The following is a 280595-nucleotide window of genomic DNA, read 5'->3' as shown; positions in this document are numbered from 1 at the left end:
AAAATGTACATGTTGGATTTGACAGAGAAAATGTAGGGGAGAGGGAATGAAAAGAAAGCTGTTCAGTGCAGCAATGTATGTGGGCTGATGATGATGATTTATCTCTTGTAAACTGTGACTGGAGGCAGTGAGGGAGCTTTCGTCACACAGAGGAGAAAAATAGAGAAAAGAGGAAGAAGGAAAAGTGAGAGCAAAGTAAGGTGTGGAAGGGATGAATAATTTATGAGGTGGAAGACAAAAAAGAATAGAAGGCCGCTCAACCAACCATCTCTGAACTTTATCGTTTGCGTGTGTTGGTGTGTATGTGCACATGTAAACGTATGTGTCCTTGCACTTGCAAACACATGCATGAGTGCATGCATCACCCTCATCATCATTATCATGGTGAGAATTAATCTGGTGAGGGGGTGTGTTGATTCCGGGACACATCATCACATTTTCATCCTGGCGTTTGCCCCACTCTTTACCCCTGAACCCACGCACACACATAAAACACACCACACACTGCCACCTCAATCAGCCATCCCTCTGTATGATACGGACCAGTAAAGCTGCCTTCTGCACATAGTGAGAAAAATGACTGGGGTGAGGAGTGAACACAGTAGAGACTGGTGACCTACAGCCAACATACTCCCACTGTCACATGGATTTCTTACACTTCACACACTCACGCACCACACACAGACACACAACAATCCTCCCTTTAAAGAGGTTTGACAAGAGCTGTATGACGTGATTCCCTCAAACTTTTCCTGACTGTCGACTGGAGGATGCAAAACTATCAGATGTAAAAATTAAAGACTGGTGATACTGACTATAGTCATACTTATAATTGTCTTATTTTACTGTGCTTTTATTGTGAAAGTAAAATATTGCCTGTGGTTGGATTCATGCCATGAATGAATCATTGCACCATTGTACCACCATCACCTTTATGCTTTGATACTCAAACTAAATTCATTACTATGACAAGCTTTCTATTATAATGTGTGTCCTTTGTGTTTGTGCTTATGTGCTAGCTCACTACCATTTACCCATTTTTTTACATTCCTTTGCAGCATCCTTAGCAACAAAAGACAGTGTGAAACACTTCTGTTTGACTGTTTCTTTATTTTTTTTTAACAAAGCAAAACACTTTTCATTGAAAAACGCACAACCTGACAGCATCACAGTATCTTTCATGTTCTATGCAGAAACTCACAGTCATGGTTGGGGTAGATTGGTACAGCATGGACTTATTAACATATGGGCTTGACAAGGACCATATGGCCTCCATGAATAATGCAGATCACAAACTGGTTGTATTAGCATTGTGATTGCTGATCTCATCTTTTCTAATAAAGTACAGCTTTGATTTACCAAATCTGTTCAGAAAATAGAAAAGAAATAAAATAAAATCAACACAGATTCCCATGCATTTCTGAAACTAAACAGTTCTGCATCCTGAAGATGTGCATAAAGGACTTCTTCAACTTTCAATCAGCTAAAAAGAAATAAAGATCCTCATACATGCACACATGTTCACACTGATGGAGACAAATTGCAGGTCAAAGTGTGATGTAAAAGGAGCCTGCAGGACAAGATCTGTGGCTTCAAACTACACAAAAAGCTGTGTAGGATTCAGCCCTGGTGTTGTTTTTACCTTATTGTGTTTCAGTTTGGAAAGCCAGACGAGCAAACAGACATTTTTAAAAAGAGAAACAGGCACATACACGCAGACACTCATTTCAATAAGAGACCTCATCGAACTGGTCTTCTCAGGACTTTGGTTATAAGTGTACAATGGTCCAATCCCGCTCACACCTCAAAAAATAAACAATCAAATAACAAAATCCAGACCATAAGCTCTAAGGTCTGAGAGAGGAAGAGACAAGACAGGAAAACATGAGGGGTGAAAAGGAGTTCCCACATTTCTTTTGTTTGCAATCTGAGCACATCTTCTGTCACCACGACCTGCTGTTCACTAAATGGTACTAAAATGAAAAATAAAAATCCACCTAGTCTCAAATTCACAGCAGTTTTGAGATGTGTATGTACAGTGATTATATCTACAAGTGTGGGTGGTGGTTTGCTGGCATCTCTGGGATCACACGTGATTTTGAATCTGTGGAGGGCGGAGAGTCGCTCTTGGCTGCACATCTACTGATCCTCTCATCCTTTTTCTGCCTTTTGATAAGTATCTAAAGCTCACTCTGCACACATTTTTTTCACCTGTCCCTGCAGTCTTTATTTTTCTTCTCTTTCCTCCCAATCCTCCCATTATCTGTGTAAGTCCACATATTTCTCCTACTTCTGGTAGTGCTAGCTAGCCTCATCATTAACCACCACTATTCCCGATGAAAGAAATAAATTAGTGAGGGTCGATGTTAGAGGTGATTGAATGGTGAGCACTAGCTGATATAGAAAATAACTGTCAGCAAGTCACAACGCCTGCGTTGTTTACAACTGTGATATATATATAAAAAAACATCTGGAGACACCACCAGCTGTCTGTGAGTTGTGTCTCTGTCATTTCATGGTGCTGTTGTAGGTTTCTGCCTTTGTACTGTCAGAGTCTGTGTTTTGATCTCTGCCTTTTACAGCCTGTAATATTAAGCAGCAGATACTTCAGCACTGAAATCCTGTCCTGCTCAACTCAACTCACATCTGGTCCTCAAAACAGCTGCCTGCTGCCTCGCCTGTCTCCTGTGTCAGTGTAGCACCCCCTGCAAGTCGAAGAGGTAACTGAAAGGAATCAAGATCCAGGTTATTGTTAGAGTTGGAAAGAGCAGGGAGGGGAGAGATCGGAGGAGAAAAAAGGGTGCGGAGGAGAGAAGAGTTCAGCCAAAAAGGAAATGGAGAGAGAGTGTGATGATGGAGAGGGAGAGGAGGTGGAGGAGGGATGGGGTGTTGGGTATGGAGGAGGATGAGGGGAATGCTGGATCGTCATAGCCTGGTGGGCACTCCAGCTCGAAGCAGCGGATGGAGGAGTCTTCGTTACCGTAGTTGGCCCAGTATTCTTCTTGGTCCACCTTGGGGAGTGCCACCTCATGCTCCGATAGTTCATATTTGGAGGAGAATGCTTCGGAGGGGGGTTTGGGGATGTACTGCGGCTTGACGGAAGAGAAGGGGAAGGCCTTCACTGTCTCTGTGCTCTTCTGGTATGATGCCTTGGATGAAGATGCGGGCTTGTGCTTGGAGAACCACCAGCGGGTCTTGGTGCTGAAGGTGGTTGTGGTGCTTCCAGCCAGAGAGCCGGGGTCAGGCAGAGGGCAGAGGGCGAAGTCCAACTCCCGGAGAAATCTGAGGTCCTGGCCACGACGTTGAGATGGGGAGGTGCACATGAGCTCAGAGGAGGAGATGCGGGCCTTTCGGAACCACTCCCACAGGGGGCGAGCCTCACATCCGCAGGACCAGGGGTTACCATTGAGGCGGAGGAACTGGATGCCTTGGGCATCTTTCATGGCCTGACCCGGGAGCTCGGCCAGGGAGTTGTTGAACAGGTAGAGGATGGTCATGCGGCCAAGGTCACGGAAAGCCCGGCGGTTGACCTGCCTGATGCGGTTGTCGTGGATAAGGAGGCGGTCCAGGTTGACCAGGCCTCTGAACACATTCTCAGAGAGGGCACGGATGCGGTTTCCATGCAGGAAGAGATGGGTGAGGTTGACCAGATCGGAGAACAGGTCATCCTGCAGAAAGTGGAGCTGATTCTCCTGGAGCAAAGTCAAAATACAAGAAGATTTAGTGCTGTGGAAACACACACGGGAAAATTAAGGCTGTTGAATGGCACCTCTTGTTGGGCAACCTTTCAGTTGCCCAATAAATACACATTTTAATATGTGAAGATCAGCCATAAATCTAGAATGGATTATTATCTTTTGGGTGTATGTGACATGTAAGAAGAGTCCAATATGTCTGTTTCAGGCAGTGATATTAATGTAAAGGGAGGAAAGACTCACTTCCTCTGAAATAACCATATACAGTATTGACAGTGTTCTCTTTCAGAGTAGCTTTACAGTGATCAGAAGTGACCTCTGCCACCTGAAACCACGTGTGCATGTAGGAGAGATTTTTTATTCCCTGAAAAGGCCACCTTGGCAGCGATTTACTGTCTGATTAAACTGTTGCATTCAGCAGCAGCTGAGATCTCACAGTCAGCTGCCCAAAAATCCAAATTATTATGGTAAGCATTGAAAATGTGTGGCAAAATTGGAAATTTCACTTTTGTGCTTCACAGCTATATGATTCTACAGTCCTGTCTATATGACTTTTCCCAGTTCTTATTCTGAACGAAAGAGTATTCACCCAAATTCAAATGGCACTGTATTATTGCCTCACATTTAGGTGAAATGTTATACTGCCTCTGGGTTTCATCATTTTTCAGTCATTTGGTTGTAGGTTTGCTTAAAGAAGGAATATGTCTTAGTCATCTTTTATTCTATCCACTGGCAAGACTGGCCTTTATCTTGTTCCCAGAGTTATGTATAATCATTTTGTTTCATATGACTCGCAGCTAGAACTGCTGCTGAGAGCAAATGTGTGGGTACAGGCTGCCTTTTGTGTGTTATGCACTCATTTACATGCAAGGAGGATTTGGCTGCCACTATCTTTGCTCATTCTGTGTAATCTCTTCACTGCAATCAACGTGAGAATAATCATTAATATCATTAATATTTTGATGGCAACAGAAATGAGAATTTTGCTGTTCCACTGTTTAATGGGGCTAATTGTTCCTGCTGAGGTGTGTTGCTTTCTCGATCTTACAAGTCTTTTAATATTTGCTTTTATATATTCATAGCTTGTATTTTTGTGACTGTGTGCTGTGTGCAACTCAATGAACTGACTTAATCCTTAAATTTGCACACTTCGAAAGTGCCTGTGTGGGTGTGCAGCCTGCAACTTGGCAACTGTCCTCCAACACAAGTGTGTAATCCTGCAAGCATCATGTGTACATACTCATGCACGACTATCAAATGTGTATCTTTTTATGTGTTTGTGTTTAGGTATGTGTCTGTGCATGTTGGATTTACCTGCAGGTAGAGGAACTGCAGGCTGTACAACTTGTGGAAGAGGTCATGGGGGAGAGCGGCCAGCTTGCAGCGATGCATGTGCAGGCTCTGCAGCTTCTCCAAGCCCCTGAAGGCTCCACCTTCCAGACGCTGCAACGGGTTATCACCCAGATCGAGCTCCTCCAGCACCCTGAGGTTACTGAAGGCTCCGGCCTCAATCCATGTGATGTTGTTTGCATACAGCCAAAGCACCTACACAGAATTAACAAAAAAATAATGGGATGAGAAGGGAGAAAAAAAAAACACTATTGAGAATGCCTGTAAATATTGCTGGATAATTCACAGATGCAAAAATACGCAGTTGCCATTTTTACCTGCGTCTCGAAGCCAAAAGAGTCTGCGCGAAGCTCTGTGATGCGGTTGTTCTGCAGGAAAACACGTTGTGAGTCATATGGTACACCGGCCGGCACTATGGTGAGGTTCTGGGACTGGCAGCTGACAGTCATGGGCGTGGGGTAACACACACACAGCCTGGGGCATGCTCCTACCCCACCTGGCTTCATCACCACCAGCCACAGAATCAGCCATAGACAGAGTCCACCTGGAGAGGGACACAGAGGCAGAGGAGATTCACTCTCATGTGACGGGGAAAAAATTTCAGGTTTGTAGCAAAGAGCCATTGTTATGGCAGTTGGTGCTGGTTTGGAAAATGTGCAGATTGTGTGTTTGTGTGACAGGGAGACGGACAATGAAAGAGAGGTTAGTTTCAACCTTTGGCGCCAGACTTTCTTCGCTGTCTGTCTGTCAGACCTGTTGCTGTGGTCAGTGATTCTCTTTAGCACTGCCGTGCTCTCACCCGTGACTTGCTGATGGCTCCCAGAACTTTGGGGTTCATATATAATTCAGCAGATTACATTACAGAAATCATTCACCCATTCATTTCCACCTGATCACTTTACATAGGGCTCCATGGGTGTTGTGACAAGGTTACATAACTATGGATATCAGTAGTTGAGAACAAAAGAACCTATCACAAATTTACTAAAGACCTTTAAGAGACAAAAACGTGCATCACACGTGCACTCTGCATTAAATTAACCTGGTTTCCTAGTTCTCAGGAATCAAAAGGATGTTTCCGTTGAGAGGTTCGCCACACAGAGGGCATGCGTAAAACCGGTTACCAGACCCGGATCAGTTTCGGTTCTTATCAATTTTGCAACAGCTTCTTGGCACAGCTCGGATAACGGCGCACAAAGGTGGCCACCGCGGGAAAAGTACGTGCATAAAATAATAATGAACTTCCCATTCATCTGCTGTGCGCAAGATTTTCCAGAGGCTCACCTCTTGACCTATTAACAAGTCGGACTAATAGCTGCGCTGGATGCTGAGGGAGAACTGGAGCTTTTGAGTAGAATAAGACACCTCTCTCGAGTGAGGAATAAAGTTCAGGATTATGCCTGAGTAAATCGCACTTGCATCCCTCCATGCGTAAAAGAGATATGGGGAGATTGGATGAAAAAAATGTTTTTGGTAAAATCCAAAACATATTTTCTAACTTTGATTTCGTATTGTAAATTACTTTTCACATAATGACGATAACACATAAATTAACATAAATTAGATTTCCTCTAGAGATTTTGCTGCCAAATCATTGCGCAAAAATGCCCCATTTCATGATGCATTCTTCTAAATGTCAAACATCCATAAATGACATACACGATTTAAACGTAAAAGGATATTGAATACACAATATCCATCAATTTACTATTGAATAAATGCAACTTTGCAGTGCGTAAAAGTATAACAAAATCAAAGAAATTCAGCTGTTACATGGAAATATTAATGCGATATCAAAGTGTAAAATTGGTCCATTCCTCACTTATTTAAATCTTAAGAAGTAAACATCAGTGAGTCTGCAACAACTTACAACAACAACAACAACTCTGCAATGAGCCATCTGTATCACAGAGATGCATCTGCAAACAAACACTTCAGTGCATGCAATGGGAAGTACTCACTCTTAAAGTTGTGGGCGCTGGAGCGCTTCACGGACCAACGAGTCTCCATCTCGAACCAAAGCCGAAAGCGAGTTAGCCTGCGCGGCGAGGAAGTGCCTGCTTGCTGCTATCTCTGCTGAGGTTCAGCTCTGGTGACCGAGTCGCTGCGGCTTCAAGCAGTGACGGGATGGAGTCCCTGGAAGCAATTTATACTCGCGGCCGGTTCGTCGCCCACAACCGTGGGCAGCGGAGGATCCTCTCTACGTCAGCCCGGGAGGAGGGGTGACAGTCACCGGAGGAAGCGACAAGAAAGGCAGCGGCAGGGCGGGTTTTGACTTTACCGTGGAGTTACCTAAAAAAGTAACGCGTCACTGTCTGTCAGTGGTAAGATTGTCATTAATAATTACTCATAATGATGAGGCAATTGAAGGCACCATAAAAGATGGCATTTTACAAGTATTCTTCGTTTCCTGAACAGGAGAAGAGCATACTAGATATGTCCATTCTTCTAGTGGTCTGATAAAGTAACTCATCATTCACTCACTCATTTTTTCATCATTTAAGACAAAGCACAGTGTGGGTGGGCTTATAATGAACAGCAGAGGAAGGATGGAGGTTTTTGATGGCAACAAACTATGAGTTTCTGGGGAAAGGTACGAATATTCAATGCAACAGGTTATCAAGAGTGTTTGTGTTTGTGTGGCTCCACCGTGGCACATGCGCTCACGAGGGGGTCGGAGGAGGACAGGAGGTGGGAAAACTCATTTGGCATTAAAGCTAAAATAAATAAATATATAAATCTGCCTCATTTAGTGTAGGCCAGTTTGGAAAGAAGCCGACAGCCGCCTTCAGAGCAGCAGATGAACATGTAAGGGAAACCCAGCGGTGGAGCGAAATGATCCAACGCAGCAGCATATGGACTCAGTAGGAGAGATGACATTCCACTAACATATTTCTCGAGGACAACAGACACTGTACATCCAAATGCATCCAACTCCTTTCAATTTGTTCCATCAAAGCAATGAAATTCAAGGTTTATTTGTTCAATGTTTTACTGTAAATGCTGTAATGGTCAGAGGCAAATTTCACGGAGGATGTGACCGAGGATGCTGACAGACACAGTTTGTGTCCAAAGGCTGGGGCGCAAACGGTTTGCTGGAGAAGGTGCGGTGCAGCATGGAGGCGGGACGTGGGACGGAACTCGGAGGTCTTGTGCATGTGAAATGTCAGGCTAGGGGTGGGCCGCGTTTACTCACTGCTGAGTCTTCCCGTCATGGCACAGGTCAAGGCCAGGTCCGCCATGATGCACATCATCTGTTCCCAAGTGAACACACACTCACCAAAAAGCTGCTCCACGAAAGGTCATATGCAACTCCGAGCTGTGAACGCACCGCGGCGCATAAATTGCGCGTGTGGAATCACGCTGTTTCTTGGCCGTGGTGTAGTAATTTGGGGAGGCAGACAGCTTAACAATTAGGCATTAGCAGCCTCCACGGTGTGTGTGTGTGTGTGTGTGTGTGTGTGTGTGTGTGTGTGTGTGTGTGTGTATGTGTGTGTGTGTGTGTGTGTGTGAGAGAGAGAGAGAGAGAGAGAGAGAGAGAGAGAGAGAGAGAGAGAGAGAGAGAGAGAGAGAGAGAGTATTCACACTCTTCTTGGCCCCGGGAGAACTGGGGGAGGCAGCCATCTCACCAACCAGACTCTATCTTCAGGGAGGCTGTGGGAGTGTGTGTATGTGTGTATGTGCGCACGTTTCTGTGCGTATTCTGTGTGTATTACTTATTACACTCACACACACACACACACACACACACACACACACACACACACACACACACACACTTTTTGGGGGACATAAATCTACACATATTGTGGGGACTCACCCTCCTAATAGGGACATAAACCAAATCATAAGTCTCCAGAATGGCATGTAAGTCTATGTAATATACCCAGAAGTTATGGAAACATATGTGTGAGTGTGTGTGTAATGGAAGCAGGGGAAAATGCATAAATACATGTAACACACACACAGACACATCTCCACTCCCAGATCCCATCCCTTATATTTTCTCACTACCCTGCTGTGTCAAAGTGATTCATGGGCACACTGGCATTTGAACTGGTGTAAACACAACATGTTCAAAGGATCTGTTCTGATCCTAAAAAAAATGTGTTGCTTACTTTGTTTATAACCCCCACAACACACACTGAAAGACACTCACAAAACAGTGCTGAAGACCTCGTGTGTGGACAGAGAGTGTGTTTCTGCCCACTGGGTAGGCTACATCAGGGACATCTGTCGAGAGAGCGGACCAAAGTTTGGGTGTTGATTGGTTTTTGACACATGGATCTCTGTCTCAAATAGACTCTCTAAGAGTTTCTTCAGTTTTCTTGATGTGTTTAAGTTGGGGTTTTTTTTTATAGTCTTCCTCAGAGAGCCTGGGCAGCATCACAAATCGCCCAGCTGAGATCCTCACGTGAACCAGAGCACGTGTATATCACCTGATATGCTACTGCATGGTGAAACAGTGCGTGGTTGTTCAGGCCGAGAGTTAATGTTCATTAAATGGCAAAGTTATTCTTCATTCTTCAAATCTAAGCTATGAAATGCAGCATGAGATCAAAATGTGTACCAGTGTATGAATCAGACACAATGTGGGTGTCATTTGGGACAGTAAAGGTCTGACAAGACTTTGTTAACAAGATAATGAATCATTTGATATTTAGTGGTGGTGTCAGAAGAGAAGCCTCATTGTGTGAAGCTCATATTTGCAAACAATTTAAATATACGCCTGTTCAGGTTTTTAAAGGCCCTTAAAATTGTAGATGAAGGTAATGTGGGTGTCAGAATTTATTCGTTATTGTACATGGGTAATTTTTCAATAAAGTAGACTCTTATTATTTTTCTTTTTTCATCCTCTTTTTAAAAAAAATACAAATTAAAATCACATCTGAAATCCCATTTAACTTTGTTTTTTTCAAACACAGAATAAAAGAAGCTGATCGTGAGTGTGTGGTGTGTGTGTGTGTGTCTGTATTAACATAAGCAGCCACAGAGAGGCGGACAAAAAGTGACATAAAGATACACTATGTGGCCAAAAATATGCAGACACCAAAACATGATATCATGTAAGATTGCTGGACTTCTCATTCAAGCACATTTTATTTGATAAGTCGTCAATTTGCCTCAAAGCCTCATGTTATATTCCCACAAGCACTTGATTTAAACAAGGAAAAACTCTAGAAAATAAATATGTTGGTATTAATATGGGCATTAATATGTAGCTATAACAGCCTCTACTTCTCTGTGAAGGCTTTCTTGTTTCTGGGATTTGACTCCCTTTCAGCCACAAGAGGTTTAGTGAGGTCCAACACTGTTCTCTGATAAAATCCTCACAACCAGTGTTCCAGTTCACCCCATGTTTGACTGACAAGGCAAGGCAGAATTTATTTGTATAGCACAATTCATACACTAGGCAATTCAAAGTGCTTTACAGAAGCATAAAAATACATTAAAATCACACATTTCAAAGAAAGAAAGAAAGAAAGAGAGTGGAAGAGAATAGAAAAATAAAATACAATTAAAGGAAAATTAAAAACAGAAGCTAGTAAAAGACAATAATTTAGCATTTAGAATGATTAAAACCATTGAGCAAATACATTTACTTTAAGTAAAAGCTGTAGCAAATAATAATGTTTTCAACCCTGATTTAAATGAGCTGACACTTGGTGCAGACCTCAGGTGTGCAGGGAGAAAGTTCCACAGGTGAGGAGCATAATAACTGAAAGCTGCTTCACTTTGTTTGGTTCTCATTCTGGGAACACACAATAGACCTGTCCCTGATGACCTGAGGGGTCTGGATACCGCATATGGAGTTAATAAATCTAGAATATATTTTGGTCCTAGACCATTTAATGCTTTGTAGACCAACAGTAAGACTGACTGGACTGAGGTCTGGCCTCTGAGCAGACCTGTCAAGTTCTTCCGCACCAAACCGAGGAAAGCCTTTTCTTTACGGGCCTTGCTTTGTCCACAGGCACATTATCTTGTGGAAACAGGAAAAGGTCAACCTGTTGACACAAATTAGGAAGCAAACAACAGTCCTAGAAAAGCTCAGGTTGTAACATTAAATCATCAGAATTAAAACTACTCTTTATGCAGCAAAATGCCCCTGTGAGCATTAGATTAACATCATATTATGTGGTTGTTGGATAGTTTATAACAAATATTTCACAAGATCTCGTGTTTTGTTGGCAAAGGAAAGATGTGAAAAATAAGTTGCTTTAGCTGTGTAATAAATGTTGTGAAGTAAAAATATGAAGTGAAAGTCGATAAAACTGGAAAACGCGCGTAAAAGTACAAATACCTCAAAACTATTGTCCATACTACTTGCCCATATAAAGTAATTAATTTCTCATTCTTAATTACAGTCAACAGAATCATAAAAGTCCCCGTGTTCATTAGTTTTGAGCCATGTTTAGGTGCTCATGAGTTAAACTCACATCTTTTGCTTTCCCTCCAACTCCCCGCAGCAGATGGAAAACAGCATGCTAAGGCTGGTAAACTGAGGCCACTACAGTTTTTCTCCTTTCACTCCAATCAAAGAGAACAGACACGAATTAGCTGGCACACTTTGAGTAAGCCTGTCAAATCAATGTGTCATAAAGACATCCTCGGCTCCTGCGATGGATTCAGTCTGATTTAAAAAAAAACTAAACGCAAACAAAACAACGCACAACAACTTGCCTCATTAACAGACTGGCTTATTTTTATCCTCCACTCCTTACGCCTTCACTCTTATTGCTGCCATACACTTGTTTATGCGCTCTGTATTAAATCGTCGAGACACTGCGGTTGTGATCATCGATGACGCAGATGCAAGGGAAGAACCTGTCACACACACACACACACACACACACACACACACACACACAAACGCACATGCACACACACAAACACACACACACACACACACGATGTGACAGACTCTGGGGAGTTTCACCAAGGGTTTGCTGGGTTCAGATAGCAGGTGCACAGAGAACTTGACAGAGGCTGGTGTGGGGGAGTGTCCCTGTTATTTCAGGTTTAAACCCTGCCAGAACCCCCCACCCCCACCCAGACAGTTCTGACCCATGTGAAATCTGTAACAACATGGCAACTCTTTTCCAGACTGCCAAGACTCTCAGTATGACTGAGGACGCCAGACTGTCCTCAGAGGCAACTGTGAAGGCTGAGGCTTGAATCAGATCTTTATGCACTGATTTTGCATGGCACTCCTGATACACTCGAGTCACTAAAAATCAACCAGTCAATAAACATAAACACCTGAAATGTCTTAATACATTTTGAAGGGTTACCGCTCCAGTTTAGCATTGAAATTCCATTCAATTGTTGGACTTGTGACAGACAGATTTTGAAAAATACTGGTAAAAATCTGTGCAGAAGAGGCTAAAATATCCTGACCCTCAAATTTCCCATAACGCAACTCAACAGCATCTTTTGATAGAGCCTGTCTTTGCCTGGTAAATGCCCATGTCTTCCAACACAGCATGATGTTCATTTAGTAAATTATGGCCCCATTTAGAGTAAAATAAACAATAAAGACAGTGCTTTTGGGGCATGGCTCCCTCGTGATTGACAAGTCATTACCATTGTTATTTTTTCAGACTGACTTTCCCCTCTTCCCCCCTCGTCTTCTGCATGTCTCTCACCTGTCTGCTGTGTGTGTATGTTTTAACTGCAGGGTGTGGTGGGCAGGTCTGGTCTGGCCTCCTATCCTGAGCACACCTGCTCCTAATCATGCAATCAAGACTCACCTGCTGCTGCAGTATTTAGGGATCGGCTTTCCATCCAGTATTAACTGAACTGTCTGTTTATCCGAATGGTAATGACTGAGACTACCGAATAAACAACTTAAAGCTGCAGCAGGTAAGATCGAGAAGAGAGCAAACTTAGCCTGAAAACAACACAAGTTCCACGTAACTCCCCCTGCACTCATGCCCTGCCTCCAAGCCCCTCCTCCCTGTGGCGTCTGCATGGCTACCGTGACAACCAGTAACGTTAGCCTTAGCACTAGACACAAGCTAACTCTGACCAGCTGCTACATCACAGTCGCTAACATATTGTACACGCTGCAGAGTGTTAGTCACCATATAAGCTCTATGGTTATTTGTTGTCTTAGCTATATATGCTGCTGCTGGCAGCGGCGGTACGGGCAGTTTCTCCTTTGTGGGTGGCTGTTGCTCCGCTATAGCTTTCACTAGCCCTCTGACACTGCTCACAGAGGTGTTTGAGCGAGGGAGGCGGCAGTTCGCAGTGTGTGTGAGTAGTGATTGACAGATGTCAGACACTCCCTCAGACGCTCGTCTGGCTGTGATTGGTTGTTTTGTGCTGGGCGCAGTGGATTCTTGCAAATCGCAGTAGGAGCAGTAGGTGGGACACCCCCCCACCCCCCCAACCCCCCCAGATTACATGTTTAATGTACTGCTGTCTGGGCATTGGGACAGGTTTAGCAAATATGACAAAAATGTACTTTTATTCAAGTTACCTACTGCAGCTTTAAGTGTTTTTTAATAATCTTTTTTCTTATCTGCTTGCCTGGCTTCCCGACTCCTGTCTCGTCCTAGTAGTTTTAAAACTTGATGAGGGTCTATCCAGATGTAATACAGAGCTTACAAAAGATAACAGTTTAATTGCTGCTTTACATGCAAAACAAATACTTATGCTACATTTTGCACTTGACAATAAGACCATGTGCAGTTGACGTTACATTAAATACACTAATCAATCAAAAGTACTCAGTAAACAATGCAAGAAAAATGGGGAATTCATGGTTGAGCCTTTCAATATCAATGGTTATGTTAATATAATTGGATATTCTGTATGTCAAAGTGTACAACACTGGGCTGTAGCTGTTTAATTCACTGTGTTTTTAAAATATCATCTTAATATATTAAAATTACATTTTCCACACCATCTGTAATAGGCAGGTACCTGCAAGTACACAGTTTCTCTCAAAACAGTTGAAAACTGTAACATTTATTTGGCCAAAAGTAAATATCAAAAGGTAATAATTCCCTTTAATACACGACTACAGTTCATATCAAAAGGCACGTTTCATTTGGTGCAGCACAATGAAGAGTTTGCATATTTACTGTATAATTTCAACAACGTTATCACCATTTGGCACTGCAGGAAAATACAGAGTCCTTCTGGAACATCAACATACTAATAAGAAATGCATATTTCCCTTTGTAAAGGTTTCCATACCATTACTTAATGCACAGTTTCATTAAAATCATTCACGTCACCAAATTCTTTTTCTGAACTACACAGACACATAAAATGAGCTCATGTTACTGAACTGTTTGGCTCAGTGGTGACGTCAGTAACTAACAGCTGAACTAAGAGGCCAGCAGGTGGCAGAGCTTGGTGTCCTGCTCTGCTGGATGCATCTGAATGAACTGACATGGCAAAGCAACCAGTGCAGAGACATCAGTGTCATATTCAAAAGCAAACGGGAACTTTATCCTCACAGAGGGGCTTTACGGAGCAGTTTCTATCCAAAACAATGAGCCTGAGTTCATCTCTACTTTACACTATGCACATCACTGATCAGTCCAAGTAAATCCTGACTCCTAATCGTCCCTCATGTAGTCAGTCACTACACTCAACATTGTTGGTCCTAAACTCTGTTAAAAAATAGAAAAATATGTATATGGAGAGATAACTTGAAGAGGTCCACACTGATATGAATAAAATCTGTACTGTTCTCAGTTTTTTTTTAAGTAAAGTGCGTTATGTTTTAGCACTCTGAAGCCACTATAACAATGGTGTTAGAGGTGGCTAGTCTTACACAGAATATAAAAAATGGCAAGAATACATAGGCTTGCATGAAACAAGTAACATGAGACATGTCACAGTCAGCACCAGGGATTTGAAATGTAAACAGACAAAGCTGAGAGGTTTTCCAAAAGCACAGTGATTGTACAACCCCGATTTCAAAAAAGTTGAGATGCTAATCCTTTTTGACATATGCTCAAATGATCTAATGTCTGACCTCATCAACTTCATTGATTTTTGTAAATATATGCTTATTCTGAATTGGATGCCAGGAAGGTGCTTCAAACAAGTCGTTCACAAGCAAAGATGAAGCGAGGTTGACCACTTTGTGAACACATGATTGTATGAAGGACATTAATACATGAGCTCAGGAACACTAAAACCGTTGCCATGAAACTCAGTTCCCACATAATTAATTTTTATTTCTGTTTGACACAGCATCCAAACTTTTTTTGGAATTGGGGTTATTTTCTGGGTACATCCAATATGGCTGTGAACATGCTCCAAGAGACTGTGACTGTATCCGCAACCACACTTCACCACAATCTGAGATGCATTTACAAGCACAGCACAGCCATACAAACAAACTGAAGAGGTAACAGTGTAACAATGAATTTTAGGTGTGCGTCGCTGCTCTCGTGTTGCAGACTCTATGAGGAGGCTTTGCTCTTGGCTCGCTGGGAGGCGAGACGTCGACAGTGCAGGTAGACAGAGAGGGGATGGATGAAGGCGAGCAGGCTGAGCAGCGTCAAACCGACGTTCACCTGCATCCACACGAGGGGAGAGAGGAGGAAGCAGTGAGAGGAGAGTTCATAGACAACAGGAGGAGAAGAACCGCAGTGAGCGCAGTGTCTGTGGGATTTTATCAATGATATGTCATGTACTCACATATAAAGGGTCTCCATGCAGAGGTCCTTTCACCAGGGCAAAGCAGGGATACTGCATCAAAGAAAACACTGCAGACAGAGCCATGACCATACCATACAGCTTCCCAAAGTGGCATGATGGGAAACTACACGCACACACACACACACACACACACACACACACACACACACACACACACACACACACACACACACACACACACACACACACACACACACACACACACACACCAAAAGGAAAGGAGAAGTGGCAAAAAAGACGTTGAGCATAGACAAGCAGAAATGAATATACATATATGTTTGCTAATTTGAACATATTTTCAGAACAGAAATCTGAACTTAAATGAACACCTAACTGTGTATTTTGGAGTTTTTCTTTCTACTAGTCTGAAAAAAAAACATATTATGGAAGCAAAATAGCCCAAAAGCTCGAAATTGAGGTTTTACATACAAAACAAAGTGATTTCTGCAGTTGTGTTTCTGGTGAGTGTTTGTGTATGTGAACTTATAAAAGAGGTGTTTGCATGTGTGTGTTTGATACTCACGCCACACTGATGAAGGCTGCATTGCCGCCGTAGAGGAAGGAGCGGTTGATCACCTGCAGGATGAAGGTGACGTACTGAAGCGGCAGGAATTGGGTGGAGGCGCAAATTGAGAACAGCACACACTGCAGTGCTGTCAGGAAGAGAGAAAGCACCGAGGCCCGCAAGTCTGCCTCCTGTTCACTCTCTCCTGCAAACAGACACACACACAAATGAAAACACACACACTTGCTTTTCCAAAGAGGAAAAAATGATGACGTTTCAGGTCTGCAGGCTTTTATTTCTTCTTATTACTGGTCTATTACAGATAGCTCATTACTGGTCTGTGGACCATGAGGTTCTTCCATGTCTGTGGCCTGTTGGGCTCATCACTTTAAGTGTGTTACCTGCAGTACGAGGTTTGCCCTTGTTTCTGTCCATGATGAGGCCGTTCCACGGAGCGCACAGCACACCACACAGCTGTGTTATAGCAAAGGCATTGATGTACTGGCTCACTGAAGGGACACACGAGCAAGGGGAATATGGTTAGAGGAAAAAAAAGACTCTGTCAGAAGATAACAGATCACAAAGGCAGCCAGAAGTCAACTCTTTAGGTAAACAAGTAAGGATTTTCAGCTATTAATCCCATCACCTCTGCAGCAGCTTCCTGCTCATACACTACTTCAGTCATCTTAGTTGACATAATCACGAATCTTGCTTTGCTTAGGGGGAGAATAATGAAAGTTTCCCAAATGAGGAAGGTTTGCATAAACATCCATCTTTGCTAAGACAGCAACAAACATGATGCAGTGTGCTGTGTGTTTACCCAGCGTAGGCTCTCCCGCCGTCAGCCGCTGCAGCATGGGGTTGAGGGTGCCAATGAAGAGGTAATGTCTGAGCTGCATCACCGACAGCCAAAGCAGGTGGCAGAAAAAGAACCTGGATAGAAAACACTCACGGAAACTCTTCTCTGAGAGGGACGAAGAAAGACCACAGACATGAATGAAGATGAGGAGAGAACAAAGAGGAAACATGATGGTGGAGAAACAGGACTCTGTTCTATCTTACTCTGTGTTAATCTGTGCCGCAGTAAACTGCACAAGCTTGCAGCTGTACACACACACACACACACCTTGTTTGACGGGGACGTCCTTGTCCAGTGGCGCTTCCTCTATCGTCCTCTGTGTGTCACCATTCGCTGTTGTCTGCTCTGATCTCACTGTCTTTGATTTACCAAGTATCCTGACAAAGGTCAAAGGTCACAGTCAGTACAAAAATGGGTAAATATTTGAAACACACACAGATAAAGAAATAGATAAATAAGCCTGATTTACACTTGATGTATCCCTGAAGCATGCATGAGGTGTTAGTGTCTGCATTTGTTTCCTGAGGGTTCGTACCCGTATGTGTAGTGGTCAGGCAGCGGGTAGGGAATGAATTTTCTGGGAAGCAGGAAGAAAGTCCTGAGCAGGTGAATGACGCTGCAGGCGGACAGGACGAGGAAGGAGGCGCGGAGAGAGACGCCAGACTCATATAGCAACTGCAGGAGAAGACAAGACAGGGTGAACATCATTGTCAGGACACGAGACATATCCTGTAGGTTTCATTCATGAGAGCAGCGTGTGGTTGTTTCTCACTTTGATGACAAAGAAGAGTGCAGAGGAAGAGTCAAAGGCGCCGTTGTAGAGAGTAATGATGGTGGAGCGATGCGAGCCGAACAGGTTTCCCACCTTTACGAGAGAAATTGGAATGAAAACAGATGAATGCTGCATTAAGTGCCTGCGAGGCTTTCTTTCTCTGCACTAAGTGCACTGACGGCAGACTCTTTTGTCTGTGTTCCTGTTTACTGGCGACCTGAGGGCAGACCTGAATGTTGAACATCATGAAGTCCAACGACCGGGTTTCACAGTCAGATTCCCTCAAACATACGTCATGGGACGGGTTAGAGCTAGTGCTTCCTGATCAAATGTCTTTCCTGTCAGGTGATACACCAGTGACAGAGCTATATCACCAAACTTGAAATGTTCTTTACATGAAGAAACAGCCTGACAAGACATTATTCAAGAGACAAATTTGAATTTCTCTTTTTAATTTTCCCTTGCAGCAATTTTAGAGCAAATATCAGCCATCCACTGACTGTGAAAAATGTGAATTCAAGGTGATTTGACTCAATGCTTAAGTCTTTTTTTTTTTTTCTCTTTTTAGCAAAAATATGAAACATTCTTTAGATCCAGCATCTCATGTGTGCTTTTCCCTGTTTTACATCACTGTAAATTAAATAGTTTGGGGTTTCAGACTCTCGGTTGGACAAAAAAAAAAGCAATCTGAAGACGTCAACCTGTGTCAGCACCAATAATAATAATCAATAATAATAATAATAATAATCAGACAGTGATCTTTGATTAGTTCAGTACCTGCATGTTGGTGATTAGAAACAAGATGCCGCCCACTGCCAGGAGCGAGAGAGCTGGGAAGAGCAGGTTCGACAAAGCTGATAAGAAAAAATGTGAAGAATGAGCATCTGCAACTGTGACACCTTACTTCTTGTCAGTGTTTCTTTGAAAGACAAAAGCTTGAGAGAGCAAGAAACAAAGAGACGAAGGAGTGTTTTTCACCTGGAGTGGAGAAAGCCACCATCAAGGTACCCATTGTGTAAAGAAATCTGGTGGGGAGGAGAAAATCCAGCATTATTGAGTCATTTTATTGGCATAATGGAAGCTTTCAAGATCTTACAAAACAAAGAATGTGAGATTGGAAAATCTTAAAATGAATAAAAATCCACTTTCTGCAATTAAAAGAAAACGATAACATCTGACAGAAAAATGTTCCAGTAAACACATGCTATTCTGCTGCTGTTCGGAGAACTTTTGGCTGACTTAAATTTCCTTTTCTTGGATCCATTCTCAGCTTCATTACCGCCTCTTGTCCAACTATTTGCATTCCTTGACCTTTTATTTTCCCTCCACCCTCTTTGAGTGGAAACATATGGACGGCTTAAGTGCCAGTTTTGTTATTGTGGATTTAGATATATCTCGGACAATAAACTGAGCAGGCATGTACGCTTAGTGTTTCATTATGTGATAGATACTTACTCTGAGGCGGTGGGGAGGACTTCTTAGGTAAGGATCTGAACATCTGCACCAAGATACATTTTTTCCTGCATTCCTCCACCCTCTGGTGATTAATACCCCTGACCTTTCTGTTTCTTACTCATTTTCTTGCTTCTACTCTTTCTCCAGTTTCAGCTTTGTAAAGGCTGTCCATGACTGCTTGTTTTCCTCACTTGCTCCCTTTTCTCATAAATCATTTTCTCTGCTTTCTGCATTGCTGACTGGGCTTTGGTATGCATGGCTTCGGTATGCATGCAGCATCTCCGCTTGTGTGTCTGTTGCCGTGTGGAGACCACAGATGTAAAACATCCAACATGTGAGCTACTCTAACCTCCTCGTGTGCTGCTCCCTCCCTTCTCACTTTTCTAGTTATCCAACCTGTCACTTTTTCTTCACAAGAGCATGTGCAGCATATTTATCCACATGCACACCAACAATAAAATCTCCTTCCCTGTCTCTGTCTCCACGTGAGCTGCTATTGTAAGCAAACTGATTTGGGAACCCTTCAGAGGGAAATACTGGACACAGACTGAAATTACAGCAAATTAGCTCTTTGCACAGTCGCGTTAGCTTAGCCACCACAGGCAGAGAGAGCCTGAGGGAGCCATGCAGGGAGATGAAGAGGACAGAAGCCCATCTGTCTCTAGTGAGACTGTGTTTGGTTTTGTAAAAACAGAAGGCCGCTGTGGCTGCCAGCTGTGCAAGACTCTGTGCTATGTTTAGTGTTATTGCTGGAACAACAACAAAAAACTTTTGGCTGAGCAACCTCTGACAAACACAAACAATTCTCAAAAAGGAGCTTCTGAGCTTTCCGCTTCTGGCATAAAAACTTTTGATGCAAAAACTAGCGATGTATTCAACACACTTTCTTGCTTTTTATGTTAAACTTTATCTTATGGATGCAATTTGTGGTCACCTTTTTGAAGTCACATGTGTGTCATTGTGCCATATGTCAGTACTACATGTTCAAAAACATAATTTCCATGTTGTAAGTAAACTGCATCACTCAAGTCTGAACAGATTAGAATAGACAAATATTGCGTTTAAGTGCTTTGAGCGTCTTTGACTGAATTTCTCTGCTCTGTGAAAAGCACTCTCTGTTGTGACTTGGTGTTTAATTATTGTTGACTGTGCCATTTTAGTCAGTTGACTGACTTGACTTGGAGAGCACCTACATTCTTTTGAAGTGTCAGAATGAATCAAATCAACCTTAAATCAGCCCTAATCATGGGCAGAATGTGCTTTTTGATGATACAGAATTAGACAATGCTAAAGAAAATCAACCATCACACCTCTAGTCAGTGCACATATAGAGCAACCTACTAGGAAAAGGCATTCGCTGCACCTTGCACTTGTTGCAGAATGCACACAAATGAACAACTTCTTCTCATTCTTTAGTTAATGGTTATCAATTCATTCGTCTTTACGACCTGCCTGGGAGTGTTATTGTCTATTGGCTAACTTTCCTTTGTGAGAAATTACATAGAAAATCTTTTAACTCCACAGACCGTTTCCTCTTATTAAGTCATTAAGATTGTTGTTGTTGTTGCTGTTGTTGTTGTGGGACTCACATTCCAAAGAGCCGAGCCACTGTGGTTCCAAACTGGTCGAAGAGGAAACCATTGGGCAGCGTCAGGAAATTGTTCATAAAGGAGGCGATGGTGAAAACAAGCGAGAACTGTTCATCCTGTCCACTGCAATCTGTAAACACATAAAAAAAGAGAAAGAGAGAGAACCAAGGGTGAGAAGTATGTGATTAAGCAGGTAACAATGGTGTCAGAGAGGTCTGCATAAAAAAGATCATCATTCTTCAGATATTTTGAGGCGAATTTAGGAGCACAAGTGCTTAGAAAGGCGATGTTAAGCTTTTTGCAGCATGAAAGTATTGGAACATTTTTACAGACGCTCAGAAGAGGTGGAGGTGAGGATCTCAAACTGACCTAAGACCTGCGTTGCATTGACCCCAGTGGTGTTGACGCACAGAGAGCTGAAAAAGCCCTCCGTCTTGAGGACAAAGACAAGGGAAGCCCATCCAAACACGGCTCCAGCGAAGCACAGACACTCCACAAGACCCGTGGCAAAGGTGAGGCCGCGTTGCACCTTCTCAAACCCCGGCATGGTCCCACACACTCACGCACAGACAAACACACACACACACACGGGCAGCCAATTCACAAACACTGTATTTTCACCTGCATGGACACACACATGCACACAGGTGGCTTCCGTCACTGCACCTGCCAAACAAAGAAATAAAAGTAAGACTAAGAAAGTTGCTTTCTGATGTCTTAAGAGAATATTGAGTGTTGACATGCATCCATTCTGCACATCTCAAGCAACAGCATCAGCTTTTTCGTATAAAAAGAGAACCTGCCTGACATGACATGTGAAAAACACTGAAATGGAAAATCTTAAAGTTGCACAAGCAAAACATGAGCTAAAACTGGAAAGTTCTGGAAATGATATGTCCCACTTGAGGCTGGGCCACTGGGTCCAAAAATAGATGAACTTGTGCAGAAATTCACAAGTTGGACAAGAGAGATGATGTTTTCTTTATTGAGATACTGGTAGCTCAAGAAAAACCAGAAGTCAGGAATCAATTAAAATATGCAAACACCTGCTGTGAAGCCACCAACAGGTAAAATCCAGACCCAAAATGTTCAGTCGTTACGTCGTAATCGCCTCCAGCTCACGACTCTCCAGTACTCACAGTTCAGCGCGTGCTCTCAAACCACACCTCTGTGCTCTTGCCCCACTCTCTTTCTTTATATACGCCTGCTCTTCCTTCCTCTTCTTGGCCAGTTCACTCCCTCTCTTCCCTCCCCAATGTTTTTCTCTTTCTCAATCACTCTTTCTGATGTGCAGCAGAGAAAACCCCTCTCCTCGGCTTGTGGCTGCAGAAAATGAACACTCCCACATTCCCAGGAAGTCAGACCGCTCTGCCACTGAAGCTCGGAGACATACTCCAGATGTGGATGCTGGGAGCGCTGGCTTGACTGGTTTAGCTGAAAGGTCATCTGACAGGCACATGTGAAAAGCAGCTCTTCGCGTCTTAACTGGGTCCGTATGAACAAAACATCCCTGACAGTGATCATTGCTCCTTGAAAGAAAGGACGCTGCAGCAACTTGACTTCCCACGATGCTACAGGAAAAAGTCAAGTTAGCTTCATTCAGGTCATCAGAGCAAGGCAAAGATTTAACATATCTGATAGTTAAAAGCATTAGGTGCAGGGATCTATTTCTTCATCTTTCACATCGATCTAATACCACATATAAAAAAAACCTGTCTGAGTGAAGTGTGAAAGATATTTTTTAAAATTTTACACATATCAACCTAGTGGGCTCAAGATGCACTCCCACAAAGAGACAAAAACATCAAATATTATGAACAAAATGGCACTTTTGAATGCTGTTTCCACTAATTCATCTCAAAGTTTTCCAAAATAAGGACTCATTATTGTCTGGAAGAGTGGCACGTCTTGCTGAGAAATGGTGTCACAGTTACCCAGAGGCCAAAGAGACACTGAAACAATGCTTGTTTTATCCAACCAACAGTCCAAACCTCAGAATTATTAAAAATAAATTCAATGTATTGAACAATTAAAAGCAGAAGCCGCCAATATTCACAAACTAGTTGCAAATTAATTTTCTGTCAACCGGCTGATGAACTGATGGCTTCAGCAGTGCTTCTGTAAACTGCTGGGCAGTTTAACTTATAACAAACCATCATAAGCTCTCGTATTTTCAGTGTAGAAATCTTAAAAAGCTGTCAGATAATTATAGCAAGGTAAAAAGATTTGTTGCTAATTCATGAGACAGCAAAACATTATTACTAGCAGTTCAGAGCAACTTTCAGTATCTTTTCTCTGATGTTTAAACAAACAGTGATCTGCACATTTTCTTCATAAATAATCCCAAGAAGACTGGTTGAATAACTTCAGTCACACCTACTGAAAAGAATTACTGCCACTATCAACAACAGATAACATGACAGTGACTTCAGAGCACCAACATCAACAGAACATCAATCATGAGAGACACAAGATCAATTCCAGCACATCAGCCACGCTATCAAGCCACAGGCCGATGTGAAGTCCGGGTCCAGGAGATATCCAGGTGTGTCATTACCAAATGAATCATGAAAGACCACCGAGGTAGACACAAAGACTTCAGAGCCTCTATAGCATTTTGTTGTTTGATAAAATAATGGTTCAAGTCATTTATCCTAACAGACATTGCAGCAGCGTCAGTTTGCATTACGTGGGTTGGCAGATTACCAATCAGGGCACATGCTGCTACATAATCTTCGTTAGTAAGCCCAGACACTTTGCATTCATTCACTATGCTGCTGTCTTGTTCGGTGTACTCCGGCAGGCTGCTGGAGGTTGAGGGGGAGTTGGCTGAAGGCAGATGTGTAAATCAGTGCTAGAAGTCTTCCTTTAACTATGACGCCGCTCATGAGACCTCCGAATATATGTTTCACCATAATCATCACCTGATCACAAGACACAGCTTTTTTTACACACACACAGTGTGGCACGCATAGAAGCTTGTACACACTTCCTAAAACCAACCCAGTGTTATTATCAATGCCTCACATCTGCTCGTGTATGTGTAGATACAGCCTGGAGATACTAAGTCCAATAACTCCACAGAAGATCAGGGAAGATCCTGAGGCACATGAAGTCTGTCTTGTCACAAGACACACTCACTCTAGTTTTCAATGGTAACGCTGGCATCAGTTTATGTTTTTATTATTATCAATAAATCACATAAAAAGACCAGAATCAACAAGGATGCATGCAGGAAGCCAGCATTTCTGTCAAGAAACCGCTCTGATGCAGCTCGTTTCTATGTGAGACAGTCCTTCACACACTGTCCACAGAGCCATGCTGTAACGTATCTGCTACATGTTCGTCCATCAGATCAAATAAACCCAACCAAGCTCAACTTTCAAACCAACCTGGATGACTTGTGTGTCCTAAAAGTTGATGCATAAGTAGCTTGCAACACGTTTGAAAGCTGCAGGATAAGCAGATCAGTGGACCCTGAGTGGGGATTGTTTTGTCGAATTATTTTTCTCGGCTCTTTGTTGTATTTCATCTGAATAATCACACGGTTCAGCTGTGTAGGCTCTGTAACTTTATGAATGAATGTGAAGTCCAAAGTATCAAATCAGAAGTGGCTTAAAAACAGGAGAGTAGTGTAAATACAGACTGAGCATGCTTAGATCAAAGTGCTGTTCGAAGGTTAAAATTTAAGATTACATGTGCAGTAGGTCTATGCACAGCTGGACGAGGGAGCCTTATGTCAACAGTGAGCTGCTGGGCTTCTTTTAACCCACCCTAACACCCCATCTCTGTGCAGCGTGCAGCTCTGCGGGAATACTACGTGGCTCGAGGGATGGGAATATTGGATACTAAAGCACAAAATCAGCTGAAACAATAAAGGTCTTAGAGGAACAGCTCCACAGTTTGCATTATGGTGGTGGGTTAGATGAGAAGATTGATACCACACTCATGTTGTACGACAGCTGGAGTCAGCCGATGGTTGGCTTAGCTTAGCATAAAGACTGGAAACAGGGGGGAACAGTTAGCTCGGCTCTGAAGTAATGATGGTTTGTTGTTTTACAGGACTTTAGGCGCTGACTTCCTGGAATCTCCACTTGTTGCCTGGCAACTAGTCTGCCAGTAAAACGGCAGATCTCCACTTGCACACTTTGATGAAGATGTGACATGTTAATTAAGGGGCTTTACAGCTGCTTCTAGGCAGATTTTGTTAGTTAGTTTCCGTTTTTTTGTGCTAAGCTAAAATAACCAGCTGTTACTTTCAAATTTACTGGAGAGAGGTGAGAGTGGTACCAATCTTCTCATCTAACCCTTGGCAAAATAACAAGATTGCATAAACGTGTTTCCCAAAAGCAAGATTTTCGTACAAGACAGTACCTCAAGATCTAGACCCACTTTTTTATGACAGTTGATATTGTGCTTTAGTACTGAAGCTGATTATATTACCACATACCAACTGCCACGCAATGAGCTTTTGGTAGGCCACAGGGTCTGGGGAATTGAGCAGTGGCCCACTTAACCTGTTGGTAATCCAGTTTGAGGATTATAAAGGACAGGTTAAAGTAAAGGTCAGCCATAAAGGTTACATATTGCATTAGGAGCTGCAGGATGCATTATGCCATGAAGGGTCCTCTTAAGTGCAAAGGTACGGATGTGTGAGTGTGTGTGTGTGTGTGTGTGTGTGTGTGTGTGTGTGTGTGTGTGTGTGTGTGTGTGTGTAGACTTAAACCCGAACAAAGTTTTTTAATCAAAATTGAGGACATTTTTCAAAGGTGAGCACATTTTCACGAGGGCTGTTTGAAGGTTAAGACGTGGTTGGGTCAGAATTAGCTTCAGCATTTAACTGTGATGTTTGAGGTTGTGGTAAGGGGTAAGGGAATGCATTATGTCAACAGTGTCCACATGGCACGGGGACAGCGATGCAAACATGTATGTCTGTGTTTCATAACTAGCAGTCAAACACACTCAAATGTCAACATCAGCAATTCGTAGAACAGCGAATGGTCAGATGTCATCATCGGTCATCTCATTTCTTCAGAAAATGATGCCAGAATAGAGACAAACCACGGGACTCTCTTTCTCCATCTCACTCACTACTTCTTCTTTCTAAAAATGTTGATTTGGGGAGAAAGGGAAAGATGGAATGACCGCTCATAACTTATAAAATCATCTCGTGACAAAATCTTCTCTAATGCTATGATTTTCTTTTTTATAGTGCTTTGCTGGGGTTGTCTGAACTTTGATTGGATTAAGATAAGGATCATTTATTGTCATTCCACAACATCTTGTAAATGAGTGAGAACAAAATGAGATATAGGTCAGAGGGATTGAATTTACCTGTTGAAGGAATCGCTGTCCATCAGGTCACTGAGAATGTTAAACACACACCCGGTTAATGTTTAAGAGCAACCCCAGAAATAAACTAACTCTCTGTCAATGAGTCTATTCATTGACAATACTTGCCTACAGTGTGTGTACCATGCCATTTCTTTGTACTTCAGTCTACTGGGTTTTACCTAAACAACAACAACTGTAGAGGCAAAGTGCTGATTTTCAGCTTTATTCGAGTGCGTTCACGTCTACATAAGGTGAATAATCAACTGAGCTCCTCACTGAAGGCATGAAAGTCGTTAAACAAGCACTAAGCGAAGCTATCAAAGCAAGTATCAGCTCTGAGGATCAGAGGGTTTGTCCGATTGTGAAGCACTTGATAAATGTTTTTGAAGACTTTTATATTAATTAAGGTGATCATTATTTCAAAAGTAAACGATTAGTCAACTGATGGATTTGTGGACTGACAGAAAATGAAATGACATCTTTAAACATTTCATGGCATCTTAAAGAAGATTTACTGCTTTTTAATGATGAAGTAATGAAAATACTCATTGTGGATTAAAATGAGCTCCACAACTACATCAGTAAAATTCTGCTTTTACACTAATGCATAAGCAGTGATGATCTAACAATATATAATACTATCAGAGTCCAAAGGCATTGAGTACTTTTACTTTTAATAATCTAAGTACATTTTCCTTTTTACTCTAAGTAACATTTTCAATCCAGTACATTTACTAGTAACAGAGTATTTTTACAATGTAGTATTAGTACTTCTACTTAAGTAAAAGATCAGATTACCTCCTCCTGTGCACACAATTCAGCTGCAGTTCCTTTACCGACTGACCCAGCTCTTAATGCATATTGTATAATGTTGACACTCAACCAAACACTTTGCATGATAAAGTGTGACTGAAAGTGTTTTAACAGGACATGGTTGGATATAATCACACAAAAGCTCACAGCTATTACTCCTTCTTGCTGTCTCCGTTGCAGTTGATGTCACTGCTACATGATGCAGTGTCTGCACATCCCTCTGAGGTCATGCTGTGGGCTGCTGAGTGGCAGGTACCCACAGTGAACTGTACCCCACGTTAACACTCCTGCAATAGGCTGGAAATGAGAGTCGTGCATGGGATAACACAGAGGAGAGCTTCTGATCTATTCTCAGTCTATAGCTGTCTGATGTCTTTACATGGCAGGATGCGCTCACTTACTTGTTGTAATGCCCTCCTATAGTGATCCCATTATCCATAGCATCCACATATTGCTCGGCCTATATGATGAAAGGACCCGGCGGGGAGGGCCCACATGCTGCGGGTGCCGACACGGTGGGCGGGTTGCGGAGCGGAGCGTCCGCCTGCGCTGCTGCTCCTCCGTAGTCTCTCAACGCTTCCTCCAGGTCCAAATGCCCCCAAATTACCCACTGCTGCGTGAAACATTAATTACAATTGACACTTTGTGCATCTCTTTCTGTGATCTGATGAGAGATTAACACATGTGAGTCTGTGCCTAAGTTTTAAAGACTGGCTCTTTTGAGATAACAAAATCCAATCCATTTAGTGGTGCACCCATAAAATAACTGTTGATAATAAACCTAAGTTAAAGGCAGGCCTAATTAATACTAAATCTAAAATTAATCTTTTTCCAGTTTGATGATCAATGTGGTACCACAGATAAATGTAAAAACATCAATGAATGCAACTAATTTATGGGCTATTTAGTCTGTTGGCGCCACCTTGTGACAAATTAATAAAATTACAATACCTTATGAACTTGTATTACCTCATCATTTAAAACACAGGTCTCAAACTCATGAAGGTTTTTTTTTTTTTTTTTCCCAACCAAGCAGCAGCACACCAGACTTGACTCATTTCATTAGCTGATCTCAGTCTTCCGACAGCTGATTGGTCAGACTGTGTGCCCTTGATTGGTTGGAGGAAAAACCTGCAGCCACATGGCCCTTTGTGGAATGAGTTTGAGACGCCTGATTTAAAACATGCTTGTTCTTGAAATGTGATGATAAATAGACCCCACAGCAGTGGTGGAAAGTAACCAAGTACATAAACTCAAGTACTGTACTTCAGTAAAGAATTGAGGTACTTGTGCTCAGTTACTTCTATTTTAGACTTCTACTCCACCACATTTCATGCTGTACTTTTTTATTCTACTGCATTTATTTTGCAGGAGTAATGTGAAAAATATATGAAATAACATGTGAAATATGAATAAATATGACTGATAGTGATGTTCGCATCACAATAGAATATAGAATGATTCAGCTGAGCTCATCCATAAAGTTTAAATGCTGTCTAGTGATAATAATTACTTTTCTGATACTTATATTCTGCCTCTAAATGCACTTGTACTCAATTAAAACTTTTGAAAGTGTATCATAGCTTTTAGTTTTGATTTGATCTTATGTATAGTGTTATATAAGACATTCACTTGCAAAACTGTTGGCAGATAAAATAACTGTCGTGATGTGATGAGGCATTAAAATGTGTAGGATAGAAGAAACCATTTGATCACTTTCAGCGGTTTTATTCATCAAGGCAGTAAACCCAAGCAAATGCTCACCAGTGGGTCCCTCAGCTATGCCTCCACACGAAGATTGTAAATATTCATGTTTTGATTAATGACGGTTTCTCTTTTTGAGGGGTTGAATGTATTCATTGATTTTCATATTTTCCATAACAAAAGACAACAAAAAAGAAACAAAAAGGAAAAACAGATATCTACACACACAATCATCACGTTGTCATGCATGAACAGCAGAAGTGGAGGGTTGGTTTGATAAGTTGGTTATCTCTGGAGTGTCTGTAGGTGGTCGTTAGAATAAGTCATTTTCTCCATTGAGTTTGGTACCCTAGAATTTAACTTATCATATCATCAAGAAAGAGATCATGGACAGCAAAGTAATATTAAAGAAACAATTTCAGATAAGCTCAGTATTATTTTCACCCAGAACATTTCTGTCTCATAGCAGGTCCCCGTAAAATGCACTCCCCTCCTCTGATCCACATTTTACACAAGTGTCTGGGTTGTTTTTTGGATAATTGAATCACTGTAAAGAAGTGGCGGAGTGACATATAGGCACATGATCCTTTGTTAACCTAATATTTGCTATCATGACATGTAAATCTGTGTCTGAGATACTGATCAACATTAAGGTGAGTGATGTTTTCAAATTAGAAAGCCAACAAACACTAATCTTAAACAGCCTAATGCAAATTGTTTCAATGCAATTTAACTGCCTCTGTGAAAACATCTCACATCCACATTTCCCATGACAGAGCAGTGTCATCGGGACATTCTGTTCAGTTCATGATTTGGGCTAAATGTTTCCTCATTACCTCATAATGTTGCATAAATTGCCTGACAACAAAGATGTGAGAAAAGGCAATGCTGTGGTCCAACAATCACACTGTTCAGAAGATCAGGAGTGAATCATTAGATTTGGACAAAGTGACAAAAATGTGTCTGAATAACAAGGAAATGAATAAACACAAATAGATCATGATTCATTCCTGCAATCAGGATCCGCACAAACAATGGGAAGCTAACAACTCGCACCTGTCCTGCATTAACTAACTAACTAACTGCTGAGGTTTGATTGGCTCAGCGAGCCGGCCACCTGGTCTCTGGCAGGTTTAAAACACCTTCCCCTCTGCTAGTTTCTTCAGTGTTGGGCTTCATCATGATTGCTGCACGGGTCTTCTCAGGGTGAGTAGCTTGTTTCTTTTAAGTGGCCTCTTGAATGTTTCTTGTGGATCATTTGTTCATATTGTCTCATTTTAAATTGTTACAGGGCTTCCCTCTTTGCTCTGCTGATTATGGACATTTGCTGTGTCCCCATTAAGAAAGGTAAAGCATGTTCTGCCCCAGTAAAACAATGCATCTTCCAGTTGATTTGACTTCTGATTAATTTGTTTTCTTGTACCTAGGCATTAATCCTGGTGAATCTGATGGTGGCAGCCATGCAAATGCTAACTTTGGCTTCAACCAGGGAGCACCTTCTGGCCACTTTTCACCTGGAGTCCTTGTGCCTGACAGAGCTCCGACAGGTGTCTCCACACATTATCAGCCTGCGCCACAGGAGCCTGGTTTCTCTCAGCCTGCTGTTCAGAGACAACCAGCTGCACCTGCTGGCTCTGGTTTTCCTTCTGCAGGCTACAGGGGCAGTTCAGTGAGGCAAAACCCTGCCAGTGCTCTACAACCAGAAATTGCTTCTCAGCCTGGTTCATCAGGTAAGAATCTAATGCTTGATGTAGTTCTACAGCCTTTAATTTAATGTTAAATATTAAACAATTTACAGGTCTATGGTGTTTAGCTTATTGTTTAAAATTTTCTAAATCCATGAGTTAATATTTGTCTTTCCTGTATTCAGACCCAAACTGGGCTGTTCCAGCTCCCAGTCTCTTCAGTGGACGTGAGGAAACCTCTGATGGTCTTGAATCCAGTGCACTTGAGAACGTGAGTCCACCCCTCCCACCTCCTGGACCAATCTACCAGGCAGGATTTCTCTCGCATTATGAGCAAACCTCTGAGAATGGCGACTCTGAGATGCAGACAGAAGAGCAAGGCTTCATGTATCCTCCTCCCCCACCACTTCCTGTGAATGTGCCTGCTGGACAAGGCTTTGCTAGCCAGTCTCAGCCTCAGTCTCTGTCTCAGCCTCAACCTAACCTTGGAAGCTGGGGTATGTATCCTTATTACGACTTCATGTTCCTGACTGGCCAGTATCCTCCGGGCACCATCACTTACAGCAGCCAGAGCAGTGAGCAGGGGAGTGACAGCTGGCAAGATGTTCACTATGTGAAAGAGTCTGCTCCCTATAACCCTGGTCCTGCAGGCCAGGCTGAGACCTTCACTAGTGACTTTACAGCCCCCCAGACCTTTGATGCTCCCAGGCAACCTGCAATAGCTAGTTATGGACCAGGTGGAGCCCAGCCAGCACTTCAACCTGCTTCTTCCTACGGGCGCTTCACGCAGCCAGGTCGGTTTGATGCCCCAACTCATGGCCAAGCAGGTGGCTATAATCTGCGCAAGGTATGTTCAACTACAGCCACAAAGACCATGAACAGCTTGCTGCAACCTATACTAATGTTGTACTTTTCCTGTCTTTCAGATTTGATTCTACAACTTCACAGCATGAACAAAACTGTCTGAATTAAATAAAAAGATTATCAAATACTTTGGCTTCTTGCGTCAGTTAAAAGTTTACAGACTTAATGCAAAGCATACTTTTTAACTTGGCACTTTTCAGAGTACAACTGAGCAAGAGTAAATTTTCCTCTTGCTCAGTTGCTCTAATGCCATACCAGCTCAACCTAAATCACAGCAAGAACAGGCATTTGGTGCACTGTGGGGATTAAGGCACTTTTCTGTATTGCAGTGTCTCACCAAATTACTTGAAAAACTTGAGTAAAATGGTTGCACGTTTCTTTAAAACGCTACAACTTTTGAAAGTGTGGCTCAAACCAGTTACCTGTAGACTAATTGAACCAAGAACAGATAATTGACTTCAATGTCAGTGCTGCCTATAATTAGAACATATTAGGAGAAATCTCCTAGTATGTACAGCCTTCAGTGTTGACTGTCAAATACCAAATCACACACAGGTGGTGGCAATAAAAGAACATGCAAGGCAAATGAGTTTTGTTGTGAACAAAACTTAAAGGTTACATTAATCCAGCATGCTTTTTGTAGGACTGAGTCAAGATGGCCTTTTTAACTTAATCATATCACTATAAATGACATGGAAAAATTTGTTTGCAAAGCCCAGCTGATCTCTAAAGAGTCCCTTCCTCTTGCAAATCTAAAACTTGTGGCTGACTCTTGATCAGAAGGTTTGGTGTTCAAGTCATGTCAGGGGCAAACACTCAGATCTTTATGACCTCATCTTAGCTAGCAGGCAGTTGGATTAAGCATTGACTGGTTATTTAGGAACCTTGACAACAAATAGTGGATGTTTGGTGTCTCATATTCTTTGTTTAGACTGGATTGAAGCTTAGTTTAGCACACTCAGTTGACCTCTTGTACCAGTTCACATTTTGTTTTTGGATCAATATCAGTTGTGACTCTCCAGCAGCTATCAATTTTGGAGCAACTTATTAGACAGCGGTCTTATCTAGATACAAAAGCAGGAAAGATATCATGCATAAAGAACACACAGGCTCAGTCCTGCTGCAGTGATAGCCTTTGCACTTATACACTACGCATCTACCACAGAGCTCGGGAGCACAGACCCTGTGGTGCAGCAGTCATGTGTGTGACTCCAGATCAGAAGGCTGTGTGTTTAAATCATGTCAGGGGTTAGGGTTAAAGGTCTAACAGCTTCTTTAATTTAACTAAGCTGGTCTAGATGCATCTGTTGAAATCCGATTGGAATCTCATAGAAAGCCACCTCCAAATGGTTCAGACTCTCTAAAATGAATCTGGATACAATCTGAGTTCATATTAATTGATGACTCATAAAAACATTGAAAACAAATTGAGCTGATGCTTTTTATCTATATCTTCCTCTTTTTTTCTGACTTCTCTCCAAAAGTTTTCAATGTTGTGTTTTTGCTGTATGAGACACTGAAAACAATTACTTCATGTATCTAGTCCACAAAGAAGAAAACAGGAAGAGCGGTTCACCAGAGCGCATTAATATAAAGCAAAGCATCCAAGGCAGCCTCTGTTGTGGATACACACACACACACACACACACACACACACACACACACACACACACACACACACATACGTTTGATTTTCATCACTTTTGGGGACATTACTTACATTCATTTCCTGTAGACTTACCCTTACCATGACCATAACCACTACTTGCTCAACCCTAACCTTAACCTCAGTCTTCACCCTAAAATGTAATGATTTACATGATGGGGAATGGATTTTGTCCCCACAAGTAAGGCAAATCCCCACAATGTGACTGTGTAAACAAACTTATGTCCCCACAATGTGAGTAATACATGAACATGCGCACGCACGCGCACACACACATACACACACACACACACACACACACACATTTTCAGATAAGAGAGGAGAACATGACTGGCATGAGGCACTTGACTCAGAATAAAGACAATAACTTGAGAGGATCCCTGAATGGTGGCAAAACAATGATAATGATTATCACGCAGAAGATTTAAGTTATCATGACTCCACCCATGGACACACACACACACACACACACACACACACACACACACACACACACACAAACATAGAGTAACACATTCACTGTTTTTGGTATTTAATACTATCAAGTCCGTTAGTTTTACAAACGCACACAATGCAACAGATGCAAAGTTGTGCTTTAGTGATTGCACCATATGTGGGAGTGGTACAGATAGACAAGACGGTGTTGACATATTTATAGCCCCCAAGATTCAGACAGAAGGGAGGAGGAGGAGAAGGATGTGGGGGGTCGGAGAAGATAATGACAGACAGAGCGGGAATAAACATAGACATGTATTTTTAAAACCATCTGTTTTGTGTTGAATGAGTAGATACATGTTTACATACAGATATCATGATTGTTTGTCCAGGATGCCAAGTAGGATGCCATGTATCTGCTTTATATGTGAGTTTGAACATTTAATATTGTTTGCAAGAAAACCTTTGTTGAGAAGCTAAACAGTGGTGGACAGGAAGAGTCAAATGGAAGAACTGACATTGACATTGACAACATGCATGAACTTTTATATTACTTTTTCAGTGAAGAGAAGCGCAAAATAGAAAATGAGTATAAAGTGATGGAAGAGATTACAAGTTTAGGTGACTGGGTCATATTTCTGTGAAGCACTTTGGACAACGAGGTGATGCAGCTTTAGCTACTAGTTACTTTACTGATTACCCTTCCTGTCCTGTGAAAATCATGCATCTCCAAATGTGGTGATTTAGAATTTTTCTGTCAAACTGAAGGATTAAGTGTTCTTTTTGGGCTTGAGAAAATTCTGTCGTTCTGAGCTCATGAAAAGTTGACAATTTAGAAATATGTGGTCCTCACAGGAGAGCAACAAACTATGATGTATTGCTGTAGATTAAAGGATCCAACAGTAAATAAAGTCGTTAAAATTTGCTCAACCTTAAACATCTGCAAAAAGTAAAATGCAACATTCACATTAATCCAGCAGCAATATTAATTCAAAAACATCATATGTAACAGTAAAACACTGACAGGGACCATTATACTGTGCAATGAGTACTTTTACTTTTTATAATTCAAGTACATTTTGCTGATAATACATACTTTTATTTAAGTACGGTTTTGAATGCAGGACATTTGGTGTGGTATCATTTCTTTTACTTGAGGAAAGTATCTTTGTGTTTTTGGGATGTTTTTCTGTTTGTTTGCTGGGTAATAACTTAAAATAGCCCGGTACATTCTGTACATGTAACATCACTTGGAGTTTGGAGTGGGTGAAGTTACTGTAGATTGACTGACTCACTTCATGCTGATTTACAGTACTAAAGCTGCACTGAGTGCAAAGCAAACACAGGGGAAGATATTCACTGCAAATCAGACTAAAGACAGAACTCAAGTGTTTGTCAGGAGATACATGAGGATTAAAATGAGTTAACGGCTCTGGGCAGAATTCAAGGTGAGGTCCTTTTTCTTCGCTTTGTGACAGCTGTGTGCTGAGTCATTGACAGTTTATTTCTAAGTCAACAACTCTTATTCTTATTCACAAAAAAGTTCCTTTAATTTGTTTTCGTGTCACATTCAGGAAATACGCTTTCTTGTTTTCTTGCTGAGAGAAAGATGAGAAAAGTGTCTGTAGAATTAAATATGAAGCTACAGCTTGGAGACAGTTAGCTTAGCTTAGCATAAAGACTGGAAATGGGGAAACAGCTAGCCTGGCTTTGTTCAAAGTCAACAAAATTTGCACCTCTAAATGTCATGAATTAACCTCAAATAAAGGACACAGAGTTATGTGCTGAGCTGTAACATGGCTGAACAAAGAAATAGTTTGACCGGTTTCTGTATGCCTACCTTGTTTTAAGTCTTCGTGCTAAGCTAAGCTAACTGACAGAGAAGAGAGTAGTATTAATTTTCTCATATTACTCCTAGCAAAAAAAGCAACTGTGGGACTTTAAGTTGATTGACCACATTTTATAATAAGAGTCAAAAGGAAGAGGTAGACTGTGTGTCTGTGCGCACAAACATATTTAAAGGACCCAGGTGTGTATCATATGTGTGTGTACAGCCGTGGTTTCCACAGCAGACGCAGCTGTCTGGCCCGTTGGACTGTGCCTATGTCACTGCGACTCTATTTCAGGACCCTGTGTTGTCCAAAAGGTCAGATAAAGAAGCATAGGAATCCTCACAAAGCAGCAGAGGGTGGGGGTGTCCGGTGAAAGGGGTTGAAGGCGAGTATCCACAAACCAACACACACATCACAAACACGGGCCAGTGCCGACAGAGAGAGGGAGACAGGGACTCAAAGCAGAGCAGTGAGGAGCAGAGAGAGAGAGACGCTAAGCAGGGCTCCTGTGAAGAGGATTCACCGTCAACTGAATGAAAAAATTTAAGACAGAAAAGATCAGTCCTGGGGCCTTAGTTTAAAAAAAAAAAAATTTGACCTTTGATCCAGTGGATAAACATTTCTGGACATCATGGATGGAGAATCACTCAGCCAGGAGTGCACAGAGACAACCAGTCCGACCGGCACCACCAACAGCAACCAGGTTTGCGTTTTTTTACATGTTAAATCAAAAAGTTTTTACATTTGTAAAACACACAGTGAGTGGTGTGACGGTCTGTACCAGGAATAGGCAGTAAGAGTATTCGTGGCCATGGCAGGTGTTGTGTTTGGACAGCATGACAGGAAAGGCTGCGCTACACCTGTTCTTACTCCTGCCTGGAGAAGCTAACACACAGACACAGAAAAACTCTGTAAAGTAATCCTCATGTGCACACACACACAAACACACTGTGGAGTTTCCTTTCCCCTCTGATGAGTCACCGCTGCGAGGCCGGTCCCAGTGTAGGTCATGAAACTTTTTATTTTAGTAGATCCAGCTTTTCAAATATGATTCATCTCTAAAATATGAATGGTGTGTGGTACATTTTGTCTAGACGACGACTGATATTGAAGATTTTAGTAAAGATTAACTAAAATTTGTATGTATTGTATCTTTTTTCAAGTCACATTAATTGATAGCACTGAGGGCATAAGAAACCATTAATGATATTTAAATGAGGAGTCAAGTAGTAGTTGGGGATTTAAAGTTTCATTTAAATGAAGCAGACTTGTATTTTAGGATCAGGCGTGATTTAAAAAGTACAAAAGGCATATTTTCCATCTGAGGTCGTATTCAGATAAGTGAGATACTCAACAAATCCCAGGGTAGAGCTTCAGGTCTCACGTTACATTACGCTCCTCAGTTTTAGGACCATGATATCCCTCGAGTAAAGTGTGGACACTAATTTTAGTGTACATCTTATGTAATGTTATAACAGAAGTCATGTCCTTAATAATTCAAATGAGACAGTCAACAGATTCATTTCATGTGCTTCTTAAAAAACTGTTGATTTGAATTCATCACAGTGGAAGTGGAGCAGGACAGAAGCAGAATAACAACAGAATGTATCAGACTTCCACTTACATTCTGTACGTCCTTTAATTGATATTGACATATCTTTTAGTTTAATTCTCATCAGTGTTGTGTGGGACGATTAATTATCTTTCAGTTTAAGCGCAGGAATGCCAAAAATGGTTTTGTGAAAAAATTTAGTAGTTTGAACACAACTGGACACTAAAGCTCTTCACTGGCAGCCAGACTAATGAACAAAACAACAGTAAACATGTCTGTTATAAATGAATGAATGAAGACATACATGTATTTTCCCCTGGTGGGTCAGTGAGGCTTATTTTAAGTGGTTTGACACATGAGTGACAAGGTAACATAGAGCTCCTCTTGAAAATATTTAATGGCAGATGTTAGATTTAACACAACACAGAAAAGTTGGGACGTTGTGGAAAACATAAATAAAAAGGTTTATGTCCCCAAACCCATTTAGTAATAACCTTTATACCATCATGTGTTCACAAAGTGGCGAACCTCGCTCCATCCTTGCTGGTGATGGACTGAGCCTTTCCAGGATGCCCCTTTCATACCCAATCATGATACTATCACCTGTTACCAATGAACCTGTTTACCTGTGGAATGTTCCAAACAGCTGTTTTTGGAGCATTCCTCAACTTTCCCAGTCTTTAGTTGCTCCTGTCCCAACTTGTTTGCAACACGTTGCTTGCATCAAATGCAGAATAAGCAGATATTTCAAAAAATCAATGACACTGATGAAGTAAAAGTTGCTCATTTATCACTGTGATGGTTTAGCTGTTGAAGGTGAATTTGATTATATTTGAATGTGATTTACAAGTAAATGTCTTAATCAAATTTAGAATGTATAAAAGGGGCATAAAGTCAAGGCATAATTGTCAACAGAGGTACAGGTTAGAAATAGATGTGCAGGTGTGAATTTAACATATAGCTTCAGATGTGACTAGATGCGCAAACATGCTTTGTAATCTATTTATCAGATCGTCTTTGACAGATGACTAAACTCTATGCTGCTTCTCCTCCAGACAGATGAGCCAGAGCTGGAGAACAGTGCAGACCCAGGGAAAGAGCCTCCAGCAGTGGAGGCAGCTGAGGGTCAGGGGGTAATGGAGGTGGGGGAGGAGGATTCAGTGCCAGAACAGGGAGGAGAAGAGGAGGCAAGTGCTGGAGACACAGACGATCCCCAGACTACTGCGTCAAAGCGTGCTGAAGATGAGGCTGAAGAGGCTGGACATGATAAAGATAAAGCCTCCACCGACGCTGACGTGAAGGACCCTGAAGTGACGAGTGGAGAAAAAGATGGGGAGGAACAGAGAGAGGAAGACAAGAAAGATGGACGGGTGGAAGAGGACAGGAGTGGGAGAGATGGAGAGGAGATGGAGGACAAAAACAAAGAGAAAGAGGAGAGTAAAACTGAGGAAAAGGCAAAAGATACAGAAAAAGATGTGAATGAAAATGCAGCAAAAGGGGGAGAGAAGAAAAAACAAGTCAAGGAAGTGAATGTAGAGACAAAAGACAAAGGAAGTATTAAGGAGGCAGAAAAACAAGGGAAACCAAAAAGAAAGAGTGGCCCTGCCTCCTCTTCTCTCTCTCGACCGAGACCCTCTGCGCGCTCAATTAGAGCATCCGCGAAAAACGACATCATTGCCAAGTTCCAACAAGGTGCCCCAGAGTAAGTCACTGTATGACACCCATCACCTTAAACACATTTAGAGAGTGACAGCAAAATGAGAGTCTGGTAAAGGAAACTGTGCAACATTTTGACGTTTTAGGACACCAATGCCCCGCAATTTCAAGATTCAGAGGTCATCTGCGGCTTCGGCCACAGGAGCTTCAATCAAACAGAAGATGCTTCAGTGGTGTCGCAACAAGACTCGCAACTATGAGGTCAGTTCAACTCAGAATCTTCATCAGATGCACCAAATTTTCAGATTTATTATCAAGATTTGGGACTAGAAGACTTACAAAATAATGTAAATAAGCCTTGATGTGCTTTGCTTTGTTCATCATCTTCCTGTCCTTTGACCTTTCAGGGGGTCGACATAGAAAACTTCTCATCGTCCTGGTGTAATGGGATGGCGTTCTGTGCTCTGATCCATCGTTTCTTTCCTGACGCTTTTGACTACAGCTCCCTGAATCCAAAGGAGCGGGAGAAAAACTTCACACTCGCCTTCCAAACTGCAGAGTATGGAGTTTTTCAATCAATTAAAGCAACAATAATCAATATTTTATACTATTATTATCACCTGTTTCTGCAACTTGTCTCTGCTTTACAGAGCTGGATAGTGAATTTCATCTCATTGTATTCACTGTCTGAGACACATCTTTACTGGTTCACTATCACTGCTCACATAGTGTTGTTTTCGTTGCAACTGCATGCTATCTGCCCAGCACCAAAAGGCAGACAGTTAGCGACTTGTCTCTGAGCATAGTGGAGCATTTAGCAGCTAAAGAACCAGATGTTTTCACCAGGGATTGGTGGAGACAAAAAAGCAGAGCTAATTGGAAAACGAACACTGTACTTACATTTGTCAGGTGGCCAAAGAACACAACTACAAACTAATGATAATATTACTATTGCTTGCTAACATGTTTGCCATTTCAACTTAAAATGTGTTGATATGTCAATAGTGTGTTCACAACTTGTTTCTGTTGCCTCCGTGTGCCTTAAAAAATCTGTTATTGCAGGTTTAAGAGTTATTGCAAATGGGATGAATGCAAACTCTTGCACCTACATTTCAAAAAAACAGCACTTAACCAGAGGAACAGCTGTCAAATTGCTTTTAGAGAGGATAGTTCAATTTGTTGATGGTGGATTTAGCTTCCCATGCATTTTGCTGGTTAGGTTTATTCCTGTTATATACCTACATATTCCTGTTATTTCTGCATACGTGTCACTGCTTTTTCTCACTTCAGTTCTCTTCTTTCTTCTCTCTCCATCGCTCCACTCCCTGGCAGGTCTCTGGCCGACTGCTGCCCTCTGCTGGAAGTGGGTGACATGCTCATGATGGGTAACAACCCTGACCCCATGTGTGTGTTCACATATGTGCAGTCCCTCTGCCACAGCCTTTCCAAAATAGAGAAAGAGAGGAAGGACAAAGAGAAGGAGAAGAAAGACAAGGCTGGTGATGAGGGAGAAGAGAAAGAGGAAGGGGAAGATGCAGCAGGGGAGGTGTCATCTGAGAAGGACGAGGGAGGGTCCGCTGAGAACGGGACGATGGAGATCCGAGAGGAGAAACAGGATGATGTTACAGAGACAGAGGCAACTGCCGAGGAGGAAAATGCACCAAGCAGCTGTGAGGTGGAGGGAGGTGGAGGAGCGTCAGTGGAGGCAGAGTCCTAGAAAAATACTGACGACAAACAGAAAGACTGAAAAGACCAAAAAGATTGTTGATGGCTGCAGAACGACAACGAGTAAGTCTTAGTTTGGTGCTGGACTGACTGGGACAGAAAGAGGTGCATCAGGTTGACCCGGAAGTCAAAGGCTGGCAATATGATGTGACATTTACCTGTATGTTTGAAAGTGTACTGTGCTGTGTTTTGTTTTGTTTTTTTAATTCACTGCTGTGTTGTTGTTTATGTTTGTTTTGAGCACAAAGAGCAGAAATGCCCAGTTCCTCCATTTGCTCTGTGTTAACAGAAAAGCTGAATAAAATGATGGACCTGTGAATTGGAAAGCCGATTGCACAACAAGAAAATATTTGTGTCGAAGGAATATGTGACGCCCAGTCAAGCTGAATGGAATGAATGATGCCAGTACCATGGTATACTCACAATGGTAACGGGATGAGAGACAATAGTATTTTATAGAACACACATTATATGACACTTCATAGACAAGTACAATACAATGGAAGAATGTGAAAAATCTAACTTAAAAGGTCATGATTTGCCATATCTGAGACATTTTTCATGAAAAGATTCTTGTTTCTTCACTGATTCAAAATGGATAAACATAAACTTCATTAAAATTGTAAATCCATCGCAGTTTGACTCAGTTGAGGCCACTACTCTATCAATAATAAAGCCAATCAATAAGAAAGCCATTGCTGCTGTATGACATTTAAGAGAGTGTGAGGTCTATAAAGAAAAGGTTTGAAATGAATCGTGATTGATAACCAGCTGTCGAAGAACTGTACAACTAAAAAAGAACAGAATGTTAAAACTACATAAAAACCTTTTTAAAATGCTTTGAAAAAAAAAATGTTTACATGATTTATAAAAACGTGATTAAAACAGGCCTTTTTCATGCATCCAGGTTTACTCTTTAGTTAAGGCCGTAGATCAAAATACACTACATTGTGTGACTGATTATTAATAGATGCTCACTGATATGAGAGCAAAATAAGAAGTCATGAAACACGTCAACATGAGCTGCACCCGCTTTCTAGGAGTTACGGTAATCAGCGTCATGTTACCGGAAAGGCCATTGTGTTGTCCCCTTTGTAAGCTAACCCTGCGGTCGTGTTGCGCGTTTTTCCAACATAATTCTCGGCTGCAGCTGGGTGAAACATGTCTGCAGACATGCCGCCGGGCAGCCTCAATCTGGAGTCCCAGCTTTTGTCCATAATGGACGTGCTGGTGAAAGCGGCGGTGACGGAAATCAGTCAGCTGTTCTCGGAGAGCTCAGCGTCCCTCCGCCTGCATTTAACCCAGAGCCTGAAGGAAAACGAAGCCCTGAGGATGAGGATGAAGGTGATGAGGAGTGAGCTCTTCTCCCTCAGGCTGCAGACCAGGACGAACCGGCCGGCCAGCCGCTTTTCCCCTATCCGAGGAAACACCCCCAAACCACGGGCTAAATCACAAGGTAACGAGTACTTTTAGTGTAAAAATACTTTACTCGAATAACAAGTAACGGTCTGCCTGCTGCTGGTTAGTTAACAGTTAAATACACAGTTTTGTTAAACTGATGTTAGCAGTTATTTAAATGTTTTTTTTTCTCTTTTTTTTTTTTGAACAAGAAAAGTATATTAGTTGAAAAGCCTCTAAACTGTTAATGAAGCGCAGCTGCTCCTCGTCACGTGACACCAACGTCACGACTTGAAGTTAAAATACGAGTTTGATCAGACTCACTACATGTTTATGATTAGTTTAATAAAGTTAGTTAAGTACATTATTGAGGCTAATTCGAAGTACAATTGAAGTGAGAAGTTTGCAGACGCTTCAAGTCATTAAAAACTCATTTTACCACCCAAAAGATTCGACGTTAATTGTTTTTATTAGGTCAGGTCGGACCAAGAATGAAGTCAAGGCGGAAGTGCCAAAAACTGCAGTTCCTCGAGCGGCCACTTGAGGCTGGCTCCAACAGCAAGTCAGTCTCCATACAAACCCATAATAAAATACGGGTTAAATATGATATCACCAAATATGATATCATGTGTTATGCATGTGGATGGGACATCTACTTGCGCATGACCCAAGTCATTTTTCCAACTACTGTTTACAGTTTGCAATTATTGTTTACATCATTTAACTTATAATCAACTATGTCCCAATTCCAGTGGGTCAGAAGTTTATGTACATTAATATGACTGTGCCTTTAAACAGCTTGGAAATTTTCAGAAAATGATGTCACGGCTTTAGACGCTCTGACTGACATCATCTTTGAACCCCTGTGGATGTTTTTCAAGGCCAACATCACATCCAGTGTGTCTTGGCATCATGGGAAAATCAAAGAAATCACCCAAGAACTAGTAACTTTGGACCTCCACATATCTGGTCTATCCTTGGGAGCAATTTACCAATGGCTCAAGGCTGCTTGTTCATCTGTGCAAACAATAATATGCAAGTATACACACCACATGACCACGCAGCAGTCATACGCCTCAGGAAGGAGACAGAATCTGTCTCCTAGGATGAACATGTGAGATGCTGGAGGAAACGGGTACAAAAGCCTCTGCATTCACTGAAACATGTGTCATGAAAGGCTGCTCGGAAAGGAAGACGCCACTGGTTCAAAACATGTTGTGGGGCCACCTCACTACAGGAGGAACTGGAACAAAGGAATGAATGTATCTACATCTACATTAATGTATTACAAGTCACAATGATTGTCCAAACCTCTATTTATTATACAGCCTATATCCTCAGCATATTGAAAAATATCATTAATAGTTCTTTTTTCCCTCAAGTCCTTGGATCATGCTGCAATTGCTCGTATTTTTGTCTGAAAATGTGCATTCTACTTATAAATTCTTTGAGTAAACCCTTCCCAGTTCATTATAATACAGTATTCATTGCAATGCTTTGCATTTGACTCCTCTGTCACCATCAGCGGTTGTGAAGTTATGTCTTTTTCTTGCCTCTAGTTATCATCAAGCCACCAGCGGCTCAGAAGAGTGTTGGAGAAGCAGCTTCTATTTCTCTACAATCCGAGAACAAGACTTCCTCCTCTGCCACTCGAGTGACGGTAAATTTATTCCACACAGCACTTTCACTAACAGGTTTGTTTGAGGTTTTTCTTTGCTCATGCATATGTATTCTTTCCTGTTAGTGTGCAGATGTGGAGACCCCAGATGTCATCCTGATCAAAGATGAGGACGACATTGGAGGATGTGGGCCAGTTGTAGGTGAGCCGGCTGCTTTTAATCATGTAATGCTTGGTAGTTCGTTTGTAGGCTCTCGTGAGCTCACAGGGATTCACAGAGCGCACGAGCAGGTCGTCAATCAATCTTTTAATTAGATTATTTATTAGATTCCAATATGTTTTCTGCTTCCAAAATGCATATCAACAAAGGCTGGATCAAAATCCAAAGAGCGTATCTTGTGATGTTATTTTTATGTGATTCATTAAATTTAAGCATATGTCATGCTGGATGTCAGGGAGAAGGCTTGCAGGGTGTTTTATTAAAAGACTCAAACACAATGAATGGCATGACTCAAGCCATGACACATAACTGTCTAACGTCCAGCACTGGCTGATTCAATACTTCAGGAAGGACATTTTGATAGACATCACTGTACTCATTATTTTAAGATGCAGCTCTTGACGTCACATCGAGATTTGCTGAATTTTTTGACTCATAAATCACCGTCTAGAAGTTTCATACACACAAAATCTGATTTGTAATGCCATTTTGTGGTTTGCCTTTCTAGGTCAGGACGACTTTGGAAACCAAAGTACACAAAGTGTTGACGCGGGGGCTCAGAATTTAGAGTCCTCCTGCCTGACAGGTAACCATGAGGAGCTGAGAATCGTGAGCGTCCATGGACGAGGGGAAGGGCCCCTGCAGGAGGCGAGCGACACCCTCTTCACTGCCTCTGAACTCCAGGTTTTTAGCTCTCTGTCTCCTGACCACAACGTCACCCATGACACTCTGCTGACTTTCACCACAGGTTCGAATGACAGAGCCCCGATGAGGGGGATGCACGATAACAGTGTCGAACTCGCAAGAAACAGCCAGCTGGAACGAAATCATTCCACCCAAATGGCTTCATCAGCAATGAATCCTGCAATAAAAACACCAGTCGTCGGAGCTGATGGTCATGTGGGGCACTCCAGTCATGTCAGCCAGTTTCCCCAGCAGCAGAACATATTCTCTCACACCATCAACAAATCCCTTGACTGCAGCTTCTGTGGTGAGGGCTTCATCAACCGCGAAGACCTGATTGTCCACCGGGCAACCCACACCGGGGAGACACCCGTTCCCTGTTCCTTTTGCGGCAAGTCATTCGTCAACAAGACCACGCTGACCATCCACATGCGCATTCACACCGGGGAGAAGCCGTACGCCTGTACGCAGTGTGGGAAACGCTTCACGCAGAACGGCAGCCTGAAGATCCACCTGAGGACTCACTCTGGGGAGAAGCCGTACACCTGCAATCAGTGCACCGCCAGCTTCAACAACCCAAGCAACCTGCGCAGGCACATGATCACACACAGCACGAACGGAGTGCTCTGACCAGGAGATGCAAAGGCTTTTCAGCATGCTGCTTTTACTGACTTGTGCTGCAGTGTGCATTTTGGGAAAATGTGTTTCTCATGGCAGTATCTCACAGGCTTCAGTGTTCCTACTATTGCCACAATAAAAGGAAATGAAATGTACTTAATAATCTGCAAGTAAAGCGATGTATGTTTTGACAACTTCCTCATAGAAATAAGTGAACTGATTCAAAATAAGGACACAAACAAGCATGATTTCTGTTCAGTGTGATGACAGCAGCATTTGGAAAACAGCCTCCACAACTAAAATGGCTTTTTAATTTTCTTCCATGGCTCATGGGACTGCCAGTGTAAATTTTTTTGGCTGTCTGAAAAGCAGATAAACTTGCACGCATCTCGTTACGCCTTCATGTCCAAAATATACAGTACCTTCATTTAGATGTAGTAAATGCCTCATTTTTTTTTTTTAACTTGGCACATCCAACTCTGCATATCATACAACTGTAGCTCAGTGCGAGCTAAAAAATCATTTAGTGTATAAACGACAGTCATTATCAGTGATCTTGAGTTCCAAAAAACATTGGGATGCTGTGCAGACTGTAAATAAAAAACGAATTTGCAAACTTTACCGATAATGAAAAGAAGAACATGAAGGGGAATGTCTGTGTTTGTCTGGTCCAATGAAGGAAATGCCTCATATTCACATTAAGGTGTCACATTGATGCAACAGTCCTGTCAGTCCAGTATTGCCACAGAGCAGGTCCCACTCACTGATTTGCCCACATTGGCCCAATGCAAATACTACTATACAAATTTCTATTGTGTCGTGGTATATATTGCTATAGAGCGCAATACAAGCTGTTACAAGAGTGTAAACAAAAGTGTCTTAGACTTTTTAAGCTACAAGCAGTTTACAGTTTGACTAAACTTCAGACTGGGGTTTATCAACCTGAACATTGTCACTTTTTAGGAATTAAAAATGTTTGGTTTGCTGTATAGTGAGCTGCATACCTGGCATAAGGTGAGGGCCATTAACCTATCTTCCACGTGTGTGTGTGTGTGTGTGTGTGTGTGTGTGTGTGTGTGTGTGTGTGTGTGTGTGTGTGTGTGTGTGTGTGTGTGTGTGTGTGTGTGTGTGTGTGTTTCATTTAAAAAGCTAACTACCTCTACTGTTGTCTGTGTTGCAGCTCTCCTTTTTGTACTTCCTGGATTGTTTGAAACTGGGCAATAATGAATTTACCGTGGCTTGTCTGTGGTTTTGTAATCTGAATGTAAAAATGTGAATAAATATGCATTTTTTTAAGCTTCTATCAACATGTGGCACGTTTATCATTTTGCACCTCTAGAGAGCAGCATTGTTTTTGCTCCCAGTGATCACTGTGACTCAGGTTTGCTCATACTGTAGCACTGTGGGGGACTCATAAGGAAACTGGGGGAAATTCCTTGCATTGTTCCTCTTTCCAGCCTGCCCACACATAAGTATTGTTGATCGGGCTCCTATTGATTTGCCTTTGAATTCACCCAAAGGTCTTCAAAATCAGAAATATGTTTAACACCAATGACAGGACTATAAATACATCCGCAACAGATGTGAAATTAAGAGAATGCTTGCAGATTAACATTTGTGCTTCAGTCACAGCCATGCAGTGATGCCTAAAAAAGGTCAGCGGTCATACATGAGCCATAGTGATAGCAGAAGCTGTTCAACATCGAGCTATTTACTGATCAGGCACATGCGGAGGATGTGATGGTCACTGGCAGTGTCTTTATGTGCCAATAGCTCTGTCGTGTTGGTGTGGAATGCAGTTGTTGTACTTCCCCAAGAAATGCTGCTTCCTCTCAGGCTATTGTTCTTGGGTAATCAACGAAATGACATCAGTGTGTATGTGAGGCAGAGGGAGTGATCGACGGAAATAAATGGGAGGAGAGAGGAGGCGGTGGGAGGTAGCCTGTTTATTCTACCCCTGCAACACAATTTAAATCCCCTGCTCCCATAAAATAATTATAGGCTTGCTCATATCAGCACATCACCATATTGTCTTGGCAGGGATACAAGACATTTATTCCCAGTCCGGCTACTGGTTTCTGGACAACTGGCACTGTCCGGAAACTTGTGACAAACACCTGTACGCGAAAAGGAAGTCCGTGTGCGCCGTCTTTACGGTAAAGCCGCTGGTTGATCCCGCCCTCTCTTTGATAGAAAACTCGGTGATGTCGCTTCGTCTTTAACGAGCTTGACCCAGAACCCAGGGAAGGAGGGGGAAAGAGAAAACACCAAAAAACGGAATAGTCTGGAAGGGGTCGGGGCAGGCTTTCCACGAGCAGGTGAGTCAGTTTATAAATGTTACCAGATGGTTGATATGGCAGGGGGCGCGTTTTTTTTCCCGAGATAGTGGGTGCACTGCAGCGTTGGCAAGGAGTGGTCACATCATCGTCAGATCAAGCAACACTACTCCCAGGCTAATGTTAGCCAACTGTGCTAACGTTAAAAGTTCATATCGTGACCCGCGGTCCCGTGGCCTACCGTGCACGCTGTTGTAACCGATTTAAAAGAGTCCCTGATGCCAACAGCGAAAAGAGGGAAGACTGCCTAAATAGCTTAAAATGCCGCTTAGCGGAACACACGCTAACTCCAGCCTTTGCGGCTAATCTGTTTGCTATGCTAACGCTAGCCTGGTTGTTGGCACCGCTCTCGGTCGGTTATGTGGGTTATTGTGATGCTAACGTAGCAAGACAGCCAAACCAGGTCATAGGGGTGCTGAGCGAGCAGTCTAACCAACTGGGCTGATTTGATCTCCAACATTGTCATTTATCCGGGCTGTAGCGTTAGCAAAACCACCGAGTTACTCGCTGCTGAAATACGCGAGTCTTTGTTCGTGTGAGTACATTTTACACGTCTTATTGTTACTGCCTCTGTGTTTAGCTGATGCAGCCAGCTCTGCTCGTCGCTCCTGCCCCAGATCGGCGTGTAACGTAAGCAAATCAATTCCCGACGGTCTGTGGGATTTTGCTAGATCAGGGAAATGCTACCTGCTTACGACTCCAGATGGTTCACGACAAGGTCTGGTATGAAGGCGAGGTTTTAGAGTTCAACAGGGGATACAAACTGACGCGATAACGTGACGGTCAGGCGGGTTTACAACCCTGAAGAGGACTGGGTTTGGTTCCCTATACATTTACTGTGGTTGGACCCGGTTAACGCTGATGTTGTGTCGTTTTTAAGCGTCTTTCTGTCGGAAGTACTTTTATCAGTTTAAGCAGATAAGTAGATCCCATCACCTCCACGAGACGAGTGTAGTTTAAGGCAATCGGAAACCTCGCTACTTATTTTACATGTAGACATGTAGCTGTGCGCTGAACCTGTTTTGTGTATTTGAATCTGTTGTAATGGTGGTGGTCTTCCAGTTGGAGTCTCTCACACGGGCTGGGATTTGAAGTTTGTCGGCTGGTGAACCTGTTAGGTGGGTCCTGTGTAAACTTGTTTTGGTAGGAAAACGCCTGGGTGTGGATAACTGTCAGTTTGAGCGTGAACAAGTGAACTGGCTCTTTTCTTGTAAACTTTGGTTTTATGCGGGCACATATTGCAGTGTTGGTTAACTACCTTCCTTGTGGGCTTTAGGACTGTCCTGCTTCATGTTCATACAGTATATGTGCAGGTGTCACTGGGACAGGGCTGTATCTGATTTAATATGCTGCAGGTGCCACCACTAATAACACCGTGTGTGAACACGAACACCCATGTAATTGTTTGACTGTTGATGCATGCCCCCAGTGCCCACTGCAATTGTGTCTGCTCTCTTGAGGTGTGCAGGTTAATCCACAGAGGGTCTAACCTGTGTTTGTCTGTGTATGCACGTTAGCAACATGTGTGTATGTGTTAGGAGGTAAGTGGATTAGTGGGCTAAAGCTTAAATCTCATTACAAGCCACGCTCAGCTTAAACCATTGCTGGTGGCATCACACTGACTTATCAGCAAACTGCAGTGTGAGTTACCTCGAGATGTGTGAACAGATGTGCATTTTGACAGTTGATGTGTTGTTTCAGTGGGAGTTTTTGCTGCCGGTGGCAGGTGTAGCCACTTATTGCAATAATCCAAGTTTCATTAAGTTCACAAAGGCTGCATTGTTGCTTAGATGTGTGTATGATCACAGATGTCTTCTGACAGGGTTGAGTGAGTCATGCTGACTGATGGCTGCAGAATCAGATGGACTTGTGTGACTCGTGGTGTGTCAGGGCTTGGTCAGATGTTTGAGGAGTGTGTGTATTGTTGTTGACCTTAAGGCACCGTGCTTGACATTTTGACCGTTTGCTGCCCTCAGAACAGAACTCCTAACATTTGCAGTGCACTCTTGTTCCCTCACCCTTTAAAGCTGCACACGTGTTATTGCTCATACAAAGTCCATGTATTGTAGTGAATGAAGGTTTAGGATTAGCACGTGTATAAGAAAATGGTTCAGTCCAGTCTTAGTTTCCTTGCAGTTTCCGTTCTTTTGCTCAAAAGTGTTGCTTCTTTTCTTGGACTGGTCTACCTGGACATATTTTTAAAATGTTAGGGGAAAAGCTATGATTTAAAAAAAAAAAAAATCATTATTGAAAACTGTGCAGATTATATTCTTGATTAAATGTTATAGAATAGTGACAAATAACAATTTCCCAGAGCACAAGGTGACATCGTTCTTGTTTGTTTCGCTAAACACACCCAAACCCAAAGATGACTATCATAAAGGATTGAGACAAATTTTTTTTAATCTTTTTTTCCGATTCAGTGATTAGACCACTGGAACAAACTGAAACTGAGGAAGCATGCAGGTTCACAGAGATTGCTTCCGAAAGTTCATGAAAGCAGAACAGAAAACATCAGATGGAGAACAATATTAGCAAAAATGGGAAGTGGTTTGTGGTCCTATGATCAGCATATTGACCACAGGGGATTTTCACCGCAAAAACACCTCTGATGGTTGAAGGAAGCCAACCATCAGTAGGTGGTTTATTAAAGTGGTGCATCGTATAGGCTCTCTTGGTTCCGTGCATATGCAGTTCTGTTGAGGAAAATGTTTTTTCTGGTGAGCATAAGTAGCCGCCGCGTCCCTCCACACATCTCTGATGTTGAATCCATAACATCCTGTTTCTCAGGAAGTGGGTTAGAGGGGAGGGGAGTGGCAGTGGGACTGCACTGATTGTTTTCATTGTTCAACAAAATTCACTGCTGACTTTCAGGACCAAAACTAACAGCTGTGAAAGGGGGAAATGAGTGGAGGACAGAAGTGCAAACAGTGACCCCCACCCCCCCAACAAAGAAGAATTTTGAAGCACAGATGCACTCGCTCCCAAATATGTCCAATAATGTCCTCCTTGCTCTCCAACTCTTTTCACACTTGCGTTCATGCCCTCAGTTGCACAAACTTCTTCTTGTTCCACCAACCTCCCGGACTGACAGCTGCAAATTCCCCCTGGTTGCTGTTAAAACACATACACACACGCGCACACACAAAATCACATTCTCAAGTACACTTGCCAAGATATATCAACCGCAGTTTATAATTCATCTTGTCTGAATGACAGTTGTGCTCATTAGTGAAATATGATAGCCCCAGCATGTAACATGTTAATGATGTTTATTCCCTGCATCGGGGCTGAGATTAGTAGCATGACAGTGTTTAAATGTGACATAAAATCATGGAAATGCGCCAGATGAGAATAGATTTGGTTGGTCACCGTTTCTCTGTGTTTGGATAATTGAAAATGCTCCAGCCTTACAGTAAACCTAGATCTTGAAAAGATTATTAGCCAGTGTCATGCTAAGGTTTTACAGTGGATGAGTGGGTGGACTGCTGTGCTGAATTGGCAGGGAGACAATGTTAGGAATGCAAGATTAGCTTTTATCTTGTGTTCAGCTTTCCTGTCTGTATCTCTACCCTCGTCTTTGCTCCACTTTACCCTCTCACTCCCCTGAAAGACTATCTGCCTTTCGCCTTATTTTATTTGTTTGCAGCTCAAACTGTGCCCGTGTCTGTCTGTCTGTCTGTCTGTCTGTCTGTCTGTCTGTCTGTCTGTCTGTCTGTCTGTCTGTCTGTCTGTCTGTCTGTCTGTCTGTCTGTCTGTCTGTCTGTAGTGGATAATATCAGCCCTTGTCCTGGCTATGACCATATATAGGCATGTGTGGTACAGCACAGCAGTGTGTGATTTGCTCAGGTGGGAGGTTATGGCTCTGGGGCGCCACAGTCACTAAGCAAAAGATGGTGAGTGTGAGTGTGTGTATGTGACATCATGGCTTCCTGTCAGTCTGCCTTGTCCCAAATGCAAATCCTGGTTTTGGTTTTCACAAATTCCTCTCTCTTGTGAAATATGCCTCAGCCACTCCTCATTTTCTCATCAGGCCATCCCACTTTCCTCCTTTTTTTTCCCACACTGGGCACACCCCAAACTGGGATTTTTTAAAAAATAAGCAAAGTCATATAAATGTGTGCGTGTGTGTGTGTGTGTGTTACTCCCATTTGACAGACATGCAGGAACAGACGTAGCCCTCGCAGGCTTCATTTTATCAGCTAAATGGTGTTGTAATAGTCTGTTTATGAAACGGTGATATCATGTCTGTCTTCCTTTTCTTTTTTTCTGTTTGCACAATCTAATGCAGGTGAAACTGTGAGTCATTCATCACGATCTCTCCGCTCAAACTCTATGCTTTTTATTTGCTAACACCTTACCTGTCATGGACACAAGCACCTGCTGCCTAAAATGTAAATGCATGTTCCTGTTTGTTCCCCCAAATTGCTGTGACCTCAATTTAAACCCTCAGACAGAGAGACATTTAGAAACTGAAATTTGGTAGCCCCTCCTCTACCTCGTCCAACCGGTCATGCAGGTGTGTGTGTGTGTGTGTGTGTGTGTGTGTGGCAATGCCTGGGTTTATTCACCTTTGAAGCCGGGGCTGACGGGGAGCTGGGCCGCTGCAGCTGAGGCTGTATCAACAGATAAGAGGATCTGAGTCTCCACTTGTTTGGCTCTGATATAACAATGTCCTTCTCTCAGAGCACAGCCAAGATAACAAAGAGACGTTGGGGGAGGGATGAAAGCCAGTTAAGTTGAGAGAACACGAGTAGCAGGCAGAGTTGGGCCAGAGGTAGATGAAGACTGATTAGAGAGAAGAATGGCTGCAAGGAAAACAAAGAAAGGCAAGGTTAAACTGGGGAAGAAAGGGGACGAGTTGATAAGAGAACATATGGTCCTCAAAAGATGTTGCTATCTTTATAACCCAGTTTCACATTATGCTGACTGTCGATGTTTGTGGCCCAGAAAGAGCTGCAGGTTGGTCAACTTCCCGCAGCTAGCTGCCGCACGCAGGCCAAATGTTGAGTAAATACAGGGTGTGTCTAAAGGCTGGAGCTACTGTATGTCTCTTGCTGTGTTTTTCTGCACACGGAGCAAATACAACCCCGTTGACACTCCTGCACGGTATTCTCACTATGTTGCTGTTTTTGAAACGGAGGTGTCTTGATTCTTCACTTACACATCTCTCCCTCCTTCTCCTTGTTATTCTCTTCCCATCTGTCTCTCTCTCTCTCTCTCTCTGCAGTCCATTCCTCCCTGTTTCTGGGCTTGGTGGTTCAGTGACCTTCTACCCATGAGCAGCTAGAGCTCAACCTCTGACCTTGGCGTGATCTCTCACCTCTACTACCAAACCACGCCCCCAGGTGAAGGTGTGTATTTCTAATTTTCTCTGAAATGAGCTTTGAGACTCAGCGTGTCTGCGCTGTTCTGTGTTCTTCTTACTGCTTAAACCCTAAAGACGAGTATGCAAATCCCCTTGAGTTGAATGTTGTGTGTCGCGGTGTTGAGCGTCCTCCAAAAAGTATAAGGGTGTTTCTCTGCATGTGAGGTCTCATCCTCCTTGTTCAACAGTTCTTTTGAATACTGTGGAGCTCCTCCATGTAATGCGCTGCTGATGCATGCATAATATAGTCAAGAATAAATGATTACATAACCAAGGCTCCACCATGGCATTTAAAGTGGTGGTTTTATTTTCAATTCATGATGTATAACCATGGAAAATTAACCTAAATATTTTCCCCATGATTCTGAAAACCACATTTTGAGTCTTGAGCTTCTTAGACAAATGTGTAGATCAATGAAATAAACATGTATGTGCAAGGGAGACACCCCGTGCAGGACATTAATGCTGCAGAGGATCCAAAAAAAATCTTTTTCTGCTGTTTGTATTTTCTGGTGTGGCATGTGAGAGGATCAGAAACCCAGAGGGCTCCTCCATGCTTGCATGGAGTGGTAATAAGTTTATTGATCTGCATGCAGCGGTGTTGATATTGACAAATCATAATCGATGTTTTGCAATATTTATGATAAATGCAGTACCCAGGGTTTTAAAGAATCTGACTCCTCCATCATTGCTACCTCCTCCTGCTGCGTTTCTCTCATGTTGTGTCTCCTGTCAGACCTGGTCTCATTTGAATTATGCCTCTGGTGCTAATTAGGTATTTAATTATTCTGCAGTATTTTGTTTCACATTAGCACCACCCTGGAATGAATTCACTGTTGTATTTACAGTCAGCATTTAACACACGTCATGCTATATCGGTGTTATTAATGCTGACGTTGTTAGGTATTGCTAAAGGCAGTGTGACGTTTGAGCAAGTCAGCCAGCTTTTAAAGTCTGTGCGGGGAAAATCTGAATACACCATGACAGCTTTTCAATGGAATAGGCGCACACAAGAGTCCTGGGAAGTTTTCATGCCTTGAGTTTCAACCACAAACCTGTCTTTACAGCGGTGACTGATGTATGTTCGTTATTGTGACCCGCTGTTGTGCAATCCCTACCCTGCCAGCAGATTTCCAAGAAGGCATCTCAACCTTAGTCACTTAACAGAATCTGTTGGCAGATAAATACGATAAAATCCTTCTTGGTATCAGCCCAGAAAATCCGGCATCAACAGCATCTTGCTATACTCTGTACGGAGAGGCATGTCTGTGTTTTTGGTGGACACCCCCTCCCTGTGCTGTTTTGGCTTTGAGGCTGTATGGATGTGTGTAACGCCCCCCTCTTTCCCCTTGGGGCCATGTAGTGTGTATGGAGCAGTGTGAGAGCGCAGCAGCTCTGCTGGAGTCGGTCAGGGAGCAGGAGGTGCAGTTTGAACAGCTGACCCGGGCGCTGGAGGAGGAGAGGAGGAGAGTGGGCCTCCCTGCCACCAGCCCCTCGGCCCTGGGTCGCCCCCTCCCTCACACACAGGTAACGCTCCGTAACAAACCCCAACATCCCCATGCAGAGCCTCTCATAGGCATTTAAATCCAATGTCTTTCACTTATCATCCAATCCATGGATCATCATTTCCTCCATCCAAGTTTTCTCCCTCTGACATCCATCCATCCATCCATCCATCCATCACTCGTCCCTTCTCTGCCTCCGCCTCTTCCCCACCAGCGCGCGGCCTGTTTGTGTCTGTGATTGTTTGCGCTGCGTCCCTCCTGCACATAGTTCCACTACCTTTAACATGCCTGAGATGCTCATCATCACACTCTGTCAGCATGCCATGGCTGTCACTCACCGGATACATGCTGACACTCACGTCTACACCTTTCGTTGGCCCCTGCTGTGGAATCTCAGTTATGTTTCTCTCTGTTGCAGCATGTCGTGTTATGGAATGCGGTCATTTGTCGTGCATGTGTTGCATAGTCCAGCATCCAGTGCGTTTTCTTCATCATGAATGATTGGCACTCATCAGTCACTTAAATTTATTACCTCCATTGTTCCTGCTGTATACTAGGTATTCTTTTGCATGCAGTTATCTTTTGTTTTGAAGATCCAAGATATTGCAATATTTTCTTGATGAAATGTAATGAAATCATTAGTGTCTGTTTCTGCTGCATTACATGTGTTAGAGTATGGTGACATCCACCATCAGGTTTTTCAAATGCGTCAGCCATCAGATGTTACGATAGAGTTGCAGCTCATTTATTTTTGCTGCTGATTATTTTCCTGATAACTTGTCTATAAAACACAGAAAATTATAGAAAATCCCCTTACAATTTTACAGAACTGAAGTTTACATTTTCAGATTGTTTTGTCTGACCAGCAGTCCAAAACCCAAGATATTCAAATAAGTACCATAGAGGATTAAGAAAACCAGTAAATATTCACTTATGAGCAGTCAGAAACAGTGAATTTTGGGCACTGTTGGCCATAAAGGATTAATCGATTATCAAAAAGGTTGCTATTTCATTTTCTGCCAGACTAATTGATTGGCACATCTTTTTAGCTCTGACACGGTAGCTGTCACTTTGCTATCTCTTTGTTGTTTTTGACCAGTGTTGACAAATAATTGAGCAGGATTGCTAGTTATTTTATCTGGAAAACGTTTCAGTTGATTTTCAGGAAAATTACCCATCATTATCATATACGTCTATTTTTAATGTGACGAGCAGCTAACCTGTGCCGAGAGTTTTAAGACTCTGCTGTTTTGTTTACAGCTGAGTTAATCCGGTTGGACGAGGTCTTAACTGCTGCCTTCTTGTCCTGTGCTGTTGTCTCTACCAAAAGTCTTGACTGCCACACGGTCAACTTTGCCGAGCATCCTGCAGGCTTGGATGAGCAATTAAAGGAGATTATCATTTTGCTCTCAGATAACACTGAAGGTCAGGCTGTGCCACACTCGGTCTGACATTTTAATACATTTGTGCGCAGACTGATTAGACGAGTTTAAAATGCGTTCTAAATATTTTCCTTTCAAGGGCTTGCTGACATAGATTAAATGTTATGTTCTGTCTCTTTGAATCCTTGGAAGCAACTTGTGATTTGATTAGTGTGTGGCAGCTGGAGGATGAAGGCTAAGAAAGCAGGAATTTACGGCCTTGTGCTGCTAACTATATACATGTTATTTCTGAAGAATATAAATGATGGTGATTCTCATGCTTTACCATTTCTCCAAAACCATGACACAGTTGTTGGTAAATGAGCTTGTCTTTTAGGAAGGACCAGCTGAAGAGGAAGTGTGCCGTTCATGATGTTCAAGCCCAATCTGAGTTTCCCATTGTGTTTTGAAAACAGCCCTGCCTCCTTGTGGACATAACATAAAGTGCAGTATGACATGTTGCTGCAAATTAAGTGTTTGATGAGCTGCATAAGATTGTTTTCTTTTGCACTTGTCAGTAGTGTCACAGGAATGCTGCAACCAGTAGTAACTGTTGGAGGTGAAACGGTTGCCGAGAAAGATTTCCAAAGTAGGCTAATTATGCAGTGACTCAGCTCGAGGTCATTGCTTTTAAGTGTGGCAGTTAAATTGCATAAAAGCGAGTGTTACTCGGGATTAGGTAGAAATGTCGAAGTCATACAGTGTGACAGTCATTGATTATGTAACAGAGTAAAGCAGGAGGAAGCAGGGTGTGAGGGTGAGTGGCTGCATTCCAAAATGTCCTCCCTCATGTCTGGCAGTGATTCACAGACCAGAGACACGCAGGGACAGTTTGGTCAGCACTGAATGTGCCTCAGCAGCAGTAATATCATCTGGGTGGTTGTAAGAAAGGCGACAGGGAATCATGCCTTGATGCTCATTTTCTGTGTTACTTCAGCAAAATTATTGAACATTTTTAGAGTGCATATTTCACAACTTTGTGTTTCTCTTTCACCCCAGAACGGGCGTTTAGGGGATGCAGACATAGAACGACTGAAACTGACTGACTCATACATAAACGGCACACAGGTATGTGCTTGTGTGCAAAGTTCAACGTGTACATATGAAAAGTTTTCTTGTGTTTATACATTTAAATGGCAGTGATTGTAAAAATCTGAATGCGTGGCGTGTCTCTGCTTTAGTACAGAATGGTGGACCCTGCACACGGTGCTCTCGATGAGAGCTACACACCAGAGGACGACTCCCAGGAAGTACACTCAGTCTTTTCTGACGAGGGAACCACACGACGGGCAGACAATGGAGTAAGTGATGTGACTCATGCACAGTATCACCAGGCTCCCTTCAAAATGTACAAATCAAGTAGATGGCTAAAATATTTAGTCTATTTAATGCTACACCATTCAATTATCCCTCACCATGAACATATTTTAATGCATCACTTCCATCTCGCTCTCCCACAGATGAAGAAACCAATCTCACGCACAGTCCTGCCATCTGACTCCATGTCCATTGACGGAGGTTTGTCAATGTCTGGTATGGGCGGCTACAGCGCCACACTGGACCGTCCTTACAGGCAGCCCGGAGAGTACCCCACGGCCACGGTGCCCAGGAACTACCACTACGGCCCTGTAGGGGGTTATGATGACTACCGGGGAGGCCCACCATCAGAGGCATACACCAGCCTGAGCAGGGGCTCACACATGGATGACCGCTACAGGTACAGCACACCTGTAAAGGAGTCCTGTGATGTTTCCTGGAGTGTTTAAAACATTACAAGGTTAATGAATACAAGACCTGTAATCTAGCTAACTGTAACAACTCTGTTCCCTCCTGTCATTCCCTTCTTTCCCCAGGCCGGTTGATGGCTACAGAACCCTGGACTCTGGCTACCGGGCCCCAAGCCGCCAGCAGCTCGATCCGTATGCAGCACAGCCCCAGGTGAGCCGGGGAATGAGGGCCCTGGGCTCAGCGTTGGAGATGCGGTATGGCCAAGGCCACTATGGTCTCGAGGATGACCAGCGTAGCGTGGGATATGATGACTATGGCATGGGACCTCCACCCATGCACCCTGGAGGCTACGGTACCATGCCACGCCTGGGACCCGGCGCCGGGGGTATGGACAGACGGAGACTCAGGTAACAGATGCTGTGGTTTGCATCTTTCTTTCATCCTGACCATATATGTGAGCACCATAGCTGACCGATGTTCTTCGCCTGCGACTTGCAGAAGCTGCGAGGACACTTTGGACGGTGACATGGTAGGAGTTGACCCTTATGCCTGGGGCGTTCCCATGACGATGGAGAGAGGGAGCATGGCTTCACTGGACAGCACGCTGAGGAAGGGTCCTCCCGCCTCATGGAGACAGCCGGAGCTGCCGGAGGTCATCGCCATGTTGAACTATCGTCTGGATCCTGTCAAGACCAACGCTGCTGCCTTCCTCCAGCATCTCACATTCAAAAATGACAAGGTGAAGCAGTGGTCACATTCAAATGCAGAATAACAGTACTGAGCAAATATCAAGCTTTTGGTTTTGTGGCTTTTTGGCAAATCTCAATGTGCGTGTGTGTTCAGGTTAAGTCAGAGGTGCGTCGCCTGAAGGGCATCCCAGCCTTGGTGTCGCTGTTGGACCACCCCAGCAAGGACGTGCACCACTCGGCCTGTGGAGCACTAAAAAACATTTCATATGGGCGAGACCAAGACAACAAGATCGCTATCAAGAACTGCGATGGAGTGCCCGCTCTGGTCAGGTTACTGAGAAAGACCCGCGACCAGGACCTCACTGACACTATCACAGGTATCAACCTCATATGATGCTTGTATAAATCATTTGTTTGTTTTCTGTTTAGGTCAGATCAGGGACCAAACAAGCACGAGTCATTCATCGCTAATATCCCATTATTTAAATGATTTCTTTTTTTAGATACTAACAGTATTTATTCTATCATCCCAGGCACCTTGTGGAACCTCTCATCCCACGACTCAGTCAAGATGGAGATCGTAGACCACGCCCTGCACGCCCTGGCCGACGAGGTGATCGTTCCTCACTCCGGCTGGGAGCGAGGGAGCAACGGAGGAGAGGAGAGCTGCAAACCACGCCATCTGGAGTGGGAGACCGCCTTGACCAACACAGCTGGCTGCCTTAGGTATGCAAGGGATCAATGGACAGAAAGCAGAGAAAGTCCAAGACGGAGAAAGAGAGACTTATTTTGAGAAGAAAACATGCAATTATGTGTTTAACGTCCCTCTCTCTCCAACAGGAATGTGAGTTCAGAACGCAGCGAGGCCAGGCGAAAGCTGAGAGAATGCACAGGAATGGTGGACTCGCTCATGTACATTGTCCAATCACAGATCAACCGCAAAGATGTGGATAATAAGGTGACGGCTCTCTTAAGTCTTTATCTTCGGTTCCATTAAAAATCTCATGAAACCAAAGCACCTTTCTTCTCCATCTGTCTCCGTCTTTGATCATGTCGTCTCCTTTTCTTCCCTTCCTTCAGTTGGTGGAGAACTGTGTCTGCCTCCTGAGGAATCTGTCCTATCAGGTTCACCGTGAGGTCCCCGGCAGCGAGCGCTACGCAGAGACCACGCCCCTCAGCCAGGGGCCGACCCCGGCTAACAAAGGCGGCTGCTTTGGCTCTCGAAAGGGCAAAGGTCAGTGTCGGACCGCTATGGCAGCCTAGAGCTGCACTGTGTCTACGAGATCTGCTGTTGAATGACGGGTAGCTGCTGGTGGTTTGAGCTTGTTGGTGGCGGAAGCACCTGTCGCTGTTTTTCACACTCTTACCACTGTCTCCCTCCTTTTCCTCTTCTCCCTCCCTCCTCTTACCTTTCCCCCATCTTTTCACTTCCTCCTTTCTCTCTGCTGTGTTTAGATGAGTGGTTTTCCAAAGGTAAGAGTCTCCCCTTGGCATTCAAAGCGAACCTTTGAAACTGCTGACCACTCTCGCATCGCTCATTTTTACTAACGCAGAACAGTACTTCACTGCAAAAAGAGCAGAGTGTTGAGTGCACATCCAGCTCATGAGCATGATCACATGACGTCACGCCCACGACTTTGCATGTCTACAGTGCTTGTTCCACTGGTTGCATGGTCTCATTTCACATGACAGAGTAGAAGCCTGAGGATAACCGATTGCTCATCTCAGCCAACTTCACATAATCCGCGTTGCTTCTTCGTCTCAATCGCTCATCTTCTCTCTGTTTTTGTTGGACTTCTCGCTGCAGGAAAGAAGGATGGAGATGATGGCAGCGGAGATCAAGTTGACATTCCAAAGAGGACAACACCTGCCAAAGGTGTGCACATCCCTTTTCCCTTCAAATCATTTAGAAGTGATTAGTCTTGGAGTAGCATGTTCAGCACTCTGTGTCAGTTTATTTGCTGCTGCTAAACACTCAAAATGTAAAGTCGTTAGGTTGTTAACGTGTGTGTGCTTTAAACTAGTGTGAATGAAACTACAACATGTGCACTAATAGACTGATGTCCGGTCACACAGATAAATGATTCAGGCTTAGTCAAAATACCAGGTCTAGCTGGTACAAGTGGTTCTTTGTGTTGTGTTTACAGCATCTTTATCCAGCACAGATGTTGAAGTCTGTCAGACTAACACCTCCTCTCTCTGTGTCGACTTCAGGTTACGAGCTGCTGTTCCAGCCAGAGGTGGTTCGTGTTTACACGTCGCTGCTCAGAGAGAGCAAGAACCCCTCGGTGCTGGAGGCTGCTGCCGGCGCCATCCAGAACCTGTGCGCTGGCCGATGGACTGTTAGTACCATTTCTTAACAAACTGAAACTCTCAGGTTTACACCAAATCTGAATGAGCATTTCGTGTCTGTTCAAGTAAATTTCACCTCTGATTAGTCAGTTTTTATGAGGTTTGTGATGCTGTCAGTGTTATGAAGTTACTGGAACGAAACTGCTGTCAGTATGATACTCATTACTCATCTCCATCTGCTCGTTCTTCAGTTTGGTCGCTATATCCGGGCCACTGTGCGCCTGGAGAAGGGTCTTCCCATGATGGCAGAGCTGCTGGCTCATGGCAATGACCGTGTGGTTCGGGCAATGTCCGGAGCCTTGAGGAACCTCGCCATCGACAACCGTAACTGCGAACTGCTCGGTAAGGATGTTGATTTGTATATTCAAATGAGCTAAAAATGCTCAATACTCAAATGCGTCCTGAGGACAATATTCAGTGCACTTCGAGTAGCGTGCGTGATACTGGATGCTAGATTCTCTTACCTGGCTGTGTTTCTCCTGCAGGTTTGCATGCAGTGCCTCACCTTGTGGCCAACTTGCCTGGAGGCCAGAGTCAGTCTGGGCGCACCCTGTCAGAGGAGACCGTGGTGTCTGTGCTGAGCACTCTCGCTGAGGTGCTGGGCAACAGTCTGGAGGCAGCAAAGACCCTCCGAGCCTCGCAGGGCATCGAGAGGCTGGTGCTCATCAACAAGGACGGGTGAGTGTGTTCTGTAAAGTAAGCTATGGATAGACTGCGTTCAGCTGTTTGTAGCTATGAATGTGGACATATCTTTTTGTATCCTACAGCAAGCGCTCAGATCGTGAGGTGCGGGGGGCCGGCCAGGTGCTGCAGCTCATCTGGGCCCACAAAGAGCTGCGCCGGCCGCTGGAGAAAGACGGCTGGAAGAAGACAGACTTCATGGTCAACCTCAACCCCAGCAGCAGCACCACCACCAACGGCCCGAGCACCCGAGCCAACGGCACCTACGAAGACAGCACCACGCCACTGCTGGACAGAGGTCAGCGTTCAATCAGGGGCTGTTAGTTGTGCGTTTAGCTTTGTGTATGTGTGAAGCTGATGTGTTGATTTTGTTTAACTGGTGTCTCTGTTTTGCTTCATCTCAGGGGAAAAAAGGGACATGATTCCACTAAACGACCTCGGCCCTGGTTAGTACGTTTATCATCAGATTCTTTTGAAACGTTTTTGTTTTCGTTGAAGTTTATTTCTTTTCTCAATCGTGTCATCTTCTTTCCCTCAGAGGCTTACTCTACACTGGACCAGAGGGAGAGGAGACACACTCTGGATGAAACCACAGACACTTTACCGGTACTTTAAGTCTTTCTCGCGTATTCTCACATGTTGTATTGCTCACATAACTAACACTAACCCATAATCTCCTGCACCACGAGGAATATTTCCTGACTTTAACCTTTTGCCTTTGGCAGCCTTTAAAACTTCACAATTACTGACATTTTTCTTTTCTCACACTCACTTCCTCTCCCTCTCTTCTCTCTCTCTCTCTTTCTCTGGTTGTCTCAGCGAGGGGTCTATGGGGGCAGAAAGGGCTCCTTGCCCCTGTTGGACTCCTACGATGGTTAGCCCCCCCCCCCCCTCCCCTCTACCCTCCCTCTGCATGTAACAGCATGGTATGTCCAACTCACCTCTCACCCTGCATGGACTCTATGAGCTCTTGTGTCTCTTATAACTTCAAACCCTCAGTGAAACCTGGTCTCTGTCTCTGATGGTGTACTGAAACACTGGTGGAGGTCTTCTGTATTGATATTTAAATATACAATACCCTGATGTGATGTGTACATGCTGGTACAGTATGCTGCAAGGTGCTCCTTGTGCGTCGTGGTCCACACAGTCCGTCACTGTAGAGATGAACCCAAGGTTTATAATTAAGGTTCAGATCCTCAGAAGAATAGCTGTCGTTTGTGCAGTAGTGTTGTCACTAAACCAGAACTTTGACTTTGATACCAATGCTTATTTTAGTAAAAATAACAAGATTAAAAGTAATACAACGTCACAGAAAGACAGTCTAAATGCTTACAGCTTTGTAACTTCTGTTAAAGGGGTTTTGTGTGTCTTCGAGCAGCAACAGTCTTAGTGGATTTTCAGGTACTTTTGTGAAATATTATCCAGGGTCCAGGCGTAGCTCTCTCTGTTGTTGCCTGTTGCCAGTGGTGGAGGAGTTTCAGTGCACTCTTGTGGTTTTGCAGGGCATTACAACGACATGTGTGCCAGAATAGATTTTTTGTGGTTAGGATTAGATAAGAAAGTTCGCTTAGGAGAATGAGTAATAGAGATTTTGGGGGAAGTAATGAAACCAAGGGCTTGTATTTATCAGCAGTGTTGCAGGAGTTACAATAACATTCAATCAGGGTTTCAGTTATTCAGTAATAGCCTTATTTCTGACAGGAGAATCTGCTGAAGTGTGACATATTTAAAAGTCTCCAGTCATAATGTCATAATATTCAGCTTCTACTCGATGGTTTTCCCTGCTGCTTCTCTCATAGTTTCACATCCCACTGGCTGAATTAAGGGTCTATTTTGACCAAACCAGACTTGGTGTGATAGTTGTGGAAACACGAACCAAGAGAGTTTTTGGAGTTTTTATTCTGTCTCTGCCGAGTTTGAATGAAGTGTGTTTTACGATGCTAAAATGACTGTTTCTTTAAATGGAGTCTGGTGGCTTTGGTGAGAGTGATACAGCAGCTGTTTCTGGTTTAACAGAAGTATCTTATTCTTTAACAAAAAGGTCCTCTCTGTAGGGATCCCTTCCATTATGCTGTCAGAATAACAATCTGAGCCTTTCAGTGGCAAAAAGAAACACTTTTAGCAGATGTAGTTTGATGGAGCACAAACACCCAGAGGGATTACAGTGCAGCCTGTTTCATAGCTGAACACAACCTGCTTCTTACGCTGATATTCTGAGTTTTACATTACATGTCTGAACTGGGTTATGATAAATACTGAATTCTATATTAGTATGCAAGTCTGACTGAACATCTGGTTGTTGTGACAGCACTACTGTGCAGCGTGCCATACTTACCACAGACTGAGCCCTCCTGTCGCTTCCATGTTTATTGTGAAAACGACCCACGTTTTGTTTGTTTACGCTTGCATTCTGACTCGGGTTTTAATCGCCCTGTTTTGCTCCTCCCCCCCCCCCAGAAAAACTGATAGTGTGCATCACCCAGACTGGGCCGTCCCTGCCCTACCACTGCTACTGAGGAGAGAAGATCCAGATGCACAGACTCTCTCCCTCTCTCACCCCCTCCCCTCCCCTCCTCTCTGTCTCTCTCTCACCACACAGATGGGATTAGAAGATGAGGGTTGGCATCCAAAGAAAGTGGCCGTGTTGCAGGCAAAACGCTTCATGCAACACACACGTACAGACATACACACCTACTTTTTACGAAGTCGTTCAGTTGTAGCAACAGAAATATATATTCCTCTTTTTTTTTTTTAAATTATAATTCTTCTGTAAAGGCAATCACCTTTGTTGACAATCATTTAATTCTGGTGTTGTCATCCTGCTTGTTGTTTTTTCTTTCATTTTTTTCTTGCTATCGTCAACATTTTGGTAAATTTTTTGTCACGGTCGACACGTTGCTGCCAACACCTGCATCCTAACAATGAATTTGTACTTCTATGTAGGGTATATACTGTATATAAAAAGAAGGATGGGATGACTGCATTAGTTTTGGCTCATTAATTTAAATCGTCCCTTTGCTGGGATCGTTGGGAGGTTGGGACGAGCCGGCGGCCGCCCTGTAGTTTGAGAATGTTGTTTATAACGGAGTTATTTTCCTGTCTAGAGTTATTTTCTCTCTGTTGGGACGAGCACAAGCAGACAAGAAAGGGCAGGTGTGTGTATATTTGTCATACAGTGAACCTGTGGCCGTGTGTGTGCGGAAAAAAGAATATGGACCTTGGAGTGAGTGTGTTTGTTTGTGTGTGTGTGTGTGTGTGTGTGTGCACGCGCGCACAGACCAGACCCGTAAGACCACATGTTGATTATTTAATCCGTTCATATTGTTTTTATCTTGTGCTCCTCCACCTGTGACTCAGCAGTCTTTTTTTAGTTTATGTACCAAATGCCTCTTTTTGTTTTTTATACCGTCATTTCCAGCTTTTTTTTTCTTCTTCCCGTGACAATTTGAGCTGCTGCGTTTTGACTTTTCTGTCTGGATTTAGTCATCCAGGCCAGTACAGCGCATCAAACTTGGTACTCAAATGTGAAGCTGGGAACATAACACTAATAAACCACTAAAACCTGCTTCAGAAACCTTTCCCATATGTACTGTTACAGTCTTTCATTATAGACACAACCGTCTCTCCAGCTTCCTTTTCATTTAGAAAGCAACTAACACTTCAAGAGGATCTTATCTCTGCTTTAAAGAAATCACTATGTGCTGTTTGTAGTTCATATTAGCGTTTATTACGTGCTGTTTTACAGAAATAACACTTCAGTGTGGGAGACAGACTGAGAGAAACTGAAGTTTAATTTAATTTGGGAGGTGGACAAAAAGCACATTTTGGTCTGTGATCCATTTGTTTTTACCCTTTTTTTCACTTTTTGTCTGGTTTGTTTGTATTTTGTTTGGGGGTTTGTATGTGCGGGAGCTTTGGGTGAGAGCATTATGCAATTTGTTCAAGTTTTTAGTCCCAGTTTTACCGCCGACTTGTTTTTAAGGCAAAAGAGACCAATCATCTTTGTTTCGTTTTCTGTTTTTTACTCCACACACACTATATTTGTCATGTTGCCTATCCATGTAAAATTATGATGTACCATTCATACCTGCCTTGGCTCTGAGAAGTTGCTTTTTTCAGTAAAGTATGTAACTGGTAATACTGTTGTTTTTATAAATAAAGATCTTTTCTTAGACAAGATTTGGCAGCGTGTGATTTGTGTGGTGAGGCGAGGAAGGACTGCTGTGTCATGTAGATAAACACGTCCAATTAAAGAGAGGCCGTCTGTCTCTGGGTAATTTCATCCCCCCGCTCTTGTGAAGGCAAATGGCACCGGCACAAACCTGACACTATGTCAGATATTCACTCTCTAACATCGGTGTGTTCCCTCCTGCTTGTTTTTTTGATGCTCTAATTATCAAAGCCCTCAAACTGTGTTCAGGCTTTTTCTCCGTGCCTGCATGAAGCCGATCAGCCTTCCAGCATGACGCACGCCGCAGCACAGCTAAAGACTCTGAAGTGATGACATTATCAGCTTTGCTGTAGTCTCCGGTTACGCACGCTGACAGGGAGGAGCTGTCGTGTTTGTATGTTTCTCGGCCTGCAGACATGTCAAAGAAACACACGAGGGTTGTATGAGGACGTGAAAGTGTCTTGCCGTTTCAGGCATGCGGCCATGTGAAACACAGCTCACGCAGATTGAGAAGCAGCTGCAGGATCACGAGTGCGCCAGTGTGAAGGTTTGATATTAGTCAGGTTATGATGTGCATGTGTCAGCCTGTGACCCACGCAAAGTCACACACTTTCACCTTTTAAATGTTTCTTAAAGTGTTAATACTGGTGACGATATTTTCACACTCAGATTTAAATGAGTTTTTAAGATGCAGGGCCCTGATCGTTTTAGCAACATGGAGGGAACCTAAATTTTACTGTCGCCCTGCAACTAATTATTATTGTCATCATCAATTATTCTCGTTGTTTCTTCTTTAAGTTTATGAAAGTCAAAAAAACAGAGGTTTCACATCTGTATATTCATATTCTTTCCTCTATTATTTTTATTCTCTGTAATTTTATTTTTCCTCTGAAGATTTCACTTTCAAAGTGACAAATGATTAGTCATGTTTTCAAGAAATCTGTCTGATAATGGAAGAAGTTAGAAAAAATCCAAATCCAAATAAAATGACTGAAGAATCAGTGAGGAGAATCCATATTGCTGCCTGTCAAATTCCTTACTTTTTTATGTAAACATTACAAATGATTTCTGATTTAAATCCTGAAATATCCGACCAAAGAATGACTAAAAAAAACGAAGAATCAGACCAAGCAGGCAATACTGAGCTAAACTTGTGATGACTGTGGATTTTGCTCCTGGTCACTTGTATTTGGATCACAGTAGGAGGGAATTTCCTCACAGCCGGTTTGGGGAGGAGGAACAATTACACGAAGACTAGCTCCTGAGGTGATCATGTGGGCATGAAAGAATAGTTTTCGGACAGACTTGAACAAATGTGAACCGATCTTGTAATGTTTCTCTGCATGGATTTTGTTCCTGACAACATGGAGGTGGGTTTGAAACAGCTATTATGTCATCATGTTGCCAAATATAATTTAAAGAAAAAGTAACACAGATGACAGAAAAAATATGAAAAAGTCTAACAGTAACAGTACAGAGATGTGGGGGTACATTGTGTGACTTGTGACCTCAGTACATGTAAAACCTTTGCTACAGCCCTGCAACAAATTTATGTAGGTAATAAAAATCCTACGGCTGCACCTGCTAGTTTAAATAAACTGCAGTGAAACTTAAATATTTTTGTCCTCTGGCTGTCACAAGCTTGTATCTGACTGACAAGTGTGTGTGCATGTCTGTGTTAGTCACTGAGTGTGTGTAATGTTTGCAGCTGGTACACACACACCCTTCCCTAAACTTGAGACCACCAAACGCAGCAGATTCTCCCTCCCTCTCTGTGTCCTCTCTTTTGGTGTCATATCTATTTAGGGCTCCGCCGCTGTTCTTCATTTCCTCTCGGTAACGCTCTCCAGCTCAAATAGAAGCAGCAACATTTAACGCCGGCACACAAGATCTGGGGGAAAACTGCTGGGAGGAGAAGACCTAAGGAATACAGTACATGTCCTGAGAGGAATGGGGGATTTGGCAGCGGATTCATTACAGCGAGTCCACGCACGGGACACCACCGGGTGTGTTAAGCATGCATGATAAGGAGGGGAAACCACACCACTGGGAGATTATGTGTGGCCCCCCTTCCTTATGATCCCCGGAGCTGATTTTGTGGAGGGAAGTGAGCACAAACAGTTGAAGTGCAAAGGAACTGCTCAGCCTCGCCTTGGAACTCATGGGTTCCCTCGGTGTCCCCAGTCCGTCCTCTTCAAAGTCAGACGACGAGTCCCTCGGTCACACTCCTGTCCCGGACTCCTCCCGCCACACCTCCCACACCGGGAAGCAAAGCGGCCTGGGCTACGGGTTCTGGGTGGCCTGGCACCAGCTGAGGCCCTTCATCCCCTTCTTCCTCATCAGCTTCATGGTTGTGGCCCTGGTCTATCTGATGCAGGCCATCATCTATGGGGGGCCCTTCAAAGACCCGCTCTTCTTCGTCAAGTTCAACGAGCGCTGGCCCCGGCCCGCTCCAAACCAGCCGGACACTCCAGCACCCACCAAGGTGCTCAGTCCGGTCCCCTCCTCATCCTTGGAGCAAGTCCTCGTTGAACTGCACAGAGACAATGAGACGATGTGAACTGTTTGATTACAAGAAGTGGAGGAACTTTTCTTTCCTCTCTGGACATGAACAAGGACTCCCCAGGATTTACACCAGGCCTCAGTGCTAGTAAAAGGACTGATACTTTGACTGTGTGTTTGTGTAATTTGATATGAGCTATTGTTTAAGTCCCCTGTCAGTCCTTTTTACATGGTCAAGTTGTGTTGCAGGTCAGATATGAACATGTCAGACTGGGTGGTCTGTGCAGATCTTCTAGTAATGTGTAGCTGAATCAGGTGATTCTCACATCGAGGACGACAAACTTTAACAGTGCTGCATTTTACTCATGTAGTTTGTCTCTGTAGTGACTTTTGGGGACAGGTTTTGAACAGATATTTTGTAAATCATTTACAAAGAAGACACTTCAGTGGCCCTTTGTAAAAACTGCATATAAATCAGTATCAATTTCATGAATAATGTTTTAACCAGAGAATGTGGCTGCCTTACATGTGCACTAATGCACCAGTGATGCCATACAGTTTGTTTGGCCTTTTCCTGAAGCAAATATGACGTTTCAGCAGTCTGAGTTGGACAAATCAAAGGTCCAATCCAAAGGTCCAATCTCTTAATATTGTAGAATTTCAGCTTTGTGTTACCATCCCTCCATTATGGCTCAGCAAGCAAACACTGTCCTCAGAAGAGTGATTTTTTTTTTTAAACATAAATAATGTAAGATATCAACGTGATTGGACTAACTCAGACTGCTGAAGCCTCATTTTAGCTTCAGTTTAACATCAGTTTGTTGTTTAGAGGTCAAAAATGTGAACGTATCCTTTACATTTGGCTGATCACAGCGGCAAATGTTTGTCACCTCCCAAGCAATAACCATCCAAACCAAACACCCAGACTTAACAATAAAGACATCTCTCACAAGTAGACACAACATATAGATGGATAAAAATAAGACCTTGTTAATGTGTTTATTCCATGTGCTCATGGGCAGGGTATCCAACGTCGGCCATTAAAATTGTTTACCCCAAATAAGATCTTAACAGGACTGTGGCAGTGTTGGGTGGTAACAGTTAACATGGGATTATGTTTTATTCTGATTGAGCGTGGAGTCTCTTCAGCCACAGTAATGTGCCACATGCTGTATAGTGTTTCACTGATGAAAACAGGCTGTACCTGAGAAGCAAGTAGAGAAATCTCCAGCTAAGAAGGCAGTTAAGTCCCTGTCCCTGTCATTTGCTTACTGATACCACACCATAAAAACACTTAATTATAATTAAATATAAAGATGCTTAAGTAAAAGTACAATAGCACTATCAGCAAAATGTACTCAACGTATCAAAAGTGAAAGTATTTGTTTGTCCAACTTGGCCCCATCAGTGTTACATCATTATATCAATGGACCATTATTACTAATGCATTGGTGTGAGCTGATTGGAAATGCTTTATACAGTTTTGTGCAGTTAAATCTACATCACAGCATCATATTTTATATACTGATCACATGTTGGTCTGATCTGAAAAGTAACTAGCTGTCAAATAAATGTCACACAGTACAAAGTAGCTATAATATTTGCCTCTGAAACTTGGTGGAGTACAAATATAATGAAGCATAAAAACAAGTAAAATTAAAAAAAAAAATTAAATCAGACCCCAGTTAAGTAAATTTCACCACTGTAGACTAGCAACAAAGTGTAGATTAAATTAGACATTTTTAAAATCAATTTTAGTCGCTTACGGACAGTATATGTAAACATAGTCACTGACCACAAAAAGCACAGTAGTTTAATCCTTTGAAGCGAAAAGCGAAGCAGCAGGAGTGAACTATCTTGAGTTTAATGCTCCGTCTGTAATCTTTGACTGTACCCTCACTGCTGACTCTCCCGCCTCCTGGCGGGGAAACGTCGCACAACAACGAGTGTGTTAACGTTACCGCCGCTGACCTGACCTCGCTGTCACATGGGTGACACCAAAACGGACAAAAAACAAAACTGTATACTGTCTGTTTACCTTACTTTAAAAACTACACGTTTTTAAAAACGAAACAATTTTATTTGTTTGACGTGGGGACGCAGAGACCTTTGAGACTCGCGCACGGTGAGTGAAACTGTCCGCCAGCGTTGGTGAGTCACAACGTTTCGGTTAAAGTTGTTCAAACAGCTCAGGTTGAATTCATAAATGTTGTTAGAGATATTAATGTGATGCTCATGACATGTTAAGGAGTTATGACTAGTTAACGCCTCCTGACTGTGGCCCGTCTGGTTATCTTGAGCACCGCTAGCTCGCTGCTAACGCGAGTCCTCAGCAGCGATGCTAATCTGCAGGTGTGCTTTGATTGCACGTCTGTGGGCAAGGACCGCTGTCCTTGTTGCTGATTTTATTCAGTTAAAAACACACTAATGAAAATAGTAATAGTAATGAAAAAAAGGGAAACTTCAATAGCTCAGTGTTTGCAGTGACTTGTAATTACTGTAACTCTTCCTTCATGCATTGGATTTGTTAGCCTCTAATAATGATAAGTAGGCTAGTATCAGCTATTTTTGAAAATAATACCTCGATTTGTTTGTGTTGCAGTCACGTAGGAAGACACATTTGCACCAAAGCCCAAATACTCATTTTAATTGACCCCCCACGCTCCTCCTCTGAAGTGGATGGGGAGATGTGGCGCTTCCAGAAACCAGGCTTTGAATCCCTCCTCCTCACCGAGCTGCAGAGACAGCAACAGTGCAGCCAGTTCTGTGACACTCTGCTCAAGACAGGAGGTATAAATACACTGACAAAAACAGCCAAATTACACACACGTTACACAGTTTTTCACGGTGGAGGAGGTATGCGCATAGACAGTGTGGAACTTCCGGCGTGTATTCTAGTTGTGGAAGCCGTCATCGTCCCTGACGTCTTTCCTCTCCTCCAGGTGTATCAGTGCCAGCACACAGTTGTGTTCTCTCAGCTATCAGCCCCCACCTCTCTTCCGCTCTGTCCTCCACGCCGCCGCCCCCCGCAGGACAGAGCCGCCTTGTGGAGTTTGGGGCTCTGGGCGCCTGCTCCCTGCTCCACTTGGTCAGACTGCTGTACTCTGGAGAGATGGCAGGGGAAGGGGAGGAGGAGAAACGAAAGGCCATTTCTGCTGCAGCCATGATGGGCATCCATGGGCTGGTGGAGGTCACAAGAGGGGATCTTAAAAGCAGAAATGAGGACAGAGGTGGCGGGCATGTAGAGGTAGGAGTGCAGGTGGAGCCACTGATATCAGAGGAGAAGAAGGGGGGATGGGGCAGGTGGAGGAGAGAAGTGAGGGATGGGAGCACCTTCCTGTGGAAAGAGATGCTGTCAGATGGTCAAAAAGACACATGGACTCAGACAGAGGAGCTGCAGGTAAACACAGCTCCTCCTTCTTGCCCAACAGCCTCCTTTGATACCATTGATATGGCTGTTCTCCAGAGTTTGGGACAGACAGACTCCCATCTTCTTCCCTTCGTCCCCCTGTCCCTCGTCTGCCCACAAGGTGAAACCCAAATACATCAGCCTTCCTCTGCTCCTGTGCAAGAATCCACATCTGTTGCTGCTGTGGCACCGCCGTATGCCTCTGTCCCCCCACCCCCCGTCCCATGTGCTGCTGACCCTCAGAGCTGGTGGACTGGTCCTCAAAGAGTGTCCAGAGATGACGCAGCAGCTGAAGAGTGGAAGGACGAGCAGTTCGAGCAGTTTCAAGGCAACATCCCAGGATACATCAACCACTTCCTGAACATGGAGGAGGAGGAGGAGGGCTCCCGCAGGGGGCGAGCAAGTAGCAGGCGGCGAGCAGGAGGTGCCAGGAGAGCCAGGGCAGTTGAGAGAAGAGCCGGGAGACCACGAGGAAGAACAGCAGGGAGGGGGAGGGGGGGGTTAACGCAGACGGTTGATGTGCAGGAGGTGGGGGTGAGCAGGCTGCACAAGTTGTTCCAGCAGAGGTGGGGGGTGAGGGCGCCCAGGACGGGTCAGGGCGGAGGAGCTGCAGGCAGGAAGCTGCACCTGAAGACCAGAGAGCTTCTGAAACCATCCAAGAGCTGCCAGAGGAGAAGAGGGAGCAGGAAGGTGTGGGAGGTGAACCTGAGTGGAGACGTGCAGCTGCGTGAGGGCGGAGCACAGCACAGGCAGCGCGGGTGGAGGAAGCAGGTGAGAATCTGATACGCCGCTGACTGACTGTGACATTATCAAACAGGACATGAAGGAGAAGGGGGGCTGGTTCTTCAAGTTAAGTAAAAACACTCACCAAAGTTCAATATCAGCAGCATTTAGCATCTTGAAATACAGGATTTTATTTTGAAACAGGACATTAGAGGGACAGTAAGAAAATCTGTATTCTGTATTCATAGCACCGAAAACACTGGAGCATAAGTGAACGTAGAATAAAAGCAGAACGCAATGAGATGCAAACCCTTTTCAATCCATATTCAGTTGTAATCCAATACCAGAACACAGACAAGATATTTCTGTTCAAACTGATCAATGTGTGTGTTTTTGTACCCTCATTCTGAATTTGATCCCCGTAGTATGTTCCTAAAAAGCTGGGACAGGAACATGTTTACCGCTGTATTGCGTCACCTTTTCTTTAAACAACAGTCAGCAAGTGTTTGGACACTGAGGACACTCACTGTTAAAGTTTCGTAACGTGTGATCACGTGTGTTAACGGCGTACAAACAACTCTGTCAAACAGCCGTCATCACATTATCCGGCTTTCTTACAGCATTCATTACATATTAACAGATAACATGATGTTACTTGCAGTGTAGCAGATGACATCTAAGCAAAAATGTATTGGTGTGAATCAGGCCCAGCTCTCTGATTGGTTAATTAAGTTCTGACCAATCACAGAGCTCAAAAATTATAACAACTCCACTCATTTTTAACTCCTTGTGAATTTGCCATTTGTGTTGTACTGTAATTTAAACCCTTTTCTGCCTGGTCACAGGATGATGTGCCTGTTGTCAGGGCTTGGGGAGCCAGGGCCAAACCAGCAGCCTCCTCAGTGCATCATCCGGCAGAACCTCTCCTCCACACCACCTCCGTCCCTCCTGACCAGGAACAGCCTGAACAAATTGATCGTGTGCTGGAGGAAGTGATGATGGGCCTCCACATTTTGCCAAACCAGGACCAAGCCACTTTTCAGTCCACACAGGTTGCTGCAGCAGCGGGAGGAGCTGACGGCTCCAGTTCTGCAAACAGCGAGGTACCTCTTCAGCAGCAGCAGCAGCAGCAGCAGCAGGGAGAGGGAGAGCTGAATGAGATGCTGGAGCGCTTCCTCCAGTCCTTTGAGCATCACATTCACAGCTGCATGGTCAGAGACGAGGTGGAGACGGGCGGTCAGAGCTGCAGAGAGGCTTCAGTCAAAAGCTCTCAGATAACTGAACAGCAGCAGAATAACGACGCTAGAACACCAGCGAGACCGAAACGCAAGACTTCATCAGCTCGCAGTGCCGCTCCCCCCAAACATAACGAGGGAACACAGAGGAAAGCCGGAGCACGAGCCAAACGACAGACAAGGAGAACACTGGAGAGGAAGAGGGCGACGGTGAGGAAGCCGGCATCATCAAGTGACACAAAAAACAAAACCGTTTGTGACAGAGTCAATAAGCAGCTCCAGCAGATGCCTGTGGTGGAGCTGGAGAGGAGCGGCCCACTCCCACCCAGAATAATGCTGCAGGGACTCAGCCGTCAGCATGTGGAGGTCAAGGTGACGAACATTTCTAACATTGCGAGAGGTGTGATGTTAGTGATACGAACGAGGGTGAAATCAGATCGCTTTAGCCGCGGTCTCACGTGGTTTTTGTGTGCGTTTCTATTTTTCAGCGTCCTGCAGAAAAGAGGATCAGTCCTTCATCAGTGAAACGCTGCCGTGACAGGTTGAATCAGCCAGTCCCATGGAAGATATACCCAATCAGGAGCTGGTTTAGGAAATCACATGTAGTGAGCATCAACCTTTTTAACACGATCAGACACAAATAGACACATAGATGTTTTTTTGTGACTGTTTTTAGGCACACGAGCAGCAGCATGTCCACACTTTCCTTCAGACTGAAATATGTCAATAATTAGACATCCATGGTCCACAGACGATAGTCATTGTAGGTATGTTAGCATGATGTCTGTATGTATCTTACCTAATAAGGCTGATTTGTCTTACAGGACAGTAGTCCCTTCCTTGATGAGCTACTTTCAAACAAAGGGCCGCCCTCAGCCTCCCGACCAGGTGGCAGACGAGGCAGGCCCAGGAAAAATGTGCAACTTCTCAGGTTGACCAACGGTGAGAGTTCAACACCACCAACTGAGACGCAGCCTGTGGATGAACAGCTAGGAAAGAATCAAAAGAGAGATGAAGAAGAGCTGACTGTCCAGCCACAGGAAGAGGAGGCAGAGGGACCCACAAGGGGGGGGAGGAAGAGAGGAGCAGAGTCCAAGGAGGAGACAAATGATGACGGCGTCGTGGCCAAGAGGGTTTGCCTTGCAGAGCTTGAACCAGCAGCCACAGAGATCCAGCACACAATCGGTGTGGAGACTGTTTCGCTGATGAGTATGGGACATTCTGTACAAAAAGAAGAAAATCCAGAATGGAGTGAAATCAAAGTCAGAGAAACTGAGAAAAACGTGGTGCATGAAGAGATGGAGATAATGGACGTGGATGGAGCAAAGGACTGCGGCTGGAGCACAAGAGCACCAACTCTGTCACAGTCTGTTCCACGTTTTTCACATTCAGAGGACAGCCTAGGGTCGACAGGGGACAAAGATGAGGACATCGACGTGATTGGAGGGTTCAGTCCCGTCCCTGATATGGCGATCATCGACTGGACGGAGTCTTCAGAAGGTGAGAAAGAAGACGAGGACATTGACGTTGACGTTGACGGGGAGATGACAGACTGCACCTCATCAGCCGGTCTGTGCTGCACTGAGTAAAGGTGAGACATGAGACTGCTCGTCTTCGTCTTCTTTTCTACTTTTCTGAGAGTAGCAGAGCAGGTGGACAAAGTTATAGCGATGGAGATGAAGACACATGTGTTTGTTTTTAATGTATTCACCTCCAGACGCGCTGACAGTCACACGAGGTCTTTGTTTTCCTCTTCCACCCATGTTCAGGGAATGAAGAGCAGTGAGCAGCATGTGGGCTGTCTGTTCGGAGTGAAGGACAGATGGACATCATCATGCGTAAAGACACTTTAAAACTGTTCAATCTCCAGAAACTGATGAATGCAGGATCTGACCAATCACGTTAGAGCAGGCTTTGGTTGCATGCAGGTCAGCGGTTTGTGTGGAAGGGGGCAGAACGCCTCAGCTACTGTCTGATGATGATTCAGCTTTTATTTATGTTTTAAAATGTATCTGAACTCATATGCAGATATATGTTCATAGACTAAAGATTAGTTTTTTTTTGTACTTAATTGATATTTAGCCTTTGATTTTATGTAGAGTTAGAAGGTTGTTACTGCTAAGTTCAGTAATTAGATTTTTATGCAGGTTTGTTCAGTAAAGTTTGTCTTAGCTGTTGGAAATGACACTAACCAAACTACGCTGAAAGACTGCAAAAAAACCAAATCAGGTTTCTGCACTGACTAAAGAATCAGGAGTGTTTTATTCGTTGTAAATGCGACTACAGCTGCATTCTTTTTAAGTGCGATCGCTGATGTCAGCCTCTGTTCTGCCGCAGTTTGGAAACATTCCAGGAAAACTCGTCATCCTTGTTTTACTGTCGTGTTACGTTTCACGATGTTCCTCGTGACACTTTTGAGTCCAAGACTGAACTTGATTTCTACAATAAAGTCTTCCTCTCCACTTCCTGCGTCGCGTCAGCTCTGTTCAGCACGTCGCTGAGAGTCAGGCTCATCATCACGGTGGAGGTTTCATTTTTCAAACAGAAGACACAAACGTACAGATTAAGATTAAAGCCTGGTCCATTGTTACTGGCCAGTCATAATATTATTGAAATACCAATATATATCGGTCAATATCTCCAGTAATGTTGGACTCACGCAGTCAATGTCACGTACACTTTTGAACATCACTGTTTCTTCATTTGATGTTTTATTATTTGCAGCGTTTTTCCTAAATGCTGCCTATATTTTGTCAGAGAAGTGAAGACATTTTCTTCGTTTTTTAGATGGTTTTCCTTTCGTTGCACTGCACTCAGCTCTGAAACTAAACAGTAAAAATACTTTAGGACTTAACAATTGAACATGTTCCTCTTGTTTTAGCACCTTAAATTCATTTAAACACAGATAATCGTGCGGCTATATTTTCAGGCTTGAGCAGAGATGGATATCAAAACTCTGATTAAAAAATTGGTTGTTTCATCCTTCAGAGAGATCAGCTTGACTTCATACCAACATACATAAAGTTTAAGAGGTGTCTGTAGACATTTTGATACTTTTAGATTTACTGAAATTCATTAAAACCTGTTGAAGCTGACATGAATTCATCCAACTGTTCTCTGTGCAGAGAAAAACTCTAAACTATGAAGCCCCCTTTCAAGCCTGCAGGTGGTGCATGTCATATTTTATTCATGTGTTTCTCAACAAGTCCGCATCAGCGCGCCCTCCAGCTGTGATGAAATCACATCCACACGCTTAGAATAAAACAAGAATGCATGAGGTGAAAATGAGTTTATTGGTTATCAACCTGTGGATCAACCTCCTACACACAACAACAAAACACATCTGAACCGCCCCACAGCGCAGTCTGCAGCGCTGAGGAGGGTGAGTGCAGCTGAGGGAGGGGAGGGGGGCTTTCCTGGTTAACGGCGCCATGTTGGAGCTTCATCTCCCCTCTGTGTGACTCCTCGCTCAGCTCAGGTGAGAGTACAGCGCAGGTGTGTGTTTGTACGGGAGTGTGTAGGGACCTCTAAACCATAAAAAGACACTGTGTGAGTGTCAGTTATGTCAGGTGTGTGTGTCTGTGTGTGTAAAGTGTGTGTTTCCCTGTGCTTTAACAGTGCGATATTGTCTCTTATCACACTCTGGCAGCGGCTGTAAATCAGTAGTGGTGTGGAGTCGCGGCGGGGCGTCTGTTGCGGCTCAAGTCAAGAGGAAGGAAAGGAGTGAAGAGGAAGAGAGGAGGGGGTTATGGGTAAAAAGGGAGGGGGGAGGTCGAGGGCTGTCTCAGTCTCAGCCTGTCTTCCTCTCAGTGCTGGATGCGCCTGATGGACTGGATCTGGGGGGTCTGACAGTGGGAGCCCCAGTTCCTCCAGTGCTGGTAGTCTCCGCTGTGTCTCTCACACTCCATGATGTACTGCTGGCCCCTGTAGCCTGGGTGCTGGTAGCACACAAAGCTGTGGGGTGCACAGAGAAGGCGGCGAGGGTTAGTGGGACTATTTTAGGAGCTGCATGAGCTGCTGTGACAGTGTGGGAATTTAGTGCATGCTCAGAGCGCCCAGCTGGTATGTCTATTACATATAATGGGCTACATGATAATCAGAGATCAGCTAGTGACTCCTGCTAAAATCTTTGCAGTGTTGTTCACGCATATTAATAATGAACTTACGCGCCACACTGCACGTGCATGGAGCCGACCTCAGGCATCATCCAGCCCATGGCCTGCAGAGAGGGGTAGTCGTCACAGATCTCCACACTGCGGCCCATGAAGTTCTCCCTCTCAAAGATGATCATGCGGCTGCTCTGGTGGGACTGCAGGGCAGAGAGAGAGAGACAGTTGGGATTTCGGATTCCTGTGGATCCCATGGATTGCCACCTGAACACTAAGAGACAGGAGGTAACTCACGGCGCAGTAGATGGGGCGCAGAGACATGAGGCGCTCCACGTGGTAGGAGAGGGAGCCGCTGTAAGCGTCCCAGTGGGGGTACTCTCCTCTCTCCAGGATGAACTGCTGGCCCTGGAAGTCATGGTGCTCAAAGCCCACCCAGCTGTTCAGAGAGAGGGAGCGGTTAACATCACTGCACGTCCATCTGAAGAAGCTTGATTCTTGTTTGATAAGTGGCCCTGAGGCTTTGCACAGTCAGCACACTGGGCCTCCAAAGTTTGCAACACTTACGCTCCGCTCTCCACCCTGATGGAGCGGATGTTGTCCAGTCCGCACTCCTGGATGTTGCAGCACTCGGAGGTGAACTCCAGGCACTTGCCCTGGAAGTGCTCCTGCTCGAACACAGTCACCTGGGGAGACGAAAGGAGCCCAGTTGGCAATAAGGCAGCGTGTAGTTTTTTAAGTTAGAGAAATTTAGGGGACATTTGTCTCAGGCATTCTTGACACAGATCTATTAACACCAGAACACATACATCAAAAATACTGGACATTATTCTCATTTACCTTTGAATATCAAGCAGATGCTCACATCTACCTTCGCTTAATTTGTGCACCAATGAGTGTGTGTGTTTACCTTGAAGAAAGGAGCCATGCCCATTCCTGAGTTGACCAGCGGCTGCATCATTGGGGACCTTGTAGTTCTGTACATCTTTACTCCTGAGGGGGCAAATGAGGACAGAGAGAAGGAGGTGAAGCACAAAGCAGGATGATAAGGGGGAAAGAGTGTGGGAGGAAAAAAAAGGCCTTTAGCATCAATGATTCAGTAATACTGTAATATTCTGGACTATTTGGCACATTTTCTTAGTGTAAAACACGATGGTGTTCAATTTCCACACTGAATCACAGAGGCTACACAGATAAAACTCAGAACACTGAACGGAAACATCTGGAGGAGGTCTGGCCCAAAAAAATGTACTTTTTAAAGAGGTGAAATATGAAATACAACCCCAGATCACAAGCAACACGTTGTACAGGTGTTTCAGAAAGTGCTTTTGCTTTTCAGTGTCTGTGTGAAGCAGCTTGAGAGCAGCTGTCTGTCTGACCCTGAGCTGTGTTGAAAGCAGAGATGCAGCCTTACCTAGATTGGCACTTTACTAGAAGAGCTTTGGAGTGGTACGCGCCTACCGCCTGCCTCGCGTAGAGCTTTGGGAGAACCTGGCGCTTCAGTTTTATATCGACGGTCGGGGAGCGCGCCTGCTGGTGCGCGTCCACGGCTCGGACTCGGACCATGAGCTCCGTCCATACGGCACAGCGGCGGCACGGGCATCAGCGGCGCGCTCCCGGATTCGCCGCGCCGCCGCTGCATGCTGTTGTCCGGCTTCAGCGGCCAGCTCAGCAGATCCCTTAGTGCTGCTGGTGCTCTGAAACAAAGGCGCTCCGGTATGTTCGGACCCCGGTCAGCAGTCCGGCGCGTGCCCAGGCACAAAGGGTCGGGATCGGGTCGGAGAATGTGGGGATTAACGGCGGAGCAGAGAGGCACCGCGGGGGGACACAGAAGGAGATAACAGGGTGGGTTCACATGTATGGAAACGTTAAAGTTTCATTTGTTCACACAATAACGTCTCGAAGTTACAAAACGCTCTTGCGCGCGCACCTTGTAGGGCGCAGGTACACCTGTGTCCACACAGGTGTATGGTTTAGTAAAATCAGTGCTTTCCAAAGTGGAGTTCTGAGATCAGAAGCACCCATCACACGTTTGTACACTGAATGCAGCAGATCTGATGACAGTTTCCCCTGCAGTTACATCCCAGTTCAAACAACTCATAAATCACATCAAACCAATCCTGCTCTGTCAAATGTGGGTCTGTGTTCTTATGTCTCTGTGTGGAGGTCTTCCAGATGAAACGTTTGTGAGCAAGCATGTGATTCAGATTGTGCATCGCACATGAATGTGACTTACTGACATTATGTGGACACACATAGCCTGAAATATTTCTATTAAATGAACATTTAACTATAGCCGCCTAATGTGAAAGCCAGAGGTTTGAAGCCGCACATCCATGTAGCCAAAATAAAATAAATCAAGTATAGTCAATGTTTGTATGCTGGTTTACATTCGGAATAAATGGATTGTTATGGTGACATGAGAATCCATAGTCTGAAATATAAGACTCAATGATTCAGGTTACATTATTTACCTCTAAAAGTTGATGTGAGGAACATGAACTTGTGTTTAGTTATCAGTAACTGCTCTTCAGTCCTTTCCACAGCTTCTGTCAGTCCTCCTCTGCCTGCGCCCATCCCCTCCGTCCGTCCCTCTCTGATGATGTTGAGTTTCTTTTGTCTCGCGCCTCTGACCTCAGCAGGTTTGTTTCTCTGCCCATAATCCCTCTCCTATGGGCGCCAGCGTATAAAAGGGAGAGGCGCACTCCGAGCCACACACACTCTGAGTGAGGCTCGGCGCAGGCATCGCACACACAGACAGGTAAGGTACACAGGCACACGCATACTGTACGCCTGCAGGTGTGTGCAGGAGCAAGAGATAAAAAATATACAGATTATTCTATATACTTTTTGCAGGTATAATCCTTCCTTTATCATTAATGCATCCTGACGCCATCAAAGCAGGTTGGATTTACCACATGAACATACCCTCAGTGTTTTCTTCCCTCTCTTTCCACCCAGTAATCATGTCCAGTGGAGATAAGTCCAAGACTTCTTCCCAGACCGATGGGAAGGCTGCTCAGGGCAAGAAGTCTGAGATGGGAATGATGTCCTACAAGGTGGGTGGCTCTCATGGGACTCCTTTCGTCTAAGCCACACTGAGATATATTCAGGTTATCATATCACAGAGCCTTGCTGTTGGCGTACTGACACTGACTCTGGGCGTCTGTCCCCTCCAGATGTACGTGTTCGACCAGGAGAACTTCCAGGGTCGCATGATTGAAATCAGCAACGAGTGCATGAATGTGTGTGAGCTGGGAATGGACCGCGTGCGCTCCCTGCGCGTTGAGTGCGGACCGTAAGTCTCGAAAAAGGGAAAAATTTGCATTTTCACTCTTAAAACGCTTGTCTTGGCGTGGATGCTTCATGCTCTTGTCTCATCTGCAGCTTCGTGGGCTTTGAGCAGATGAACTTCTGTGGTGAGATGTACATCCTGGAGAAGGGAGAGTATCCTCGCTGGGACTCCTGGAGCAACTGCCAGAAGAACGACTACCTGCTGTCCTTCAGGCCCGTCAGAATGGTAAGACAAAAAAACTACTCTCAAGTTTTCCCTTTCGCTCCGCACTCCTCCCTAAACTGGTGTCTTTCTCTCTCCCAGGACCCCGAGAAGCACAAGATTTGCCTGTACGAGGTGGGAGAGTTCAAGGGCCGCAAGATGGAGATCATGGACGATGACGTTCCCAGCCTGTTCTCTTACGGCTTCACCGACAGAGTGGGCAGCATCATTGTCAGCTGTGGAACGTGAGTCTTGGTTCCAGCTCAAAGAGGAGCCTCAGAAGATGTAAAGTCAAGCCTGTGCTGACATGTGTCCTCTTTTTTCCTCCAGCTGGGTGGGATACCAGTTCCCTGGATACCGTGGCAGCCAGTACCTGCTGGAGAAGGGCGACTTCAGGCACTTCAACGAGTACGGCGCCCGCCATCCTCAGTTCCAGTCCGTGAGGCGTATCCGTGACATGCAGTGGCACCAACAGGGCTGCTACACCATGGCCAGCAAGTGAGGCTCGGGGAAGGAGAGAAAGAGAAAGAGCGGAGGTGAGGGAGAGGGGCGGAGGAAGAGGGAAAGGGGGAGAGATGTCTGAGGCCTTACCTCAGCACCTTTAACGGTCTGTGATCTGATGTAGTGAGGGGAAGGGTGAGGATTTGAGTCTGCCCCTGACTGGAGACAACACCTCAGGGGGAAGGACCACCCTCCATTCCTCTCTGTCTCTACTTTTCTCTTTCTCCCCTATGGGCTGAGTTTTGCTTTCCCCCCTTTTCTCCCTTTTTTTTTAGTCCCTCACTCCATTCCCCTCCACAGTCCTCTGAAACACCAATGAGGGAACATGACACCTCTGGCTGTTTTACACACTCGATTCTCGGCTCAGGGTATGATGCACCATGGGAAACCGAGTCCCTAGAGCCCCCTGCCCCCCAACTTCTTGCCCCCGTGCTTTGCACACCCTCTCTGCTGTACAGAATCCAGGCCAAGTTTTCAATAAAAAGGAAAATCTTGATTTCAAAGACGATGTTGTTGTTGTTACTTACTACTGAAAAACCACCTGAATGAAAATGTTCACGAGCAAAACAGACAAATAAAAGAACAAGATGCATAAAAATGTGAGATTAATACATTTTCATCAATCGCTGCTTTTCTGAAGCTCAGATGCCAGCTGGATACCAGAGTTTCAGGAAATATTGTGAGTCAGTATGTTGTATGTGTGTTCATAGTGCATAATTGTGAAACTATAATTGCTATGATTAAAGCGGACATGACAGGAAAAGGTTTGCATTGTCAGCGAGTCACAACGCTTTGTAAGAATGCAGTGTGTAGACATACTGTCATAACCATGTAGTTTCAAATCTATGCTGCTGATCATGTGACATAGCAGCATATTGTTGTGGAGCCTGCTGGACTGTGTAAGACAACAGGTCACACCTAAATAATTATTTCTATTTTGAATAAAAAATGCGACACTCCATAAACAGGATGCATATTACGGTAAAATAAGGCTAAAATGTTTATACAGTCATTCAGAACTGAAATGAAACGACTACAATTACATGAAATGTAAACATATAGAATATAAGAAGACATATATATATAATATATGTTTTATACAAAGCGTAAAATAAATACCCAAATATGATTCAATTTGAAAATAATTATTTGACATTTTTATTCACCTTATTGCCACATGATCTGTGGCTGAAGCGACCGTTTGTCCTCTTTCATTCAGGCTCAGATGTCGCCTGTAGAAGATGATGTTTATGCATGCCTGCTGGCTTGTTTGGAGCCGTTGGGCCTCTTGATATTTTCCTCCACACTGTGTTTACCTCAGCACAGGCAGCATGCGCGCTTGTTGAATCTCCATTTAAGCCATGAATACTCTCGCCTGCCTCGCCGGTCATGATTCAACAAACCATTTAACTGTCAATGCGCTGCAAGCTGTTTATATGTTTTAACTCCACGTTCATCCTTCACACGTTCCCCTGATTGGAATAATTCGACAGTCGTCCAATTTCTGTGCATATCTTTAATTAAAAAAAAGATTTACAGTTTTACAAACAAGATTTTACACTCGAAGGACAAACATTGGTTATATAAAAATACATCTAAAAAACACAGTAATGAATGTTTTTTTGATATGTTTGCAGCTGTTAAAATACTTTAATCTGTGCTGCACCTCACTTCAGATAATAGTCATGTCAGTTACAGGCTGGATGCTTTTTGTTCATGTAAAGCTTCTTTTTTTTTCTTTCTCATTTAATATAAAAATACAATTTTAGATAAGTGCTCTTAAGAGCAGAAGAATAATGTTCACTACAAATGTAGTGTGTAATCCAGCAGTTGCATAATGTCCGTGTCCATCTGACATGTGGGCAGCTGGAGCGGTCAGCGAGACATCATTCGCACGAACTCTGAAAAGACGAGAGAAAGGAGTGAGAGGGCGCGAGATGAGAACGAATGCGGTCCCTTAAGAGGAGAGCAAAGCGAATTTCTCTCACCCTCAAAGTCCACCAGGCCGTCCCCGTTGAGGTCCACGTCTCGCAGGATCTCGTTGATCTCTCTGTTGGTCACTTGTTCTCCCATCAGCTTCTTCATGGCCTCACGCAGCTCAGTCAAACTGATCTGACCATCGCCGTTCGAGTCAAACTGAACACACAGAGATGCGCATCACATCTACATTTAATCATGTGAACAGTGTCCATTATCCCCCCATGTTGTTCCAATAGACCAGGACCCTTGAAGAGTGGCAGGCAGCCATCATGACTGTTTCTAATGACTGTGATTTTCCTGCTTTGACATAAAAAACTGTCGTTCATCCGATTAAACTGTCTGAAATGTGCATGTTAAGATTTATCTCCAGTTGTGCTTTGCAGCAGTTAAGAATGTTCTTAGTTCTGCGTGTGCGTCTCCCAGCAGCCAGCTGTCAGCAGCTGTGTGTACATGCTGACCTCTTTGAATGCGTCTCGTAGTTCTTTGACTCCGATCATGTCTGCCGTCTCTGCCAGCATCTTGGGTCCCATCAGCTCCACAAAATCCTCGAAGTCCACTTTACCTCCACCTATAACACAGGTTATATAAACAAGTGCCATGTTAGCCCCTGTTCTGCAATCTAATCCTTTCCTTAATGTCTGAATTATGAACAAACTGCATTACCAGCGAACACGAGCTATTTCATTTTATTTCCATCGTTGTGGGAGAAATCACTCTTTTCTTACAAAGTCACAAAGTTTCTGCTGCCAACATGTTGCTTCTCATTCTGTTCTGCTCTGTTTTGTTCCAGTTGAGATCTGTCTTGTTCCTGACCTTGTTCTTATTCTGTTTTATTCCACTTTGATTCTCTTCTTCTTCTTTTTTTTTTTATTTTGTATTTTCCAGTATTGTGACTGTTGACAGTTGAGTCCCAACCAGGAGTTATGAGGCATTTGTCGTAATTATTTGACTGCCAGGGGGGCCCAGTCTACGCAGTTCTATTCTATTCTATTCTATTCTATTCTATTCTATTCTATTCTATTCTATTCTATTCTATTCTATTCTATTCTATTCTATTCTATTCTGCTCTCTTCTCTTCTGCTCTGCTCTGTTCTACTCTGCTCTGCTGTCTGAGTTGATGTTCCACTCACAGATCTGCTGGCTCAGTTCGATGAGCTCCATCTCTGTTGGCATGTATCCCATGGTCCTCATGCACTCCCCCAGGTCTTTATGACTGATGTAGCCTTTTTTGTTCCTGTCAAACTCCACAAACGCCTCGCGGAGCTCTGACAGAAACAGACAGAAAACACATGTTCATATTTAAGTCGGCCATGATGTGAGTATGCTATGAAGACACTGCGGTTTACCTCACCTTCGATCTCCTCCGGTCTCAGCTCTCTGTCCTGTTGAAGGAAGCAGAGACACACATTAGCCTCTCACTTTGTACAATGCTAGAACCAGACAACAACTGAAAAGGCAGAAATGATGCCCAAACACAAACATCAAGTGACCAGCAGACATGAGAGAAGTGATGAGTGGAGTTTGGCTTCATGTGTCTCAAAGGAGGGGATGGGATGAAATGTTCTTTTGCTTTTTGAAATGTTTTCCATTTACGTTTCTTCAAAACTGAAGCATGTTTTCTAGTTTTATATGTTTTATACTTCAACATAATTTGTAGTGTAGCTGTTCAGTAAGCTGTATCAGATAGACAAATCCAGAACATCTGGAAATGAAAAACTCAGTCTGAATATATACATAGAAACGTGGATTAAACGGACGCATTATGACATATATGACAAGTCATGTACCATAAACCACAAAGGGTTACCAGATTATTTGTGGGAGGTTGCCGGGCAACATACATCTGGAGATTATGAGATTTAGGAGGTTTAGTTGGTACAGAGACCCTTGGACACATGTCCTCTTTTCAGACGCAAATAAATACATGTAGGCATATATGCTGCAGATCCCACTCAAGCACACACATGCAGAATGGAAGTTGTAGTTCGGTGTCGGGGATGTTTGGCAAAGAGCTTCACAGAGAAAACGATATGACCGATCCTCTGAGAGCATTTGATTTACTTTGGCCTCTCATCCACACAACAAACTAAAAGCCTCAAGTTCAAACCAAATTACAATATGAGCATGACAACAAGGGACCTTACAATGGGACACACTGAAAAAAAATAACTGGAATTCATTTTGTAAGTTTCATATTAATGCAAACAGAAAAGCTGTTCGAGGTGTTGCACTTCGCCTTTAATGTGAGATTTTCCTGTATTATCCAGGCCAGATTGGAAACCCACAAACACAGTTTACCATTTATGTGCATACTGAAAAACTTAATCACGTGCCCAAAGTTGTAGGCCAGAGGCAGCCCGCCACTTTTCCTGGCTGTCAATAATTTCCATGGAACTGAATTATTGACCGCTCTGTGCATGCGCCAGCTGATTTGATCGTCTGACCGCACCAGTGATGGGATGACACAGCTGGTGTGGTGGAGAGCAGGAGGGTCAGCCACGATGCAGGGTTGAAAATGAATTGATGAACTGGGTGGAAAAAGTTGTACTGGGGTCGTGTGACACCACAGAGTGCACGCTTTGTGTTCTGCTACATACGAGCGTCTGTGAAAAGCCCTGTTTAAGGAAGATGCAGGCCGGGCCCACGATGTTGTGCAGCATGTTGCAGTTCTTCACCAGAGCACCGACGGGATCATGGAACAGCTTATCCTCCACGTCCGCATCCTCCTCTCCCTCCGGCTGCAGACCCTGCTGGCCCACTGCCCTCACCTTCCCATCCACTACCCCCTTTAGAGGCAGACCAGGCTGTTATTCCACCGCTGCAACTGTCAGCACGGCTGAGTTCTTCACACATTATCACATCTTTCAAGGAACAAGCCTAAGAGCCACATGTTTTCTTGTCCCGCAGACATTAGAATGTGGTTGTAAGCCTGCATTACATAAGCTGCTTATTATTTCAAGGCAATCCACTCACATCAGCTATTATCCCTGCTGGAAAACTGTCCTTCTGTGTCCACCCCGATGCAGTGTCTACTGATAAGTCTGCTAATTGTCTCGTCTAATGACTGACATCTGTGCTAAACTACTATCCAGACATGAAACGATGACAAGCTGCAGAGAAAGCTCCAAAAGCCACTAAGTGGTCTTTTGAACTGCCAGTCTTTCGTTACATATACTTCTCCTAGATGTCAACAAAGAACGTCCATGCTCAAAGTTGCTGAGATGTTTTATAATCAATGACAGAACTTCTACATTTCAATAGATGCATATTATAAAAGCATCAATTAGCAAGCAAAAGCATCAAGCTCCAGTTAAACACAGTTAAATGATGATGACACAGAAAGCTCTTACCTTCTTCATTTTGTCTTTCATAGATGGTTTGGTGCAGTTGCCCATTACCCAACCTCCCCTGATTGACAAGTAACCTCACCCACTGCCCCCCCCCCAAATCTTTCCTTCCCCTCTCTCGCTCAGACACGTCTCTCTGATCTTGTTTTTATCTCTTCTTCCTTGTTTTCCTGTTGCCCTCTTCTCTCTGGACTTCTCAGAGATTCAGCTCAGGCTCCAGCTCTAACTTTGATGACCTCTCTAAGTGTCCCATGCCGGTCACATTTGATACGGCTGAGATAAAAACCAGCTCTAATCCATGCACGACAAATCCTGAATGTATGCATCCATCTCTATATGATCCAAAGGCAGGCGAAGACACCAAACACTGCAGCACAAAACCCCAACTAAGCCAAGCAAGCTGAACTGAGAGCAGCTCGTCAGCAGCAGCAGCAGCAGCAGCAGCAGCAGCAGCATCACCGTCTCTCCCTCTTCACACCGACCAACGCTTTTAATCCCCCCCTCGCTCTCCTTCCTCCTCTTGGCCTTTCAGTTGCTCTCTCTCCTCCCTCTCCCTCGCTCTCGTTCACATGTTGCATCAGCGTTCAAATGACTTCATCTACAGTCTGAAGAGTTTTCAGAGGGAGAATTAAGAGGACGTAAACAGAGAGGAATTAATCCCTTCCATCTGAGATTAAAACTGGAAGATGGGGTGATGGAAAGAGAAAAGGAGTACAGTGAAGAGACCGAAAACAGGAAACCTAAACAGGGAGACATGAGTACTGTACACTAAATCCAAAAGGAGCCAAATGATTGAACCAAAGTGAAAATTTGAACATGTGAATGACCCTCAAATCTGAACCAGAACTGAAGCTTCCTGCAGCAGCTTTAGTCTCTTACTAAAAATGAACATATTGCCAATGAAAGGATATGAATCTTTCCTTCATAACGTATTATATAAAAGATATATTTAATATGAAGGATAAATTTCTAAAATAGAACATCCATCCATCCATTTTCTATACCGCTCATCCCTTTCGGGGTCGCGGGGGGGCTGGAGCCTATCCCAGCTGTCAACGGGCAGGAGGTGGGGTACACCCTGGACCAGTCGCCAGCCAATCGCAGGGCAACATATACACACAAACAACCATTCACGCTCACACTCACACCTAGGGGCAATTTAGAGTCACCAATCAACCTAATGAGCATGTTTTTGGTCTGTGGGAGGAAGTCGGAGTGCCCGGAGAGAACCCACACATGCACAGGAAGAACATGCAAACTTCACACAGAAAGGCCCGACCCGGGAATCGAACCAGTGACCTTCTTGCTGTGAGGCACGCGCACTACCTGCCGCTGCAGTTTAAATGACTAGATGTTTTGCGTGTATTCTTCAACATTAGACTGGATTATGACACAGTATGAAGTTGTATATGCACAACAACAAAAGGATGAAAATGGTGCATCATTATGGCACCAAAAGTAACAACATTTTGTCTCCTAATTCCTTTTAAATTTGGGAGATACTAAGAATTCACCCAGAGCTGCGTCTGTCTGTTTTTTCCATGAAGATTAGAACTGTTTCACAGTTCAAATGGTGCTAAACGTTTAAACTAATGAAAAAGTACCACAACTGAGCTGCGACGCAAATCACGGCTTATGAAACTCACAGTGCCTGTCACACGTGTCATCTCAGGTCACACTTGGCAGGATGTAAGGGCTCAAAGTCCGAGGTGGATCGAGCTCTGGATGAACTTGACCTCTTTCATCCCAGAGCTGGTTTGACCAAGTTTTCTGAAATTATGACAAATTTAAAATCACAAGTTGAGGATGTGAGTTCAGTACTAAGTGGTCTGAGCTTGTGCAAAGCATCTGTCAACAAATCTCTCCAAAAGCAGATTTGGCATGATGCTTACTACAGTGCCTCCGTATGGAGAGCACAGCTTGTGTGTGTGTGTGTGTGTGTGTGTGTGTGTGTGTGTGTGTGTGTGTGTGTGTGTGTGTGTGTGTGTGTGTGTGTGTGTGTGGGTGGGTGTGGCACACCAGGAATTCATCCAATAGATCTCCAATTTTGGCTCTGAACATTCCTCCTCCAAAATTGAACCTCATTCTTGTACATACTATAATGTGTGTATCTGTGTGTACACGACCTATGACCCCCTATCCAAAAGAGTTGGGACTCTGTGTAAAATGGTGAAAAAGCTCATATTTGCTGAAAGAAAACAGCTGGTGGATCACTTCACAATTGCTTCGGTCAACTGGCAACAGGCGATCAACATGACTGGGTGTCATATCCTAGAAATAGGTCAAGTTATATTTAGTGTTGTCTTGTGGCTTCCTGTTTTATTTTGATAATCTCATCTCCCCCTGTATTGTCTCCATATTTACTTCCTCCCTTTGTCCCTTTCCCGCCTTTTGTATTTCCTAATGTGTTTCACCTGTGTCTTGTTGTCTCCCCGCCCTCATGTGTATATATAGTTGGTGTTTCCCTTTGTCTTGTGCTAGTTGGTCTTGTTTGTTAAACCAGAGAACCTACGCTGCTCCAAGCCTCACTTGTCCTTGTCCAGATCAGGTTTTGATTTCTTGATTACTAGTCTTGTCTTTAGTTATTTTGTTACTTTGTCACCATAGTTTTCCTCTTCAAGAGTGATTTTTTGTTTGATACTTTATCACGTAACAGTTTTCCTCTAATGAGTGATTTTTATTTGATACCTTTTGTTTCTTAGTTGGATTCCTCTGTATGAGCGCTTTGTGTTGACACTTTGTCATTAAAATCGTTTATTTTGTACTTTGTGGTCTCAAGTTGTGCATTTGGGTTCAAACCCTAGTTCAGTCGTGACAACTGGGTATAAAACAAGCCTCCCAGAGAGGCTGAGACCCTGTTTACACTTAGGGAAAATGCATATGTTTTCATGCGGTTTGGCCTCTCATTTACACACAGAGTTTTTTTTCAATCATTTTTAAAAACTCCAGCCAAAGTGGAGATTTCTGAAAACGCCGGATATGTGCTGGTGTGTAAACAGGGTTAAACAGCGTTTTAGGTTCCGAAACATCACAACATGCAACTGAAAATACTTAACGTCATGTGAGCGACCTGTGTTTACACTCGTGCCCATAGGTTTGGCCAAACCACATTCTGCACATTTATAGAGTCCAGGTACTAAACTGGTCTGCCTGCAGTGCTGACCTGTCACCCATTGAATGTTTGGTGCATTTTGAAATGTAAAATATGACAAAGGAGACCTGTTGAGCCGCTGAAATCGTACATCAAGCAAAAAAGGGAAAACATTCCACTTTCACAATGACAGCAAGCGGTCTCCTCACTTCCCAAATGCTGAGAGTTTTGTTAAAAGAGGAGATGATGCAGCACAGTGGTAAATGCGACCCTGTCCCTACATTTTGGAAATATGCTGCTGGTATCAAATTCTATATGAGGATATGATTTTCATCATTTGATATGTTTTCTCTGTGCTATTTTCAATTAAATATGGCGTTTCAATGTTTTGCAAATCATCACATTCTGTTTCTATTCAGACTTTACAGTGTGCCAGCTTTTTGGGTTAAAATAGAGTTTGACTGACGATTTGGTCTTTTTGTTTAATTAATCATACAATAAAACACATTATTTTAAATCTCTTTTGGTGAACCTGTTAGCAAACGGTTTCCTGTTTACACATCCAGCAGTTATGGGGCAACCTTAGCGTTCATTTGCACATTTCTGTCAACCTGATCAATGTAAGTCCACTATTCACGCTCTTATTTCTATTTTGGTCTCCACCAACTCCTGAGAGCTACCAAATCCTCCTCTATGTCCACCAGATTGTCACTGCCTGTGTCTCTCTGCTGTTTGGTGCTGAGCAGGTCAGGTACAGTGGCTGTTTACTATTAAGAGCAGTAGAGTGAATTAAAACAGTTAACAATGAGCTGAAACTCACTATAAAACTCATGAAGATGAAGCGAGCTGCAGATTCATGTCATAATTCTTAAAACTTTTGTTGTTGTAAATAGAAAATTGCGCACTCACACAGGTGTTTTCACTTCTTCTGCCTGATTACAGGTGAGCAAAGCAATGCTAGAAATGTTTCCCTAGAGGACATCTAATCAGGAGGTAGACCGGGTGCAGCAGGAGTGTGCATGGCCTTTAAAAAGAATTATGTGATGGAGTAACATTGTAAAACCTCCAGTTTCCTCCTCACATGGGACATGATGTGTGGTCTGAACTGAGCTGCTCGCAAACTTTTCTGGATTATGAACCTTTTTGAGATGAAATGTTCTGGTGGCATCTGCGTGGTATAGTTGCAATAACCAGTCATCACCACTAGAGGCCACTTTCGGACAGGTCTAATAACTGAGTTTTCTGTGACAGCTGCTGCCGTGAAGTCTATTTTTGGCCGGACTTCTGGCCAGATTGAATGATGTGCAGCTTAAGAGTGAACACTGTAAATGAAATCTTTACCCCGAAAAAGTTCTTAAGTAGAAGCAGAATGTTTGGACTTAAAAACCCTAACTGTGTCTGATCTAAACAGCATTCAATCAATTCAGTTCAATTCAATTCAATTCAATTCAATATACCTTTATTTGTCCCGCAAGGAGAAATTAACTGCAGCACCAGTAAAAGATAGAATTAGGTAAAAAACAGCAAGTATATACAAAAGAGTGTAATAAAAATTAACATTATCTTAAATTATAAATTGTATTTGCGGACTGTTATGTACAGGATGGACAGGACTGTTATGTACAGCATGCAGTCAGACGTGAGTGCTGTCAGTGGGCATAATAAGACAGTATCTTAAAATGATCTGATCCTCATATAAGAGATCAATTCTTAAATCATAGTGGTGTATGGACACAGTTACACATGAAAGAAAGCAAAGGGGAAAGAGAGAAGTAGAGTGGACGACTGCAAACCAACCCTGATAATATGTTTGAGCATCAAACATCATATTGTGTTTATATTTTGTTTTGTTTGCACACATGCACCTTCAAACCACCATTCATTTAAACCTCAATGAGCGATAACTCAGCTCACATACATCACACAAATCCATCCATCCATCCATCCATCCATTTTCCATGCCACTTATCCCTTTCGGGGTCGCGGGGACCTTTTTATGAGCAGGGATTCAATTAGCAAAGTTGTTGAAAAATCTCAACACAACTCAAACAACACAACTTGATAGATCAAATGAACACCTTTCAGCGAGTTCCTTCATGATTCACCTTTGATGTTTGAGTGATCAACAAAACTGACACCAGCGGCTGCATGAATAATACAAGACGCCACCAATTCCATTAAGCCTGATTAATTACCAGGCTGATCCTCCCTTCCCGATGGTTTCAATTAATCATGCAGATGAGATGCTATTGGTCCGTGTGAGTCTGTGTTTGCATGCACACACTCAGGCTTATTTATGTTACTGGGTTTCTGTTTTGATTACTTCTCAATTGCTTGTCTCCAGGTATCAGCCTTGAATCACACGAGTAGTTATTTTTAGCAGCATACACACACACTTGAGGCATGCATTGTGTATGTGTGTGTGCATGTATTTGTGTGTAATGGGCATTATAAGTAATGTGACTCGTTTCTTTTGTGTGTGTGTGTGTGTGTGTGTGTGTGTGTGTGTGTGTGTGTGTGTATCATGTACTGATCTGGTGTCAGATGTCGATCAGTTGGTGTCCAGTAGCGAGAGCTGTCAGTCAGAGAAAGACAACAAGAGACAGAGCAGATGGAGCGTGGAAGGATGGAGGGAGACAGATGTAGAAGGAGTATTCAAATATTTTACTTAAGTAAAAGTAGAAATACTGCAATGTACAAATTCTCCATTCCAACTTAAAGTTCTGCATTCAAGACTCTTACTCAGCTGCATTATCATCAACATGTATAACACACTGCTTGTGTTACGTTATCTCTCACCTTCATAAACATGAAAGAAGCACTTTGATGTTGTAGCTGGTCAGTGTTGGCACTGCAAGTACTTTGTATGATGTTGACTAATTGATCACATTTTATGTGTTGATCATGTTTCGGTTTTAAATATTAATAAAAAAACACAATATTTCCCACTGAAATGTAGCAGAGTTGAAGTATAAAAAAGAAATACTCAAATAAAGTACCTAAAAATGGTATTTAAGGATAGTACTTTGGGAAATGTGTTTAGTGTTTTGTAATAATGCTTTCAAGAATCATGTACTTGATGCTAATTATGGGTAACACTTAGCCAGTGAGAAATAAAAGAAGAAAAATGAGTCTTTAGTGAACGCACAGTTGGTCAGATGATCGTGCAAAAATATGAAATTTGGCCTCAGACTGGCCTGCAGTTCAACTTATGTGGGGAATTAAGTTTGCATTAATAGCAAAACAAGGAATCAATGTATAACAGGATTAAAACTGAGATATTAACTAAAAGAAATTTGGGTGAGAATAACTCTTTATGGTGGTCGTCTTTCTGTGAAGCCAAAGTTACGCAAGTGTTCCCATCTTGGTTATGATGTAATGAGCTTGTTTCATGAAATATCACTTTAAGAAAATGAGTTCCAACAAGCCTCTTCAAGCTCCGTCTGCCTGATTTTCAGCTCAGTATGCGGGGGCTGGGGGTCTCTGGGAATACCACATGCTCACTGTCTGTGACTTGCCTGTTACACACAAGTTTCCTCCTATAATGCTCTGGATTTCAAAGCGAGGCTCTGGGCCCCCTGAGGAGCCCTGCGGTGAAACGAGGAAAAGGTGAATCTTCTCTCCCACTCACTCAGTCGTTCTCTCTTATTTTGGATCACTTGCATCACCGCTGACATCACGTATTTTTTGCTTTTTATATTGATTTCCTGTTTCTAACCTTAGCCACACTCATCATCAGCCTCTCCCGAGCTTGCTGACGTGATCAGGTGGACTCTTGCTCCATGTCAGAAAAAACAACATCCCGAGTGACTCACAAGCCATTCTGAGGTCTGCAGCAGGAAGCGCGTCAAGCCTTAAATTTGGCGTCTTCAAAGACAGTTCAGGAACCAAGACACCTGACGGGAGAGTCACTTCCTGTGTCTGTGTCATGTGGGTGTCACCTCTGACCCGGCCCTTTAGGAGACTTATCGCAGCAGGTCCTGAATCTACTCACTCTAATGGGGGAAGTGAAGGTGAGCTCAGACTATGACAGATTCTTTCGCACCATAGTCACTAAAGTAAATATAGGATCCATTTTTCACAAGCCACATATGTGACTCTAACATTCTGACACTGAAATGCCATTTTTCAGGCGAACAAATCATGAGAAAATTAACTTTGAGACCTATTTCTCTCAACAGCACATTCTCCAAGATCTGGATCTGGCTCTTTAGATTGCAGATAAAAATGAGCTGCAAAATCAGGTGCAAACATTAAATTTGTTCTGTATCTGGCCGTCAGTGGTGCATTAGCATTAAAAATGGAGATGAGGTGAGAGGCAGCCATGTCCGCCTTTGGGGACAGGAAGTGTCTACTGCTTCATACAATTAGTGCAGCTTTAAACGGGTAATCTTCTTGTTTTAGAGCATCTATGGTGTAATCTCTTTTGATTTTATTTTCACACACACACACACAAACAAATCACTTTCTCACACACCATGATGCCACATGTCTGACTCCGGGGTGACAGATGCTGTAATGGTGTAGCCTACCGTGCGGTGTCCTGTGTCGCTGCTTACCATGTGAGTGATGCGATACTGAGCCGATACTGCAGAGATAGGGTGTTCGTCAGATCCCTGGCTGACTATGGTCGTATCTGTTACGGATTATAATGTTTCCCAAAGTAAAGGAGTTTAATTCCTCTCAAACACACGCGATCTCCATCCTTAGCTTTAGCCCTTGAGCTGTGCTGCTCCCGCCATTTCCACGGGGATTTGGGGTTAAACAAGAAGGCAACATGGTTAACGCTGAACGTTAGGCCCCTTTGCCATGTGAGATAAGAGAGATGAGGGGTGTGCGAGAGACGGCTATTTTACAGAGAAATGGAGCGCAGCCAGGCTTTAAATTTGAATTAGAGGCTTAGGGTTTCAATCAAGCCATTGGCGAGACATTCAATCAGCTGGAGAACTTGATGCAGCAGCACATGAAACACGCACGCACGTGACCATTTTTCCATCACTTCTGGGGACAATACATGACTTACATTCATTTCCTTGAGGCTTAGCTGAACCATAACCACTACTTGTCTAACCCTAACCTTGACCTAAGTCTTCACCCTAAAATTTAAGGTTTTATGTGATGGTGACTTGTGTTTTGTCCCCATATGGATGATCAGTTTCCACAACGTGACAGTGTAAACAGATTTATGTCCCCATGACATGAGTAATACACCTACACACACACAGGTGTCATGCACTCATGAGTCTCTGACACACTGCTGCAGACGGCTCTTACCTGTCCAAACACTGAGTCCACTATGGGCAGCAGGTCTACAGGCTCCACCTCCTCCTTCTCCGTCTCTCTCCTCTGTGGTCCCTCCATCATCTCCTCCAGCGTCTCCTCCAGCATCTCTCGGTCCTCAGCAGCCGCTGCTGTTGCCTGTGGGGTCTGGTCGGTTTTCTGATGGCGGGGAGGCTGGGGCGTAGCAGTCTGAACGTCTCCAGCACCCCCTCCTTGCTCATTGGTTCGCTTCTTCTGCTTCTCCAGCTTCTTCTTGATGGCGGCCTGCACCTAAGGGTGGGGTGGGGGGGTGGTTCAGATTCATGAAACTGGTGCTCAAACTCACACACATCATGGTAACATCAAGAATAATGCATACACCTGATTTTTGCCTTATTTAGTAAATGCAAAATATGTGGACTGGTAGTTCAAATGTCATGTCATGATATCAACACTGGCTTTGTCTACTTGGTAAATGTATTGGCTTTTACTGTGAAGCAGTTATTGTGAAGCAGTCCAGACACGTGCTACATAAATACACTTTACTTACTTTATTAGCAATGATAATGCAAAAGCCACCACAATATTTTAAGCTTTGTATAATAAAGGTTTTAGCAAATAAAGTGGCTTTTTAGAGGAATTTTTAACCTAAATAGATAAAGGAGACATTTTTTTTTCAAGGTGCATTTACAGCCATTTAGTTTATCTGAAAACTTTGGATGCACATTTTTCATTTGTTACACTTCAATTCCAGTTTAGGCTCGTCTTTAAGTTATCGTATCTTGGAATTGAACACCATCAGAAGTTCATGCAAAATAAAATTCATCCAAATGTATCTTTGCATGCATTTTGACAACTTGACAGAGAAAATTATACACAAGATTGCACACTATACATACCCATTTATGTGTATATATATATATATAGAGAGAGAGAGAGAGAGAGAGAGAAAAACCCATATTCACACACCTGCTTTGCACTCCTCTCGTGTGGCGCGCTCATCGCTCCAGCACCGCCTCCTCCGGCGGATGACTCTCGAATGATCATGAACATCTCAGCGTCACGGGCTCGCACACACGCTCTCTCTCTCTCTCCCGCTCGTCCTCCCCCTCCCTCACTCACTCTCTTGCCTCTTCCCTGCTCTCCTCTCTTTTGCAGTAGTTTTTGATTTTTTTATATTTTATGTGTTAAAATTCCCCACAAAGTCACCTGTATACACACAAATATGACAATTTCACTCAAAAATGCTTAAAAATCCAGCTCCGTTGATGCAGTGGAAGTCTTTTTCTTGATTCCAGGAAAAAAAGACTGAAAAATACAGAACGAAAGGGAAAAAAAAAAGCTCTATGTGCAGATATTTCCTCTAGTTGCTTTCCTTAGTGTTGCACTGTGCTTCTGTCCATATCTCTCTCTTGGTGTGTGCAGGTGACGAGGTTTTTATCATCAGCTGTTGTCTTGGCTCTGGGATTGAGTTCCTGCACCTCTGCCCCCACTCGCTATCCCTTGGTCCTTTAAGTGACACCCTATACCTCCTGAACTTTACCTCCCTCACGTTATCTACCTGTAACACATCGACCTATCTCTCTCCTTCTCTTCCTCCCCTTCTTCCACCTTTTCCCCTTCATCACAGGTAAACGCTCCTCCTGTTTCCTGGCACATTGTCACAGCTTCCTGTAAACGGTGTATGCACTTGTATTTCTGACATCACTTGTTTCCCCTCTTGTCTTATTTTTTCCCGTCTCATTCATTCCTCTTTCTTGTCACCATCATTTCCCCCAGACAGTAATCCTCACTGCTCTCCATGCATCCTCTCTTCCCAGCCTCTCTCAGTCTATCCGTCCTCAATCCCCTGTCATATCTGGAGCCTTTGTTGTAACACAAATTGGATTGTTTTGGAGGTGCCCAGGTCAGCCTTTCATTAGGTGACAGAGAGAGACAGAATGAGAGGGCGGGATGCAACAAACTCAGCAGCTATGTGATGATTGAAAGACTTTTGTTTAACTGTAACACATCACCTCAGTGTTGGCCTGCATGCATAATCTCATCCAGCAAGCATGGCTGGGCACACACACACACACACATTTACACACTGGTGAACATGTCACCACTGACCTCTATTTTTAGACATGCATGTTCACAAAAGCGTGTAAACATGTTAGTGCGCTTTTGAGCTGTCCAAAACAGCCATATTTGTAGATTTTGTCTAAAGCAGCTAATTACACTAAAAGCTTTCTACAAATAAAACCTCCCATCAGTTTATTTCCCGGTCTCTCTCCCTCCTTCCAGTCAATTAGGCAGGTGTTTGGCGGCTTTGAGCAGATACTGTAAAGCGTCTCACTTTTCCCCGTATGTTGGCCTTTCTCTCTGCATCCCCATTTAACCCACATTAAGCATTCCTCTTTCAAACTGAAACAGACCCTTATCCACTTCAACTTTGGGTATAATGTATAGCTTCTCTCCAGTTCCTGATGAGGTTTCCATTAATCATTTCAACCCTGACTTTCAGTGTCTCAGCCTCTCTGTCCTCCTTCAGCCCCTCTCTCCTCATTGATTATTGATGGGAGGGGAGAGGCAAATTCTTCAGCAGGAGGCAGAAAAGAGATCCATTACAGGAAAGCTAAGTTAACTTGAGAATATATATAGGGGGTGTATTTTGGGAAGAGATTAGTCATGTGAGAGAGGAGAGAAGAAGGATGAATGAATAAGATAAAAGATGGAATAAAAGTTTTTTTTTTGTTTTTTTTTTTAATGAAGAAAGCATAAAAAGAAAAACCTTTCAGACTGCTTTCCTCTCAGACTTCACCTTGACCCTCGCTGAACTGGCCAAAGACAGCGGTGAATGACAGGGAGTGGCAGCAGGGCAGTAATGTAGAAGTGAAGGCTTGTGTTACTGCATGTTGATCGGCCTGCAATAATATCTAATTACAGATCAGCACAGTTAGAGGAGAGAGGGGTCGGACTGGACATAACCCTGACAGGTATAGTCTTAAAACCAGCAGTCTATGGTTAATGTATAGGCAGATGACACACAGAGATTAAGCTGACATAGATAACAGATACTTTCCTTTGTGTCAGACTAGTTCTCATTATATATTTGATTGTAACAGTAGTCACAGGTGACAAAATTGCTTGACGCATTAACCTTGCCTAACTGGATGCAGAAAAAGGGCCAGTAAGCATTAAATAACACATATAATCAAGTGATTATCTTGACAAATAGGCATTTACAGCTGTAACACACAACGTCATGAATCAAATGTTCATTTGTTCTTGAGACAAACAGGATGTGGATTGCATTATATTGTAAAATGTGCTGAATCAACAATTCTCTGACACACAATAAGCTCCACAATCGCACAAGATCGCATTGTTTGCACTCCTGTATCTGAGACCTCATCTGCACTTTGCAGCAGTTCACTGTCAAAACATCTTCGATTGCCAAGTGTACACAGGCTCAGTGCCTACTTCTGAGTGTTTTTAGATCTGAATCTTTGTCCTCCAGGAGATTCAGCCCACCTTCCCCTCTGGCCTCTTCTCTCTTCTGTGTGAATGATGATTGCCTCTTGGGTATTTCTGTAGTTTGTCCTGTTTTCCAGGTCCACATGGTGCAGAGGAGCTCATGTGGTTCAGGTCCTAAATGTTTGCCTACACCTGGAAGTCTTGTGCAAAATGCTTCTCTATTCTGCACACAAGCCATCTATTACATGTCTGTCTGTCCTGGGAGAGAGATCCTGCCTCTGTAGCTCTTTCTCAAGTTTTTTCTGTTTTTTTTTATTTTAAGAGTTTTTATGGGGCAGATTTTACTTATCCGAATCAAGGATCTTCAACTCTAGAAGTGTCTTATTTTGTTCAGATTTTAAAGCTCCTTGAAGCACATTTATGATTTGTGTTACTGGGCTACGACTTGACTTGAAAACCGGATAATTAATTGAAAAAAAAAAACCCAAAAACATTAATAATTCTGCATCCCTTTATGAGATTACGTTTTGAGCGGGTTGCAGCTGCTGGAGATTGGCTTACATGTGGTTTGTAAAAGCTCACAGTTGTGCCATAAACACCACTGAGCAGCAGAATGATGCTGCATTCAAAGTTAGTTTTGGGCGCCCTCTGGTGGAATCAAGTGTACCAACAACTACCTCAGGAGGAAATTTACTGACATCATTAAAATCTCATGGCAAATAAAGAGACAGTGTTTTCTCTGGTCACAACAAGACACTCAGAGAGGATTTTAAAATAACATATTTACAGAATTGTTGGACAAATGTGGTGGAGAAATAATTGTCCGTTGTACAGACATGTAGAAGTAATCCATCATACTGTGTTAAATCTACTGTACTCGTCATTGCTTTAGATGTACATAAACGCCATTAGAACAACAAGATTAGATACACACCAGCTGTAAAACAATGAAAAATATATGCCATTATATAAAACACACAGTAAGACAATTACATTCAGTATTGCTCACCAAGACGAATTAATCCAATTCACAGCCAATTTTTTAAGGATTTTAAATCCTGAGTTGTTTACATCAGTGTTAACAAGCTAGCAGTCTACTTTTTCCCTGTTTTTGTTGGTGCACTGCAGCATGTCTGTGTGTTACTGCCACCTGCAGATCAGTGGGATGGTGTGAAATCTTTGGCAGAATGAGATAAACAGAACGGGGTTGATGTCACAGAAAAAAAGAGTTTCAATGTGCTACTCGAGGTCTAAAACTCCACAAGGAAGATGTAAATCTTTAAAAAATGGTCAAACAAATATGAGAAAAGGTCTAAATAATTTACTAAAACAGCTGGGCACTGTATTTTTTTTTTTTTTAGCAAACATGACCGGGCAAATGGTGCATTTATTTGGGACAATTTTCATTTGTGGAATAATACACATTTGGTTCACTGGTAAAAGTTTCTGACAGCAGCATGGTTTGTGGGATGGAGTCAAAATAATCTACACTTGCCATGTTCGTCGCAATAAAGCAACATGTAATCCAGTGCAACAATGCGGCTGACCGATTAAAATTCTTTGCAATACAATGGCGATAAATGGCACTGGAGAATAAGACATATAAAGCTTACATATAATCCACTGAGCAGTAGGATCAGTTCATTGTTGGTTTTGGTCTTTCTGTGGGATTAGTTGACAGTAAGAAAGATAAAGAATATCAGCCATGCCTTTAAAGTGTCATTTTAGTCGTTAAGTAAGACGTTGTTTTATATTCTTGCCTCCAGTCTTATAAGATGGTTACAGGGTTACTGCGTTTCCACTAGCACCACATCATTAATACAGCAAATATTGATGACAAGGCAGATGAGTCTGACTGTTCCTCTGCAGTTTTATTCTGAACCTGCTGAATCTATCCCCAGTGTGGCGTCACTATGGTGAGCGGCTCCCGGTTGCGTCCGTTGATAATGGGCCAGGGATTGAAGTATGGGAAAACAGGCTCTTTGAATTTCGCATCATAGAAGGTGAAGAGGTGGCTCATGTCTCCTGCATCATAAAACGCCACTTCACCACGATTATAGTCCAGATAGACCCCCACCCTTCTGGGGGGTTTGGAGGGATATATCAAGCTGTCCTCTGAGTCAGTGCAAGCTTCGTACTCGCTGGCACCGTTGCATTTGTCCCTCAGCACCAGGGTCCAGAAACCATCATCCGGGCAGAGGCTGATCTCCTCCTTCCTGTTCACCGAGGCTGTGGCCACACCCAGACCCCATGCTGTCTTGGAGCCCACCTCCACCTCCCAGTAGTGTCTGCCTGAGGAAAATGCTTCAGAGCCCAGGACGATGTTGTAGAGGGTGAAGCGCTCTGGGTTGTTGGGCAGGTTGGGCTGGATTTTTCCCACCTGAACGCTGGTGCGACACGGAGAAACCCACAGGCGGGGGTAGGCTGTGTCCGGGTCGAGGGACACTGCAGTGACAGCTAAGAGGACAAACAAGAAAAACAGAGGTAGAAATGGACCAATGCAACATGTGTTTACAGAGCGCAACCCAAGAAAGACTCCTTGGCAGTGACCTTCCACAAGATACTGAATTCCTACCTGCTCAATTAGTGTAAGACGAGCTTGATAAGAGCATCAGCTACATGGATACAAATGAAATATAAATGATACTGCGTCAAGATAGAAAACTGCAATGTAACCCCATCGATTCATTAAATCCAGTGCTGCAGTCTAGTGTTACACAATCATCAACTATGCATGATGACATGTCACGGGCAAGTGACCCGAAATACCCGAAAAAAGTCTTTGCACTTTGACAAGGTGACAGATGTGATTAAGCTTGGAAAGCAGACGCAGCAATGTTTGAAACGCATGTCGTCCGGCTCCTCCACACAGAGCAGGCTGATGCTGGACTGAATGTAAATGCAAAGCACAAAAATGTCCTCTGTGGATTTACCCAACCCCACTAATGGAGAGTGCTTCCACCAGCATGCGAAAACAGCTGTATAATGTCTTCTTCTAGTGGTTGTGGAGGAGCTTTTGAAGAATTTACTCCAGTGTGGGATCTAGACAATTTACCCGTCTGCTTTTCTGATTAACTCTGTGTGTCTACACACCTGGCTGAAAAATGGAGCTCATTTTCCTCCAGGTCCTGTACTGCAGAGGTCCCAGAAACTCTGCTGACTGCAAATGGACACCCACCTCTGGGGGGCGCTCAAACAAGCTCTCAGCCCTAACAGAGAGAGGGAGAGAAAGCCACATCACTGATGATCAACAGCTTTAATCATGTTTATATTTGCCCATAATCCTTTCACAACTGTCGAGAAAATGCATCCTAATGCAAGAAGAAGTCAGCACTGATGCCTTATTAGCATTTTTTAAAACGTTTTAAATGGAGATAATGTCAGATTTTCAAGAGCGCTTGTAGACAGCTTTGAATTATCCTGTCGTGAACAGTCAGACTTAGCTGCCACGAGCTGGCATGATAAAGTGCGACGAAGACGAGATGCAAAACCACAATCACGTCCCCGCATCCTGTTTCCACAAGACTTCACAGTTAATTTCAAAACAATTCGCCACTGCCACGTGACTTCAGACACTGAAAGTAGGGCGACAGTGATGTAGAGACAGAAGGGAAGATGACCTAGAAATGATTGAGTGACTCAATAAGAAATGACTGCTCGTGATACGATCAGCGTGGTACTCACCCTCCAATGAAATCTTTGATTCCCTGAAAATAGAGCACGTAAAAGAAGGCCGTCATTACAAAATATTTCAGTCTCTGGTGGAAAAATCAGATCATAGCTCTGACACAGTATAAGAGCACGCATTCATTCTCCCCCTCTTCTCTCTCACCTTGAGCTGCTCCGGGTTTTCTTCTTCCCTCAGTTTGAGGTGAAGCTCGTCGGCCGTGCTTTCCAGCTGGCTGATTTGCTCCGTGGTCTGAGTGAGCGCCTCCTCCAGCTGGTTGAGCTTCTCCTCTTTCTGCTTCTGTAGTTTCTCCTTGATGCGCTCCTCCTCCTCGAGCAGGAACTCCCTCAGACGGCCAAACTCTGCAGTGACCAGCTCCTCCAGATCTCCTGCTCGCTCCTGAAACACGGGGAGGAATCAGATCAGCAAGAGGACGGAAGAGATGTTGTGATGTTTCAACTCCGGGCCGAAGTGATAGCATGTCTTCACCTCAGGGTTTATTTTGTTTTCCTTAATCACTGTGACGTAAAGTTACTAAAAACAGACACCGAATATGGCTTTAATATGTTTGGTTCTACAGAAAACCTCTTATTCTATTGCAGGCAAATCTGAATCACGAGGGAAAGAAAAGTGCGGCTTTGCTGCTCTCTTTGGGAAAATATGTAGGAGGAAGCAGTATTGTTTGACTATGAGGGACTGACACCAAACCTAGTGGCACTTTTTTGGTATCTATATTCTATATTCATTTTAGATTTTTGGAAACACCCTGTGTTTTCCTTCTGTTTTGTACATTTAAGCTGAATAGTTAAATGTTTTAGAGGGAAATATTGCACTTTTTACTCCACTACATTGATCTGACAGCTAAAGTTACGAGGGTACTTTACAAATTACAATAAGATTTAACATGGAAAGTATATGATGAGCTTAGAAAATAGGACAGATTGCTACAGACTTAACAACAAAAACAGTCTATACATTTGTTAAATGATCCCTAACTTAATCAACTACAACTACTAGTAATACTCTGAACTGAAAAAAATGTAAATGCGATACTTTTGTTCTTGCTCTCAAGTTGATGTAAATCATGAAAGACCTTTTCTATGTACACAAAACACTTATTATGTTATTGAGCACTTTGCCTGACAGCTGTGGCACATCAAGATGCTGAATATCTTGAAAAAGACATCTATTGACTGTGGATTTCATATGACTAGTGCTACAGATACTGGATGCATGTTTTGGTCAGAGATGCCCCAAAGACCAAGGGGTCATGGGTCATGCAACCACTCTCATGTGACACCTCCACTTCCTTTGCACAGAGTTGATCAGGTGGTTGATTGCAGCCTGCGTAATGTTTGCTCACTTCTATTTAATTTGCGAATTTGCTTGATATTGCCAGAAACTGCCACAAGCTGCCACACGTGCCGCTCCAGAGCATCCCAAACAAGTTCAGTGTTTGCTGAGTACGCAGGCCATGCAAGAATTGGGATGTCTTCAGCTTCCAGGAATTATGTACAGATCCTTGCAACATGGGGACATGCGTTATCATGCTGCAACATGAGGGAATGGCGGTGGATGAACAGCAACAACTGCCATCAATAAAATGCACGTGTTTGCAGTCTGTAGCTTCTGGCTGCCCATTCCATAACCACACCACCACCATGGGGCACTCTGCTCACAACACTGATAATAGCAAACCCCTTGTCCACACAAGCCAAATGCTAAAACTATTCACAAAAATTAAGAGAAATGGGCCTTTTGTGTGCATAGAACGAATCTTAGGTCTTATGGCAGTCTATCAGATTTTACACAACTCCTTTTGGAGCCACGAAAGGCTTTGTACCATCCCCCACGTGCAGTCATACTCCACAAGACTGGTTAAGAAACTTTGATGAGTAAATTCTTTGAAGTTCCCCTTAAAGTAACATAATGCAGGACTTTTACTTTACTAACAAGAGTTTGGATTTCTTTTTTACCCTGTGGTATTGGTACTTTTGCTTGAGGATAAGATATAAATACATAATCTATTCCTATACAGCATGATCCAAAGATAGATGGTAGGCAGACACATACACACACGTACACACAGGAAGAGAAATTTGCAGGGAAAGATAAACTTGACAAACTTCCTCTAAACTGTGCTAACCCACATCCTGTCATACTGACAGAGAGACAGAGAAGTGAAAACCTGTGAATATGCATATAAACTGGGTCAGACAGACAGACAGACAGATGGATGGACGGACGGACAGGCAGGCAGACAGACAGGAGAAAGAAAGACAGTCTGTAGTAGCCTCGAGCAGAGATATATGTAGTTATCTGCTGCAGCAGAAACAGCCCAACACAGCAAACATGCTACACCCATATCTGTGTTTAACATACACACACACACACACACACACACACACACACACACACACACACACACACACACACACACACACACACACCTGTATTTAAGGTGAATGCTGCTCTGGTGGAAAATGCGACCCAACCACAGTTCTGTTATCTTTTTTCTGTGAGGGTGTGTGTGTGTGTGTGTGTAAGCTATTGTACACTTGTACATGCTGTACTTTGTGTGTGTGTGTGTGTGTGTGTGTGTGTGTGCGCCCACCCTTGAAAAAAACTGAGTGTGAGAAAGACAAACATGACATGACGTGCACGACTGTTTATTATTCACCTCTCTAATTTCAGAGAGGACCTGTGCATTAGCAAAACAATAAAACCATCGCGTTCAAACAGCGCTGACTAACAACCTGTTGTGTCACCACCAGTCATAACGAGGGTGAGTCATCCGCCACTCACGTCTGTCAGACAGGTAAAGGTGGAGGAATGCTGGTGAATGTTGCTTCACGACCCGAATTTCTGGTTCGGTTCAAAAGATGCACACATACAAGTATTTTTGTGAGTGTGTGTGTGCGTGTGTGCTAGGATTGTCTTCAGGATATTTTCTTTCATACGGAAATAAACAAACATACATATTAATACCTTAAGGAGGAGGATCTTTTCATTGGTCTGTGTTTGGAAAAGCGTGGCCTCCTCTGTCTGCAGCTGAACCCTCTCCAGAGCGACAGACAGCTTATCCTGTTGGTAGGCAGAAACAGACAATCACATGAAAAAACACGGTTAAAAAGGCACTGTCGCTAAACCAGATTATGCCGAAATGAAGAGTTAACTTGATTGGTGTCTCGTCCTGAACAACATCGTCTTTGATGGGAGTCATATGATGCCCACGCTCCAAGGACTGAACTCCCAAACAGAATGTGAATTCAACACCATAAAACATGTTGAAACACACTGAGAGGCCTCTCAGAGAGAGCCTTCAAACAAACTGGTGATGGTCAGCTGCCGGGTTAAAAATGTAGGCCAGTTCACAGTGGGCTGCTGAATTCCTGTAAAACACAGTAAGTAAGTGCCCAAAGACTGCAAGCTTTAAAACATGGCTGTGAAAGCCCTGTTTTGTGAGGCCACAGGAGATTCGTTTATTAAGTAAGTTAAGCCTTTTGGAAAGATGTCAAACTTCATGTAAGCTTCTTTCCAACAAAAAGGAGAGGAATGCAGCCCAAAATGAGCATGGTGGAGAGAGGCACTCCCTAAAACTAAAGGAATGAGTTCTGTCTCTATACCTTTGACAGCAATCTCCGGAAGTGATCTGTACAAAGTGAGATTTTGCCAGAGCTTGGGCCTGAAATTACTGAGGTTTATCGGAAAGAAACGTGTCTAAACTCATCCAGTGAGAGAGTACCTTGTAGTTCTCAAAAGCCTCCGTTATTGGGATGACATTGTGGGTCTTGTGATCCCGGGACATGCCGCACACCAGACAGATGGGCAGCTGATCGTCCTCGCAGTACAGCTTCAGCTTCTCCTCATGCTCCTCGCACATATCCATACCTAGGCGCGGCCAGTGCCCGATGGACGAGGCCACGCTGCTCATGCTGGACCCGGGCTCCCGCTCCTCCGGCTCCTCCAGCGCAGCCCCCGGGTCCCATCCGCTCACCCCCGCGGCCGTGTTCATGCCCCCGGCTCGGCGCACGCTGTCCACGACGTTGCAAAGAAGCGAGTTGGGTCGAAGTTTGCGGGCGCAGGACTTTCTGCACTTTGGGCAACTCGACAACTCGTCCGCCTTGGCTTCCCAGCACTGGATGATGCACACCTGGCAGAAGTGGTGTCCGCACTCGAGGATCACCGGATCACGGAACAGCTCCAGACACACCGGGCAGGTGAGCTCCGACTGCAGCTCCTCAAGCGCGCTGGCCTCCGCCATTCTCAGCAGCGCGCATAGTCCTCAAAAGACTCGTCTGATGGCAGCAGTGAAACGAGCAGGGAGGAGGTTGTGTTCACACTGTCAGAGAGAGGGAGGGGGAGGGAGGGGGAGGGAGTGGTCTGAGGCTCACAACAGACCGAAAGTTTTCACGGAAGAGACGGAAGGCGTGCAGCAACAGGCTGAGCGCGGCCTCCGGAGCCGCTCCATAACAGGGCGTGCGGTCTTTATTATCCCGGAGCCAAACAACTTTTATTAGAAAGAGAGAACCACAACGACAAACCACTCAACCGTTACTTAATAATAACAACAATTTCTCATAGTCGTTTTAGGAGGGAGGGAGCCTACCGTGCTGAAATGCAGGCTGTCACCCTTTCTGTTCATTTACTTTATAAAACATTTATTAGCATTAACAAGAATAATAGGTTGTGAAAAGACTCTCCAAGTCATAAATAAAGTCCATCATAATGAAGTCATTAACAGTCATTAATAAACAATATCAAGCCTGCATCTGTAATACCAAACTTACATGCACGAACATTACGCACAAACTTGGATGCAGCTGCAACTTGCACCCAATAACACTAAACTTTAAGCAAATAACACAATCACTTTGCATTCAAATTGTTTTCTATTTAATGCACACGCTATATTTATTACCATAACTGAGGTAAGAGAGGAGCATATGAGGGAGAATCAGAATCAGAAATCCTTTATTTATCCCCGAGGGGAAAATGTTTTTGTTTTGGAGCTTAAAGGGCTTGTTAATTGGGCTTCACAGTGAAGCTGCAGTGTAAAAGCTTATTTCATCAGGTACGTGTGCCACGTTGAACACCTGAGTTTCAAAACACTTGAGTTTCAAAACACACCCCACAGCTGCTGAGTTAGTTACACTAAACAAGGAAGAAGAAGAGAAACTCGCTGACACAGAGTAAGTCAGAAAGGGGATGTAGTAACATTATTTGTCTTTTCTTTTTTCTTACTTTTCTTTTTTCTTTTCATTGTCAAGGTGGGGGTTCAATTAGAGGGCCTCACTTTTTTATTAAATGAGACAAGATTCAGCCCCCTTCCCCACCTTAATAACTGTCGTATTTTCCCTGAGTAAGGCTCAGCAGCTCTCCTCGGTGTGGAAACTGAAATGATGGTAGTTTCTGGTCATTCACAGGTTATGACTCATCACCATTGACTGTAGATGCAGTTATTACTCACAGTCCAACCAGTTTCATTGGCCATGACCAGTTTCTGTGTGCTGGATAGTTAGCCTGCTGCCAAGTGTCATGTCTCTGGTGCTCACTAGATGGCCATAATAAACCCCTTTTATTAACCCCTTTTTCAAGCAGTACCAGGGCCATGTTCAATGATATCAATAATGTTACAATATTTGTTATTAAAAGTGGCTCATGTGATGTTATTTTTACTAGTTTAATGAATAATTAATAGGCTTCCAAACACATTTGCATAACCAGTGAATGATTTGCAGAACAGTAGGCATTTCTTTCCACTATCCTCTGTTAATTATGTAATCACATTTGTACATGCATGTTAAAAAATGAGACAGCTTTTAATTTTGACAATAATGCACATTTTTTTAAATAACAAGTTCATCAACGAGAAGCAAAGAAAAAACAAAAATTTGTTCATGAGCCCAGACTGTGCCCGGGTGATGCTCATTTCAGTACTTAAAGTAAGCCTTTGGAGTGCACATCACTCTGGTTTTCCCCCATATTTACATCATTTTTACAATCTAACAAGTCTTAAATATATAATGTTTGACAAATTGGAGCAGGACGACTAAAACTGAGGATTTTCGAACCAACAGATCAAGCACATCATGAAATAAAGAAGCTACAGACTCTTTTCTGAAATAATGAAAATGCTGTAAGAAGCTTTTAGATCTTACGATAAGATGAGATAAAACTTTATCCATCCATGGAAATTAAACTGTTACAGCCTGCAAAGTATAAAAAGAGAGGCAAAGAAAAATAAAGACAAAATAGGATGCAGAGCAAAAATAAAAATCAAGTACATATGTATGTACATTCCAGCTATTCATATGTACATTGTGTACAACTGTATACAACACAAACACACAAACAGAGCCAGCTGTCCTGACCAGTTTAGTCTTTTTCTGTCCCTCACAGAGCTCCCACAGCCCCAGCAAACCACTGCGTAGAAAATTACAGATGCCACCACAGACTCATAAAATGTTTTTAACAGTGTCCTACATACTCCAAAGGACCTCAGTCTTCTTAGCAGATGGATGCAACTTTGGTCCCTCCTGTACAGGACATCTGTGTTGTTTGTCCAGTTTGTTGCTGAGGTGAACACCCAGGCATTTGTACAGGTTTGCAATGTCAATGTCGGAACTCAATCTGTGGCACATTGCTGCAAAAGTCTATCACCATCTCCTTGGTCTTGCTGGCGTTTATGTGCAGGTGGTTCAGTCCGCACCACTTGACAAAGTTGGTTATGACCCCCTTGTATTCCAGTTCGTTCCCCTGTGATACAGTGATGGCTGTGTCATCTGAGAACTTCTGGAGATGACAGCTGTCAGTGCTGTGTCTGAATTCCAATGTGTAGAAGGTGAAGAGGAAAGGGGAGAGCACTGTCCCCTGTGGAGCCCCTGTGCTGCGAGCTGCCACATCAGACACAGTTGCAGAGCCTCCCATACTCTGGCCTGTTGGTGATGTAGTTGGTGGTTCATGCAGCCAGGTGGCAGTCTACTGCAGCTCCTTCCAGCTTTTCCCTGAGCAGCGATGGTTGATTGTGTCGAAAGCACTGGAGAAGTCAAAACACACGACCCTCTCCCAGCATTTTTCAGGTGAGAAAGGGATCTGCGAAGCAGGTAGGTCACTGCGTCCTCCACACCAATGCCTGGTCCACATGCGAACTGTCAGGGGAAAGCTCGCTGCTCACCAGGTGATGGAGATGGTCCAGTATGATCCTCTCCAAGGTCTTCATCTGGTGAGAAGTTAGGGCTACCAGCCTGAGGTAGTTGGGCTCTATTGGATGCACAGTCTTTGGGACTGGAACCACACACGAAATCTTCCACAGGGGTGCCTATTACCACAAAGGTGAACAGACAATTCAACGAATACTGGATGAAAGGCAGATGTCTTTACATTATGTCAGAAGATGGGTCTGGATTGAGTAATTCGTCACAGATGTACTCAGGAGAGAAGGAGCTTGGATCAGACCTGTCAGGCCATGCCCTGCAGGTAAACACACACACGACAGATGGGAGAGACAGACACGAGACAGAAGAGGGGAATCTGCAGATCCTGACAGTTTTATGTAACTCTAGAACTGTGTCTGAGAGGAAGTCTGTAAAAGTCTTTGTTTCTTTCCAGCAGACGTATACAGTCGGCTTGCTGCTCTGTTGCTCATTTGTGTTCGCTTGTCTCTTGTTGCCGTAATCATACAGTGGCTAGTGTTGTAATTCAGTGCTTTGGGTTCGTCTAGATACGCTTCATGTTGCCAAGTCACATTGTCTCAGACCTGACACACCTCAAGATGTGATGAAGATTAGGCATACAGTCCCGTGCACAGCTGGGCTTTATTTATTAGCACCTGAGGCAGTTGTTACTGTAACACAGGGCTCTCAAGTCTCACGTGTGACAGTCACGCTTTCTGGTCTTTTGTCACGCACACCCACCACACATTGTATTTCTCACACTGAGAAATGACCAGAATAACGCCCACCAAGTTGTGCCGCTATATTTTATAACAGTGGAACAGGTAGAGGAATTAGTGATGTGTCAGTCATGAATTTATGTGTCATTTATCAGATCAAAGCTGCCCCCACCACCTCCCACCACCGCCCCCGTCCCCGTCGCTGTCACCAAAATCTCACTCTGAACTCAGTTCAAAACTTGAGAGCCCTGGTAACATATTACCTCATAGTTTGTCATTTTGGGAAATATGCTTATTTGCTTAATTGCCAGGAGTTAGATTACAAGATTGATGTCACTCTCAGTAAATATGAAGCTAGGCATGCTATGAAGCAGGCAGTTATCTTAGATTAGCATAAAGAGTGGCATAGCGACTACTAACAATGAAAGTCGCTGTGTGGATGAGTAGTAGGCTGAGTACTGTGGCGTGTTTGTAAAAATCCATGCTTCAGTGCGGGTGTGTTGTAAACACTTTATTGAACAGAAAAGGAAAAAACGAGGACTCAATTCAAAACTATACACAATGAAGCCTGAAATGACCTAGCTAGCTCTTCCCTCCTGTTTCTGGCCTCTATGCTATGCTAACTAGCTGCTGGCTGTAGTTTCATATTTAACTCACAGACAGAGCGATATTGAGCTTCTCGATTAACTCTCAGCAAGATTTTCAATTTGGAATATGTTTCAAACTATTCCTCGTGCTGTATTGTGTGTGCAAGTACTTAGCCTAGCTTTGGCTCTCGCACCTTGGGCAGTTAGCACTACACTATTTTTTTCACAGCCATACTAGAAAATGTCCTGATGATTTATCCCCCCAAATTAACGTGTGTTCGTGAGCCCAGACTGTGATATATTAATACATTTTACATTTACACGCTTGTGCCAATATCAAAATGAGTCTTTTCAATGTACATCATTCTAGTTTCTTCCAGATTTACATGATTTCTACAATCTAATAATTCCTACAAATATAATTTTTGACTTTCTGGAGCAAGACGATTAAAATAGGATTTTCCCCACCAACAGATCAAGCACATCACAAAATAAAGAACCGATTGAGAAATAATAAAAGTATTGTAAGGAGCTTTTACATCTTTCAGAAATATTTCTGTTTCCCACAGTGAGGGAAATTTTGATGACCGAAGAAATAACAGAAACTGGAGTAGAGACGGAAAGTAAAACAAAGAAAGCTGATTTGAGGAATGTGATGCTTCATCTTTTTAGACAGCATGAGAAAGTTCCTGTTGCATTTTTCACAGATTTTGTTTCTTTGTTTGATGCAGTCAGAATGCCTTGTGTGTCAGTAGCATGGAAAGCATCTTGACTATTTGGCGTGGAAGATATCTAACCAAGATACAAGTATTCTCATCAAGAATAAACAAATGTTCAGGTTACTCAGTTTAAGATTTGGAGTAAAGGTTCATTTTCCTCACCTCACCACAATCACAAGATGAGCTCTACCTCAGCTGACTGATGAAAAAAGGATATGCAGAGCCCCTGTTTCCCAGAAGGCAGCCGGGTTGCTGGTTTAGGGAAGTTTGATAGTAAACGAGGGTATGGGGTGTGTTCAGACTGTCAACCAAAGAGTTTCTGCTGTCTCTGTCTATGTATACTCCAGACGCTGAATGGACATAAAGGAAATGTAGGTTTTATGTAACTCTAGAGCTGTGTCTGAGAGGAAGTCTGTCATTAAAGTCTTTGTTCGTTAGCATCTCTTTCCAGCAGATGTATACAGCCGGCCTGCTGCTCTGTTGCTCAAGGAAGATGCTCTCCACGGGAGCTCTGTTTCTTCTCCTGCTCTGGTTTGGTGGACTGGCCCTTGGAGAGATCAGCAACGACTTCTCCCAGTGTCTTGATTTCTTCTATAATAAAACTCCACCAAAGGGTATCAGTGCAGCAGGATACCAGCCAATATGCCAGCGTTACAAAAACCAGTACCGCTTTGCCAGCTTGTATCACCGTCAGCATCGTACACCATTGTACTCAGCATACATAATCGGTCCTGCAGATGGCAAACGGCCCAGAGCAACTTGGATGTATGAACCACAGGTAGGTTGGAAAACTGTGTGTGGTGTGTAATTTGTATCGATGAGGGGAGGCTGAATAACAGAATCACCTCTCTGTATAACGTAATGCAGTTCAACAAATACAGCCTCAACAAAAACTGAACATTATAAATGTCATGATGAGAGGATTTATTGCAGGACTATTGTATGAGACTTCATTAGTTTTAGCTAAGTGTACTTAATAAGCTGGAAAATGAACACACTGTGTCTTCATAGCAAATCTCTTGCTTGGTTATTTTTTGTGAAACAGAGCATTGCATTCTGAATTCACTGATGTTTTTCTGTCAAGGCTTTACTGTAGAGTTAAGTGTGTGAATAAGTCAATTCCACATAGACCTAATGGGAATTTGTGTTTACATTTTAAGGCAACAACATATGTTGTGACAGTTAACACTAGAAGCTTCTGTGTAATTGGAGTGTCGCTGTGGTCAGTGTGTGATTGGTGTAATGAAGTGTTTTCCATTAGCTGTCACACACCCAATTACTTTTCTCTGATGAGGTAACAAGGAAAGGAAAGCCACATTTCATAAGTTGATGAGTGAACGAGTCACACCCTCATTCAGACAGTAGTGGGTACACAGACTGACATGACTATTCATCTCAAACAGGAGATCAATAAGCAGAAAAATACTCATTAGTAGCTTCTAAGCAGTGTTATTCTCCCTCTCTGTCATTAAGTTGGTGTTTTCCCGTGCCAGCTCTGAGATGAAACCCTTCAATACTTCCATGGATCAGAATGTGATTGAGAGCCAGGCGGTGTTTGAGGACTACAGGAACTCCAACTACACCAAAGGCCATCTCAATCCCAGCATGCATGAGAAGACAAAGGACGGTCGTGAGTCCACCTTCACCCTCACAAACATTGTCCCTCAGCAAGCAGGCTCCAACTCCGGCCCCTGGAACGGTCTAGAGAATGAAGTGTTAAAAAAATTCAAGGCCTACTGCAACGGGTCGATGTTCGTGATCACCGGAGTCATACCGTATAACTCTGCACCCCGCTGGATCAATAACAGGGTGTCTGTTCCTGAGTACATGTGGTCTGCTTACTGCTGTCCATCCTACAGTACCAGCCTCCCTGAGTCTGAGAAGCCCTTTTTCCCCACATATGCTGCAGTGGGAAGAAATGACCGCAACAGTGGAGAGGAGATTGTGCCGGTTAATGTCAAGGCGAAGGCCTCAGTGAGGGGCTACGATGTGAGGCGGATGTCTTTAGAGACTCTGGAGGGCATCCTGGCACAAAGGCTGAGAATGCCTATCAGACTGTTTCATGAGCAGCGTCAGTAGCAAAGGTGAAAAGTTTTAGTTTCTTGTTGAAATCAAATGTCAGCTGCTATGCGGGTGCACCATAATAGTCACCACGTATATGGCAGTGTCTCTCCAGAATCAAGAGGTAAAGAAGACCCCTCCCTAAGTCTCCATGATTACTGAATGAGCTTAACCAAAACATAATGATTATCTCATACTTTCACTAATAAAGCAAGCTTGAAATGAGTAAAGAGTCTTCTGATGAAATAAATAAAATGCTGTGGTGCCGATAATATTTTCAGGAAACAAACATGCCATTAGTTGAAAAGTGAGAACATAGAAATGTTCATTTTCCTCAACATCATGAATAACTTTGCTCATAAAAATGCAAACACGTGTTTTTTTTTTTCAAAACTTCTGGACTAAGTTACAGAAACAGCCAACAGCTTCCAGCCATGCGAGATCAGCAGACATATTATCTGTTCATTTTCTTCATTGACCAAATAAAAAGAAAAAAAAAACAAAAACAAAAAAACACACCCACACCTGCATTATGTTATCTGTCAAGGTCAACGGAAACAGAGATTAGCATTTCATTATATTTTATTTTGCTATTTTTTACATGGCTGCATTAATCACAAAAAGGAGGAGATCATGGTGTGATGACCCTCTTTCACCACATACAGTGGGAAGAAATGAGTGTGGGGAAGAAATGAGTGTGGGGAAGATCAGGCCAGTGGATCTTGAAACATCGTGCGAGGCTATAATGTCAGACGGATGTCCTCAGAGACCAAAGGGGACATCCTCAGAACAAGGCTGAGAATGGCTACCAGTCTGTTTAAAGGGCAGCGTCACCAACCGGGCGACAAGTTTCAGTTCTGTGTTGAAGTCAGTTGTTCACTTAGTTGCACATTGATTCATTACACTCAGGGTCCCTGTGTGAGCAAGTAGGAGAATTATCCACACATGTATCTCACTTCTTCATCTTAAAGAGCAGTGTTTTACTGTCCTCTGTGGTGGAAACTTACAAGTCTGTTTCATAGCGGTCAGAGGTATATACTCAGTTGTAGCCTTGTTGTAGTCTTATCACCATGCACTCACAAACCCTGAATACACAATAGCCTTTCTTTGGCAAGGTGAGAAATTAAACCACTGGAAGACAAAAACAAGGTTTTTAGCTCTTTTGCTTTTGAGGTCAGCTCATCCTTATCCTATTTCAGTGTTCAATGGTTGAGTAATACAAGCAGCTACCAGTCACATTCACCAATATATTTTGCAATCAGTGCATTAAGATATTAAAATTTGTGCAAAGTGTTAATCTTCGTTTGTGAGTTAATGGGATTAGATGCTCTCGGTCACCATTGCACATGTTGCACGTCGCTTATTTGTGTTTGTTTGTCTCTTGTTGCCTTAATCATACAGTAGCTAGTGTTGTAATTCAGTGCTTTGGATTCATCTAGATATGCTTCATGTTGCAGTCACGTTGTCTCAGACCTGACACACTTCAAAATGATTAGGTATACAGTCCAGTGCACAACTGGGCTTTATTAACTGGCAGCTGAGGCAGTTGTTGCTGTAACATGTTCCCTCATAGTTTGACATTTTGGAAAATATGCTTATTTGCTTAATTGCCAGGAGTTAGATTACAAGATTGATGTCACTCTCAGCAAATGTGAAGCTGCATCCAACCAGCAGGCAGTTATCTTAGATTAGCATAAAGAGTGGAAACAGGGGGAAACAAAAATCTGCTGACCAGCACCTCCAAAGTGAATTAATTAACATGCTTGCCTGTATTTAAGTTAGTTTACTGAGTACAAATTTCAATCTGAAAAGCAGTGACTTCCTACAATCTCCACCAGTTTCCTACAACTTCAAGGTGACTCCTCAAAGTACCCACTAATAAATAGACCACATAAAACCACAAGCTGATGTTCTTCCACTTTATTTTGTATTATAACATGTACAACTTGTTAAATAGTGAGCATTCGAGGTGATTTTGGGTGGACTTTAGATAGGCTAGCTGTTGCCACCTGTTTTCCGGCCAATCAGGGCACCATTTAGCACCACAGCACAGACATTATCTCTTCAAACAGTGCATTGGTTTCATTGCTGATGTTGTTTATTTGAAATAGATGACATCTGTTTCAGTATATCTCTTGTGTAGACTCTTGAATTTCTTGTCACCCTCACTGAGCTCCTTTGTGATAAAATACAGAAGTGAGTGGAGCTGTGAAATATGACTTGGTCATTTGGTGGTTTGTGGGCTGATACTGACACCATCACCCTGCCCTCAGGGCCTGAGTTTATAACTGAAGAGCTGCAGGGAGGTTTACAGTCAGTGTTTGGGTACACAGCTAATAAACCAATTTTTAACTCAGCTTGGAGGAAGACACCTGGGTAAGACTAGTTTTTCTGGTTTGAGTCAGGGAGGATGTCTGGAGCAAAGTGCATGTGTTCACAATGTCTTTCTACTGCACAGATACAGCCAGGTCTCTGATCACTACTACAGGATGTCACAAAGGAAGATGCTTTGCAACAGCATCTCTGTTTCTTCTCCTACCCTGGTTTGGCAGCCTGGTCATTCCCGAGATAGACGACAGTTTCTCCAAGTGCCTTAAATTCTTCTTTGAAAAAACTCCACCACAGGGCATCAGTATATCAGGATACCAGCCAATATGCCAGCGCTACAAAAATAAGTACCGCTTTGCCAGCTTGTATAACCGTCAGCATCGTGCACCATTGTACTCTGCATACACACTCAGTTCTGGAGATGGCAAACGGCCCAGCATCCCTTGGATGTATGAACCACAGGTAAGCAGACAACTGTGATGTGTAATAGCAGCAACTTTGTGTGTTAGTCACAATGTATACAGTAAGGGTAGTGTAATGATGGGAAATGGGAATATTTGTGTATCGCATAGATGCATGAAATTCTGCATTTGCATGTAGATCTAATGGGAATAAGTTGTTTTGCACTGTATGATAGTGATGGTTAATAAGTGAGAAAACACTAGCAGTTCCTGTGAACTACTCAAAGTGCTATTGTGGTCAATGTATGACTTGCAGAAATGCAGTTTCCCCCTCACACACACCGTTGAGCAGAAGCAGCCTCTCTCAAACTGCACGTGGCCAAACGCTGTCAAACACTTTATCTTTTCTCAGAGGAAATCAAGTAGCATTTTTATTTTATTTTCATTTCATTTCATTGTGTTTATTTTTTCTTCCACGCAGGTGACTGAATCGGTCACACACCTGTTTACACTACAGAGGCACACAAATACTCATACACAGATCAAACAATTAGCAGCAAAGCACTCTGACTCTGTGTCGCTTCTAAAAAGTGTTTTCTTCTTCTCTGTTTTTAAGCTGGCGTCTCACCAAGCCAGACCAGATATGCAGCCTTTCTCATATCCAGTGTACAAAGGTGCGAGGAGGAGCCGAGCTGCCAATACTCATTAGTAGCTTCTAAGCAGTGTTATTCTCCTTCTCTGTCATTAAGCCAGCTCTGAGATGAAACCCTTCAATACTTCAATGGATCAGAATGTGATTGAGAGCCAGGCGGTGTTTGACGACTACAGGAACTCCAACCACACCAAAGGCCATCTCAATCCCAGCATGCACCACAAGACAATGGAAGACCGTGAGGCTACCTTCACCCTGACAAACATTGTGCCTCAGCGAGAAGGCTCCAACAAAGACACCTGGAATACGCTGGAGTCGGATGTGTTTGACAGATTCAAGGCTTTCTGCAAGGGGTCAATGTATGTGATCACTGGAGTCATGCCTTATGAGTCTGAACCTCACTGGATCAATAACAGGGTGTCTGTTCCTGAGTACATGTGGTCTGCTTACTGCTGTCCATCCTACAGTACCAGCCTCCCTGAGTCTGAGAAGCCCTTTTTCCCCACATATGCTGCAGTGGGAAGAAATGACCGCAACAGTGGAGAGGAGATTGTGCCGGTTAATGTCAAGGCGAAGGCCTCAGTGAGGGGCTACGATGTGAGGCGGATGTCCTTAGAGACCCTGGAGGGCATCTTAAGAACAAGGCTGAGAATGCCTGTCAGTCTCTTTAAAGGGCAGTGTCAGTCAACAAAGGTGATAAGCTCTGTGATGTAATCAGTTAACTTACCTGCAGACAGTTTATCTATCATAGCCAGGGTTCTTCTCCAGGGTCCTCCATCAGAATCCCTCATTACTTACTTACTGCATAATTAAAATAGTCTCTTGATGGCTGGAAATTAATATTTTTAAGGAAAATGATCTTGCAAAACTGCTATTTCCCTCCATATCAATGCCATCTTGTAACATGTTGACTAACCTGATGATTTTCCAATAAAACATGACGTAGATGGTTGAAGCGCCTTCTGATGAATTGAAATATTTATTTCTTCATGATATGACTGAAACACAAACATACAAAATACCAAACTGTCAATTATAGTGTCAGAAACAAACAAGGGCATCGACTTTAACTTTGAATTATTGATAAAAAGACAAAAATGTACAATTTATTGATCATCATAAATAAGTATAAGCTTTGTACATACAAATGAGAAGACCTCAAATTAAAATGGTTGAATGTCTGAGACAGATTTCATTTCTCCTTCTTCCTGCCAACTTTGGACATTTGTCTTCTTCATGTACTTATTTAGTAGTGTGTAAGAAAGGCAACTCCATAATCACTGAGAGTAAAATTAGCATCTACCAGTCACATTCGTCACCTAAATTCTACCACATTCAAAGAAAACCTGCTTTCTCTTTCCAGTTCTTTCAGAGATTTGAAGGCGAGGCTCTAAAAACACTGATGGTTTTTGAGTTGCTCCACATCACTAAAGCCATTTCCGCAGTTGGAGCACTGGAGTGTCGCCTTTTCGCTGTTGTGTATGAGCTGGTGTCTCTTTAGATACTCCACGCGACTGAACCGCTTTCCGCACGCTTCACACCCGTATGGACGTTCGCCCGTGTGAATCCGCTGGTGCCGTTCCAAATTGCCGAGGCGACTGAAGGTGCGCCCGCACTGGGGGCACCGGTGCGGCCTCTCGCCTGTGTGCACTAGATGATGGCGTTCCAGTGAGCGCGAGTGCGTGAAGCGCTTCCCGCAGATCTCGCAACAGTGCGGCCGCTCTGCAGCACAGGCACACTCATGGTTCTTAAGTGCCCAGGCATGGCTGAATGTGTTGCCACAGTGGGCACAAGGGAAAAGACTGTCCTCTGCTCCACTGCTCTGTAACTGAGAGCCTCCTAGTGGACAGGGGTGCTCCTCCAGCTCAGCCTCCGAGGTGAAGCCTCCTCCACACTGCGGGCAGAAGTGGAGCAGGTCCCTGCCACCCTCCTCTTCCCCTCCGCTCTCCCCGACACTCCCTGGAGCAGACAGTTGGGGCAGGTGCTCTGACTCTCCCAGTTCCACCACATCCTGTCCGGTCATGACTGCTGCCGAGTCGCCTTCCCTCAACTTCTTCGACCAGCCTAACCTCAGCTCCGCTCCAGCCCTCACAGCGTCCTTCGACCTGCCTTGCACTATCTGCTCCTCTCTCTGCAGGGTGGGTGGCTGAGACTCCAGCTCTCCGTCCTGCTCCATTCCATCAAGGCCAATGTACTTGGGGGCCAGGCTGATCTCGTTGCCTCGCACTACCTTGGAGTTGGGGCTGACAGGCTGGGGAGCCGTCATGGCAGCCTGCTCACGGCCTCTCTCTGCCCTCAGTGCAGACTCCAGACCCCTCAGCTCATCCATGGTCATGCCCCCCTCCGATGCCCCTGCTGAACCCACCTCCCAGTCCTCCTCATCGTCATCCTCCTCCTCCTCGTCTTCCTCCTCTCTTTTTCCTGAATGAAAGGTAGGGGGATGATCTGAAAGGTCTCCTGAGTAGAGACAGAGGGAGGAAGAAAAATGTGGAGGATAGAGAGAGAGAGGGAAAGGCAGAGAGAGAGAGAAATCATTTCCTCTCGTTTTCAAACTGTTGGTCTGTGAACATTTCACTCAGCTCCCCTTCCTCAACCAGTGAGACCTGAGCTCATTACCTTTGCTTTGGGCTCTGGAGCCAGGGTGGAGGTTCTTGTTGGGGGGGTCCATCTTCAAAGCCTCCTTGATTAGCCGGAGAGAAGCGGGTTGATAGCCCTCTGTTTGATCAAACTGCAAAATGAACCAAAATGGTTCATTAACTTACATGCAAAACTCGTCATAGCCATACATTATGACCTAACTAATTCATAAGTTTACAATGTGCCTGAGCATAAAGCTGCATGTTTCATTAAAGACATTCAGTTGTCCATCAAAAAGGCCTTGACATTACTTGAGGGCAAGGCTAATAACACGTCCTGCGTGCTTTGAATATTCAAATACAGAAGAGAAGTGTGGAGTGTGAGTGGATCTGTGCCCTGCCACTTGGTCATGTGGTGGAATAGCAAACAGCTTTTCACCTCTACCAGTAGCATTTCTACCTAAAAGCTTGCAGTGCTTGAGATGTGGAGAGCCCCTCTCAACAGGCTCCTCTGGAAGCTAAATATCAAATCAATAGCCTTCCCTTTATTCACCACATCTCTGCAGTGATTTGATGGCTGAACACATGCAAAACTCTCTGTCTCTCTGTATTAGCTCTCTCTTTTTCTGTCCACATTCTTTTTCATTCTACATGAAGCCGCTGAGCAGTGCAGAGATGCTGTGCCACTTTCTCCTCCTACTCCTCCTCCTCTGAGAAAGCCCGTCTCCCTCACCTCCTCTTTGATGTTGGCCGTCTCCTCCCCCTCAACGCTGAGGCTGCCCTCCCCTTCCTCGTCCTCCACCATCCCTCCCTCATCCTCTTCATCCCCGGGGAACTGGATGAGGTACATCTCCCTGGCCTCCTTCCCCCCTCTTCCTCCTGCTCCTGCTGCCATCCCCACAGCTCCTCCACTTCCTCCTCCTCCTCCTCCCCCAGCACCACCACCACCACCGCCGCCTCCTCCTTCCTCCCACACACCTCCAGGCCAGCCTTTGCCATAGGCTGCTGCTGGGCCCTTCTTTGACTTGCCTCCTGTGGAGAAGAGAGGAAGATGAAGGAAGGGTGGGAGGGAGGTGAGAGAGGAAGGAGAAAAGTGAGGAGGGGCAGGAGGGGGCATGGGGAGACAGGAAGGATAGAGTGAATGAAATGAAAAATGAGGGAGTGAGAGATAAGTGGGAGGAGATGATTGGGAGGTCAGGAGAGAGAGAGAGAGATGAAGGAGAGCAGGGTGAAAAAGTGGGAGATGAGGAGGAGGAGTAAGTGGGGTAGGAGAGGCAGAAGGGAACAGGAGCAGAGGGGAGGTTGGGGGGGAGGGAGAATGGAAGGGAGAAGTGGGAGGAGAAGTGAGCATGATAAACGAGTGAGGAGAGGGTGTAGAAGGACAGACAAGAGAGCAGGAAGGAGAGAAAAACACATGAAAGGGAGGAGTAAAACAAGAGAGGCAGAGAGGGAGGTGGGGGCCACCAGGGAGAGGAGAAGAGGGAGGACATGTTGAAGGAGAAAGAGGAGGATGGAAATGTGAAAAGAGGAGAGGGAGAGACAGAGAAGTGGAAGTGGAGAGGAAGTGTGTAATTACGGTGGTGGTGGAGAGGAGCCGGAGAGGAGCGGAGTGGAGGAGGTGGGGGAGGGAAGGGGATGGGGGGGCGGTGTGTGTGCAACGTGATGAAGGAGAGAGCAGAGCAGGAGGAGGTGGGGGCAGGGAGAGAGGAAGGAGGCGAGGGCGTGAAGGAGAGAGGAGTGGGAAGGGGAGGAGGTAGAGTTTGAGAGAGACAGAGTGAAGTGAAGGAGGTGGGGGGAGGGAGAGGAGCAAGGCAGGAAGGGAGGGAGGGAGGCAGAGAGTGTGCAAAAGCACAGAGGAGTGGGAGGGACAGAATGCAGCGGAGAGAGAGAGGAGAGGGGGAGGTGAAGGACAGAGGGAGAGAACATGAAGAGGAGGCGGAGGAGGAAGGGAGGGAGGGAGAGAGGGAGAGAGGAAGGAGGGAGGGAGAGATCAGCTCTTGCCAGATGGTTTCCAACAAAACAAGTGCGTCTTCACATAAGCCCTGACTGCACAGCAAGAACCCTGTTTCTCACATTAAAAAACAATAACGATGAAATACGGATGATGTTTCAGCAAGGTGCCATTTCATCGTACAGGCAGCCTTACACATAATACAAAGTAAAGGTACGGTGAGCCTCCCTGTTTGGGAGGAAAGGCCATCCTCAAGCGATGAGAAATACTCACGGGCCACCTCAACTTTTCGTTTCTGCCGCCCTCCGGCTCCTTCCTCCGCCGCCAGCCCGGCGTTCCGGCGGTTGGCGGCCCAGCCCATCCCGTACTTGCGCTCGGTCCTCAGCTTATTCTCGGTGAGCCTCAGCCGCAGTTTGAGAGCCTCGTTCTCCCTCCTGTTGAGGGACAGCTCCACCAGGTAGTCGTTCACCGTCTCCTGGAAGAGTTTGGTGATCTCACAGACGGAAGCTCGGATCAGGCTGTCCATGACAGCCGTTAGATGCGTCTCAAATGTGGACACCGACTCCTCCATCATCGTGGCGACAGGTTCGGACCTGATGATGGCACAAGAACACATCTAGTTATCCAGCCAATACGTCATGATCATGAGCGGTCTATCACCGATACCGCAAAAGTTTCACACTAATACAATTCATAGCTATAGCCACTTTATAAATGTTATCCATGACGACGATGTCAGTCACAAAAAATAACTTTATTTGTCGCCACTAGCAAGCGGCTACACAATCTTCACAAGATCTACAGTAAAGTCTAACAGGGATCAGTAACGTTAACGTTATTGTTTTTCCATCTGTTAGCATTTATTAAAGACTAACGTTACACTACCGGTCTATTTAAAGTCAGCAACAGCCACACCGTAGTTTAATACCAAACACACAATCTGCGTCAGGTTAGCTTGTTGTAGTAACTTATAACACTGATCGACATGCAATAACGTTAAAGTAGGAGAGGAGCAGCAACCCCTCCGCAACGGCAGAAAGTGATCGTGCTAGCAGCCTGGCTAATTTAGCCGCGTATACGCACCGTTTGCTGGATGAAATCCAGAGGAGTAACTTAGACGTGAATCGGCGACAGACGGTGTGATTTCACAGATCGCGGATTAGCTTGGTCGGTGTTCACAAGCACAGAGACACGGCGACAAAGGGAAGCGCCATCCAACTTCTGCCCTCTCCCTCCCTGCTTCTGTTTTCCTTCTCGCCTCCTTCTTCTGTGCTTAATGATGCTTGCCCACACTGCGCATGCCCAGTACCGTAATTACCCTACACTCAAGAGCAGCCGCACCCTAGAAATACATTCGGAATATTAAAAATCACTGTGTTCCTGTGATTTCAACAGAGGCGGTGATAATTATTTTATCATTTCTTTAAAGGAAATAACAACTCAAAAATATGTGCGCTTCCGCTTATTTGGATTTTTTGTTCGGCGTGTATCAGTAAGTGTGTCCCCCAGGATGGATGGCGGCGCTGTGGTCATTTTGCCACATGATAGCCGAGTCTCCAGAGAGGAAGACAAATCTGTGGTGTCTTTCTTCCGCCTGTGTGCAGAGTTGCAGCATTTGCAGCCAGTGAAGCGGAGACAGAAAGCCCTGATTATCTGAAATCATGCCGATGTTCGTGGTGAACACCAACGTGGCCAAAAGCAATGTGACGGCGGCTCTGATGACACAGGTCACCGATGCGCTGGCCAGCGCCATGGGCAAACCTGCACAGGTAGGCTGGGGGCAAACTCTATGGTCACCTGGTTTTCACAATGAAACGATCAGCTCTCATGCTTTCCTAAATGGATGAGCAACATAGATTTGACTTATTTGCTGAGTGCAATACGACCAGCAGGTGAGGCCTGATTTCCATTTAACTGCAGTTTAAATTAGAGACTGTATGCCTCGCCGAATAAGGTGCGCGTGTTGTGCAAGTATGCAAACATGGAATTGCTGAGTGTTACCAAATGACTAATCATTGGCTTCAGTTCAGTATACCCACAGGTTTAATGAACAGCATTTATATGGGGAAATTGTACTCTCAGTAAAATAGTCAAATTAATGATGAGAGAAACACCTTTAAGTAATTGGAAAATGTCACAGGTTCTGGTTAAGAAATGGGATTGTAGTGGGAGAATTTGGATCAATGACTTCACTTGAGAAACCCTTACCACAACCTTCACTGCCTTCATCATGCTGAAACCACGATGTCACATTTAGGCTCAGTTAGGTTAATACCAGTCATGACTGATCCTCCCAGTCTGGTCTTACATCAGCTTTGTGTCTCTGTGTCTGTCACACACCAGTACATTGCCGTGCATATCAACGCTGACCAAATGATGATGTTTGGAGGAAAGGAAGATCCCTGCGCACTCTGCTCTCTCCACAGCATTGGCAAGATCGACGGTGCTCACAATCGGGAATACTCTAAACTCCTGTCTGGGCTGCTCAACAAACACCTGGGCATCTCTGCTGACAGGTAGCAAGCACACACAGCAACCAGCACTGCACATAATTTGACAAGATAAAGGCTCAGTTACCCCATGTACCTTGCTCACTGTTAATGTTCAATCTCATTAACCTAGTTCTTTGTGTCTATTTCAGGATTTATATTAATTTTGTGGACATGGAAGCAGTCAATGTGGCCTGGAACAACACTACCTTTGGCTGAGATGGAGCTCAACACGCTGAAATACAAGATCATTCCAGTATTGCCCTACATAACATAGTTAAAATCGGCATAGTGAAGAAACAAAGACACATGGTAATTCACTGGCCAGTGCACTGTATGGCCATCTTAAAAGCACTTACCTGGACCCTGTAGCTTTGCACTGATCCTTTTAAATTCAAATGCAATAAAGCAATCCCTGTAGACCATAAATGTATGTCTGGCTTCATTGATCATTGAGCTTGAAAGACACTCTACATTCAGTTCAGCCTCTGAAAACACCCAGTGAAAAATACCAGGCCCGTTTCACAGCTGATATTTTGACTCGTCATAGTCGGTATTACTAATATCATTAATGATAGTTCCGTCCCATTCAAGTGTCCCTGTCAACCATGAGAGTGAGCCAGTGTGCACAATACCAGGACTCTGAAACTGAAGCAGCCATCATTCATATTATTATGTATACCTGTGCCTTTCCTGTCACATGTCAAAATGTCTTCCACTCAAAACTTTTTAAAATAAGCTAATGGAATGAAATGAAGAAATGTTCCTAGAGGGAAATGCCTGCTTTTGGCCCCAAAATTCTTAACTAACTGAGTGAAAGGGAGCAGTCGGTTATCTCCCGTACAGCCGACTTGAAACCGTGCCAACTCAGTGCCAGTCGACCTTTGTTTTACCACAGCGGGCGCAGTGTGTGCTGACATGAAACTGTTGTTTGGTATTTGTTGACATAGTGGGAGATGATAGTTTTGATACTCAAATGTATTTGTATTTATTGCTGTAGGGACTTTAACTATTTATCCTGATTAAAAACTATTATATTTTAGTTTTCACTAGACAATGAGCACCACAGACTTCTGGCCAAAGAAGGAATGTCCGGTCTTTACATTTTAGCCTAAAAAGCATGGCAGAAGACACCAGTTCCCTCCCCCTGCTGTCAATGGGTGTTGGAGTCTGTAGTAATGACATTTATGCAGAAGTGAGGTGCTAACCAAAGAGAGAATGAAACCTTTCAATCTAACTGCTGTAATCGAAGAATACAGAGTGAATCCCTGACTTCTCCCCGGTGAATCACATTCAATGTGTGACGTAAGTCAGTTCAGTTCTGTCAGCTGAGCACGCCATCTGCTCACATCAACAAGCTGTTGGTCACAGTTATGCAAACGGTGTATTCCTGGTCTAAATAACAAAGATAACATAGTACCATGGAATTGTAATATTGTGTCCACCTTCCCAGTGTCCCGGTGGGGCAACATAAGGACAAAATAGAGCTCACTGACACCATCAAAGGCTAGTTACACTTTCCCTGAGGAAAAAGCAAATGATTCAAATCCATGTATCCTCCTTTAATACAGATTACCACATGAGTTTATTTGGTGCAAAATATTGCTCCAGTGGAAATACATGTTTCTCTGAAGTTTGGGGGTTTTGAGAGTCGCAAACAGTGAATTATTCAATCAACGAAATACTAATATTTCAGCAGAATCTCAAAGTATAAAATAATAAAATGACAGGTCTATAATCCTGTTTTATTTTATTGACCTTAAAAAAGTTTGGATGCTGTACCAGCTGTCAGTGTGGTAAATTGGGGATCACGAAAACATCTCACATTTACCACTTTGTTAGAATTGTGATTCTCGCAGTTATGGACACTTGGCAACACGATTCTATGTACAGATAAGTTTAATAGCAGATTGAATTTATCTGTCCCCCCCCCCCCCCCCCCCCCCCGGAATGGGGGCTGTGTGTCCGCCATTCTTCTTGACTGCTCTACAGCTACAACATATAAGGACATTTTAGGAAATACAAATGACTTTCCACCCAGTTGGTTCATGTTGTTGTTGTGTATTGCAAAGAATCAACAACTGCTGTGCGTCGTCTCGTTTTGTATTAGACCGGTTGCCAGGGTAACCGCCCGACTGCGTAGCAAACGGAGGGCGAATGCGCGAGAGAAAAGCCACAGTTATATCATCTTATAATTTGAACGATAATGTTTTCGTGTACATTTTTTGATTGTTGTTAAATATGGAACGATACAACAAATATTCGGTTTGGTATCAGCACTCCCACAAATTCATCATCATCAGAGGAAGATGGTACGCATATACGTAGTCATGTACGTATGACGTACCCACGGCGTAACTTTTCCCTCGCTCCTAATCAGTTGCATAAAAATGGCGGACAGACAGCCCATGATCCTCTCGTTGACTACCTAATAAACAAATGCAGCTGACTTAATATGTAGATATCGGAGATATTAATGAGTTAGTTTATTGTTCATTTAGTTAAATTCTGTATTCCAGAAATTGCGGAGCGTTAATGAGGCAAAGCACAGGAGTTCTCCCCGAGCCGACCGGTCAGTATCCGTAAAGCCTGCTCAGATGCCGCCATGCACTTCACTATTTACCTTGTAATGTGCGGTTGTAGTCTTTGTCCTTACGACTCCCACTGATGTTTTAAAATGATGCCATGTGTTTGTAGAAAGAACCGAATCACTGCTGCTGTTCTGTTGTCGAAAGCGAAGTATTGAACCAGTCATCCATACAGGCCCAGTTATCGTTAGCTAACGGGGATGCGGTTCAGAGCAGTAAGTGAAAAAGGAAAAATGATTCGTCTTTGTCTTCACACACATTTATCCACTTAAAAACTCATCAGACAGTCATACACTCAGAGGTAACACACATACATTCACCTGAAGAGTTCACATCAGAGGCTTCAGGGACATACAGCACATTAACTTCCTCTGCTGTGGGTTATGATGCATGTGATAGAGTGGGGCTGTAATAATAGTGAAATAGTCTAGTCTAGCAGTCTTTGAGACCTCATAGAAAATCATTTGTTTAGTAAGATGACAGAGGATGGCATAGGAGATCTTAAAGATGTTACTTATTGCGATGGATACCCTGTATCATCACCAGCTGTCTCTGCGGGTTCTGTATAATCTTGCTGGCTGTGTTGTTTTTATGAGCTTGCCCCTCGGTTTCCATAGCAGTATGTGATGTAGGAAATTATTCTTTCCATTGGACTGGTGGAAACCGTCCTCAGGGCTTCTTTGCTCATGTCAGAGCCACGCAATTTCCTTAAAAGAAAGAATCTTTGCATCGCCTCCTTAAAAATGTGGTCTGAATGTTCACTAAGAATCGAGCTGGCGTCTAAAATCTTTCAAGTTTTTAAGTGATTCCGTTCCCATGTTACCTTTGGTTTTGAATACTGATGGTCCTGTCTCATGCTGGCATGGAGGTGCTTTTATCCAACTAGTCTTACAGTGTCTGTTGTGACTGGTGTGTTGAAATGAAAATGCTTGAAACAACAGCACTCATGCATTCCTCTGGTGCTGCATGCATACACCTTGCTAAAGTGACCCTATTTAAAGGTGTGTTGTAGTTGACCCTTACCTGATCTCTTATCTCTCTGTACAGGGAGTCAGAGATTGTGTTAATCGAAAGGACCAGTACAGCATCGCACAAGTCTTTCAGATCAAGATCTGTCTGCCACCTTCAAAGATGTCCGACTGTCTGACGAAAGAATTCAGGGACCAGCTGACGAGAACCATGGAGTCCGTCCTGACGAGGGCTGTGTTTGAAATAATGAAGATCTTTGAGAACAGCCTCCACAACCACCAACTGGAGCTGGCACAGAAAGGAGAAGAAATTGCTCAACTTCAAATAAAGTTACAGAAAACAGAGATCAAGCTGATGGACAGTGAGTGTGGAGGTGACGGAGGAGCGGAGATGCGTGAAACTCAGATGCCTGAATTGCTTAGAGAGCCTGAAGATACTCTGAATGTCTCTGGTCAAACTTCTGATGTGCCTGAGATTGATTTTGTAGGTATGGTGCTTAAATGAATCATTTTATTTCTTTTTACAATTATTATTAACTGTATACACATAAATGTCTAATGGTTACATGGTTTACATATGCAGCTTTTTATCATGTCTGTGTCTTTGTGTGTGGGTTTTCAGTACCTGCTGACTGGTGTACTCCCCTGGGCTACGAGGCTGTGACCAAGCAAGATGAAGCCGTGTGTCCCAGCGTGAGACTGCGTTCACTGTATATCCCTCTGTTGCACCTACCGGTCGAGCAGGAGGTATGGAACCGGAGGGGAAAGTCTTGATGTGGTGGCATTGCAATTTAGTATCGTAAACTAGCAGAGAAAGCCAGTGATGATCTTTATACTTTGCATTTTTAATCATTGGAGATATTATCTATACGTTTGTATTTTAGGTGGGGAGCGGTGACGTTGAGTCTCACCAGCAGACGAAGGGTATCAGGAAATCCCGGAGAGGTGAGTTTCATTCTGCATTCTTAGTGCTTTCTCATGTCCTCCTCACAGATAGCGATTTTATGATTTGCAAGACTCAATTTGTAACAAACGACTGAACTGTAATCCATAATTAAACTAAAGTATCATAGAACTATTACTGTTACTATCTTATCTCCATAAAATAAGGCATTTTGGTCTGAAAACCTGCGTTTTTAATTTAAGAAAGTGTCCTGTATCATGTATACATGTCTGGCATTTGTAACCAAAATATATGTGCCACCAATGTTAGACAGTTTATTGAGGTGTTAAGAGTGAAAACACATCAGCAGCCGAACGAATATGATACTTTCTACCAAGACCACAGTGAGTGAGAGCATGGAACAGGTTCTGAGGCAGCACAAAATGTTCAAAAGTCGCCACCGTTTCCAAGTCCAACCTGTTATTAAAAATATGTTTAAACTCCCCTCTGACGTTTTCAAAAGGGACACAGTCCGTTGGTTAAGTTAACCGCTGCGTATGGTTATCAAAACATTAATATCAAAACTCAAGTTAACAGACGCCACTTCACTTCAACATACCACTGTTGTTGTTGTCATTTGTTCAGTGTCTGCAGCTGGCCTGACATCAGTTCCTGAGTTAATCTCATTCATGTGCTTCATAACATCTTGCAGAAGCACAGCACTTAATTATGGAGATGCGTACAGCCAATGCTCAGAGGGGAATGCAGGATGTGTGGGATAGCCATCATGTTCACGTTGTTTAAAGGTTATGAGCACTTTCAGTAGTGTGAACTGACCGTTTAAATGAGACATCCTAGTAAAAACATTTACATGTTTAAATGTGGCTCAATATTTTTTAAATGTGACATCTTCATATTTGTTTTTTCCATGTTCAGGTTTGTAGAAATCACATGTGTCTTGTTGTTCTGTCCATCTGCTTAAATTAGTTTGTTACCTAATGGACTGTTTGGTTAATTATATTGATGTCACCTCTCCTTTTTCCCTGGGTCATTTTCATTTTTTGAAAATTTTCTCTCCCACAGGTTCCTCGTTAAAGGAGAGGGATAAACACACTCAGGATGGAGGTTCACCAATGCTTGACCGAGGAACTCGACGTCCACCAGTGAGGAACGAAATGAAAAAATTGCTCCAAAACATCAAACATGAGGATCTAACAGCTGCATGTCTGAGAAAAGGATGGAGAAAGTCAACAGGAAAAGAGAAAGAAAATACACTGAAGAGCACAGGAACTGAGTCAAAGTCCACAGAACAAGAGACGGTGGGGAAAAGAAGTGAGAAGAGGTACTCCTGCAAGTTCTGCAAGAAGGTATTTGACACACAGTTTGGCCGAAGCGTACATGTACGATCACACAAGAAGTGCCGAGGCTGCAAAAAAGAGTTCCCTTATCCAAGTTTTCTTGAGCGCCATAAACCATATTGTGAAAAACTTAAGAAATTGCTGGTGAAAGAAGCAGAGTCCACCAAACCTCCAAAATCTCAATCCTGTGTTGAAGAAAAACCAGCTGCATTAAGCAAAAAACATGTGATCGTTCAGGAGGAAAGCACGCCTTCCGCTAGCACCCACAGTGAATCGTCTCTCCAGAAAAATGGACCCAACAAAAAGCACTCCTGTGTACACTGCAACAAGAAGTTTGGCTCACATTGCAAGATGAAAGAGCACATGCGTGTTCATACGGGTGAAAAGCCTTTTCCGTGCATCATGTGCCCGAAGAAGTTCCGCATTAACCAGTCGCTGAAATTGCACATAATGAGAATGCACACAGACCAAGGAAATTCCAGCGAGACAAATGGACGCCTCACGAGGACCGTGCCATCAGAGGATTTGATTTCACCCAGCGAAGACACAAGTCAAGCAGTCAACCATAACAAAGTTCAGAGATAATGCAATCCAGACAAAAAGCCGCATTCAAACGGTTCCATGTGCTTATTGTGTCGGAAGCTCACGAGAAACAAACACGTCAGTTGAACACTTTCTCTGGAGCAGCTTCACATGCACAAAAGAAAGTGCCGTAATCCTATGATCAAGTGTCAGAAGTGTGGTCTCATTTCTGCAGTTTGTGGGAAAGGCCGAGGAACCACATGAAGCGCCACAAGTAAGCCAGTATACAGTTAGCATCACCTGTCTATGAACACTGACAGCTGTTGTCGTTTATGCACGCACTGATCGATGGTGGTGCATTTAACATTTTCTGTTGGCTAAAGTTAAGCTTTTTTTTTTTTTTTTTTAAATGTAATTGTATGACATAAATCACATTGGTACAGTGCTGCATTGTAAAACCAGTTAAAAAAAACAAACAAACAAAAAACCCAGTGACATGAAGGGTTTCTGCAAATACTCAGTCATAGTCATACACCATTGTGTTACAAAATTAAACATGCATACTTTATTAAAAATATTTGATTGTGTACTTTCAATGTAAAAGAATCTGAAATCTACCGTTTTCATTGTTTGTTTCAACGTTTCAGACAAATGTTTCTTAAGATTATGGCTGTGTTCACTGCTAATGTGGAAAACAGCTTGTAAAGGGGCGGGCGATAGAGAAGACCTATCACAGTGCATGTAATTTTATACCATGATACATGATGGAAATGTGTGTTTTGGGCTTATTCATCAAGGCTGTGTAAATCCAGTATTGCCTTAAAGCAGACCTGCTCTTTGGTCTAATATATGAAAAGAAAAGCTACCTCGGTAGAAGCTGTATAACAAAATCTCCACTTGTTAAAAACCTGTCATCTTGCACTACATGGTGTACTGTCAAAGCCCCAAACTTTTTTGTATTTAGTGAAAGAAAAGGTTGACTTATCTGAACATGATTATCTTCTGTTTGCCTTAATCGCAGCTTGTGCTGTTTGATATCAAGTCTGCAAGTCGTTGAGAAACTGTGTCCCTCGATCTTTCATTCCAGAGTGTCTGCTGTTGGCTTGGTTGTGGATTCTGACTTTTGTACCCAGCTTTGTATTGTACATTGGCTGTATTTGCCAGACAAAATGTAACTGGTTATTCCTTTCATTCATTTTCATCTGCTGCTTGAGTTGTAAAACAAGCCAGAACAGGCGTGAACGGATTGTTCTTTCTTGTATTTGTCTTTAATAAAAGTAGTACAGTAGTGTTGCTAGACTGAGACACTGTCAACATTACTGCAATAAAATCCATGTTTTATACCTTCTCTTAAATGAGGGACCATCTGCATGTGCATCTTACATAAGGACACTTGTAGGACCACCTCGTTATTGAAAATATAATAGATTAATCGGAATGTCTCTGCATTTTATTATGACGATGTTCAGATTGTTTTTGTCAATCTGCAGTACCAGGATCCTTCCCTTTTTTTTATCGCGAGACAGGGGAGGGGGGGACACAAAATTACTGGCAAATGAGAATATAGTCGTGCGTAGCCAAACTACTCAGTTGTGTGTTTTCCAGGAGAAAAATTTAAGGAAGAAATAACAAAAAATGTAAATTGTCGTCGCTTTTCTCATATTCTGGTGAAAAACACGAGGACACACAACTTCACCGAAACGTTTAACACAAAAATAGGGCTGCTGAGTGGGCACATCCAACACCATGCATTTTAAAAACCAAATGTTAAAGTGTGGTGCAGACTGGCAGCAAAGAGGGGGAGAGAGCGGGTGAATATGGACAGAAATATCGACGTGATTTAAAAAACCGTTTTCGATCGTGAAGCCCTCGTTACGCTACAGTTCTGGGGTTTATCACTACCCCCTGGCGCCCCCTCGTGGAGCCGACGCGTCACAGACACCACCAAGCTGCCAGCTGGAGGACGAGTCACCACATCTTTGAATGTGACGTATTTTCATGGATTTAAAGTTAGCCCGTGAGGACATTTGGCCAACGACTGTTAGGAGACATTGTCGACCTGTGTTTCTAGTTGTGTCCACTACGCATCTGGCCTCACTCCTAGCCAGGACGGGTTCCGCTTCGTTGGCTCGGTTGTTTACACGTTAGCAGCAGGTAATGCTAGCTAACATGTCCTTATAGTAACGTTAGCCAGTGCAGACAGCATCCCGTGTTTCCAGCCTGTGTTTTAACCTCAACTAGCTGCAAATTTACCTTTGTCCGTGAACGTACTGTGGACACAGGCCCTCCGCATTTCACCGCATTGCTTGTCAACACTGTATATGAACGGTGGCACAGGTTAGCTTACAAGATCAAGCTAATTGCCTTGATACCATAGCTTCTATTGAGCTTGCTCAAAACGCCGCACGGGTTGAATATAAACAGATATTTAATCACAGAGAAAAGGATTTTTAGAGGGAAATTGCAACGGTATATGGCTTTTGGAAATGGCGTAACGTTAGCTACGTAGCATGGCAACATCTCATGGCAGTTCATGGATGCCACGGCAGAGGACTGTTCAGTGGTAGCCACATCTTCCCTCAGCTGCCAGTGGAGGCCAACCGAAGAAGAAAGCAGCCGTGTCAATCAGTCGTTGACATTAAAACAATTTCTCTGACACAAAGGACAATGGAGTCTGTTCGGAGTGCTTTCCACACGCAGCTGGCCACCGTCATGGACTCGCTGCTGGCCGCCGCTGTGTGCGAGATTGCCAAGATCTTTGAGAGCAGCCTGTGCGAACAGCAGGCGGAGCTAGCGCAGAAAGCGGAGGAGATCTCCATCCTCCGAGGCAAGCTGGAGAAAGGGGAGAGGAGGCAGAGGGCGAAGGGTGGAGGGGGCGAGGAAGGGGAGATGTCATCAGGAGACAGAGAGGGCGGCTTGAGGCAGCAGACTCTGGCAGGATCAGGTAAGATGGACAGCACATGTAGGACTATAGAGCACAAACTTTATTTATAAAACAGTGATAGAACTGGGAATACAATATACAAGGAGACACAGAGGAAACACATGGCATGCAAAAGTTTGCATAGTGACCATAATCATAATAAAAGTAAACGCCATGTGTGTTTGTATGTAGGATTGTGTGTATGAGAGAGAAGAAAATAATGATAATGATAGAAGAATGAAAATGAGCAAACTGAAGTTATCGTAGTATAAAGAACCTGCCATGGCTTGAGAGCTGTCTGCTCCACAGCTGAAGTGTGTGGAAGCGGGGGTCCACACACGTCCACACGCAGTTTTTTCATGTCGTTTCTCACCACACACGTGCAGGTGTATGTCAATTTGTAGGGATTGTGGTGTATGTGTAATGGCAGGTGTGTGTGAATGATGGAGTGCATATGTATTGTGGATGGTGGACAGGCAAAATGAGGGAATGAGTTGATGATGATGTTTATGAACACTTGCACTACTGAACTAGCACCGAGGGTTTTACTGATACACTGAACATCACCTTCTCTTGCACAGGACTGAATGTGGGAAAGGATGGGTCTTCTCATTCAGACCCAGTCGAAGGAGTCAGTCAGAGCCTCAGCGGGCTGAAAAAGGAGGTCACAGGCCAGGATGGGGCTTCAGTAAAACATGAGGTCAGACCTTGTCCTGCCCGTCTCTGATTCAAAAGTTGACTGTCTAATCAGCTGAAGTAATTAAGCCTTTGTGTTTTCTGAGCAGCCAGCACAAAAGTGACATTTGCACCATGACTTGCTGTTGAATTTTCTGCATTTTATGGATCTATTTTGCTTGTTTCCCACAGCGTGTTGGATCACGTTCTGCTCTAGGGTCTGTCACAGGCCCAGAGGGAAGCCTTGCTGCTGTGGACCAGAGGCACATAGATACCCTGTCTGCCACACAAGCCAAGGCCAAATGTAAGAAGTCACTAAATTATCCTGCTGCACACTACTTAGTCTTTTCAATGTTGAACCAGGATTACCTTTCTTTAGGTGTAAGGGCGTTATAGGTAAAATGAAAGTGCATCAATTGTCCTTTCTCCTAATTTCCCTGCAGTGTCTCATTGGGATCAGGGCAGCCGCAGTGCAGACATCAGACCCCACCAGGATCAAGCCTCCACCCCTTTTCTCTCCATTTCCCAGAGTGGGCGTTGCTCGCCCAGGCCTGATCCAGGCTTAGCACAACCAGGGGAGTGGTTACCGGGGTTGGACACCACCCGAGGTGGAGTGTCCGGTCTGGAGAACCTGCAGGCAGATAGCACCAGCTGCTCTGGTCCAGCGAGCAGCAGTACTGGCACAGACGCATCCTGCTTCCGACCTGGTTTTGGCTCTGACGAGACCAGCAATGAAGATGACGATAGCACTTTCCCTTTCCTGGACCAGGAACCTGAGAACCAGAACTCCAATCAGAATTCAGGGCAGGGCCAGGGCGTGGGGCAGAGGGGGGCTCGGCAGGTTCAACCCCAAGCCCCCTCTGGCGAATCATCATGGAGACCCAGAGACGACAGGGGTGGCAGAGGCCCCATCAATCACACGCGGCGGGTCACAACTTTTGGCAACAGAGACCCTCTCCGACCGCAGTCCAACTCACAGTCGCTCACGCTACGACACACAAACACTCTCAGCCACCCTGCAGCTCCTGGTGGAGGGAACGGACGACCTTACACCTGCCCATACTGCACCAAGTGTTTTACCTACCCCTCCCACCAGCGCAGACACCTGTTACGCCACACCGGAGTCAGACTCCATCCCTGTCAGTTTTGTGACAAGAGTTTCCTCACTCCTTCTGAGCTCACTGTACACACTCGCACACACACAGGGGAGCGACCTTTTGGCTGCGCTCAGTGTGGCAAACGTTTCGCCCGCAGCGGGAACTTGAGAGCCCACCAACGGGACGTTCACATGGGGAAGAGGCCCTTCGCCTGCACAGAGTGTGGGAAGAGATTTGCCCACAGGGGGAACCTGAGAGTGCACAATCACAGAGTCCACCAAGGAGACCCCTACTACATGGATGACCAGCAGGAGCCTGACATGGGCCCTAATCCCGTCTGATAAGATTTAAAAAATGATTGGTCTGCACTTTAATTTTGTTTGCAATGTAATCCTAAGGAACTTGTTTCAGAGTTTCCTGTTGTGTCCCACATGAACTTATTACTGAACACTTAAGTATTTAAGGTTTTTAGTTGTTTGTTTTTTCAAATTTGGCGTGGGGCAACCACAGAATTAACCATCATAAAATTTTATTATCTGTAATTAATGATGTACAGGGTCAAAGTAAATTTTATTTGAGTGTCTTATTTTTATTTTCAAGTGTGATTCAGTGTCAGAATTGTGGGTCACACAGAAAAGAAACCTTTGTGTTTAACTGTGTTGTAAATGGCCAAATATAATCATCCTTGAATAAGAAATATTGGCTATTGCTGTAAAGAAAATAATTTTTCTTAGGGGTGACACTATCTTCCAGTGATGTCTTGCCTGTCAGTGAAACATCACTGATCAGATCTGAGTACATTTTCATTACTTGAAGTGAAAGAACTGCAAATTAATGTTTTTCATAAAGCCAATAAAGAAAGTCTTGTTGGTATTAGATTTAGACACATGGCATGCAGAGGTAGGATAGCATGTCTCTTCCTTCATAATTGTGCTCCTGCCCATCTCCTCAAATGTTTATTTCAACTGGGTTGTGAAATGGAAACGTGTTAATGCAACAAAAGTACAAAACTGTGTTTTTAAAGAAGAACAGATTTCATTTTACATCCTGTTTTTGCAAAAGTGAAATTAAACAATATACTCACGTACAAACTATTTGTTCTCCTCATCCTGAAATGTATTGTACAGTGCAGTTGTATGTTGTTGCACCATGCTTTGCCAGACACCAGGGGGCAGTGTCAACATACAAAAGATTCATAGGAATGGCTTTGAACAGCAATGCAAATAGATTTTTGGGAGAAGTGTTGCTCTCAGCATGTTTTACCATGTGTCCTGTATTTTCGGATCTTTTCCCCTGATGTGTGCACTTGTGTCATCATGCCACCTCTCTCATGGTCATGGTCTGTAAGCATGTGCTTACAACGCAAATTCAAAATGAGAGTTTTCCTGCACAAGACTGAACATATCTCCTGCAGCGTGGCTTGTTTGTTAGTTAAAAGCGAAAAAGTGATACGAGACAGAATGAATAGCAGGCCGATTAAGTCAAGTCAGTATTTTTGCTGTGAAATTGAATATTTGTGTTACAAGCCCTCCATTGCAGCTCAGCAAGGGAACGCTGTGCATGGTGGAAACACAAAGAGGGAATTTTGCACTAATAAGGCGGAAAACACCCACTCAGTTTGATTGTCTCATATTAGCTTTAGAACATATTTTTACACAGAACGAAGACTAGTTTTTGTGCCCGATCACTCACACAAAATGCCTCGATTGTGTGGGATGTGTGGGGGTTGAGGAGACATTTGTCTCTCAATCACTCTCCCTTTCACACACAGCCTCAACTGCTGAGCGATGCTCGGCCAAGCTGTGCCGATGTATTCCCCAGGCTGCTGAGTCCTTGGTTTGCTCAGTGACAGATTTCAGTGACTCCCCCCAGTGACCTCCCCTCCCCCAAGGGTCACCTGTGTCTGTCTCTCCCTCTGGGTTTTACGCTCACAGTTATAAAACTGTTTTAAGAGTGCACAACTAAAGGCCACCTCTGCATCGGCTCTAATACAGGACAGAGGTAAAGGTAAACAGTAGGAATAGGTGCATGTCTTGCTTATAGATTTCTATATTTATGGATTTATCAGGGTAATGTGTGTGTGAGTGAACTATAGTAAATATGAGAGGACTGAATCCCTACTAAATAACAGACCATCTAGGGGAGTGTACTGTGTAAGTACTGTATTTATGAGCGGATGAAAGCGTCGGGTCAGAAAGAAACCCAAATCTATACACAGATTTGGATGTCACAATAGTTGTGTGTGTGTGCTCATAGGCAGCGGTCACGTAGGCTTTGCAGTGTTTTCTGTTTGTGTATTTGGTAATGTGTAATCTCCTTTCTGCTCTAAGCAGCTTTGCCCCAGGGAACGAGAGGCAACAAATGAACAGTTGACCAGGCTGGAAGGACCGTGTAGTCGAATTTATGCAATGGATTTATGTGATAAGAGCAATGCGTAAAGGTGCGTTGTATGTAGATATTTTATTAATACGGCCAGTCAAAACAATATTTTTTTGACCCAGACTAATACAGTCCACCCCACAGTCCATCCCCCCAGTGATTTGATTTGATATAAATTCAACCTTCCTGTTTGTAATAATATTGCTGTCAGGTAACCATGTCCTTTTTTTTTTTTTTAATCACCAGGCCACAGTGTTATCACTGTGTTTTCCAGCAGGGATCAGGCTATAATGTGTTCTTTGCCTTTTATGTCACCATGTAGTTCAGTTTATTCCTCTTGCCCCTGAGGCTGCTGCTTTAATTTGCCAGAAAAAAAAAAAAAAAACACTCTCAACCTCCTGCCATCTCCTTGCCCTCGGCCCAAAGAGTCATTCCATCACCATCCCATAATCCTCCAGGACTAAAATTATCCCCCTGACACCCAGTTACTGCACCCACCGCTTCAAACATGTCATACAGATGTGAAAAGAGAGGAAATATTTACCTCCACTCAGCTGGAGGTGTATGTGCAGTCAGTCAGATTATACCCATGGATATTGTGTCTGTGTTTGTGTGTCCGTACACATCTGTCTTTATCTTTTCCATTTGCGAGCATGCTTATGTGTGTGTTTTCATGCATGTTATGGTCGCATTTACGTGTGTACACTTCCTAGCTTCTTTGTCTGTATGTGTGTATGCGTGTGCGTATGTATGCCGGGGCTATCAGGGGTTTAGCGTGGCCCTAAGGCTGCTCATAATCTACCCAGTCCCACCACTCCCCAGGGGTTGTGGTTTCATGCGGGTTGCCATTACTGTAGTGAAACCCCCCTTTAGGGGATTACAGTGCTGTCTCCCGCTCAAGGCAATGAGTTGATCCATCGTCTGCTGACTGTATTTAAGCACTCACTTAACGTGCTAATGGTGTTAGACTGGGGAGACGCTGCAGAGCTTTTAACTTTCATCTTCTAAACCTCTTTGTCTGTTGGAAATGCTGATTTCATGGCTGCCAGCTTAAACCCACAACTAATCAGTCGCAATCACAAAATATTAAGCAAGGTCCAGGATGTAGTGGACTTGCGTGCATGTTTTCGTGTGTGTGTGTGTGTGTGTGTGTGTGTGTGTGTGTGTGTGTGTGTGTGTGTGTGTGTGTGTGTGTGTGTGTGTGTGTGTGTGTGTGTGTATCTGGCAAGGAGGAGCAGTCACTGGGCCACAGTTACTGGGTTGGATCTCCTCCTGGCAGAGGGTTGACTGTTTCTCTGCACATTTTTGGGGGTCACAGAGCATGATGGAGAGGTGGAGTGGGAGTACATTATCTTCCTCCTTCAGAGTTCCTGGGTTTTCCAAATGTGTGTGAGCGTCTGCACGATGGAGTGTGTGTTCTCCATAGGCTGCTCTTGGGTTGCTAAGCAACCCTGTGTCTGCACACTGGAGTGGGGGTGGGAAGGGAGAGAAGCGCCAGGTCAACAGAGACAGACACTCACAGGCATCGCTGCGTCTGATTGGACACATCGATGCTCCTGATGAATGATGCTGATCATTATCATGTTGACCGGCTGTAGGCATGCATTGTGTTGGAGTCTCAGAGTCCGCTCCCTCACTCTACAGAGGGTAAAGTCCATTTATCTGTATCAGAAACAGCAACAGATTTTATATATGTGCGTTATATTCAATCTCAGAGGACACTTAGCCTCTCATGCAATCAGCTCTGATGATGGGAACAGTTAAAGCCAAACCCTCTGATTCTCACAGACTGGAAGACAACAGTTCCACCTTGTTTCCAAAGATGATTACAAGAACTCATTTCTGTCATACATCTGCCAAATGGGAAAAATCCTATTATCGTGACACAAGGGATGTTTATCACATCTCATTAACAAAGGTAATGTCTTTTTAAAATGTCATTTCATCTGTTTTCCTTCTTTTTGGTAAAATTACCTTCATTGGAAACAATGCCCAAGATTCTTTTCCACCTGTGCTCTGAGAAATATCAAAATTCCTCAAGCTCTGGTCATCAGAAATGTTTGCTTATAAGTTTCTAAATGTCATCAGTGATTCAACAGATCAGCTATAAATTAACACTTTTCCTTTTTTTCCGCTCAAATCTTCACCAGATCTTAACATCGGGACAGTACATAATTTTCCAAAATAAGAATATTGTGTCTTCTCCCTGCATATGGAGGGAAAAGTAAAATATAGTAAAATTTACTATATATTGGATGTTGCAGTTAAATGTAGGAGATTAAACGCAGATTCTCCAGCAGCGTATGCACCGTCTCTACTGAAGGAGATGCTGCGATGACACAGTGCAGCTCAGACTCACTCCAGGACGACGGGTTCAAATGACGCAGGGGACGCTGGACGGTCACGCTCCGCTGTCGCCAAGGTAACGGCACGGGTCCGAGGCCAAGCCTTCACGGCTGAATAGCACGGTCGCCACGGGAGACAGACTTGAGACTGCTGTCAGGTCAGGCATGGGAGGTTAACAAGGACAAGCTGAACTGGGTTTACTGTACGTGGACAGACCTGCTTCACGCAGCGGTAAAGATGGTGATGGCTGATTACTATAATGCCGAGGAGTCAGTATGCGCGGAGGACAGTTCGGGAGCCTGTGCCAAATTCAGCACCATCATCTCTGCCCGGAAACAGTCATGACCCAGGTTTCAGCGTATTGATTTGTTTTCACTGCTGAAAATTTACTGTTTGCTTCAGTCTCTCTTCCATCATCTACCCCTTTCTCTCCAGCAGCAGCAGCAGCAGCAGGCAGCTGTTTTTCAGCAAACAAGCAAGCTCCACATAGTGTACATTAGCTAACCTGCCAGCATCAAATACACGCAGACTATAGCGACTAGCAGCTGAGGAAAGTTGAACGTCGCCTTGTCTTCTCATGGCAGGGTCAAGGACAAGCCAGAGCTTAAAGCTCTGAGAATAGTGCACTTAACGCCATATCCAAAAATCCAACCAGAAGTGCGTCAGCTATGTTTGCCAACAAATCAACTGTTAGCTAACATGTTAGCCATAGCAATGCCGTAAGGCTAAAATACATCGACTGTGTTGGAGCGTGTTTCTGCGTTTTTTCTGCTCCATAATGGCCCAAAATTGATCAATACAAGTTTACACTTACGTAGTAGTTATTTTTATTGGTTTGTGTATTGTAAACTGTTACTGTATGGCTCTTTATGGCTTGAATATCTCCGACAGGTGGCACTTCTGGCTAAATGCTAATCAGTGATGTCAGCAGCAGGTGATGCCTATCAGCTGTCTAAAGGAAAAAAAAACGGAAAAGGTTAGATTTTTTTGATTTTTTTTTTTTTTTTTTTATTCCCAATCTATTCAAACAACCAAGAGATTTTAATGATTGCATGTTGTGTAACTAGTTGTGTCTATCTACTGGTGGGTTCTGGGTATGATTTCTTCACACTGCTTGTTGTCTGAACACGAGTACAAAACCCACAAACATTCATTTTAAAATAATATCATGCAGTAAATTATCATATTTGAGGAGGTGGAACCAGCTAATGTTTGGCATTGGTATTTAATAAATTACTTACTTGTGCTCAATTGATTACCAAAATGATTGATGATTCATTTTTTGCTGGTCAGCTTAACCTCTTCACCGTTACATTTCTCCATCCTTAATTGAGTGTACAACAAAGTGAACGGGAAATTTTCCAAATTAATTATATAAGGAGCAATTTTCTATACTTTATGAAGCACTGTAACATGCCTTGATGATTTATGGCTTCAGCTGATCTACATGGTCATGCCAATAGATTTAAAAGCATGCAAAGGAAAACTGCAAGCACTGAAAACATTTGTAGTGTTTCCCACCTCTCCTGGTCTGTTTTGGGTTTGGCAGAGAGTAAGAGCTAAACACCAAACCTTATGGGTTTATAGATTTAACCAGAGGGGGATTTTGGTGGCATATGGTTGGGGTGAATAGGTGGAGACATGCAGGTAGAACAGTGGGTGGGCTTAGGGGGGCTTTGTGGTAGATGTTAGGCTGGTGGGGGGCAGTTAGAAGGGCAGATATGGGTATTGCCCATCATTGGTAAGTAGTGGGTGGGGGAGGGCGATGCTGGCAGTCTTGGAGTAAGTCAGATAAACAGCTCTTCTTGTTCCCTGCTGTGGGGGGGTTTAAAGCCCGGTGGCAGACAGCCAACACCAGTGATGGCACCAACTGTCACTGGCAGCCCCTTACTCTCCGCTGCCTCACTGACTGAAGCCTGCATGTGTGTGTGTGCATTGGTGTGTGAATTGAAGTATTTCTCTTACTGTGGCCATTTCTGGCCCCCTCCAATAGGCCTCAGTGATATGGTTGAAATATTTAACTTAATGTTATTTTTTAAAATATTACTGTAAATGGCTAAATGGCAAATTAACGCAAGGTCTCATATACATACCTGAAGTGTTTACACTGCTTTCTTACCTTGAATATTTATTCGTTTCTGCTCTAATTAGAGCCAATTAATTGATTGGTTGATTGACAAAAAATTTATCGGCAACTCTTTTGATAATTGATTGTTTAGATCACAAGCAAATTTTACAGATTCCAGCTTCTGAAATGTTGTGCTAAGCTAACAACCGCTGGCAGAGCTTCATATGTAACAGATAAGTGTGAGAGTGATATCGATCTTCTCTCTAACACTCATCTAGAGAGCGAATAGGAGTATTCCCCAAATTTCCCAAAAGTGGAACAGAACTTAATAGAATGATAACTTGATAAAATCATTTCATATGATACCGTTGTAATCCAATACAGCCTTACCCTTCAGTGCAGACAGGTAGAGGGGATTCTGCCTTACATTAAAATCTGTATGTGTGTGTCAGTCGTGTGTGTGTTTGCCGGCTCTGTGCTAATTGAATAATGCCTCCAGGTGAATCCTCTAGTAGTCACTGTACTGTGGTTCATAGTCAGCAGTCATTCAAGTGAAACAGTCCTACTCTCATCCTCTCTCCTGCTCCCTCTGTTTTCTCTCCCATTAGTCACAACCTCATAAGACACTCAACCACTTCCGCTCTGCCACCCACTCCTCCACCCCTCTCTGTTTTTTCATCATATTTAATCACCTGCAGTCAGTGGTCAGGCAGATCTCAGCTCTGTGATGATTGGCTGCACCGAGGAGTAGGCGGGGCCGGCTCTGATGCATCACACACGTACCAGCGCAGCAGGACAGATCCCCTCTCTCGCTTTCTCTCTCTCTCTCTCTCTCTCTCTCTCTCTCTCTCTCTCCCTCCCCCTCTCTCTACCTCTCACTCTGCCTTTCATACATACGCCAGAGCACAGACTGCAGCAGAACGCAGGGCCAGCAGGATTTTCCTCCTCATACTGGATCAGCTGAGAAACCAGAGAGAGAGTTCGCCGCTCAGGAGGAGAGGGACGCTATTAATGGAGGATCCACTGAGGAGTACTTGACCCCCAAGCTGCCAAGTGTGTAGGTGAGTGTGTGTTTGTCCCACTGTATATGTGTGTCCATGCATGTGAGTTCACTGCAGAAGCAGCAGCACTGCAGATACACCGACCAGGGGCTCTGCTCATCCCTCTCTCCCCTCCCCCCACTCTCCTCTTCCTCCTCCTCTTCATCTCCTCTCATCTCTTCTCGTGGAGCATCCATGAACAAGTACGGAGTTTACCAATTGTGAGAGCGCAGGGCTATGTATGTTGTGTGTGTTTGTGAGAGTAGAATTGGCGTGGCCACACCTGGACTCAGCAGCTGCAGGGTGGACACGAGGTGCACTGCATTTTTCTTACCACACGAGTTATGTGTGCTGTTGTGAGGCACAAACAAGCTCACCCTGGCAGTTTTTCAACTGTTTTCAAATAATTCTCTTCCCACAGGTTTGCATTTGGCTCTCGGAAACAGTTGTGTGGACTCCTCCACGCACCCATCCCTCCTCCGGGACAGGCCCACTCCCTCCCTACCTGCCCCACATCCCCATTTAAGGTTAGGATGCCTGGCTCTGCGCCCCTGTGCTGAGGAGGCGTTGGCGGGCAGCAGTATGGGCGCTGTGCTGGCCGGCATCCCCACCACCCCCTCCACCACCGATCTGCCACCACCACGCTGCCCCACCGAGACGGGCGCTCCCCCCAGCCCCGCCGATGGGCGAAGACACTGACGCCACCCCGACGCTCAACCACCGCGGCTTCCTCCCCGACCACAACTATGTGACTGAAGGTAAGAAGATGACAGAGGAAGCTGCATGTGTCTATATGTTACAAAATGAGTGTGCTCCCATGTAAGTGTGTATCTATGTTTTGGACTTCTGGAGAGTGTGTTTATGTGCGTGACAAAGCGTGTGTACACTTGTCTGTTAGGCAAAAAAAGCTCAGGGTGGCTTCCTCAGGCTCTGTGAGCGCTGTGTTGATCAGTGTTCAGACTGAGTTGCAGAAAGCAACAAGAATTAGGGAGTAAAACACCTTCCTCTCTGCAAAATGAAACCATTATAGGCAAGTTCTCCTCTGCACCCCCCTTTCACAATTTCCTTGTGTCCTACACCTTTCATCTGTTTTTTTTTTTTTTCTTAATTTGTGCTTTTGTAACCGCCTTCTTTCCTTGTGTAACATAGATACTTTGTGAGACTGCAGGGAAGAATTGATCTGGCCTGTGTCCCAGTGTTTGTGTGTATGTCTCTGTTTTTGTCTGTGTGTCAAAAATTGAGAGTGGGAGAATATTTTTTGTCTGTGACTGCATTAATTTCCTGGAAAATGAGCCAGAATTTTCCATCACGTTATTTTATACTCATTGCACTGCATGTCATCTCTCATAGTGTGACTGAGTCACACACATGCACTGTCTTGTTACTTTGTCCTCTTGAATATAACAGGCGCATTTGTGTTTCAAATTGAATATTTTAGAGTATCACATCTCAGCCAGGGGAATATTAAAAAGTCCAGCAGCACACAATCCTTGCAAACCCTTAAATTCCTTTGGTTTGTTTCATAAAACAGATGGATTATAACCTTGGATAACCCCCACTTCTGCTAATCTCAATTACACCACTAATCTCACCTGCACTCTAGTTTTCCTGTCTGCCTTCCTGCCCGTCTGTCTGTCCCCAATCTGTTTCTGACACTCAGCTCATTGTTCACCACGTCTCTTAGACCAGAACAGCGGATTATCATTTGGGGGTCATGAACGTGTTGTGAGCTCATTTGTGATCCTTGTATCACTGCAGAAAGGGAATTACTATGCTTCCTGTGTCTGTGCTGTAATGTCATTTCCCTCACACAGAAGCACATACTGTAGTCAGGGGGGACCTGTAGTGTTGCCTGTTGATTGTGTAAATGCGTGTGTGCATATTGTATCGCCGAGGAATATCTGTGTTTGTGTGTGTGTGTATGTGTGTCTTTGTTTGTCTCCGTGTGTGGGAGCATCTGTCTCTACTTATACATACAGTGTTTCCATGACCAATCTCTGTCTTTGTCCATTTCAGAAAAGGATTTTGATGAAATCATGGCAGAAAATCAGTCTTAACATCCATCACCAACCAACCATTATTGCCATAGCAACAGTCCGTGATGATAAACATGCTGCTTTTCATGCTTGGCCAATATGATTGACAGCTCGTCTCCACCCACCAATAATGGCAGTATTAATTATTCCACACATCTCAGGCAGACACAGGCTTTATTCAGGGTGAATTGCTGATGAACTCTCACTGAGGTGGGCACACGATTGGTCTGAAAAGACTGTGGACAGACACATGGACAGCCTGAAAAGAGACAGTTGCAGAAGAAGAAGTAGTACTAATTGTGCTCTAAAAATCAGTTTCATAAGAATAACGCCTAACGACCAAAAGAGATCATTTTCTGTCACAAACAGACAAAATGTTTCATCACCTGCCTCTACTTCGACACCCACTCCAACCTCATCCACCTTTCCTCCATGTTAACCCCATCCCCCGTCCTCCTCCCCATTTCCATCCCCCACTGCCTCCCCTCCCTTCCTTTCCCCATCGGTCCTCTAATGCAACTTGCAGCATTGCCCGGTACTGAAGTGGCGCGTCTGCCAAACAATTATCCAACAGTGCTCTAAAGGCTGCACAAACACAATGTGCCTCTGTATGTGTGTGTGTTTGCGTGTCTGTGTCTGTGTCTGTGTGTTAAAGAGAAAGACAGAAGGTGGTAGACAGACAGAGAGGTGGTGCATGTGATTTTATGCTTGGGTGTATTTTGTAAGCTCCTGTGTGTCTCCATCGTTCTTTATTTTTTTGTGCTGTGTTGCATTCATATTCATGTCTGTGTCTTTGAGTGCACACTGCGTGTCTTTTTGTTTGCTCAGGTCCGTGTATGTACGGGTGTGTGTCTGCAGGGTTTTCTGTGTGTGTATATGTGTGTGCGCATACGTAACAGTGTGTCTGTAGATCGTCCCGTGGGGATTCCCCTGCCCTTTAACTCCTGCAGGGGAGGGATGCTTAACCTCCCTCTACCTTAACGTCCCTCCCCTCCCTTCTTCCCTCCATCTCTTACTCCCTTCCTCTCACTCCTTTTACTCCCCTCAATCCCTTTGCTACAACCTCACCTTTGACTGGAGTGACACTAGGTTCAGGGATAGATGAGGAAATAGTAACAACAATTATATATCTTGCATCAAAATTCAGGATTTTGACATTTTTGACAGTTTTGTATATAAATTATTTATGACTGTTTCCATTTCATAAATTATGTACGCACACTAACACTCATTTTTAATCTGCAGCATACAAAAATATCTGTGCTGTTAGAAGGAAGTGGGTAAAATAACTGAGAATTTAATTAAAAGTTAGATGTGCATTATGCCCACTGTAAAAACAGCACATAGGTATAAATATGAATTGCATATGTAACTCTAAAAGCAAAAATACCAAACATTTGCTGATCTGATCGCAGCATCTCAGACATAAATATTTACTTCATTGCACATCATGGCAAACTGTATTTCTTCAACTGTTGCTCACACAAATTGCTTTGGCCAGTAGCAACCTAAGATTAGCACGTGTCATTACGGTCAGCTGACTGATTAATCAATAATGAAAATAATTGTTAGTCATAAGAAAGTGCGCTTTCACCTGCTCTCGCTGCTCTCTTGTATTTATCAGTCATTGTCACCTCTGGGGAAATGTGAGAGCTATCTGCACGTCTACCAACTAAGACATATTAGGACTCTGTCCCACAAGCTGTGTATCTCTGTCCGTCCTGCATGCTGTGCTAGCCATCCTGCCAAACCCAACATGTGAATACATCATGTTGTGTAGATACAGAATGGTCATTTATACACCATCAGAATTTATTTTTCTGGTGGGTACTCATGGCCAAATGTGGTGATGCAGTAACTCAGTCCCTACCCTCAACCCCACCCTTCCCGGTACTTCCTTGATTCCTGCTTCCTGCCTTCCTTCCTTCCCCTCTGCTCCTCCCTTCCCTCCCCTTCCCTTCCCTCATCCTTGCTCCTCTTGCAGGGCTGCTCCTGGCTATAGCCTGAAGAGCTCCGCCCATCCTGTCCACCCCTCTCCACCCTGGAGTCCTCCCCCAGGATGTTGAGCCCCATCCAGGTCCTGTGCTCCGACATCACTACCCTTTCTCTGGAGCCCGAGCCGTTTGCCTCTTACACTGAAGGTGTGTGCTCTATCCTCTTCTATCCCAAAGGTCATATCTATGTCGCACAGCTGTGCCACATGACCCCAGTGTGAGATATGAGAGTTTATGTGTGTGCACCTGTGTGTGGGTGGTTGGATGTGAGAGTGTGTGTCATTAAGCGTGCATGTGTGAGCAGTTTGAGGCAGGTGAATTCTCACGAGTGTTATAAATATCTTAAAAATCACTTTGTCTCTGTCTGTCTGCTTCATCCTTTCTGTGCGTCTCTATTTTTGTACCTGCCTCTTTATTTTTGTCCCAGTCTGCCTGCTTCAGTGTGGATTGTGTGTGTGTGTGTGTGTGTGTCAGTGTGTGTAATTGATTTCTTTAAATAGTGTGACCAGACGACACCCCTTCTCCTTCAAAGCACAGCTATCTTACTTTTACTTTTATTTAATACGGAACAAGACACACAGACACCCATATCCATGCACATGAACATGCACAGACATGCTCTCTAAACCTCTAAACAGATGTACAGGTACTGTGCAGACATTCGTATGTGCACACACAGGACTATTTTTTGATCATCAGTTCATTTGCTGGTTATTTTATTGGTTTATTGATAAATTGCAATCATAAAAATATTCTAAAAGACTCAGAAACCAAGCTATGATCAACATCCAGGGGGGAACGAGAGAATTTCTGGCATTTTTGTCCAAAAAAAAAAAAAAAAAGACAACAGTTATATCAACAAATCGTTTCAGCTCTTCTCTACACGCATCTGCACGGAAAGATTAGAGGCAGCGTAAAATAGAGTGAGAGTTCTCTGAATAAGGGATTACATTTCAGTATTTATGAGGCGCCGACACATAATCTCAGTTTTCAGCATCACCGGGGTTAGATTGGATGTAAACCAGCTAAGGTCCTAATGTTTTTTTATGTTACAGTCTCGCAAATCTATTGGAAAAACAAATAGATTTTTATCAAAAATGAGTCACACATTGCAGCTCTGACAATGCATGCAGCTACAAGATATCTTTGCAGGCAGGCAAAACAGGATTACAGGTGCATTTCTCACATGTAGCTGAAGCTGGCTTGGCTTGTGATTCTAATTGTTTGTGTCTATAACCATTAGGCTCACACCAGCTCTGCTCCGTTGCGCCGATGTGTGTTTGGAGAAATGGCAGATTCCCTGCTGTGCTGGGCTTAAATCACTCCTCTCCACACATGTGCACCTCTAACGCAAACACATGCACCAGTTTTTTTTTCCAGATATCTCCAAAACTGCAGGACAGGGATCAATTTAACGTCTCCCTCCGGCAGTCTCTCCCCTCGTCTCCTTCACTCCCGCCTCTCCCTCTCTGCCTCCAACCCATTTATTTCTCTACAGGGTAATTGAGTACACACACTTGTGCACACGTACACAGGAAATGCGGGGTGCTTGAGCTGCAGCCTGCACACACACTCGCCAACACATACACACACATCTCCTGCTGAGTGGTGGCTTGTCCTCGCTTTTAAGGAGTGTGTGTTTTTGGCTCAGCTTTAATGGTCTGTGTTTACCCAGACCTAAGATATCTATAATTGGGACTGTTGGACGTCTGCTTCCCACTCTGTCCCTTTGGTAGCCTTAACAAAAAGAAATAAGGAAATCCACCTCCCTCGACCTCTGCCACCATCCTCATCTATCCCATAAATCTCCTCTCCTGCTTTGTCTAATTTTGTAGCAACAGATGAGCACTAATCATAACATGTACAATACAGACTGTGGTTGGAACTAACGATTAATCCGCCTGTTATTTTCTTGATCGATTGATCGATTCATTTTTGCTTTCTAAGTCCACCTTCAGATTTCTTGTATTGCCAAAGCCATCATCCAAAACCCCAAGACATTCAGTTTGCTCTCACTTTAAATGTCTCTTATCAAATCAATCATTCAAATTGTTACAGATTATCTTTGTGTTGATCGACAAGTACACTCATTACTAATCATTTCAGTTATCTGGCTGTTATTTTTACGATTCGTAACATCCCCAAATTTTCAATATATTCCATTTCCAATGATATAAAAAGACAAACAGCTTGGAATTCCCCCTCAATAAATCACTTAAACCATTAATAATTTATCACGATTGTCACTGGTTTATTTTCTGTCGATCGACTAATCGTGTCTCCTGACAACATGGTCGCTGAGGAGCTGCTCTTTGTAAACACCTCACATTGGTTTTGAGCGCTTATGTGTTTGGTGTTTATCACTCGTGCATCATTTTTAATGCTTCTCTGTGTCATTGGGTTCATTCAGGTTTGTGGGCTGTTTTGTGTTGATGTGTGCTGTATGTGTGGGTGCATGCACTTGCAGTCACAGTGTGTTCCCCCAGCTCTGGCAGTGTGGCGATGAGTCAGACAGGCCTGCTGATGCTAATGGACTGTCTGTGGGAGACACAGCTAGCTTGTTATACACATCCACACACACATCCACATTATAAGACACTGACTTACAACTTGACAACCTAACAGACACACACACACATACATAGTACATCAGTACAGTGGCCAGTGGTTCCTCTTGGATGAGAGCCACGGTGCTCATGATGCTTGTTTCTTCTCCAGTGGTTGTTTGTATTCTTCAAGCTTTATTTTTCTTTCGTGATCTTCTAATAAAGAGCATCTGAGAGACAGATGGGTGTGAGCTCTGTGTGTGTGTGTGTGTGTGTGTGTGTGTGTGTGTGTGTGTGTGTGTGTGTGTGTGTGTGTGTGTGTGTGTGTGTGTGTGTGTGTGTGTGTGTGTGTGTGTGTGTGTGTGTGTGTGTGTGTGTGTGTTAGAGGGAGAGAGAGAAACCCAGTAAGATAAAGAGGCTTCAGGTTGAGAACAGACAGAAGATGAGAGCGGAGAGTGTGTGCTCCATATTTTATTCAGCTGTGTTGTGTGCCGCTCCTGTGGTTTTGCTTAGCTTAGCTCTTTCTCTGTGCTACTTGAGCGGAGACATAGTTATCTGTAAATGCGGTGGATTGTGCGCACACACACGCACACACTGAGCATGAAGCACACACGTTTGCTGTGCATCATTACCATTCAAAGCTGCCCAGTGTGCGTCCTGTATGTATGTGTGTTTGTGAATTTCACTTCAGTGCCATCAAGTGTGTGTGTGTGTGTGTGTGTGTGTGTGTGTGTGTGTGTGTGTGCATTAATCATCTGCATATCCTCAATTTGGACCGTAGCGTCCGCTCCATCTCCCGGTACTACTTTAGCAATGTAGCACCATAATTATTTTACCACGCTCGTTCTTCCTGCAAGGACTGGATTGATGAATCCCACTTCCTCCTTCACCAGACTGCCACGTACGGCTAACCGTTAACGAGTACCGCCGCTACTGGTTGGCTCAGCCTGTTACCATGGCAACCCCTGCTCACCGACGGACCCCTCCACCGCCTCCGCCCCGGCACTTCTTCCCTCCACCTCCCTTCCATCCTTCCCATTCTTCCACCACCAGCATCGCCACCACAACGTACATGCTCACCTACAGCCAGGCAGCAGAGTGTCGTGGGGGAGGGATGAGAGACAGCGAGCCGAATGTGGATAGACAACCAAGAAGGAAATGAGGGAGTGAAATGGGGCAAAAGAGAGAAACCAGGGAACACGAGATGAGAGATGACAAAAGAACATGTGGGGTGGGAGGGATGGAGAGAGCGAGAGAAACCCTGAAACAGAGGAAAGAAATTGAAACTGAAGAATAAAGAAGGTACCGCCATGGCTGAGAGATCACGAAATGGATGGAGAGAGAGAGAGAGAGAGAGAGAGAGAGAGAGAGAGGCAACCAGTAATATATGAAGTGTGTGAGGAATGGGGTGAATAAGGTTGTGTTGGTGTAGAGATTGAGGAGCAGTCCCTGCCTCCCCTCATCATAAAATCTCTGTCTCTCAAGGCCACTGCAAAATAGGCAAGGCTACAGCGTTGAATCACTCCGACTCTCAATAAATTTGCTCCATTTTCTTCACAGTCAGTGCTTGTTGAGGACCATGTTCTTTTCTATCAGAACTGAGCTTAGAGCACTCCTTTGTCGAAGGCTTGGAGGGGTACCGTATCTGAAAAAAGTCTTATTATTTTAAAATCTAATCTGTGACATTTTCAAAGATATGATTTGATTATGTGGTAGTGCAGTGGCAGACTGGAGCTTTCCCTGTACAAAAATCTCTGTGAGGCAGAACTGCTTTGGAGGACAGAACACGCCTGTGGGCTGCGCAGCTTCTTTCTCAATTACCTTGAACACAATTTGGAATTAACTGTAGGTTTTGTGTTTTGAATTGGAATTGCTTTATAGATTTTATGGCCAGCAATGAGTAGTTTACAGTCCAAAAAGCGATATTGCTCTTTTTTTGTCCCAACAGACACAATTCTATGCAGGGAAATTGGCAGACTTTTATATTGTTTATGTTAAGTCATCGCCTATGCTAGGTAAATAAATTGCTAGTCACATATAAGCAGTTTTACTGCTAATGTTTTTAGATACTTTCACTGTAGTAAGACATGTCAGGTGTTGAGGTAAAGGTGTAGAAAATGGTAACACAGAGCACTAGATGTAAAGAACCAGACCACAGTGGTGAAAGACAGATTATTCGAAGGAACAGTTTGACACTGGGAAACACACAAGCTAAATATGCAGCTACAGCTAAGGGGTCAGTTAGCTTAGCATAAAAACACAAAATGGGGGGAACAGCTATCTGGCTTAAGGCACAAGCTGACGAGTCGTGGTTCTAGGGGAGGTTACGTGCTGGAACTATTTCTTCAGTGACTGGTCAGCCTGAAAGATCGTCTCACTTCCTGCCTCATAAACCAGCAGCTAACGTGCTGAACTGAACCAGGTTTGTGTGTATCATGATTCTGTATGTTGGTTGGTCATGTGAAGACAGCAACGTATGGATAACAATAGATAAGGAAAGCTTAAGAATCTGTGCTTTTGTTGTTGCTACGGTTGATTCTGAAGATTATCCAGTCACTGAAGCTATCACCATGGTGATCAGCAATGGCAACAATTGTCTGTCCATAACGCAGGCTTTGTATTTACAAGTGTGAAAACAGCCCAACCGCAGACTTGAAATTTCACAGCTGAGCTGAACATTCGACTCGCTTCTTTGCTTGTTTGTTCTGTGCAAATAAAGTAGGTTTTGACTATTTATATGATGCTGGATTTTTACATGTATCTGGTCATGACCATAGCTCATGAGTCGAGTATGATCTGTGAGGTGTAGATGACCTGAGATGACTTAACATGGCTTCATTCCAGTTTAGCTGCAGCAGTGTGGAGTGTAGGCCAAAGGAGCACAGATGATAGAAGGACGGGGGGGGATTCATGCCACCTTAATCCAGATTGAAGCTTCAAATATGACGCTTGCATGCCCTTCATTAGACAGCACAGCCAATTGCTTTCTGTTTCACATTCTGTGTACTGTGTGATGCAGGAAGGTCCACTCCAAGCAATGAGGCAGTAAATGTTAAGTGGTTAATAACGTTCATACTCCTCATGTTACAGTGTTGTCACTGAGTCAGACTGTGTCGGTGTTTGGGAACACACAGCTCGAGGTGGTTAATTGTCGCAAATATGCAAATGAAAAATTAGAGTAGAATGATATTTAATCAGTAATGAAAGTACACTCTTAGCTGTGTTTACGCTTTAAGGCAATACAGAGATTATAGGGTATGTAATTATTCCTATACACACACACGCACACGCACACGCACGCACACACACACACACACACACACACACACACACACACACACACACACACACACACACACACACACACACACACACACACACACACACACGATGAACTCAAGTGACACTGTAATCTCATGTGTACTGGAGTGTCATAGTGTGCGTCATTATGTGTGTGTCATACTGGAACACAGATAACACCTGTGCCTAATGTGAAACTGCTGCATGTGCTTGGATGCGTGTGTGTGTATGTGTGTGTTCGATGTATTTCTTGATGGATTAATAATATGTACTGTATAATCTGAATTTGATCTGAAATTTTACACACAATTGCAAAATGTTTGTATTAGTGATCAAACGTTGTTTTATTCGACACCTTCATTTGCATATTTTAATCCACTTACATGTTAATGCATTGACTGTTGACTGGTTAAATAATTTAGAGTCAGATAAACGGATTATATAGATGAATGATGATGTGTGGTCAATTAGCTAATGGCTGCTCTTCCTCTCTCTCTTACCCTACTGTTCTTTCTCACCCTCTCTCTCTTTTTCTCTCCTCCTCCATCTTTGTTTCTACGACTCTCTCCCTGCAGCTGATATCATCTCCACTGTTGAGTTCAACCACACCGGAGAGCTCCTGGCCACAGGGGACAAAGGGGGCCGAGTGGTCATCTTTCAGAGGGAACCCGAGGTAGACACACACACCAAACACTCACACTCATACACACAAACATATAATTTTTCATTCAAGCTCTGAGAGCAGCGATGAACACACACTGTTCCCCTCCAGCTACAGTCTAGATTGACTGATAAATTGTTAATGCTCCTGCTGTGTCCGTTCTTCACATGATCAAGGTGACGGATGCTGGCTCAGGCTCCCGGGTCTTACATTGCTCTGGGATCGTTCATGCACATTTTCCACGTACCTCCTTTTTCTTTCCGCAGAGCAAGACTGAGCCATTCTCCCAGGGAGAATATAACGTCTACAGCACCTTTCAGAGCCATGAGCCCGAGTTCGACTACCTTAAGAGTCTGGAGATCGAGGAGAAGATCAATAAGATCCGATGGCTGCCTCAGCAGAACGCCGCACACTTCCTCCTCTCCACCAATGGTGAGAGACTCCACGTACATCCATGTGTCTTAGAGGAGCCAGAAAGATGGGGAGGTAGCGATTGTTAGTTGGTTGATATTTTATGGGGGAAAATTCCTTGAACCAGTGTGAGCCATTATGTTTTTAAAAGGCATTACTTGGGTTTCGTAGGTCAGAAAGCAGATTTTCCCTCGCCGAATGAGAGAGTGCATTAGGTGTTAGTCTGCCTCGGATGAGAGGCCCCATCATCAGTTTACACTCTCATTTTATGGCTATATTGGAAGATCTATAGATTTTCCCTGAGCGCCCTCTTATTGATTTATTTAAGTTCTATTTTATTTATGATTGAGGGTATGAAAAATGTCAGACCTGCCTCAGCAGTTGGGTAATGCTGCTGCTGGAATGCTTGCTGTTATTTTTTTCAATAGAATACAGAGACTTTGTGTGTGTGACAGTGTTGGTTAAACAAAACCTCACTGAGAGCTCATTTAGAGCTTCAGAGTCCAGACAGCCTCTCAGAGCTGACAGTGTGGAGTGTGGTGGATTATCCTGTCTATTAAGTCATTTAGATTTTTGACTGTCTCTTTATGCTCTTACGCAGCTCTTCTTTTTGTGAAGATTTCAGGCTTTTAGCTGTAACAATTTGAGATGTAATTCCCCTCTCTTGAAAGTTAAATCACATCTAACCTAAGATCGCCAGGTAGCCCCCCAACCTCAGAGCGTACGAACAAGCACCTTTTGTTCATTTGTTACACTTAAATATCTGTTCTTTTCTGATTGCTTAATGGCTTTGTCTGTTTCCCAGATAAGACCATCAAGTTGTGGAAGGTGAGTGAAAGAGACAAACGGCCAGAGGGATACAACCTGAAGGATGAGGAGGGTCGCATCAAGGACATCTCCACTGTCACCTCCCTACAGGTATCTATCTATCTATCTATCTATCTATCTATCTATCTATCTATCTATCTATCTATCTATCTATCTATCTATCTATCTATCTATCTATCTATCTATCTATCTATCTATCTATCTATCTATCTATCTATCTCGTGCACACACTCACACATTCATGCAGTCGTTTGTGCAACATAACTGGGTCAGTAGGTACAGATGTGTTAGCATGTGCAAAAATGGGTCACTGGCACAATAGTATATGTGTGTATGTGTGAGCGTGTGGGGGTGGGGAAAACCTCGATCTCCAGCTGCACAGAACAGCAATACAACATCTGCACTGGATCTCAATTAGTCAGAGCATCAGTGTTTATTTGCGGGGAATTCTTGGTAATCTGGACGCAGTTGCACATCGTAGTGTGGTGTGTCCTTCTTTGTGGAGGTCTTAATGCATTTATCTGCATGGTGATGAGGCTCCCACTGTGCAGTATGCAAATGTAACACATTTAAAGTGTATATAAAAATGTAAATCACGCTTCGACAATGAAATCGCGTGTTAATGCAAATGTCAGGGTATGAAAATGCTGCCAAATGAGCTGTATGTCACACACTGAATTGGTTCTTGAATCTTGCTATCGAGTGAGCAAGTTAGGGTTTCTCGTAATAATGTGCAATTGATGTCAAAGGAAGTAATGCATTAAATATTAATTCATGATACGATAAAGTTATTCAAATTGAATCTACTATCTGTATTTGGACCATCTCTTTAATCTGTTATATGAGACGTTAAACTGCTCTTTTCAAGGTGCCGGTGTTGAAGCCAATGGACCTGATGGTGGAGGTGAGCCCGCGGCGAGTGTTCGCCAACGCCCACACCTACCATGTCAACTCCATCTCCGTCAACTCAGACTATGAGACCTACATGTCAGCTGACGACCTGAGGATCAACCTCTGGCATCTGGACATCACTGACCGCAGCTTCAGTATCTTTTGTGGCTCATAGTGTGCTTGCAGAGAGAGGAGACAAGCCTCCATGCAGTCATGTAGGCGTGAACAAACATGGACAAACGCATATAAAAGCAGGAATAGATTTATTAAAGCACAAGGACGCGGATAATTCATGCATACATTAACACTTAGATGCTCGTACATGCTTGGTTATCAATCTCTGCCCACACACACGGACGCACTAAATTCCCACATTGCAAATCCCACTTTGTTGTAAAAAGAAATGCACAAAGACACACAGTGTTGGGGGAGGGGAATATTATTCTTGAGGAGTGAAAATGTAGCTTAATGAATAATTCAAAGGCTGCATAAATATTTCAGCCTCTCTCTGAGTTCTAATCCAGCTCAATAGGACACAGTACAGTCACATCCCTGACCCAGACAGGATTTATAATATTACATTTTCTCTGAATATGGAATTACTTTTCTCTCAACAATTCCCCCAAGATATATTTATATTGCTTTGCTTTATTTCTCCTGTAAATTATTTACATTGCGTTGTTTACGTACATTTACATACACTTGTGCTTTTTGAGTGTGGATTATGGATCTGTGTGGGTTTCCACACGAACTCAAACACAATTGAATTAGTTCCTTATTGTGTCAGTTAGTGTTAAAAGGGTGAATGAATGAATATGTACGTCAGTTCAGGCTGAAACAAACTGCAGGCCCTGCGATGTTGACTGTCTTTGTTGTTTTCCTAAGCGATGCTCTCTCTCAGACATCGTGGACATCAAGCCAGCCAACATGGAGGATCTGACAGAGGTGATCACAGCGGCTGAGTTTCACCCCCACCACTGTAACCTGTTTGTCTATAGCAGCAGCAAAGGCACCTTGCGCCTCTGTGACATGAGAGAAGCAGCACTGTGTGACAAACACTCCAAATGTGAGTAAACCTGCTGAGAGCTGCGATGGAGACGTACACGTCATACTTTTTTCTTAGAAGGTCAAAATGTCTGATACTGGATACTGTATGTTTTAGCCTACGAACGTCAAGTCAGAGAAGGTACATTTTGAAATTTAAGTTTTTAGATGAAGCTCCTACCTTTAAGGCAGTCAGATGTTTTATGGTTTTAGAAATTGTAATTATTTATTGTTTGAAAGTCATCTTAAGATACCTAATCCATCACAGTGGATCATCATTATTTGTTTATTTGTGTGTCCAAAAAAGTTGGGATGCTGTGTAAAACATAAATTAAGTAGAATGTGATCTTAATCTTAATCCTTTTTGACATATAATCAATTGAAAACAGTGCAAAGACAATGTTTTACCTCATCAACTTGATCGTTTTTTATAGATATGTGCTTATTCTGAATTTGATACCAGTCAAACATTTCAAATAAGTTGGGACAGGAGCATCAGAAGACTGAGAAAGCGTCAAACAGGTGTTTCTTGAGCAATCCACAGGGAAACAGGTTAATTGGCAACAGGTGATCGTATCATGATTGGGTATGAAAGGGGCATCCTGGAAAGGCTCAAGCTACATTTACAATTAGGGAAACACATATATTTTCATGCGGTTTGGCCTCTCGTTTACACGCAAACAGAGTTTTTTTCACAGAAAGTGATCGTTTTTAAAAACTCCGGCCAAAGTGGAGATTTCTGAAAACGCCAGTTGTGTGTTGGCGCGTAAACAGGGTTAAACGTTGTTTTAAGTTCCGAAATGTCACAACATGCAACTGAAAATGCTTAATGTCATGTGAGCGACCTATGTTTACACTCGCGCTCTTAGGTTTGGCATAGTTATGATGGCGCTCGACGGCATATTTGTCCGGGTTCATGTAAACGACAACATTTTTGAAATCGATGTTGTGAGCACGATGTTATTTTTTATAAAAAGGAGGGGCCAAAATACCCTGCTGCGTGTAAACGTAGGCTCAGTTGTTGACAAGCCAGCATGGAGTGAGGTTCACCACTTTGTGAACACATGACTGCATAAAGGATATTAGTGCATGGGCTCAGGAACACTTTGGAAAACCATTGTTAGCAAACACAGTTTGTTTGCAAATCACTGCCTTCTGTTCCAAACTTTGTGGAGTCAGGAGTTGTAGTTAAGAGTGGGGACTGCCTTCCTTGGTGGTTCATTACAAGTTTTGACACTGAATATATAAATTACTGTCTTCAATTTGTAGTGAATTAACTGAAAGCTGCAAACGTCAGGTGCATTCATTTGTTGAGAGTAAATGATCTAAAATCTGAAGTGTGAGAAGTTTGATTTCCTCACAGTTTAGGAACAATGTGTCTCTTTTGGAACATTTTTCACCTTTTGATAAAACTTCTTTCCACCTGTCCTTTCTAGGTCCACTTTTTCATTGATATAGAACAAAGTAAGTTTACCCATAAATCTGCTGTCCTTAAGGGACGACAATTCAGCTCATGGCACATGTTCTCTTATGCCTCGGATTTATGGTTTCCCAACTTTCCTGTTTACTCCAGAGCTGAATTGGCCAGTTTCCCGTGAGTTTTACAGCTCTGACCAGCGTGAGTCACGAGTGCAGTGAACACTGCAAATTGCGTTCAGTCGGAGCACCGCAACAAGCAGCAAGGGATTAGTTTTTGTTTGTTGCACTCACCGAGAAATGCCTGTGTTTACCAGGCTTCTTTCTTAGCATTGTTATTTTTAGGAGACTTTTGATTGTTTTCTCTGATGTTTACACACAGAAGCAACACCTGTGAATAAGCACACTCTACAGTCTGTTTGCCTTGTAGCCTACAGTCAACATATAGGCTGAGAGATTTCATTATCTGTACATGAGATGAAGACACACATACTGAACTGCGTCTCTGCGCCTCATATGGCTTAACAGCACTCTCCCTCCTCTTCCACTGTCTGCAGTGTTCGAGGAGCCCGAGGACCCCAGCGCCCGCTCCTTCTTCTCTGAGATCATCTCCTCGGTGTCGGACGTCAAGTTCAGCCACAGCGGTCGCTACCTGCTCACCAGAGACTACCTGACTGCCAAAGTCTGGGACCTCAACATGGAGAGCAAGCCCCTGGAGACATACCAGGTGTGTGACCAACCGCATGTGAAGAGCACAGGCGCTGAAATCCAAAAAAGACAAGAATGAATATTTGGTGTCAGCTGCTGTGATGAGATTCCTTCTGGCTTAGAGCAAATTTACTCTGGGTGAGGTGAGCTGACGAGCAGTCGAGGAAGCATTAGCATATTTTTTTTTAATCCAGTCATTTCCCAGAGGGCTGAAATAATTGTGGATCATATGAATATAATGATGTTGAATAATGGTTCGTTTTCTCTGCTAACCCAGTATAAGATGGAAATTCCACTCTATACTAACATTACACCAACTACTCTTGGCACACCACAAATATTCTGCAGTGTATTCAAGCAGAATGTGGTCATTGTGGTTTCCCAGCTTATTAGCCATTTTATTCTTGCTTCGTCAGCTGACCGTTAACATTCAGTCTCAATCTCATTAGTTTCTGCTGACACCTTCATACTAACACCACATGCTGCTGCCACCACGTCCTGCTTTTGTGTTTTTGTTTTTTAAAACCACTTTACATAAATCACAATTGCATAAAATGACACCCACATGAAGACAATGACAGACACAATCACATGCACACACACGCCCTGCTGCTGAAAAATAAGCAATAATGATTATTATAACATCCGGCCATTCTGACTGCTTTTTAATAACGTTATCACTTCCATTCAAATGAATGGATATAACCAGTTTTTAAATCATAGCACATTTGGACTCACTCTCTTCGGACCAGCCTAATCAGTGACACCAGACCCAAACATATTTGCTTGTATTTGATTCACTCCAGGTGCATTAGAGAAATCACGCAGCGAACGTAATCGCGGGCGCTTTGAAATACAAACCTCTCCATCGTCTTCCATGTAGTTCACTATTTTTTCCCATGAAAGTTTGATCACGGAGCAGTCCTGCAGAGCGTGAGGCGAGAGTGCCTTCTGTTATCTTACGCCTCCAACACCTGCACTTAGTCATGCTTATGTGTGAGCTTGCATCTTTCCAAGTCCAAGTCCAGGATACCGAAATGTTCATGACTGTTTGAAGTTACAGATTGGTGGCAAATTCAAGGAAAGAAATGAGTAACAAACAAATACAGATGCTAATATAAGAAAACAGGAGGGGATTTTGGACTGTTTTTTGGACTCTTCACCACCATCATCAAAATACTAAGCAAGGGGAAATCTTTTAGATTCTTGAAATATATTCAGCACAGATTATTTGCTGTGTGGGGGATTTATTCTTCCAGCACAGTCTAGTGTTGCTGCTCACGCTCTTCAAGCAGAGCTTCTACTAACAGAAGAATTAAGAGGTCACTTCCTTGACATAAGTGTTTGTGACTGAAGCCACTGTCCAAACTGCAAAGTGACTAACTGTCTCTTTGCTGAAAGAGGGCATTGTCATCCTGGAAATATGCAAAATTGGAGACAGAAATGAATCATGGGAAGACGGTTTACTCTCAGAATCTGAGTACTTACTGATGATTAGATTTTTCCCAGACCTTTTAAGGATAATTGGATTGATTACGGGCCAGAGAATGCACGTCTTCTCATCAGTGCAGAATCACCAGAATCCCTCGACGTGGCCCAAATTTGGACTTTAATCTGTAGATGCATCTCTGTGCGTTTGGCCGATGAATACTGTACATGCATAAGACAAACGCAAGTAGTCGCTTATGATGTGTGTGTGTGATGGTGATTAAGTGGACCTGACATGCTGTAAGTTGAAAGTGTAATCATAAAAAAAAACAAAGTACAAAGCTGATAAAAGAGCTTTATTCTATCGCATGGTATCTTTCACACATGCACGCTCAATTTGTCTCTTGTGTCACTTCTAAGTGTTACAATAGGCCAGCTCCTGTTTATGCACAGTAGAAGTATTTATCAACTCCTTTTTTCAGTGTGTGTTTAGTATTCCTGCCGCGGGCGTCTGGGTGAACGTGTGTGTGTGTGTGTGTGTGCGTGTGTGTTTGCCTGATGTGTGAGGGCCCATGAGGCAGCCAGGAGTGGGAGGCTAAGACGCACTGGAGCTATTTATAGGCTGCCGAGCCTCCACTCATGAAATGAAACGGGAAGGAGGGATACCTTACACAGCGCCCAACACCTAGATCTGCAATGCAGCATGGAGGGGGAGGAAGGGGGTGGAGGGAGGAAGGGAGGGAAGGAGGGAGGAAGAGGATAGTGTGATGAGAGGAGGAGAGAGGAATGAGGACAGAGTTTGTAAATGAGAGGGTGAGAAAGAGATGGCAGAGGTTGAATGGAGTAAACTGAGAGAAACAGAGGAGAGAAAGCTGCTCTTGTTTTGGTAAATTTACACTCTTTTTCTTCCTGGAAAATGAAAAATATGCACAAATCCACGAGGGACGAGGCGCTGTACTCTAAATCAGAGATCATGCGGGCTGGAAAAAAAAAGGATATATATTCAACTTCAGCTGACACTGTATCATTTCACCCCGAGCAGAAAGACCCATAGGGGAAAACCAAAATGTCACCAGGTTTGATGTACAACCATGAGCCGACCTCAGCTTGACCGTTTATCGATTGCGAAGCGACTGTTGACTGCTGACTTTATGCAGAATGTGAAAATAGGGGGCTTAATGCGGAACACGGCGGCTGGAGGAAGGTGTAGATTTCAACCCTTTGCATCACTGGGCAGACACAGTGCTGACACAGGCAGGTCGAAGGAAAGCACGAGGGAAAAGAGTTATTAGTCAGTGAATGTGTGTGTGTGTGTGTGTGTGTGTGTGTGTGTGTGTGTGTGTGTGTGTGTGTGTGTGTGTGTGTGTGTGTGTGTGTGTGTGTGGGTTCACATGTGTGTCTCTGTTATCATGCCCTTGGTGGGTTTGGATGTTAATGGATTTACTGATATGGAAAAGGAGTTTAGATTAAAATGTACTCCTGGCCCTCGTATTGCTGAGGGCTGCTGTTATGTCTTATTAGAGTTGCCTTCTGGGAGGTTTGTGTTACAACTTGCCCACATTTAATGTGTTTTGTCTGTGCTGAGTGCTGTGTGTGTGTGTGTGTGTGTGTGTGTGTGTGTGTGTGTGTGTGTCTTCTGCTTCTTCTTGTATTTATAGTTTATATAGAGAGTCAATACGTGGGAGTGAAGCAGCTGTGGACTCATTTTTAATCATACCTGTGTGTGTGTGTGTCTGTATGTGTTTCCTTCAGGTTCATGATTACCTCCGCAGCAAGTTGTGTTCCCTTTACGAGAACGACTGCATCTTTGACAAGTTCGAGTGTGCCTGGAACGGCTCAGACAGGTACCTGAAGTATCCGCATGTGCTTTTGTGTGTCCTTACCTGGGATGACTGAATGTCCCAAGATGAGAACATGTAAAACTGGTGCTCTCATATATTTTGTGGGGTCGACTATAGGTAACTATGATAAACTATAAGGGCACTCGCAGAGCACAGACCTCCACCGAGGCCAGTAGTCTGTGCATTTGTCATGTTAAATTGGATGTTTCACATCCCTAACATACATTTTTGAAAGCAGAATGTATGTTTCCACAGCTATGCCTTAGTTTGAGAGAAAAATGCTGTTACAGTTGTACCCTGAATGCTCCGTCACAACTGCTCTCTGTATGAAATTTGAGCAGCTACATGTGTCTGCTACCTCAGAGGATCACCTGTGAATGTGGATTGTGATGTGGACTCATGCTATGTCTGTCACTGGCTATTTGTTGTCACTGTTGAACTTTACGACCACCGACTGGATTTGAAGTCGGATGGCATTTATTCCGCCAGGGACAAATGTCCGATCTCGCAGCATTAACAGAAGTGAAAAATACTTAGTGCCGCCCCCTGTGGTTCAGATCCAAAATTCCTCCCTTCCACAGAGTTTAATGAAAATCAGGCCAGCAGTTTTTCTGTAATCCTGCCAACAAACAGACAAAAAAACACAGACGTGAAAACATTTTTCATTTACCCTTAAGGGTAACGCTTGCTAGCGTTTGGAGATTTCTATGAAAGCATTACATTTAAAAATTCAGCAGCAGTATCTCTTTTCCAGAAACAGGCCTGGTTGCTCTGGATAATTCACAAGCTTTACTGTGAACAGTTTTCTGATTTATTCTAAAAAGGAGTTCCAGTTGAGAGCGTGTTTTTCTGGATTATCAAGCATGAGCATGACTCCTACAAGTAGAGTTTTTCAAACTTTTCACATTTCTTGTTATAATTTGGTGGAAGGGACCCTTTACCTTTAGTCATGTGGTGGAGGGTTAAGGTTAGTTTATAGTCAGTGAAGACTGCAGTAACTGAGCCTTCCTCTCTTCCTCATTTCAGCGTGATCATGACCGGCGCCTACAACAACTTCTTCCGTATGTTCGACCGGAACACCAAACGCGACGTGACCTTGGAGGCGTCGAGAGAGAGCAGCAAACCCCGAGCGGTCCTGAAGCCGCGGAGGGTCTGTGCGGCCGGAGGAAAGCGCCGGAAGGACGACATCAGCGTGGACAGCCTGGACTTCACCAAGAAGATCCTCCATACGGCCTGGCACCCGACCGAGAACATCATCGCCATCGCCGCCACCAACAACCTGTACATCTTCCAGGACAAACTCAACTCTGAGATGCATTAATGAACGGATGTCAGTGGTGGATACAAACGAGTTTACACCTGAACACACAACTATGCCAGAATGTACACATCTACGGACATATACCCACAGGAATATGCCTAACACACCCACACACACACGCTCAGAAAACACACACACACGTTTAGGTCTGCTCTTTGACACACTCCATCACCTCCTCCCCAGCCTCCCAGAACTGAAAGGACCTAGAAAGGGCTAGAGAGGGAACAAGCTGGATTACACAATGGATTATGGATTGCAAAATTGTCTGAACTGTGGATTTCTTGATTGTTCACCTCTTGGTGGTGTGTTGATTGCTACAGCTCAGCGTCTGAGGGGGATAAACACCCCCCGGACTGGAGAGACGTTTACATGTTTGTATTTGAGTTTTTTCTTTTGGTTCTTCAGGCTCTTTTGCTTTCTCCACCTCCTCCTCCTCCTCCTCCTCTTCTCCTTTCTGTATTTGTGTGCTCGAGCAAAGCCTATTCTTATCCCTTGCCCACTGTTTTGTGTAACAAAAAACCCTTCGTGGTTGTCAACCAGCGGCACTGATGAAAAATGGGCCATTTATGTAACTGGCCATTTGTTTGATTTCAGATCACCCCCCCACCCCACCCCCCACTTCTGTTTTTGTATCTTCTTGTTAAATGATGTTAATGATGGTAACTATGATGACAGTGACAATTTAAAATGATACATGTGATGTGCAAGGATGAACTCGGGACCCTCCCCTTAACCCAAGTGCACCCAGACGCCTCTGAGCTCAATTGGTCTGTGTTCAGTGGGGTAAAACATTTACAGTCCTGCAGATAGAAGCAGAAGTTCACAGGTTATGGCGCCGCGGCCTAACATGAAGGACGCACTCTCATCTGTCTGCTCCAAACACTGTGTTTCAGTCATGAATGTTGTGTCTGTTGAAACAGGCCCTTCAACTTCGCAGACTGTGGACCCTGCTTCTGGTCTGGGGGCTGCGTCATGTGCTACTTTGCCGTGAAACACAACTCAAATCGAGCCAAAAAAATGAAAAAATAAAAAAATGAACTAAATAATTTCAACAATCAAGCAAAAAGATGCTGCATGTAAAACCAGTTTAGCCTAGGTGTTTATAAATCGACTGACTGACTGACTTGGCTGCCTTCTTAACCATTTAGACCCAGCTGTACAAAGGCTTCAGGGGCCCCGGGGGCCCCATGCAGCACGAGTAACCATAGATGACCGAGCTCTCCTACCTTTATTTGTGTCTTTGGACACTGACGCATGTTTACCAGTGTTCGGTTCATACACTTACATGTACATTTTGAATGAAGCCGTCCAAGAATCAGTTTCTACTCGACTGAAACTGAGAACCAAGAAGAATGGGGAATGTTTTCATCAATGTTGTTCTCTAAAAGAAAAAAGAAAAAAAAAATCAAAGGGCCTAAATGGTGTCTGTATATATCAACCCTGTTTTTGACATTTATGAGGTCTTGGTTTTTTTTAACATCCATAAACGGACTGCAGACTCGATCGTCCGGATCGATGGTCGCCTCCGAAGCTGCAGCAGAGAGATGGTTCTTTCATCTCCTCGGCCTTCCTCACCCGTTCCTTTGCTGATGTGCAGAAGCTTTTATTTTTTAGAGAACAGTTTATTCTTTTATTTATCCTGTTTCTTTTTGGAAAGCATCTGTCGATTTTCCTCCACGTCCCAACCAAACTAATGTTCACATATTTTTGTGTTAATGTATGTTGATGACAAAATCGTCAAATGGACAGTTATAAATAATGTTAATATGTTTTTTTCTGAATAAAGATTTCAACGAAATTGCATCCAATGAGGGTACATCTGTGATTTTTATTGCGACATAATTGTGTAAGACTGATAATGATTGCCAGTGCCATTATGGAAATGAGCACACTTTATAGCTTTGGTTTATATGGGCCGATAAGGGGTCATCATTACATTCTGTGATACTGGAGGTCTGACGCGCCACCTAGTGTTATTACAAGCTTATCACACCTGGAATCAAAAAAGGTGGTGGTCTGCCATTTCCACTGAAGCCTTTCCTGCCCTGAAATGCCCTGAATCTAACAATAACAGCCCTGTTTTCTTGAAATAACATGAACCGCCTGTTTCTTTTGGTGATATTTCATCTCTGCTGATCGGTGTTTTCATGTTTTGGATTTCACGGATGCGTTTGATGAGCATCATTTTTTTCTGTTCTCTCCTGTCTAAAGTCTGTCCATCCTGTACTTGACAGATCATGCTGCTTTCTGAATAAATCACTCTAACCTGGATTTTCACACAATCTTTCCTCATATCTGAACACTGATCACATTCACAGACTTCAATCACAGCATAAGTTTTGACATAATCATGCAGTAATTGATTTTTTTTGGACAGTCGGGCCCAGTGAAACATGGACATTTCATTACCTTTGAAGTGAATAATGGTGAACTTAATAGTTAAGGAGCGACATTATCATTCATTTGGAGATGCGTTCGTGTCCACCTGACAAATAACTCCAATATTTACTCTCTTCTAGCTCTGCTTTTGGTCTCCACCAACTCTTGAGGAAAATATGCGTCTCTTTAGCTGCTGAATGCTGCCTGTGTGCCGTGTGGTGCGTGCGGTGGGTTTTTAGAGCTTTTCTCTGTAAAAAAAGTGATGAGACTGAACCAACCAGCTAATCAATGAGCTGAAACTCACCATTGTCATATTGTTGTTGTTGTTTTCATAGAAATATTGATTACAGCTGCCTTCACTATTTTTTGGGAACAATTAGCACTATACATGCCTTTATAAGAGCAGGCTTTTTGAATTATTGTAGTAGGAAAAGCACAGGTGTTACTATTGTTGTTGATGGCTCTGTTGCATTCAAGTGACTCAGTAACTGTGTGACAGTGAGCCAGCATGCACAATACCAGGACCCTGAAAATGATAAATCTGAATGGAATTCAACCATTGTTCATTTTATATTTTAGGTCTGTTTTCAATATGAACTAATAACACTGATGATAAAGTCAGGACTGACAGATAATGCAAATAATGTGAAATAAAAATAGCAACAAGCAAATGTTTTCATTATGTTTATGGGTCACAGTACAGAAAACAGTAGTGACGCTCTAACTTCAAACACTCAGGGACTGCAAATATTAAATATATTAAGTCTCTGCACAGCAGAGATGGAGACAAATGGGGGAGGAAAAAGTGGGAGGAGGAGAAGCAGAGAGGGCAGAGATGAACTTGGATAATTGCATGAGATAATATTCCTTAATTCCTAATATTCCATCTATATGAAACATTAGGATTAGGATTGGGCCTATGTCTTATAAGGCACTTGAAAATATATAATTTCCAATTCCAACCATTTAAAAAAAAAACATACTATACATGCGCTGAATAATCATCAACTGTACAAAAGACCCAGTCACCGTGACCTCACCCTCTGCTTTGTGGACGACTGTTTTGAAGTTCCGAGTTTGTCATTACTCACAGCAATTTGTCAATCACAGGGTCGGCTCGTCCTAAAGCACGCTTCATTATTTATTTCACCCTAAATTGGACCATAATTTACCAAATGAACATGATGCTGGATTGAAGAAAACTTGAAACCAGTGATTGAGATCATAAACTCATTATGAAAATGTTCACTGAAGTAATAAATCAAGTGAGAAGTAGGATCATTTTCTCATAGACTTCTATACAATCACACTTCTTTTTTGCAATCAGTGGAATCGCCCCCTGCTGGCCATTACAAAGAATGCAGGTTCAAGGCACTTACACATTGGCTCCACTTTTCAGACAGAGAGGCTCCATCCTCCTCTTTTATAGTCTATATGTATAATGTTAAATGATTAAAGCTTAACAGCAAAGGGAACTCTTACAAAGTTATCATCAGTATTACAACCTCATGTGTAAAAAAAACCCCAATACAATAGTTGTTTAATTTTTAGGCCACAGACACAACAAGGTTCAACAGTTCAAGAGGGAAACCATCAGATGTAAAAACTGATGATTATGGCCACAAATATTTGATAACCACACCTAAAAATGTGTGTATCACACAGTGTTTTTACAACAAATGAAGAAAATCAAATGACTTAACAGACTGGAGCTTAAACTGGATGAAATGCACAGCTGACCACAGCGAAGGAGGTTTACGTCACGATTTTCATACTTTAGTGTTAGGCAGTAAATCACTTACTCTAAAAACCTTGTCATTATAATGTCATTATATTATGTTTTCTCACACATTTTGGCTCAAAAGCTATAAGACTGCAAACACAAACTTACTCATTTTCAGCCTTACTACAGGACTGATACCACAGATATCTGAATATCTGCCAGTGCTGCAATGAGATTCTATGAAGAACAGCGTCGTACAACCAATAATGTTCTCCACCTGAATACAGTATTATCATTATCATACATCTTATTTCTCCCAGGGGTGTGTTTGCCAGATCCCCCTCTCTACTCCCCCTCCTGTGCCACAGTCTCTGTTTCCGTCTCTGCCTCCCAGTGCTGCTCTAGCTGGGCAGTGAGGAAGGGGTTGAAGAAGAAGTCAAAACCAAACTGCAGGGCATACTGAGCCGTGCGCCTCCAGTCATGTTCAATCTTGTACTGCCTGCGGCTGGTAGTGTGGACATCGGCGCATGACACGCAGTGAATGGCTTTCAGTTCAAACACGGGCCATTTGGAACCTAAACGACCCTCCAGTATGGTACTAAACTCCACCAGGCTTCCTGTCTTTAAGTGTAAAAGCACAGATTTAAACTCATTGCTGGCCCGCAGAACTATGTCCTTAGTCGCGTCTTCATCCTCTACGATCGTCCCGTTCTTGGTCTTCCTCTCCAGCGGCATGCCCATTGTCACTTCAAATTTGTAGCGATCAAAGCGTTTGATGTGGCATTCGTGCTTGGCCAGTCTTTTAAGTTTACAGAGGGGATCTCGTGGAGGAGGAGCCGGGGCAGGCAGGGGCTGGGGCTCAGCTGTGACGTTTTTCACCTCCTCACACAAAGGATACGGCTCCCCATACAGGCACCGCATCCAGTTCCCCACGAATACTGGCAGCAGGTTGATAACCGAATGGGGCCCGTTCTCAATGTCGGTCACGCGGACGTATTTGAAGCGTCCGGTCCAGGTGACGCGATGTCCTTCGAGATGAGAGCAGAGAATCTGAGTTTGGGCCATGTTGGACTCTTTCCAAGCCAGAGGGCCACAGAGGTTGCTGTACTCAGGCCAGGTCAGGGTGGAGTTATAAACCTTCATGCCTTCAGACCTGTAGACGTACATCCAGCAGAAGAGCACCACCGCACTGAGCCACACCAGGATGAGCTTGACGATGCTGCTCCGCGACAAAGAGCGGAGAACTGCAATGGGGTTGAGGCTGAAGCGGGTCCAAAGCCTCAACACTACTGGCACGAAGCAAACTGTCAGAGTGACCACCATCTTGGTAAGCTCCAGGGTGAGAAACCACTGCAGGAGCTGGATGATGAGCATTGCAGCCACGCCCAGTGAGAGTACAGGAAGGGCGAAGAGGAAGAGGAAGTAGCCAACGCAGGTGCGGATGAGTCCTATTGCAGAGGCGTTATTAAGGAGCACCAAGGTGAGCTCACACCAGGTGAAGCAAACCAGGTAGGGCACCAGGCACAGGTAGGTGCCTTTGAAGCCTCTCAGCTGGGCCATACGGAAGAGGAGATAGAAAAGGTGTCCATACAGCAGCCATGGCATCCCCAGGTTCAACGCCACCATGTCCCCTAGAGGCACAGTGACGATCGTCATCCCAAAGACCCTGAGGAACCAGAGGGAGTCCGGCAGGAGGCTGGTGAGGGAGCACACTCCGGAGAGCACCTCTGTGAGGAGGGCTTTACGAGCGAAGAGCTGAGCAGAGGCATGGAGGCTGAGGAAGGCGGTGACAGTGAAGAAGAGAGCGACAGCAGCCAACTCGGAGCAGGGGATCCAGGATTTATCAGCAACAGGGAAGGAGAACACCACGAAGACCACCGAGAGCAGGAAGTACCTGAGAACACACACAGGGTGCAGAAGCATTTTCAGTTCATTTTGTGTGCATTTTATGTGTATTTGTCCTTTTGATTACATTCACTCTCTTTGATTTTACTGCTTACATCTTTCTATTCTTCTTATATGTTCTAGCAATATGTTTAATTACTATTAGGGTTAAATAATAAAACCTATTGTTCCCTAAGTTACAGGAACAGTAAATGAACCAAGCAAACACTGCACGATTACATCTACATAAGAATGCTAATGTCAATCAGGCAAAACCTGAACAAAACCAAACTTTGCAGTCACAAACAAAACAGGGTAAACAGTCAAAGTTGTCCACGTGGAAACAGAGATGGTCTTACAGATAAGGCTCCAAGTGTGTCCATCCAAAGTTGGTCTCAGCCTGTTCCAGATCCAGACCAGGTTCAAAGTGAGTCAGCAGGTCTGTGAGAGCCCGGAAATTTTCCCATGCTTTTGAATTCTGTAGGAAAAGATGCGCATTCATTTTCAGTTTACTTGTCCCAACAAATATAAAGCAAGTCCTCTTACGCAGGTTCAATATCGCCAAAATCAAGAACACTGAGTAAAATCTAGTCGTCAGTGACCTGAAAAACCCGCAGTGTGCAGATGACCATGGAGAAGAATGAGAGGTAGAAAACCAGCAGGGGGATGAGGAAGATGAAGAACTCAATTGTGAGGTTGGAGATGATGAAGAAGAAGATTAGAGCGTTGACGTGGTGCGTGGGGATCAGGGCGCTGAGCCACTGCATGCCAGCCCGTGACGCCCAGTCGATGAGGTGCTCCTTGATCTCCAGCAGAGCGTACAGAGGGAACTTCAGCAGCTGAAGCACAAGAGAGGAGCAGAGCAGTGTCAGTGCATCGCCAAGGCTTCAAAATGTGAAAAATGTTCATTTAATGGACCGGCAGACACACCGGCAGAGCTTCCTACCTTCTGGTGTAAGGGCAGTTCATCTGGATTCTTCACTATGACATCGTCATCGTCGTCATCGTCGCCTCCTGCTGCAGCCATGACAGGTGAAGGAGCAACACCCTGAGCGAACTTCTTCGTCATCTCAACAAAGTCGTCAAGACCCACGTGGGAGCTGGCTACAAGGACACACACACAAGGCACATGTTGTCCGCTGACTACAAGACGAATGACATTTATTCCACCAAGGCCAAACGCCCAATCTCAAAATGTTAATAAAAGTGGAAAAATATTTGTGTATCCGCCCTGGGATTGAGACCCAAACTTGAACTTTCACCAACTTTGATGAAAATCGGGTGAGTAGTTTTTCCGTAATCCTTCAAACCACACATACCCTCACTGGTGACCATGGACTCCAGGACTCTCCTCTGTTTCTTGGCTGAGCGGTTTAATGGGCCCGGGGAGACTGGTTTATCTGCAAACACAAGACAAAGCAGTCCGTATTTCTTTGCCTCTTTATGATTTGAAACATGGTGAATACAGGACTACTACTGCTATAAATGTGTTTTCAAAAGCAACACAAAACTGTGCAACGTCACTGTGTGAAACGACAATATATCCACTCCCGTACCCGCATCTGAGTGGACGTGTTCGACATTCTCTAGCATCTCAGAAACAGCCAATGACTTCTTCCTCTCCGGGTTTAACTTCCAGTACATGAGCAGAGCTGCTTTCCTGACTCCTCTCTCGAAGCGCGTCTCTGTGCACAACTTCTTCACCTCCTCAAAGTTCTCCAGAGTGATGCCTGAAGAAACAAGACAAATGTGCACGCTGATGATGGACAACTAAACCCAGCATCAAACCAGTGATTTTCATGCTACTTTGCCACCAGCCATAGATTGGGGGTGGCACTGGGAGATTTCGGTACCTTTCCTGGAGGCTAAGCACTGTTGCAGCAGCCTGACGGCGTCCTTGCGTCCTTGTTTGGCAGCCTGGATGAGCCAAGTGACCGCCGTACAGTTATTCAGCTCCTCGTCTCTTTCTTCTGCCACTGCCAGGAAGTAACGCCCCATCTGGAGACACACACGCGCACACACATGCACGCAAACACACACACGGACACACCCTTAGACTTGCAAAGCAAGCACTGCCGTGACTTAGTTGACTCTTGACCTGTCCTTCCCATCAATATGTCACTCTGAAATAACATTTATCATTAGTTGGCCGATCTGCTCTGTGCTCACCATCTGCTCATTAAAGTCAACAGTATTCGCAATGCGTTCAGTCTCACTGACCTTGGTCTGTGCTTTAGCGTCTCCTGACTTTGCTCTCTCCTCCAGATCCTCAAAACTGACCTCCTCTTCTGGTTCTTCTGAAGGAAACAGAAAGTGACTGACGAAACACTGCAGTAGATTTCTCATAAGAGGGTATTATACAGTATATATACTGTGACACATACACAATATACTACTCATTCTAATTAAACAGTATCCAACAAAATGCCTTTTTGCATAAAATGTGTGGCTGTTAATGATTTAGTGACAGTTAATTCAAAAATGATTTTCTCCTGTGGGACATCAAAGATTTGAACTGTTACCAATGAACCTGTTTACCTGTGGAACGCTCCAAAAACACCTGTTCGGAGCGTTCCACAGGTAAACAGGTTCATGGGTATGAAAGAGGCATCCTGGAAAGGCTCAGTCATTACCAAGCGAGGAGGGAGCGAGTTTCACCACTTTGTGAACGCATGATTGTGTAAAGGAAATTACTACATGAGCTCAGGAACACTTTGTCAAACTGCTGTCGGTGTGTCTGTAAATGAGTGCATTCGATTATGGTGTACAGTGTGCCAACTTTTTTTAAAAGCAGGGTAGACACACACACACACACACACACACACACACACACACACACACACACACACACACACACACACACACACACACACACACAGCTGCCTAATCTTGGCACAGTGCAGTGACAACATAGCATCTTTATTTACGGCACATTGAAACTGCTGACCAAGCTGTTTCCATTTCAAGTTCACGTCTACGACGGACAAAACGTGAATGTGGAAATAATCACACTGTGGAAATACCACAGCCTGAAGAGAAAGACGTAAAATAAACACAATGCTTTTTTCTTCAGGTGGGTATTTAAAGTATAATCATCATTGGTTTTAAAATACTCTGCACACACGGTCCAGATAAACAGAGAGGCTTGTGGCTGACGTTCCAGCCGGTGACATGAGAGATCCCAGAGTGTGAGCGTGAGTCAGCTCCTTCCAGAAACAGATCCTGTCCTGATAAGAGTGTCCCTCTGAACCCTGCTGGTTTAATTATCATCTTCTTTTGGCTTATGAGTTCTGCTACTCTCAAATCCCGGTGCGTCACTCAAGCTAGAGCTCACGTGGAAAATGAGTCGACTGCTTCTGAAGTCAGGCATCGCGTTTGTTGCATTCAAAACAAATGGAAATCTTTCGAATCGCGTACACCTGGAAAAAGACGGAGGTGGCAGGAAATGCTGAAATGCTTTCCAAGATTCAAAACACCCACAGGCTGGAAGTGATACTGGCATGTGAAGTGGGGGTCTGTCTGTGCCTGCCTGTCTCTGGGAAGAGACAGAAAACGCGATGGGATCCGGCAGCTTCCATCAGATGCTCGTCAGTCCTCCTGGGACGCCGCTCATACTCAATCCTCCGCCTGAGCCCTAAAATAACTGTTTGCTTTGCACAGTCAACAACAGCTGCTCGCTCCCCTGATGCAACACACTTGCTTACACAGTGATGCAATGTCACTGCAATGCCATTTTTCGTTTCATTTATTATGATTTGTCCAAATCTAGACAGCTACGCACATGGCACAGGTGTCCTTGGAAGGAGCAGGACTGGCTTTTTTCTTCAAGTCAGCAGACAGGGAGCGGCTGCTTTACATATTGTGGTAAACATCTATGGTTGTCATGGAGGAACTGCAGCACACAGTAAACTGGGAGTGTTGGCTTCACTGATTTGTGGACAGTGAAACAGTGCAGTAAAGATTTTATGATTAAAAGCATATTGGGTCAAAAAGTTCAGACTTTGATTCTCACCTGGTTCAGGTGTGGGAGGAGGCTGTGGAGCAGCTCCAGCAGCTGTGGAACTACCTGGAGGATTCCCTGTTGAGGCTGCATTAAGCTGCGATCTGCCCACCTGAGAGGGGGTCCTGATGGGCTGGCGGAGAGGGGAGGTGGGCGGAGTGGACAGGGAGGAGGAACGGGAGGACAGACCCGGAGAAGTGAGAGGGGAGGCAGTGGAGGGAGAAGATGAGGGCGTGGTTGGACGTGTTGGCATTGTGAGTTTAGGCTTATGGTGGACTGAGGTCGGTGCGGTTGTGGTAGGGGATGAGCTGGAAGAGGAAGGGCCTGGCCGCTGGGTGGAGGGAGACAAGGGGCTGGGTTTTTGGGTGGCAGGGTTGCCAGCCAGTGACGGTTCCATGGCTGAAAATGGCAACAACAACAAATCAGCGACAGGAAAACTCTAGAGTTTAATGAGTGATGTTTAAGAGTATCTGAGAACACTAATGATAAAATTTAAGTGACATGGTGGAGTGTGTACATCAGCAGAGTGTAAGGAAGCATGTGTTCAAGGAAAAACAGCTGACAGGGAGAAGGTATGAAGAAGAAGGAAGTGGCAGTGGAGTAACAGCTGCCCTGAACAGACACTTTCTCTTTTCACTTCCACTCACTCAGCTGCTGCTCAATGTAAAGAACCCAGCAAATACTCAAATTTAAGAATCAGGAATGACAAAATTATGACTCGAATTTATTCTTTTTAGTATAAAAGTACTCAAAACCTCAAATGATCAAAATAGCTAGCAAATGATTTAACAGTTGACAGCTAGTTGATTACATGCTGCAGCTCTGGTGACATGTCTAACTTCAGCTGTGACACAGTGCTGTCAGACACCTGTGGCTCTCAAACATGTGATCATGAAGACCTGAGTGCCAGCAGATTTTCACCCCAACCCTCCAACAACTGACAGCAATGGGTCCTTAATGACTGGAGCAGCGCTTGTTCAATTCCCTTTTAATTAAGGGTTAATATCCCTACTGACAATCCATGTTGCGTTTGAGTTTGGTTTGGTTAAGCTGTGGAATAAAACCTTTTGTTTTCCGTCATAGCAAAGCCGTCATGTGGTCTGCAGTCTATTTTAGACATCATCAAGTGAGCCCTGGGCAGCTTTACAGAGAGGGAGGCATCCTTCAAGTGCCCTGACTGGAAACGTGTCGCAATTTAGGGAATCCCCCCCTTGGCCAGCATGGAGACGAACCAATGACACAGAGATACCCGGTGGAGTGGACACGCAAATAGTCGTAACAGTGATCCTAACTTAGCCACCGTTTATTCACGTTTCCCCAATTGCTATACAGTGTACATACAGTGCCACAGTTTGTATGCAACCGACATATAACTGATAGTGACAGATGTGGCAGGTAGCGAAAATAACCTGTGGTTTTGTTGCTAATGCTAACCTGATCAACAAACATGTCCGCGCTGTTGTCTGCTCACCTTTTACCAGGAACGCACCAATTATTTAAAATCCTCCGAGTGAAAAGGCCCAGAGAAAGGTCTCAGTTACTTTGTTATTCAGCGTCCCGAGTCATTCTTCCCTGTCGCTTTTCTACAGTCTGCCTCTGCGCCGGACCTGTGTGGTCAAACTCCAGCCACAGCTGCTCCACTTCACGTCCACGCCCACTTCATATTTTTCGTGTTGTGATTGGATTAAAATGAGGATTTGCCTTTCTTAGACGTGATTTGATAGGTTGCAAAGGGAGGAAGTTCAAATAATGTCTCAGTCAAGAACAATCAAATACCGATAAGTTGCCAACTTCTTAGGGTGGTATCAGGGACAGTTATTACAGTTCACTGACTATATAACACCCGTTTCAATGCCTTAAATTCTATAATAAGTTTCTATGATGGAGGATGGGACTTGTTTAAAGGTCCGCTTTGTTTTTTATTGATCATTATTCGATTTCTTTCTTCTGTTCGCATCAATGTAATAAAATATTTCTACCAGGAGATGGCAGTACATGACATTTCGTTTTCATCTGCAAAGGTAGATCTAAAAATCATACAAACAAAAATACCCACGATTAACATGTTCACACCATATTTCACAATCTTCAACAACAACAACAACAACAACAACAACAACAACAACAACAACAACAACAACAACAACAATGAATCCACCATTCTGCTGTAATTTGTTTGTTTGCTTTTGCTGTTTCTTCCTTTTTTAAAATTTCCATATGTCAGTCGTACAGTCTATCCATGGTGTAGCACTATTTTTATGATTAATTAATTAATTAATTAATTAATTAAGAGTTATACAATATTCTAGTCGATGATATTTGGAGAAAGAAAAAGGTACCATGATATTTTGAAGCCATGCTTTGTGTGGGAATATAGCATTAGCACATTCACACCTCATTTAAAAATTGGTCTTAAAAGTGTAAGGTGCTGAATGTACATAATCTGATTTCCTTTAGGATTCAGTGTTTGCTTAACAACTATGTGTAATCACATGATCCAAAGTCCACGATAGATTAAGTCATAGAGTACAGGCAAAATGCAGTTAGAGTTATTCATTCTGCAAAACAAAAATGCAAAATCTGTGATAGCCTGCCTCTAATTTTCTACCAGTTTTTTTTTTCTCTGTAACAACAATATATTGATTGAACCCAAACATAAGATACTGAGGGTGATGCTCTGAAGTGTATCTTTATGCTCACATTCATGTGCAATGCAACATGCCATCAGGAGCACTGGGAAAAACACAAGGAAAGGAAAACATTAAAGTTTGGAAGAGGGGGACCCAGGCAAAAAAGGAAGGAGAGCAGACAATTAAATGACTTTGAATGAGAATAATCAACAGGACTCAGGGGAAGGAGTGAGATTAAAGTTCTGGGAATGAGAGTAGATACCACATTGTGTTGTGGGAGAATAAGGAAATGAGGGCTGTAATTGCAGCTGCCTTGAAGCAGTTATGTAAATGTCTCTCGATTAGTAGATTAATGCAATCCAGTTAAGAGGATAAGCAGGACCTTTATACTGGTTTTGGTCTTTCACATGTACACCTTCAATCTATATTAGGCAATCTGTCTTTTAAATAAGCTTAGACACACATGCACTCACAGATGCAATTCCCATCTAAATTCGGCAAAGGAGCTCAAGACAGATATTTGTAATAATAAGCTTGTTATGAGTTCAAACCTATTGACTATGCAAATCTCTGAGCAGATTTGTCAGGGGCACATTGCCCCTGCCTGAGAGTCACAGTCAACACATGCAGATTTTTACCATGAGGTCATTACTGGGTTGATAGAAAATTGAAACAAGCTGTTTGTTGTTTTTTGTTTTTTTATTTTGTCTGCTTTCTTTTTTCTTTTTCTTTTCCCCTCAAGACAGTAAAGAATTATTCTCGACCTCAAGTGATGGAGACTTCCCCATCTTCTTAATCTCATGTATGGCACCCTGCCGCTTGCAGTCATTAAAAGCAGCTGCACAACTCACCAGACTACAGACTATCAGTCCAAAATGCACTCAAACCCCTCTTCGTCTCCTTCCGTGTCTCGGTAGCAGGTTCCTGTATGTACAGTATAGACCCCACCCACGGTCTCCCCCAAGCATTGCCAATGACTCTCACAGGAAGAGAGACATGAGGAGGAGGAGAGGAGGTATGGTCAGTAACCATAGTAACCAGAAGGGTTATGAGAGAACGGACATCGACTGCAGTGAAGATGAGCATTTCCATCGCAAAAGCAGCCAAGAAGCTATTCTGACCTTTGGAGTTTCTCTCTGCATGGAACTGAGCTGTAGTGCCGGATGGACTGCAGCCAGCTGATACTCTGGTCAATTTTCAGGTCCTGTGGTGGTTTTAATTGCACACTGTGTGCTCTATAAATATCACAGCAGCTTGTTTATGTTCTGATACAACCGCAAAAACAGACAACATGCCCTACAGATGAGGAAACTTTGAATTTTTGTCACTTTGGGTAAATTCTGACAGGGAGTTAATCCAGCTCTTGTATTGGTGCCATTGGCTAATAGAACATAACCCATCTTTCATATGAACCTGTAATTATAAACTCTTACAAACGGTTTTGCTTAAATCTTTGGCACTTCCTACACATTCTGTAAGTGGGGAAAACTGAACTCCTTCTTGTGGCTTCGGTCCCTTCTTCAGCTGCCAGCCCTCTGTGTATTGATCTGTTGCTATTTTGAGGCCTGAGTGGAAAAAAGCAGAAAGAGGAAAATCAAATAAAAGAAAAGATGGAGAATAGGAATAACTGTATGCATAGTGGATTCTTGGCACGCCCCTTTAGGTCCAGGCTCATGTTCTATTTGAAAATTGTGTCTTGTCTTAAAGTGTTTTTCCAGCCATTTAGTATTGCACTAACCTAAAGCTGAAGGACTCATTGTAAAGAAATAATAAGAATTGAGGGAGCAGATGCAAAAATATCCTGACTTTTATTTTAACCTGGATCCTTCATCTCTCTTAATGTGACTCGATAGTGTCTTTCATTAAACACTAACTTCTCTGCCTCCTAAATGCCCGGTTCTTTCAAACCTGGTTCGTAAGGCAGACTTTCCATTGCAATATTAAAGCCAAAAGCCCAACCCCTGACAGCATCCGAATGATTTTTTAAATCACTGGAAAGCTCCCCCCACAGCCACAGAATACATCATACAACAGACTGAATAGCTCTCCCCTCGACCAGTGAACTGAACTTCATGCACAAAGTTGCTCGAGAGCCTCTTTAATAAGATATTAAAACAAGAGATGTCCTGAAAAAGGCACCAAGCGGGGACAGAAACCATCTCATTTAATGTGGAGTGTGGCTCACAATACTCAATTGCAGACCATATTATCATTATGATGATAAGTTGACAAGTTGAAGATTATACAATGCATTATTTATATACATTTCAAGCCACTGGGGCTACACTGTAATGCTAATACAGCTCTCCATGACTCTCCGTGTTGAGTCATATACTTGCACCGTTGCTATATTAAACAACTTGTATTATGATTGTGGGTGTGGGCAGTAATGGTGCATTTGTGGAGCAAAGCATTCGACAGTCTAATGGAACATTTAACAACAGCATCTCCATTAAACACCTCATATCTCACCCAGAAAGTCAGAAACCAAAAAAATCTTTGTTACTATGTTTGAAAAGCTTTTACAAACCAGAGCACACGAGGTTGCCATCTTGTTATGTTCATGTTATGAATTAAGTTTTTTAGGGATGGACCATGGAACATCAGTCTCAGATTTTTTTAGTGACTAACAGTGGTGACTCATGCCCGGAAAGCCTAATTATCTTCATATGAAAGTGTTACGTCACCGCAAGCACTCCAGACTGAGGACTTGGGGTTACGTTGTGGAAAATAGATCAGTGTGGTTGCTGACTTCTGCAATGGACACAAAGGTGTCTAATGTTTTCAATGGAGGGTTAGCTTTCTATACATACATTCCTCATTTGAATCTCTGGTCCCCCCAGAATACCAAAGGCCACCTCTAAAAGCTATAATAAGTTTAATCTGTCAGCAGTCATGAATATGTTAATCTTATTATCGACAGCTCTCATGGATATGCTGAAAACCTAAGATGATTATGTTAAGTTAATAAAAACACTGACTCCTCACACTACTGTTTTACTAATGACCGGGCTGGAGAGATTGAAATAGGCTGGCTGACTAGATCCACTGCTATCATTGCTAATGGGTGAGATTGTGTCTCTCTTCCCATGAAGAAGTCTGTGGTTAAGATGGTTATATAACTTGTCCGTTCAGCCTCGTCAGTAAGTCTTCTCTCAGAAACATAACACAGGCCCGGGATGCTTTTCACCAACCATCACTTTAATACTTAAATCATCAGCAACGCAATCACCTGAATCTAACAACACATGGGGTTGTTCTTCTCAGAAAATGAGATATCACGAGGCCTAAAACACAAAGTTATTGTGGCATCAACTGAAAAATAAGTTTACTTGATCCTTTCTTCATCTCTCTTTCTGAGAATTCTCCTGTTGTTCTTTCCGAGGGAGCGCGGTACAAAAATAGGCTCACAACATACCATACTGCGGAAAACAGTGAAAAATACCTCAGGCGAAACAATTAACAGAAACACTCATTACCGCTCTCTGACACACATTTGCTCTCTGAGTCAATCCTTCACCAAAACCCAACAGGGCAAACATCCCTCCCTCTCTGCATTGCTCTCAACCACAGTGTTTTTTCACTTTATCACTCCATCTGGGTGTCTGTTTGCTTGCCTCAGCAGGAACCTGAATGGAGTGCAGCTTCAACTCCAAACTTGCCCCCTTTGCTCGCCTGCATTACCTCACTCGAAAACGTCCCCAACCTGGAAATAAACTGCCTACTGGGACTCCAATTCTGGATGAGTGAGTGACCACTGCAGGGAAGGGCATGATGTAGACAATTGAGACTCATCTGTGTGCTCCTCTTCTTGCACTTCCTATGGCCTACGTTGCCCTGCAGCAATGGGCTGCATATGCTGCAGCCACAGAAAGCTGTGATGATGTATGCGGTGCTGCCTGTGAATGGCAGACAGACAGGCGCAGTGTGGAGAGGCAGAGACAGGCAGCTGTGCGTAAGTAATGCATCCTCCAGAATCTGGGTCACACTCACGCCACTTTCATATTGTCACATTATTTCACCTAGTTTTGTGATTTGGCGAGTCATATTGGCCTAGATAGAAATACTGAATTAGGAGGCCCACAGTACCTGTAATTGAAGATTTTCCATTTACAATGCGTCATAGTTATTATACAAGATATAGACAGTGGAATGCTGATGGTAAGCCTTTAATAACCCTTACTAATGAGGAATAAAGTCTTTGATGCCTGGTTAGACGCACAATGGCTCTTCCAGAAAACATGCTGGTTATCATCATTATCATCATCATCATCTAATGTGTAATAAATGTACACTGGAAATCAGGTACAGAGCAGGTACACACTTCAAGATACAGGAGTGGTTAAAACATTCAATATTCTAGTTTAGTATAAAATTAAACACAGTAAATAAATAGAATAATTTAAATAAATAAAATTTAAACGTGAGACTTAAATATCTGAAATAAGTTACAAAGTAAAAAATTACAATAAAATGATATCATTCGTAACTCTCGGCCATTAAAGGGATAATTGAACAGTTTTTCCAGAGACTCTAGAATTTATGGTTGAGTTTCTTCTTTTATTGGAAAAATGTTAAAATCACATACAATAAAAACAAGTCTGTCTGAAGAAACACCTGAGCTCAGATGAATCTTCTTCTATTTGTCTGCCACGGCACGCATTGACGGCGTACGTCTCTCCCGCACCGGCGGCGTGTTCACGCATTCACTGCGCGCGGTGTCATTCTTGAACACGCAGTCAGGTGTCGCGCTTCTATCACGCTACCGGCGACGCCCGGCCACGCCACGTTCACGTCGACACAGGCATCGAAACAGCGTTATTTATTTATCTTTTACTCATGTGCATGATATGTGTAGGAACGGATGACGTCGCGCGTGCATCCAAGTGTGTGTGTTTGTGTGAGTGCGCGCGCGCGCGTGTGGGCGTGGAGCAAAGTGTCAACGTGCGGCGCGAGAGGAGGAGAAGCCTGGAGCTGAATCCGGTCTGTAGCTCGAGGATAACATCAATGGTGAAAATACAACTGAAGCCGTTGTGCTAACGGCTGGAAAACCAGTGTAATATCAGAGGAGTGAAGTTGTCAGTGGTCGCATTAGCTGAGCTCGACATCTTTTTAAGTGCTGGAGGCGAGTTCACGCGGCTCTCCACACCGAAGCCCAGCCTCCCTTCCTGGATGTGAAGCAAAATTGGGCAGCAGCGTTTCAACATCAGCACACTTGTGACCGCTGGACCTCCATTTCAGGTAAGTTTGTTCCGTCTGTAACGACCGACAACTTCTGGTAAATCATTTGTGGGCTCTGACAGGCGGTTAGCCGCCGTGACATGTACCCGACATCCGTGTTTCATGTGCGAGCGGTGCAGTCACGGACAGAGAGCCACCGACCTGGCTCCATCATATCTGGCGGTCGAAGTGAGTTTGGGCTAGCTAACACTTACAGACACTGCCGAGCCTCGTATCGACCCAGACGGGGATGTGCATTTTGGCTGCATCGTGAACCTGTGTGACATCTCTCTCTGTGTGTGTGCCAGCTAGCCAAAGAGGAAGTGTGAGGCGTGATGATAACGTTACCCGACACGAGAGATTAATAATCAACTGCTTTTACTGTCCTCGTCCTGATACAGCCATTACATTATTCTTCCCTCGTCCTACCCGGTGTGAGGGAGGCCACTGGTGGAGTAAGGACCACATTTGTCGCGCTCGAGCAGCACCGCGCAAATGCTCAATAACAGTGATTGACACAGAAACATCAACACATTAAACTGTATGCAGCCAAGCTCGAGCGCAAGGACATCCGACCTGTGGCTGGAGGATGCTGCAGCAGCCCCATAAATGTCGCCGTGGGGTGTGGTTGGCAAGCCGGACAGGCCGGCTGTCAGCACTGTACATGCGCTCCCTCCAGCAGCACTCTACCATATAATCTCCCATTTGACAGCTCATTAGAGAGCTGGCCGCATAGCATTAAGCCATCCCGACGACCCCACCATATCCCTTTAGCAGACCAGTCCTCTGCCATGCATGATCTTTGCCCGTTTGCTGTGTTTACCGGCGTTGATTCTGTCATAACATCTCTGCTGCCGTGGCAGGCGGCCCAAGAGGCTCGTAAATCTGCCCCAGTGGACAGCCAACATGTGCTGCACACCCAGTTCTGTTTGATCAGCCTGTTCAGAGCATGCTGCAAAAACTATGATGCATGCTGTGCTCATTGTATGTGTCATATGAACTGGTGCTTAGAAAGGGGTTGCTTTCATGCAGGTACTGGAACAAAATGATGATTATTATTGTGAAAGGAAGACAGTGTCGCTGTATGTTTATGATTATTTAGTGATATTTCGTCACCCTGACCTCAAGCTGTCAGTCTACTCTGTTAGGTGTCATGTCAATGAATGCTAACATGCATCGGGACTCCTGTTTGCGTCACAGTTTCCCCCTCTTTTTTCCCCTCACCCCATGCCTGTATCCACTCTCCTTTCCTCTAATTTAATTCATCCCATTTACTCTTCATTCATAATCCTATGTCTCCCTCCATTCCCCTTCCTTTCTCAGCTGTAACACTTTGAGTAACAAGCAAGCTGCTACCTGGATAATCCCTGTGGACTATACTCATGTGCTTCCCTCTCTCATTGCTTCACTCTATAACCCTTTCTTGAACACACACGAGGATAGTTCATCCTATATTCTTGATGCAAAGAGTAGGGCAGTTGAGAAAATGTCTGTACTCTGTGTTCATGTTCATGTGGGAGGCAGGGGCTAAACAGCAACTGGCCAGTACAGACCGATGTGCTGTGTAGTCAGAGAGAGGCAAGGTTAATCACATTACAGATTGCTTTGTCATGTCTTTCTGTGGGGGGAGAGGCTGTCACTGCTAACATACACCCAGATGCACCCATGCATGCATGCAGAAACATAGATGTACATGCAAAGGCCAAAAATACACAATGCCTCCAGCAATGAATGATGAGATTGACACTTTAGTGGGTGCTATAGATCTAAACCCTGAGCAATAAAACAGCGTAAAATAGCGTAACTGAGTAGAGGGTGTGTATATGTGTGTGTGTGTGTGTGTGTGTGTGTGTGTGTGTGTGTGTGTGTGTGTGTGACAGAGAGACTTCTTGTTTTTCTGTTTGGGTTGACTAGTCATTGGGGTCAGTAACTTGTAGTCATTCTGTTGGCATAGTCGTTTTTAGGTCATATGCTTCACTAGTGTTGCACTTGGCTTGGTTACTCAGCCTTTCAGTGAGATCTTTACAGTGCCTTTGGAGTATCAGCAGACTGCTAAGTGTGTGTGTGTGTGTGTGTTTGCGGACTGTGGAAGGATGTCTGGACTGTGGCCAGACCTGTTCTGACAGTCTACACTCTGCTGATGCTGAAAGGACTTCCATGAGAATATATGCGTGTTGCGTGTATATATAAGCCTATGAGACATCGCAATGAGCGTCTAGTATAAACAGGAGTGAGTCTCAGTCTGTCCACACCTCTCCGCTGAGTTTTTAACTTAGACAGAGAAGCGAGGAGCCTTTGTTTGAGCTCCATTTGCAGCTGTTTTATGTATTTATTGGGTGTGCATGTATCGCTCAAGTGTGGTTAATGTTTGACACTTTGTGAGTGTGTGTGTGTGTGTGTGTGTGTGTGTGGTCTGTCTAGCACTGAGGAGGTCCATCTGTAAGTGTGTAATAAACGTGGCCATTGCAAAGATGTCTGTCTACCCGACATTTACTGTGCTCCATTTATAACCTACTGTGGCTCCTCTTCTAAAGGACAAAACAAGCACAGACTTGAAATAACAAAGTAATGAAATGAACGCAAATGTTTTATTAATTTATTATGTTTCAGCTATCACATATCATGCCTTTTTGTGAAGTAAAGATCACAATGTGCATGTTAATCATGATGGTGATATCTCTCAGCAACACTGTCATCTAATAATAACAAACTATATTATTGTTATTATATTTATTAATAGAATTACATATCTGTTTGCAGGCTTTATTTTTCAGATGCCCACCAGGAGAAGTTTATTGATCTGATGGCAATACTTACTCCACCACACTTGATCTGTTTTGATAAATGACTTCTTTGATATCGGTGAATGTGATAAATCTGGTAGCTGCATAGAAACAGGCAGTGAGTGGAGAGCAACTTGGCTTTTCACAGGAAGAAACATCTAGAACTGAAAGGATCAGTCAATTTATCAGTTAGGCAATGTACAAGGAATTAATCGGCCGAACTGTTAACTGTTTTGATAAATGATTAAGCATTTAAGTTAATTTTCAAGCAGAGATACTAAAGAAAATTGATTGATGGTTGCAGCTTTTTCATGGAATGATTTGCTACTTTTTCCTGTCTGGCATTAGAGTAAATTAAATATCCAAAAAACAAAAAAGTTAAAAATCAAATCTGAAAATATTCACTATTTTTCTGATGTGTTATAGAGCAAATGACCAATGATCAGTACATAGATTGGTATTGAAGCGAGACGTTAGTTGCAGTCCCAGTCTTTATAGGAACAAATCCAAAAATACTTTGTTACTTATTTATTTACATTTGATTGTAGCCGTGTTACTAAGGCGTGTTACAAACTCACACAAATGGTTTAGGAGCACTGTCACCACATGACTTGACATGACAACAGAAAACCTAAAGGTTTTATTGCCACTTGGTAGGTGACCTTTGTTTCTTTTTGTATCAAAATTGTCTCCTGCTATTGAAGTAGTTTACTTTAGTCAGCTGTTACCACTGTCTACTGCACTGCACAGTTCACTACTGATGTTAATTACAAAAGATCTAATTACAACAAAAAGCAAGTAAACATAATCACATTCTATATTTAATTCCTTCAACTATAAAGGCAAGGCAGTACACTGTTGTAACCCTATACAGGCCTGCCATTTCACAGAGAGAAGGGGGATATCCTGAGGCGGTTATGAAACTACCTATATGTTTGTCACACGTTGTTAAGCATGGTTAGAAAGGATCAAGGTTTCAACATCAGCTAATGGGAGCCATTTACCAGCTTAAAGCCTTGATTATCCTATGCTTCATCTGATATTTTTCCGTCGCATTGACGCTGATGGACACATTTTCTTGCTTTCTTTTTAGTCCATTTCTCAAGCAGCAATTAGCTTACTTGTGAAACTCCTGAGCAGCTGCAGAATTTCCTCATCACTTCTTTCTTTCAGTCACCATCAGGTGATTTAGCGCCACTGTTTGTTTGAGCTGATTGTTACAGTGCTGCATTCAGTGCATTTAAATGGGCCTTGAAGGTGCATTTTTTGTTGCTGTATTATTCAGTTTGTATAACTCTCTCTTGTTTTGATAAGTCACAGTGTTTTTTTAGTGACTTTTTGACTCATCAGTTTTGTCCGTTGAAAGGTTTAATTCAAATGCCAAGGCTCTCTAGTGCAACATAAACTGGGCAACTGTTTATACTCAGAGTGGGTGAGGTATTTTAAGGTCTGTGACCTGTGCTGGCGTTTGTTTGCTTCTGTGAACATTAAAGGTGCTTGTTAGCTTCTTGGTACCCCTATAAAATGTTCCATTTTCCCCTATAAATTCTCAGAGTTAGGTTCTGGCTGGCAGCTTGAGAACATGTGGCTCAAGGAGGCTTTGTGGGAAGTGGATGTGGTTGATCTCATACCCCCCCACAATTTGAGACAGGGCTGACAAAAGACTGGTTGTGGAATGCTCAAAAAACACCTGTCTGGAACATTCCACAGGTAAACAGATTAAGTGGTAACAGGTGAGTGTATCATGAGTGTGTATGAAAGAGGCATCCCCCAAAGGCTCAGCTGTTCACAAGCAAGAATGGGTCATGGGTCACCACTTTATGAAAAATTTTCACGGGCAAATAGTTTAACAGTTTAAGAATGCTTCTCAATGCAAGGAAGGGGGTTTGGGGATTTCACCATCCAGAGAAATATGTAAGGGCCAAGGCCAAAAGCCAACATTGAATGCCCATGACCTTTGGTTCCTCAGGCACCACTGCATTAAAAACTGACGTGATTGGATAAAGGATACTATTAGATGGGCTTGGAAACACTTTGGAAAGCCATAGTAGGTAAACAGAGTTTGTCGCTGCATCTACAAATGCAAGTTAAGACTCCACTGTGCAAAGTAAAAACCATATATCTACAACATCCAGAGATGCTGCTGACTTCTCTGAGCCCAAGCTCATGTGACATGCGTAAACATGAAGTAAATGAATCAAGTCTGTTGACCGATAAATAAATACACGTTTGTTACTTAAGTGCAGAGAGCGGTTGGTGCCTGTGTGAATAGATGTCATCTGTGTCTGTCCCTGCTTGTTCTGTTGCAGACTCAGAGACTGTGTGCTCTCTGCCTCTCTTTTCCTTTTTCTGTGAATGAGAGGGAGATCACTGATTGCCTCTGCTCGGTAACATCACCAAGCCAGCAAGTGGAGGTGGAGGGATGAGAGAGGTTAGGGAGTGGAAGAGGAGATGGTTGAAGGTTTGTTTCTGTGGTCAAGCTTTGTGTCGCCCCCCCCCCCCCCCCCCCCCCACTTCGCTCCTGCTCTTTGGCCTTCTCTCGCTCTCTCTTATAGGCTTAATCCTCCTTCGTTCATTCTCTCATTCTTTATCTCAGCCATCCCCACTGGTTCCCAGTGTTTGCGTGCTGTGTAGAAATCCATGTGGAAGAAAGCTTCCTTGCCCTCCAGCATCAACGCATTTCTGTCTCTCAGTCAACCTCGGCTCAGAGATTGCACCAGATAACAAAGTCGTGTGTGCGTGTACGTTTGTTTTTCCAGTGTGCAGCCTCCATATGATGCAGTTGTGTGTGCTTATTTTTGTGTGTGCGGTGCACCGTGTCTGTGTGTGTTGTGCATATCTCAAATCTACCCTAAGACTCCTCCTTCCCATCATCCTTTGCTATGAGAGGAATAGAGTTTTTGAGAGCAAGGGTTGCCTTGGTAACTATTGCTGCCATCTGTGTATGTTGTATGAATGTTTGGTTATGTGTGTGCGGAAAAAGATGGAGGCGCCTGTGGTCTTAATGCTTCAGCTCCCTCATCATTGCATTATTTATTTAACAGTTAGCAGAATGACTGTAAGGTTACTGGGTTACAATTCATTCCCAGGAAGAGATTAGAGGCGTCCACTTTCAGCTCAGTGAATGTGTGCCATTTTAGAAACATCTACAACAAACCATGCCAAAAATACACCTGCTAACACAACCATAGCTGGCCTTCTGTAGGGAAAAGGGAGGAGTAGAGTGTAAACTAATCATTAATTCAAATCCTTTTCTATATACCTTTGTTTGTTTGGTTCAACTGGATGTCACCCTTTTTCCAGTTTAAAAAAGTGACATACTTATTGGTTTTGCATCAAAGCTGAGTCAGTCAAATAATTAATTAATTGCTGGACGAAACATTAAAAAAATCAGTCTAATAATTGGTTAATCATTTAAATCATTTTACATTTCAGCATCTCAGCTTGAGATGATTTGCTGCTTTTCTCTGTTTTGGCTCTTACAACCAGACAAATAATGCCAGAGACCAATCTTTCCAGTATGTCCAGTATGTTTAGAATAAGGAAGGTGTAGAAAGATCTTGCAGTTGTATTGCACTGATGGGTAAAGTGGAAGGATTGAATGACAGAATGCTGTCTACAGTCACCTGGAGCCTGGGACAGCTCTTTGTTCTGTGCAATTTTTATGCAGGTCCAGAAAAGATTGCAGGATCTCTGGACAAAATATTTACCAACATAAAGGATGAATTTATTAGTCTGCTGAAAGAGAAGCATTGAAGGAGATGTGTGAGGCCAGGGACTGTAACAATGGTGATCAGACACATTCTCATGCGCTGTGGAGCCTCTAACTACAGCCCAGGGACTGGAATAGGACGATGATAAATCGCCCAGGTGTATGTGTTAGAGAGAGGAGGGCGACAGAGGAGAGTGTAAATGTTAGTCCCAAAAATAGTCTGTTTTCCGTGGTCTGTAGCACGTCATGTGGCTTGGGCCCAGAGTATTGTGCAGACTAGTGCTGTGTAACCCAGTTTTTAACACTGACTCACCCTTTTCCCATCTTTTCTTGTCTCTTTGTTTGTCTGTCCGTCTCTCTCTCTCTCTCTAATAGAGACTCTCAACAACCTCCAGCAATGATGTAGACTTGGCAACGACATGATGATGATAGTCGCAAGGAGGAGGAGCAGCAACTGACTCTCTCCTCCTTTTCACCACACCTGGCACTCTGTGTCCGTCCTGATTGGGCGGCCAGAGTGCTATGTCATCAGCCACACCCCCTGCGGGCCCGCCCTTTAAAAAGGGAAGGAAGCCAGAGAAATCAGAGGGGATGACTGACTCGGCGCAGGCCACCAACGAGGAGCTGAGGAGCAAACTCATGGACGTCCAGATTGAGCTGCAGCAGGAACGGGGCAAGGTGAGGAAGAGTGAAAAGAAGAGGAAGAAGTGGAGGCAGAAACACAATGACAACAGAGAGGTAGTCCCCTTTCATCACAGTGAAGGCAGAGGAAGTTCACGGTGGCCAGTTTTAAAGAATTATTTAGAAATTATTTGCTTATCTGCAGGCTCACAGCCACAAAGTAGAAAATACTGTGTTGCTGCAGCAGACATTCAATACATGCACAACATACAGGTGCTGTAATCATGGTGATTACACTCAGTATGACCTCGATGCCATGATATGGTATACCATGCGTTTTTCATTTGTGCACACCGCCTGGCCAATCAGCATTATTTTTTCAGTGGCTGTTAGGCCTGCCCTTCTAATGCTGTACATAGTCTTACATAGTCTTGGAAATGCTCTCGGGGGGTTTGCCTCTCCTTGCATCTTCTAATTCACAGAGAGATACTCTGTGCTCTCTGTGCCCTTCTCAGCATGCATCATGGTTGTACTTGAAGAATGGCAGCAACAGTGCCCTCATTCAGTTCTGACAAGGGCAAGCCTGGTTTAAAACGTATACACGTTGCGATTTGCATAAAAAGCATTTGCAGATGGCATGTGGAACAATGGGTGTCAACAGCAGTTCCTCAAGTATAGTATATTGATAGTTACAGTGGCACAAAAACACAAACATAAAATGGAATTAATTTTCTCCTTAAAAAATATGCTGAAGTTCAGCTGCACAGACGAAGATATTGGGAGGGAAATACAAGAAAAGAACAATTTTTGATTAAACATGTTTAAGCCAGCATAGACACCATAACTGTTCTCCATTTGAATGTCTACTGCTCCCTGTTGGGGAATAAAGCCATGCTTGATAGCTGTTCATCCATTTTGTTTTAGACAGGCAGCACTTAGAGTTGGTTTTCTGTAGATAAAAGAGCTTGGTTTGTACCAGCTCTATATGGAAAGTGTCCTGAGACAACTTCTGTTGTGATTTGGCGCTATACAAATAAAATTGAATTGAATTGAATTGAACTTAGAGCACACACTTGCAAATAAAGTCATCAGTGTGCAGCACACAAAAGGGTGAACACACTGGCAGCCTGTATGATGATGACTAATTGATTGGATTCTTATGTAGCTCTAATGGCAAAATGTGTTGCTCTCCCAGGTATGTAAGCTCCGTGAGCGGCTCCAGGAGCAGCGGCAGGCTCGCGAGCTTGAGCAGCACAAACACGCTGTAGCGCTCACTGACCTGCGCGCCAAACTCCATGAAGAAAAGCTACGTGAGATAGCGGCTGTCCGCGAGGCCCTGGCGCGGCAGCATGATGTCGAGCAGGCCCGCGCCATCAAGATCCGGGATGCTGAGGTGCAGAGGCTCCAGGGGCTTGTAAACGCACTGAGAGACGGAGCCGCTGACAAGCTCAAAAATGCTCTTCTTGGAGAAGCTCGGGAGGAGGCCAGGAGAGCTTTTGATGGGGAGAGGCTAAAGCTACAGCAGGAGGTAGGTTGTGGCATGTATACTGCTGATATTAATGCAGTATTAATTATGTTTCATTATATGACACCGATTCCAAGAAAGTTGGGACAAAACAGAATTCAAGCGAACTGTTTACTGTTTAACGGTTTTCTGAGGTGTTCCTGAGCCCGTGTAGTAACATCCTTCATACAATCATGTGTTCAAAGTGTTGAACCTCGCTCCATCCTCGCTTGTGAACGACTGAGCCTTTCCAGGATGTCCCTTTCATACCCAATCATGATACTGTCACCTGTTACCAATCAACCTGTTTACCTGTGGAATGTTCCAAACAGGTGTTTTTGGATTATTCCACATCTTTCCCAGTCTTTTTTTTTTCTGCTGTCCCAACTTGTTTGAAACATGTTGCTGGCATCAAATTCAGCATAAGCATATATTTACAAAAATCAATGAAGCTGACGAGGTTAAACATCAAATATATTGTTTTTGTGCTGTTATCAATTGAGTTTATGTCAGAAAGGATCACACAACTTTTTTGGAATCAGGGTTGTAAATTGTGTAAAAATGTGGTTTTGGTAACTGCGGCATCACACGGCGTACCCAAGTATTAACGCAGCTTTCACATCATATCTGGAATTCTCTCTCTGAGCTTTATGTGCCTTAAAATTCAGCTTCTTGACAGTGCAGCAGCGTCATTGGATGCACTTCATCATATTTAGATCACTTACACATCGGCATCATCTGTTAATTGTTTCGATGTTTCTGTTGTATTTGAGCTGTGACCTGACAAATCTGTGGAATTAGTGTTGCAGATTGGATATTTTCTGACGACAGAGTATGTTCTCTGATGAAGACAAACAGATTTAATGTGTGAAGTTGGCATTCTTTTACCATCCATGTTATGTGCATGTGTATCTTTGATCTTTGTGTATTTGTGTGTATGTGTGTGTGTGTGTCTATGAGTGTTGATGTGGGACTGTGCAAATGTTCTGTGGAAAAACAGGAAGCAGGGTGGAAAGGCCCTTTAGCTGAGCTATTGTTCCATTGTGGCCTTTCCAGACAAACAGGGCATCTATCATTACAAAGGTTTAATGGGATAGGACATGTGTTTATAAATGAGTATCAGTCCCTTTGCTGTTTTGTGTGTACTAATATCTTTGTGTGCGTGTGTTTGGGGGGTCTTTTAGATCCAGGAGCAGAAGAACGCCAGGAAGCAGGCTGAGGAGGCGCTTGGAAATGCTCTGCAGGCAGATAAAGCCAAAGCAGCGGATCTCCGCACAGCCTACCAACAGCACCAGGATGAGGTGCACCGCATTAAACGGGACTGTGAGAAAGACATCCGCCGACTGGTGAGACCACATGCTGCTGGGAAGACGTACACCACAGACACTACACATGTTTTCAGCTGATATGGCCTCTGGCAAAGTCTGAGATAAAGCTTCATAAATTGAATTGCTGCCCAAAGAGACTATTGAAGGCATACTTGCTGGAGACTCTAATATTTCCTAGATGTTACGTAAAAGATAATTGAAATTTATCAGGACATTTTTAATCTATTTAACCTTTATTTACCTCAGTGCTCCAGTTAACAAGTTTGGTTTTCAGCTCCTTTCAAATTCAGGACCATACCTGATCACTTCCCCTTTAAATAGGTAAAATGTACTCTGTTATGTTCATAATGAGCTAACCTGAATTAAATTACAAAATATAGAGCTGTAATGACTCTGAAATAATAGATCTTACACTGCCCTATAAACAGTATATTATTATTCCTGTAACTGGTTAGCTGGACGAACCCAGCAGCTGCTATTTTTATAGCCCTTGTCCCAGCCACATTTGAATATCATCAAGACACCCTCACACGCAACATTTGTTTTCCAGCTCAGGGTTTATCTCACTGACGTTGTTTGAAGGTTACAGGCTAATTGCTGCACTGTCTGTCTGCCTTGGCTGATCTCACCGCGTGGTGCTTATCTGCAAAATAAAAGTGTTTTTCTGCCGCAGTTACTCATTAAGCCCATTGCGTACAGTAGGTCTACAATAACAGACTATTGTTAGTAAAGGAATGTTGGAGCAAGGAGACTTTACAATATTTTAGAGTAGTAAAAAGAGTTAAGTGTGACTGATTGATGAAGAGCACAAAGTTCAGGAAATACCAGTGTTTAAGAACAAAATACGGAGGGAAGTAGAAGCGGGAACATTTGTCAGAAGACGTGTGAATGCAGAGCAAGAACAAAGCTTCATAAATTAATCACAGCTGAAGCACGATATTTTAAAAGCTAAAACACTGTCACTCCCTTATTCTGCTGTGGGCCATCAGACCGCACAGCTCGTCAGTCTGAAGGTGTAGAAAGTGTGAGATGTAAAGTTAAAAGTTGCATCATATTAAGCCAGATTGTTTGCACACATATCAATTAGAAGAACAGCCAAATTCATGTAAACCATACTCTCACACATTGGTGCTAAAGCAAGTGAAATAAATGGATCAAGCTCATGCTGAATTTCATACATGTGTTCGATGTATTTTCTGCAACGTGATCTCAGAAACATCTGCATCGTTTATTGTGAACATTTTCAGTAATATTAATGTGAGCTGTAACTGAAATTTAATGCAAAACGGTCTGACTCACTCACTCATTCCACCGCCCACCACCATGCTCCTATCCATCCCTCTTATAGATAGATGAGCTGAAGGCAAAGGACCGGGTGGTGTGTGCCCTGGAGAGGGAGCTCGGGCTGCAGGCCGGCTACACCCAGAAGCTTCAGCTTCAGAAGGAAGCCCTGGATGAACAGCTGGGCCAGGTACGAGAAGCTGAGCGGCACAACCACGGCAGCCCCAAGAGAGAGGTGGTGCCTGGGCTTGGGGAAAACCCAGACCTGCTCAACAACCAGGTATACAGAGACACAAAACCAAACAGACACACGTGCATCTGCACATATGCATGAATGTATCAGTACAAGCTTCAGATTGGTTCTTGCTACTAGCTGCCGGTAACCTGGCTTTAGTTGAACTAGAGAAATGTAATTGCTGAATCCCGAATGAGCGCTTTTGTTGGACTCAAACAGAACGTGAAACACATGAAACATTGAAATCCACCTGTGGTCATTACATGGTATGTGTTTCTGTTTTGCTAGCAGGTCTTTACAGCAGGCTTTTGCACTGTAAAAAGGCATCTCAACCTTCATCCCACCCCCTCCTCTTTCCCATCCACCTCCATCGCCTGCCTGCCTGCCTGCATGTACTCCCCTTTTTTAGATTTTGTCTTCCTCCTCCTCTCCTCTCCCCCTTGCTCCACAGGAGGTGGAGGAGCGTGACATCAGGAGGTTCCAGCTGAAGATTGCGGAGCTCCACTCGGTCATCAGGAAACTGGAGGACAGGAATGCACTGCTGGCCGACGAGAGGAATGAACTAGTGAGGAGCACACATGCAGAAGTACATACATGTAATGATTAAAAGCATGCATATACACAAACACATATTGTTGCACTTTTGAAACATATATACACACATAAAAACAGAAAAAGAAACATACATTTCATTTTCTAAGCCTTGCAGCCTTGACTTTGCCTCTCCTGCTCAAACTGGAAATTCTGTGTCACTTGAAGGTAAGACTTGAGATTCCAGCATTTCCCCTCCCTGTTTCCTTCCTCTGTCCAGTTGAAGCGGGTGCGGGAGGCCGAGAGCCAAATGAAGCCCATGTTTGAGAAGAACAAGCGGCTGTCCAAGAAGAATGATGACCTCCTGCAAACTCTGCAACGCATGGAGGAGAAACTGAAGAACCTGAGCCGAGAGAACGCTGAGATGGTGAGATGCACCCAGCGTGTTTTACCTCTTCTCTCTGGTTAAAGATGGATTCAAAGTTCAAATGGTAGTAGAAAATAGCAGATTTAGGTTAAATCTGTGTAGGAAGAAAGTCTGTGTCCCTGTACTTTGGGTGTCACTGAGAATTTAACCAGAAATTAAACGACCACAATTACAACCATAATTTGGCCTCTCTCTCTCTCTCTCTCTCTCTCTCTCTCTCTCTCTCTCTCTCTCTCTCTCTCTCTCTCAGAAGGAAAAGGCCTCCTCCTCTCGGCCCCCCTCACAGCAACAGTCCATTCAGCCCCAGCTGAAACGGCCAAGCTCCCTGACAGACTTGAGCCACGCCCATGAGGAACAGGAAGTGGAGTTCCTCAAGCTGCAGGTTTCTGAGCAACGTGGCATCATTGACGAGCTCATGCAGGTCAGCATTTCAATCAAACCAACCCGTCCATGTGCAGAAATCAGTCTCTTTTAATTTGGTTTTAATGCTAACATTTCCAACATTGTCACAGTTTTTAATATACTGTATGAGTCCAGTTTTTCTATACATACACATATAGTTTAAGGAATTTTGTACACTCTCTCTTATGAGTGTCTCATTTATTCATTGTTACCCGTCTTTCCCCTCCTACACTCCTTTCTTTACCTTTCCATCACTCATCACAAACTTCTCATTCTGTCATTACACAGAGCTTCAACCCCCATGCTTTGTTCCTATGATTGTATTATTTGTCATCCACCATTACCGTCTCAATCATCAGCGCAGTCAGTTTTTTGAATCTTCTTGTTTTCTCATTTGACTTCAAATTTTGTAGAAAGACAAAATTTGACACTGCTGCATGAAATATGAGATTCTGACGACAGTCACGGTTGTGATTGAGCTGTGTGAAGCCCGTGCAGCTCACTGAGTCATGTCTAAATCCCAGGTGTGAGGCTGGTCTTAAGTGGAACAAAGATTGAAGTGTTGGTGTCCTGTTTGTCTGCAGGAACGTGACCGATTGGTGATGAGCAAAAAGAACAGGAGGAAACCTCTCAAACTGTCGAAAGTAAGTGTCCATGAGTGATTTAAAAACTCTGTTAATCCAGTGGTGTGTAACTACTCGATCTGTGGTTGACTGATCCTGAAGCGCTGTTTCCAGCTGAGTGTGTGTGTGTGTCTCTCTGTGTATGTTTGTGTTTAATTGGGCTCAGGGGAACATAATGACAGTATCCCTCACAGCTGGGAGCATCACGCTGAGTACATGCACACCTCCTGCATGAACCACACCCACAGCCAGTGGAAATGTTTTATTTTTATAATTTTGTGTATTTAGTGTTATTGTAGGAACATGAATAGATTTATGGAAAACAGTGCAGGCCTGATTTGTGCGCAGCAGATTGTGTCTTTGCATGGCTGTGCTTCTTTGTGAGTGAATGAAGTTGAAGAAGAGATGACGATAACTAATTGCTGATACATGTGTGTTTGACTGTGCATGTTTGAGCGAATGTGTCAGGGGGCATTTAAGAGTCTAGGTTGTTGCTAGGAGGAGTTTGTAGATGCGTCTCAGATATTGTCCCCACACCTCTCCTGCTGGAGCCAGTTTGTCTCCTTGGCGAAGTGGATGCAGAGTTCGACAAAGTGACTTGGCTCTTGGGCATTCACCTGGAAATTTGTCTCTCTTTTTTGGGGAATTTAAAGAAGAAGCTGAGCTTCGAGATAGAAAACAGAAGTTGGCCCTTTGGTTTTTCTGTAGGAGTTGTTTGATTGGAACCAGAAGCTTTGGTGTCTGCTTTTCCATTTTGTGTGGGAGTGCAACGGAAAGCAACGGAAAGCAACATTGTGGACATTACTGAAGGCCTGCAGAGCGCTTTATAGATCAACTAGTGTAGTCCAAGATATGATAGACGTATTTTGGGGAGATTCTTTATAGTTTAGCGTTTTTTTCTAGAAGCAACATGACGGAGTACCTCCTCCTTATCCTCTACTTCTCTGCCTTCATTTGCCTCTGTGCCCTAGTCTGCCTCTACTTCTCTGGTTGCCAGGAGATGACTTATAAACATGATGGTAAGGTACTTTATGGGGTTTGGGGGTTTAATCTGAAATCAGGTGCGATATAATCCGGATGAATGTTGGCTTTCTACAGATTGGATAGTGAAATGTATGTTATGATATGTGTTTTATTTAACAATGTGTATATCCTCTTTTCTCCTCTCTCCCTCTCTCCAGAGGCATGTTGTGGAGACATATTTTGGATTTGATGAGGAGTCGATAGACTCTGAGACCTCTTCTCTGACCTCCTATAACACTGACCTCACTGACCGCACGCCTGCAACTCCAGAGGAGGATTTGGAAGAGGTAGGCTCTGTTTATATTGAAAGAAATAATTTGAATTATATTCTGTAGTTTTAACATCTTAAAGATGTGCTGCATAAATATTGAGATAACTGACAGGACAAAAAGGAGACAGATAATAAAATATGATTTACAGAATCAGCGATGGGCTTATACATATGATAAGGTTTGTGTGTGTGTGTTTGAGCATGTCCGTTTTCTGAAATACATCTTTAATTTCTTTTTTCTTAAATAAAGAGTGTTTCCCGTGAAGAGTCGGAGCTTCGTTTTCGTCAGTTGACCAGAGAGTACCAGGCTCTCCAGCGGGCCTATGCCCTTCTCCAAGAACAGACGGGGGGCTCTCTGGATGCTGAGAGGGAGGCCAGGGTTTGTGTCACTTTTAGCCTCTTTTCCCCCTTTATCATCCAGGACTTCTCAAACATTTATACAACTTTGCAAAAAACTCTACATACATGGGACATAATAACTGAATATTTTGTGACTGGCAAGGCTAGTTAATGATTGGAATTCATGTTTTGCAGTAATACTAAGTAAAGTTTTCAGAATGTGTTCCTCTGTAGTCCAGCCAGTTTGCACACTGGTCCCTGATGGCCGATCTTCCCTCCCACAGACACGCGAGCAGCTGCAGGCAGAGCTCAGCAGCTGCCAGGCCAAGATCGTTGACCTGGAGAAGGCCCTGGCTGAGAGGGGGCAGGTAACAAAGACAAGGGAGGGTGACAGGAGCTCACTGGTCCTGCTCTCACTGGCCCTCCTGCATGTCTGTCTGGCCGCTCTGCTCCTGGGCTGGCGCTATGCCGACCAGGTCTTCCGCAGAATCCTGTGATTTCACTTCCTGCATGTGTGATGTCACAGCTCTGTGCGTGCATGCTCCGCCTCACCCTCTATCCTTCCTGTTGTTGGTTCTGTTTCTTATTGGTCCCTTCAGCCTGAAGAGAAGGCTCGGCTATGAATACATTTATACACAAAATCTAAATCGAGTATTGTCTCACCTTCTCTGAATATGAACATGCACACTTTACATTGATGTTAGTTTATTTAATATGTACAGAAGTCATCGTAAAATGTTTTGGTCTACAAACGAAGCCAATTCCATGCATGTGTAGAAGGAAAGCTCTGCCTTTTTAGTCAAAACTATGTAGAAGCAATGCTGACCTTATTCATAACCTATACTGAATATCATAAGGAACGCTGAAATTATTCTGATGAATTCATATCACTCTTAGTTTCTTAATTTGATGTGAAGCTCTTCCTTGTCACTGCATGTTTCTGCATATTGCCTGTTCCACTGTGGCTTGATCCAGCTCTGTTACTTTGATTTCCTGCTCTGCTGTTTTTCGCCTCAGATTGCCGTCTGTTCCTCCTGTTACTGTGAACTCGTGATGACTGTGAATGCAGCTCTTTATCCTGTTACCTCCAGAGTGGTCTTTATTTCTCTGGATCAATAAACTATTACTGCCACTCTGCTCCTGTCTGTTTGTGTCTATGGTTCATTTGCATGTCATTTGAAGATGCAGTAGATGGTTTTGAGGTTTTGAGTTGGCTGATTGTGTTGCTGACAGCTTTGTCCATTACACCCTGTCATTGGGGATCCTTTCCTCTTCCTGGAGTGTTGTTTCTTGCTGATGTTGTGTTTGGTTGTTATGGCAGGATTCAAAGTGGGTGGAGGAGAAGCAGTACTTGCTCAGGACCAACCAGGAACTTCACGAGAAGGTACATTGCATTAGCCTGTACTCACTTTTAACATAGATACTGTGTCTAGATACTGTATCATTGCATTCTTGCTGACCACTGAACTCGCATAACAAAGATGTGTATGTTTGAATGTGTGTTTCTGTAGATGTGCGCGTTGCAGCAGGCCGAATCGCGGCTGCAGGCCGAGGTTCAGGATGCTCGAGATCAGAATGAGCTGCTGGAATTCAGGGTGCTGGAACTGGAAGTAAGAGACTGTACCAACATCAAACTGTCTCCAGGAGGCGACAACAACAGCAATCTCAGTTCCAGACGCAATACCTACATACAGTGACTTAACAGACAGACAGACAGACAGACAGACAGACAGACAGACAGACAGACAGACAGACAGACAGACAGACAGACAGTTAGTTCAGCTATATCCACACTTGAGTCCTCCTCTGTCTGTGTGCATCTATGTTTTGCATGGCAGCTGTGTGCATACCCGCTCCTCTGAACTGGAATATTTTTTTAATGAAAGAATGCGATAAGATGAGCATAATTTTTAAGTGAATAAATGTATTTATGTTCACCATTCAATCCCATCTTTGTTCATTTTGTCTCTCATTTTTGCATGCATGTCCTCTGTTTTGTTTACATTTCCCATACAATGAACACTAAGGTCCATGGATAATTAAGATAATTAAGATTTAAGATGAAAATGAACAGTGTACTTTTGCATTTTTATTGTTTATCTGTAGGTATGTTTTTTTTGTTTTTCAATATAAATGTTAAAAATGTAGATATACTAAAAGAAGTAGGGTTACTGACCAAGAGTTGTGATGCAGGTAGCATTTGGAATATTCATTTCATCACCCATCACTCATATCAGTTGATATTGCATCTATTTATTTTTATTTACTTCGGAAGCCGGCGAAGAAGCATCTGTTTCAGATCGCACTCTCAGTTTTGAGTTTCAGCATGTGTTTTCAAACTCCCTGTTGGTTTGGTTTGGCGTGGTTTGGTTTGGTTTCCCATTTGAATCTACGGTGTTCCACTTCCCTCATTTTGGCAGATCCTGACCATGTTTTCAGTGTCATGTAAGTAAATCCCTCATTCACTCCCTCCTCACTATCATTTACATTGTGTGTCTCACAGTGCACCAACACCCACGTTATGAACTATCACATGACTGTAGGACTTACAGAAATCCAAGTTTGACTGATGTCATGATGTGTGTAGGTGTGTGTATATGAGTATTAACATGGTGTGTACTTTCTGTAGGAGAGGGAGCGCAGATCTCCTGCTCTCAATCTCCACATGTCTGCGTTCCCTGAGAACAGCAGCAGTGCTTTGCAGATCTACTGCCATCAGGAGGGAGTCAAGGTGATAACACACATACACACACCTGTGTTACTCTCCTTTAAGGCCACATGCAGACGTCAATATGATATCTGATGGTTTTGACCTCTGTGCAGGATGTTATTATCCCTGAGCTGATGAAGAAACTGGATATCCTGGGGGATAATGGGGTTAGTTCAAACACGCTGCTGGATTAAAATTAGCTTTGGTATCTTTTTGAAGAGTTATAATTCCTGATAACTCTGTTTCATTGTCTGTAGAATCTCAGAAATGAGGAGCAGGTCGCAGTGATCCAGGCAGGGACAGTGATCTCACTGTGTGAAAAGGTAATGCCTCTCAGACATGTTGTGTTTTTACTGACACACAGTGGACACTTGTTGCCACAACACTTCCTTTATTCCCAATACAGCTGATGCATTTGAGTTATTAAGTCAAATGTAGATGAAAACAAGTCAGTCATTTTAGCTTCTCTGAAAGCATTGATCCCTCGCCTTTCCTCTTTGTCTCAATCGTCCCTGTACAGTGGTTGAAGCAGATAGATAGCACAGAGGCTGCCCTCACACAGAAGATGATTGACCTGGAAAATGACAAGGTGAAAAATCAGTTTACCATGAGAGAGCACACTCTTCAAATGTTGCTAAAAGTAGCACAAATTCACAATTTTCCTGATTCTACAAAATGTACTGTAATATACCATTCTGCTGTGAGCCTATGTCCTACATTATATGGCATGTCTTGTTGCAGGAGCTGTTCAGTAAGCAGAAGGGGTTCCTCGAGGAAGAGCTGGACTACAGAAAGCAGGCCTTGGACCAGGCCTATATGGTACGGAGCCTGGAGCCAGTATGATTTGTCCCTTTACACAGTAGTTGGCTTGTCAAGTAGAGAAAATGCACTCATTTGTATTAATTACAACATTAACCGAGGTTGTGTACAAGGCATAATGGTTCATCATAAAGTGATTCAGGAATGCAGCGGTGCAACATTATCACTCGAGCATGACACATAAACACGTGAAATCCCATTAAACATCATGAATGCTCCATGACGGGAAAATCTGTCACATTGTGCTGGGATACTGCATCTTTTACCACTGAAGTCTAAATTCTGTGAACAGTCTGAGCCACCGAATTGGTCGGGATATTTGGTTTTCTGTTTATTGGCGAAATGCCCTTTTATCTTTTGAGAAGGCCAATCACTGCTTTCCTATCTCTTAAACTGTACAAAACGTGACGATGTAATGCCTTTATGAATACCCTGTGTTACGTGGTTCACGTGGACAAACAGTGAAGTTGAGGAATAATCCTGGACAGAATGGGTTTAATCAAGTTTTATTGTTAGAATGAATGATCTTAAAACCTTCTCCCCTCCCACTGACTTAAATAGGCTGTAACCAGAAAGCAGAAGTTAACACTTAGGTCACTCTCATTGTAATTCTAACCATTTAATTTGGCCAGTTTTGGTGTTGGTTTGTGTTTATGGTTCCACTTTATATTGTGGTGGTGAAAGCTTGTTTTTTAAATGGTAACTTTTGCTGGAACAGTCAGGAAGCTGTGCAGCATCCATCTGACTGTGCATAAGAACACAGTTTATGTTGTCTGTATAATGAAGTTACCATGTGAAGGTCAAGCCTGAATAATAATGTAAAGTGGAACAGTGTTCCCCATATCTGCCATAGTCACAGTAGTGTGTGTGTATGCGTGTGTGTGTGTGTGTGTGTGTGTGTGTGTGTGTGTGTGTGTGTGTGTGTGTGTGTGTGTTTGTTTGTGTGCATATGTCTATCGTTTGTGTGCGTGCCTCCATATGTATGCTTGTGCATGCCTGTGTGTGTTTCTGCATCTGCATGTGCACGTCCGTGTGTGTGTGTGTGTGTCTGTTTGTGTACCTGTATGTGTGTGTATATGGCTGGCTGTGCAGAGGATCGAGGAGCTGGAGGCAACGCTGTATAGCGCTCTGCAGCAGGAGCAGCCGGCATGCCGGGCGGTGGCCGAGTCGCTGACAGACAGGCAGAGGGAGGAGCTGAGGCTAGCCGTGGACAAGCTGCGGCGTCAGATTCTCCGGCAGAGCCGGCAGTTTGACAGTCAGATCTTACAGGAGCGCATGGAGCTCCTACAGCAGGCCCAGCAGGTAAGGCTCAAGACAAATTCGGTCAGGTCACTGAGTCCTGCCCTCCCTCAATCTGACCCCTGCTCCCTGTCTGAGACGTCTGACCCCACCAGATCTCTGGTCCTATGAAAAAGATGCAGTATCCCTGTGTGTGCAACCTGTAGCTCTGTCTGTAAGTGCATATGTAGAAGTGGAAGAGTGAAAGGGTGAGACAGAATGACTTTGTGGCTGTGTGTGTGAGTGTGTGTATATCATTGTGATCCGAATACTCCCCCCACTACTTCAGTCTCCCTCCACTCCGCAGCCCTCACAGTAGTTTTACACCCATGTCGTGTACAGTATACTGTATGTTATTCATGAAGTGCATCAACAACCATGGCACCTTCATTTGTACTGCAACTTACTAACACAGTTTTTCTAATCTCCATAGATCACTTAAAGCTCATTTTAATCAACTAGTCATGAAATTAACTAATTAAATGCAGTTATGCAGTAGTTTTGCAGGCCACAAACTAAAACCCGGATTCCCAGCCCGTTTGGTTGAGCCGTTCAGCATCAGCTCCACTTAAGATTCATATGAAACAGAAGACATAAGATTATACAGCTTGTGCTTTCGTTTTAGAGTCTACAAGTGTGTTTGACAATGAATTTGTATCCTCTCTTTTTAACCCTGGATATACCTCAGCCAGATAACAGTCAAGAATACTAATGTGTTATTCCACAGAAATGGATAAATGAGTGAGCTGCTCAGGTTTAAGGTCTTGAATATGGCCTAACTTCCACTGTTCACTGGTAAATCTGCTCTTTGGTTGCCATGGCAAGTCATTCTTACCCAACACAGCTACCATGGAGACAGAGAGCATGATGGGAAGGAGGCAAAGTATTTGGAGTGTGTACAGAAATAGTTGGATGGCAGTCTCAACGGTTTCTTTTTGTGTAGATGTTGATGATTGTATGAGATCTGGCTAAATGCTGTTAGTTTTACATTTGAATATATTTTGACCGCCTAACCACGTCTGTCTTTGCTTTGCAGAGAATTAGGGAGCTGGAGGACAGGATTGACTTGCAAAAGAGACAAATAAAGGAAATAGAGGAAAAGGTACACATTAAGATTTTCTTGGTTTGGAGAATGTGAGGGAGTTTACATCTACTGTTCTGATGCTGTGTGATGTGTTATTAACTTCTTGGCACTCTTTTTCTTCTCTCTCTTTCTTCACCTGTTGATTAAAACCCTGTGTTCCTTTAGTTTTTGTTCCTCTTTTTGTTTTTCTCTTTAGCATTTATTCTTTGGCCTTAATGAAAGTGACCATGGACCCACATCAGGTAGCCCCTTTGTACACTGTATCACATCACTGTTTATCACAGATACCGTAAGAACAATAATGATGAGGAAATAATTGAGAAATGTTTCCTTTCTCTTAGGTGTTAAGGTGCTGTGGAGCGACGACAAAACAAAACCTAATTGTTCTTTATGCATTTGTAGACAGCTCACAAAAACCCTATGGCCTTTTTGATACATGTGCACTTTTGCAGAAGACCCTTACCTGGAATGCAAACATATTTGAAAATGTAATAAATAACCAGATATACATGAGATTTAAGTGAGATTTTATTTATGAATAACATGTAGAATAGTGGTTCTTGGACCTGGATCATGAAACTTAAACTCCTCTGTGAGAAGCAAACACATGGATTTACTGAGAGAAAACTCTGAATCAGAGGATCTGTTAAAGGGAGACGAGCCTCAGCTGAAGGAATGCCCAGTCGGACAGTGGGAGAGCGGAGACGGAGGGAGGAGGAGAAGAGTGAAAGTACATGGCTGAGTGGGGGGGTGAACAAGCTGAGCGCCCGCTGGATTTGGAGGATTTTGGCAAAGTCCAACGTCTGTGGCGTTTCCAAGGAAACAACAGTGCAGCTAAGTTCAGAGAGCAGAAGCTGAACTCACTGGAAGCTCGTCGGTGTATTGAGAAGATCAAACTGCAATCAGTGGAGCGAAAGGACCAGGTTGTTATCTAAGTTTACTCCTTTTATCTCTAAATTCACTCTTTTGTCCATTTAGTACCACAGCAATTACATTAAGGTCGAGTTAGTTGTACTGTTTTTAGAATACAAGAATACCTCTAAAGTGAATGATTTTCTGATTATACAAAGGTGCAATGGTCATCAGTTGACTCCAGCATTCTTGTCTGGTTTAAGTTATGCATTAGCCAAACCTGCTTGATGGTTTGCTCATGAGCTTGAGCTCACAGGATAGGTTCACATCTTTTCACGTCAGTCTTAAAACAGCCAGTATGAGCCGGGGGAATGATTACAGTGACGAAGACGGTTCAGCATGCACGGGCATGCGAGTATTGTTTTAAGGCAGACTTGAAAAAAATGTGAACCTAGCCTAAAGTTTTTGGGATTGAAGGATTTGTGAAACGTAGAAGGAGGGGCAGGAGGAGGCAGGATGATTAGTAGGTGGGGTAACCTGAGAGACACTTGTGCTCAACAACTTGCTACCAAGCTGTTGACGTGGTGAATAATAGATGACTGTATTTTGTGTGTATGTGTGTGTGTCTTTTTCTGCGTGTCTGTTTATCTTTGCCAGTGTGTTTATGATGGACACGAAAATAAGACAAAAAGAGAGCATGTGGCAGTTTTCATTTTTTTCATCCTGAAGTGAGTAAGTCTGACACCATCCGTCCCTGCTTTACAGGTAAAACTCACCTAGTGGGTGCAGCCTAACCAATGGCGGATCACATGATGGCATCTGACACGACGGCTACCGGAAGCAGTACTGCTACCATGGTACCTGATTCAGGAGGACCGGCTACGGACCTGGACCTGGACCTGTGGGTTCTGTGTAATAGAGTGAAGGTCCTGGAGCAGAGTGAAGTTTCAACCCTCCAGTCTGGCAGCTACCTGAGGAACAGGTGAGAGACGACTGGGGGAGAGGGGATCCAGTGACACACACACAGACACACACACGTACGCACACCTACCTGCTACTATATACTCACTTTTGGCCAAGGTGATATCACATATCAACTGCACCCAACTGCACTGCACACTTGCATGTGAGCACGATGCTGCTCACATCTCCCCTGGATTTACTCGCTTTTCTTGCATTAGAACTGAATCAAATCAACAGAGGAAGATATCAAACCTTCAGCTTTATGTTAATGAGCACATTTGTGTGAAGATTGTAAGATCTAACTGTGAGCTTGTCTGTGTTGTGATGTGGTTTTTAGGATCAGACAGTTAGAGAGGTCAGAGAGGAGCCTGCTGCTACAGCTCGGTCAGCTAGCCTCTGCCTCCCACTTGCCCAGCATGCAACACTCCCAGCGGCTGGACCAGAGACTCCACATGCTCAGGGAGGAGGTCAGGACCATGGTGAGTGCTCAGGATCTCTGAATGCATCAGCAGGCATGGATGTGCAAACTGTAAAACTATGAAGACTGTAATGGATAGACTAAAATTCCTATAAACTTTTTTCCTTGCTGGCATGATTGTGGCAACATTTGTTTGTTATCTCACAGATTGTCTTTTTTTGGGAAGCATGTTTAATACTGCATTAATGTCAACTGTATACATGCTACAACCTACCTCCTGCTGTAGCGCCTCTCTGAGAAGATCATTTTTGAGGTTGTCAGCAGGCTTTTACACATTGTACTGACTTTTTTGGAATCAGGGTTGTAAGTAATTACCCTGTGGTGTTCGATAGAAAGATAACTATTAACTCACAGGGGGTAAACTGTTGTTTGCTCATGCACAGTAGAAAACAAAAGAGATTCAAGTCAGACACAGATCACAACAGATAACCTTCACGGTAAAGACAACTGCTACTACATTACCAAATCCATGATGCTGTCCGTGGTGCTGAAGTAGCAGATGGATTTGTAAATGCGCCTTTTTCTCTCAGTCCTGCCCTTTTGTCAATTTTGTTCAATCAAGTCGATCAATAATGTTCTCTAAACTCTGTAGCTATGGAATAAAATACAGTGGTTCATGAGTTGGTTCGCTAGTGGCAGATCGCTAGTGGCCATCCACCGTTTTAAAAATGAACAAATTGCCTACTAACTAATACGTTTGTGTCTTAATATAATTAAAACACAAACTAATGTGTATTAGTGGACAGTACACACTTCGGCAATAAGGTTCAAATGTGTTATCAAGCAATGTGAGTATAGGTGATCACTCAGATAACTCAAGATCTGGTTTTCCACACTCTACTGTGGCCTCTCTCTCTCTTTGTCTTTCTCTCTTTCCTTCTACCCTCCTGCCCAGACCCAGGAGAAAGAGCGAGGAGAGCGGGTTTGGAGGGATCGACTGCAGCGCTGTCAGAGGCAGCTGAAGGCCAAAGAGGAGGAGATGAGTCGCCAGTCCCAGTACTTCGAGAACTTTAAAATCCAACTCCAACACAAGCTCAGCCTGGTCCGGGACAGAGAGCAGAGCCTACAGAACCGGATATACACTTTAGAGAAGCAGCTACTGGACATGACTGTGAGTGCCGCCACTGGTACGGCAACAATCAATGCAGTCAGAATCACTGCCGGGACTGTTAAGCACTGGGAAGACCAAGAGAGGCTACCAGCCATGAGAGGAGAGGGTGAAGGGGAAGAGGAGAGAAATGGGGAAAGGAGGAAGCAGTGGCAGTCAAGTGTGGGAACTGAGAGAGAAGGAGGGCAAGAAGGTAATGAGGGAAAGACGGAGAGAGCGATACAAGGGGAAAGAGTCAAAGACATGAAACTGAGCCCAAATGAAGCCAGGCTGCAAGGCTTCATCCTGAGCCTGCAGGAGGATCTCAGGGTGCTGCTGGAGAGAGAGGAGGATGGGATGACAGAGCGGAGGGGACTGCAGGAGCAGCTCCAGGAGGCCCAGGAGAACAGCCACCTCCTGGCCTGTAAGGTGGAGGAGATGAAGGTAGTGGTGCACCAGCTGAAGCTGTCTGAAAGCTGTTTGATGGAGGAGGTTGAAGAGCTGAGAGAGGAGAACCGCACACTTACAGATGCAGCTAACCAAACATCTGGTCAGTCATCCATATGCCCGGATCCTGGGACCAGCTTGCCCAGCTGCAGTCCTAGCCCCAACACTCTCTCATATACCACTCCCATGGAACATTCCTCAGTGGGGGGCTCTGGAGAGGTGCGTCAAACAGTATTATTTTTGTTATTATAACAACAACAAAAACACAGCCAGTCATGCACAAGCACATACAGACAGCATCAGAAATGCTGACAGACATCTCTGAAAAGGTTCATAATCAAAAGTTTAAATTTATCCAATCTGATGCAACTGTCTTTTGTAGTTTATTTAACTTATATAGTGCAAAGCACTAAAAGTTATTCTTACCAAGTTCAATTTTTAGGTAACAAGTCTCAGTCCTGAGATCTCATCTGATGATCTTGGATTTGAGAGATGTGACATACTGCACCAGCTTTTGTGGGAGACATTTCTAAACTAAAATGTTCTCCTGTAATGAAATGTGGGGCACAGTGATAAACTGCATGAAGTTCTTTTAAGGTGGAATGAGTAGCCTGAGAGTAGAGGATATCTCACAAGCACAAGTCAAAAATGGACATGATGGTTACTGATTTCTGTCTGATATTATTATTGGCCTAATGTGTTAATGCTGTTGCCAGGATTGAGAGTGTTGCATAACTGCCTGCCCTGTTGTAAATGCTCCTACATGTGTTGCTAAATATCATCTGAGATATGAATTTGGATTATTAAGCATTTAATCATTTTTATATTCACATAAATGATCCACAACTGTTGTCCCACAACTGTGATCTCTGTGTAGGTGCATCTAACCTCAGATGAGGGAACAGGCCAGCCTCATTCATCTGCAGTTCCAGCTGCTCACCACCAGGCTGCAGCAGAGAACACACTGAGCAACAAATCTGCCAAATCAGAAAGTCAACCCAAATCTGGCCCTCTGAACCTCTTTCACCACCTTGGCTCCAACCCCAGCCACCAGTCACTGTCTTTGACTACAGAGACACTAGATGAGTTTAAAATGGGAACCTGGTGCTCCGGAGGGATCCTAAACCTGGAGGAAAGCCCCAGTGAAGAATCCGATGCCCTGAGGGAAGCCTACAGGAGCTTTGGGTTGGGGGGGGATCTTGAAGCACTTCAAGAGCAACGTGATGGCCTGGAGGTTGCCCTGCAGCGCACGCAGGAGCAGCTGCAGTTGATGGCTCAAGAGAACACTCAACTGAAATTACAACTCAGCAAAGCTACAGAGGCAGAGCAGGGACCTTCAAGAGAAAAGGTATGTCACAGGGGTCGCAGTATTCTCAAATGTTTCATACAGCTCAAAAATTAATTCAGTATATTACTGATCGAATTCTCCCTCTTTGTATTCTCAGGTTGGGACACGAGCCACTAGTAATGGATGTGAAGATAACACCATTCTCGCCCTCACCCAGGATGATCTTGTCCAAGCCCTGAATCAGGAGAACCGGGCTTTGGCGGACCGGATCCAGGAGCTTCAGGATCACATCGGGCTTAGAGAAGAGGAGATCAAGATGGAGGAAACACAGCTGAGGGAGCACATCTCCAAATTAGAGGCGAAGGGAGTCAGGCTGGAGCAGGAGAACCAGGAACAAGAGTGTTTGATTACAGAACTCACCAAGAAGACTGAAGATGACCTCAATACCATCATGGAGCTGCAGCAACAGTTAGCAGAGGGTGAACAGCGTATGGTGGAATCACAGGTTGATGAGGAACTGTGGGGATCTCACTATACAGCTGCAATATCAGGATGTTTTCAACAGAAAAATCTAGAAGAATGTGTGGACAGGTTGGTGGAAAGTGTGCTGAATGGTGAAGACTCATGCGTGACGTCCAGTCCACAACCACGTGATTCAAGTGCAGTTTCAGCTCCTGGTTTTCAACATGATAATCATTACGATCCATTGCAGAACAGCTCACAAAGCACTCTGCATGTTAGCTCACTGACTGATGAAGTGAGCCAGCTGACCAAGTCGGTCCAGAACCTCAAAACAGAACAAGAAGAACTGTCAGGCGACATAAATTGTCTCAGAGAGCAGCAGAGAGAAATAGCTTCATCAGTCCAAACACAGACAGAAGTGAAGCAGCAGTTAACTCGGACAGTCTGGGGACTTAAGGAAGAGAAGGACAGCATCTCTCAATCTCTGGCCGGTCTCAAACAAGAGAGAGAGCAGCTTAGCAGGACAGTCTGCAGGCTGAAAGATGAGAGAGACCAGCTTATGAAGATGATGAGTGGTCTGAAAGAGGAGAAAGAGCAGCTAACAAGGTCTTTATCCGGTCTCAACAGAGAAAAAGAGAAGCTGTTAGAATCTCTCTCAAGTGGTAGAGAGAGAGATCAAATCATGCATCCACTCCAAACTTTACAGACAGAGAGTGAGCAGTTAAGCCAGACGGTGCTCTATTTGAAACAGGAGAGAGGCGAACTAATCAATTCCCTGAAGTGTCTGAAGGAACAGAGAGACGAGGAACAGTTATCTCACCCTTTACAAGAAGATCATAACAAGTTGATAAAATCAGTTAGCAGTTTAAGAGAAGAACAAGAAAGAACTGAACTCTCAGTCAGCTGTTTGAAACAAGAAGAGGAGCGGATGAAGCTACTGCTTCAGAGCCTGAGGGAGGAACGAAAGAGCCATGGAGCTGCTCTGTCCAGCCAAACCCAAATAGAGGGGAGGAATCAGAATCCAAGCAGTGCTGTCATAACAAAGAAGACTGAGATTCATGGACAGGTATGAAGAGATTAATATCCTTGAAGTATTGTGGCTCATTATGTGTCATTATGTTGGATCACTGTGTACTTACGCAACATGTTTTGATGGAAAACAGGATCAAAGTGATCTGATGAGGGAGATTGAAGCCTTGGGAGCAGAGCTAAAGAGGTCACGAGATGAACTCGACAAGAGCCACGTCGATGTGAGTTTGCACACCTTCCCATTTCTTCGTTAACATTTTTTGGACATTTCTTGTGACAGAAGATACCTCCAGATTTTCTTTTAGACTTTTAAACTAAATCATAGTCGTAACTCAGAATCCACAGTCTTCAGGTGATCTCCAAGGTCAAGAATTAACTTCAGTGCTGAACTGAATATCAGCAGTAATCTTAATCTGAAAGACAAAGATGACACACGACATGTTTAGGAACAGAATGTTTGTTTACTCTTCAGACCGAGAGGCTGCAAAGTGAACTGTGTCAATCAGAAGCCAGGAGGGAGGAGGCAGAGAGAAAGGCTGCCCAAATAGCTGACAAGGTACTGAAGCTGACAGCTGTAGCCAGTCAGATGGAAGAAACCAGAAGGGAAAACGACAGCCTCATAACGCAGGTATTTAACTAGATGTACGTAACAAAAATGTTTTGTCTATCTCTTATTTATCTGTTTGACCTCATCAGTGTTTGTGTGTGCTGCAGGTGAAGGAGCTGCAGAGCAAACTGACAGGCCTGGTCAGGGAGAAGACTGATGCTCTGTCACTGAAGAAACAAAGAGAGGAGCAATTCAGCATCCTTACAGCTCAGCTCAAAGCCAAGGTGAGAACAGTGGAATATCAAGTCTCATTTATGTGTCGATGAATCATCAACACTCTTATGGACTGAGTTGAGACGCGCTGTACGTCTTAAGCGCAACACTGTCCTTCAGTTGTTTGACTTCTGATGACGTTTTGTCTGTTCCTGTGTGTGTGTGTTGATGTATGTGCAAAACCTCACAGACGGTGGCCTTAGAGGAGTTAAACTCAGAGTATATCGCTCTAAAACGAGGGCAGAGCAGCAATGATGACGCAAGCGCTGTTCTCGTCTCACTAAGGACGCGTTACAACCACATCAGAGCGAAGGTGGGTGCACAGCCAGCTGTGGCTTTGCAGTCCATGACACTCACTGCAGTTAGTTGTATGTTATAAGCTGCAGTTTTCATGTGATTCAATGTATTTTGTTTGTCCTCTAGTATGATGCGCTCCTGAAAAAGAGGAGCCAGACGGATCTGGATGTGGCTCCTTTAAAGGTGAGGAGAGAGACATTCACTCTGCTGTATGCTGCACAGTCACTTTGACTGTCAGGCAACTACTGTCATGTGTCAAAAGCTGTTGAGTCTGACTGACACTTGTTTCGTCCAATAACAGGCCAAGCTGTCTTGCCTGGTGTTGAAGTGTCAGGAAAGGAATGGCTTGCTGGCTCAGATGATGAAGGCTATGCACAGACAGGGCTGTGTGGACTCCACACTCACACAGCAGGTTGAGCAGCTGCTCAGTGACGCTGCTCTGCAGGACTACACTGCAAAGTTCACACCAGAGAACGGTGTAAAGACCTGCCATTACAGTTCTGGGTTTACACCGGGATTTATTTCAAAATTTCAAGACTACACAAACCGATTCACACCTGGAAATCAGCAAGAGCAGAATGGATTCACACCTGAATCTGGAGTGAAATGTGCAGAACTAAAAAATGAAAAACACGCATTTTCGGTCTCCGCTGAATCCACAACAAATTGTCAGGACTACAGCAGTGAAGTCACTCAGGCAGCGACAGCAACACTGAAGAAAAATGCCAACACAGCGGTGCCAGCTTCACCAGATCAAGAGCATGCCAGCGTCCGAGCAGCACCATCACCTGTTGTTCCAGCACCGAAAGAGGGCTTGATCACCAATACAGCACATGTGAGATAATACAAACTAATGTTTATTCAAATATGTATTGATTACTTTGGCTTAAAGGTTGTAGATGGAGCATTTTAACATAAATAAACAATTACAGCATTAATGTTGTGAAATAATTCTGATAAATAAACAAGATGCCTTTACTTTATTTGCTTGTACTTTAAATTGTAAATTAAATTTCTTTTCAATCCATCTCAATCCCAACACAGCTCTCTCCCCCTGCCAGTGGACCTGAAAAATACGGGTTTCATCACCCAGATATGAAAGAGACGTCCTCGACTGGATCCTCACTGAGTCCCACTCCTCCCTCCAGCTCACATGTAAGGAGGCTGAGTAGTCCTGAGAAGATCATCAACCTTCATGAGCAACTGCAGAAGACTCTAATGAGCAGCTATCAGGTACGCTGAAGCTTTTTAAGCATTGAGCGTAACACAGGTGCAGGTTAGTGTTTGGAGTATGTGAAAAGAAATACGTTGCTCTTGTTTCTCTTCATTTCAAGGTTCCAGTGAGCCGAGGAAGAGGACAGCAGCCCAGGAAAAGTCTCTCTTTTTCAGTTCTGGCAGACTTGGGACCGGCCTCACAAACCAAGAAGCAGAGCCTCAGTATCAATATGCCACATGCCAGCTCTCCCCCAGTCACCACTGCTTCAAGCCCAGCTAAGCACACTCCTGCAGTGACAGCCTCACTGGTTTCCACTAATATGCCAACAACACTTTTCACTGCAGTTGCCTCAAGATCGGCTAATGTTACATACAGTCCCAGCATGTTTGCTAACCATCAAATTAAAGCAGAGAAAGCTTCACCGTCTGCTCTTTATAGCTCTTCTAACGTTCCTAACAAAGCCAAAGCCACTAATATAACAATGTCCCCACATCTGACAAAGAAAATCATCCCTGTTATCCCTGACATATCTCATGCTAAACATACAGCTTCTGCCCCTTTAACTCAGAGGACTGCGACCTTTGACTCTGATGTCTTAACCTGTTCTGACACGAATCCAAAAACCACTGCCTCAGACATGACTGCCCCGAGCATTTCAACTGCCCCCGAGGCTGATCATTTTAACATGCCTTCTAAAACCGATGGTGCTGCCCATGCATGTGACCGGCTTGTATTTGCTGCATCCTGCACTCAGTCTGCTCGTTGCTCTCCTGAGAGGTCCAGCATGTCTGCGGAAAAGTCCACTGGTGCTCTCGAAAAGACCAAGACAGCAAGACCCAAACCAGGTAAATCCAATATTTGAGATTCACACAAAGGCAGAACACTTGTTCTTGTTCTTGTATTTATATATATATAAAAAAAAAGTTGAAATGCCATTATTGATTTAACAATAAAACAGCATTTGCTGAAACTTTGCACAAGTATATCTCATAGCTTTTGTACATAATATTGCAGTTAATGATTCTAATATTACTTTTTGGTTGTTTACTCCTGCAATGTGATTATACCCAGCCCAGATATGGGCCATTCTCTGTTTCTGTCTCTTGCACTGGTAATCATGTCGTATAAATTTGCAGCACAAATTCTGGCAGCTTGATGTTGCCTTGTTTATTGCCTACACACAGTAACACACTGCAGTACAAATCGGTTGGATTTGTTAGTAATTTCAGTTTGCACTGAGTCCTGTTAAAACATAATCTAAACTGTAACCTCGGTTTACAGCATTACAGACAAGATAGGGTGCTGTGCTTTATTTTTCTTTGTCCACTCACCTCCAGAACCTCCAGCTGAAGTTCGCTCCGTTGAGGTCATCAAAACAGTGGGCCAGAGCAGCCTCATGATTGGTTGGGAGAGGCCGCCGCTGGACGAGCTGGGCTGCAGTAACGGCACATTTGTGTATGGATACAGGGTAGGCGGAGCTAACTGGAGTAGCAGGCAGACTGACATTTGGGCTTTGATTTTGAAAGATTTGTCTAAAAACTTCTTGTACGTGTCACTTCTCAGGTGTTTGTAGATGGGGACTTCCACAAATCTGTCATGAGCTCAGCGTGCACCAAGGTACGAGTCTCTCCCCACGATGCTTAACAGCCACACGTTATTCTGTCCTGTTAAACTTAATAACAGCTAATGTATTGCATAATTAACTTGTCTTTCTACAGTGTATTCTGGAGAATGTGGATCTAAGTGTCCCAGTCCACGTCAGTGTCCAAACGCTGGGCTCTAATGGTCTCTGTTCAGGCAGTGTCCACATTATGTACAGGACTTCAGTGAGGACAGACCACCACTGACTCACAGCAGGTGTTATGGTGGCACAGGTCAACAAGTAAGTATTGACAGATGCCTGTGTGGACGGAGCTTCTGAGTCTGAAAAGTGAAGCCAGTGTGGAAGTACCTTAACCTGCATTCTTTCTAATGGCCAGCGGGGGGCGACTCCACTGACTGCAAAAATCAGTGTGATTGTATGCAAACTTATGAGAGAACGACCTGCTTTCTCACTTGATTTGTCTCCTCAGTAAACAGTTTTGTAATGAGTTTATGGTCTCAATCTCTAGTTTCAAGTCTTCTTCAATGTAGCGTCATGTTCATGTAGTAAATTATGGTCCCATTTAGACTCAAATAAACAACTTGTGATGCCAAACACATTTCAGACATAGATGACATGAAAGTGAAGCCAAATGTAATTAAAATGATATTTAATAGGGCTAAAACATACTTTTCACGGCCACCCTTGTGTGACAAAGTATTTTTCCCTCTGTCCTCTGTGTCCATCCTTCAGTGTACAGCCATCTATAGCTGCAGCCCTTTGAGGGACCGTGCTCTCCTCCACCTCGGCACACAGCAAGGGCCACGCCGTTCCACTGCTGGGATACCCTCAGGCTCAGGTCAACCAATCAGAAAAACTAATCTCTTGTTGTCATTACCAGCCTATAAACACGTTGTGAGCTGTGGCCGGCCGCTTAACCTCAAAATGATTATCTGAAGATGTCAAACAGAACACCGTGTCATATTCATGAGAGTTAATCTGCACGTAAGAGCAGACGAAGATTCGCTCAAACTGTGTTGAAAGAACTTCCTGTTCTTGGATTCACCTCTGAATTAAATAGGACGTTATGAGTGTTTGCCAGGTGTAAGGCCAGAGTGGCTGCCAATCAAACAAATCCTCACAAACTGATGTAAAGTGTCTACAAACTATATGAAGCCAAGATCAATCATATTGTCAAAAGCTGCCCGTGACACCAACATTTACGAACATTCAGCGGTGACCGAACGCGCTGGAGGGATGTCTGCATTTGCTGCACATTGAAACACTGTGCGAAAAACACTAAGGGATCGTGCGTCATGAAGCTTCACCTGCCTCTCTGGACTCTATGACATGAACCGCTGGCTCGGGGGACTTTCACTGTTTGGAAACTGCACAAGGTGCTGACGCAACATTGCATCCTGAGGTCATCTTACTTGATTTTTACACGTGAAGCCAAATATGAGAAAAGATGATTCACTCCAAAGACTTATCTCTTTCCTCCTCCTCACAGGTCCACGGGGTTACTTTAAACACAGGAGCCGGGTGTTATTTACGTTCTGGAATTTGCACACAGTCATTGTTGATATCTAGAAGATTAAATTAAAAAAAAAGAGTTTATCACTAATATTTTTTTGTAGAGAATATTATAAAAATATGCCAATGTACCACATACTGTACGTCTTTTTGTATGAGTGACACTTTGTTCTTCCTACCTAATAGATGTTATGTTTGCACGCTCACATTTGTTTGTTTTGTACGATGTTCACAACACACAATATGACGTTCTTTTGCTACTTATGTATGTGTGGGTGTGGAGTGATCATGGTGCAGCAGAGGTATTTTTCTATCAGTAATTGAAAATATTGATTTCCCATTGATTCCTTTGGACTGTACAAAGAATAAATGTTTATATGATATTAACTCACATGCCGGTGTCTGTGTGTGTATGTGAACTGAGGTTGAAACTGATTCTGGTTGGAATTGATCCAGAGATTAGATTTGGTAATACTGATAATACTTTGCTGTGCAGAGGAAAAAAAAGTGTATCTCCAAATGGTGGTTTGCATTTTGTGACAGTAAGTTTGTTAGATTACACTTGTAAACTTGCTGTGTAGGTAGCTTTACTCTATATTTAACTTTCTTTATCCAACTGAAACACTTCCCATCAATGAACACTAGATGGCAGCCATTCATGGACGACTTTTGAGGTACAGTAGTAGGCTACTCTGTGTGTGTCTGTGTGTGTGTGCGTGCAACTCACTACACCTGATGTGCTTTCACCACAGATTTAGTGGAGTGGCTGATGCTGACGTGCATACAAAGAGGTTTCTCAAGTAGCCTAAAACATCTTAATGTTTGCTCCCCCATTCAATACAAACCAGGCACAGCACCAAAAACTGAAGTGGGAGAAGAAGAAGCATCAGCAGCTTTCAAAAAAAGGAGCTTAATAATCACCTGCAGTGCTCAGCAGCTTCGGGAGCTCCTCTGAGGACTTCATCGCTCACACTCAGCAGAAAGAGGTGTGTGTGTGGACTTGGACATGTATTACTCATGTTGTGGGGACACAGTCACATTGTGGGGACACTCCTTCCTTATGGGGACAAAATGCATGTCCTCATAATGTAAATCATTAAACTTTAGGGTAAGATTAGGTTTAGGCAAGTATGGTTATGGTTAGGGTAAGTCTCTTTCCTGTCTTTGTTACTACAACATGTCATTTTTTGCAGTGGTGGGAAGTACATTTACTCAAATAATATACTTAAGTCAAAAAGAGATTATTTCAATTTTTTGTTGCTTCGTACTTCTTCTTTACAATTCAGAGGGAAATATTGCAATTTCTTTCTTCACTGTATTTATTTGACTGTGTTACTTTACAGCTTAAAATTTACATACAACATCTCCCTCGTTAATAAAGGAATACACACCGTAGCCATTTGTTCTGCATTATGCGTACTTGCTCATAAGTAAAAGTGCTTTTTGCTAATAATACCTAAGTACTTTTATGTAAGTGGCATTTTCAATGCAGGACTTACACTTGTAGTGTTTTTACATTGCACTATTGCTTCTTATATTTAAGTAAACAATTCGAATACTTCCATCATCACTTGCATCTATGAACAACAGACAAAGAAACACAACCAAACTGTGAAGTAACTGAAAGGTTAGACACAGAAGCCCCTATGCGTCGACTCCAGGACTGGATTATATTGATTATACTGCACATTACTCACAAAATCCAATTTGTCGTCTTGTGTTTTCCATCTGGTCCAAGTCGTATATAAGCAAAAAATGATCAATACTGAAGTTTGAAAGTTTGCCCCAGCTTTATTGACACAGTATACAAGACTTTTAGGTTTAGTTTGTATGCATCAAAAACGACATCACTTCATTTTTGCTACAGAAGCAGGTGCATAGTTGCTGCATTGTATGTTGGATCTCAAGTGGACTCAAGTGGTTTTAGATGAACTGGTGGTCTACTGTAGTCCTGCACTGCACCAACTAAAGAAGCTTCAATAAAAACTGCAGTGCAGTTGCTCGATGCAACTGAATCAGCGTAAAGAAGCTTGGCTGGAGCCGGCAGGAGCCCCACAGGACTCTCATTGCACTCTCCAGGGAGACTCACCTCCATTATTAACACACACTCCAACACACATGATGCACACATGCCTCAGTCAAGTAGTGAGTGGCTAACGTCTTGTTTGCTTGAGTTAATGACCTTGGCGTTAATTAATTTTCCATGCTGGATGTTAATGATGCCAAGCTCAGCTCTAACTCCTCACATGTAGGCCAACATGGGAGTTAGGGAGTGATGGACGGGCGGGAGGGAGGGAGGGAGGGAGGGAGGAAACCAGGGGCTGGTGATAAAAGGAAGTGTGTGTGTGCATGATTTGTCACAGGGATGTCAGTGACAACCGCAGCTGGACTCGAGCTTCCTGCAAGAATATTCTGTTGTGACGTTTAAAGACACTTCTGGAGTTTTCATATGTGTGTGTGGTCTGCATACGTGGCTGAGAGTGTATCACCACTGCGGGGGATATCTCCTTCTTGGAGAAGTATGTGTGTGTGTGTGCAGACAGTTGTTATCAGCAGGGTATCTCGGGGGCGCAGAGGGGGTTTGCTGGAAAAGGAGCGGCAGATGAGAATGAGGAGAGGAGGGATGGCGTGTTGAGGTTTTAATTTCACCCAGTGGGGACGTTGTCACTCCATCACTGCCACTGACACCTTGAGCATCCCGCGGCTCGAGTGGGGTGGTGGTCTGGCGTCGGCTTCCAGACCTCCAGGGCAGCAGCTTGGTGCTCACACCCAGAGATGAGCTCTAAAAGTGGTTTCCTCCCGCTGCTGTGTCTGGGCAGATGGGTCTTGATGCTGGAAGGTTGCTGTGTTTTTGATTTGTTGTGCTGTCATGCTGCAGTGTTTTGGTGTGTGTGTGTGTGTGTGTGTGTGTGTGTGTGTGTGTGTGTGTGTGTGTGCCGGAACTTGCACGGATATTGTATTGTGCAAAAACATTCATACATGCTAAAAATGTCATCACATGAAAATTACAGACTGCTGAGCGATAATGCTTTTTGTATCTCAGTGTTGTGATGCCTCCTTTCTTCTCACCATCTCTGTTGTTGTGGCTGTATCAGTCCATCTCAGTGTCTGTTATATTTAGAGGCAAAGCACTATCAGAGCGTACAGCTGGCCGCCTGTGATTCAATTCTGACAGATCTACAGCTTTCAAAGCAATCTCCTCTCTTTTTGTCTCCCTTATTTTTCTCCACCCTCTGTCTTTTTTCTCTCACCTCCCTCACCCTCCCTTCACTCTCTCCATCCTTTTCTTTCCTCTTTTTTATGCTATTTTCACCTTAATGCTTCAGTCCAATCTCAGCCTTTTGCTTCTCTTTTCTTCTTTGTTTGTATTGTTTCTTTATACACCTTAATGTCTTTATTTCCACTCAGTCTTTTTTTTTCATACAATCCTCATTTTTTCCTTTTCATCTTTACCATTATATTTTCCCCCTCTCTTTTGGCTGTTTCTTTGCCAGTTCATCCCTTTCTCACTTCAATTTGAAGTGCTTTATTGCTGCTGTGTGTCATGAAACTCTATCTGTGTTCCAGCTCCTCCTCTTTCTTCCACCCCAGCTCCCTTTCAGTTCTCTCCACATCTTTATCAGGTACGCCGTACCCTACCAGGCAGAGCAAATCCACGTTGAAACAAACATCAAGCAATGCAACTTCTAATTTGGGAAGAGACAAGCAATTATCTGCTATTACATCCTTGAATCTGTGCGCAAAGGCAAGCCTAATCTCATTAATCATGAACAATGGGGGCGGTAATAGAGGAGCATGTTTATGCAAATTCCCCCACACAGTAATCTCCTTTCATGCTTAATAGCCAAAACAGTGGTGGCGCCTCAGAAAACAATCCTCCCCCTTCTTTCTCTCCGCTCAACCGCTTGACTTGCTTTTCTTTCCACCACGTCTCTTTCTTTCTTGTTTTTCTTGCTCTTGTGTCGTTTTCTTTATCCCATCTTCCTCCCGCTTCTACGGAGTGTGAACCAGCTGGTTCTGTGCAGAAGTATTGATCCCGGTCCCTGCCAAACCCTCTCAGTTTGATAGCAAATAACCCTGACAATGTGTGGGACTTTGAGTTTTACACCCCGCTTCTTCTTGGCAGACTCCACAGCTCATTCCACTTCTCCTCCATCAATTCTCCCTATTCCCTGTGTTTTTATGCCTTTCATTTGCATTTTTATTGTTTCATTGCTTGCTTCTCTCTCTCTTCCCCCATAGCGTCTGTTTACATCTATTTCTTCATTTCTCCTCCTCTTAAGTTTGCCATTATTGCTGTTTTTTCCCCCTCTGTATTCTGCATTCTAGCCCTCAGTCCATGAACCTTATGCGATTCAGGACTAAATATAGCCCAGAAGGACATTATAAGATTATGTCCCTGCATTCTTGTTCTCCTTCCCTCTCTCTCCTGTGCTCCTCTTTCTTTCCTGTCTCTTCTTCTCTCGTTTAGTCTTGATGTGTAAGTTTCAGTGGATGAAGATCGCACCCTGTAAAGCCTAGTCGGAATGGAGCGGGGGCCTGGTAAAGGTGAACAGCATGTAATCCATTTCTAGACTGATCAAAAACAAATTGGCAGCTGGTTGCCAGAGGTAGAGGTATATTGATGAGTTGAGACTGGGGTCAAATGAATCAATAAAGTGGAGGATCTTGAGATAATTAATAAATAAAATTTAAAAAAATAGCACTTATTGTAGTAATAGTACTTACCTTCAGTGGCAGAGCGTAAAGTAGATTTACTTAAGTGCTGTGCAATTTTCAGGTACCTGTATTTAATTCCATTTTGTGCAACTTTATACTTTTAACTCCACAACATTTCTGTTACAGCCTCAGTTAGTTATCTTGTAGACAAAGATTTTACACATGAAGTATCTGGTGAGCTACAAAACAAGATTCATTTTTAGCACTGTTTAAACTGTCCTGTATCCACAAATGCTATTTTTTTTTATTAGCCAAAACTCAGCCACAGTGACAATGGACAGCTCTGAAGCTGCCCGGATCACAGTCTCCTTTTAAAAATGTACAAATACTTAATAACGGTACCACACAGATTATTAGACGACAATTCTACTAATATTTCTCTATTTACACACACAAAGTCAGCGGAACAATATAAGAAATAAAACTAGAATACAGTCCATTTACATGTAAAGTGATTTTATCATGCCTGCAAATCACTGAAAATATGAATAATTCAATATCTTAAACATTTCATTCAGACCAAATATGGCACTTTCAACTGGTTCTTCGTGATGTGTAAATAAAGTTATGTTATGATAAATAAAACATGCTCAGTGTATTCACGATGAACTCCAGAGGGTTAACAACAATCCAACAGTGCAATATGTGCACACATTTAGCACTCTGGAAGCTGCCTCTCTGCCTAATGACTACTCCCTCTACTATGAGATACCATAAGTACACGTTAATGATATCATTTTATATCTCATAATACTTCTGCACATTTGCATTTAAACTAAGGACTTGTCACAGAAAATTTTTACATTGTGTTATTATTATGTTTACTCAAGTAAAGGATCTGAGTACTTTCCTTATTGTTCCTGGTTATTCACAAATAACCAACAGGAGGGGATAAACTGTACAAAACAGCACAATCACCATTATCATCCCATTCGTTGCACCTACTGGTGATAACGTGGACTCATCTGTATAAGCAAGTGAATTGTATTTAAAAAGAAAGAATTGTTGAATTTGATGCCAAGAAGAAATAGTTATAAATAGACACACGGCTCATTTTATCAACTGATGAAGTGTATTTATGCGTTATTAGCTGTGGGAGGTGTTGACGGAGGAGAGTGTGTGTGCGCGTATGTGTGTGTGTGTGTGTGTGTTTGTGTGTGTGTGTGTGCGTGCCTAGAGAGAGAAGCAGAACGAGCTCAGTGTGTTTGCTCTGCATTGTGAGGAGCTGTCCATTGTCACTGGTTCTGAAAGTGGATTACTGCTTCCCCACTTAAAAGCGGAGGATGAATTTGATAAGCAGGAGGGAAGAAAAGAAGAAGAAGAAGAGAGAGAAAACCAAGAAGAGCTCATGAGATTTCTTCATTACTACAATCCCAGAGGCTGACTTGCAGGTTGAAAAGGAAGTTTCTTGGAAACTTGGATTGTAAGAGCACCACTAACAAGCTGTAGTTGTCTTGCTTGGACATTTTATTCCTGTAACACACTTCATCTCTTTCTCTCTCCCTTTCTACGTGCATACCTCACTCTCAAGCAGTCACTAATTTGGACTTATTCAGAGGTGGGATGGAGAAGGCGGAAGAGGAGGAGTGGGGGAGGGAAAGCAGGGGGAGATCACCGTTTCTTTTTTTTTTTTTCTCTTCCTCCAGCTCAGCAGGACGCAAGGCGACACAGTAAAAGGAGCGCGCTCTCCTCTGTTGGATTCAAACACTCCACCAGAAGGAGAAGTTGTATTGATTGCCACTTCGACCTGAGAGCGCTACCACAGCCGCAGATTTGGACCTGGAAACCCCTGTCCTGCTCCAGCCCTGCTCAGCCCGCTGTGTCCCAGGTCACAGTCAGGATGACGGGGTGTGCCAAGCGCTGCAAACAGGGACTTGTCAAGTTTGTGTTGTCCCTGCACAAGCTGGTCACTGGGACTCTCATTAAAGGTAAGAGCTCCAGTGTGTCTTTATTGCATTTGTGCGAGTGCAAATTTGTGTTTATGTGTGTGAGTTCCTGTATGTCAATGAAGTTGCCAGCACTGGAAGCAGTCCTAAGTGTGCGCATCTGCTGTGTTGTGCACAGTTACATTGTAGCAGGCACAAATCAACACCAGCGTCACTGAAGCAGAAGTGAAAGTCTCATCCGCTTCATCTTTCATCCTCAGCTCGTACAACTCGTTTTACTCTACTCTTGTCTGCAGTTGACCTCGTTCTGTTCAGTATGTTCTCCAGAGGGAGGAGTGAAGGAGACACAGATGAAGGTAGTAAGCAGCTAATAGAGAGGAGAGATAAAGTTGATATAGAGCAGAGCGTGTGCATGTGCGTGTGATGAATGTGAGTAATAAAAGGTGTCGGTGTGGCAGCGGGGAAGAGGAGCCGTACACACATGATGCTGAAGGGAAGGGGAGGGTTTTACAATTGTGATTCATTAGTTGTTTTTGGTGGGTGTGTGTGTGTGCGTGCACAGTTTGGTGCCTATATGTAAGGGATCTGTGTCTTTGTGTGCAACATTACGGTGCAATTTTTATTTATTTTTTTGGTTATTTTGCTTTTACTGTTGAAGCGGGGAAGCTGTGCAGAAGATGCACACAAAGCCATGCTTCAGAAACTATATGCAGCATCGTCGCAGCCTGGAGGGACACACACACGCACAAACGTACAGTATAATGTTCTTAGAGCCAATTGATATTATGTCTGGAGGGATGAGGAACATCAAAGAAGTCAGTCACACACATACAGTAGATGCACAAAGACATACTCAAATGCACACACACTCACACACACATGCTTGTGGATGCTCAGGCACTCAGCCACATTGGGAAGAATTGCCCTCTAGGTCTCTCTCTCTCTCTCTCTCTCTCTCTCTCTCTCTCTCTCACACACACACACACACACACACACACACACGAAGGAGCTGCTGCTGAGGGTTGCATAACAAATTACTCCGTAGCAGAAAATCTCCTATAAAGTCAAAAAAGGAAGCAGCAATAAACATGAACATAAAGTCTCTCTATTTCCCGATGACACACACGCACAAAGAAATGAAATACACACATGCACTCATATCTGAAAAAGACACATGGCCCTGATACATGGCCATTAAAACACCCACACAGACAGTAAGGAAATGAGCTGCAAGAACAAGAGATCTGGGTCTGCAAAATATCAGACACCCAGACACACACACACACACACACACACACACACACACACACACACACACACACACACACACACACACACACACACATTTAGACACACACAAATAAACACCCACATGTGCGCGCACATGCACACACAGGTCTACAGCTGCTCTTCTTCAGAGCTCCGGTGGGAGCGAGAGCTGCATCTGCAGCAACATCAGATTAGACAACAGCCATAAAGGCAAATGGGCAATACACACACACACCACACACACGCACGCACGCACGCACGCACGCACGCACGCACGCACGCACGCACGCACGCACGCACGCACACACATTCCTGCACACACACTCACACAAATTCCAGCTCCTTAAAGGGCCATTACAATTTTGTAGTTCTATGGATTGTGTTTACTACCCATTGCTTTTCAATTTGGGAAATTGGTGTTTTAATTGGGCATGAAGAGAAGCTGCCCTGTGCCCCCTTTGTTCAAAAGGATGAACACCAAGGGTGGAAACCAACTAATTACACATGGTTCTGCTGTTGTAACTTAACAGCAAATAGTGAACATGCAATATTGAGCACTTTATCGCTGAGATTTCACTTTTACTTTGCTTTGTTTCAACTGAGCCTTGTGGTCAATTTTAAATTACTTTCAGATACTGTCTGCACAAGCAACTTGATAGTAGTAAACTGGTAAGTCATGAAGTCATTTGGAGGACAGAAGAAAAATATGAGTGTCAAATCTGATCTAGTTTTGATTGGTTTTATATTTTATGATTGTGCCTGATGGTGTTTAATATTTGAATATTTACTAGGTATCAATACATCACTCATGTACTTATGAACGTCAGGAGAGTGTGCGGGAGCTTGTTAAAGGACTTGAAGTGATCTATCTTCAACACTCCCCTCTTGAAGAGATACTCTGTAAAGTTTGAGAACTTGTGAAAGACAGATTAAAAACAGAAAGAACAGGTCAAAACTGAAGCAGCACTGGCAAAGATACCCTGACTTTTAGCCCCCAATGCGAGTAACAAACCAACAACACAAAATCTTACACTTCCCATCATGCAACTTGTTAACATCTTTCACAAGTCTCATTAAACACCCACATCTTTCAAGCTCCACACTCCGACAGGCTGTCAGGCACTCTCCACAGCTGAGCCTCATGCGTAAAATTGGTGGAGCGCCCTTCAACCTCGTCTTTTATTTTCTCAGTCTTCTTTGAAATACAAGTACTACAAAAACTACTGCCGCTACCATTACTCTTCTGCAAAATTCAAAGTTTGTTTTGTATTTACCGCTGAAAAAGATTAGATGTGGCTCTCTTTAGGAGCTGCGGGCAGAAACACAAAGGTCACAGCATGATGAATCAGCTTCTGTAAAGGCCAAAATACAAGAGCTTGACGCCAAATGTAAAATATGAACCTTCACTCCAGAATTCATGTATGATTAATTACAAGTAAAATCAGGCAATGAGTGCAAATGTTATGGTATTGATCCATATATCCATCTCTCCGTCCACTCAGCAGCATGGCCACCAAATCTTTTTCTTTAATAAGAAGCTGACATTAAAGGGCAAGCAGGGTCAGTGCTTTAGCTAACGGGCTTGACTGTCTTTTCTACACCTCTCTGTAAGTTACAGACATTTTTTCAGATGACCTTTAACAGTCAGCGTTTTAGGACAGTTTAAGAGCGACAGTAATAAACTGAGGAGAGGGATAATAGTTTTCCTCCTCTTCTCTCAGCCGCAACAGGAACTTTGCACCAGTCTGCATGAGTGCTGGAGGAGAAGATACTGAGGTTTGTGTGTTCAGTGTACCGAAAGGCAGCGTAAACAGAGGTATTCTGGAAGGATTCGGCTCTGTGTAGAATGACTGTCAGAGCAGCATTGACCTCTGCTGGTAGCAATAAGAAAATACAGGTTAACAGAAGTAACATCATATATGTTGGTAAGATAAGATCAAACTTTATTGATCCCACGGCGGGAGATTTAGTTGTTACAGACAGGTGGGGTAGGAAAGAGCAAACAGACAATAAAAAGGATACAAAATAAAATAAAATCAACTCTTTATATGTACATTATATGCAAAAAAAAGTATAAAGATTATATTGTCTCGTGAAGAATAGTTTCACAATGGGCACATGAGCAAGGTATGGATAATAAAATACAGTGGTGTTATATTACTTCATAGTAGAAAAAATATCACACAGTAAAACATATATAGAACAGTAAAGTACAATAAAAAATATATAATCACAGTAAATGTGGCGCCATCTTGGAAATTTGAAAACTAATGTCATTTTTAACTCTCGAGTGCTGGCAGTAAAGTTCACAAAAAGTCAAATCAAAGGATTTGAACCCCATTCTGATCTTAAACTGATCATGATTTCTCTTTGAAATCTGTAAGAAAAGAACTGAACAGAGGAAGAAGAAAAGACAGAGGACTCAGATAAAAGTGATCTTTTCATTATGATTTCCTTAATATCTGTCCTTCACATCTCAACATCATAGACAACCCAGCACAATTCACACTAACGTAAAACTGATCTATTTCACAGTCAGTTTTGATGCATTTTAAGACTGGAGCTACATGCTGTGAAACTATATTTTATCTATGAGCTGGAGCTATAAGATCTGTTAACAACACTACTTACTTATACCAAAGAACCCCCTCTTTATTAAAGTGTGTAAGACATGCTTGTTCCATTAACATGGTGGGGGAAGCGTACAATTTTGATGTTACTTTTTGACCTCAAATAGGTTGTTTATTGTAAAAAGGGCCATATTTTAACCTTTTCCCCCCTTTATTCCATTTTTTTGTGTAACTATTTACAAACCAAAATAAATTTCAGTTTCAAAAGTTGAGTTGAAGACATTGCAATAGTGATCTAAAATACGATGCTTCTTGTTTCATTGTAGCCACAGCCGTTTATCCTCCATGTTTCCTGTCAATCTCTTGTACCAAATATGTATTAAAGCCAAAAATATCAGTAAATAATCTTAAACCACCTGCCAAATTTCCGATTTGTTTGTTTCTACTTCACAGAAATCTCAGGCTGGAGTTTCCAGACCTCGTTTAAGCTCTGCTCGCTTCTTTTCGCTGCAGATTGATTAAACCAAATCCCTTTCATCGCTTTGGTTTTCCTCCCAGTTCATCTCTGACTGCCTGTCACTTTCAGCACTGCCTTCACCCTAAACTTCTCTTCAGCTCCCTGTCGTCTCTGAAAGCCCTGCAAACATCCTGTCAAGCTGTGCCAGGCTGTAAACAGCCTGCATGATTTCACTTATCCTATCCATGCAGCCTGCCCTCAGGTGCTTCCCACTGGCAAACAAATCCAACCTGCCTGGATGCAGAGCTGTGTGCTCTGTGGTGGTCTGGGCACATGATGACACCTGATGGCAGCTATCAGCAAACAAAACAGTCTTTGGCTGGAAAATACAACTGAATCCCTTCTTTTCTCCAGCCAGAGTAAGGCAAGGAAGCCTCCAGCTACTTGAATCTCCTGCTGTATTTGTTTAAATCCAACTCATCACCTGTATTGCATCCCATTGTTTGTCTGTTTTACCGCCTCCCACTATGTTAAAATAAACTCAGATCTTCGGAAATCTACTTAAAACCTTTTTTCCATTTGTTCCTGGGCTTTCTGTGGCAATCAGAAACAAACTCAGAGGAAACTTTCCTGGAGGAACAAAACAAGAAAATTAAAATGTGCTGAGATGTGCTCAGTCTCAGCGCTCTCCTGTTGGGAAAAGGAGGAACATGCAATCTTAATCATCCTTCTCCTCCTTCCTGTCTGTTTCCCGGCTTGCCTGGAAGAGCTCAATTCCAAAAGATAAAACACTCAGCAGTTATTCAGTGACAACAGCTTAAAACGGTCAAATTTTAATGTGGCTCACTATATCTGAACATTAATATCAGTAATTATTATTTAGAAACTCTTATTTAAATGTCATGGCTGATTTTACATTTAAAAAAAAATTACATTTTTGACCAAACCTCAGTATTTTGTGCTTCTTTTGTTCCCATATATGAGTCTCTCAGACTACACAGCAGAGGGCGCCACATTCCTCTTATTTCTCCTCATTGTAGTCCCACATTGTCAGAGCTGATCAGAACAGAGGTGAAGATGAGTCTTAACCAAATGAAACATTAAATATTCAGCATCTCAAAGTGCATGCTAATGAAGCTGCTCTTCCTCTGCTGCTTGATGTATGACAAGGGGGATCTTCAAACTGGGGGTTCGCCTGCATCGGCCACAAGGACTCAGGTCTGAGGTGTTGGTCATAAGTACTTAATGAAATATTCAACAGCTCCTTCTTTTTCATCAGATATTCGCTTAGGGTCCTCCCTCTTTAAGTCAGAGGGACTTGGCTGCACTTTTTGCATTCAGAGACGACAAAGGGAAAGTAGGATGAACGAGTACATGGGGAAAGGGAGCAGGGAAGAAAGACAAATGAGCAGTGTGTGCGTGCATAGCCTCACTCTTTGCACATATGTGAGCAAGCGCACGTGCATCTTTGTACACACAGGCTTTGATGTGGATATTAGTGTTTGTGTGTGCTTTCCCCACTGTGTGTGCTCTGCACTTGTGCTGCTTGACTCCAAAATGCTGTCATATCACGTTTAATGTGCCATAGGGGACACAGCGCATGTTTAATACAAAATATAATGCATTATAATTCATATGGAAAAGGCTCTCAGGGGACGAGACACCGTTCTCCCCCCACCGACGCTGTAATCAATCCCCAAGCTGCATACAATTAACACTTCCATCACTCTCATCTGCTGAGGAAGGAGGAAACAAGAGACTCAGAGAGGGAGAGTCAATAGAGGTGTTTTTGTATTCCGTTCACAGAAACCACTGAGGTATTAGCTGAAGAAATAAGACTTTGCTGCAGTTAGCAGAAAAATATTTTCATTTGTGCTTTTGAAGAAGCTACACCCTGGTGTGTCATGTGCTAGTTATCTGCATCCAGGAATAGTCGTTGAGGGTGACAGGGCTCGAGCGCAGCAGCACCCACAGGCAAGGTGACGTTCTGTAAAATGTTCATGCCGAAAAGGAAATATTTCAACCAAGCGCAGAATGAGTGGATAAACAGCTTGGTCTTAATGTATTTTGTACTGGTTTATGTCCCGTGCTCAAGCTGGCTTTAAAGAGCTCTGCCAAATGTGTAGAGTTTTTCACATCCTGACAGGTGACATAAAGTATGTGGGCGATCTCTCATAAAGATTCACTGTTGTTGCCGTGGCCTTGAAGAGACTGTTGTCAGGGAGGGAATGCTCAGACCAGTACAGCCTCACCCATACAGGGTCCTGTTCTTTCACATATAACACTGGTACCAATGATCAGTGTGTTAGAAGTTGCCACCAATACAGGAGAGTCATCGGCCATCTTGTTTTGAATCAAATAAAAGCTCATCTTACTCAAATTAGTGTAAAGAAGATTTTATCACTCGTTTGCATGGAGCTACACACACGGATTTGGTTTCATTTGTCAGGCTTTTGATGACACTGATATTTCTGTGAATGACATTTAGTGACACTTATTTAAAAATACATTTCACAAAGGGCTTAAAAGTCTACGGCCATGCTACCTGACCCACGAGGCTGTCGCTAAATGCTAGCATGTTTCATCGATTTGCTTACATGCTCGTAATAACAAAGAAAACCTGCTGATGTTTAGCAGGTATAATGTTTATCACATGCCTGTAATTTACCAATTAGCATGCTAACTTTTTTCATTGATCTTATTGGTCAGTGACTGGTGGCAGGTTTGGATCTTAAAGGTATAATGTGTAAGATGTGGCCAGAATTTTAGTTCAAATACGACATTGGCTCATTCTATTTTTCTGTGTATTAATTTGTATGCTTAAAGAAGCCACTAGCTGCATGTCTAACTGACCTAAAGCTAACCAACCCAATCACCGAAGGCAACGCATACTTTGCCACCCTACTGGCTGAACTGGCTTTGTGATATGAGGTAACCAGAGTTAGGACCAGAGATAACCCATTAATCTCGCTTTGAGGTCCCGGCTAATGGCAGATATAAGTCCAGTACTCGTTCCTTTTGGTCTTTTTGGTTTCCACAAACTCCTCTAGCTGCTAAATGCGCCAACATGTTCACCACCTGGTCGCTAACTTTGTCAACCTTTTGATGCTGGTCAGGTAGTGGTCAGCAAGTTTATAAAGCTTTTCCACTGAAAACAGCTGCATCTGGAGACCCCTGATTCATTTCTCATCTAAAAAATACTGATTATAGATTGAGGTCCAAATCATGGAGCTCTGAGAAACCAGCAGATATTCATAATTTCTTGAATTTTGTTTAATACATGACCCTTATAGAAAGTGTTGTGTTCCTTGATTGACAAACCAATAATCAATTCATCACTTCAGCTCTATAATGAAGGAATAGTCCCACTGACTGTTTTTGCATCACAAGCAAAATTCTATTCATTCACCTCCATCGTACTGATACTGCAGCTGATCTCAAACCCTGGACAAATAAAGTCAAGACTATGCATGGCTTAATACTAATTGAGGTAAGTCTTTTTCAAATTTGTGTGAAATGATCCTTTAAGTGGTGATGATATGAATCAGCATTTGTAGCACCCTGCCATTCGAGAGGCGGAATGGTTTTGTCAGTGTTTACTCACTCGCTGCATATTGATTGCAGTCAGGCCTTGTTGCACAGCTTGGACTCTGTGGTTTGCAGTCTACGCAGGAGCAGCGGGCACACGCTTGGTGTTGATATAGGACAACTGACATGTGATTGACTTTTTGCGGCAGGGATCGGCTGATCTCAGCAGTGCTGCACCTCATTCTCACGTCTGTCAGGATCATTGAGCTTGTCTCCTGCACCCCCTAGTCCATTAAATAAAAACTGTTAGCTCTGATGACTCAGACGACACTGAAACTGTTTGAGCCGGTTAATGACCAGGTGCCGTTTTCACGCCTCCTTCTACTCCATCTCTGCTGTGCCTGCCTCCCTCTTTTGCTCTCCCTCCCTCTGTTCTGTCCGTCTTGTTCCTGTCATTTTCCACTCCCCCGCTCCCTCATTCCATCTCCCCCTCCATCCTTCCTTCCCTCCTTACCTATGTCCCCTCCATCTTCTTTGCCCTCCCAATTCTCTGCTCTCATTCGATTCTCCCCACCATCTCCCTATCCCTCCCTAACCTCCCTCTTACCCTCCAAATTCTCCACTTTCATTTGTCTCGCTCTCTTCCTTTCCTACAGTTATTGCCCCCCCGTCTCATTTCTTTCACTCCCTCCCTGCTTCCCTCCCAATTCTCTGCTCTCATTGCCCACATCTCCTCTCCTCTGTGTGGTCATGACTATGACAGTTTCCATCCAGCCTTCGTCTGATAAGCGGGCAGCAATGAACCACCCAATTTATTATTCACTGTCTCCTCACCACATTTCCTGTGCTTGTCAACACCTCCTTCCTCTGCTGTCAAATGCTTTCTACCTTTCCCCCTTTTCACTACCGCACACTAGTCTAACCGCATCCTTTTCTTGACTTACCCTCCATCCATTCATCCAGGCAGCCATCTCACTCTAGTAAAAGGTCCGATGTGTAATGGTTAATGAATGATGAGAGAGAGGTAGGCTGGTCCTCAGAATGATCCACAGCACCCTGGACAGGACTGAGTCGCAGCGCAGACGATGTCAAGCTTAATGTCTTGGAAGAGTTTGGCGCTCGGCCTAATGTGATGAACCTGTTGCTGTTTAGTGTTATTGCACGGCAAGCGCAGGTCCGCAAAGCTATTTTGGTTTCCTTGTCTAAACCAAGGAGACACTAATGTCTCAGTTGCTCTGTCTGTTTGTGTTTGCCAGCAGAATAGCTCAAAGACTTTCCAATTAGACTCCTTGGAAAGATTACTGTAGATGCTGCTGATATTTTACAGCAGATGTGATAAAATATCCTAAACTCAATTTACACTTGCTTGTTTTCTTCTGTAATGCTTCGTTTTACACATCCATAAATTCCTAATATTTTTCTAATAAGATTTGAGGAAAAAAAGATGCAGTGTAGTTTAAAGTAAAACAGAGATTGATCATTCAGTACATTTTCAGTTAATGCTAAGATAGCAGAACCTTGAGTCTTTAGTGCCAAGTAGGTATATTGATTTGTAACGGTCAGAATAAACAAAGTCAAAGAAAAAGAGAAAAAAATAGAAAGCTAAGAAAGAATAGTGGGTGACGAATAGATATATACCTGGGCTTAAAAAGAACAATCCTGTACAGGAAATTCCCATGGGAATCAATAATAAAGTCAACAGACACTGACAGAGGAGATCAGAATGGTTGGATGGGTCAACAGAGACCACTGTTTGTTGTTCATGACGGTCCCCTAACCTTGAAAAAAATATTAATTTTAACCCAAAAAACGACCCGATAACAATGGAAGACTTCTTTTTGCATTAATCCACAGCCTTCTTCAGCAGATGGAACGTACTAGCTGGACTGTAAACACTGTCTTTGTTAAAGGAGGGTCTCTGAATGTGAATGTCCTCCTTGATCTTTCTCCTGACTCCTGGTCGATGACTTTGAGCCCTTACCAATTGATGTTGTGACCTCATTTGGCCTGATGTTCACAAACAGCTGATGTCGTCTTTCACTCTGTTACCCAGGCTCTTTGCCATTTAATCAATGTGACGATGACAACAGTTCTGCCACGCTCGTCCTTTTCTCTTTGTTGTCCTGTTTAGGACCTAAGCAGAGATTCCACTTACTGTCTCTAACTGAAGCTCTAGACTTCTGTCCATTTGCAGAAGACGCTTGTGTGATATGGTTTGAGAATGAACCTCAAGTTCGCTCTGTAATTTTTGCTTTGAGACAATATAGTTTGTTACAGATACAGGGGTTTGTTTCTCTAGGCGCCTGCTGGGTTCTGTTGTTCAGGGTTTCTGAACAACTCTATCCAAATACTCTTCTATTCTGTTTTGGCTGACAAACCAATCTCACCACAAGGCTGATTTAGAAGCTGTTCGGGAGCTTTTGATTGTATCCCACAATCAATCCCACTCAGAAATTGAGTTTTCCCACTTGTCATTGTAATTCGAGATGTTTCCATTTTTCTGAGCACCTCAAGGACTTCTCATCCATGTTGGCAAAGAAAATGAGAATCATCCTTGCCCTTAGAAACGGTAGCTGACAAACCAATCTCACCGCACGGTCCATTCAGAGGCTGCTGTGAACTGCTGTTACCAAGGCCATTGTGTTTCATTCTGTTATATTTATTCACTGAGTTGAGTTCTGCTCCCTTCAAATGAGTTCATTCAGTGCAGTTTCAAACCTTGGTATTTAGAAAATGTCAACTTTACAGAGACTAATCAAAACAGTCTGTTTTTCATCTTTTCCACTGTGGGTTTTTTTTTTTTCAATGTATTCAGTGGATTGGCAAAGTGTTCGATCAACCAAAGGCTTGCTCTTCACTGATAGACGCGCATGCCACCCCCCCACCCAAGTTAAACATCATCACTACAGCAAATCACGCTCCCTTATCTCGTCTTTTCAGCCGCGCTTTCAGAATCTAATCAGCATGTCTTGTGTGTCGCTGCAGCCCGTAGTGTGTATTTGAAAACCTGTTTCCCTCTCTTGATATATTACTCTTCCTCGTGGGTGTTTGTGTACGTGTGCGTGTTTGTGCGGTTGTGTGCGAGATGTGATTGTTGGTGTTTGATTTTGATTAGACTCTGCTGTTTAGAGCTGTCTCTTTCTGCAGAGCTAGAAAAGGAGAAAGAGGAGGTGTGCGTGCGTATGTTGGGGTGAGCTCTTGCATACCCAAAAAATGTCCCTCACCATTGCACACGCGCGCACGCACACACACGCACGCACGCACACACACGCACGCATGCCCTGCAGTGCTGCTTTTTCTCTCTGTCTTTGTCTATCTACCTTTCTCTGCTCCTCTTCTCTTCTTCATTTTCTTTCTCTCTTCCACTCTACTCATCAGTGTCTCACACCTCCTTCTTCCCTCTCTCTTGTTTTTACTCTGAATTGATCTTGAACATGCACAGTGCTGCAGCCAGTAGCTTTTAATGAATGCCATGGCCTAATGGCTTTATCATTGGCCTTGATGGCCTCAGCTCAGCCACAGCAATGGCCCGGCTGTAAATTGTTTTTCTAACTAAAGCCACGTGAGGAATTTCAATAGGGTCTGCAGTCGATGGCGTCGGTGCAGCCTGCCAATCTTGAGAGCAGGGTGTTACATGGAGGCCAGCAAGGGGTTAAGCGTGACTGACAGAGGAGTACATGTGCGAGGTGTAGTGTCGTCCCCTGGTTGTATTGTCATACAGGGTGTGTGTGTGTGGCCTGGTTTTGCATCTGATGCATTCAGCAGCAGACTGGAGAGCAAAAACATGTCTGAATACAGCGCGTTGCTGCTACCGCTGACATATGTGAGGTGGCGTTTCTGCAAATGTGCTGGTGTCAGATGCCCAGGGTTTTGTCTGTGACCTACCTGCTAGCAGTATAATCAAACGCACACACATGTACACACACACAGACATGCACCACCTATCAGACTCATACATGTAGAGATAAAGCAGCAAATGCACTCCCCACAGTCGGAGCATTTGCCTGCTGAATAGCGAAAGGGGACTGATCAGTCTAGTCCTCCCTTATCTCCCCTCACCTCTTGCACTCTCCATCTTTCTCTATCTCTCTTTTTCACCCACCCTCTCCCCTCACTTTGCCTCCCCTGCCATTTGTGAATCCTCCTAATTTGTCTCTGTCCCTTTTTTCTCTTCTCCTCCCCTCCTTTTCTCCTCTTCCCTCTCATCATTTCCTCATTCCCTCCTCCTCGTCTCTCTCGCTCTCCCTTGAGTTTTGTCCTCCTCTCCTCTGTCTCTCTCTCTCTCTCTTTCTCTCTCTCACACACACCCCTCTCCCTCTCTCTGTCTCTGTCTTTTCCTGTGCAACAGTGTGCAATCCCTCTTTCCCCACAAGACAGACAAAGCGAAAGAGCGACTGAGACGAAGAGGAGGGAAGAAGGAGCAGAAAGAAGCAGAGACAGAGAGGTAGAGACGTAAAGAGACACAGAGGAATTGATGGAACGACAGTGTGGTGGCAGGGGACACACTGACAGAGAGAGAGAGAGAGAGAGAGAGACAAGGAGGGGGGGGTGCACGGTAGAGGGAGAGATAGACGGGATGCAAAATAGGCAGCTTCAGTGACAGCGTAGACAAAGGTAGCTTCAGAGTGCATGTGCGCCCTCTATTCATTCACTCTCTCTCTCTCTCTCTCTCTCTCTCTCTCTCTCTCTCTCTCTCTCACACACACACACACAAACACACACACACACACACCCTCTCTCTCTCTTTCTCACTCACTCAGTCACTCACACAGACACATGCACACACCCTCGAGCAGAAGCGGCAGAGCTGTGTGGGTGTGAGGCAGCATGAGAAGTGATATCTGTACTTCCACACATACAGCTGGCTGATGGACTAACTTAATTACATCACACACACCTACTGTAGGCACACTCGCGAGCGCACCTTGATTATAGGTGGGCAGAAACACACAGACACACACACACAAACGCTCAGAGCTCACACAACCTGTCTGAAGCCAGAAGTCAACATGGGTCTTGTGATGGGAACCTTTTCCATGCAATCCAAGCAGGTGAACTACCACAAAGGTAAGAATTCTTTTTTCTTTTGTATCCTCAAAGTACTTCTTCAAACGCGCTCAGGATGTGTGCGTCTTCTTGAATGTGAGCACATGCATGTGGCTGTTATGTGAGAGACGCACCTGTCATGTTGCGCGTTAGTGCCTTAATGACAGAGTCGTGTATGTTTGCTCTCAGAGTCATGAATATTGCACAAGAAGTGCATTATGGGAATGAGTTGAATGCATTCTGAGCGGCAACGTAAAGTTGGCAGAAAAATGTCATTCATTCATTATTGGTTTATGATGCAATCTTCAGGCCATCTGTCCTGTAGATTTAGAAATAGAAAAAGGAAATGTGTGTGTGTGTGTGTGTGTTGCTGTGCCATTGGGGATGTCTATAAAAGGTGATGGTATTTACCCCTGCCTCTTCCCCAGACCAACCTGCTTCCTGTCTACCCTGCTACTGTTTGACAGGGTGAAAATGGCACTGACACTTGACGCATGTCTGCCTTCATGGTCACAAATAAGTGTGTGCAGCTTTGTCCATGAAAATATTTATGCACATAATTCACTCCTATGCAAGGAGTGTGTGTTAGGGGGTGTCCAGTTCATTTTATGTGTGTTTTGTGGTGGCGGTGGCAGCAGTGTGTCTACGTGCGTATTAAATCAGTGTGGTGTAATCCATCAGCCTTCGGCCATGGTCTGTCCTGCGTCTGTTGACCTCAAACCTGATGGTTATCACAAGCAGACACAGAGCTGCATTGCACAGACTGAAGAGACAGAAAACAGGAGTCAGATCATTTTTCACCACACTGTCACATGTGGCAAAAGATGCTGAAATTTCTTATTGGACCATTAACCCGTCAGCTAGTTATTGAGATCATGTGAAACAGACTGTGTGTTACATGTTCTGTGACAAACACTGTGGAGGCGATGGAAGTGATGTAAATTATGTGCCGTGAACGTTGTGCACATCCCTCAGGAAAACGCCTGTCTATATTTTCTGTGTTATAACTGTCAAACACGACAGTCAGACCACACTGAGTGTTTGAAATGGCTGTAAAAACACTTTAGAGACCCTACAAATGTTTTTTTCTGAAATACAGGCATATATAGCATCTTGCGTGGGTTGTTTATTTTAATTCTCGACCTGCGCCTCATTTCATCGCATGGCAACAGCTCTCAGCAGCTACTTCAGATCTGTGCCGAAGAGATACTTGAGGCGCATTTTCAAGGTTGATGTTTTCCGTTGCCTGAAATATGAAACCTATAGAAAGATTACTGAGACAACAGACACGTCTCGTCCATGTTGTCCTTTTCCATTTTTGAGCACAATCCATTTACCAGTTGGAGAAGGCAACAATGCTTACGAAGCAACTGAGATGTATTTTTGCCCTGTTTTGTGCGGGAAAAGCTCTCCTCTAGTTAGGCTAACCTTTAAATAGCAGTCACTTTGAAGTTTGCACTGTTGGGGTGTGAGGAAGAGGGTGATAGATGAGAAGAAGTGGGAGAGAAAAATTGAGAAAAGTTGAGAGTGCAGGGGATGTTGCACCTCAGGGGGTTGCAGTGTGAGCGTCAATGAATGTGTGTGTGTGTGTGTGTGTGTGTGTGTGTGTGTGTGTGTGTGTGTGTGTGTGTGTTTCACCATCTGCTGCAGTGTTATAAAAAGTGGCCTAATGAAAGCAGGGCAGGATTCATTTTACATGGAAGGTTGGCTCATCCTTGATGGCAGCCCAACATGAGGCAACAACCAGCTGGGATGGACCCAAAGTGAACTTGCAGAACTTTTATAAAATATGTTCTGAGATGCAGTTTGACTGTGCAGGACAGAGGTGTGGACTGTGACAGACGCGGGTCAAACTCATGAATCTGATGACTTTAGCACAACATTTAAAAGACTTGAAACTCGACTATGATGACTCATGACTTGGACTTTACCTGTACCATTCCTGACTTGGTGTGATTTCTATAGATGGACTGTACCAGCAGTTATTCTGTTGAACATCTCTGAAAACGGTGAAAAATGTCCCAAAGTCCAAAATGATGTCCTCAAACATTTTGTCTACAACACAAACATACTCATTTTTCTGTCCCAGAGGAATTTGGTTACACATTGAAGAAGCTGGAATCAGAGAATTTTGACATTTCTTCATAAAAGTATATTCAAACTGATTAATCGATTATCAACATAGTTGGCGATTCATTTCATAGTCAACAACTAATGAATGAATTGTTGCAGTTCTGTTCATAGCTCAGACTTGACTGGTCGTCTCAGCTAATCGCATTTTAGGTTTGGAAGTCATTTACTGGTCTTTATAATTCAAAAGTAAGAAATCACAGCAGACAGCAAACATTTCATTTAGTCAGTTAATGACTTTTAGCAAAAGCTGTCTGGTGCTCTAATGTCATTTTTTATGTTTCATCAGTCATTTAGCAATAATGGAAGACCACATTTTGCAAATAACAGTCTGATACAAGAACAAAAAACAGGTCCCTCTGCCCGCATGTAGTACACTGCAGATGAATAAACAATAAAAATGCAACGGTTTCCCACATAAAAACGGCTTTAGAGAGCTCCTCGGGTCTTTTCATTCTCAGCCTGACGTTTACTAGAGCTGACTCCTATCTGCTTTATGTGTGTTAGGTGTGTTCTCAGGTGTGTTGTACTGCACAAGAGGACCTGATAAATGCAGACAGCGAACCAGTATCCTGACTGGACAGTGCTCAGTGGAGCATTTTTTCCCCACTGACCCATTTGGTTGTACTGGCCCCTTGTATATTTTCCTTGCCCTCGTAGTCAAAAAATGAAAATAACTTGTCTTTTTCATAGTTTAATAATCTATGATAACATTTCAGTGAATATAGAACAGTGAGAGACAGAGCAGCACGTTTGCAAGACATTTTTGAGTGCCCCCACCTCTACCCCCCTGGCAAATGCCCTGACATTGCAAAACTTACTCAAAAAGACATTTCAATCCTTTGTTTACATTAAAAGATATTAGGTAAAATTGACATTACAGTAGAGTACATTTTAGGGATGCGATTATTATTATTACTATCACTTTTGTAATGATGATGATGATGATGATGATGATGATGCTGTTATTATCCGTCCTTGTCTGATGCAAACATCCTGAATAGTGAGACAGCCCACAAATTTGGCAAGGATGGAAACAATAAATCAAACACACCCTTCCAGGCACTCTGTTCAGTCGGAGCACATGAAGGCTCATTGTTTAGACTGCAGTCCATGTTGTTTGAATAAAACTGAACAATATGAAACATCATGACTTATTTTGTGTCTGCCTGGGAGATTTGAGCAAGAAACGACAGCCTGCCAAAAACCTGCAGCACTCCACTCACTCTGTGTGTATCTTAATCACTGGACCACCAGGATGTCCCGTCATCAGTGCTTTTCTTGTAAAATTGCTTCGACGAGGGGCCACAAACAGATGATGCTTTACTTTAAGGGAGCGCAGGTCATGAAATGTTCAGAACATTTGCTTTAGGTTTGCACGCACGCAACTTTTGCAATCCTTTTAACCCTCTGGTGGCTCTGGAGGTGGAGCAGGGCAGGTATTAATAGCAGGGTTAGTGGCTTGATCCTCCGCTGCAACCTCCTGCCTCTGTTTCAAAGTACCCCTGAGCAAGATGCTAAACCCCACTCGCTCACCATGGCCAGATCTGTGCTGTGCATGCTGAATGAGAGCCACACTGTGCTCTGGCATGAAAGCGCTAAACAAATTCAGCCCCTTTACAGGCTTATCCAGAGCGTTTTATAGTGATGAATTCACTGAAATGAATTCAAGAGAGTAGCTATACAAAGCGAAGCAGGTGTTTTTGTTTTTGGTGAGGCGTACTAAATGAAACTGAACTAATGCTGTGGCCTACATCAACATCAGCTTTTCCTCCAGAGAAACTAGAAAGCAGAGATATTAGCCAGTGTCCTAACCAGCCACATACGGTCATAAGTTGTCATTATGGAATTTATAAGTCTTTTGCCACCTGAGGCCAAAAAATAAATTTGTCCACTGTCACTGTGCTCAAACTACTCTGCTCCTATGAAATATTTCCCAGTGGGTATGTTATAAACTACAAAACCTGCACCTTGCCGACACATTCATCTCCCTGTCAATTCGCTCCATTTGTTTTTGCCTCTACTTTCATTTCTCTGTACTCTCTCGCTCCGTCAAGTGAATTTTCCCTCTCCCTCTCTTTGTCTTGCTCGCTCTCACCTCATTTCACCCCCTCATTTTGTCTTTTATGTGTTTCTCCCTTCAAGTTTTTCTTCCTCCACTCCCCGAGCCGCTCTCTTCTTGATCTATGGCTATTCGTCTGCCTTTGCTGTTTATCTCAGGGTTTCTGTCTCTGTCTGTCTGTCTGTCTGTCTGTCTGTCTGTCTGTCTGTCTGTCTGTCTGTCTGTCTGTCTGTCTGTCTGTCTGTCTGTCTGTCTGTCTGTCTGTCTGTCTGTCTGTCTGTCTCTTTTGCTCTCTCAAGCCCTCACATCTCTTTGTGTTGTGAGTTTTGCACAGAAGATAGCCTTGTTATACTCTCAAGATCACTGCAGCTCCTTGACGCTTTCATGTGGAGTTTCAGTTTGGGGCCAGAAGAATATATGTAAATAGAATAGTTGTGCATGTGGGTCTTCTGGAGACCAGGCGTGTTTGGCTCAATGTTTCCGTCTGCTGCAGGGCTAAAGAGCTGAGGGGAGACGAGCCCTGTTTCTTTAATAGGCTTTAAAGTTTCCACCCCTCTCCCTCATCCCTGCACATCAAAAGAAGTGCACCAAAAGGGCCAATTAGGACAGCAAATGAGCTTTATTAGGCACATGGCAACATGAAAACATGTTTCTGGTTAATCCCGTGCCCGAAGCACGTGTGTGTGACTGAGTTCAAGTGTGCAATGATGAAAATGTGATATTACAGCCTCGTATCTCATATTTCTTTGCATTCTATTCTGTTCTCTGTAGATTTTCATGGGACGTACCATTTCTATTTTTAAAAAAAAAATCTGCCCGTCATTTTAGATCCTCTGTTAGCGTTTGATCTCTCAGTTTTGCAGATTAAACCCACGTTCAAGCATTTTATTAGATAAAAAAATCAATATACTGTATAAATAAGGATATATTTGCATAATATTTGCAGGCAAATGCTTTGCTCAATCCTTGAAAGATAAACAACATTTTCCATGCAATTTATCTCCGTAGACAGCTCAGCCCTGTGCTTGCCTTCAGGCCTTTGTGATACTGGAGCCAATGAGAGAAATGCAGATGAAGAATATAGATAGCTACTTAGCTCCGACTATATGATGAGGCCTGTATGCACAGTTATGACAGCAGTGACGTACCTCACTTGAACTGAATTAATGTGGCAGCTGAAATGAGGTACATATAGAGCAAACTGTAGATGTGGCCAGCAGCATTTTACACCGCATGCTCTGCAGCTAACTGAGATCTCCGTTAATTTAAACTCAGACTTCTGTTTTCAGTAGTGTCTGGACATAAAGAGAACATGTCTATGCATCTTATGTAGTTATGTAGTTTACAGTACTTCTAGTGATCCCTTGAGTTAAACAAGATACTCAAAAAAAAATTTTTAAAAAAAATTGTATTGATCTCGCATTCCCATACCAACCTGTGTAGTCTGTGTATAATATAAACACAAGGGGGTGGAGGTTAGGCAAACACAACAAATTAGTAATTTACACATCCCTTACAGTAATGAAGCCCTACAGGAATGGTTCCATGCCTTATAAAAATAAACTGTTTCCTTAATTATTAACAAACAAGCAACTACTGAGGGGACTGTGTGTCGCCAAGTAAATCTGCAGACCTCTGAGAAATAAAAATCTCTTGCAGTGTGAAGGATGGGCAGAGGAAAAGATGAAGAACTCCACTATATGAAAAACTCAAGTGAGTCTGTAAGAAGAAAGGAATGGGGAGATTTATCATTGCTTTCACTGACACTCTGCAGCATGTTTCTATTTGTTTCACTGCACACTGACACTTGAAATAACACTGACTGTTCAGCTGTTAAATAAGTATGTAATCTGACTCTATGTGTGTGTGTGTGTGTGTGTGTGTGTGTGTGTGTGTGTGTGTGTCCATGTTTGTGTGCTCCTGGTTTTGCTGTAAATAATGCATGGCGTGTCCCTGTGCCTTCATAAACATCAGGTCAGTGACTCATGGTCCACAGTTGTGTCATGCACTTGGTAGACATCTTCATCTCGACACATGCAAAACAAATACATGTAAGAGAAATACAAATCTCAACTTCAACACACATTTCTGTTTGCTGCTGTTTGCTGTTGTTGCACTGCAGGGCTGCAGCTAGAGTGATTATTTTCGTTATTGATTGACTGTGTGATTTTTTTTTTTTTGTGTGTGTGTGTGTGGGCATTTTTTTGCAAGATGTGTGAGAATTTAAGGATCATGCATTTGCTTCGTGGGCACAGTGGAAAAATCCCATTAGGCCAAGGTGGCATATTTAAATCAGCTGTTTTATCCCACCACTGGTCCAAAAGACAGTCAGTTTACTCAGAGAAGCTTCAAATCCTCACATTTGAGACACTGGAAATAGTCAAATGTTTGCCACTGTGGTTCAAAAAATTATACAATTGACCAGTTATCAAATAGTTAATCGACTAATGGATTAATCAACTAATTGTTTCAACTGAGTGCACTGAAACTGCTTAATACTGTTGGAACTCAGCCCCTTCAGGAGCTTCACTTCCAATAGATTGTCTGTCACTCTGAGCTCTTTCTGTTCCTCTTTCAATCCTGCAGGCAAAACCCTCTTTAAACAACCTCTCGAATCTGGATGAGTATCTTCCTGCTGCTCCCTCCCTGTGCCAGAGTGTGTGCGTGTGTGTGTGTGTGTGTGTGTGTGTGTGTGTGATCACATCCCTTTTCTCTAGTTAGCCTTGAGAATGATGGCGGAGCACAAAGCATGTCCAAGAGGAAGATGACTCTATTCCCTTTGCTCGGTGTCTCTCTTTGGTTTTTCTCATCGATTCCCTCGTTAATCACTCTCCATCTCCCATTCAAACTTTACCTCCACCCTTCTCTCACTCCTGCTTTAGTCCTCTTTTTCCTCTCCACCCGTCCATCCCACCACTATTTCTCACTCTCTCCATTTATCTATGTCCCTATTTACCCCCTCAATCTCTCTTTTTCTCTTTTGCTCCTCTCCCTAGATGATGACAGATCAATAGCAGAGGCTCCTTTAATTATTCCCTTTTTCATAATGTGATGGGAGCTGGCAAGAGGCTCAGCGTGTGTCCACTAATAAAGATACAGAGGAGCGTCTGTGTGAGAAGTCATTTGGACAGCGGTAGATATTAGTATTGATTTTCCTAATAGACGTGTTCTACCCTGTAAAAAGAAACCCTGATGCCCCTGATGAGTAATTGCCGAAGCCTTGTGCGCTGACAAGACAGTGTCATACAGCAACATGATGGATTTAGAATCGAACTGTTTAGAAAATGGTCAGTTTTCTGTTGCAGGCCTGCAGCTTAGCGCTGAGGTTGGTCTGAATGTGCTTCTTTGAAGAGCTGAGCTGATTTTCTGAAGCTTCCAACGGCCGGTTTAATCTTAATCGAGATCTTTAGAGTTTCATTTTCTCTCACGCTTGCTCCTCCATTTTTTCCTCTCATTCTCTTTGTTCCTCCACCCTCTTCTCTGGAAATTTAGTGTTTGCGTGTCCCACTTGCTCTCTCTCCTCTGCCTTTTCTTTCTCGCGATGCCTCTCGCCCACTCTCCTGGCTCTTGTTACCCACTTCTTTCTCTTTCTTTCGCTCTCTGCCGCGCACTCTAATCTCCAGCTGGAAGCTTTCCTGGTGTGTTTCCTCTGTCTTCTTCATCTTTCATTGCCAAATATGTTTCCATCTCCGCCCTCTGCCCGCTTTTTTCCTTCCCTCTTATGTGCTGCTGTCCTACTCGTCCCACTCTTGCAGTTTTCTCCTCTGCCTCTTATCCTCTCTTTCCTTAAAAGTGTGACAGGGGTCTTGTAAAACAGTCTGCAGCCATTCCCTCACATGCCTGCAGGGAAACACCAGGCAATTCGGGAGCAATATTGTACACACACAAACACAAAAACAAACACAGTCGCACACACACACACACACACACACACACACACACACACACACACACACACACACACACACACACACAGAGACTCTCACTCTCACTGCTCCACAGACTCTGAAATGATTGCTTGAAGGAGAAACATTTCTGTCAGTGTGTGGAAACAGGCCTGTCAGAGACCGGAGGGAGATAGAGAAGGATAGAGATTTGAGATTGGAACAAGCCGGGAACAGTGTTTGAAACGACAGGAACACTAGGCCGAGACGTTTGCAGAGATTTATAGGGAGAGATGGCCCGATAGAGGTGTATTTGCGTTGGCCGTACGCCTGGAGACAAATTCATAGATAAGAGGGGCGAGAGAGATGGATAGATATGGTTTAAGGCTAAAGATGAAGTAGGGAGCAGTGAAGATAGGGAGAAATCACTTTGATAGCCTGTAAATTCCTATAGGCACAACACAAGCAGTGTGTTGTATAGCAGAGCGAGCTGTGTGTGTGTGTGTGTGTGTGTGTGTGTGTGTGTGTGTGTGTGTGTGTGTGTGTGTGTGTGTGTGTGTGTGTGTGTGTAGCAGGAACTGGTTATGCTACGTTTGGATGCCACTAGAGTCCACAGGGACCTCATCCTATGATCAGCCATTCTTTCTGCCCGCAGTTGGTGCATGTGCAAAATGTATGCGTGTACATATGTGAGCTTCTGTGTGTGTGTAAGCATGTGTGTGTAAGCGTGTGTGTGAGTGTGTGTGGGCAGGGAGAAATCATTGCTCCCCACTGCTGTCCATTCTGTCTCTCTCGCTGTTGTGAAAAAAAATTTTCACAGAAGCAGATTGTAGATTTTTTACTCACCAAACTAAATCTTTCCAGCTGAATCTTCCCTTATGGCTTCCGAACAATCACGCCTCGCTCATTATTCACCATCAGCAGACAAAAAGTGCCCCATATTCGGCGCGGTTGCCACATTTGCAGAAGCGTTATTATGCATGGCGGAGTGGAGAGAAAACGACAGCCTGTCTATTCTCCAGATCGACTCCTGAAACCTCGCCTGCAAATCCTGACATATGTGTCATTTGCAGAAGCCACCGCGACTCTATTACGCATTATGTTTTGCTCATTTGGCGGAAAAAGGAAATTCTGAAATGTTTTCATCTTCTTGATGTCTCTCTGATCACAGCTGACAATGACATTTTTCCATGTTGTGCTCGGGACATCAGCCAGGTCAGTGATGAGAGGGTGAGAGCAGTGATGCTGACACTGCTCTCTCCACTACATGTCTATTTGTGAAGGACAAGTGGAGAAAAACATTGAATCTCTCGTACAGGTGTATATACCTGAAACTAACTCCCAGCACCAGTCCCCTCATTGGTGACAGGTGATAGTATCATGATTGGGTATGAAAGGAGCATCCTGGAAAGGCTCAGTCGTTCACAAGCGAGGATGGAGCGAGATTCATCAAAGCACAGTTCCTTTGTAAATGATTGCATTTTGTTTTTATTCCTGATTTTTACAGCGTACCAACCTTTTTGGAAGCAAGCAAAAACATTTAAATGCTAATTTCCGATGAATGCATTGATTGTTGACATTGACATTTTATTGTGGAAATTCTTTTACATGCTTATATTTGAGGTCATAGTTAAAAGTTACCTTTTTCTGTACTCCATTTTATTGAGAGGTGTTTAAAGACGCTTTACTGCTACTGCTTTGTTTTTACTCAAAGGTAAAACATCATAGTACTTCTTCCCCTGCTCCATCCTTGTAATATATGCTTTGCATGTGTATGCTATGTAAGTACGGTCCGTGTTGGGATTTCTGGTGTGTGCGTGTGCGCAGCTCTTGCAAGCAAGACCACAAACTCCTGCAGTATTATCCGACACTTGTCTTGATCCCTCTATTTCTACCATGTTAGATATCTCATTCTTCTCGCCCCTTGGCTTTTCCTGCTTTTAATCTCTCTCTCTTCTCACATCCTTGACTTGAAGTCTTTTTTGCCTGCCTGCCTGCCTGCCCCCCCCCCCCCCCCCCCCCCCCCCCACACACACACACACACACACTTTCTCTCTCTTTTTATCCATCCCCTGTTAGCCTGTGTGTGTGGGGGTATTATGGATGGATGAACAGGAATGATGGATGGAGGGAATGGAGGTGTTGATGGATTGAAGTGGCCTTTTCATGAGCAAACCGGGATGTTGAGGAAACACGCACAGGGCTCTTCTGAATTTTTGTCAAATGCATGTGTTTTCCCCTCATTCCCTAATTCATATTTCCCTCTCATGTCAATATTTCAGTCTGTATCTTTTTGTAAATTTATCCTCCATCAGAGGAAACCAGATGCATTTAGGTGTGAAATGTAACAGGGCATGTTTGTTGTTTTTTTTCCAGTGTGATTCACAGAGTGTTATCATTTACAAATCAGTGGGTACACTCACATTAATTCATAATTTAATGAATCAACATCCTGGCGTTTTCATACTGAATCACTGATGCTCTGCTCAGGCTCTTGGCTTGCGGGTGAAGGTGGGTGGGAGGGAGGCTACAACCCCTAATGAAAAACAAGGAAATCGGAGGGAGGGAGGGAGGGAGGGAGGGAGGGAGGGAGATAGTGTGTGGGAGAGCGTGGGGAGAAAGAAGGGGAGAGAGAGAGAGAAAGAGAGGAGGAGCACCGTGAGATGGAGTGAGAAAGCATGAAAGGAGGGATGATAGAAAGAGGGTTTCTGCCAAGAGAGGAGGAGGCGAGTGGGAGAGAAAGAGGAGGGTGAGAAGAGGAAAGAGGGTGCTAGTGTGTGTGTGTGTGTGTGTGTGTGTGTGTGTGTGTGCGTGCGTCCTAACCGTCCAAACACGTGACAAAGAGATACAGACTTCAGCATACAGACGCGCTTGTTTCCACGACGCCAAACATGGGGGCTGTGGTGGGTACGCTGACCATGCAGACCAAGCAGAGGAGGCCGTCCAGGGGTGAGGGAACGCATACACAAACATAAACACACACATGCACACATGCACACACACATGCACATGCCTATACCCTCATACACACATAAATGAACATAAACACACCGAGGATTTTCTCTCTTTGTACTGAACGCATGCATGCGCACATGTACACAGTGAAACTTTTATCAGTGTGTTTCATTGTATATTCCTCACACACACACACACACACACACACACACACACACACACACACACACACACACAGACACACACACACACACACACACACACACACACACACACACACACACACACACACACATACATACACAGACACTCCAGTACAAATATACAGCACATGTGCATGAGCTGCACACGAAAGATTAATAACTGCTGGTATTTCAGAAGCTGTATATTTTGTAGTGTGTTTAGATGTGTGTGTGTGTGTGTGTGTGTGTGTGTGTGTGTGTGTGTGTGTGTGTGTCTGGGTGTATGTGTGCCACAGAGAGAGAGCATGAGAGACCAACAGGTGTTCCCCGAGGAAAAGGAGTATCTTTTCAATCTACAAAGTTGTCATGTGATACTGTGTGTGTGTGTGTGTGTGTGTGTGTGTGTGTGTGTGTGTGTGTGTGTGTGTGGATGTGATTGTTGCTGAGCTTATCTTTTTTGACAGAGCAAACCAAGGGAGGAGAGTAAGAGCTTCTTTGACTGTGTTTGAGCCTGTGTGTGTGTGTCGCTGTGTGTGCAGGCGTGCGCGTCGACGCTGGTAAACACACACATGTCGAAGGTATTTGTCACTCTGCTCACACACCACTTTTCCGTCTAGCTGTTACCTTGGAAGCACGGTAGCCATGGCAACAAAAGATGTCAGTTTTGGGGCGGGAGGGGTTGGTGGGGGGTGTGGGCGAGGGGGAGTTTGATGAGATTGGGGTATTCCTAAGTAAGTCAAGGCCACGTGAAAGAGACCGAGATAGTGAGAGATGGAAATATGCAGATGGAGCGAGGAGGGAGATTTTTTATGGAGACCTGTTGCCTGTCAGAAAGGTTTTCCTCCCTCGTTACTCATTCTAATAAGTGCATGTAAACCTCATTGATATAAATCAAACAAATCCAAACTCACTTATCGGGAGATCAGTCCCACACTTAAAATGTCCCCTATTAATAGCGTGCGCTCGTTTAAACTTGTTTGTTGAAGCAGGCTATTATCGCTGTTTCAGTGCAAATTAAACCATACAGGACATTTTCCAAGTGAGTGCATATGGCTCCTTTCATCTTTTAAATATGTTTTTTTTTTCCTTTCTCCACAAGCTCAAACAAACACCTTCTCCCACGGGTGTTTAAAAAAAGGCAAGGCGTAGATTTGTTGCTGTTTTGAATAATGAGGTGGTTGTAGATGCACTCACATTGTGGAAACGTGTGAAATGTGACTCTTCTTGCAAATGAAAGCTATTTTTACCTCCTCAAATGTCCCTATAATGGGCTGTAAAGCTGGAGCTGTTTGGAGGAGGTTGTTTGTAATTCTGGCGTGGTGTTGTGGTACTTCAGCGTCTCTCCCTCTCCTGCTCTGACATGTTCACCGTATGCAGGATTAGTGCAGCGGGGCTTGTATGTGTGCAGCCGCGTTGCAGATAACTTGTTATCCGGGATCGTGACACCGACAGCAACACTGAGGGGGAGACAGCGCACGGCTGTAATATTGTGAGATTACATTGCTACATGATTGATCCTCTGAGCACGAGCTCATCACTGTGTTCTGAAGAAAAAAAAAGAAACGAGGAACGCCTCGCTGCCTTTGCATCCTTAATATTTGCGCGCCTACTTGTCTGGACTGTCTGTTTTCATCAAGGCTGCTTGTTGTTCTCTCATCTTGCTTTGTTTTCTGTCAAGTGTTCAGCTCTTTTCTCCTGACAGCCTCTCTTTGGTGGTTGTGCTCTCCTACCTGTTGTCTTGTCTGCCTGGTTTTTGTCTTGCTGGCTATCTGCTCCTTTCCTCCTCATCTGTTGTGGTGACCTCTCACAGCTCCTCTCTCGAGCAAGATTTCCACCTGCCATTTTTCTCCCCTCCCTGGTGAATCTTCTCCTCTTTTGCTCCCTACAGCAGTGTTGTCTCAGTCTTCTCCCTCGCTCCTTTGCCTCCTCAGTCACTCCTCTGCTGCTCCTCTTATCTTGCTTTCTTTGTGATTTCTGCTGCCTCCCTCCCCACTCTTCAACCTTGTCTTCTTCTACTTGTTTTTTTCCGCCATCTCACATCTTTCACTGCTTCTGCTCCTTCCTCTTCTCCCTGTTGTTTTCCCCTTTTCTCCCTCCCACTCCTTTTCCACGCTTATTTCTCTTTATCTCACTTCTAATTTTCCCCGCCACACTCACACATGCCACCACCTGCTCCTGGCATCCTCATCTTTTCCCTCTCCCTCTCTCTCTCTCTCTCATGCCTCCATTCTTCCTCCCATTTGCTCCCTTTCTCCATCACCCACGCTCCCATTAGCTGGTGTGAGTGCTTATTAAGTCATCTCATCATTCTCCACCCTTGGCATCCAGCAGTGTATGTGTGTGTATGTGTGTGTGTGTGTGTTTGTGTGTGTGTGTGTATGTATGTGTATTTGGCTTTGTGTGTGCATTTGTTTGTGTATTTCAGCACATTCTTAGTCTAGACATGTATTTACTCAAAAATCAATATTGGCATGCTACTATGTGTGTGTAAATGAGCTGTATTTGACTCACTCTTCCAAAACATTTAATCACCAGTGGCACCCTAATATGTGAGGAAGTGACATTTGTGTGTGTGTGTGTGTGTGTGTGTGTCTGTGTGTGTGTGTGTGTGTGTGTGTGTGTGTGTTTGTGCCTTACATACACATAAACACACAACACTGCAGCCACCCTCCAGCACTTCAGTCCTCCTTCACAGGCTGAGGGTTAGTAAGCAAACAGTGTGTGTGTGTGTGTGTGTGTGTGTGTGTGTGTGTGTGTGTGTGTGTGTGTGGGCATGGGAGTGTATATTGTTTTATACACACGGGTGCTTAATAGTTTATCTGTGACCCTTGAAATAATGTGTTCATGTTTGTCTCGTTCGAGGGCGTGCGACTGGATGCATGTGGTGAAGTGTGTGTGTATACATGTGTTTGTGTGTGTTGTCAACCAGAGCAAGTCATTGGACTTTCAGTGAACTGCCCAAAGGCCAGGCAGGGATTGGTCCCGTGTCCACAGGCTTGGATGTTGACTGTGCAAAAACAATGCGTCTCAGAACGAAAGCTCGAATTCACGCCGGGGAACATGATTATGTTGTGCTGCTCTCGCATGGTGTAAATGGGACTGCTGCAGCTAAAATCTATTTTCAAGATACTTCATCCATACCTCCAGGGAGCCCGTGGCCATGAGCTGCTATTTTCCTGGATAGTGCTCTCCACCATTAAAGAGGCCGGTGAGAGCGGGCCCTCTCCGTCGCCGCCTGGACGACAGATTAGGCTAATTCAGATTATGCAAATGTAACACTCTCTGGTAAGGATTACAGGCCACAGTACGAGAAGGAAAGAGAGAACATGGCAGAGAGAGAGGAGAGTTTGGCAGAGTGGAAAAGAGATAAGAAATGGAGGAGAAAGGAGGATTTGGTGGGAAACAGAAGAAAGGAAGCGATGCCGGAGAAATTAGAACTAACACTAAATACCAGAGGCAGCAGCAGCTGGAGGGAAACTAGGAATTAAATCCTGGTTCTGGGCTGGAGGAAATGTGTGCCTACTGATGTAAGAGGTATTTTTGTGACAGGTTGCCGGCTGGGGAAAGTGACAGGCAGTCTTTCTTTGCTGACAGTTCAGGCCACCAGTTAATACTCCAAACAAGCTCTGAAAGAAAAGGGTTCAGGCTTTTGGTCACTGTCAAACTCCACAGCTTATAATAGCTTGTGTAATAAATAGAAGTGAAACTCTCGAGGTGGCTTTCTGGGTTGGGTTTATTGAGGTTATTTTCCTAACCTGCGAAGTTTGCAGACTCAGTTTCGTACAGGTTTCTGCTGTTTGCTATAAAAACTCTGCAATAGTGCACTGCCAAAGCACTCATAAGTGTTAATCTTTTAAAGAAGGTTTCCTGGGCTAGAATCTTAGAATTGGACCTTTGCTTACAAAAGCTTGCATCTCTGACACTGCAGCCAAATTATTTACATTTTCAAAGATGAGAAAAACAGAGTGCTTCCTGTGCACTGGCAGGGGATAGCAGGAGTGAACCATCCACTCTCTAATTTCCATGGATGGATCACTAAACAGGCCAGGCACAGGGCCAGTGGGTCAGGGAGCCCCTGAGCAGGAGCCTGACTTGGCGTCCATGAAAATGTATTAGTCTAGCACCATGGCATACTAATGGTATACTGTTTATCACATTTGGATGTGTGTTCTTTTGCATCCTTTTTTGGATATATTTTATCATTACACATTGCAGAGCATCTTATTGAATCAAAACTGCTGTGTATATAAAATTGCATTACTGTTATTGTATGATAAACATGTGAAACATGTGTCTTTCAAATGCCTTTTTAACACATGCTCCCACCACCATTTGTCATTTTAATCTCTTTGAAGGGTTTAACAATATATAACATGCATCACAAGGTTTTGATGCTATCTTTTAATGCTTTGGTACAGCAGAACTTGTATAATATCAGTGTTAAGGAGTGTCAGTGTGGATAAACGGGAAGCTTTCTCTTTCACTGTACCATGACAGAAATATTACCCACTGGTCACAGTAAGAAGCTGCTAAAGGTTGATTACCTGAATGAACACAATATACACTCAATCATCCTTATCAAGTGATGTTTACACTACCGAGCATCTTTTAAATGTCTGGCAAATTGAATTAAATGCTACTCTTGCCAGTAAATTTAATTTTACCCGGCACTGCTGCAACAGTAAATAGAACAGTAAATAAAGCGAACCTTCAATTGACAACTCTGTGGGACACCTCTTCATAGAGCAGAGCCCCCTGCATCCTGCAAGGCAGCGGCTACACTTCAGCTCATCGGGCAATCACAGCATCTTTTCACATTCACATTAAGACTATAAAGAGTGCCAGGTGGTCACAGCAGAGAGGCGCTACAGAAAATCTTTCGTGTTTATTTCACTGTGATGTTTATATATTGGGAACATTTTATTTTATTATACAAAGAGGACATTTTGTTCTGATTTTCTGAGCATTTTTACGACATGAGTAATCATATCATCTAAATCTGAAGTACCACATGTAATGAAATGTGCAACACATCTTCACATGTGCAACACATCTTCATTAGCTTTGACACTGGTGTCCTCTGCTTTGGTGTCTGCTGCCTCCTGCTGGTACGCTCAGGTTACAGCAGGTTATACACATGCATTGCACATGCAATACAGTATTAAGTCTGCATAGAGTCCACATTACAGATTAGGTTTGATTTTCATAATTACTGATTTACATTAAGTGTTATTTACATTGAAGGGTGAGTTATATTAAAGGTACTGGCATGTTTAGTTAGAAAAGTCACTTTGTGGTAAATTAAGCCCCCTGTTGTTCGGGGATGACTGTGTGTCTTAATGGAGCCAATTAATCAAGTGCTGATCTGCACATGCACAAACACATACACACACATGCACAGGTGCGCACGGTCTCAACACAAGCACATATGGTCACACAGCACAAGGTGAGTATATCATTGTTACAGTGCGCTCAGGTCGGACCCTCGATTTGAAGCCTAGTTCCCAAAGAATGGACACAGTGACTGTAACGGAGGGGGAGTGGGGTTGGTGGGGGGGCACAGAGAGAGAGAGAGAGAGAGTTAGTGAGATGGAGTGAAGGTCAGGATAAAGAGAGGGAGATGCCCCAGGGAATAGAGAAACAGGGGGATAAAAAGACAGAGATAGAGAGAGGCAGGTGAGTACTGAGTTCACTGTAGGAGGAAGCAGGATAGATAGAAAGTTTACGAGATAGAGAATTTAGAGAAACAAGTTTAAAAGTTTACAATACGTTTGCATATTTATGTGAGTTAGAAGTAAAGGGATAAGAAGAGAGTTGGAGGTCAGAGGAAAGAAGAAAGAAATAACCAAAATGGAAAGAGAGCAGCAGAGTGAGAACAGCTTGCACACCTTAGCCATCATTCTGCTGTGCTGTGGGGCCGTCAAAATGCTGCACCTGCTGGGAGTCATCACTGTGGAGGGTGAGTCAGTGCTACATCTGCTATCAGTGTCATCCAGCACTAACCCCATCAGCAACGATGTCAGTCTGTGAGCAAGTTACTGGGAAAAAAGAAATAAAAGATGATTCACGTGGGAGGGCTCGATACATGTGGGCTTCAGCTGCTACTTTCTCAGAAAATCAAAGGAATAAACAAACGGAATAAATGTTACAAGCAGCGTTGAATTCTGAACCGCTGCCATTAACAGCTCATAGTATTGGCTCCCTGTAGAGGGCTTGTTTTTTTGTTTTTTTTTAATCTCTGATGCTTTTGATATTTTAAATCTGCTTTGGCCAACAGTCTCATACATGGTTTGTTTACTGATAGATCTGCTGCAACTGTCAATAATTGCTATTACTAGAAAACTGAGCCTAGTACAGCTACAACTAACTGACATCTCACTGAGCTAATCACTATAATAGATAATTACTTTAAGTAGTATCAAATGGCATCACTTGTGTTCCTCCCACTACTTTATTTTTATAATGTTGTCATTGGTGAAGTCCACCACCAGTAATTTACAATTCTGAAGTTGTTGCCTCCTACATTTTTATTTTTATCAGAATGCCGCAAATAACTTAACATGCATGGCTTTGGTTCAGCTGCATGCATACATATCTTTTGTACATGCTGAAATTTATTTGCCCTGCTGATACTGGTTTCTGCAATAATTTGGATATAAGAGCAAGATGAAAGAGAAATGGGAAAATAATTGCTTTCTGCCCACACAAACAGCTGCATGTGAACGCTTTTCTCTCCGATCAACTGAACTGAAGGAGTAGAAAACAATTTTAAACCTGAATGCTAACTGATCCTGACTCTGGCACTTGTGTTAATTAAGTCAGTGCTGTCTTCTTAAGGATCTTAATGCATGCTAATGTATGCTGATTCAAAACACATTCAAGCGACTGGTGTGACTTTTTCATTATTCTTTATGAGGCAATTTTACTTTGAGATAGGATGTCCTGTGCTGTGGTGGTTTTCAGTGTAAGCATGGAGTGTGACGGTGACTGTGCAGGTGTCATCAAGGTTTTAATGTGGACAATAGAGCGGCAATGATGCCAATCAGAGGAGTGCATACTATTTAACGCTATAGGTTCATGAATGGCTGTAAGACTGTTAGACCAAACCAGAAAAAACAAAAGTAGGTGCAGGCGTGATGCTGATTTACACGTGCAGAGAATTCACAGTTGGATTTGTGTGTGGGATACAGTTTGAAGATAATGCGCATGTGCATCTGATGTAATGTGTTATCTGTGTTGTGTGCGTGCATGTGTGTAATTATGCAGAATACAGTAGGCTACACCTGAAGACTGCTGGGAACAGGGTGTGGATAATCTCACCTTGGGCACAAGTGTGGACGTCCACCCTGCCTGACTGAACTGCCTGACCGATGAAACGAATGGCCTTCAGGGTTTGTGTGTGTGTGTGTGTGTGTGTGTGTGTGTGTGTGTGTGTGTGTGTGTGTGTGTGTGTGTGTGTGTGTGTGAGGCAACGGACAGGAGTTATATAAAGAGAGCCTGCATATGTAATAATGCAGCTTTAATGTAGAAAAATTAGTGGGCACAGTGTAATAAGGTTTTGCTGGATAACATAATGGATTATTTTCTTTTATGTTGACTATTCCAGTGTAAAATTAGTGGCATTATGTTTTGCTTGTCATTACAGAGTATCTACCGTGCTGTATTTGAGGGACAAATTGAGACTTAGTAGTTCAAAGGGATGTAACATCACAGCTGACATTTAGATTCAGACTCACTTTGGCTCTTAAACCATGATGGGAACACTTCTTTGAAGTTATTTACGTGGAAAGGCCTGCAGATGTTAAGTGGGAGCACTGGATGCCGAATCTAACAAGGCGAGGCTGTTGACTGGGGTTTAATTTAGCAGTGAGGGGACGTTGTCTTTGCCTGGCACAATGAAAACGCTGACCTGGTACCCATGATTCACAGAGAGAGTGCCACTGAAGAGGTGTTGGTGTAATGAAGCTTTACAAAGTGCTAATGGTTTGGCCATACAGATAAAAATGCTTCTATTTCAAAACTGTTGATGTTTCAAAATCTGGATTGCCAAGGACAGCGTGAACGTTGCACTCAGCGACACTTTGTTAAAGCGGAGAGGGAGCTCTTAAAAATGCTTCAGCTCACTTGTTGTGGGCTTTGTGGACTGCTGTGATGACTGTACTTTACATGTAAATGCTAAGAAGACAGAGGAAATTGCACTTGATCACCGTGCAGCTCTTTGGATGTGAAGTCTAGACTGACACAAGGTCTAAATGTGTGCACATGTATTTGCCAGAGAGTCCACCAGCCTATCCTCCAAAACATTCATATTACGAGGACGTATTAGATCAATGCGCCTTACTATCTTACTCCTTAACCACCTTTTTTTTTTTTTTTTTTTTTTGGTCTAGCATTTTAATAGTGTTCATTATGACCACTTTATCATATTCTGAATTTTTATTACTATTTCTATTAAATTATGCGCAGTTATAACAGTATGCATAATTATTACATTGTAGATTGCTTCGGGGAGTATGTGCGCACTCGTTCAAGTGTTGAGATGAGTGTCTGAGATGGAGAGAGGGGAGGTGTCATGTTCACCTATAGGCACTGTGAGCCTGGGCGTGTGTGTATGTGTGTGTGCAGTCTCAGAGTCAGTGGTTTGTCCTCTCTCCCCTCCCCTCCAGCGAGGAGAGTAATGAGTTGTTAATCAAAGGGCCAGTGAGAGGAGGAACATGGAGCTGTTAGACTGTCCTCTACCCCTCATCGTCTCTCCTCTCCACACTTTCCCTTTTATATTTCTGCCTAATAGAATAAAAAAAAATTATTCAAACTTGACGTGTGCAGATTATTTCACTGCGGCACTGTGTCCGCTTTCCTGACCATGTATCCACTGCCTTCTTTTTACTTGGGTAATCAATCCTTCCTTTCGTTTGCTTTCTCACTCTTTATTACTTAACTTATGAGTTAAATAATGTTGCGTTTATGTGTGTGCGTTCCTCCAGACAAAGCTGACGATGACTTGGAGATGACCATGGTGTGCCATCGACCGGAGGGCCTCGACCAGCTAGAAGCTCAGACCAACTTCAGCAAAAGAGAGCTCCAAGTGCTCTACAGGGGCTTTAAGAATGTAGGTGACGGTGCAGGTGCACTCCTCTCAGCAAAATTTAATGTTATTGTATTTGTTTGTGAATGAAAGAATTTACTAAACAGCTTCAATCCTTCATTCTCATCCCGGCTTGTGTCGTAACCCAGGATAAACCTATTGCTGCCTCAATATTCTGTAAGGGTTCACACAATGTGAAAATCCATCATCTCTGTCTCTAAACTAATCAAATGAGAGTGTCATGACAAAAAATGACTTTTTTGCACTTCGCTATTATTATTCATTACACACATAGGCCCGCAATGCACATGCGTTGGTGAAGAGGTTTCAGATCGAGGAGGCTGCTGCATAGTCACTGCTCAAGCCATTTAGGGGTTCAGTGCCTTGTTCAAGGCCACCTTGGTGGCGCACAGAAAGTTGAACCTTCATGTAACCTTGCTGAAGATCTATTTTGGTTGAAATCCCTAAATGAAGACTATGAATGTAATAAATGCTACAGTATTAGAACAGAATAAGGTATCACAAAGGGACAGATGGATGATTTTAGCGTCTGTTTTAGCTTTCACCTTAATTAAAGCTCTATGTAATGATTTGCTCAACAGTGACACCCTGGACAGAAGGTCAGAGTTTGCAACTGCAGTCTGTTGCACTTTGGTTGATAATACACCTTCAATCACACTGAGGTTTAACCAATCGCCAGGCTCTCATCCTAATTTATTCCATCACACTCCCTCTGTCTGTTAAACCCTCGCTCAGTCTCTCTTTTTGACCTGTCAGTATCAAAGTCTATCTCCCACCCTCTCACCCTCTCTTCTTAACTCCCCCCTTTCTCTCCAGGAGTGTCCCAGTGGTGTCGTAAATGAGGAGACTTTCAAGCAAATATACTCCCAGTTCTTCCCACATGGAGGTAAAGAGAGACTGTGTGTTGTGCTGTTTGCGTCTTTGTCTCTGTCATGTTTCTACCCCGTGTTTTCTTCTTCTTCTCCTGCAGATGCCAGCACCTACGCACATTTCCTCTTCAATGCATTTGACTCAGCACATACCGGCTCCATAAAGTTTGAGGTTTGCTTCATTAATGCATTTTGCACACTCACTCGGTTATGAGGAGTTCCTACTCAAATAGTATTTTTTCATTCTGTCCTTTTTCTCTCGTGCAGGACTTTGTGACAGCTCTATCCATCCTGCTGAGGGGCTCCGTCACAGAGAAGCTCCAGTGGACCTTCAACCTGTACGACATCAACAGAGACGGATACATCAACAAAGAGGTGTGTGTTTGTGGATGTGTTCGAGCTTGACCTTCATTATTTTTCCAGATGTGACGATATGCACTGTGTGTTTGTATTCTTATGTTAATCTCACACTTCACGTCTCATCTGTGTGTGTGTGTGTGTGTGTGTGTGTGTGTCCTTCTGTTGTGTTTCACAGGAGATGACAGACATCGTCAGAGCCATATATGACATGATGGGGAAGTACACTTACCCTGTGTTGAAAACTGACGCACCCAAACAGCATGTGGATGCCTTTTTTCAGGTAACAACACCCGAGTCCTTTATTTAAGTGTCATAAAAACCCAACAACAGAAATATTGATTGATAATGCAGTGATGGATCAGTCACACACATGGTTTAAATTTCAAGAAGCAGCAACAGCAGCAAAAAAACAACTGGTAGTTTGGATGAGCAGCGATACCCACCATGGATAAAGAGCAAGTAAAGAGAGGGAAACAAACTGAAGCTGAGGAGGTGATTTATGAGAAGTGTAACACAGCAAAGAGCGCAGAAAAATAGAGAAGTTACCAAATGACAGTGAGTTCAGAGAATAAGCCACAGTAGAGGAAGTCTTCAGATCCTGTGTTTTAAGATCCGCTGTGTGGGATTTGGGAGGATCTATTGACAGAAATGAAATACAATATTCAGAATTATGTTTTCATTATGAATAATCACGGCAGGTAGTGCATGTGCCTCACAGCAAGAAGGTCGTCAGTTTGATCCCCGGGTCGGGCCTTTCTGTGTGAAGTTTGTATGTTCTTCCCGTGCATGCGTGGGTTCTCTCCAGGTACTCCGGCTTCCTCCCACAGACCAAAAACATGCTCATTAGGTTAATTGGTGACTCTAAAATTGCCCCTAGGTGTGAGTGTGAGCGTGAATGATTGTTTGTTTGTATATGTTTCCCTGCGATCGACTGGCAACCGGTTCAGGGTGTACCCCACCTCTCGCCTATTGACAGCTGGGATAGGCTCCAGCCCCCCTGCAACCCCAAAAAGGGATAGTCGGGTATAGACAATGGATGGATGAATAATCACCTGAAAATAAGAATTGTGTCGACATTACCTCAGAATGAGCTCTTTATATCTACAGACGGAGCGAGTCCTCTTCCACAGGGTCCAACATGTCGCAGCGCCATGTTTCTACAGTAGCCCAGAACAGACAAAACACAGACTCCTTTCACTTTTTTTTTTTTTTTTTTTTTTAGCATTTTTAGCATCCACCATAAATTCTCTTGCACACTTGGAAAAGGGAGGGGTGTTCAGTTGGTCGCAATCTGCAACCTCACCACTAGGTGTCGCTTAATCCTGCACTCTGGTCCTTTAAGTCAAAGTACTAATGCCACACTTGAAGTACTCCTTTATAAGTAAAAGTCTTGCATTCCAAACCTGTGTTAAATTAAGGTATGTTAGTGTTATCAGCAAATTTGCAGAAAAGTTATGCAGAAATCATGCAGTAAAACAGTGCCGGTCAGTGTTTTACTGTTACACCTTTATGTGATTTATAGTATTATTCTGGTTCAACCTGCTGTTTAAGGTTGTGCTAATTTGAATTTATTTATATTGCTTGGTGGTTTAATCTACAGCAGTAAAACATATTATATAAGACCATTGCAGTTGGTGTCCCGAGAGAGTCACATATTTCTACAAAGTCCATTTTTCACGAGATCAGAAAAAAAGCCCCGTTTTCAGCTTTGCGACATTTTCCAGCTAATCCAAGTGTTTTCATATGGTTTATTTGTCTTAAGAAGTAGATTTTTTTTCAGACCATAAAGGAGCACTTAATCCTTTAGAAAATCAAAATCCCTAAATTTGGACATACATGGTTTTCACCAGACAGCAAGAGTATGAAATATTCTAATAATTCTATTAATTGTAGTAATTTAGATACTGCATGTGTATCAATGGCTGATACCTTAACATCTTCCCTGGCACACCTTGAACAGAAGGCTTGACAGTGTGTCCTTTGCTCTCCACAGAAAATGGATAAAAACAGAGATGGTGTGGTCACACTTGATGAATTCATCCTGTCTTGTCAAGAGGTACTTTTTTTTTTTTTTTCTTTAAGCTCTCCTGACAATTCCTTTAACTTGGCGATAGGCCTTTTCCACCAAGGACATTTTGACAAGTCACAGTAGGAAAAGCACAGGCGTAAATTAAAAAATGAATTACACTCATAGAACAGAACCATCTAATAATGTTATTATTACATAGTCAAAATGTCTGCTGCTACTGTAGCTTTTTGCAAACTCAAGGAATTTTGCTCACTATTTGCAAAAGAAAAGGCCTCACTGTACGGCCTATTGATCATGATCTTTGCAACCTTTCATATCAAGGTGTTTATCTGAAGAGAGATCACTGACTAACATTTTACAGGCATTCACTGCCCCCTAGTGGCCAGTAAAATGAATTAAATCGTGATGTTGAATGACTTTCTCCTCTCTGTCAGCTTCTTCATTTTCGATCTTCTTTCCACAGGATGAAAACATCATGAGGTCTCTACAGCTCTTTGAGAATGTCATCTAGACAACAGAGACGCTGCAACAAGACGAAAGCAGAGAGGGAGAGGAGAGGAGAGAACAAAGGCGGAGGAGAAGGAGGGATGAACACAGTGTGGCTTGCAGATGAAACAGAACAAAGACCTTGACAATCTGTGTCGGACGGTTACCACAGAACTTCATGGAAGGCGTCTTGCTGTAACAAACCCCTGGTTTTGGAAAATGACAATAAGACTGAAACCCTTCATTTGACCTTTCTGTGACCATTTACCTCCGTCTCCGTCTCCCTTGTTTGATGCTGACATCACGGTTGCTGCCACCTGGGACATTGTGTAAATACCGATTCTCTCACATTTGGTCAAGTGCTTTTCTGATATATGTAAATTGAACCACATTATCAAGCATTCCTAAAAGCAGCTTAGCAGTGAGATCAAACAAATGCAAACTTTGTGCATTACATGCTCAAATAACAGCTGTTTTCATCCTAAATTTCGGTGTGAGCACAACAAATGTGAGCAATATTGTGAAACATGCAAGACAGAGGCCTGTGGCGTATTTAGCGTAGGCCTGTATGTGCCATGAAAAAACTTGGCGGCAATATACTCTTGCTAAGTGCATAAATTTGGGAAGCCACGGTCTGGGTGCAGCATCTCATGGACCCATCTGTTCACAGACGTCCACTGAATTCAGACGCAGGTCTGCAGAGCTGAATTTGACCTCAGCCAGCTTGCGGCAGTCTTATGTCTCGTGACGGCTTCTTCAAAAGCCCTCTTTACTCCTACTGTGTGTGTTCCAGTGGTGTCGGTCAGTGTTTCAGTGTTGTAACGACTCGACTGTAGATATTTAACCGTTGAATCTGTGGCTTCTTCTCGCTGTATGGAGTCATTCACGTCTTGTATGTGTGTTTCTGATTCTATCTGTCTATCTTTCTGTCGAGATGGATATAACTATAATTATTCTACCTTCAATGAAAAGTCCATTTAGAGGTTCCCTGGCACACAGACGCAGACAGATACAGGGACGTGCATGTGTTTGTGTGTGTGGTGTCCTGATGTAAAGTTTCTGTTTGCCTGAATAAAAAGTAGTGTCATTTTTTTAGCATGTATCTTGTGGACTTCAGTCCAGCTCAACTGACAGTGTTTCTGCTCGAGTGGAGAGTTTTGGCGTCAGTCCTGTCTGTTTAGAAAAAATACGTCGACTCAGAGCGACCAAACCTTTCACTGTGAGGGAGAGACAGAGGAGAGAAGCTAGAGGGAGGGATTGTGGAGAAAGAATGGAGGGAGACAAAGACGAGAGAATAAGACAGAGGACGGGAGAGACCTTTTCACTGAAGGAATGGAAGCCATGTTTCAAACAAGAGCCATCGTTTTGAAGATTGAGCAGGACAAAAAACACAGATTTATAAGTGATTTACTGTCATTCCTACTCACTGTGCTGCCAATAATCTCAGTGAGATGCAGCTCATCTCAAAGGTACCCAGACACACGTCCAGATAGACGGCAGACAGGAAGACAAACAGATAGACAGCCTAAAACTGTCAGAAGGAAACCCATGTGTGTATTGAAATATTGTATAAAATCATTATATTTATCAATAAACTTTTCAAGAAACAAAATTCACGTGTGCTTTCTTTTTTTTTTTTACCTTGTTGCTCCATAACTTTTTCCTTTTCATAGCTTAGAATTACTACGTATTAAAACCTTAAAATCATTTTTCATAGCGCCATAAAAAGCACAAGCAAAGAAAAAAAAAAGAGTCACAAGAACGGTTTATACTGTTATTTACACATATACAGTGAAAGTACAAAAAGAGTTGTACATTTGCGCCTTGATCCCAGAGGACACGGCCCACAAATAAAGCAAGATAATGTGCATATGGAAAAACGTCACCATCATCAATGAACATGCATCACTCCCTTTATTACCCAACTTACAGCCTCTTTCATATTTTCTTCACTTCTCCCCCCGCTAGTCCTGCCATCTATTTTCCTTTTATTACTGCTCACAAAAACATTTCCCCCATAATGTAACATTTTGGGCACCGTTTTCTCAGGTTATGGTGGCACACCACACCTGCGTAAGCACAGGGATTGTGTAGTCGGAGTGGGTGTATTTATAAATGAGACTGGAAGAAGAAAAATCCCTGAACCAGCTTTTATCTGGATTTCTGTGAAGACATTTTTGTTTTTAATTTTGGGAGATTCATTTAAAACCCAGAAACACATTTTTTATGCAAATACTGCATTGTATAGGTGCTGGGGTGAAGGCCATGCCTTTATCTGGCCCTTCAAAGTGTAGGAAAGTCTGATTGTGTCAGATCATATTAAATTACATGCTGTATGCTTTTTATTTTGACCCTTCTGTGCCACTGTTTTTGCTTTTTGTAATACTTGCTGGCTTAATTTCCCCAGTGTGGGATCTATAAAGTCTTATCTTATTAAGTAGATGGTGGAGTTGAAAGAAAATACCTTCAGAAAACACTCATGTTGGGTCATTGTGGAGAATTAATTGCCTCTTTCAGGTCTAATGGGGCAAATGTCTTTCTGCGTCTTATTCTAATAAAGAGAATAAGTACAAGCATAACAAGGACGATCACAGGGTGACAAGAAATTTTAATGACAAGTTCTGTTTGCTTTTTGGATCTGAAAGAGTCTTATTGTTCCCAAGTACAGAGCTGCAAGATTTATTCCAAGAAAGTTCTGCTTTTTGAGGCATCACTCACCATCATTTCAGGTCCATTTTCACAACCATCCACACCGCAGGCTGTGACCCGTTCTTCGGTTTTTCTGGTCCAACATTTTTTTCTCTCCATTTCATGGATCAAAGTTAGTCCCACTGTCCTCATGAAGGCCTAATTGAATTTATCTATTCTCCCAGGGATAATAGATGATGCTTATTGATTAGATTGAGTGGTGTCTTGTCTCTATTCCCTGTCCTCGGCCCAGGGTTGGAGGTTCTGCAGGGCATACAGGGAGGAGTTATGGGCGCACAGTGGATCCGACACCGCTGATTCGCTGAGGGACTTCTGGAGGGCGGACTGCTGCAGCTGCAGGATGAGGCGATTGGCCTGCTGACGCTCCGCCTCCCTCTCCTCCGCTGTCTGTCTCCTGAAAGAAGACAGGAGTAAAAAAAAATTAAAACACTGATAAATACATACATATATAAATAAAAAAAGTTTGGTTTTGTATGATTTAAGGACAGAAGACGAGAGTCAGCAGGTGAGTTCTTAATATAAAATAAAAGGATGTCTAGAGCGAGGATGAAGGTTTGTCTCAAGCATGAAAAATAAAGACATTTTAAAAAAAGATGTCTGACTTCCAGGGATAATTTGTAAATTTTGGATATTTTAAAAATATACTTTAGGCTACATATTTTGTATGAATTGTAGGAGAATAACAAGGTAGGAAAATGCAGATTAAACCGTATTAAAGCTGAAATATTTGGTTTGCTGCTGTTTCTGTTTGGCCTGCGGTTTTTCTCTTCCGTGTCGGGGTCAAATCACAGGAAATTGCGCGAAGGGTCACCTGCTAAACGAGGAAACTTTGATTTCAGAGATGGACACCTGAAACATATGTGTCCGAGTTTCCACTGGTGAACTGTGGTGAAATGCGGTCACAAACGTATTTAGAGACTAGGATAAGACATGTCATACCAACCTCCACTTGGTCCTGCGGTTCTGGAACCAGGTTTTGACCTGTGCGTCTGTCATCTTCAGACTCTTTGCCAGGGCGGCCCGCTCGGCGCTGGCCAGGTACTTCTGCCGGTGGAAGCGCTTCTCCAGCTCGCAGATCTGAACTCTGGAGAAGGACGTGCGGGGCTTTTTCCGTTTGGGCGGTGTCCGGTTCTGGTAGGGGTGTCCTATCCGCCGCGTAACGGCGAACGGCACCAGAGCCGCTGCAGATGGAAGAGAGAGACACACCGGTGAGTGGAAGATGAGGTTTTATACAGCACCAAACAGACTAATTCACTCCCCACTCTGTATGGAAATTCAAGGCCATATATCACATATATCTGCCCTGTTTGACAACAATTCCCTGTTTAGACTGTGTAAGCCTTGTGTGAAATATTGGAGATGAAATTTATTGTGAAAGATGAGTCTGGTCAAAGGATTGGGGAGAGTGCAATTCTAAAAAAAATGGATAAATACTCATCTTAAAGTTGTTTGGCCTTAGATTATTCTCCGTACTGGTAATTACAGAGAGGACAGCAGGCCTATTGGCCTATTTATCTTTTCTTGTATTATAGGCCTTTGCTAATAACGGCTCCTGTTAATCTTCAGTAAAACGGGCTGCACGGCTGCTGTGAGAAAATATTTTAAACCAGTTTTTATCCGCCTATTCTACACTTTAACTTTCTCTATCTATTTGTCAAAGAAAAAACGAGAACTAAATATTCCACCCTTTATTATTTTAAACAGTTTGTTTGCTTTTTTTAATCGTTTATTAATTATTTGACAGCCTAACAGGTCAGTTTATTCTTATTTATCTTCACTGCAGCTATTAATATCATTTTAGTTCATTTTCACTGCAGTAATAAATTATGACAGGCTATGCTGGTGCTGTTTCCTTATTTACAAACATTGTGATTGTGCGTCAGTGGATTCGTTCTGCTTATCTGCATTATGAAATAAACTTCTAAAAAAACAGAAATTAAAGGAGGAAGTCAGGAACGCAGACACAAGGCGTTTAGTAATAATCTGTAAATGTAGTGTACTCCATTATTTAAAAACAAAAAACGTGTATCCTGTTGTATGTTTTCCTCCTTTTTCAGCTGTTTAAATAATGAAAACAGTTCAGTTGGCTGCATGTAAATACCCTTTGCTGATATTGTTGTTTTTATATTGTGTCTGGTTACGTAAATGTTAGTTTAATTTATTTATTTATTTTTAGTTTTCAGCAGCAGCTAGTCTCGTAACATTTTAAACATAATAAAATATTAATGAGGGGAACCCATTAGGTCTAACAGCTGGCCTACCTGATATTCTGTCCTTGGCAAACCTGTTCCCTATCCAGGGGAAGCACAGTCCTCCAAACCCAGGGACTGCGCTCTGCACGGGGGCCGGGGGTCCCGGAGCTGTCATGGGTCTGTGGGCCGGGACTCGAATCACTCCCCGGCTGCCCAGACTCCTGCTCTCCCCGTATGAAGCAGAAGCCTCCACCGGAGGCATTATACCGGAGAGGGAGATAGACAGCGCGGTGTATGAGGGCGCGCTGGCCCCGGTCGGGCTTCCTAAACTGTAATAACCGTCCCCGTTGCTTAAATCGGATCCAGTTTGTCTTCCAGCCGTGCGCCCGCTTTCTGGCTCTGTACCGCCTCCCAGGATCTGGTCGATGCCGAAGCTGATGGGCTCGTGATGGGCTGGTTTGGGAGGAGGGCTCGGCGCGCTGGGTGCTTGCTCCATCCCCGTCGCTGTGTGGCAAAAAGCAATGAAAAAAACCGAACGAGATGTTTTCAGGGAAATTCACAGCAGGGTCAAACTGTACCAAAAGTCATCGCGAGTAGTGTCTCCATCGCTGTCCAGCCGTCTGCCCAGAATCCAGCGTGTCCGTGTCTCTAACAGGCCTCTTTCAGAGGACTGGGTCCTCTCTACAGGCTGTGGTGAAAGTTTGATGGGCGTTTGGAGAGATGTGACGCTCTGTCCTCCTCTCAGCGCGTCAAAACGCTCCGTCTAGCAGCTCCGTCCTCCTCCATCCCTCTCCACCATTCATTGGCTGGCACCAGAATGACTGATTGAATGTTAATGGGGGTAGGCCCACGATTTGGCACAATAACCAAGGTTTCCCATAACCACTCTCCCATATATATATATATATATATATATATATATATATATATATATATATATATATATATATATATATATATATATATATATATGGAGAGCGAAGAGCAAGCGACAACTTCATGGAAATTTAAATGGGATATGTAAAACAAATCGCATCGGGGATCACTGAAGATCAATATTCTTTATGCTTCTTTGGTGACGAACATCTAATGTTTTACCGCTTCAACCAAACGGTGTTTTGTCAGTCATCTGTCAGTGTTCCCCTCGCCCCCATAAGAGTGTTCACTGTAAACGCGTTTATAAGTTTTGGTGACAAATGGTATCATGTGAAAAAAAAAAAAGTTTTTACACACCTTAAGCTCTGATGAATTGATGCTCCTGCCCATTTCCACTTTTCAGGCTAGACACAAAGTGCGCATCATTTGTCCTCTTACTGTCTGCGTCACCTCTTCAGTCTGTATCATTTGACACATGTGGAATGTACGGGAATAATAAGTTCACACGTAAACTGGTTCAAAGCTATTACGCCGCACTTTATAACCTGAGGACTATTTATCATGGATATGTTATAAAGGAGAGAGGAAAGAAACGTCAGTCTCAATTTATCTTCCTTTTATTTTAAGTCCTGCACATTGTCCACGCCTTGTAATCAAATGCAGAGAGTCATTTTTATATTTCTTTGACTACACTGTGCCGTTTAATGTGCAACTATTTCAAGACGAATCCAACAACGATGAAATGTTCCTCCAATATTCATAATGCGTCGGATTTAAAGCCCTAAACGTTCACGCCTTTATAACCAAGCGCAGAGCAGTCATATTCCTGTTTGTTCATGTTGGGTTAGGGTTTGAGAAATACTGTAAAACCACTGAAAACATTCACTTAATAATTCATTTCAACAGCTTTTATTAAATGCGGTACGTATTGTGAGATTACTGAACGAGAACAGGGGTGATAAAGCCACGGTGATCATTTTACCGGTGCGTAATTACGCACATGAAACCCATCACGCCTCTCTTTAAAATAAAAGGACATCCGCCTAATTGAACACTAGCAGTGAATCACCAGCACCTATTGAGCATGGCAGAGCATAGCGTGGTCTTATTTGTTCCTGCTAGCCAGTGACACATTAAATGGCCTGACAAGGGAAGGCCATGGGCTACTTCGGATAAAGTGTCCGGGCTCTGGAAGCTGCTAACCGCTCAGGTCCAATGTAACAGGCGCCCAAAGTGACCGGATAATCACATTTCCACTAACTTGTCTCAGGGACAGACAAATGCGCATCGGGTTTGGATGCGGCAGGTGGCTTTTTAAGCTATCACATTACAGTCCTTTAACCAACTAATGACCAACATATTCATTTACTGACAATTGAGTTTATATTTGTAGGCTTTTTAAAGATCCAACATCCAAGGTCCAACCCGTTCATTCATCATCGTTTTAGCAGGCATGCATTTTAAGGTCTGAATAATTTAATTTCACTATTTGGGTTATTCTGCCTTCTTGGTGAGATTTTATGGGGGCCATTAGCTGTCATTGTAAGTCTTAGTGTTTTTGCAATCGCAATCCATTATTTAAGAACATGCAGTCTGAATTTATCTGATGCATGTATGTTAAACTGCATTAGAAATAAAATAACATAAAATGTAACTGGTTACATTTGTGAGGATATACGCTCCAAAATCAACCAGAAATGCAAAGATATTGTAGCGTGTAATAAATATTTTAAAAAGCATCCGCATCTCGCTCCTCACAATAAAGTCTTATAAAGCAATATGAGATTGGACAAGGCCCGAGGTGTTTGTTTGGCAATATGGACAGACTCTGGGTGTTGGCTGGTTCACCCCGCCATATGTGAGCTCACCGGTGGCTTTTGATGGGGGAGAATTGGTCTGTTATAGCTGTCATCTTTGTGGACATTTTTATGTTTCTCTTGATGACATTTGCAAAAGTCATTCTCCAACTGCGATTATGGCGGAGTTTGTGAATCGAGTACATATTTAAATTAATCGACTTGATTTATAACAATAGCATGGCCACTTATAGGATGACGCATACGGAGAATAACCGCTCCATGAAATGAAAGTTAATAATTATCGCGTTTGTCCGCAGAGTGACGGCGCACCCGACAGGCCCGCGTGGCGCAGACGGGGTCCCACTGGCTGCAGATGTTGGGTGTTAGTAATCCGGTGTAATCCAATGATTATGAGTGATTATGACACATTAGCTCTGACCTACCGGGATAGCACCGTGACACCGGTTATCCAAAACACGCCAGGAGAAGCCCCGGCCCTCCTCCTGCCAGCCTTTGTGAATTTATTGATGGCCTGAATGTTGAAGACAGTGTCGGATCATTTCATTGCTTCATGATTACAGCAGAAAAGGTGCAAATAATTGATACCAAGAGTCCACTTAAAAAAAAAGCACACACGTACGCGCGCGCGCGCACACACACACACGCCGCTTTAAACGCCAACCCTGAGGTTATCTCGTTTAGGCCAAAATATTTAGACAGTTTTTCTGGAAAGCCTGCAGCCCGCACGAACAATTAAGACGCACATCAATCCTCGTTTTTTTCCACAGGCAATATAAATGCTGACACCCCTGGTTCCAAAAGTCCAAAAAGAAACGACAACAAAAGAGTGAAAGAGTGCGATTTGTTTGAGAAATTACCACTTGATCTGCATAATCGGGGGTCTGGGCTGCAGCTCGGTACCCGGGGGCTGCGTTTTTATTGCGCGTCTCTTCGCCGTTATCAATTTCAGCAGCGCGCCTGACTTTTTAAAAGGAGGACGAGGCCGGCTGCTTCTGAATAATGAATGACACGCTTTTATATTGTCGCTAAAGTGCCCGTGATGTTACAATATGAAAAGGCAGCGGTAAGTAATAGTGCATTTAAAGGGGATGTAGTGTATTATTATGATGTAAAAGAGAAGGAGAGAGGCGGTAGAGAGAGGGAGATGAGTGGATAGCAGCACCCAGAGAGAGAGAGAGATTGTTTTATTACAATAAGAGGAGATGAGTTTGCCTCGCAGCGAAATGGGGACCAGTTAATGAAACTTTACCGCAGCTAACGATTTCCCCTCCCTCGCTCTAAAAACCGCCCTTATGAAATATTTAAACTATTTAATATAGGTAGTATTAAGCTGAAAGACACTGGCATCGGCCATCTGACAACATTTACAAGGCTGTGGATTTTTTAAAGTTGGGTAAACAAAGCTTTACGGCCCGCTTTCCCTCAGCCCACATACAACCAAAGTCGCGTGGTAAATCACGCTCACATTGAGTGCAATATACTGAAAATGTGTTTTACTGTTGGGAGACTTGATTTGGTCTAATTTACACTTTTCTCCATACCGCGCCATGCGTCTTTTCACCCGCAGATGCAGCAGTTTACTGGCTGATCCTATCAATATAAGCCTGTCTTGTCTATAATGGGAGGGATAGCCAAGCACGGCCCCAGTGTGTGTGTGTGTGTGTGTGTGTGTGTGTGTGTGTGTGTGTGTGTGTGTGTGTGTGTGTGTGTGTGTGTGTGTGTGTGTGTGTGGGGTGGGGGGGGGGGGGGGGGGGGGATAGTGTTTCATATTGACATGCTCAGTGGGATTGTTGGATGAGAAGAGAGGAATGGGATCCCCCATCAGGGACTCGGTCAGGGCCATCATCATCCCAGGGCTGTCACTGGACCACTGCTCTGTGCACTGTGTGGATGCACTTCATCTGCCAGGCACTTAAAAAGCAGATAAAGCATGTAAAACGTCACTGGAAATGTCAGATAGATGGCTGGGTTGCTATTAATGACCAAATATGAAAGCTGTCATTTCAAAGTGTTCTCTTTATTGGAGCAAAGTAGTCAAAATCTGATTATACAGTGAAAATATTGTGGTGGATTATTTGAGATTTTCTTCACACGGAGTCAAACTGCAACAAATAGAAGGACGTTCAGTGTGATTTTCTTGTGTACAAATGTACAAAGTTTTTTTCTGCAAGTATCGGGATGCACATTTAACCGCATGAAGATGCCCTGATATGGTGGATATTTGTTTCGATGAACGTTGCATTCTTGTTACACTCGAGGAACCCGTATGCTTTGACTCTGTGTGTGCGTGTGCGAGGGTAGACCATGTAAGCCTGTCTGATGGTTGAATGCATGGCTGCCTCTTCACGCTGGTTAAAAGTCAGGGAGGGAGGGAGGGAGAGGAGGATGGAGAGGAAGAGGGCGAGAGAGGGAAGTAAGCAACCGCACAGACGGAGAATTATAGGGATGGACGGAGAGCAGACAGCAAAAACAGGATGGAGGGATGGCTGAGATGGAGATGTGAGAGAAAGAGTTAAAGCATTAATGGGGGATCATTTGGGGGGCTGATGATAATTGAACACATGGCTTGAGTTTGGACGAGAGGATTCCCATCGCGTTGTCTCGTCCTTATTAGCGTGTGTGGTTAATCTCTGACTTATCTGTCCTGAGTGCTAAAGTTCCTCTGCTGTTTCCGTGGATCTGTTTCAATCTCTGATCAGCGGCTTTCAGAGGGATCCGCCATCGACAAAATGACTGATGCAATTAATAAGTGCGCGTGTTTGCTGTTGCTTTAATGACTTATGACTGATTTATGTGTGTGTGAGAGAGAGCGTGCCACTGTGGGTTTGTGTTTAAGAACAGCTGAGTGCTCCTGAACGCCCCTGGTCGTGGCGCTAATGTGTTAATTCATTACTGCTTGTAGTCAGTCGCATTGTGTCAGAGCCGTGTTTCCAGTCTCTCTCTGTCTGTGTCCTCTCCGCTTCATAAAAGCCGATTATCCTCCATGTCGCCACCGTTCCACCCATTCTCTCCTGCCTCTTGACCTCCTCACCCCTCCTGTTGCCTGCCCGCAGGGCGCTCATGCAGGGGAGGAGGGGAGGGAGGGAGGGACAGAGGACCAGCTGCCACCAGCCATAGTGCTCTGGTGCCTGGCAGAGGGAGCTACTCCAGCCCCCTGCTTTGCTGGGCCTTCTGGCCCCTCAGGGTGGAGCGGAGGGGTGGGGGGTGGTGGGGGCACCAGCCTCATGCCACCAGCCCCACCTGTCTGGCCCCAGGCGTAGGAGTGTGAACGATTAGACACACTTAGATATACACAGCCACACATGCATATTACTGCTGGATAACCCTAAAGATGTCAGCTCTCCAGTAACGTTGATTTCATCCAGTGTGCTTTCAAAATGTCTCATAAGCTGCAGAATTCTTTTAGCCCACAGGCCTGCAAGAAGTCTTTCGTTTGAATTCAAAAACATGATAACAAAATGTTTCCTACGCTTACCTGCACCAGGCAAAAGGCCCATGTAGAAATTCTCCTCAACTCACACAGATTTCCTTGATGCACATGCTCTCTGTCACACACACACACACACACACACACACACACACACACACACACACACACACACACACACACACACAAATACACAGAGGCACTTTGCTTTGAGGCGTGAAAGAGCGAGAGCTAAGTGAGGCCACTCCAGAGCGCTATTCTCTATATTGATTTCCCATTATCAGACCCCAGTCCCTGTGGAGTCATTAGTGCCGGGATCAAACAGACAGACAGAGAAGGAGACTAATACCAGTCACTTACACCAGCACAGGGAGATCACCTTACCTCCCCGAGGGTAGGAAGGCCAGAGAGGAGGAGAGGAAACGAGGAAGGGGGGGGGTAGTGGACGGACGAGTGCAATGGGCTAACAGATGGAGACGGCAATGTGTAGAGAGAGAGGAAGAGGAAGGAGGTGGGGTTTCGCAGTGGAACGTTCATGGGCAAATGGCAGACACTCTTTGATCACTTTATTTGGCTGTTGTGTTTTGTCTGTTGCAGCGGAAATGTCTCATCTGAGTTTCTTGCTCTCTGTTTCAGCTGCCTTTTGTTATTACCTAACTCAGGTTTTCAGGTTTCCACTCATGCGTGACTTTTCTCTTTGTCCCACCTTGTAAAATGTAGCCAATAAAGCTCCTCACCCTCCTCGCTGTCAATAATTTTATGGTAAAGATGCAATGATGAATGGTTTTCATGTAGCCAGCAGCTGTCCCCACACCAGAGACAGACAAAGAAGAGATGGAGGAATGGAGGGAAAACGTGAAAGAGGAATATAAAATGTGAGATGCTCATTTTGGTCCCTTGCTTCATAATTTCTGTGGATGTATTTATTCTCTATGGATTCAGGGGGAGCAATGAATTCGTAGTATGAATCAACACCATCCATCTTATTCACTTCTGCCTGCCAGTGAGCCCTGGAAGTGGTGGTCAGGCAATGCTACACACACACACACACACACACACACACACACACACACACACACACACACACACACACACACACACGTAGAGACTGAAACACACACACCCGGCTCAGATGGGGGTGACCCTGGCCTGACCCCCCTGCTGACCCCCAATCTGTTCCCCAACCTCACACCATGAGAGACCGGGGCACACCGGGACGGGGACACACACGCTCAAAGACACACACATACGCGCTCGCACACATTGGCATATCGCACAATGTGTGATCTGATGGATATCTCCTCAGACAGTACCATGTGTGTGGGCAGTGTGCGTGCGGACAGCGTGTGTGTCTAAGAGTGTGTGGTGCCGTACCCTCTGCCCCCTCCCACTGGTGTTAATTGATTCTTGGTGCGCTTTGCTGATTGGTGTGAGGACCCCTAGAGGCGGGCCCAGTCTCCACCGATGCCCCCTCCCCATTTGTGTAGCACCTCTCTCACATGCACGCGCACACATACACGCACACACACACTGACAGCACATATGTACAGAGTATGGTATATGTCTGTATGTATATGTATATGTCCACATGTCTGCAAACTGTTTAAAGCACATGTGTTGACAGTACAAGTGCTGGTGAGAAAACACACCTACACGCACACACACACACACACACACACACACACACACACACACACACACACACACACACACACACACACACACACACACACACACACACACACACACACATCTTTCAGGGGGTTTTCACACCCTGGTAAAGAGGAAGCTGGCTAGCTGACATGAGCAGATTGCGGATCATATGAGACGATCCACATAGAAAAAATCTGTGTCTTAGAGGAGATTCATGAACAATATAGGTGGGCATAGGTGTGTGTGTGAGAGAGAGAGAGAGAGAGAGAGAGAGAGTGTGTGTGTGTGTGTTTGTGTGTGTGTGAGCTAGAGAGAGAGCCAGAAAGACAGTAAGAGAGATGAATCTCCGGTTATTAATTTCCAGCCGCGGCCCCTGGGTGAGATGTTAATATAGGGCTGATTGTGACTAATTTCTTATTAATTGCCATCAGCGATTACACAGTGGCCAGTAATGTGGCTAATTTGTTGAAATGAATTTGGTTTTCCGAGGCATTTTAATTGCTGCAGGTGGGCAGCATCCTCTGCACACACTGTCACTTTTGTTTTTCAGCAGGAAACTTTCGAAGTTGTGCTGCTGGTGTGCGTCTAGTATTAGTGATATTGTGTGAACTATACTGTAGTGTATTATTAAAACAGCATAGTATGTGTACACATGTCTGTGCATGTGTTGACTTTGCATGTGTTCCTGCCTCTCTGTCTGAAGACATGCGCACAGACAAATCTTTGCAGCATCATTGGGTATCTTATTCATCAGGTTTATGCATTCCCCTACTTCCATATATCTCCACATGTTCATGATCATTACAGTGGGGATGGAGGGACATTTAAGTTGTTGCCTTTTGTTTGTGAATGTTTATAGCTTCCGTTAGCACGGTCTCAACGACCACTGAGGAACCAGTAGATACAAAATCCAAATCCCCCTATAAAAGAGGAGATGCCCTCTGGGCAGCCATAGCTCATAGTTGGCCTGATTTAGTGGCAGCCAGGAATCTGGGCTTGAATAAAGACAGAGAGAGCGAGGGCAGAGTGGGAGACAGAGAGAGAGAGGAAAAGATAGCTCCCTGTGTGATAAATAGCCCCGGCTCTCTCTATTGCATTAGCCGTCCGGGCCGATAGATTGCGAGCCCAATAGACCCAGACGTATGCGATTGGTTTCTCATATAAAAGTTGCATATTAAATTCCTTCACAGGACTGTGCCCCCCAAGCATGAAGGAGGGAAGAAATGGGTGTGAAAAAGCAGAAAGTGGAGAAAGGAATGGAAGAGCAAGAAAAAGGCTTTTTATGAGAGGCGAAACGACGGCAGAGAGTTGAGGAAGCCGGAGAAGAAAGGGGAAAGATAATGGCAGGAGAAAAAGTAGCTTGATGGTAGAGAAGACAAATGGTGATGTCATGCATTTAATAGGTCCGTGGATATTGGGCGATGAGTGCGACCGTACGTCCATTTAATCAGTATTGCTTCCCAATGAAGATTTCTCTCATGTTTTGTGCTCGCTCCCCCTTCTTCTGTTCTCAGCCGCTCTCCACATGCTAACGACCTCTGTAATTGTTTCCAAGCTCATTAAGATGCTGATGTTTTAATAGTAATTAATCCGTCATTTGCCTACATGCAAAGACGGGCCACTGAGGTTTGTTCATCGCTGTTTCAATACACTGATAATGCAGTAGCCTAGTCAAAGGAGACAATATCCTGCTAATTTAGCTCATCACTGTTAATTGGTTGTTAAGTGCCTTTAATTACCAGGCAGGCTTTGGGATTTAGGTCTGCAGAAAGAGGGGGATTGCTCTGATTGTCCCTGCCGCAGTAATGGATCTTGTGTGAACTTTGAAAACGGGAATAAATGACCAAAGGGTGAAAAGAGACATACGCTGACCCTGTTCTGCTTTCCATCGCCGCCGTTTTCTCTCTCATTTCCTTTCTTCTTCTCCCTCCTTTCCTCCGTCCTCCTGTCCCTTCCTCCATCTCTGTCTCACTCCCTATCTCTTTCTCCATGATATTATTAACTCATTAAGTTTTTTTCATTATTTTTAATAAAAGATGAGTTATGGCTTTAGCCTCACTGTGGCAGCATCCCCCCCCCCAACACACATACCCACCCTCCTCTTCCCACCTCCCTCCTCTCTCCCTTTCAACCATCTACTCCTTCCCCTCCACCCCCCGTTTTCTCCTTCCTTGTTGGCCATATTGTGCCTCCTCCGATACGTTTGACCCTTGAACTGCAGTTTCTGACCTCACTGTTGCTGGTTACAACCTTCTGTCCGTCTTCTTTGCTTTCGCCACAGTCACTCACATCTATCAATCATCTCGCTCTCATAGCGCTGAGCAGTCTTTAGATGGCATTCATAAGATTTATGATTCATGATTCTCACTTCTGTGTGTGTGTGTGTGTGTGTGTGTGTGTGTGTGTGCGTGCGTGCGTGCGTGCGTGTGTGTGTGTGTGTGTGTGTGTGAGAGAGAGAGAGAATAGACTGGAGGAAAAAGAGAAAGAGAGACAAAGACAGAGACTGGAGAGAGAGGGGAGGAGGAGGAGGAGAGGGGCTTGTCGATGACACAGTTGAATAATGACAATATCTATGATTGATAGCTTATACAGAGCAAGCGGGGTGTGTGCACTGTATGCGTGCATGCGTGCATGCGTGCGTGCGCGTGTGTGTGTGTGTGTGTGTGTGTGCATGCAGTGTATTAGAGTGACAGAAAGAGAGAAGGAGACTCTATATGTTCAGTTTTTCCCCACATTAATCTGATGTTAAAGAAGCGATGATGAATGGTTTTCATGTAGTTTGAGCTGGCAGTGGTCACTCTGAGAAAGAGACAAGGAGAAAGAGAAAGAGAAGGAGAAGGCGGGCAAGTGACCAGAATCGCCAAGGGACACATGATGTTTACTTAGGAATCGTGGGACTCTGGGAGATGAAAGCCTAATAAATGTCTTTCAGTTAGAGAGGACGGAGCGCAGATACAACCAAGCTATTAACCACTCTGGTTTTCAGCCAACCTTCAATGAAATATTTACTGCATCTGCTTGTCATTCTCTTCACACTTTTTAAAAAGCCTTTTTAAGGCATGTGAATTATACATTTGGATTTGTTATTGTTTGTTAATTAAATACTCACATGTCACACAATACATGGAGAGAGTTGTTCACTGTAATCACTCCTCCTCAAGAAGTGATGCCGTCGAGCGCTGCTGCACTGTGATGGGCACTCCTTGTTCAGCACAGCCTAATAAGAGACTTCAGAAGTCGTATGGACAAAGTCAAGGCATTCTCTTTCAACGTAATGTCATTAAACAGATATTTGCATAATCTGTCGGCAATACGCCTTGTATTGGAAGCAATCTGGTTTCTGTTTGTAGTCTGTTTTTAGTCTGAGTATGGACCAATCACATTTGAGCAGGCAGTCTGTGTGGACAGCTAAAGAGGCAGAATGCATTTGCTGAAATGCAGTCTCAGAACCCATTGCCAATTGTCTGACAGGGATTTCACTTTTTACTTGCTTTTTTAAAAGTATCTGCATTCATATGCAGATATCTGTTTTCAGATATTAGCCAAAGTGTTGAGATGTTATTGAGTTTGAAATTCAAGTTGCTAATTGGACTGTAAACAATGACCAACGCACAAAGGGGAATTCTAGGCCCGCATAGCCGTTATCTGTTGTCCAGATATCCACTGGCTTCACCGGACGCCAAACGTTGGCTGTTGCTCCAGAAGCTAAATCGTCATTGCACAATAGCCGATGGGTTCTGAGATTGCTTTTAACATTACAGTCTCTTTAGTATGAAATTCTTTTTTGTGTTTCCTTGCTAAGTTATGGTGGATGGACACATTCTGCTAGTTGAATGTCTGTTTCTCTCCCCAATACTGGCAATAAAGCTACGAACTGCCAGGCTACAGATATGGTCACATTTCCCTTTTGTTCAACTAAATTGCAGCCCGAATAGAGGATAGCATGGCCGTGTTATGGTGTGCCTTGCTTGTGTGGGAAAAGTACGCACATATGAAAGTGCAGTACCAGCAGGGGGCGTTAATGACAGTAGTGAAGGACAAATGGAGTATAAATGGCAGACCAGGGTTCGATTCCCATCTAAAACCAAGGCTAACTGTTGTTATTTTAAGCCAAACCATGATTTTTTTCCTAAACCTAACAAAGTAGTTTTGGTGCCTCAACCTGACCAAACTGTGACCATCACCTGAAATGTCTCTCAGAAAGCTTTATTTTGAAAGTGTAACCGGGCATTGCACATTTATTATTGCTAACTTGACCGCTGAATGCGAAGATGTTTTCATGCCTAGGCAATGCAACACGTGCAACAGACAGGGTGGATGGGCATGGACTGACGGGTGTATTACAGGCCACCAGCTGATCTGTAACATCCAATCACATTCATATGAGTATACAAAGTAGCTTTTATAAATTGTAAATTCTCAATTTACAACACCCCTTGTGCCTCAACTCCCTCTATGCAACATCATCCTCATGTGATTTAGGGTTTGATATCACTGCTGCTTTGCTAATCTCTCTTGTTAATGCATGTTAGCATCTATCTTTGACTCTCGACTGTTACTGCATGTGTCTGGAGGAGCAACTGTGCCTGCAGAATCCTCGTTGCTGCACAGATCCTTTCAGAGCTCCCATAAAGAATAGAGCTTTCCTGCTAAATCGAAGTGTAAAACCATTGTCTATAAATGGTTAACTGCTTCACATGAATGTCTCTCACTGAACGAGGTTTTTGGATTTTGTCCATATTTTACAGTGTTGTCACTCTGGAAAGGAATCACTTCCCAGCAGTTGGGTGCATGTGGGTATTTATTAGACAAAAAATCTGAACCTATCCTTTAACCCACTGCTGCTCCAGTGTCAGTGTGGCTGTTGATGTGATTAAGTGTGAAGCAGGAAGTTTCTGTCAAAGAGCTTTCCTTCTCAGCTAATCTACCCTGGATGAATAAAACCTGAAAAACTGCGGAGCTCAATTAAAGACAGTAATTATCCTAGATGTTATAAATACCAAATAAGTGTTTCCACCTGGTTGAATGGGCTGTAAATCCCCTCTAACACTTGTTTCCAGCTGATATCTGACATGCAGATAGATATTATGTATACCTCTGTGTCAGTCCTCAAAGGAAATCACTTGAAGTATGGAGAAGGTTAAGTGTTAATGTGGCAATAGTTTGAGGGAATATGTGCTGACAGCTGTGATGAATTGTTTCCATTGTTCTTGTATTCCTTTATACTCGCACTGTTTTCTGTATCATCCCACATGATAATCCCTATCCAGACTTAACTACCGCCCATCTGTATTGCCTCCAAAGTCGTAGTATATATTGTATTTTTTATTTAAGCTGCTCTTTATTGGTACAGTATGGTTGTAATGTTCTATTTCAGAGGAACAGTACATTCCATTTTTTCAGTCCTCAATTACTTTTACAGTATGATACAATAAATACAGTTTCCAGCTTTATGCCAACGAATGAGCAACAGTGAAGACAAAGTCTGGAGGCGGCTGCATTGTTCAGAATAGACACGTTAACATTCGTTTGCATGCTGCACATTCAAATGTCACACATTTCAACACATTACACATGAAGTGATAAGTGTCATAAAAGTCCATTTGTCACTTCTCCCCTTCCATTCCCTGATTTTGTGAAACGTCCATTTCCTTTTACTGTTTTCCAGTTCAAAGTTGCGATATTTGGTGTTTCCACTGGAGTGCGCTCTTGAGTCAGCATAAAAAATATGGTTACCAATAAGTTAATCAGCTGGTTTTATTTAGTCCTCCAGTGCTTCAGTACAATCCACAGTTAGTTTGAGAGCATATCAGGGCCACATGTTGCCCTGTTTGATGGTTGGCTGCAGTGGAAGGATTTCGTCAGACAATGGGACTTTTCGCTTCACCCACGTAGAAGCGTCATCATTTGTTCGGTCCTGGGCGGATGGAGGCTGGCTCTGTGCATACAGTTGGTTCTTGCTGATGAAATGTGGAGTTACTGAGGTCCCGTGTTCTCCCATTTTTGTTTGTAAGATTATGGATAGAGTGATTGCTAAGAGGCAGAAGAGACACACAAATGAGAGGATCAAAGGTTTGACTCTACTCGATCACTTGGGTGTGCAGTATGCAGGGTTTACCACTGAGGCAGATGTGGAGTAGCTCCTGCTCTTGATATAGAGATTAGTCTGTTTGCTGTTTTAATAATCATATACAATACAGAACTACACATTACCTTTTCAGGATGTACACAAGAATATTATATCACTCACAAACTGCTGTAATGAAGCATTCATTTCCATTAATGCGCAGCTCATAGTTTTTTATTCTCACACACATCCACACTTTAATAGTTAATCAGTAAATGCAGTAGGGAATGAAGCATTGAAAGAAGAAGTTCGGAAAAAAGAAGAGAAATATATAATAAAAACAATTAACAGTAAATTCTCCTGGTTACAAGTATGCCTCCTTGACCTTTCTTCTAACTGCCGTATTAGCTGTAGAGAAATCCTTCCCCAGTTCAAGACAGCAGATGTAAGATGTAATGTAAATGTAATGAGTGCTGTGAGGATTTCTCTTTGCTGAAAACATGACTTGGGTACCATTAGTTTGTTTTTGGAAATATCAAGTTCGAAAATGATCTTGTGCGCTTTTGCTCAGATTCATGTGTTCATGTTGGCTGATTTGGCAAATTGTGGGAAGCGTTGTTTAATGTTGCCCTTTCTAATGTATTTGACGCATTTAAAATGACTTACTGATCTCGAGGTCGAATGCAGTAATTACTGCGCGGAAAATGTGAGGACACCGTTCGTACATACACAGATATACAGTGCTTATATAAACATACTTTCAAAACTGTGTGTGTGTGTGCGGAGTGCTGCAGCACTGTCAAGCTGTACAGCCTTGACAATGTATCGGCCGTTGTGAAGAAGAAAAATGCTTTTGTTGTTCTGTTGCTTTAGCTAATACAGACTTTACAAGCATTGACATCTGAAGAGCAAACAGCTTGGTTGATCCTGCTCACAAAGTGCAAACAAAGAAATGAGAGCAGGATTTGAAAGTGGATAATGTGTCTCCTCTGTCCCCTCTGAAAGCAGATTTCTTGGCCTAATAAGCATATTGCCATATGGCCTGATGCACTGCGGTTGACACCACTAGGATCTGTGTGTCACAGTTCATTTGTTCTGGGCCTGTCATGGTCTGTGGGGGCTATAGGGATGTCATGTATATCTACTTACGTGGTGTATTATGGTTGCTTCTACGATGGCACTGAAGGCTTCCAAATAGAGGGGCTCTAAATCTCTGTCGCTCTGTCTTCTAAGGCTTTTGGTTCTTTGTTGCAACCACAGAACAGTGAACAGTGAACCTCACCAGCACAGGCTCAGCACGACCTGGGCTCGTAGAAAGGAGTGAAAGATGAGAGATGTATGACACCTTTTTTATGTTTTTGTGACTGATCACATTTTGTGTTTTTAAAGTAAAACATAACGCAGTGCGACTGCAGGGTGTCACATACAGTCAGTTTAATGCACTGATCAAGGTGGTTTTTCATGGCACGGTCTCTGTGTCATTATGAATGAATGTGAGCGTTGTAGCCTTCAAACAGTGAAGAAGAGGTTTTCTACATAATTTTAGGTCTTGTCATTTTGCATTTGCGTTTCAAAAGATTAGGATGTGCTGAATAATAATTTACCTTTCATTGCCATTGACGTCTGTGGCAGCAGTGCCATTTGTAAATTGGACAGCTGCTGTAACTGTCCCGCTGTTCATTTCTTGAAGCATGAAGGTTTGATCTGTTTGACCTGCCATGCAGGTGGAAGGGTTGTGGCCACATAGCAGTGTCACCTCTGTCAGCTCGTCTCTGACTGAGAGGGGGAGAAGGAAAGGAAGAATGAAAACTGTAGAAACTGGGGGTAAGAGCATAATAATGTATTCACACTGGTGCCAACTTTTTGTTGGTCAGAAAGAAATGTCCACTTTTTAACGAAGCTGATCCTGAAACTTACGAGCATGAAACTGTGCAGATTTAGCCGCACACTTTAAGCGCTTTCTCCAGCTTTACCTGCTGTTGCAATGTTAGACGGCTGACGGCTCCTCCACCCACTGTAAGCAGGGCATCGACATTTCAGTAGATGGGCGTAGGCTGACCTGAAGTCCCTGTTGAGGGCTCCATAGAGGAAAGGGTTGAGTGCTGAGTTGGCGTAACCCAGCCACAACACAATGGGATATTCTGGTACTGTGCTGGGGTCTGGGTGCTCCTTCAGGCCCAGCACTGTGAACAAGATGAAATAGGGCAGCCAACACACTACAAAAGCCCCAATCACTGCTGCCAGTGTCACTGTGGCTTTGTGCTCCCGCAGAGCCACTGCTGTAACGCTGCAAACCACTGTGGTACTGGTGGGAGGATTGTTCCTGCAGTTGTAGCTGGTGATGCAAGTGGGTCGGGCACCGATAATGCGTTTGGCCTGTGCCCGTGCAATACGCAGTATTCTGAGGTAGGTCCAGCACATAGCCACCAGAGGCAGGTAGAAAGTGAGGAGAGAGTCAGTCAGCACGTAGGGTCTGTTCAGCTCAAAGCGGCATCTCCTCTCTGGAGCCCAAGGCCCGCGGTTCTGCACTGTCCCATTAACTGTATTCCACCCCATTTGGATTGGCAAGAAAGACACGGCAACAGACACTGTCCAAACACTGGCCATCGCCACAGCAACTCTCCATGGCAACACCAGTGAGGTGTATCTCAGAGGCATGGTCACTGCCAGGTAGCGGTCCACACTGATGGCCAGGAGGGTGAGGATGGAGGCAGTGCACAGCATGACATCCATGGAGATGTAGAAGTTGCAGAAGACCGGGCCAAGCGGCCACTCCTCATTGAGCTGGAGGAGGGCGGAGAAGGGGAGGACCAAGAGGCCGAGCAGCAAGTCCGTGACAGCCAGCGACACAATGAAGCAGTTAGTGAGGCAGCGGAGGCGTCGAGAGGCGCAGACAGCCAGGCACACCAGCACATTGCCTCCGACAGTCAGAAGGATGAGGAGGGACAGGATGACACCCAGCATCACGCTTGACAACATTATCACTGGCGCTTCACTAGAGATAATCTGATGACGTCATTGCTGGAGCCTTATGTGAACCATTGCTGTTTTCCTTTCTGAACTAGATGAGAGGCCTCACTTTTTGCAAAGAATAAATAATTAGAAGACTTGAGTTCTTTGAAAATGTTCTCTGTTCACTCAGAGTGTTTGGCTCATGAGGGTGCTAATCTAATCTCTGTGTCTTCATGGTCAAATGAGACATAATTAAGATATTGTCCACACATGATACATCTGTCTCCCTCTCTTTCCCAGTATTTCCTCCGTCTTTGCTGCTACTTCACTTGACTGGTCGCTGGTCTTGCGGGGCCTGAACCCTTCTCACCATAGCTTTGAACTGTCCTGTTACTCGAACACACCAGCGTCCCCATTCAGAGCAACATTCATCAAAAAGGTCTGGCAAGAAGTTGGTTGCACAGCATTTGTCTCCTGAAAACTGCTGCCACTGAGAAGTGCCGATCGGCGCTGTGCTTGGCTGTTGAAATGTCTGTGATGTCTGTTGAACAGCTTTGTGTCTGCGTGGATGAGTCAAAGCAGTCCATGGCATTGCTTTGCCTTCAACTGCATCTTCTATGGCTCTGGTGACACCTAGTGGACAGAGATGAGAAACACAAGTATTAAGTGGTATTTCCTGTAGTTTCAGATGTCACACGGCCATGTTTACACACTAGAGGGAGTTTTGGTTTGGTTGTGATTGTAAACAATTATATAAAACTGATTATTGATAGCTGATTTACTCCTACTACTGCTATTAAAGTGCAATAACCATGCACTTATGCATACATTCTCATTACTATTGTTTGACCAAATATTGAGACACACTAATCAGTGCATGTGTTTGTGTGTCTCCCTCTATGGATTCATACAGTACAATAAATGATGGAATACGCTAATGCAGTGCATCCAAAATATTGCTGGATGAGTCATAAGTTAACAAGAGCTGAAGAATAGAAGGAAATTAAATAAAATAAAACTTAGCCATGAAATAGTAACTTGTCACTCGGTTTGTATTTGCTGATAACTAACCCTTACCTCAACCTTAGCCTAAACCTTGACCTTAAACCTACCTCTTTACCTTCACCTTCAAACAGTCCTTTGGAATAGTTAGGACTGGCTAAAATGTCCTCACTATGACGGTTTAAAACAGAAATTGGTCCTCACAGGGGTAGCAATAACACACACACACACACACACACACACACACACACACACACACACACACACACACGTTTTCACACATTAACTAAATTTAGTTCTGGCTTGCATGATTGCTAATTTTAAATGATGCATGCTTTCGGTAAATAGCTCAGTAAGGAACTCCTATAGCAATAATTAACCACAACATTACGTGTCATCACTAGGACTGTGGTGTTTTTTAGCAGAATGTGTGTAGATTGGCTGTTATTTAGAATGTGGAGTTATCTCATGGTCATTTTCCTGATAAAACTAGCAAACATGCACTTGCAATTTTAGAGCTAATGGGAATTCCAATCTATGTAAGCTGAGGACAAAATGTGCAACTGTAAACAGCCTGCATGGTTAACTCTCTCTGAGCAATCTGCTGTTTTGGTTTCAGTTTTGTTAAAAACGTTAAATAAATATTCTGATGCAGTAATGTTGGAATGCCTTTGGGTGACACCCTGTTTGTTTCCTCTGGGTCTGAAATGGAAATCTTGAGTCAGAGCTGTTTGGTCTGACTGATGAGAACTAATGAACACATTAGTTGAGTGCAGTGCATTGGCATCAGTAATACAAAGGTTGTTTTTAATTAATTGGCAAGT

At 43.6% G+C, this 280595-nt stretch overlaps 23 protein-coding genes and 1 pseudogene across 36 annotated transcripts; 15 read left to right on the top strand and 9 right to left on the bottom strand.

Moving 5' to 3' along the window:
• Positions 1-1120: 1120 nt before the first annotated feature.
• rtn4rl2b (reticulon 4 receptor-like 2b) lies at positions 1121-7166 on the bottom strand. Its single transcript, XM_070963507.1, has 4 exons — positions 7007-7166; positions 5363-5589; positions 5010-5240; positions 1121-3692 (listed from the first exon to the last, which is right to left on the bottom strand). Exons 1-4 carry the CDS (start codon positions 7053-7055, stop codon positions 2820-2822), a joined length of 1380 nt encoding a protein of 459 aa, XP_070819608.1. The 5' UTR covers positions 7056-7166; the 3' UTR covers positions 1121-2819.
• Positions 7167-13657: 6491 nt separating this feature from the next.
• slc43a3b (solute carrier family 43 member 3b) lies at positions 13658-27594 on the bottom strand. 3 transcript variants are annotated; one of them, XM_070963198.1, is made up of 13 exons: positions 27463-27594; positions 21284-21580; positions 20915-21044; positions 18849-18895; positions 18648-18724; positions 17871-17963; positions 17634-17773; positions 17366-17475; positions 17060-17203; positions 16641-16748; positions 16258-16444; positions 15714-15837; positions 13658-15589 (listed from the first exon to the last, which is right to left on the bottom strand). In XM_070963198.1, the coding sequence occupies exons 2-13, from the start codon at positions 21459-21461 to the stop codon at positions 15476-15478; spliced, it is 1452 nt and encodes a 483-aa protein (XP_070819299.1). In that variant the 5' UTR covers positions 21462-21580; positions 27463-27594; the 3' UTR covers positions 13658-15475. The 3 variants fall into 3 exon arrangements, with proteins under 3 accessions (XP_070819299.1, XP_070819301.1, XP_070819300.1); XM_070963200.1 differs by lacking the exon at positions 27463-27594 and adding an exon at positions 21961-22471 and having other exon boundaries at positions 13915-15589; XM_070963199.1 differs by lacking the exon at positions 27463-27594 and having other exon boundaries at positions 13915-15589; positions 21284-21938.
• A 2604-nt stretch (positions 27595-30198) lies between these two features.
• LOC139330998 (uncharacterized) lies at positions 30199-31436 on the top strand. Its single transcript, XM_070962230.1, has 3 exons — positions 30199-30495; positions 30636-31297; positions 31377-31436. The coding sequence occupies exons 2-3, from the start codon at positions 30812-30814 to the stop codon at positions 31380-31382; spliced, it is 492 nt and encodes a 163-aa protein (XP_070818331.1). The 5' UTR covers positions 30199-30495; positions 30636-30811; the 3' UTR covers positions 31383-31436.
• Positions 31437-35766: 4330 nt separating this feature from the next.
• Positions 35767-40360, top strand: smtnl1 (smoothelin-like 1). The gene is made up of 5 exons (XM_070963030.1): positions 35767-35950; positions 37855-38501; positions 38602-38716; positions 38863-39014; positions 39788-40360. Exons 1-5 carry the CDS (start codon positions 35879-35881, stop codon positions 40170-40172), a joined length of 1371 nt encoding a protein of 456 aa, XP_070819131.1. The 5' UTR covers positions 35767-35878; the 3' UTR covers positions 40173-40360.
• Positions 40361-41220: 860 nt separating this feature from the next.
• Positions 41221-46016, top strand: LOC139331325 (uncharacterized). The gene is made up of 4 exons (XM_070962749.1): positions 41221-41636; positions 43138-43238; positions 43323-43398; positions 43925-46016. The coding sequence occupies exons 1-4, from the start codon at positions 41342-41344 to the stop codon at positions 44728-44730; spliced, it is 1278 nt and encodes a 425-aa protein (XP_070818850.1). The 5' UTR covers positions 41221-41341; the 3' UTR covers positions 44731-46016.
• Positions 46017-46910: 894 nt separating this feature from the next.
• On the top strand, positions 46911-64977 carry LOC139330893 (catenin delta-1-like). Of its 3 annotated transcripts, XM_070962075.1 has the most exons (22): positions 46911-47036; positions 52285-52408; positions 53786-53949; positions 56348-56416; positions 56530-56649; positions 56809-57065; positions 57202-57483; positions 57575-57815; positions 57920-58142; positions 58299-58491; positions 58606-58723; positions 58846-58999; positions 59221-59238; positions 59573-59641; positions 59980-60107; positions 60309-60459; positions 60603-60795; positions 60885-61096; positions 61203-61244; positions 61337-61404; positions 61618-61672; positions 63256-64977. In XM_070962075.1, the coding sequence occupies exons 3-22, from the start codon at positions 53791-53793 to the stop codon at positions 63312-63314; spliced, it is 2811 nt and encodes a 936-aa protein (XP_070818176.1). In that variant the 5' UTR covers positions 46911-47036; positions 52285-52408; positions 53786-53790; the 3' UTR covers positions 63315-64977. The 3 variants fall into 3 exon arrangements, with proteins under 3 accessions (XP_070818176.1, XP_070818177.1, XP_070818178.1); XM_070962076.1 differs by lacking the exon at positions 59221-59238; XM_070962077.1 differs by lacking the exon at positions 61618-61672.
• Positions 64978-76644: 11667 nt separating this feature from the next.
• On the bottom strand, positions 76645-77929 carry cryba1l1 (crystallin, beta A1, like 1). The gene is made up of 5 exons (XM_070962876.1): positions 77855-77929; positions 77512-77630; positions 77242-77383; positions 77005-77147; positions 76645-76792 (listed from the first exon to the last, which is right to left on the bottom strand). The coding sequence occupies exons 1-5, from the start codon at positions 77927-77929 to the stop codon at positions 76645-76647; spliced, it is 627 nt and encodes a 208-aa protein (XP_070818977.1).
• A 1981-nt stretch (positions 77930-79910) lies between these two features.
• Positions 79911-80942, top strand: crybb1l1 (crystallin, beta B1, like 1). Its single transcript, XM_070962781.1, has 5 exons — positions 79911-80003; positions 80124-80242; positions 80332-80464; positions 80543-80685; positions 80771-80942. The coding sequence occupies exons 1-5, from the start codon at positions 79911-79913 to the stop codon at positions 80940-80942; spliced, it is 660 nt and encodes a 219-aa protein (XP_070818882.1).
• Positions 80943-82507: 1565 nt separating this feature from the next.
• On the bottom strand, positions 82508-95671 carry cabp2b (calcium binding protein 2b). 3 transcript variants are annotated; one of them, XM_070962624.1, is made up of 7 exons: positions 95588-95671; positions 94634-94909; positions 84273-84303; positions 84052-84186; positions 83380-83489; positions 82930-83077; positions 82508-82842 (listed from the first exon to the last, which is right to left on the bottom strand). In XM_070962624.1, exons 1-7 carry the CDS (start codon positions 95669-95671, stop codon positions 82817-82819), a joined length of 810 nt encoding a protein of 269 aa, XP_070818725.1. In that variant the 3' UTR covers positions 82508-82816. The 3 variants fall into 3 exon arrangements, with proteins under 3 accessions (XP_070818725.1, XP_070818726.1, XP_070818727.1); XM_070962625.1 differs by lacking the exons at positions 94634-94909; positions 95588-95671 and adding exons at positions 85519-85707; positions 86272-86683; XM_070962626.1 differs by lacking the exons at positions 94634-94909; positions 95588-95671 and adding an exon at positions 86272-86683.
• Positions 95672-99437: 3766 nt separating this feature from the next.
• Positions 99438-106053, bottom strand: LOC139330814 (zinc-binding protein A33-like). The gene is made up of 6 exons (XM_070961922.1): positions 105490-106053; positions 104733-104828; positions 101910-102143; positions 101762-101784; positions 101171-101286; positions 99438-100534 (listed from the first exon to the last, which is right to left on the bottom strand). Exons 1-6 carry the CDS (start codon positions 106006-106008, stop codon positions 99969-99971), a joined length of 1554 nt encoding a protein of 517 aa, XP_070818023.1. The 5' UTR covers positions 106009-106053; the 3' UTR covers positions 99438-99968.
• A 5236-nt stretch (positions 106054-111289) lies between these two features.
• LOC139331427 (endonuclease domain-containing 1 protein-like) lies at positions 111290-113231 on the top strand. The gene is made up of 2 exons (XM_070962890.1): positions 111290-111722; positions 112418-113231. Exons 1-2 carry the CDS (start codon positions 111399-111401, stop codon positions 113021-113023), a joined length of 930 nt encoding a protein of 309 aa, XP_070818991.1. The 5' UTR covers positions 111290-111398; the 3' UTR covers positions 113024-113231.
• Positions 113232-115494: 2263 nt separating this feature from the next.
• Positions 115495-117145, top strand: LOC139331426 (endonuclease domain-containing 1 protein-like; annotated as a pseudogene).
• Positions 117146-117334: 189 nt separating this feature from the next.
• Positions 117335-122187, bottom strand: LOC139330860 (uncharacterized). The gene is made up of 5 exons (XM_070961998.1): positions 121997-122187; positions 121187-121506; positions 119696-119994; positions 119003-119114; positions 117335-118843 (listed from the first exon to the last, which is right to left on the bottom strand). Exons 2-5 carry the CDS (start codon positions 121485-121487, stop codon positions 117777-117779), a joined length of 1779 nt encoding a protein of 592 aa, XP_070818099.1. The 5' UTR covers positions 121488-121506; positions 121997-122187; the 3' UTR covers positions 117335-117776.
• Positions 122188-122477: 290 nt separating this feature from the next.
• On the top strand, positions 122478-123831 carry mif (macrophage migration inhibitory factor). The gene is made up of 3 exons (XM_070962653.1): positions 122478-122682; positions 123257-123429; positions 123555-123831. Exons 1-3 carry the CDS (start codon positions 122575-122577, stop codon positions 123619-123621), a joined length of 348 nt encoding a protein of 115 aa, XP_070818754.1. The 5' UTR covers positions 122478-122574; the 3' UTR covers positions 123622-123831.
• Positions 123832-125753: 1922 nt separating this feature from the next.
• Positions 125754-131076, top strand: LOC139330815 (zinc finger protein 846-like). Of its 2 annotated transcripts, XM_070961923.1 has the most exons (5): positions 125754-125974; positions 127038-127446; positions 127581-127705; positions 127843-127903; positions 128925-131076. In XM_070961923.1, the coding sequence occupies exons 2-5, from the start codon at positions 127122-127124 to the stop codon at positions 129782-129784; spliced, it is 1371 nt and encodes a 456-aa protein (XP_070818024.1). In that variant the 5' UTR covers positions 125754-125974; positions 127038-127121; the 3' UTR covers positions 129785-131076. The 2 variants fall into 2 exon arrangements, with proteins under 2 accessions (XP_070818024.1, XP_070818025.1); XM_070961924.1 differs by lacking the exon at positions 125754-125974 and having other exon boundaries at positions 127008-127446.
• Positions 131077-131641: 565 nt separating this feature from the next.
• LOC139331841 (uncharacterized) lies at positions 131642-135507 on the top strand. The gene is made up of 4 exons (XM_070963481.1): positions 131642-132665; positions 133226-133344; positions 133512-133623; positions 133763-135507. Exons 1-4 carry the CDS (start codon positions 132245-132247, stop codon positions 134755-134757), a joined length of 1647 nt encoding a protein of 548 aa, XP_070819582.1. The 5' UTR covers positions 131642-132244; the 3' UTR covers positions 134758-135507.
• A 6475-nt stretch (positions 135508-141982) lies between these two features.
• LOC139330861 (serine/threonine-protein phosphatase 2A 55 kDa regulatory subunit B gamma isoform) lies at positions 141983-164477 on the top strand. Of its 3 annotated transcripts, none has more exons than XM_070961999.1 (11): positions 141983-142270; positions 142671-143007; positions 146270-146426; positions 152701-152798; positions 153053-153218; positions 154003-154115; positions 154894-155071; positions 155818-155982; positions 157934-158103; positions 161265-161356; positions 162380-164477. In XM_070961999.1, exons 3-11 carry the CDS (start codon positions 146345-146347, stop codon positions 162672-162674), a joined length of 1359 nt encoding a protein of 452 aa, XP_070818100.1. In that variant the 5' UTR covers positions 141983-142270; positions 142671-143007; positions 146270-146344; the 3' UTR covers positions 162675-164477. The 3 variants fall into 3 exon arrangements, with proteins under 3 accessions (XP_070818100.1, XP_070818102.1, XP_070818101.1); XM_070962000.1 differs by lacking the exon at positions 141983-142270 and adding an exon at positions 142424-142563; XM_070962001.1 differs by lacking the exon at positions 146270-146426 and having other exon boundaries at positions 142087-142270.
• Positions 164478-165730: 1253 nt separating this feature from the next.
• wfs1b (Wolfram syndrome 1b (wolframin)) lies at positions 165731-174304 on the bottom strand. Of its 2 annotated transcripts, none has more exons than XM_070963364.1 (10): positions 174132-174304; positions 172673-173059; positions 170881-170954; positions 170514-170658; positions 170217-170390; positions 169980-170060; positions 169607-169764; positions 169263-169499; positions 169020-169138; positions 165731-168670 (listed from the first exon to the last, which is right to left on the bottom strand). In XM_070963364.1, exons 2-10 carry the CDS (start codon positions 173055-173057, stop codon positions 167122-167124), a joined length of 2922 nt encoding a protein of 973 aa, XP_070819465.1. In that variant the 5' UTR covers positions 173058-173059; positions 174132-174304; the 3' UTR covers positions 165731-167121. The 2 variants fall into 2 exon arrangements, with proteins under 2 accessions (XP_070819465.1, XP_070819464.1); XM_070963363.1 differs by having other exon boundaries at positions 170881-170957; positions 174132-174269.
• Positions 174305-180073: 5769 nt separating this feature from the next.
• Positions 180074-201951, top strand: jakmip1 (janus kinase and microtubule interacting protein 1). The gene is made up of 23 exons (XM_070962588.1): positions 180074-180531; positions 187381-187683; positions 188822-189154; positions 190315-190476; positions 191807-192019; positions 192426-192539; positions 192786-192932; positions 193183-193353; positions 193919-193978; positions 195139-195267; positions 195502-195630; positions 195875-195958; positions 196912-196974; positions 197102-197200; positions 198220-198321; positions 198414-198467; positions 198558-198623; positions 198821-198889; positions 199042-199119; positions 200212-200421; positions 201434-201499; positions 201647-201723; positions 201823-201951. Exons 2-22 carry the CDS (start codon positions 187528-187530, stop codon positions 201695-201697), a joined length of 2556 nt encoding a protein of 851 aa, XP_070818689.1. The 5' UTR covers positions 180074-180531; positions 187381-187527; the 3' UTR covers positions 201698-201723; positions 201823-201951.
• Positions 201952-202276: 325 nt separating this feature from the next.
• LOC139330949 (rootletin-like) lies at positions 202277-208130 on the top strand. The gene is made up of 6 exons (XM_070962182.1): positions 202277-202404; positions 203099-203315; positions 203634-203775; positions 204670-205527; positions 206186-206656; positions 206754-208130. Exons 2-6 carry the CDS (start codon positions 203131-203133, stop codon positions 208128-208130), a joined length of 3033 nt encoding a protein of 1010 aa, XP_070818283.1. The 5' UTR covers positions 202277-202404; positions 203099-203130.
• Positions 208131-208223: 93 nt separating this feature from the next.
• On the top strand, positions 208224-213924 carry LOC139330818 (platelet binding protein GspB-like). Its single transcript, XM_070961927.1, has 12 exons — positions 208224-208308; positions 208560-208715; positions 208802-208918; positions 209098-209220; positions 209331-209387; positions 209506-210039; positions 210249-210437; positions 210539-211265; positions 211758-211888; positions 211984-212037; positions 212139-212302; positions 212756-213924. The coding sequence occupies exons 1-11, from the start codon at positions 208237-208239 to the stop codon at positions 212265-212267; spliced, it is 2289 nt and encodes a 762-aa protein (XP_070818028.1). The 5' UTR covers positions 208224-208236; the 3' UTR covers positions 212268-212302; positions 212756-213924.
• A 5974-nt stretch (positions 213925-219898) lies between these two features.
• LOC139331118 (A-type potassium channel modulatory protein KCNIP1) lies at positions 219899-258674 on the top strand. 4 transcript variants are annotated; one of them, XM_070962449.1, is made up of 8 exons: positions 219899-220182; positions 253208-253332; positions 254146-254215; positions 254300-254370; positions 254466-254573; positions 254734-254838; positions 256552-256614; positions 257051-258674. In XM_070962449.1, exons 1-8 carry the CDS (start codon positions 220095-220097, stop codon positions 257096-257098), a joined length of 678 nt encoding a protein of 225 aa, XP_070818550.1. In that variant the 5' UTR covers positions 219899-220094; the 3' UTR covers positions 257099-258674. The 4 variants fall into 4 exon arrangements, with proteins under 4 accessions (XP_070818550.1, XP_070818551.1, XP_070818552.1 ...); XM_070962450.1 differs by lacking the exon at positions 219899-220182 and adding an exon at positions 232323-233031; XM_070962451.1 differs by lacking the exon at positions 219899-220182 and adding an exon at positions 243707-244035.
• A 22-nt stretch (positions 258675-258696) lies between these two features.
• tlx3b (T cell leukemia homeobox 3b) lies at positions 258697-262725 on the bottom strand. The gene is made up of 4 exons (XM_070962447.1): positions 262553-262725; positions 262044-262478; positions 260726-260963; positions 258697-260176 (listed from the first exon to the last, which is right to left on the bottom strand). The coding sequence occupies exons 1-4, from the start codon at positions 262578-262580 to the stop codon at positions 259993-259995; spliced, it is 885 nt and encodes a 294-aa protein (XP_070818548.1). The 5' UTR covers positions 262581-262725; the 3' UTR covers positions 258697-259992.
• A 12356-nt stretch (positions 262726-275081) lies between these two features.
• Positions 275082-279402, bottom strand: hrh2a (histamine receptor H2a). The gene is made up of 4 exons (XM_070962936.1): positions 277791-279402; positions 277422-277593; positions 276967-277119; positions 275082-275783 (listed from the first exon to the last, which is right to left on the bottom strand). The coding sequence occupies exons 1-3, from the start codon at positions 278794-278796 to the stop codon at positions 277110-277112; spliced, it is 1188 nt and encodes a 395-aa protein (XP_070819037.1). The 5' UTR covers positions 278797-279402; the 3' UTR covers positions 275082-275783; positions 276967-277109.
• Between the last annotated feature and the right edge of the window lie 1193 nt (positions 279403-280595).

Source organism: Chaetodon trifascialis, chromosome 5, assembly GCF_039877785.1.
Source record: "Chaetodon trifascialis isolate fChaTrf1 chromosome 5, fChaTrf1.hap1, whole genome shotgun sequence".
Lineage (NCBI taxonomy): Eukaryota > Metazoa > Chordata > Actinopteri > Chaetodontiformes > Chaetodontidae > Chaetodon > Chaetodon trifascialis.
Note: the sequence above shows the minus strand (reverse complement) of the source record. Positions and strands in the feature narration are given on the sequence as shown.

Bases quoted from the DNA above. Each gene is read 5' to 3' on its own strand.
- rtn4rl2b (XM_070963507.1), bottom strand. From the start codon at position 7,055: ATGGAGACTCGTTGGTCCGTGAAGCGCTCCAGCGCCCACAACTTTAAG. The intron at 5,590-7,006 runs GTGAGTACTTCC...GTCCCTCTCCAG, and splicing joins CAGCGCCCACAACTTTAAGA to GTGGACTCTGTCTATGGCTG. The intron at 5,241-5,362 runs GTAAAAATGGCA...AATTCTGTGTAG, and splicing joins CTTTTGGCTTCGAGACGCAG to GTGCTTTGGCTGTATGCAAA.
- slc43a3b (XM_070963198.1), bottom strand. From the start codon at position 21,461: ATGCCGGGGTTTGAGAAGGTGCAACGCGGCCTCACCTTTGCCACGGGT. The intron at 21,045-21,283 runs GTCAGTTTGAGA...ATGTGTTTACAG, and splicing joins CAATGCAACGCAGGTCTTAG to ATTGCAGTGGACAGGATGAA. The intron at 17,774-17,870 runs GTGAGAAACAAC...CTTCTCCTGCAG, and splicing joins CACTCTTCTTTGTCATCAAA to TTGCTATATGAGTCTGGCGT.
- LOC139330998 (XM_070962230.1), top strand. From the start codon at position 30,812: ATGCAGACAGAAGAGCAAGGCTTCATGTATCCTCCTCCCCCACCACTT.
- smtnl1 (XM_070963030.1), top strand. From the start codon at position 35,879: ATGGATGGAGAATCACTCAGCCAGGAGTGCACAGAGACAACCAGTCCG. The intron at 35,951-37,854 runs GTTTGCGTTTTT...CTTCTCCTCCAG, and splicing joins GCACCACCAACAGCAACCAG to ACAGATGAGCCAGAGCTGGA. The intron at 39,015-39,787 runs GTATGGAGTTTT...ACTCCCTGGCAG, and splicing joins CTCGCCTTCCAAACTGCAGA to GTCTCTGGCCGACTGCTGCC.
- LOC139331325 (XM_070962749.1), top strand. From the start codon at position 41,342: ATGTCTGCAGACATGCCGCCGGGCAGCCTCAATCTGGAGTCCCAGCTT. The intron at 41,637-43,137 runs GTAACGAGTACT...TCTTGCCTCTAG, and splicing joins ACCACGGGCTAAATCACAAG to TTATCATCAAGCCACCAGCG. The intron at 43,239-43,322 runs GTAAATTTATTC...CTTTCCTGTTAG, and splicing joins CCTCTGCCACTCGAGTGACG to TGTGCAGATGTGGAGACCCC.
- LOC139330893 (XM_070962075.1), top strand. From the start codon at position 53,791: ATGGAGCAGTGTGAGAGCGCAGCAGCTCTGCTGGAGTCGGTCAGGGAG. The intron at 58,492-58,605 runs GTATGCAAGGGA...TCTCTCCAACAG, and splicing joins AACACAGCTGGCTGCCTTAG to GAATGTGAGTTCAGAACGCA. The intron at 60,108-60,308 runs GTTAGTACCATT...CTCGTTCTTCAG, and splicing joins TGTGCGCTGGCCGATGGACT to TTTGGTCGCTATATCCGGGC.
- cryba1l1 (XM_070962876.1), bottom strand. From the start codon at position 77,929: ATGTACAGAACTACAAGGTCCCCAATGATGCAGCCGCTGGTCAACTCA. The intron at 77,631-77,854 runs GTAAACACACAC...TCGTCTCCCCAG, and splicing joins GCATGGCTCCTTTCTTCAAG to GTGACTGTGTTCGAGCAGGA. The intron at 77,148-77,241 runs GTGAGTTACCTC...TCTGCCCTGCAG, and splicing joins TGCGCCCCATCTACTGCGCC to TCCCACCAGAGCAGCCGCAT.
- crybb1l1 (XM_070962781.1), top strand. From the start codon at position 79,911: ATGTCCAGTGGAGATAAGTCCAAGACTTCTTCCCAGACCGATGGGAAG. The intron at 80,465-80,542 runs GTAAGACAAAAA...TCTCTCTCCCAG, and splicing joins CCTTCAGGCCCGTCAGAATG to GACCCCGAGAAGCACAAGAT. The intron at 80,686-80,770 runs GTGAGTCTTGGT...TTTTTCCTCCAG, and splicing joins ATCATTGTCAGCTGTGGAAC to CTGGGTGGGATACCAGTTCC.
- cabp2b (XM_070962624.1), bottom strand. From the start codon at position 95,671: ATGTTCATGATCATTCGAGAGTCATCCGCCGGAGGAGGCGGTGCTGGA. The intron at 84,304-94,633 runs GTAAGAGCCGTC...TTCCTTCAACAG, and splicing joins TGGACTCAGTGTTTGGACAG to GACAGAGAGCTGAGACCGGA. The intron at 83,490-84,051 runs GTGAGTGGAACA...CCTGTGTTATAG, and splicing joins CGAACTGAGCCAGCAGATCT to GTGGAGGTAAAGTGGACTTC.
- LOC139330814 (XM_070961922.1), bottom strand. From the start codon at position 106,008: ATGGCGGAGGCCAGCGCGCTTGAGGAGCTGCAGTCGGAGCTCACCTGC. The intron at 104,829-105,489 runs GTACTCTCTCAC...GCCTACCAACAG, and splicing joins AGGCTTTTGAGAACTACAAG to GATAAGCTGTCTGTCGCTCT. The intron at 101,785-101,909 runs GTGAGAGAGAAG...CTCTATTTTCAG, and splicing joins AAAACCCGGAGCAGCTCAAG to GGAATCAAAGATTTCATTGG.
- LOC139331427 (XM_070962890.1), top strand. From the start codon at position 111,399: ATGTATACAGCCGGCCTGCTGCTCTGTTGCTCAAGGAAGATGCTCTCC. The intron at 111,723-112,417 runs GTAGGTTGGAAA...TCTGTCATTAAG, and splicing joins CTTGGATGTATGAACCACAG to TTGGTGTTTTCCCGTGCCAG.
- LOC139330860 (XM_070961998.1), bottom strand. From the start codon at position 121,487: ATGATGGAGGAGTCGGTGTCCACATTTGAGACGCATCTAACGGCTGTC. The intron at 119,115-119,695 runs GTGAGGGAGACG...TTCATTTTGCAG, and splicing joins CGGCCAACATCAAAGAGGAG to TTTGATCAAACAGAGGGCTA. The intron at 118,844-119,002 runs GTAATGAGCTCA...GTCTCTACTCAG, and splicing joins CTCCAGAGCCCAAAGCAAAG to GAGACCTTTCAGATCATCCC.
- mif (XM_070962653.1), top strand. From the start codon at position 122,575: ATGCCGATGTTCGTGGTGAACACCAACGTGGCCAAAAGCAATGTGACG. The intron at 122,683-123,256 runs GTAGGCTGGGGG...GTCACACACCAG, and splicing joins CCATGGGCAAACCTGCACAG to TACATTGCCGTGCATATCAA. The intron at 123,430-123,554 runs GTAGCAAGCACA...TGTCTATTTCAG, and splicing joins CTGGGCATCTCTGCTGACAG to GATTTATATTAATTTTGTGG.
- LOC139330815 (XM_070961923.1), top strand. From the start codon at position 127,122: ATGTCCGACTGTCTGACGAAAGAATTCAGGGACCAGCTGACGAGAACC. The intron at 127,706-127,842 runs GTATGGAACCGG...TTTGTATTTTAG, and splicing joins ACCTACCGGTCGAGCAGGAG to GTGGGGAGCGGTGACGTTGA. The intron at 127,904-128,924 runs GTGAGTTTCATT...TCTCTCCCACAG, and splicing joins TATCAGGAAATCCCGGAGAG to GTTCCTCGTTAAAGGAGAGG.
- LOC139331841 (XM_070963481.1), top strand. From the start codon at position 132,245: ATGGCAGTTCATGGATGCCACGGCAGAGGACTGTTCAGTGGTAGCCAC. The intron at 133,345-133,511 runs GTCAGACCTTGT...TGTTTCCCACAG, and splicing joins GGGCTTCAGTAAAACATGAG to CGTGTTGGATCACGTTCTGC. The intron at 133,624-133,762 runs GTAAGAAGTCAC...ATTTCCCTGCAG, and splicing joins CACACAAGCCAAGGCCAAAT to TGTCTCATTGGGATCAGGGC.
- LOC139330861 (XM_070961999.1), top strand. From the start codon at position 146,345: ATGTTGAGCCCCATCCAGGTCCTGTGCTCCGACATCACTACCCTTTCT. The intron at 152,799-153,052 runs GTAGACACACAC...TTCTTTCCGCAG, and splicing joins TCTTTCAGAGGGAACCCGAG to AGCAAGACTGAGCCATTCTC. The intron at 155,072-155,817 runs GTATCTTTTGTG...GCTCTCTCTCAG, and splicing joins CATCACTGACCGCAGCTTCA to ACATCGTGGACATCAAGCCA.
- wfs1b (XM_070963363.1), bottom strand. From the start codon at position 173,057: ATGGAACCGTCACTGGCTGGCAACCCTGCCACCCAAAAACCCAGCCCC. The intron at 170,659-170,880 runs GTCAGTGAGACT...GTGTGTCTCCAG, and splicing joins ACGCTAAAGCACAGACCAAG to ATGGGGCGTTACTTCCTGGC. The intron at 169,765-169,979 runs GTATGTGTGGTT...GTGTCCTTGTAG, and splicing joins GTCCATGGTCACCAGTGAGG to CCAGCTCCCACGTGGGTCTT.
- jakmip1 (XM_070962588.1), top strand. From the start codon at position 187,528: ATGTCATCAGCCACACCCCCTGCGGGCCCGCCCTTTAAAAAGGGAAGG. The intron at 195,268-195,501 runs GTAGGCTCTGTT...TCTTAAATAAAG, and splicing joins CAGAGGAGGATTTGGAAGAG to AGTGTTTCCCGTGAAGAGTC. The intron at 198,322-198,413 runs GTGATAACACAC...ACCTCTGTGCAG, and splicing joins GCCATCAGGAGGGAGTCAAG to GATGTTATTATCCCTGAGCT.
- LOC139330949 (XM_070962182.1), top strand. From the start codon at position 203,131: ATGGCGGATCACATGATGGCATCTGACACGACGGCTACCGGAAGCAGT. The intron at 205,528-206,185 runs GTGCGTCAAACA...ATCTCTGTGTAG, and splicing joins CAGTGGGGGGCTCTGGAGAG to GTGCATCTAACCTCAGATGA. The intron at 206,657-206,753 runs GTATGTCACAGG...TTGTATTCTCAG, and splicing joins AGGGACCTTCAAGAGAAAAG to GTTGGGACACGAGCCACTAG.
- LOC139330818 (XM_070961927.1), top strand. From the start codon at position 208,237: ATGAGGGAGATTGAAGCCTTGGGAGCAGAGCTAAAGAGGTCACGAGAT. The intron at 209,388-209,505 runs GTGAGGAGAGAG...GTCCAATAACAG, and splicing joins TGGATGTGGCTCCTTTAAAG to GCCAAGCTGTCTTGCCTGGT. The intron at 210,438-210,538 runs GTACGCTGAAGC...CTTCATTTCAAG, and splicing joins CTCTAATGAGCAGCTATCAG to GTTCCAGTGAGCCGAGGAAG.
- LOC139331118 (XM_070962448.1), top strand. From the start codon at position 243,978: ATGGGGGCTGTGGTGGGTACGCTGACCATGCAGACCAAGCAGAGGAGG. The intron at 244,036-253,207 runs GTGAGGGAACGC...GCGTTCCTCCAG, and splicing joins GCAGAGGAGGCCGTCCAGGG to ACAAAGCTGACGATGACTTG. The intron at 253,333-254,145 runs GTAGGTGACGGT...CTTTCTCTCCAG, and splicing joins TCTACAGGGGCTTTAAGAAT to GAGTGTCCCAGTGGTGTCGT.
- tlx3b (XM_070962447.1), bottom strand. From the start codon at position 262,580: ATGGAGACACTACTCGCGATGACTTTTG. The intron at 262,479-262,552 runs GTACAGTTTGAC...TTTGCCACACAG, and splicing joins ACTACTCGCGATGACTTTTG to CGACGGGGATGGAGCAAGCA. The intron at 260,964-262,043 runs GTAGGCCAGCTG...TTCCATCTGCAG, and splicing joins TGCCAAGGACAGAATATCAG to CGGCTCTGGTGCCGTTCGCC.
- hrh2a (XM_070962936.1), bottom strand. From the start codon at position 278,796: ATGTTGTCAAGCGTGATGCTGGGTGTCATCCTGTCCCTCCTCATCCTT. The intron at 277,594-277,790 runs GTAAAGCTGGAG...TCCCCCTCTCAG, and splicing joins GTCTAACATTGCAACAGCAG to TCAGAGACGAGCTGACAGAG.